Genomic DNA, 245,663 nt, shown 5'->3' with positions numbered 1-245,663 from the left:
ATTTGTCCTGGGATATAAACATTGAGTTGTTATTTTACATGAAATGCACAAGGTCCTCCGCCAATTAATTCACATATAAATCGGTCAACCGAATCGTTTCTAGTCATCGCTCTTCCTTCCAGGCTTTTTCTTTCTTTGTCGTAATATTGCGATTGGCAACTATCAGAAATTAGGTGCATTACTGCCACTGACCTCATTCGTCTTTCAGTCAAATCAAAAGCAGGTGACAGCGTGCTTTGTTTAGCAATATAGAGAGAAATAGTAATGGTATATTTTTGTAGGCACTAACTCCGCCATGGTTCGATGGACAAAGCTGATGAGCAGCCTCCCCCCCAAAAGAAGCACCAATTTGCCCTAACTGTAATTTTTATTCAGACATTTGGAACAACACAAATGAATAATCATAACATTTAAAACTATATAAATATAAAAATATACAGTTGAAGACATAAGTTTACGTACACTTATATTGGAGTCATTAAAACTCAACCACTCAACACATTTCTTGTTAACAAACTATAGTTTTGGCAAGTCAGTTAGGACATCTACTTTGTGCATGACACAATAAATTTATCCAACAACTGTTTACAGACAGATCATTTCACTTATAATTCACTGTATCACAATTCCAGTGGATCAGAAGTTTACATACACTAAGTTGACTGTGCCTTTAAACAGCTTGGAAAATTCCAGAAAATGATGTCATGGGTTTAGAAGCTTCTGATTTACTTAATTTGAGTCAAATGGAGGCATACCTGTGGATGTATTTCAAGGTCTACCTTCAAACTCAGTGCCTCTTTGCTTGACATCATTGGAAAATCCAAAGAAAAAAATTGTAGACCTCCACAAGTCTGGTTCATCCTTGGGAGCAATTTCCAAACACCTGAAGGTACCACGTTCATCTGTACAAACAATAGCACGCAAGTATAAACACCATGGGACCACGCCACAGTCATACTGCTCAGGAAGGAGATGCATTCTGTCTCCTAGAGATGAACGTACTTTGGCACGAAAAGTGTAAATCAATCCCAGAACAACCGCAAAGAACCTTGTGAAGATGCTGGAAGAAACAGGTACAAATAATCTATATCCACAGTAAAACGAGTCCTATATCGACATAACCTGAAAGGCTGCTCAGCAAGGAAGAAGCCACTGCTCCAAAACCGCCACAAAAAAAGCCAGAATACAGTTTGCAACTACACATGGGGACAAAGATAGTATTTTTAGGAGAAATGTCCTCTGTTCTGATGAAACAAAGATACGGGGGTGGCAGCATCATGTTGTGGGGGTGCTTTGCTGCAGGAGGGACTGGTTCACTTCACAAAATTGATGGCATCATGAGGGACGAAAACGATGTGGATATTTTGAAGCAACATCTCAAGACATCAGTCAGAAAGTTAAAGCTTGGACGCAAATGGGTCTTCCAAATGGACAGTGACCCCAAGCATACTTCCAACGTTGTGGCAAAATGGCTTAAGGACAACAAAGTCTGTTTTCATGTTATCCAGAGCATTGGCGACTGTAACCGTGCTGCTGGCAACAATTTAATTACACTTCCCCAACGTTTACTGACACCGGTCATATTCAACGGGTGTTGAGCGTTAGTTAATTCACGAGTTATTCTGCGCTCTGGCACACTCAGATGAGAGTGCTCTGAAATCGGAGTAGATAGCCAGAGCGAATTTACGAATGCACCCGTAATTCCATTGCGGAAGCGTTACAAAATTAACAAATTCATGAGACCAGCTCCATTGATAACTATTAGCGCCGTTGCTAACTAGCAACGCTGGTTCCATGAATTGCAAAGAGTTATGGGACATTAGAATCCTCTGGTCTTAACTTGTATATTTTGAACCTAGGTTTAGGACTACAAGCTGGTGAGCTCTATGGTCTTGGTAAATGGAGTGTGCCAATATATTTTGCATGATACTACCTTGATTAGACTACTGACATTACACAAAAGGCAGTAAGACACATTTCCGCATATGACCAAATTCAATGTTTTTGCTTACCGTTTCATACAAATCTGTGCTTTAATAAAAGAAAAAAACATGTAGACTATGAGGATTATATGTTTATAAATGTAGCTAACGTAAGCTAACCTCATTCCGTATAAATGTCCGCAACCGCGACATTCAAACGAGGCTGCAAAGAAAACTAATGGGACTGTTAGCGACTGTGTTGACATCAAACTCTGGGGTGTGAACTACATTTCTATTCAAGCATTGATTGACATTGTAATGGCTCTATAGTATTGGAGAAAAGTTTACAAAAAAGGACCCCTCCGACGCCGTACGTTAGATCGTGACGTGTCATGGTGTAACATACAGCACGCATAAAGCAACTAATTCTGTCTTATAGCCTCTCTCCACCAGGTGTAGCACTTCTCTCACCGTTTAAAAACAAGAAAGGGACAAGGACAGGGTAAGGGGGATACCTAGTCATTTTTTGCATCATCACTGCAAGCTGTCATGGCTCTCAAAAGTCGCTGTTTACTTATTAAGATCACTTAAACGAGCACCACCCTAAAAACGAGATTCAAATTCAACACAAACCTTCAAATAGGTATGTAATGACACATTCTATAAACTCTTTATGGTGTTGTATTTACATTCTAGAGGCGATAAGGTGACAAGTTGGACAGATCGAGTGAAAAAAGCTATTTCCCCAAACGACATCTCTCTTTCTCACAATCACGCAATAGGTTTAGCTTCCCCACCCGCCATTTTTAAAAAGACCCGACGGAGCTCATTGCCTTCTTGAATCATGCAGAGATGGGCATCATGAAGGTATCATCATTGATTTTGTTGGAAAGGGGAGAAATTGTGCTTTACAATGGTATTGATATTACAGTTGATCTGAAAGTATTACGTTTTTTGGGCGCTAAAATAAGGTCAATTGTACGGACCAGGACGATATACAGAAGTGAGTTAGTTTACGTTACATCATAACAACAGATAGATGACAATGGTGGTCAGGTTAACTTATATGTTTTCCTAATTACTATTACTAATTGGTGGCACAGTCCACTAAGACAGTTGACTAACAGTTCAATAGTTGTGAGTTCATTTTACAAAGCGTGAGGGAAATTCCTGTCTGACCAAAAGTGGACGCGGACCCCCCCAGACCAGACCCTTACAGTGAGCTGCCCTGTAGGAGACACATCATCTGGGAACAATTGAGAGACGGCAACTGATTTCAGTAAGTCAATTTAAATGATTTTTTAAATAAAATAAATGATCAAACCAATAAAATGGAGGTGAGTAAACGCATAAAAGGTACCCATAGTCTTATAGAGAGAAGGCTATTCACTAGTCATATGGTGAGAAGGCGAGGGCGAATAACGGTACCATGGGAAAGCATTTATTGAAGAAATGTAAATGTGTTCTGCAGCCACTGGTAATAGCACAAGGTGTTTTTGAGCATGGGGCGTTATTATATACAGTGTCAAGAAAAAGTATGAACCCTTTGGAATTACCTGGATTTCTGCATCAATTGGTCATAAAGTTTGATCTGATCTTCATCTAACACACTAAAAATCATAATAATATACAATATACTAGCTACACGTAGATGTACATAAGTGGTGTAAAAGGTATTAAGTATGTATAATGCGTTACAAGAGTTTAACTTACTAGGTAGAGACTTAGGAAAGAGCACACCATCTACAGAGGACTGATAGACAGTGCCTGCCCAGTTATTGTGAATATTGATCCCAGAAAGAGACTCTTGTCTACCTTAAAAAAGGAAGTTCCCTCCAAAGTTTCCCTTCCCTTATGAATTGGCCATAGCATTTTATAAATTCAGAGCATTACATGTTAATCTTAAAATAATACATTTTAATAAGTGTGAAGCAGAAATTGAATATCCAACAGAAATTGGTAATAAATATATCGAGTAACATTGTTAGGGTAGACTAAAATGAAAACAATGCCTTCCAATATGGAGAATGTTAACATGTTTGTTTTGTTTTTAAACCTTGCAATCGGGAAAAAGGAGAACATTGTTTGAGAGTGATCCAATTGTATTAGCAGTAGTGATTGAGAAGGTCTTCCTATTGGGAAGAAGATTTCGAGACTAGTGAAAGCAACAAAGTGCATGGTAATATTAGTGGCTGTCACACCCTGATCTGTTTCACCTGTCTTTGTGACTGTCTTCAACCACCTCCCGGTGTCTCCTGTTTTCCCCTTTAGTCCCTGGTGTATTTATCCCTGTTTCCTGTCTCTCTGTGCCAGTTCGTCTTGTTTTGCCAAGTCAAGCAGAATTTCTCCTAGCTCCTATTTTCCCAGTCTCTGTTTTTACCTAGCCCTCCTGGTTTTGACCCTTGCCTGTCCTGACGCCGAATCCGCCTGCCTGACCACTCTGCCTGTTCTGACCTCGATCCTGCCTGTCCCCTTGTACTGTTTGGACTCTGACCTGTTTACTGAACCCCTGCCTGTCCTGACCTCGATCCTGCCTATCGCCTGGTACTGTTTGGACTCTGACCTGGTTTATGAACTCTCGCCTGTCCTGACCTCCAGCCTGCCTATCGCCTGGTACTGTTTGGACTCTGACCTGGTTTATGAACTCTTGCCTGTCCTGACCTCGATCCTGCCTATCCCCTGGTACTGTTTGGACTCTGACCTGTTTACTGAACCCCTGCCTGTCCTGACCTCAAGCCTGCCTATCGCCTGGTACTGTTTGGACTCTGACCTGGTTTATGAACTCTCGCCTGTCCTGACCTCGATCCTGCCTATCCCCTGGTACTGTTTGGACTCTGACCTGTTTACTGAACCCCTGCCTGTCCTGACCTCAAGCCTGCCTATCGCCTGGTACTGTTTGGACTCTGACCTATTTACTGAACCCCTGCCTGTCCTGACCTCCAGCCTGCCTATCGCCTGGTACTGTTTGGACTCTGACCTGGTTTATGAACTCTCGCCTTCCTGACCTCGATCCTGCCTATCCCCTGGTACTGTTTGGACTCTGACCTGTTTACTGAACCCCTGCCTGTCCTGACCTCAAGCCTGCCTATCCCCTGGTACTGTTTGGACTCTGACCTGTTTACTGAACCCCTGCCTGTCCTGACCTCCAGCCTGCCTATCGCCTGGTACTGTTTGGACTCTGACCTGGTTTATGAACTCTCGCCTGTCCTGACCTCCAGCCTGCCTATCGCCTGGTACTGTTTGGACTCTGACCTGTTTACTGAACCCCTGCCTGTCCTGACCTCAAGCCTGCCTATCGCCTGGTACTGTTTGGACTCTGACCTGTTTACTGAACCCCTGCCTGTCCTGACCTCGATCCTGCCTATCCCCTGGTACTGTTTGAACTCTGACCTGTTTACTGAACCCCTGCCTGTCCTGACCTCAAGCCTGCCTATCGCCTGGTACTGTTTGGACTCTGACCTAGTTTATAAACTCTCACCTGTACCCGACCTGCCTTTTGTTTACCCCTTTTGGTATAATAAATATCAGAGCTCAACCATCTGCCTCCTGCGTGCGCGTCTGCATTTGGGTCTCGCCTTGTGCCCTTATAGTGGCTTTTAGATATAACTCTAATAATGCAATATCTTAGCAATATGAAGAAGTAGATATTTCAATGCAAGGTCACATGATGAACAGAGGGATTGAGCATTGGGACTGATATTAACTTAGAGCCCGCCATCTGGTGTTTGAGTTAGAGATAAGTTTACTGCGGAACAATAGATAGCCGCCAGTACTCAGTGAACTCAGGCTGTAAGGGAGACAGTGGGGAAATTTGAGACAGAGGTATGAATAATAAGGGTTAGAAACGTTTTTGACATTTTCAAATTATTATTACTCAATTCTATAGTTTGGGTAGCACCAGTGATTTAAGTAAGAAGGTAATGTCACCTAAAACAATCTGTTTCCATTACGTGGAACTGTGTCCAGAATTAAAGTAGATCCAAGTAAATGTTTTAAGTACCGAATACTGAGTTGATAAGCCAGCACCAACCTTTTGAAGGTTCTAGCAGATTTGTTAAAGAACAGGTTGTATATTTTGACTAGTTGATGGGACAATCTATACAGGGGCATATGTCAATGCAACAGGTCAAAATGATAAGATTACAAGAGAGGGGCTTAGGGATTGATTACTTTAGAGGGTGCCAGTTCCACTTGACGGAACACTGTTTAATCTGTTTCTGAAGTATAATTCTGTATACGTATGGTTTTATCAAGACTTCCTTCCCAAGATGCAGTAAACTTAATGAAGATTAAGCATTTTTAGGACTGATTAAGATGTGAAAAATAAGTACATATTTATTTTCCTTCTTCCAGGACTGATGGAACGTTTTTTTTTTTACATGTTTATCAATGATTCTCTATCTCTCCCCTTGAAATGCTTTCTGAGGCAGGTGCCTTGAGAGAACAGTTATTATAAAGGTACCGGGATCCGGTTGTTAAGGGAGCTCCCAAATTAAGTAAGGCCTAGCCATTTTTTTTGTTTTTACATGTTATGAATATTTGTTAGTGGTGTCAATACTGATTTATTGTGTGGGGTCTTTTTATTTTGGATTTAGTATTTTTTTTCATGGGTTAGAAAGGATGCAACTTAAAGGGCACACAAATAAACATGTTTGAAGTGTTTGTTGCACACATGTACATTCTCTTGATGAGAAATGTACTGAAAAACCCAATGTAAACCTGATACACAAAATATTTGAAATTTCTAAATATCTTTAAATAATGTCTGAGGTACAGGGAAAGAAACACTCACTTAATAGGGTTGACTGACCTCTGACCTCTGTTCTGACATTCTGATGAGGCCTGATCACCCACACTAGAAAGACTAGAGATATTAGGTGAGGTTTAAGTGGGCTATGTAAACACTAATAATTAGGAAGGCGTATATAATTTAGCAATAGTCCTATGTGTGATTCGGACTACGAGAAGGACAGAGAGAGCGCTGCCCCTGAATGAGGGACACCTGTCTCTAGTCTATTTTACTATTCCTTGAATTACCTTATGGGATACAATTAAGTTAAGATGGAGTTATCAAGGGATGTAATTGTAATTGTATTTGTTATTTAACAGGCGGTGTTGTTGGTTTTTTTGGACGCATGAATCACGATGTTGGTAATGTTTCCAAAGGAGGAGTTACCGCTCCCCTGGGGCCCTTTGGTAAATATGCAAATAGATTTTCTTCACATGCCTGCCAGTAAAATATATGTTGGTAATGGTTGACAGTTACTCCAAATGTATTACATTTTACCACACCTCGAGTGATATTTTAAGAAGTGTATCAAGTGATATATGAAGAAGTCTATTGCTGTTGTTTGTTCTGTTTTTGTCTTATTTCAATACAAATCTCACCAGATTGGGTGTGCTGGATGGTTGGGATTTCTCCCTAAGGATTAGCCCACTAACTCCCTGACCCTGTAACTCTGCGGTAAGATTGCTAACATGATAGTGGAGTATAAGCCAACTTGGGGGGGGGATGGTTTTCACTCTGTGTTGTTATTCTCTTTGACATTTGTCTTAGACATTTGTTTTAAGAATATTGGTGGTAGTAGTAATTTTAATTTTAAAGGCCTTGGTCAGGGAGGTCACCAAGAACCTGATGGTCGCTCTGACAGAGCTCCAGAGTTCCTCTGTGGAGATTGGAGAACCTTCCAGAAGGACAACCATCTCTGCAGCACTCCACCAATCAGGCCTTTTTGGTAGAGTGGCCAGATGGATGCCACTCCTCAGTAAAAGGCACCTAAAGGACTCTCAGACCATGAGAAACAAGATTCTCTGGTCAGATGAAACCAATGCCAGGTGTCACGTCTGGAGGAAACCTGGCACCATCCCTACGGTGAAGTATGGTGGTGGCAGCATCATGCTGTGGGGATGTTTTTCAGCGGCTGGGACTGGGAGACTAGTCAGGATCAAGGCAAACTACATTTACCACCCACAACTTCTCACCTGAATGCATTTTAAAAAATGGAATTGGTTGGGAAATGCCTGAAATTAGGGTTGAGAGTTTGTAGTAGCTGATTTAAAGAATACTGAACCATGGATTCGAGTTTCTCCTGGCCCATAGACTACTTTCAGGGTGAGGAACCATTTAACATTCAGTTGTAAAATAGTGAACGGCTCCTTTAAAAGTGGAAGGGGCACTCAGTGAGAGGTGTGTTTATTAAAAGACTCAGTGAGAGATGTTCATGCTACTTCTGACAGTGACAGCTCGAGCTGTCGATCACCTGCGCTGTAAGGTAGGTAGCAAGTCGATGAAGGATGGCAAATTGTTTAGATAGCTTCAAATGTATCAGCTGTAGCTACACCCATAGCCTCATAACTATTAGTGTGTGAACTTCTCGCTAGCAACAGTGTTTAGCTGGTTCAGCTACACAAACCCACACAATCTAGTTATTGGACTTTGCACCAAGCTAATTTAACTACCTAGCTAAAATATTACTGAGAGGTTGTACATGGAAATCATGCTAGGCCAGCTGCTTTAGCTAGCTAGCAGGTTAGTTAGCACTCTCAACCACCTCAGTGCATCCTTTGCCATGTCAGGGAATATACGGGCATGCCAGGGCTTGTCTGTGTAGCTGCTTCTACTGTATCTGCTGCTTCTACTGTGGGTGTGTTCGTAAATTCAATCCGGAGTGTGTGGTGGAAAACTTCAAGATTATGTTATAATACTTTTATTGCATCAAATGGTTGTTTTATGCAACGGAATAGAGTATTCTGTTAACTATAGTGTGTGTTTTCTACTGAGGATGGGCCTCTGGGTGATAACACTGACAGGAGATTTGCATGTAATTTGGGTGATAAAACCTAAAGAGCATTCCAGAGCATGAGTTAATGTTTATTTTCTATACGGGGCCAGACACTGGTCTCTACACAATGAAAACTGTTGACACAGCAGATACTGTCTGCTATGTATTATAGGTATCTTTCATACAAATCTTAACCTTGTTCCCCATTCTATATATCTGTTGTACGTCATATAGGTTGAAAGGGGTGCATCTTGGCTATAAAATAACTTTGTACTTTTGTCTCGGGGCTCTCAACGAATCATCTGAGCGTGAATCGTCGACCAGCCATGACGTAGAGCACTCAATCGATTCACTTTATATTTGTGCGTTGTATTGACCTGCTCCCTTATTAATAGGTGATTAAAGATTTAGTTTAAGTATTACTCTTACTTGTGTGATAAGTTTGTCTCTCCTAAAAGAAATTAACCACCACAAGTGCCAGAGTGCGTACTTGGCGTTTGTAAATTCAGAGCGTTGTCAGATTGTCCATTCATAATTCACTCTGGATATCTATTCCGATTTCAGAGCACTCTCGTTTGATTGTGCCAGAGCGCAGAATAACTGATGAATTTAATTTTGCCCTTAACGCGCGTGGCCCTTCAACCTCGGCGCCTCTTTGCAGTTTCTACTGTGTCTGCTGCTGCTACGTCTCTGATACTAGAAGTACCCATTCCCTCACTTAGCTGCATCAAAACATCACTGCTATGGGCACTGTCCATTGCCTAATGAACAATGAAGTGAAAAGCACCTGCTGACTGAAGTGCATGAGGATTATCCATCATCTTTCATTTTAGTGTGTTGATTCATAATGTCGTATCTATTTTTTTTGCAGTGATTTGAGATACAGAGAAAGGATGGCACCAAAGAGAAGTGCTGCCTCTTCCACCAAAGTCACCGAAGCGGGTGGAAATAAGGTGAAGCAAGAGCCTGACACATCAAAGGATGCCTTTTCCTCTGCCATAGAGGCTCTGAATGTTGCAGGGCCACACCTTAAGTGCAAAAGTAAGGCTGATGAGCAATGCTTGCTGTCAGAACAGCATTCAGGAGAGGGGAGTTGGACATCATGTCATATCAAGGCACAAAGTAGACAATTTCTTGGGCTGCCTGTACCACCTATCAGACAAATGTATTGGGTACTATTTCAACTCAAATGTCCTCCTGTGGAGACATTATTTTACATTTTAGTAATTTAGAAGATGTTTCCATCCACATACAGTGAATTCGGAAAGTATTGACTTTTTCCACATTTGTTACGTTACAACCTTATTCTAAAAGGAATTCAATATTTTTTTCGCCTAATCAATCTACATACAAGACACAATAATGATGATGTAACGGCTTTCTTCCGTCGAAGGAGAGGAGGACCAAAATGCAGCGTGGTTAGAGTTCATGTTTTTTAATAAGAAAACTAAACATGAACACAAATACAAAATAACAAATGTGGCAAAACCGAAACAGTCCTATCTGGTGTAGAGAACACAAAGACAGGAAACAACCACCCACAAAACCCAACACAAAACAGGCTACCTAAATATGGTTCCCAATCAGAGACAATGACTAACACCTGCCTCTGATTGAGAACCATATCAGGCCAAACATAGAAATAGACAAACAACATAGAATGCCCACCCAGCTCACATCCTGACCAACACTAAAACAAGGAAAACACACAAGAACTATGGTCAGAACGTCACAGTACCACCCCCAAGGTGCGGACTCCGACCGCACAACCTAAACCTATAGGGGAGGGTCTGGGTGGGCATCTGTCCGCGGTGGCGGCTCTGGCGCTGGACGTGGACCCCACTCTATCATTGTCTTAGTCCACCTCCTTAGCGTCCTTTGAGGAGCGAGCCTCGCCGCCGACCTAGGCCTAGGAACCCTAACAAAGGGCCCCACTGGACTGAGGGGCCCCACTGGACTGAGGGGCAGCTCAGGACTGAGGGGTAGCTCAGGACTGAGGGGTAGCTCAGGACTGAAGGGTAGCTCAGGACTGGGCGATAGCTCAGGCTGGTTGACGGCTCTGGCAGCTTCTGGCTGACTGACGGCTCTGGCAGCTCCTGACTGACTGACGGCTCTGGCGGATCCTGGCTGAATGGCGTCTCTGGCGGATCCTGGCTGACTGGCGGCTCTGGCGGATCCTGGCTGACTGGCGGCTCTGGCGGATCCTGGCAGACTGGCGGCTCTGGCGGATCCTGGCGGCTCTGGCTGCTCCTTGCAGACTGGCGGGAGACTCTGGCGGCTCTGGAAAGGCGGGAGACTCTGGCGGGAGACTCTGGCGGCTCTGGACAGGAGGGAGACTCTGGCGGCTCTGGACAGGCGGGAGACTCTGGCGGCTCTGGACAGGCGGGAGACTCTGGCGGCTCTGGACAGGCGGGAGACTGGCGGCTCTGGACAGGCGGGAGAGTCTGGCGGCTCTGGACAGGCGGGAGACTCTGGCGGCTCTGGACAGGCGGGAGACTCTGGCGGCTCTGGACAGGCGGGAGACTCTAGCGGCTCTGGACAGGCGGGAGACTCTAGCGGCTCTGGACAGGCGGGAGACTCTAGCGGCCCTGGACAGGCGGGAGACTCTAGCGGCCCTGGACAGGCGGGAGACTCTAGCGGCCCTGGACAGGCGGGAGACTCTAGCGGCTCTGGACAGGCGGGAGACTCTAGCGGCTCTGGACAGGCGGGATACTCTAGCAGCTCTGGACAGGCGGGAGACTCTAGCAGCTCTGGACAGGCGAGGCGCACTGTAGGCCTGGTGCGTGGTGCCGGCACTGATGGTACTGGGCCGAGGACACGCACCTCAGGGCGAGTGCGGGGAGGAGAAACAGGGAGTACTGGGCTCTGGACACGCACAGGAAGCCTGGTGCGGGGGGCTGCCACCGGAGGGCTGGTGCGTGTAGGTGGCACTGGATAAACCGGACCGTGCAGGCGCACTGGAGCTCTTGAGCACTGTGCCTGCCCAACCTTACCTGGTTGAAGGCCCTGCCAGTGGCTGACTGGCGGCTCTGGCGGATCCTGGCAGACTGGCGGCTCTGGCGGATCCTGGCGGCTCTGGCTGCTCCTTGCAGACTGGCGGGAGACTCTGGCGGCTCTGGAAAGGCGGGAGACTCTGGCGGGAGACTCTGGCGGCTCTGGACAGGAGGGAGACTCTGGCGGCTCTGGACAGGCGGGAGACTCTGGCGGCTCTGGACAGGCGGGAGACTCTGGCGGCTCTGGACAGGCGGGAGACTCTGGCGGCTCTGGACAGGCGGGAGACTCTGGCGGCTCTGGACAGGCGGGAGACTCTGGCGGCTCTGGACAGGCGGGAGACTCTGGCGGCTCTGGACAGGCGGGAGACTCTAGCGGCTCTGGACAGGCGGGAGACTCTAGCGGCTCTGGACAGGCGGGAGACTCTAGCGGCCCTGGACAGGCGGGAGACTCTAGCGGCCCTGGACAGGCGGGAGACTCTAGCGGCCCTGGACAGGCGGGAGACTCTAGCGGCTCTGGACAGGCGGGAGACTCTAGCGGCTCTGGACATGCGGGAGACTCTAGCGGCTCTGGACAGGCGGGATACTCTAGCAGCTCTGGACAGGCGGGAGACTCTAGCAGCTCTGGACAGGCGAGGCGCACTGTAGGCCTGGTGCGTGGTGCCGGCACTGATGGTACTGGGCCGAGGACACGCACCTCAGGGCGAGTGCGGGGAGGAGAAACAGGGAGTACTGGGCTCTGGACACGCACAGGAAGCCTGGTGCGGGGGGCTGCCACCGGAGGGCTGGTGCGTGTAGGTGGCACTGGATAAACCGGACCGTGCAGGCGCACTGGAGCTCTTGAGCACTGTGCCTGCCCAACCTTACCTGGTTGAAGGCCCTGCCAGTGCGGCGAGGTGGAATAGCCCGCACTGGGCTATGCAGGCGAACCGGGGACACCATGCATAAGGCTGGTGCCATGCCCACTCTAGCCCGGCCGATAGGAGGAGCTGATATGTTCCGCACCGGGCTATGCAACCGCACTGGGAACACCGTGCGCTCCACAGCATAACACGGTGCCTGCCCGGTCTCTCTCGCCCTCCGGTAAGCACAGGAAGTTGGCGCAGGTCCCCTACCTGGCTTCGCCACATTTCCTGTGTGCCCAGGGTCCTTTACCGTCCAACTCGTCCTCCCATGTCCATTCCTCCTTGTGCTGCTACTGCTGCCGCTGCCTGTCACCACGCCGCTTGGTCCTGTTGTGGGTGGTTCTGTAACGGGTTTCTTCCGTCGAAGGAGAGGACCAAAATGCAGCGTGGTTAGAGTTCATGTTTTTTAATAAGAAAATAATATCACATTTACATACAGTACCAGTCAAAAGTTTGGACATGTCTACTCATTCAAGGGATTTTCTTTATTTTTACTATTTTCTACATTGTAAAATAATAGTGAAGGCATCAAAACTATGAAATTACACATTTGGAATCATGTAGTAACCGAAAAAGTGTTAAACAAATCAGAATATATTTTTGTTTTAGATATTTCAAAGTAGCCACCCTTTGCCTTGATGACAGCTTTGCACACTCTTGGCATTCTCTCAACCAGCTTCATGAGGTAGTCACCTGGAATGCATTTCAATTAACAGGTGTGTCTTGTTAAAAGTTAATATGTGGAATTTCTTTCCTTTTCAATGCGTTTGAGCCAATCAGTTGTGTTGTAACAATATAGGGGTGGTATGCAGAAGTTAGCCCGATTTGGTTAAAGACCAAGTCCATAATATGGCAAGAACAGCTCAAATAAGCAAAGAGAAACAACAGTCCATTATTACTTTAAGACATGAAGGTCAGTCAATATGGAACATTTCAAGAACTTTGAAAGTTCAAGTGCAGTCGCAAAATACATCAAGCGCTATGATGAAACTGGCTCTAAATGTGGACCGCCACAGGAATGGAAGACCCAGTTACCTCTGCTGCGGAGGATCATTTCATCTGGAGTTTCCAGCCTCAGAATTTGCGGCCCAAATAAATGCTTCACAGAGTTCAAGTAAAAAGGCTGGGCCTAATAGAGTGCATGAGGTCATAAGTTTTGTTTTGATTCCTATGCTGACGATGTAACAATATTTGCTGGTCTGTGGCGTGTTTATGAAATTGCTTATTCCAGTTACTAATAAGCATGCACCCATTAAGAAAATGACTGTAGAAACTGTTAAATCCCCTTGGATTGATGAGGACTTGACAAATGTGTATGGTTGAGATGTTGAGGCAAAAAAAAGGAAAATAAGTGTGGCTGCACAACCGATTGGCAAACTTACTGCAAATTGAGAAATCATGTGACTAAACTGAATAAAAATAATAAACTATTCTATGAAACAAAGATAAATTACATAAAGAATGATAATTAAAAAGCTTTGGACCACCTTAAATGAAATTTTGGGCTCCATTATTCATTGAATCAGATGGCTCATTCATATCAAAAACCCACTGATATAGCCAACTACTTTAATTATTTTTTCATCAAACTTAGCCATTACATTCCAGCAACAAACACCAACACTACACATCCAAGTATAATTGACCAAATTATGAAAAACCAGCATTGTAATTTTGAATTCCGTAAATTGAGTATGGAAGAGGTGAAAAAAGTATTGTTGTCTATCAACAATGCCAAGCCACCGGGGTCCGACAACTTGGATGGAAAGATTTGGAGGATAATAGCAGATGATATTGCCACTTCTACTTGCCATATCTTCAATCTAAGCCTAATAGAAAGTGTGTACCCTCAGGCTGAGAGGGAAGCTAAAGTCATTCTGCTATTTAAGAATATCAAGCCCCCTTTACTGGCTCAAATAACCGACCAATCAGCCTGTTACTAACCCTTAGTAAACTTTTGGAAAAATTGTGTTTGACCAGATACAATTACATTTTACGGTAAATAAATTGACAACATACTTTCAGCACGCTCATGGGGAAGGACATTCAACAAACACAGCACTTACACAAATGACTGATGGTTGGCTGAGAGAAATTTATGATTAAACGATTGTGTGGACTGTTTTGTTAGACTTCAGTGCGGCTTCTGACATTATCAATCATAGTCTGCTGTTGGAAAAATGTATGTGTTATGGCTTTACACCTCCTGCTATATTGTGGATAAAGAGTTACCTGTCTAACAGAACACAGAGGGTGTTCTTTAATGGAAACCTCTCTAGCATAATCCAAGTAGAATCAGGAATTCCCCAGGGCATCTGTCTGGGCCCTTTACCTTTTTCAATCTTTACTAACGACATGCCACTGGCTTTGAGTAAAGCCATGACTCAACACTATACACGTCAGCTACTACAGCTACCACCCAGAATGGGTGGCATCAACATGTTTCAAAAACTAAAAGCACTGTATTTTGGACAAATCATTCACTAAACCCTAAACCTCATCTAAATCTTGTAGTGAATAATGCGGAAATAGAGCAAGTTGAGGTGACTATACCGCTTGGAGTAACCCTGGATTGTAAACTGTCATGATCAAAACATGTTGATACAACAGTAGTTAAGATGGGGAGAAGTCTGTCCATAATAATGCGCTGCTCTGCCTTCTTAACAACACTATCAACAAGGCAGGTCCTGCAGGCCTTAGTTTTGTCGCACCTGGACAACTGTTCAGTCGTGTGGTAGCTGCCACAAAGAGGGACTCAGGAAAATTACGATTGGCTTAGACTAGGGCAGCACGGTTGGCCCTTAACTTCACTAGGGTAGGGGGCAGCATTCAGAATTTTGGATGAAAAGCGTGCCCAAAGTAAACTGCCTGCTACTCAGGCCCAGAAGCAAGGATATGCATATAATTGGGAGATCTGGATGGAAGACACTCTAATGTTTCCAAAACTGTTAAATTAATGTCTGTGAGTATAACAGAACTGATATGGCAGGTGAAAACCTGAGGAAAATCCATCCACGAAGTACTATAATTTTGAAAGTCTGTTTTTCCATTGAAAGCCTATCCACCATACAAAGACTTAGGACCCAGTTCATGATCTCTATGGCTTCCTCTACATGTGGCCAGTCTTTAGACATTGTTTCAGGCTTTTACGCTGAAAAATTAGGGAGATACAGCACTTTCAGTGAGAGGACAGTGGAAATTTCCAGACATGAGTCCAGCACACGATCGGGAGAGCGCCTTTCCTGTTTCTCCTTTTCTATTGATGAAGCTTTTGTCCGGTTGAAATATGATTGATTATTTATGACAAAAACAACTTGAGGAGTGATTTTAAACATCGTTTGACATGTTTCTATGAACTTTTATGGTACTTTATTGATTTTTCGTCTGTCTGTTGTGACCGTGCTTTGTTCCAATGGATTGCTGAACAAAACGCACCATCAAAACAGAGGTTTTTGGACATAAAGAGGGACATTATTGAACAAAACAAACATTTATTGTGTAGCATGGAATCTTCGGAGTGCAACCATATGAAGATCATCAAAGGTAAGTGATACATTTTATCGCTATTTCTGATTTTTGTTACTCTTCTTGGCTGCTAACTGTTTGTAATGATTTGTCTGCTGGGTGCTGTTCTCAGATAATCGTATGGTTTGCTTTCGCCGTAAAGCCTTTTAAAAATCTGACACAGTGGTTGGATTAACAAGAATTTTATCTTTAAGCTGGTGTATAACATTTGTATATTTTATGTATGTTTATTATGATAATTTCTGTTTTGTTGAGTTTCACACTCTGCAATTTCACCGGATGTTGTTTGAGACAGTGGATTATTGAACAAAACGCGCTAACAAAATGGAGGATTTTGGATATAAACATGGACTTTATCGAACAAAACAAACATTTATTGAGTAAATGGGAGTCTTGTGTGTGCAAACATTTGAAGATCATCAAAGGTAAGTGATTAATTTTATCACTATTTCTGACTTGTGTAACTCCTCTACTTGGCTTGTTACTGTTTGTAATGATTTGTCTGCTGGGTGCTGTTCTCAGATAATCACATAATCGCATGGCCAACATCACTGGTTGTTGGCCAGGTGGGAGCGTCCCACACCCCCTAGTGAGGTTAAATGTACATGGAGTGCTAACATTAATAATATGCATGTCAATCTCATGTCTCAAAGTGGAGGAGAGATTGACTTCATCACTACTTGTTTTTGTAATAAGTGTTGACAAGCTGAATGCACCGAGCGGTCTGTTTAAACTGCTGGCACATAGCTCGGACAGCCATGCATACTCCACAAGACAGGCCACCAGAGGTCTCTTCACAAGTCCAGAACAGACTATGGGAAGTGCACAGTACTACATAGAGCCATGACTACATGGAACTCTATTCCACATCAGGTATCTGAAGCAAGAAGTAGAATCTGATTTTTTTTTAAATACACCTTATGGAACAGCGGGTACTGTGAAGAGACACACACACGCAGGTAGAAACACATGCATACACACACACGCTAGCACACGCACTTTACACATACGTACATTATAATATTGTTGTATGGTGGTATTATACATGTTGTATTGTAGATATGTAGTGGTGTAATAATGTTATATGATGTACTGTTTTATCTTTTGCTTTATGTGTGATGTAAGTCTCATTTGGACCCCAGGAATAATTTATGCTGTCTTGGCAACAGCTAATGGGGATCCCAAATAAATACAAATAAAACACTTTGCTCCATTGTAATGCTGTAAGTGAGGTCACTTACATCTCCTGGACTGTATATGCTGCATACAGTTATAGAGGTTTCAAAAGACCAATGTACTGCTGTGTGTGTTACTCATTCATATGTAGCAGATTCTGAGAAACTGTCACTAGCTATAGGCATTTGACTTAATGATTTGTTTGATCAGCCTTGCAGTCACATCAGTAGGACAGACTGTGCAGTGCAGTAGATGAATGGGTAGTCAGGTAGCCTAGCAATTAAGAGCGCCGGGCTGTAACCGTAAGGCTGCTGGTTTGTATCCCGGAGCCGTCCAGGTGAAAAATCTTACGACGTGCATCACTTAATCCTAATCGCTCCTGTAAGTTGCTCTTGATATAGGGGTGTCTAATAAAATCTAATGTGCCAACATGACCTAAATCATGTTCCTCCCCAACAGGTGTATGAAGATAATGACTGTATGCTGAATCAGACCAACATTGAAAATAACAGCAATAAGTTTTATGTCATTCAAGTGTTGAATACAGGTGCCTGTTACTACTGCTGGACCAAATGGGGGAGAGTGGTAAGCTTCATTTCAGACAAAGACAAGATGGTAGTTTGCTACACATTCCTGTGTCAACTTTAGTGAATCTACATTTTTGTTGATTACTTTAATTAATATACTAAACTATTCATCGGTTGAGCATCTAGGATTGAAGCACAAAATCCTTTCTCCTCACCTACAGGGGGAAATAGGCCAGTCAAAACTATCAGTCCCCTATGTCAGCCCAGACAAAGCCATCAAAGAATTTGAGAAGAAGTTCACAGACAAGACGAAGAACAGCTGGAAGGAGCGGGACAACTTTGTGTCTCGCCCGGGGAAGTACACCCTGATAAAGGTGGATGGAGGCCAGGATGCAGAGGTCAAGGTAACAGTGGTGTGCTAGGGACTAAGTGCTGCTAAGGACTCTGATAGAGAGTCAGACTGCTTCTTTGACTCTCACTCATTATTGCTTCGCTGTGTCAATTATAGCATGCTCTCGTCTGGCTTTTGCAGGTGGACAATGTTGATGGGAAGATTGTCAAGGGGCCCCAAAACATTCTGCCTTGCACCCTGAATAACCCCACACAGAAGCTCATCCATCTCATTTTTAGCAACGACATGTTCAAGAAGGCCATGGAGTGCATGGACCTGGGTGGGTGTCAATCTTAGTCCAACACACCACCATTAACGCTACAGCACTGAAACAATCTTCTGTTCCTCAGTCATTATGCCTGGGTGGGGTCTGTCTATGTACAAATGTTCTATTAAGTAACATACCTGTTTGACTGGACTGCTTGTTGTATTGCATTCTACCCTCAGTGGAATTATATACAGTACTTGGCTGTTCAACTGAAGTCTCTGTGATCAAAGAGGTATCCTAAATCATTAACTAGAGTCATTTAAGTAGAGGGTAAAGCCTGGCGATCTGGAGATAAATGTCTAATCCATCTAAAACCCAGTCTGCCTGATCAATAATGTATATGGCGCCTGACTGTAAAATTGATTGATTTGGACCGAAGCTTATTCAGCTGTATTGTGAGTTCCCCAACAACCACATTGACCAATGTAGAGGAAAGCAGTCAACATAGAGCTATAAAAAAACGTGTCTAACATATGAACTCAGACAGAGCGGTAATATGTGTACAATCATCATCTCTTCCCTGGTTCTTCCCACCAGACATAAAGAACATACCCTTGGGGAAGCTGAGCAAGCTGCAGATCACCAAGGGCTTTAAAGTGCTGGAGGAGATTGAGCGAGCTATGAACACCAGCCAGACCAGCAGGGCCAAACTGGAGGAGCTCTCCTCCAAGTTCTTCACCATCATCCCACACATCTTTGGACGCAAAAGGCCCCCGGTCATCGACAGCTCTGAGATCATAGAGAAGAAGAAGGAGATGCTTCTGGTGAGATCTACTTAATCAACTTGTACTTTGTGGAATGACATTGATATTGGTCAGTACTATTTAGGGCCAAAAGTTTTTTTATAGCCTACAAAGACACAGAGTTTTGGTAATAGGTTAAACTCCTGGCCATAATAATGAGTCGTTTTTTTCCAGGCCTGGTCCCATCTCTCCCTCCTTCTGCTGTTCCCTGCAGGTGCTGGCTGATATAGAGATAGCCCAAGACCTGAAGTCTGAGACGGAGAAGACCCAGGAGCTGATGAAGGTAGAGAAAATACCTCATTCACTGGACCAGAACTATCTGTCTCTCAACTGCAAACTCTGTCTACTAGAAAGAGAAACACAGGAATTCAAGGTACTGTGGCCTCTAATGGAAGTTTAATTTTATACAAACACGGCTGTATTGTTGTAGATGTAAAAATCATAGTCATACAAATCTTTAGTGATACTGATTGTAAGACGGAAACGGAGAAGATGGCTGACGTTTTACGTGCTCCTAACCGTTTTTTTGTGTGCATTATTTATTTACTTATGTTGTACATAATGTTGGTGCTACTGTCTCTTATGACCGAGAATAACTTCTGGACATCAGAACAGTCCGACGAGCCCGACGTGAACGACATACTGTTTTCCCAGGAACAGGCCCAAATCCCACCATTTGCTTGAAGAGACAACAGCGAAAAAGAGGACAGAGGTCGGGCTGCCTTCTGAGAATTTGTAGGCGATCGAATAAACCCCCTGCCTTCTGTTCTACTAGCTAACGTGCAATCATTGGAAAATAAAATCGATGACCTACGAGGAAGATTAATCTACCAATGGGACATTAAAAAGTGCAATATCTTATGTTTGGGTGGCGGACTATTCAAATATGTAAACAACACGATATATAAGGAAGTCTCGAGGTTTTGCTCGCTTGAGGTGGAAACTCATGATAAGCTGTAGACCACACTATCTATGCAGAGAGTTTTCATCTGTATTTTTTGTAGCTGTCTACATACCACCACAGACCGATGCTGGCACTGAGACCGCACTCAATGAGCTGTATTCCGCCATAAGCAAACAGGAAAACGCTCATGCAGAGGCGGCACTCCTAGTGGCAGGGGACATTAATGCAGGGAAACTTAACTCTGTTTTTTCAAATTTCTATCAGTATGTTAAATGTGCAACCAGAGAGAAAAAAAACTCTAGACCACCTTTACTCCACACACAGAGACGAGTACAAAGCTCTCCCTCGCCCTCCATTTGGCAAATCTGACCATAATTCTATCTTCCTGCTTACAAGCAAAAATTACAGCAGGAAGCACCAGTGACTCGGTCAATAAAAAAGTGGTCAGATGAAGCAGATGCTAAGCTACAGGACTGTTTTGCTAGCACAGACTGGAATATGTTCCGGGATTCTTCCTATGGCATTGAGGGGTACACCACATCAGTCATTGGCTTCATCAATAAGTGCATCGATGACATCGTCCCAACATATTCCAGTACATTCCCCAACCAGAGGCCATGGATTACGGGCAACATCCACACTGCCGCTTTCAAGGAGCGTGACTCTAACCCGGAAGCTTATAAGAAATCCCACTATGTCTTCCAACGTACCATCAAACAGGCAAAGCGTCAATTCAAGACTAAGAGGTTCTACAACTGCACCATCGAGAGCATCCTGACTGGTTGCATCACTACCTGGTATGGCAACTGCTCAGTCTCTGACCGCAAGGCACAACAGAGGGTAGTGCGTATGGCCCAGTAAATCACTGGGGCCAAGCTTCCTGCCATCTAGGACCTCTATACCAGGCGGTGTCAGAGGAAGGCCCTAAAAATACTTATTTTCCACCATAATTTGCAAATAAATTCATTAAAAATCCTACAATGTGATTTTCTGGATTTTTTTCCTTCTCATTTTGTCTGTCATAGTTGAAGTGTACCTATGATGAAAATTACAGGCCTCTCTCATATTTTAAAGTGGAAGAACTTGCACAATTGGTGGCTGACTAAATACTTTTTTACCCCACTGTAAATGCATTATAGGGGACTATTTACTGAGACAAAATGATATACAATATTCTTCTCTGTATTCGAAAGTAAATGTTGAGCTTCCATTGTATTTTCGTTCTTGTCTAATTTAAAGGTAATTGAGAAATACCTGAAGGCCACTGCACATAGCCACAGCCAGCCAAAGATTATAGATGTCTGGGAGGTAGAGAGTGAGACTGAGGTGAGTAACACATGACACTACTTCAGCAAAATAATGTTAGCATGTAATACAGAATGAATTTGTATTGATTCATTACTTATTTGTTGTGAGCTTGATTGATGTAATGAAGTTGAGAATCTATTTTTTGGGGCGCTTAAATGTACACACAGGTTCCTCTATTATAGTGCGTTAGGTCAAGGATTCTGCTCTCCTATCTGCATATCTGTGTGTGGGCATTGTTTTCGGCAGGCGGAGTGGTTCAGGGAGAATGACAACCTGGAGAACCGGCGTCTGCTGTGGCACGGCACCAACTTGGCAATGGTTGCGGTCATCTTGAACGGTGGCCTATATAGTCACTTCATGCCCCAGTCAGGGGGCTGCGCAGGCAGGGGCATCTACTTTGCCTCGGAGATCAGCAACTCTGCTAATTACGGTGAGGTTCTACCCCTGCGTTACAGGGCATTTGGAAAGTATTCAGACCCCTTGACTTTCTTCACATTTTGTTATGTTACAGCCTTATTCTAAGCAAAAACTGTTTATTTATTTATTTTTGCAACGTATAAAAAAAAAACCTGAAATAATACATTAACATAAGTATTCAGACCCTTTACTCAATACTTGTTGAAGCACCTTTTGCAGCTATTATAGCCTCGCATCTTCTTGGGTATGACCCTACAAGCTTGGCACAACTTTATTTGGAGAGTTTCTCCCATTCTTCTCTGCAGATCCTGTCAAGCTCCGTCTGGTTGGGTGGGAAGCGTCGCTGCACAGCTATTTTCAGGTCTCTCCAGAGAGACACTCAAGGACATTCTAAGACCTGTCCCGAAGCCAATCCTGTGTTTTCTTGGCTGTGTGTTTCCATTGCTCATGCTTGAGATGATTCTATAACTTCATTGGAGTCCACCTGTGGTAAATTCAATTGATTGGACATGATTTGGAAAGGCACACACCTGTCTATATAAGGTCCCACAGTTGACAGTGCATGTCAGACCAAAACCAAGCCATGAGGTCGAAGGAATTGTCTGTAGAGCTCCAAGACAGGATTGTGTCAAGGCACAGATCTGTGGAATTGTACCCAAAACATTTCTGCAGCACTGAAGATCCCCAAGAACACAGTGGCCTCCCTCATTCTTAAATGAAAGAAGTTTGGAGAGCTGGCTAAGATCTGACCGCCCGGCCAAACTGAGCAATCGGGGAACAAGGGCCTTGGTCAGGGAGGTGACCAAGAACCCGATGGTCACTCTACCAGAGCTTCAGAGTTCCTCTGTGATGATGGGAGAACCTTCCAGAAGGACAACCATCTCTGCAGCACTCCACCAATCAGGCCTTTATGGTAGAGTGGCCAGACAGAAGCCACTCCTCAGTGAAAGGCACATGACAGCCCACTTGGAGTTTGTCAAAAGGCAAGATATGATAAACAAGAATCTCTGGTCTGATGAAACCAAGATTGAACACTTTGGCCTGAATGCAAAGCATCATGTCTGGAGTAAACCTGGCACCATCCCTACAATGAAGCATGGTTGTGGCAGCATCATGCTGTGGGGATGTTTTTCAGTGGCAGGGACTGGGAGACTAGTCAGGATTGAGGGAAAGATTAAAGGAGCAAAGCACAGAGATATCCTTGATGAAAACCTGCTCAGGACCTCAGACTGGGGCAAAGCTTGACCTTCCAACAGGACAACGACCCTAAGCACACAGCCAAGAATAAGCAGGAATGGCTTAATGACAAGTCTCTGAATGTCCCTGAGTGGCCCAGCCAGAGCCGATAGAACATCTCTGGAGAGACCTGAAAATAGCTGTGCAGCAACGCTCCCATACAACCTGACTGAGCTTGAGAGGATCTGCAGAGAAAAATGGTAGAAACTCCCCAAATACAAGTCTGCCAAGCTTGAAGCGTCATACAAACGAAGACTCAAGGCTGTAATCGCTGCCAAAGGTTTTTTAACAAAGTACTGAGTAAAGGGTCTGAATACTTATACGAATGTGATATTTTCTGTTTTTGCTTTGATATTATGGGTATTATGTGTAGATAAACGACGGGAATTTTTTATTTTTATATTTTTTAATGAGTCTAATGTGGGAAAAGTTAAGTGGTCTGAATACTTTCTGAATTCGCTATATATCTGAGAGATATTAGAAAGATCAGGAAATCATTTTTGGGGTGTGGCAGACCAGGGGGTTTGGTCAAGACATTTACACAGATCAGACATGGACAGAGAATGATTAGCTCGGTTTCAAGGGTGTTTATTAAATAATAAATCAAAAGAAAAGGATAGGTCTCCCCCATGAGACCCTCTCCGGGATACCGTATTCTGGGCTCCGTCTTGCTGTATCCTGTCGGGCACACCAACTCAACTCCCTTGTCTTAGCTCGGGCACCATCTCCAACTACGCAGAAGTCACCTTACTTCCCCCAGTCCTCCCTGTGTCCTGCCCTTCTGGCAGCTTTATGGTGCTTGTACAGCTGGTGAGCAATCAGCCCTTGATTACTCAACAACTCCCCAATCAGCCCCAATTAGTCCTGGGCGGAGAGCCCATCGAGACCTGGCTCGCCCAGCAGATGGAGCCATCGCCTCGTGATGTATACTCCTGTCACCAGGCCTCAATGAGTCTCACACTAGTGGCTGACCTGCTGTACGCCACAGGGGACACATATTTAACCCATTTTTTGGGAGGGGGACACATTTAGCTACTTCTATATATACTTTCATTAACTCTTACCTGGTAACTTCAGACGAGTCTTTACTCATTCCAGGGATTTTCTTTATTTTTACTATTTTCGACATTGTAGAATAATACTGAAGACATCAAAACTATGAAATAACACACATGGAATCATGTAGTAACCAAAAAAGTGTTAAACAAATCAAAATATATATATTTTATTTGAGATTCTTCAAAGTAGTCACCCTTTGCCTTGATGACAGCATTGCACACTCTTGGCATTATCACAACCAGCTTCATGAGGAATGCTTTTCCAACCGTATTGATTGAGTTCCCACATTTCCTGAGCACTTGTTGGCTGTTTTTCCTTCACTCATCCCAACCCACCTCAATGTGGTTGAGGTTGGGTGATTGTGGAGGCCAGGTCATCTGATGCAGCACTCCTTCTTGGTCAAATAGCCCTTACACAGCCTGGAGGTGTGTTTTGGGTCATTGTCCTGTTGAAAAACAAATGGGATTGCGTATCACTGCAGAATGCTTGTTAGGTTTGCCTTGAATTCTAAATAAATCACTGACAGTGTCATCAGCAAAGCACCCTCACACCATCACACCTCCTCCACCATGCTTCACGGTGGGAACCACACATGCAGAGATCATCTACTCTGCGTCTCACAAAGACACAGTGGTTGGTGCCAAAAATCTCAAAATTTGGACTCATCAAAGCAAAGGACAGATATCCTCCAGTCTAATGTCCGTTTCTCATGTTTCTTGGCCCAAGCTTGTCTCTTCTTATTATTGGTGTAGTAGTAGTGGTTTCTTTGCAGCAATTCGACAACCAAGGCCAGATTCACACAGTCTCCTCTGAACAGTTGATGTTGAGATGTGTCTGTTACTTCAACTATGGGAAGCATTTATTTGGGCCGAATCTGAGGAAGCAGTTAACTCTGAAGAACTTATCCTCTGCAGCAGAGGTAACCCTGGGTCATCCTTTCCTGTGGTGGTCGTCATGAGAGCCAGTTTCTTCATAGCGCTTGATGGATTTTCAAAGTTCTTGAAACCTTATGTAATGATTGACCTTCATGTCTTAAAGTAGTGATGGACTGATGTTTCACTTTACTTATTTGAGCTGTTCTTAACATAATATGGACTTGGTCTTTTACCAAATAGGGCTATCTTCTGTATACCACACCGACCTTGTTACAACACAACTGACTGGCTCAAACTCATTAACCTCTCTGCGCACCGAACCCGTTAGCGGGATTAAATTCGACAACATACGGTGATCGCTACATAAATAGTCATATTAAACATTCATGAAAATACAAGTGTCACATTGGTCGAAAGCCTAGAATCTTGCTAATCCAACTGCGTTGTCAGATTTTAAAAAGGATTTACTGCGAAAGAATACGATGCGATTATCTGAGAACAAAGCCCCATTAAAAAAATATATTTCAACACAGGCGTAACAACATCACAAACTGCAATCAAATAAATAGTTTACCTTTGCAAATCTTCGTCTGTTTGCAATCCCAATGCCCATGTTACACAATGAATGGTCTTTTGTTTGATAAAATCCATTTTTATAGCCTAACACGAAACATTTTGTGAAACGCTTGTGTCGTGAATTCCGTCTCATTCCATTTTCGTCGACACATTCGATGTCAATACCCACACAAAATGTGACTTTATCCAGTCATGTTTGATTTCATTGCAATCAACTGGTTTGTTTGTAACACAACCAAACGTGATGGGTAATTTCGCGGGATGTATTGACTGAAAGAAACCGATTTGAAGACCGATTTGTGCACCAATGATATGACCGCTGTTTCATTGATTGACTGTATTTTAACCCAATGACCACTGATCGTCTTGAAATCTAGCTGGGTAGATAGCCAATGACCTAAACGGCAATATGTAATGTTTGTGTTGGAAGACCATCCCATGTAGTAAACTCCGGCGTAAAGAGGGTCATTCGCCATTGAAGATTCATACCGGAAGGAGCCACGCATGTTACGCACAGCATTATTTTGGTAAAGCGCATCTTCAGCTGTTTATATATCAATCAGTATGGCGACTAAGTCAGGGAACGCTAAATCTAAGTCTAGATATACAGATGTACACACAATTTTAGAAGAAATGGATCTGGAAAGTGAGACAGAGATTGTTGGAGGACGATTCATTTAGCGATTCCCAAATGGAGGAATATTTTTTTAACGGAGAGGACATTGTTTTGGACTGGTAAGTTCTTCTCATGCTAATGCCGTTGTTTGAAATTAATATCAAATATTATTTGTGATTTTTAATTTTTTTAGTAGCAATATATATAAATGTAATGAAATGTGTAAAGTACACGTTGGCTATACATTGTGCGTGGGGGTATGTTTGTATGTACTGACCCAAATCCTATGTTTGTGTATTTACATATTGTGGATTAGAGGGTGCATGGCCGAGATACGTGTCTGCCACTCCATCCCACCCCACCCCCACACGAAATAGCCTATTTGAGGCTGTTGAGGGGAGGGCAGGCCCACAACAATGGCCAAAGTGAAATGGAGACAGTAGATCTAGCTGGTCTGTTGTAATATAATAAAGACAGTAGATCTAGCTGGTCTGCCATAATATAATAGAGACAGTAGATCTAGCTGAAATGTCATAATATAAAATAGACAGTAGATCTAGCTGGTCTGTCATAATATAAATGAGACAGTAGATCTAGCAGGTCTATAATAATATATTCAACCTTATGTTCCCTGTACTCTATATATATATATCTGTTTATTATACCTGTTGATACATATGTGAAACTATTCTAACTGAACATTTTCTTTCACAGTGACACTGACTCCGAATGGGAGCCCCCAGTGCCAAGGTGTCCATCCCCCACTGAAGCTGGTTCATCCAGCCGGACACCTGTTGTCTCAGCGCTACTGGGGCATGGACCGCAAAAAATGTCCCCATTCCAACTGCAATAAAGGACTACAACAAGAGCATGGGAGGTGTGGGCCTGTCAGATGCGCTGATAGGTTATTACAATGTTCTCCATAAGATTATGAAATGGTACAAGACTATCATTTCATCAACATTGCTGTGGTGAATGCATTCATCCTACACAAGGAAATGGCTAAGAGCTGTGGAAAGCCCCCCATCTTACAGCTAGCCTTCAGAGAGCTGCTCATCAATGAGCTTGCTGGCTACAGCACCACTACACCACGTTCTGGCCCCTCTACCTCTGTCCCTTCTGCTCCTGCCACAAGTGGTGTTCATCTGCCCAAATGTATTTCTGCAGGCATGGATGTGCCTCAGGGCCAAAAGGGCACAGCATGGAGGCGTCGCTGTGTTCTTTGCAAAATGAAGTCCCCCATCACCTGCACCACATGCTTGGTGACCCTCTGCTTTACAGCAGAAAGAGACTGCTATGGCACCTGGCAGCAGCAGCACAATATTGTGTAGAGGACTGAGGGTCTTCCAAATATGTTGTTCATTTTAAAGATGATGATACAACAATAAAAATAAAAAAATGTGTTTTTTTTTCAATTTATTATCTAAACCAGATATATTGTGTTATATTCTCCTACATTCAATTCACATTTACACAAACGTCAGAGTGTTTTCTTTAAAATGAAACCAAGAATATGCATATCCTTGGTACTGGGCCTGAGCTACAGGCAGTTAGATTTGGGTACAGTGCCTTGCGAAAGTATTCGGCCCCCTTGAACTTTGCGACCTTTTGCCACATTTCAGGCTTCAAACATAAAGATATAAAACTGTATTTTTTTGTGAAGAATCAACAACAAGTGGGACACAATCATGAAGTGGAACGACATTTATTGGATATTTCAAACTTTTTTAACAAATCAAAAACTGAAAAATTGGGCGTGCAAAATTATTCAGCCCCTTTACTTTCAGTGCAGCAAACTCTCTCCAGAGGTTCAGTGAGGATCTCTGAATGAGCCAATGTTGACCTAAATGACTAATGATGATAAATACAATCCACCTGTGTGTAATCAAGTCTCCGCATAAATGCACCTGCACTGTGATAGTCTCAGAGGTCCGTTAAAAGCGCAGAGAGCATCATGAAGAACAAGGAACACACCAGGCAGGTCCGAGATACTGTTGTGAAGAAGTTTAAAGCCGGATTTGGATACAAAAAGATTTCCCAAGCTTTAAACATCCCAAGGAGCACTGTGCAAGCGATAATATTGAAATGGAAGGAGTATCAGACCACTGCAAATCTACCAAGACCTGGCCGTCCCTCTAAACTTTCAGCTCACGTTATGTTTGGCGTAAAAGCAACACAGCTCATCACCCTGAACACGCCATCCCCACTGTCAAACATGGTGGTGGCAGCATCATGGTTTGGGCCTGCTTTTCTTCAGCAGGGACAGGGAAGATGGTTAAAATTGATGGGAAGATGGATGGAGCCAAATACAGGACCATTCTGGAAGAAAACCTGATGGAGTCTGCAAAAGACCTGAGACTGGGACGGAGATTTGTCTTCCAACAAGACAATGATCCAAAACATAAAGCAAAATCTACAATGGAATGGTTCAAAAATAAACATATCCAGGTGTTAGAATGGCCAAGTCAAAGTCCAGACCTGAATCCAATCGAGAATCTGTGGAAAGAACTGAAAACTGCTGTTCACAAATGCTCTCCATCCAACCTCACTGAGCTCGAGCTGTTTTGCAAGGAGGAATGGGAAAAAAATTCAGTCTCTCGATGTGCAAAACTGATAGAGACATACCCCAAGCGACTTACAGCTGTAATCTCAGCAAAAGGTGGCGCTACAAAGTATTAACTTAAGAGGGCTGAATAATTTTGCACGCCCAATTTTTCAGTTTTTGATTTGTTAAAAAAGTTTGAAATATCCAATAAATGTCGTTCCACTTCATGATTGTGTCCCACTTGTTGTTGATTCTTCACAAAAAAATACAGTTTTATATCTTTATGTTTGAAGCCTGAAATGTGGCAAAAGGTCGCAAAGTTCAAGGGGGCCGAATACTTTTGCAAGGCACTGTATGTCTTCAGGCGAAAATTGAAAAAAGTAGAGGGGTAGCTGTAAGAGGTTAAATTTATTTTTTAAACTTTTAACAAAGGCACACCTGTTAATTGAAATTAATTCCATGTGACTACCTCATGGCGCTGGTTAGGATAATGCCAATAGTGTGCAATGCTGTCATCAAGGCAAAGGTGGCTATTTTGAAGAATCTCAAATATAAAATATATTTTGATTTGTTTAACACTTTTTTGGTTACTACATGATTCCATATTTGTTGTTTCATAGTTTTGATGACTTCACTATTATTATTATTATTATTATGTAGATAGTAATAGTAAAAAAAACAAAAAAAACTGTAATGAGTTTTGACTGGTACTGTATGTGTTCATGAGAGGGGTCATATTAGTGTGTTGCCCAAACTGTTCAGATGCAACAGACTTAATTAGCAAATTGGCGGTAGAGACTTCAGACGAGTTCCTGGATGCTTATGGTGGTTGAGAGCCTTATCTTTCCATGGAGGGTTCATAATAGCTTTTGTCGGCCAAACCGTGGAGACGCTACAGACATTTTCGTGAGAAGACTGATTTTCGGGATGTCTACTGGTCTGACAAACACTGCAGTAGCTCTGCCACCTTTCACAACAGGTGGGGATGACCAACAACGGATGTCGGGGATTGAGACTAATTTGATTTCCGCAGGGGCACGGACATCTACTCTAGGCGGTTAAAAGGACCTCCCTTAAAGCCATGTCTCTGTGTCCTGTCTCTGTGTAGTGCATACATCTGAAGGTGATGTTTCTGAATGAGGTAGTGCTAGGGAAGGAGCACACCATCACGAAGGATGACAGCTCCCTGATGAAGGCCCCTGATGGCTACGACATTTACATTTACATTTAAGTCATTTAGCAGACGCTCTTATCCAGAGCGACTTACAAATTGGTGCATTCACCTTATGACATCCAGTGGAACAGCCACTTTACAATAGTGCATCTAAATCTTTTAAGGGGGGGGGGTGAGAAGGATTACTTTATCCTATCCTAGGTATTCCTTAAAGAGGTGGGGTTTCAGGTGTCTCCGGAAGGTGGTGATTGACTCCGCTGTCCTGGCGTCGTGAGGGAGTTTGTTCCACCATTGGGGGGCCAGAGCAGCGAACAGTTTTGACTGGGCTGAGCGGGAACTGTACTTCCTCAGTGGTAGGGAGGCGAGCAGGCCAGAGGTGGATGAACGCAGTGCCCTTGTTTGGGTGTAGGGCCTGATCAGAGCCTGGAGGTACTGAGGTGCCGTTCCCCTCACAGCTCCGTAGGCAAGCACCATGGTCTTGTAGCGGATGCGAGCTTCAACTGGAAGCCAGTGGAAAGAGCAGAGGAGCGGGGTGACGTGAGAGAACTTGGGAAGGTTGAACACCAGACGGGCTGCGGCGTTCTGGATGAGTTGTAGGGGTTTAATGGCACAGGCAGGTAGCCCAGCCAACAGCGAGTTGCAGTAATCCAGACGGGAGATGACAAGTGCCTGGATTAGGACCTGCGCCGCTTCCTGTGTGAGGCAGGGTCGTACTCTGCGGATGTTGTAGAGCATGAACCTACAGGAACGGGCCACCGCCTTGATGTTAGTTGAGAACGACAGGGTGTTGTCCAGGATCACGCCAAGGTTCTTAGCGCTCTGGGAGGAGGACACAATGGAGTTGTCAACCGTGATGGCGAGATCATGGAACGGGTAGTCCTTCCCCGGGAGGAAGAGCAGCTCCGTCTTGCCGAGGTTCAGCTTGAGGTGGTGATCCGTCATCCACACTGATATGTCTGCCAGACATGCAGGGATGCGATTCGCCACCTGGTCATCAGAAGGTGGAAAGGAGAAGATTAATTGTGTGTCGTCTGCATAGCAATGATAGGAGAGACCATGTGAGGTTATGACAGAGCCAAGTGACTTGGTGTATAGCGAGAATAGGAGAGGGCCTAGAACAGAGCCCTGGGGGACACCAGTGGTGAGAGCACGTGGTGAGGAGACAGATTCTCGCCACGCCACCTGGTAGGAGCGACCTGTCAGGTAGGACGCAATCCAAGCGTGGGCCGCGCCGGAGATGCCCAACTCGGAGAGGGTGGAGAGGAGGATCTGATGGTTCACAGTATCGAAGGCAGCCGATAGGTCTAGAAGGATGAGAGCAGAGGAGAGAGAGTTAGCTTTAGCAGTGCGGAGCGCCTCCGTGATACAGAGAAGAGCAGTCTCAGTTGAATGACTAGTCTTGAAGCCTGACTGATTTGGATCAAGAAGGTCATTCTGAGCGAGATAGCGGGAGAGCTGGCCAAGGACGGCACGTTCAAGAGTTTTGGAGAGAAAAGAAAGAAGGGATACTGGTCTGTAGTTGTTGACATCGGAGGGATCGAGTGTAGGTTTTTTCAGAAGGGGTGCAACTCTCGCTCTCTTGAAGACGGAAGGGACGTAGCCAGCGGTCAGGGATGAGTTGATGAGCGAGGTGAGGTAAGGGAGAAGGTCTCCGGAAATGGTCTGGAGAAGAGAGGAGGGGATAGGGTCAAGCGGGCAGGTTGTTGGGCGGCCGGCCGTCACAAGACGCGAGATTTCATCTGGAGAGAGAGGGGGAGAAAGAGGTCAGAGCACAGGGTAGGGCAGTGTGAGCAGAACCAGCGTTGTCGTTTGACTTAGCAAACGAGGATCGGATGTCGTCGACCTTCTTTTCAAAATGGTTGACGAAGTCATCTGCAGAGAGGGAGGGGGGGGGGGAGGGGGAGGAGGATTCAGGAGGGAGGAGAAGGTGGCAAAGAGCTTCCTAGGGTTAGAGGCAGATGCTTGGAATTTAGAGTGGTAGAAAGTGGCTTTAGCAGCAGAGACAGAAGAGGAAAATGTAGAGAGGAGAGAGTGAAAGGATGCCAGGTCCGCAGGGAGGCGAGTTTTCCTCCATTTCCGCTCGGCTGCCCGGAGATACTACAGTGGGAAGAGAGAAAGCGTGGTGGCTCGAGGACAGGTGGAACCAGGTACAGCACTACCACTCACAGCTCACTTCTGGTCTAATAGCAACTCACTCCCTTACCCTGATGACAAAATCCATTCACTGTTATTGTCTCAGCCATGGCCAGTCTGTCTCTATATACACCGTTTAAAAGTTTGGGGTCACTTAGAAATGTCCTTGTTTTTTAAAGAAAAGCACATTTTTTTGTCCATTTAAAATAACATCAAATTGATCAGAAATACAGTGTAGACATTGTTCATGTTCTAAATGACTTGTCCTCTTGCTCAGTTGTGCACTGGGGCCTTTCACTCTTTCTATTCTGGTTAGAGACAGTTTGTGCTGTTCTGTGAAGGGAGTATTACACAGCGTTGTACGAGATCTTCAGTTTCTTGGCAATTTCTCGCATGGAATAGCCTTCATTTCTCAGAACAAGAATAGACTGACGAGTTTCAGAAGAAGGTACTTGGTTTCTGGCCATTTTGAGCCTGTCATCAAATCCACAAATGTTGATGCTCCAGATACTCAACTAGTCTAAAGAAGGCCAGTTTTATTGCTTCTTTAATCAGATCAACAGTTTTCAGCTGTGCTAACATAATTGCAAAAGGATTTTCTAATGATCAATTAGCCTTTTAAAATGATAAACTTGGATTAGCTAACACCACGTGCCATTGGAAAACAGGAGTGATGATTGCTGATAATGGGCCTCTGTACGCCTATGTAGATATTTCATTAAAAATCAGATGTTTCAAGCTACAATAGTAATTTACAACATGAAGAATGTCTACACTGTATTTCTGATCAATTTGATGTCATTTAAATGGCCCAAAAAAATGATTTTCTTTCAAAAACAAGGACATTTCTAAGTGAGCCCAAACTTTTGAACGGTAGTGTATACTCTAATGAAGTGGTCACTGTATTTCTAAACATCTGGTAGATGGTCAGACGATATCCAGAAGAAGGCATCAGTATGGTTGTGTAGTCAACACTGTTGTATTGTTTCAGACCCGTCCAAGGACATCTTCCTGACACTGGATGGTAAGCAGGTGGCTGTGCCTCAGGGTAAACCCACCAAGCAGCCCCAGTACAAGGACAGCTACTTCTGCAACAGCGAGTACATGGTCTACAAGGGAAACCAGTGTCGCATCCGCTACCTGCTGGAGCTCAAGTTTTAACTGGAGAGAAGGAGAGAGGGAGGAGGCACCTATGCATTCTAGGAGATGGTATTATTCAAGTAATTAAGGTTTTTGTTATTAATAGACACCTCTGTCACTGTGTGCAATATCCAACCAAAGTTCCCTATAATATCATATATATACTCTGTTCCTTATCCTTTATAGTATCCTAACAGGCTTTGAGTGAACAGTCTTCCATGGTCTATTGCAGTGGTTCCCAAACTTTTTATTGTCCAGTACCCCTTCAAACATTTAACCTCCAGCTGCGTACCCCCTCTAGCAGCAGGGTCAGCACACTCTCAAATGTTGTTTTTTGCCATCATTGTAAGCCTGCCACACACACACTATACGATACATTTATTAAACATAAGAATGAGTGTGTTTTTGTCACAGCCCGGCTCGTGGGAAGTGACAAAGAGCTCTTATAGGACCAGGGCACAAATAATAATATAATTACAATAATCAATCATTTAGCTTTTTCTTTAGCCATCTTACTGTACATATAAAACGTTATTTGTTCATCAAATTGTGAATAACTCACCACAGGTTAATGAGAAGGGTGTGCTTGAAAGGATGCACATACATGTATATCTGCAATGTTGGGTTGTATTGGAGAGAGTCTCAGTCTTAAATCATTTTCCACACACAGTCTGTGCCTGTATTTAGTTTTCATGCTAGTGAGGGCCGAGAATCCACTCTCACATATGTATGTGGTTGCAAAGGGCATCACTGTCTTAACAGCGCGATTTTCCAAGACAGGATACTCTGAGCGCAGCCCTGCCAGAAATCTATCTGGCAGTGGCTTCTGATTAAATGTTCAGATATCGGTAAGTGGACTGAAGGCAGGGCATGAAAGGGATAACGAATCCAGTTGTTTGTGTCGTCCGTTTCTGGAAAGTACCTGCGTAAATGCGCACCCAGCTCGCTCAGATGCTTCACTAAATCACATTTGACATCCTTAGCTTGAGTTAATTGGCACACAAAAAATCATACAATGATGGAAATACCTGTGAGTTGTCCTTGTTAATGCAGACAGAGAAGACCTCCAGCTTCTTAATCATAGCCTCAATTTAGTCCCGCACATTGAATATAGTTGCGGAGAGTCCCTGTAATCCTAGATTCAAATTATTCAGGCGAGGAAAAACATCACCCAGGTAGGCCAGTCGTGTGAGAAACTCGTCATCATGCAATCGTTCAGACAAGTGACAATTATTGTCAGTAAAGAAAACTTTAAGCTCGTCTCTCATTTTTTTTAAACGTGTCAATACTTTGCCCCTTGATAACCAGTGCACTTCTGTATGTTGTAAAAGCGTTAGATGGTCGCTGACCATATCATTGCATAAACAGAAAAAATATGCGAGAGTTCAGGGGCCTTGCTTTAACAAAGCTAAACATTTTCATTGTAGTGTCCAAAACATCTTTCAAGCTGTCAGGCATTTCCTTGGGAGCAAGAGCCTCTCGGTGGATGCTGCAGTGTACCCAAGTGGCTTCAGGAGCAGCTGCTTGCACACGCATTACCACTCCACTATGTCTCCCTGTCATGGCATTACCACTCCACTATGTCTTCATGTCATGGCTTTACCACTCCACTATGTCTCCCTGTCATGGCATTACCACTCCACTATATCTCCCTGTAATGGCATTACCACTCCACTATGTCTCCCTGTCATGGCATTACCACTCCACTATGTCTCCCTGTCATGGCTTTACCACTCCACTATGTCTCCCTGTCATGGCATTACCACTCCACTATGTCTCCATGTCATGGCTTTACCACTCCACTATGTCTCCCTGTCATGGCATTACCACTCCACTATATCTCCCTGTAATGGCATTACCACTCCACTATGTCTCCCTGTCATGGCATTACCACTCCACTATGTCTCCATGTCATGGCTTTACCACTCCACTATGTCTCCCTGTCATGGCATTACCACTCCACTATATCTCCCTGTAATGGCATTACCACTCCACTATGTCTCCCTGTCATGGCATTACCACTCCACTATGTCTCCCTGTCATGGCTTTACCACTCCACTATGTCTCCCTGTCATGGCTTTACCACTCCACTATGTCTCCCTGTCATGGCATTACCACTCCACTATGTCTCCCTGTCATGGCATTACCACTCCACTATGTCTCCCTGTCATGGCATTACCACTCCACTATGTCTCCCTGTCATGGCTTTACCACTCCACTATGTCTCCCTGTCATGGCTTTACCACTCCACTATGTCTCCCTGTCATGGCATTACCACTCCACTATGTCTCCCTGTCATTGCATTACCACTCCACTATGTCTCCCTGTCATGGCATTACCACTCCACTATGTCTCCCTGTCATGGCTTTACCACTCCACTATGTCTCCCTGTCATGGCATTACCACTCCACTATGTCTCCCTGTCATGGCATTACCACTCCACTATGTCTCCCTGTCATGGCTTTACCACTCCACTATGTCTCCCTGTCATGGCATTACCACTCCACTATGTCTCCCTGTCATGGCTTTACCACTCCACTATGTCTCCCTGTCATGGCAATACCACTCCACTATGTCTCCCTGTCATGGCATTACCACTCCACTATGTCTCCCTGTCATGGCATTACCACTCCACTATGTCTCCCTGTCATGGCATTACCACTCCACTATGTCTCCCTGTCATGGCATTACCACTCCAGTATGTCTCCCTGTCATGGCTTTACCACTCCACTATGTCTCCCTGTCATGGCTTTACCACTCCACTATGTCTCCCTGTCATGGCATTACCACTCCACTATGTCTCCCTGTCATGGCATTACCACTCCACTATGTCTCCCTGTCATGGCTTTACCACTCCACTATGTCTCCCTGTCATGGCTTTACCACTCCACTATGTCTCCCTGTCATGGCATTACCACTCCACTATGTCTCCCTGTCATGGCTTTACCACTCCACTATGTCTCCCTGTCATGGCATTACCACTCCACTATGTCTCCCTGTCATGGCTTTACCACTCCACTATATCTCCCTGTCATGGCATTACCACTCCACTATGTCTCCCTGTCATGGCATTACCACTCCACTATGTCTCCCTGTCATGGCATTACCACTCCACTATGTCTCCCTGTCATGGCTTTACCACTCCACTATGTCTCCCTGTCATGGCATTACCACTCCACTATGTCTCCCTGTCATGGCTTTACCACTCCACTATGTCTCCCTGTCATGGCATTACCACTCCACTATGTCTCCCTGTCATGGCATTACCACTCCACTATGTCTCCCTGTCATGGCATTACCACTCCACTATGTCTCCCTGTCATGGCATTACCACTCTACTATATCTCCCTGTCATGGCATTACCACTCCACTATGTCTCCCTGTCATGGCATTACCACTCCACTATGTCTCCCTGTCATTGCATTACCACTCCACTATGTCTCCCTGTCATGGCATTACCACTCCACTATGTCTCCCTGTCATGGCTTTACCACTCCACTATGTCTCCCTGTCATGGCATTACCACTCCACTATGTCTCCCTGTCATGGCATTACCACTCCACTATGTCTCCCTGTCATGGCTTTACCACTCCACTATGTCTCCCTGTCATGGCATTACCACTCCACTATGTCTCCCTGTCATGGCTTTACCACTCCACTATGTCTCCCTGTCATGGCAATACCACTCCACTATGTCTCCCTGTCATGGCATTACCACTCCACTATGTCTCCCTGTCATGGCATTACCACTCCACTATGTCTCCCTGTCATGGCATTACCACTCCACTATGTCTCCCTGTCATGGCATTACCACTCCACTATGTCTCCCTGTCATGGCTTTACCACTCCACTATGTCTCCCTGTCATGGCTTTACCACTCCACTATGTCTCCCTGTCATGGCATTACCACTCCACTATGTCTCCCTGTCATGGCATTACCACTCCACTATGTCTCCCTGTCATGGCTTTACCACTCCACTATGTCTCCCTGTCATGGCTTTACCACTCCACTATGTCTCCCTGTCATGGCATTACCACTCCACTATGTCTCCCTGTCATGGCTTTACCACTCCACTATGTCTCCCTGTCATGGCATTACCACTCCACTATGTCTCCCTGTCATGGCTTTACCACTCCACTATATCTCCCTGTCATGGCATTACCACTCCACTATGTCTCCCTGTCATGGCATTACCACTCCACTATGTCTCCCTGTCATGGCATTACCACTCCACTATGTCTCCCTGTCATGGCTTTACCACTCCACTATGTCTCCCTGTCATGGCATTACCACTCCACTATGTCTCCCTGTCATGGCTTTACCACTCCACTATGTCTCCCTGTCATGGCATTACCACTCCACTATGTCTCCCTGTCATGGCATTACCACTCCACTATGTCTCCCTGTCATGGCATTACCACTCCACTATGTCTCCCTGTCATGGCATTACCACTCTACTATATCTCCCTGTCATGGCATTACCACTCCACTATGTCTCCCTGTCATGGCATTACCACTCCACTATGTCTCCCTGTCATGGCATTACCACTCCACTATGTCTCCCTGTCATGGCTTTACCACTCCACTATGTCTCCCTGTCATGGCTTTACCCCACTCTTCCACCAAGGCACCTGCAAGTTCCTTGAGGAGGAGATGCACTGCAGTAATTAATGCAGCTGGTGGCCACACCAGATACTGACTGTTAATTTTGATTTTGACCCTCCCTTTGTTCAGGATCACATGATTCAATTTCTGTTAGTCACATGTCTGTGGAACTTGTTCAGTTTATGTCTCAGTTGTTGAATCAGGTTATGTTCATACAAATATTTACACATGTTAAGTTTGCTGAAAATAAACACAGTTGACAGTGAGAGGACGTTTCTTTTTTTGCTGAGTTTACTTATTATTTTCACTCACCTACTTTTGGTGAAAACATATCTCTTCATTTACCATATGAATGTGAGTGCATGCAACATAATTCAATACGGAAGATATATGCTGTATCGGCATGGGGTAAATTGCCTGATTGAGGGAATAACTGTAGAGATGATCTCCATGTTCTGTATATGTCCACAGAAGTTTGATTTGACTATACATTAGTGTGTGTCTATGAACGAGAAGATGCAGCTTTGCCAATCTATAATCCCAGTGCACTGTTATTGTTTATGTGTTGCCTATCAATTGTTGAAAGTGCCTGTGGTGATCAATGTGCTTGTCTCAGTTTATTCAGTGGCCTGGGCCCAGATTCACAAAACGTCTCGGATTAGGAGTGCTGATCTAGGACCATTTTTGCTTTTTAAATCGTAAAGAATAAGTGATTCTATATCAGCTCTCCTACTCCGAGACACTACGAATACGGGTCCTATTCATTACACACAGCAGCCTGTTGAGAGAATGTCCTTCTGCATCGCCACCAGGAGGTGTCACTAGTGAGCACAGCCTCAGATCCTGTTGAATGTAGTCACCTCTCAGCCTTTTTGTATGCGATCTATTTACTTGAACCCATGATACAGGCTCAATAAACAAAATGACCTTCAAGCTAGCTGTCAGACCTCTGTCTGTTGCATATCTCTCTCTCTGCAGGTTTTCATCTAGATTTTTCTTAGTTATATTATGTGCCCTGCTCCCAGTGTTTTGTGCAAAATAAATAAGGTTATACCTTCAGCGCTTTTGATGTCACTGTTGGTTTAGTGGTTGTTGCCCAACATGTTTGCAATACACTGTAAATGCTCATTTGGATCTGGTGATCCCATTCTTCACACAACACTCACAGCATTTCATTAAACAGCAACACCAACACACAAAGTTGCCATTACAGTTTCTTCCTAACACTCAATTTTGAACATTGTCATCCAGAGATTAATATAATTGTCATCACCACAGCTGGTTCAATTACTAAATTAATAGATGATAGTTCAGGAAAATATTATACCAAATTGTTTTAACTAACCTTCACTCTGCGTAATGTGACATTTGGTAAAAAATAATAATAATTAAACTCTAAATAATACAATAAATAATACATTTTTGGAAAAGGCCATGTCAACATGTACTGTACATTCCAGTTGCAGTTGTTACCACACAGCTGGTGCCAGTCTTGTGATTTGGTGAGCTCTAGGACCCTGGGAAGACCTGACTTCTGAGGGGACAGTGGAGTGTGTGTCTGTCTGAAAAAAAATCACACAGCTCACAATGTGTGACAGTCACTGCCATACACAGTGATAGAGTGAAAGGAGGAGGGTTGAGAGAGATAAAGGGCATCCTCTCACATCTATCAGGGACTTAGACACTATCCTGAGGGAAGTGAAGTGATCAACAGCTTCTACACACCATCTCTTACACTAGTGTCACTCTGTTACCACAGCCTGGTTTGGACCAGGGATATTCCCTCTGGAGTACACCTATAATAGACACTGAACTTCAAAACCTCTGGACAACCCACTCTGGCTACCTCTACCTGGAACCCTCACCAGTGTGGAACTTGTCCTGCTCATCCAGTGGAAATACCCACTGTAACTGGTCTACTAGGACTTTTTCAGGTCTACTCATCTGAGGTTTCCTCACTAAAACAACCCTTGGGATATCCAGAAAGTACGACTCAAAAAAGTATTATTTCTTTCTTTGAATTGGACTGGACATATCATCTAATATTATGGGTAGGTTATGAGACTTATTTGATCATTTTACACATTTTCATTCATTTTCCCATCTCCATAACATACAGTACATCCGCCACAGGATGCATAGCTAACAGGTGTACATTCTGTTAGATGCACTGTGCACTTTTACATACATTGTAATCACTTGAACGTTTCATCACATTGTCATTGACGAGCTGAGAGTTGAGGGAACAAACTATTTTAAGTTATTGTTTTTTGGGGGAATGGGTTTTCTGCTTCAGATCCATGCATACTGCAGTTATGTGTTTCAAAGTGAAGGTAATGTAAATGTCCAATGTATGTCTAATGCGTAAGAAATTACTTCTCATCTTTTCAGTAAAATATAATTATCCTGAAGGGAAATATAACAAATGTTTCTTATATTCCATCTATTATCACTCATAATACACAGCCTTACCAAAAGTGTGCCTATACATCCATATTTAGCTACATTTCTAGTCAAATATCCATGTACAAAATTTACTAAATGTATTCACATTGAAGCAGATTTAACTGACTTCATCTCAGTGTGTTTCCCAGTTGACAGTAGCTGTGCAGTGACATATCGAGCTGACATGGCAGGGAGGAGATGGAACCAGAGGGATAGTGAGGGGGACATCGGAGGGACAAGCATGGGTGACTCACGTCTCTCAAAAAAAAGTGCTTGTCTGTAAGAGCCATTGAACACAGGTCACTGGCCCTTCAGTGTAAAACATACTGGCGCCGAAGGGTAGGGCTGCCGTCTTATCAGCTCTCAACCAATCATGCTATTTTGTTTGTGTTTTTGCATTGTTCATAACTTGTTTTGTACATAATGTTGCTGCTACTGTCTCTTATGACCAGAAAAGAGCTCCTGGACATCAGAACGGGGATTATTCACCTCAAATTGGACAAGGAGTTCTTCTTCAATGAGTCGGGATATACTGCAGACACCCGACCAGGACCAGATCCCCGTGATTCACTGCAGAAGGAAACGTAGAGTTTGAGGCAAAAGATCGGGGTGCCCTCGAGGATCAGGCAATGAGTGGCTAATCTGCCCTTGCCTTCCATTCTGCTAGCTAACATTCAATCACTGGAAAATAAATGGGACGAACTGAAAGCACGTATATCTTACCAACGGGACATTAAAAACTGTAATATGTTTCACAGAGTCTTGGCTGAAAGACGACATTAAGAACATACAGCTGGAACAGAACAGACACTCTATCGGCAAGACAGAACAGCAGCCTCTGGGTAAGGCATGGGGCGGAGGCCTATGCATTTATGTAAACAACAGCGGGTGCATGATATCTAAAGAAGTCTCAAAGTTTTGCTCGCCTGAGGTAGAGTATCTCATGATAAGCTGTAGACCACACTATCTACCTAAAGAGTTTTCATCTGTATTTTTGTAGCTGTTTACATACCACCACAGAGTGAGGTTGGCACTAAAATGTCACAAAATGAGCTGTAACCCGCCATAAGCAAACAGGAAAACCCTCATCCAGATGCGGTGTTCCTAGTGGCTGGTGACTTTAATGCAGGGAAACATAAATCAGTTTTACCGAATTTCTATCAGCATGTAAAATGTGCAACCAGAGGGAAAAGAATTCTAAACTTCCTTTACAAGCAAACATTACTGAACTACAGGTCTGTTTTGCTAGCACAGACTGGAATGTGTACCGGGATTCTTCCAATGGCATTGAGGAGAACACCACATCAGTCACTGGCTTTATCAATTAATGCATTGAGGACGTCGTCCCCACATTGACTCTACGTACATACCCGAACCAGAAGCCATCGATTACAGGCAACATTTGCACTGAGCTAAAGGTTAGAGCTGCCGCTTTCAAGGAGCGGGACTCTAACCTGTAAGCTTATAAGAAATCCTGCTATGCCCTCCGACAAACCATCAAACAGGCAAAGCGTCAATACAGGACCAAGATCGAATCGTACTACACCAGCTCCGACGCTCGTCGGATGTGGCAGGGCTTGCAAACTATTACAGTCTACAAAGGGAAGCACAGCCGAGGGCTGTCCAGTGACACGAGCCTACCAGACGAGCTAAATAACTTCTATGCTCGCTTTGAGGCAAGTAACACTGAAACATGCATGAGAGCATCAGCTGTTCTGGATGAATGTGTGATCATGCTCTCCACAGCCGATGTGAGTAAGACCTTTTAACAGGTCAACATCCACAAGGCCGCAGGGCCAGACGAATTACCAGGACGTGTACTGCGAGCATGCACTGACAAACTAGCAAGTGTCTTCACTGAGTCTGTAATACCAACATGTTTCAAGCAGACCACCATAGTCCCTGTGCCCAAGAACACTAAGATAACCTGCCTAAATGACTATCAACCCGTAGCACTCACATCTGTAGCCGTGCTTTGAAAGGCTGGTCATGGCTCACATTAACACCATTATCCCTAGACCCACTCCAATTTGCATACTGCACCAACAAATCTACAGATGATGCAATCTCTATTACACTCCACACTGCCCTTTCCCACCTGGACAAAATGAACACGTATGTGAGAATGCTATTCATTGACTACAGCTCTGCATTCAACACCAAAGTGCCCTCAATGCTCATCAATAAGCTAAGGACCCTAGGACTAAACTCCTCCCTCTGCAACTGAATCCTGGACTTCCTGACGGGCTACCCCCAGGTGGTGAGGGTAGGTAACAACACATCCACCACGCTGATCCTCAACACGAGGGCCCCTCAGGGGTGTGTGCTCAGTCCCCTCCTGTACTCCCTGTTCACTCATGACTGCATGGCCAGGCACAACTCCAACACCATCATTAAGTTCGCTGATGACACAACAGTAGTAGGCCTGATCACCGACAACGATGAGATAGCCTATAGGGAGGAGGTCAGAAACCTGACTGTGTGGTTGAAGGACAACAACCTCTCCCTCAACATGATCAAGACAAAGGAGATGATTGTGGACTACAGGAAAAGGAGGACCGAGCAAGCCCCCATTTTTATCAACGGGGCTGTAGTGGAGAAGGTTGAGAGCTTCAAGTTCCTTGGCGTCCACATCACCAACAAACTAACATGGTCCAAGCACACCAACACAGTCATGAGGAGTGCACGGCATAACGTATTCCCCCTCAGGAGTCTGAAAAGATTTGGCATGGGTCCTCAGATCCTCAAAAGGTTTTACAGTTGCACCATCGAGAGCATCCTGACGGGTTGCATCACTGACTGGTATGGCATCTGCGCCGACCGCAAGGCACTACAGAGGGTAGTGTGTACGGCCCAGTACCTCACTGCCCCCCCCCCCCCCCCCATACGCTGCAGCTACGCTCTGTTATTATCTATGCATAGACACTTTAATAACTCTACCTGCATGTACATAATTACCTCAATTCCCTCGACACCGTTGCTCCCGCACATTAACACATTGACTCTGTACCCCCTGTATATAGCCCCTGTATATAGCCCCTGTATATAGCCCCTGTATATAGCCCCTGTATATAGACCCTGTATATAGACCCTGTATATAGCCCCTGTATATAGACCCTGTATATAGCCCCTGTATATAGACCCTGTATATGGCCCCTGCATATGGCCCCTGCATATAGACCCTGTATATAGCCCCTGTATATAGACCCTGTATATAGACCCTGTATATATCCCCTGTATATAGACCCTGTATATAGACCCTGTATATAGCCCCTGTATATAGACCCTGTATATAGCCCCTGTATATAGACCCTGTATATAGCCCCTGTATATAGACCCTGTATATAGCCCCTGTATATAGACCCTGTATATAGCCCTGTATATAGACCCTGTATATAGCCCTGTATATAGACCCTGTATATAGACCCTGTATATAGACCCTGTATATAGCCCCTGTATATAGACCCTGTATATAGACCCTGTATATAGCCCCTGTATATAGACCCTGTATATAGACCCTGTATATAGACCCTGTATATAGCCCCTGTATATAGACCCTGTATATAGACCCTGTATATAGACCCTGTATATAGACCCTGTATATAGACCCTGTATATAGACCCTGTATATAGACCCTGTATATATCCCCTGTATATAGACCCTGTATATAGCCCCTGTATATAGACCCTGTATATAGCCCCTGTATATAGACCCTGTATATAGCCCCTGTATATAGACCCTGTATATAGACCCTGTATATAGACCCTGTATATAGACCCTGTATATAGACCCTGTATATAGACCCTGTATATAGACCCTGTATATAGACCCTGTATATATCCCCTGTATATAGACCCTGTATATAGACCCTGTATATAGACCCTGTATATAGCCCTGTATATAGACCCTGTATATAGCCCTGTATATAGACCCTGTATATAGACCCTGTATATAGACCCTGTATATAGCCCCTGTATATAGACCCTGTATATAGACCCTGTATATATCCCCTGTATATAGACCCTGTATATAGCCCCTGTACATAGACCCTGTACATAGACCCTGTACATAGCCCCTGTATATAGACCCTGTATATAGCCCCTGTATATAGCCCCCCTGTATATAGACCCTGTATATAGACCCTGTATATAGACCCTGTATATAGACCCTGTATATAGCCCCTGTATATAGACCCTGTATATAGCCCCTGTATATAGACCCTGTATATAGACCCTGTATATAGACCCTGTATATAGACCCTGTATATAGACCCTGTATATAGCCCCTGTATATAGACCCTGTATATAGACCCTGTATATAGACCCTGTATATAGCCCCTGTATATAGACCCTGTATATAGCCCCTGTATATAGACCCTGTATATAGACCCTGTATATAGACCCTGTATATAGACCCTGTATATAGACCCTGTATATAGCCCCTGTATATAGACCCTGTATATAGACCCTGTATATAGCCCCTGTATATAGACCCTGTATATAGACCCTGTATATAGACCCTGTATATAGACCCTGTATATAGACCCTGTATATAGACCCTGTATATAGACCCTGTATATAGACCCTGTATATAGACCCTGTATATAGCCCCTGTATATAGCCCCTGTATATAGCTGCGCTATTGTTATTTACTGCTGCTCTTTAATTATTTGTTTTTCTAATCTCTGACTTTTTTTTTTTTTTCTTTAAACTGCATGGTTGGTTAAGGACTTGTAAGTAAGCATTTCACTATAAGGTCTGTTGTATTCGGCGCATGTGACAAATACAATTTGTTTTGATTTGATTTATTTTCTTAAATAGGATTTTTTTTTTTTGCATTGTAATTTTAGACAATGTCCATAATATATCTGCAGTAATAGTGGAATTATAATGTTTCACAGTATTTCTTACCCACCAGTGTTGTGATTGACTATGATATTTACATATTGATTTCTCCTGCCAGGATGGCATTTGTTGTCAAAATGGGAAAGCTGCTCTGTCATTTCCTGGTTGCCAAAATGTTACTGTTCCCTCAATTTGAGTTTATGTGAGAACACAAGCACTTTATAGTGTAGGGAGTCATTGTACCATCTAAATCGCTGTGAAATATATTTTCAACAACAAAAATATAATGTATTTTCATCTGTTTGAAGTTGGTGGTTCAAAACCGAAAGTAAAAGACTCGTGTCTCCGCCATGTTACTGGGAAATGGGACGAGGGAGAAATTCTGAGAAGTGTTTCACTCTTTCTCCTGTCTAAAGTAAACACAACCTTCTGAGAGAAAAAAACAACGACTTTAGTAAGTCAAAAGGCAAGGATAGATTTCCTATGTGAGTGGAAGGTTGATGTTGGTCAGTGTTTGGATCGAAAGGAGAGCAGACTTACATAACCCTGCATTTATGGGTAACAACATCACAATCACTCAATTGGCCTGGTGCCCCACACCGTATCTAATGTGCCCATTACTATGATCTATTTTGTGTTCCCCAAATCCATGCTATACAAACACACCATGTAGCAAGGAGTAAGGATTATATGTTTCAGACAAACTGTTGTAAGTGCATTATCTGAATCAACTTGTACATCTGTTTTTCTTATCAAAACAGTAAAAATGCATGTATTCTCAGTTCTTAATGGTTTTACGTCCATGTGATCTGGTAGTTTGGCTTGTCCAATAACCTCCAAGCAGTGAACTAGAGGGGCTTCAGGCCAGGGCAGGGATCCCCTTATGACTATAATGCTCTAGAAATGTAATCATATCCAACATTTTACAAATTCATTTGCTTTGTTTTCTTTTTGGCTAAACGTTGTTATTATATTCTATTATATCAGACTGATGTGTTTGGACAAGTTTTTCTAGTCAAAGTGAAATTATATAATTGAGAAAGAATATCAATAAATGTAGACTTGAGAGATGACTCAGGTAAATTTATTGGTGAGTGTTGTGACATGCTGTTGGACATGAACAAAGGTAGTGAGCAACTGAAACCCTCAGGCTTACCAAAAGTCTTTGTTTTCCCTCTCTTATCTTCAGTACACACACATACTGTAGTGTAGTGTAGGATTGGCCTGGATGGGAGATAGTTGCTTTGACATAAACGCAGCTATTCTTACTTTTATCCTAAATGTTAGTCTCAGCCCTGTTAAAGTACACAAAAATACACACTTTTATTGATCATAGTGATTCAGGAGTTGCATTAAAACAGGGTTATATACCCCACCAACATTAGACAACTATACAAAAAGCCCTAAAATTGCAGAAATAAGTCAATCAAATCAATGATGAGAGAATAGTCAGATTAACTGATAATGGACAAAGAGGTTGTGAACCAAGAGGTTGTGGATTCAAATCCCAAGTGAGGACATGTTGAATAATATTTACTGTATAAATGAACATGCGCAATGTAATCATGTATGTCACAGTGTGTCAAACACGTAGGTTGAAAACACTATGTTAAAAGCATTGTTTGTGTGTGTCCCTAACCTTGCCAACAAACAAAGAGCTGTGAATGGATCAGTGCTTCACCAATCAGAGTGTTGATTGGCTCAGCCACAGTAACAAGGTGTGATGTGTAATGATGAAAATTATTTTGGGGGGAAAATGTTTCTTTGGGACCGTCAGGCGACGTCCTGATGCCTGATACACAGGAATGTTCTTGCAACATTCCCATGAAACGTGTCTAGAATATTAACATATCATATTCTGAGAATATGGCAACCATGTTCTGTATATGTTTGGTGACATTTCAAGATCATATCATTTTTGTAATTGTGTTTTTGTCTGTCTAACAGGACATATCCTAAAAAGAGGAGAAAGTAAATATTGCAATGGGGCCTGCTGCTGTAATGATGACTAGTCTTCTGTGAACTATGGAGAAGTCTGGTCCGATGCTGGCTTCTACTCCCAATCGCACAGGGGCCAACCTCACAACCAGCCTATGGGGACCCAACCCCACAGTTCCTGCAGAGGTGGGGGTGGTCACCGGCTCCCAGTCTCAGATCAAGGATCTGATTGGGCTGTTTGCAATGGTGACCCTTAACCTCATCGCCCTATTGGCTAACACTGGAGTCATGGTGGCCATAGCCCGCGCCCCTCACCTGAAGAGGTTTGCCTTTGTGTGCCACCTGTGTGCAGTGGACCTGCTGTGTGCCATCCTCCTCATGCCTCTGGGCATCATCTCTAACTCGCCCTTCTTCGGCACTGTGGTGTTCACCGTGCTGGAGTGCCAGGTCTACATCTTCCTCAACGTGTTCCTCATCTGTGCCTCCATCCTCACCATCACCGCCATCAGTGTGGAGCGTTACTACTACATTGTCCATCCTATGCGCTACGAGGTGAAGATGAGCATCAACCTGGCCATTGGCGTCATGCTCTTCATCTGGGTAAAGTCCATCCTGCTGGCCCTGGTCACCCTGTTTGGCTGGCCTGCCTACGGGGCCCACAGCTCCATCGCTGCCAACCACTGCTCCCTCCACTGGAGCCACAGTGCTCTTCAGCGTGATGTGTTTCCTGCTACCCGCCGTGGTCATCTTCGCAGTCTACTGTAACGTGTACAAGGTTGCACGCTCGGCCGCCCTGCAGCACACACCCACACCTACCACATGGGCCTCGTCCAACCCGGCCAAACGTCCCAACCGTTCTGACTCCATCAACAGCCAGACAACCATCATCACAACCACCCGCAGCCTGCCCCACAGACTATCCCCTGAGATGGCCTTCAGTGGAGGTAAGGCTGCCCTCACCCTGGTGATCATTGTGGGTCAGTTCCTGCTCTGCTGGCTGCCTTACTTCTCCTTCCACTTGCACCTGTCGTTCAGCTCATCCCTGCAGAGCCCCGGAGATGTGGAGGAGGCTGTTACCTGGCTGGCCTACTCCTCCTTCGCTGTCAACCCTTTCTTCTATGGCCTGCTCAACAGGCAAATCAGGGAGGAGCTGGTCAAGTTCCGGCGCTGCTGCTCCTCCAGGCCGGTGGAGCTGGGTACCTCCAGCCACGAGGGCTCCCTGCAGGAGAACTTCCTCCAGTTCATTCAGAGGTCCAGCAACACGGCCGAAACTCGCTCCAGCGGCGCCAACTCCAGCCCCAGGAACACTCTGGACCAGGGGGTCAGGATCCCTGGACAGATACCAGAGGAGCATGGCTAAACACAATGGACAACACACTTCAATATGGACTATTAAGATTGACAGCCCTCTATTCTCGTAGCACCCAGAGTTTGTGACCTGACCAAGACAAACTCTGGGGCCTAGTTAACGTCAAAATGGCCCTGTGGTTTTTCTGATCCGGTTAAATGCTCAGAAAAATACTATACTTCATGTATGCCTCTGAGTAAGGGCTTATTATTTATTGGTATAATGGGATATATTCAGGTAATGTCTCCAACACAAGATCATAGTGTTGTTGTTTTAATGTGAAATATAAAATTATTGTTACAGAATTTCATTGACATTACCCTTTACTGTTGTTTCATTACAAAACTTTATGTAAAAATGTATGATTATTTGATGATTAGTTTGTATGAATTATATGTTGTGAAATAACATTTATTTGAGTTTACTGATGTTTCCAATGAACAGTGAGGAATGCTGTAGGAATACTGATATTTTCACCTTTTACAGCGGCCATGTAAAGGTTCTTATTAACGTTCTATCGATAACACATTATTTAAATAAAGTGACAAGCATCGGTACAATAGTAACAAAATCAATTCATCTTTTCTAATAATTCTATCCATCCTACAGTGAAAAACAATGTGTCATGTGTAAGTATATACAGTTGAAGTCGGAAGTTTACATACACTTAGGTTGGAGTCATTAAAAACTCCTTTTCAACCACTCCACAAATGTCTTGTTTAACAAACTAAAGCTTTGGCAAGTCGGTTAGGACATCTACTTTGTGCAGGACACAAGTCATTTTCCCAACAATTCCAACAACAACAATTCCAACAAATTTTTCCAACAATTGTTTACAGACAGATTTCACTTAATTTAAAATGCACTGTCTCACAATTCCAGTGGGTCAGAAGTTTACAAACACAATGTTGACTGTGCCTTTAAACAGCTTGGAAAATTCCAAAAAATGATGTTATGGCTTTAGAAGCTTCTGTTAGGCTAATTGACATAATGTGAGTCAATTGGTGGTGTACCTGTGTATGTATTTCAAGGCCTACCTTCAAACCCAGTGCCTCTTTGCTTGACATCATGGGAAAATCCAAAGAAATCAAGACCTCAGGAAAAAAAATTGTAGACCTCCATAAGTCTGGTTCATCCTCGGAGCCATTTCCAAATGCCTGAAGGTACCACGTTCATCTGCACAAACAATAATAGTACGCAAGTATAAACACCATGGGACCACGCAGCTGTCATACCGCTCAGGAAGGAGACGCCTTATGTCTCCTACAGATAAATGTACTTTGGTGCGAAAAGTACAAATCAATCCCAGAACAAAAGCAAAGGACCTTGTGAAGATGCTGGAGGAAACAGGTACAAAAGTATCTATATCCACGGAAAAACTAGTCCTATATCGGCATAACCTGAAAGGCCGCTCAGCAAGGAAGAAGCCACTGCTCAAAAACCACCATAAAAAAGCCAGACTACGGTTTGCAACTGCACATGGTGACAAAGAGCGTACTTTTTGGAAAAATGTCCTCTGATCTGATGAAACAAATAGAACTGTTAGGCCATAATGACCATCGTCATGTTTGGAGGAAAAAGGGGGAGGCTTGCAAGCCAAAGAACCTGATCCCAACCGTCAAGCACGGGGGTGGCAGCATCATGTTGTTGAGGTGCTTTGCTGCAGGAGGGACTGGTGCCCTTTACAAAATAGATGGCATCATGAGATGGCATCAATGACCCCAAGCATACTTCCAAAGTTGTGGCAAAATGGCTTAAGGACAACAAAGTGAAGTTATTGGAGTGGCCATCACAAAACCCTGAACTCAATCCTATAGAAAAGTTGTGGGCAGAACTGAAAAAGCGTGTGCGAACAAGGAGGCCTACAAACCTGACTCAGTTACTCCAGCTCTGTCAGGAGGAATGGGCCAAAATTCTCCCAACTTATTGTGGGAAGCTTGTGGAAGGCTACCAGAAACGGTTGACCCAAGTTAAACAATTTAAAGGCAATGCTACCAAATACTAATTGAGTGTATGTAAACTTCTGACCCACTGGAAATGTGATGAAAGAAATAAAAACTGAAATAAATCATTCTCTCTACTATTGTTCTGACATTTCACATTCTTATAATAAAGTGGTGATCTTAACTGACATAAGACAGACTTTTTATGCACAATTGTTACTAGGATTAAATGTCAGGAATTGTGAAAAACTGAATTTCAATGTATTTGTCTAAGGTGTATGTAAACTTCCGACTTCAACTGTGTATATCACTGCAAGGGATTAGAGGCAAAACTAGTATACAACGTCAAAACAGCAACATGGAGATCAAAATGGAAGCATACACCATTAATCAAAAAGGGATACTGATATAGCCTTAATTGTTGTGGCTCGATATGATAACAGTCAGTGAAAGTGCAGGGCGCCAAATTCAAACAAAAATCTCATAATTAAAATTCCTCAAACATACAAGTATTTTACACCATTTTAAAGATAAACTTGTTGTTAATCCCACCACAGTGTCCGATTTCAAAAAGGCTTTACGGTGAAACCAAATCAAATCAAATCAAATCAAATCAAATGTTATTTGTCACATACACATGGTTAGCAGTAACCACACCAAACGATTATGTTACGTCAATACCTAGTCACAGAAAAACACAGTCATTTTTCCAGCCAAAGAGAGGAGTCACAAAAAGCAGAAATAGAGATCAAATTAATCACTAACCTTTGATGATCTTCATCAGATGACACTCATAGGACTTCATGTTACACAATACATGTATGTTTTGTTCGATAAAGTTCATATTTATATCCAAATATCTCAGTTTACATTGGCGCGTTTACGTTCAGTAATGTTTTGCTTCCAAAACATGCGGTGATTTTGCAGAGCCACATCAATTTACAGAAATACTCATTATAAATGTTGATGAAAATACAAGTGTTATGCATGGAACTTTAGATAAACTTCTCCGCTGTTTCAGATTTTTAAAAAACTTTACCGAAAAAGCATAATCTGAGTACGGCGCTCTGACACAAAACAAGCCATAATGTTTCAACCGGAGAATTCCTTTGTCTTTAGAAAGGAAAAGGAACACAGCTACCTCTCATGGGAGCCCGTGTGATCAGCTCATGCCAGACACATGATTGAAAGAGCTCTCATTCCCTCCTCCTTCACGGTAGATGCCTGAAACAAGGTTCTACAAATTGTTGAAATCTAGTGGAAGCCTTAGGAAGTGCAATATGACCCCATAGACACTGTATATTCAATAGGCAATGAGTTGAAAAACTACAAACCTCAGATTTCCCACTTCCTGGTTGGATTTATTCTCAGGTTTTTGCCTGCCATATGAGTTCTGTTATACTCACAGACATCATTCAAACCGTTTTGGAAACTTCAAAGTGGTTTCTATCCAAATCTACTAATAATATGCATATCTTAGCTTCTGGGCCTGAGTAGCAGGCAGTTTACTCTGGGCACCTTATTAATCCAAGCTACTCAATACTGTCTCCCAGCCATATCTTGTCACCATGGAAATGCAGTGAGGCAGGGACACATAGCAAGAAGGTCCTCTGCTGCAGTGCTGATGCTTGGCTTCAGATCCAGATTGGGAGAGCAGAGGGAGAGAGAGAGGAGCATGCTCTTCATAACAGGGAGGAATTCAGAACCGAGTTAGGTGTGAGTAAATGGAACTTAATTCCCTTTTATGCACTTTTCTCTTTACACATACAGTATTCTGACCTTGAACTTAAGCATGAGGAAAAGGTTGTGCCAGCCAGCTATTTGTTTTGGTTGGAGATCACAGAAATGGAAGTGTGGCAGAGGTGTGTTTACGGATATGCATATTCTGACTTTGACTTCATTCCCTAATAATTCAACCACTTTTAAGGACGAGGAAACCATCAATAAGGTCGAACAGCCTGTCGGTTCCAAGTGGAAAAACATCTGCTTAATTTTTTTTGCGATTGTAAATATAAATGAAAATAGTTTTAGATCTATTTTACATCATGATCATTGGAGACAAATGTGAAACCAGTCATATTTCATCAAACTGAAAGCATATCAACATAACAGTCATGTATGCCCTTTTGCCATAGTGAAGTATGAAATCCTGTGCCTTTATGCAGAATTTAAATTGTATGTCCTTATAACTTGCAGAGATGAGATTTGGAGACTCAAACTATAGGCTTCTGTTAAAAAAAGTACAATTTTAATTGTGTTAAATTTTAGCCACTTTCATAAGCCACCGTCAGTAATGCCCACATACATTTATAACTGTCAATTTAGTTTTTAATTTCCTTCAATTTTGCATAATTCCATTACATTATTAATAATACATTATTATTCCCAAGGATCACTATCAATAGGGGATCATATTAGGCTAACATATTACAAGTTGTGCAATAATTTGAGACATTTTTGAATCATCATGGAACGCGGTGACTGTTGTTGTCAAGAGGACTGGGCGTTGTCATCACAGTTCAATGATTAGTGAGTATTAGGGTAGATTTGACAATTGTTCAACCCCTGCTTTACATTTTTCTCACCTTCCAATATTTAATGGATTAAACAATTAAATATAGCAACTTAAAACTGTATTTTTGATTCATCAATTTATTTTGTGTGTAAAGTCTCTCTTACCTGTTTTTTAACCCTAAATAATCTACAAGATCAGAGTATTTTTAAATATACCAATTGGTGTTGAAAAAGAGACGAATATGCATTTATTTAGATGGCTTTATTTAATTGATCCCTAATATTACGAACCCGTTCTCTCGATTTAATCTAATGAGTCTGTCGAGAAAATTTGAATTAAAGGTACACGTATTTAAAGGGAATGTTTAAAATAAATGTACTGAAAACCCTGTTGAATGAAAACTCCACGAGATATTCTGTTGCCCAGCAAGTAGGAGGGTTTTCAGCAGTTGAATTAAACGTATTCAGTGCGCGCAATGGAACCACACCTGCAAAGCCTGTTCCTAAGTATGAATCAGCTCCACAGCCTAAAGCTACAGACAGACAGACAAACAGAGCCTTATTACCATCCAAATAGAGTGGAAAAACAGGCCAGGATAAGACTCAGAAGGCGATTTAACCTATACCTGAAGATGTGGACCACTATAGTGACAGTTCCAGTGAGAGAGAAATAGTGAATGTCCAATGGAAAATCATTACTGAGTGATATTGACGGTCTGGGAGTGATGACACTGTGTCATTTTATGACGGCTCCCTATCTGGATTGGGGCTATCACAAACAAGGGAAGACTCAGGGCAGTTTGTTCCCAAATAATGAAAAACAGCATGTTGTCTGGCATCGCCATGGAACATGAGAATGTGCTTATTATCATGTAACATGGGTTGTATGAATGACCAGTCGATGTATTAGGAAGAACACCCACACAAGTATTTTCACTAGGCTAACATCTGTACATTTGAAGTTGGAAATTCACATACACTTTGGTTGGAGTCATTAAAACTAATTTTCAACTACTCCACAAATTTATTCTTAACAAACTATAGCTTTGGCAAGTAATTTAGGACATCTACTTTGTGCATGACACAAGTAATTTTTCCAACAATTGTTTGCAGACAGATTATTTCACTTATAATTCACTGTATCACAATTCCAGTGGGTCTGAAGTTTACAAAGACGTTGACTGTGCCTTTAAACATCTCGAAAAATTCCAGAAAACAATGTCATGGCTTTAGAAGCTTCTGATAGGCTAATTGACAATATGAGTCAATTGGAGGTGTACCTGTGGATGTATTTCAAGGCCTACCTTCAAACTCCGTGGCTCTTTGCTTGACATCATTGGAAAATCAAAAGAAATCAGCCAGATCTCCACAAGTTTGGTTCATCCTTGGGAGCAATTTCCAAGCGCCTGAAGGTACCATGTTCTCTGTACAAACAATAATAGTATGCAAGTATAAACACCATGGGACCACGCAGCTGTCATACCGCTCAGGAAGGAGACGCCTTATGTCTCCTACAGATAAATGTACTTTGGTGCAAAGTACAAATCAATCCCAGAACAAAAGCAAAGGACCTTGTGAAGATGCTGGAGGAAACAGGTACAAAAGTATCTATATCCACAGAAAAACGAGTCCTATATCGAGATAACCTAAAAGATCGCTCAGCAAGGAAGAAGCCACAGCTCCAAAACCGCCATAAAAAAAAGCCAGACTACGGTTTGTAACTGCACATGGGGACAAAGATCATCATTTTTGGAGAAATGTCCTCTGGTCTGATGAAACAAAAATAGAACTGTTAGGCCATAATGACCATCGTTACGTTCGGAGGAAAAAGGGGGAGGCTTGCATGCTGAAGAACACCATCCAAACGTTAAGCACGGGGGTGGCAGCATCATGTTGTGGGGTGCAGGAGGGACTGAGGCAGGAAAAGTATGTGGATATATTGAAGCAACATCTCAGGAAGTTAAAGCTTGGTTGCAAATGGGTCTTCCAAATGGACAATGACCCCAAGCATACTTCCAAAGTTGTGGCAAAATGGTTTAAGGCTTAAGGACAACAAAGTCAAGGTATTGAAGTGGAAATCACTAAGCCCTGACCTCAATCCTATAGACAATTTGTGGGCAGAACTGAAAAAGCGTGTGCGAGCAAGGAGGCCTACAAACCTGACTCAGTTACACCAGCTCTGTCAGGAGGAATGGGCCAAAATTCACCCAACTTATTGCGGGAAGCTTGTAGAAGGCTACCCGAAACGTTTGACCCAAGTTCAACAATTGAAAGGCAATGCTACCAAATACTAATTGAGTGTATGTAAACTTCTGACCCACTGGAAATGTGATGAAAGAAATAAAAACTGAAATAAATCATTCTCTCTACTATTGTTCTGACATTTCACATTCTTATAATAAAGTGGTGATCTTAACTGACATAAGACAGACTTTTTATGCACAATTGTTACTAGGATTAAATGTCAGGAATTGTGAAAAACTGAATTTCAATGTATTTGTCTAAGGTGTATGTAAACTTCCGACTTCAACTGTGTATATCACTGCAAGGGATTAGAGGCAAAACTAGTATACAACGTCAAAACAGCAACATGGAGATCAAAATGGAAGCATACACCATTAATCAAAAAGGGATACTGATATAGCCTTAATTGTTGTGGCTCGATATGATAACAGTCAGTGAAAGTTTGTAAACTTCTGACCCACTGGGAATGTAATGAAAGAAGTAAAAGCTGAAATAAATCATTCTCTCTACTATTATTCTGACATTTCACAATCTTAAAATAAAGTGGTGATCCTAACTGACCTAAGACAGGGAATTTTTACTAGGATTAAATGTCAGGAATTGTGAACATCTGAGTTATCTGAGTATTCGGCTAGCACGGAAACCAAACCGGCTGCGCGCATGCGCCATCGTGCATACATTTATGGACACCAAACGCGATCACGACACGCAGGTTAAAATATCAAAACAAACTCTGAACCAATTACATTAATTTGGGGACAAATGAATGTCCCCAAATTAAAGTTCACTATAAAATACTACAGTACTTACTATATGTAGTAAACTGTAGTACACTGTATAATACTATACTACACACTGTAGTGTCCCTCGATCAAGGGTAGTGCATACTATAGAATATTGTCGTATAGTGTAGAATACTATAGTAAATATCCAAAACACAACACTTTTTTTACTATAATAAATACGACAGTATTTAATTTGCATATATCTTGCCCATTCCCCTCCCCCATATCCAAATTTGTGAGAAACCTACATGCCATGTAAAGACCATATTGTTTTCCATACAAGTTATAGAAAAGAGCAGAAGTGCTGAACTATCTGTTTAGAAAACAGTACTACCTACGTACAAGTTATGGAAAATGTGCTCTTTCATTATTTCTCCAAGGAGAAAGCCTCCACTTCTAGGTCAAAGATAATACAACAAAAACACAATAGTAAATACTACAGTAATGTCTGCAAAAACATTACAGTCTGCAAAAACACTACATTAATTACTATAGTATATATTACAGTTTTCTTTTACTACAGTATTTATACTATAGTTAACTGTAAATACAACAGTATACTACTGTAAAGTCTGCGGAAAAAACACTACAGTGAATGCTATAGTATTTATACCATAGTATACTATAGTATTTTTTAATGTGGGTCTCTATAAGGTCCAAGGGTCTTAATCCATAACCCCATGGAGGGGTCACAGGGAGGAGGGGGTTTGACCTCAGAATGGTTCTGTTAGAGTTGATCGCTAGCCAATCAGGCCTGAGTCGGGAGGCGGCATGTAGAAAACAACTGTCAACAGGTCATTAGACGTAGAATCACAGACTGATGCATGGACAGATGGACGTGCACACACACCCTCACGCATGCACGCACCCGCACACAAACACACACAAACACACACACCTCTTTCTTTTGATGCACACTTCTATGTGTCGATATAATTATGGCCAAACAGTGGGTGGAAGGAGGGGAATAGTGTCCATGAACGAATCAGAGCGTGGAAATGATTTGCTCTGTCTGGTTTGCTACATCTATTGGGTGCAATCACTGAGGGGATCAGGGACAAGGGGGAAATCACACAGACACGCAAGGACACACACACACACACACACACACACACACACACACACACACACACACACACACACACACACACACACACACACACACACACACACACACACACACACACACACACACACACACACACAGACGATCTGCTAATGGGTCCGAAGGTCGGAGAAAACAGATTTCCCGTTAAAGCTCCCTGGGAATCCAGAGCTGGCAGGGGGAAATGTGCTCAGAGAGAATTCAGACAGTTGTCTATTTAGCCCTGTAGCCACCTGGTGGTACTTACCCACAGCCCCTCTCTTTGACGATCTACAGTACATAGATAATATGATGTATTGTCTGGCAAAGGTGTGGGCCACAAAGGGCTGCCTGCTTGGTTAATATTAATTCAATGTTTCTATCATGCTAAACACATGATTTGATTATATAGTATGACAGATAAACCAAGCCACGACGGATTTGAGTTAGGCTACATCCTTTTTCTCTGCCGCAGAGAGAAATAGCAGGCACTGAAAGAAAAGCCTCTGCCTGTGCTACTCACCCAGCAAGCTGCCTGGTGCACTCCATCACCATGGTTTCACCAGACATCAATCATCACATCCAGTCTCAATACCCTCCTCCAGAATGGCTGCTGTAAAACCGATCCACCCATCAATACCAGGGGGAGAAACTCCATTCAGTACACTAAATCATCAAGTCAAAGCTTGTTTGATGATTATTGTTGTCTGTATATTTAGCTGCTCTTTGAGCAGTCTTTACAGTAACTAGCAATTGGTAGTCATACAGTTAAACAAATATTGATGTGCATAAATTATAATTCACCCTGTCAGCTTGCATTTTTGGCAATCATGTTTCATAGGCCTCTAAATAGAAAAAACGGAGTACAAAGTCTTGGCCAACAGAGAGCGCTATGGAGCCATACAACAGCTCTATCACAAGGCTATGAACAGGTAGCTTGCTGGTGCTCCATGTCTAGCTGCAGACCAGACTGATGGACAAACTGCGTCAGCTCTGTCTCCTGTGCTGTTCAACCAGGTGATGCAGATTACATCCCCGGCATGACATCTGCCACTGACAACACAATAACAGCAAATCCATATGAAACCTGCTGGGTGTGGATCTATTGGGTGTGGATCTATTGAACCAATTAATTGACTGATTTGTTTATGCCCTTAAGACATCATTGTCTCACTATGTATTTTGTATTTTGTAATGATTTACAGGTCAAAGCAGCATTGTGATCAGCGCAGTGCTGTCAATGGACTCACTCATATCAACACGTATGCCTCAGATATTTTTGGTATATCATTCGCAAATTTTACAATGTGGTGAACAGCTCCTTGTTTAGTAGGAAAGTTATCACACAGGTCAAATTAGCTGTAGAATGTCATAAGTTATGGGCCTGTGAAAGCCAATTTGGGCATTCCACACTGAGGGAGTATGCACTGATGCAGTCACCCATCCACTATGTCCCACCGAGGTGCCAGTGACTGGGCTGCTGAGGCGAGAAGAGTGGGATTGGTCTATGGTGGTCGACCCCCTTTCATCCGCTCTCCCAGCCCAGTGAGGGTGCATGCCACTGAGGCACACACACCATGACCACGGGGCGTACACCAGCTGAGACCAGGCTAGACCTGGAGGACATAGAGGAGCAGGGGATCCCTCCAGGCAGACACACTGTAGAGGGACTACTGGAGGAAGTAGTGGAGGTAGAGGCAGAGGAACCAGCTCAGGAGGAGGACTCCACCCACAGTGACATTAGGTTTCTGGTCAAGAACAGGGACCCAAGGGGAGTCAACAAGTATCTAAAGGTAACTGACACACACAGCAGCACAGCCCGGTAAACAGTGAGGTACAGTGCCTTGCAAAAGTATTCATCCCCTTTGGCATTTTTTCCTATTTTGTTGCATTAAAACCTGTAATTGAAATGGATTTTTATCTAGATTTCATGTAATGGACATACACAAAATAGTCCAAATTGGTGAAGTGAAATGAAAAAAAAAATACTTGGTTCAAAAGAGTAACAAAGTAAATAAATGGAAAAGTGGGACGTGCATATGTATTCACCCCCTTTGCTATGAAGCCCCTAAATAAGATCTGGTGCAACCAATTACCTTCAGAAGTCACATAATTAGTTAAATACAGTCCACCTGTGTGCAATCTAAGTGTCACATGATCTCAGTATATATACAGCTGTTCTGAAAGGCCCCAGAGTCTGCAACACCGCTAAGCAAGGGGCACCACCAAGCTAGCGGCACCATGAAGACCAAGGAGCTCTCTAAACAGGTCAGGGACAAAGTTGTGGAGAAGTACAGATCAGGGTTGGGTTATAAAAAATATCTACAACTTTGATCATCCCCGGAGCACCATTTACGCCATTATAAAATATGTTAAAGAATATGGCACCACAACAAACCTGCCAAGAGAGGGCCGCCCACCAAAACTCATGGACCAGACAAGAAGGGCATCAATCAGAGAGGCAACAAAGAGACAAATGATAACCCTGAACGAGCTGAAAAGCTCCACAGCAGATATTAGAGTATCTGTCCATACGACCACTTTAAGCCACACACTCCACAGAGCTGGGCTTTATGAAAGAGTGGCCAGAAAAAAAGTCATTGCTTAAAGAAGAAAATAAGCAAACACGTTTGGTATTTGCCAAAAGGCATGTGGGAGACTCCCCAAACATATGGAAGAATTTTTGCTTTTTGTCCATCAAGGAAAACGCTATGTCTGGCGCAAACCCAACATCTCCCATCACCCCGAGAATACCATTCACACTGTGAAGCATGGTGGTGGCAGCATCAATCATGCTGTGGGGATGTTTTTCACCGTTGGGGACTGGGAAAACTGGTCGGAATAGAAGGATTGATGGATGGCGCTGAATACAGGAAAATTATTGAGGGAAACCTGTTTCAGTCTCCCAGAGATTTGAGACTGGGACGGAGGTTCACCTTCCAGCAGTACAATGACCCTAAGCATACTGCTAAAGCAACACTAGAGTGGTTTAAGGGGAAACATTTAAATATCTTGGAATGGCCAAAGCTCAGCCCTCAATCCAATTGAGAATCTGTGGTATGACTTAAAGATTGCTGTACACCAGCGGAACCCATCCAAATTGAAGGAGCTGGAGCAGTTTTGCCTTGAAGAATGGGCAAAGATCCCAGTAGCTAGATGTGCCAAGCTTATAGAGACATACCCCAAGATACTTGCAGCTGTAATTGCTGCAAAAGGTGGCTCTACAAAGTATTGACTTTGGGAGGGTTATGCACGCTCAAATTTTCTGTTTTTTTGTCTGATTTCTTGTTTGTTTCACAATTAAAAATATTTTTCATCCTCAAAGTGTTAGACATGTTGTGTAAATCAAATTATACAAACCCCTCAAAAATCTATTTTCATTACAGGTTGTAAGGCAACAAAATAGGAAAAATTCCAAGGGGGTGAATACTTTCGCAAGCCAATGTAAAGTGGAGGTTTAGACAGATTGTACTCTGTGGGAGATAAAAGCACTACATGTGTTTGCACATACTCCACACACAGTACCACACATCCTCTGTCTGTTGACTCCAGATAACGGAAGGGGAGGTTTAAACACAGGGACGAAGTAAGAGAGACACTATGGAAACAATCACATAATGATGTTCTGACATACTCTGGAAATGTTATAGTTGAGATAGGAACTCATTTGGAAAGATTTTGGTCGCATACATAGTGCTGTGTACACCATGAGCCGTTAATGGTCGACTTGTTATGTAATGTCTATATAATGTATACATTGTTCAGTGGTATGGATTAACTGCCTAGCATTTTATTGAGATGAGCACTCGTTTATCTTAATTCCCATATCTTTAATGATACACTGGACATACATCTGGAGGCAATAGGAAGGGAGATCTGCCATCCAACGAAGTGGAATCTGATGTTGGAAAGCAGTGTGTTGAGCGATGCTGACCTTGTGTGGCCACAGTTAGAACAGTGCCTTGTATGTCATCTCAAAGATCAGTACTCCTTTCCCACTTCAAGGCTCTATTCAATCTGTATTGCTGAAGTGTTACAGATTGGGCGATAGCAATGTAAAGGTCATTGCCGATTGAGCTGACATATGCAGCGTTTACTGTGAATGCCGTCTCTGCTAAAATGGGAACGTTGACTTTAAATTTGAATCACACAGTAATGCTGAACTTCAGTGATACAGATTGAATAGAGCCTTAAGTCTCATTGTAATGTGGTTACTTCAGTAAGTGCTACAATGGTTCTATGGTTCCCCTGCATCCAAGTTCTGAATGTTATTGGTGAGAAAATACAGTTTTTATGGAGAACCTCCTTTTTCTGACCATACCTATACATAGACCTTCACTAAAGCCCCATGCTAAAGAGAGCTTCCACCAGGCCGTGCCCAGACTGACTGTAGACTCTGTGTCTCCTGAGGTGACCTTTGAGGACGTGATAGCAGAGCCCCCCTCGGTGCGGAGCTTCGATAAGGTGTGGCTGTGGAGCCACGCCCTATTTGAGGTGTCCCGTCTCTGGTTCTACCGGCTGATCTCCCTCCTCCTGGCCGTGCCCGTCTCTCTGGTAGCAGGGATCCTCTTCGCTGTCTTCAGCTGCCTACATATCTGGTGGGTCCTCTCACCTTTGAAGTCCTTTGACGTGATCTACTCAATGTTTTCAGTTAGTGCTTGATGGAGTTGAACGATGTGCTTGGGGTTTCAATGCATGGTGTATAGTATAAGGGCTCTATTCAATCCGTATTGTGGATGTTCAGCTTTACAGCGAGATTTAAATTTAAAGGGCAATGTTGCCACTTTAGCAGAGACTGCATTCACGGTAAACACTGCATACAGTATGTCGGCTCAATCGGAAATTACCTTTACATTTCTATCGTGGAATCTGTAACGATTCAGCTTTACAGATTGAATATAGCCCTAAATGATCTTAAAGTGACATTGACCTAGCCTGTTTATGCTCACTCTTTGTCTGTTTGTCTGTTTCCAGGCTGATCATGCCCTTTATTCAGCTCTTCCTGATCAACATGCACTGGGTTCAGACTGTGTGGGGCAGTGTATTGGACATCGCCATCGCTCCCTTCTTTAAGAGTATGGGGAAGTGCTGCAGTAGCATCAATGTCCGACTGGCCAGGGACTGATGTTGGGCTCTGCCACCTTCTATGGGAGTGTGGAGGGAGTGTGGATGGAGTGGGCTGGGTTGGGTTGATGCACACTACATATGAACTGTTTGTTTGCAATCATGTCTCAATCTCTAAGAAAAATAATGTTGCTGCCTTCTACTCTGCAAAGAACAAATTTAAAAAAGTAGAACTTGTAATTGTTTAGTAAATATATGAAATGAAGTTACGTGAATTAGACAGTATCTAAAAAAATATGTAATTTATGTGTTTTCTATTTTGCTTAGTACATTCAGAACTGTTATTGGTAATGTACTATCGTACTCAATTGAATCTCTAAACCACAACTTGAAAGAAAGTTGTTAGCAATTTAGATTAAACATAATGCAGCACAGACACGTGCACGCGCACACACACGTACATGCACACACCCAATCACACACACAAATTCCACATGCTGGTGTAAAGGAAAAATTCCTCCTGACAGAACAGATTATGTGGCCAGTGATGCATGTTTTTCCCCAGTAAAATAGGGGTATGGAATTACATTTCCTCCACTGACTGGCCAATTATTTTTCTGTCTCAGGAAAATAATGGTTCAGGCTCTAAAAATGAATGCTATTTCTTTGTTCCAGAGTGGTTGTCAAGAGATTGTGTAAATTCTGCTGATCTGATGCATCCTCTTAACCGAGGTGCCGTAATGACTGGTTGTGTGATCTAGTTGTGCCTGTTAGAATTTAGAATCCAGGTAGATTCAAAGCTCAGTTTGGGATTAAAATCTATCTGCCCATGTTTAGTAGAACAGAAGTAAGAGCATAGTTGCAGGTTCTAAAATTGGCTCAAACTGAGATACTAATTTGTTTCTGGACCTACCTACAGTATAGGCTTAGGCAATTATACCTGCAAATTGCTCTAGCAAATTGCTCTAGCAGTTCAAATTATGCAAATGCACACTACCGTACGCACTCATTGGGATTTCTAGCCTTTCGCAAACACTGCAATTCTCTGGAGCATGGATCTGTTCGGAGATATAGTAGGCGAAAGGGCCAAACTTGTGAAGCAACTCCTTTTGTGATACATTTGGTTCATTTTCAAGGGAAATTGCAGTGACACGTACATATACCCCGGGGATACATTCTTCAACTTCAACTGGGATTGCAATAAAAAACTTTAGTTATCTGATGGACCGTACTGTTCTGTAAAGAAGTCAACAGCAATGTCAAAACATCTAGGAATCTTAGATGACCAATTGTACTGCTTTGCTTAGTGTTTTCTCCTTTGCCATCTGTCTGTCTGGCTATTTATCTACCTACCTACCTGAATGTCTGTCTGTCTGTCTGTCTGTCTGTCTGTCTGTCTGTCTGTCTGTCTGTCTGTCTGTCTGTCTGTCTGTCTGTCTGTCTGTCTGTCTGTCTGTCTGTCTGTCTGTCTGTCTGTCTGTCTGCCTGTCTGTCTGCCTGTCTGTCTGTCTGTCTGCCTGCCTGTCTGTCTGTCTGTCTGTCTGTCTGTCTGTCTGTCTGTCTGTCTGTCTGTCTGTCCGTCCGTCCGTCCGTCTGTCTCTCGCTTGTCTGCCTGCCTGTAGGTCTGTGTTGTGTGCCAGCTGTCTATCTGTCTGTCGGTCTGTCTGTCTGTCTGTCTGTCTGTCTGTCTGTCTGTCTGTCTGTCTGTCTGTCTGTCTGTCTGTCTGTCTGTCTGTCTGTCTGTCCGTCCGTCTGTCTGTCTCTCGCTTGTCTGCCTGCCTGTAGGTCTGTGTTGTGTGCCAGCTGTCTATCTGTCTGTCGGGCAGGACCTGCTGCAGTCAATTTACAGTACTGACACACAGGAGACACAGACGGGTGCACTGTGACACTCAGGGATCTATTTCTATCCCTTCTACTCCTATGTGCCCCGACCCCCAGACCCCGGCCCCCAGCCCCACTCCTCCTCTCACACCATGCTGAGAATATACTCCTCTAATTGGATTGGCTCCTGCTCACACGCACTCTGATCCCATTCCACCACTCTCGCTCCTTCTCTCCCTTTCTCCCTCTCTCTGTCTCTCTGTCCAAAGGGAAATGGGGCAGGGAACATTATCAAGCCACTGCTCTGCTGTAAAGTCACACTTCATCCATGCAGTCTTTTTTGCATACTACTGGACAGTGTCTGTGATGTAGATAAATAGCAACAGGTTTACAATAGTGATAATCTGCTATTACTGTTACTTGCTTAGCTTCCTCTTCTTTCCCCCTCCTCTTCCTCCCTATTTTCCATATCATCATAATGTATCTATGGTCTTGTTTATGCAACAAGCAAATATAGAATGTAATGACTGATTGGGACAACTGAAACAAGGAATCCTACAGTAAATCAGATAATCCATTTATTTTGAGAGAGTATTGACTTTTATAGGGAATGTATAATGATGTCATAATTTCAAATAATGTGCATGTGCATAATGTGCATGTGAGAGTGACCACTATTTTTGGGGTCCACTGTGGGTCATAAGGCCCGGGGGGTGTGGTATACGGCCAATAAACCATGGCTAAGGGCTGTTCTTATGCACAATGCAATGCGGAGTGCAGGGATACAGCTCTTAGCCGTGGTATATTGTCCATATACCACAAACCCCAGAGATACCTTATTGCTATTATAAACTGATTACCAATGTAAATGTCATACCGGTGGTATACTTTCAGCCAATCAGCATTCAGGGCTTGAACCAACCAGTTTATAAATAGGCTTATTGTTAATTTTATGGGGTCAAATCTGCTTACTCATGGTAATCTTGAACTAGTTAATCAAAACATTTGTATTTATTTGAACATATTATTTTCTTCACCTTGAAATTGGGAAATAGTTACAATTGTGATGTAGGCTAGGTTTTATAGTAGATCAGTGAGAAAAAACGTAGTCATGCATTTAAATTCCATATAAGGCAGCAAAATGTGAGACTTGTGCCAGGGGTTGTACTGTACATTTCCAATAGTCACAGTGTGCATGTCAACATCACAGGGTTGTTTCACTTCAGAACCTTATCACGGGTCAGATAAGGACGGTGGTTGCTATGACATTAGTTTCTTGTTTTTCGAACAACATTACTGTATCTTTATTGTTATTTATCATCTTTGAAAGTTATTCAATGTATCTTCCTACATTTGTTGATTAAGGCAGGTAAAACTGAGGTTTTAACTTTGAAGAAGTGACTATACAAAACATTTGTAGTGAGGAGAGTAACCAGCATGTTTTCTGGGACACTAGTTGTCATATTTGGTCTCTTAGCCTACTGGTCATTCTGTATTATATTACGTAACTATCCATGTAAGTCTGGTAAAGTGCTGCAGTACAAATGCAGGTGAATAAGAGAAGCAATGGGAGGAAGAAAGCAAGAAGACAACAGCTGAGGTTGGAGCTCTGGCTTGTTTTTTTGTACTGTTCCAACCATCGTCAGCTTCCTCTTGAGGAGCTCCTGTCCCAGCTTGTGCGAAGTCAAAAAGTTAGCGCATGTGATGTTGTGGCCACTGGGTCCCTGTGTCATGTTCAGGACAACCCGCGTCCCTTGATTCTTGTCAGGGACTCTGCAATCTGGCTTCCCCATATACACTTGCAAGTTCCACGCATATGATGAAGCAGCATCACAGGCAGTCCAGATCTATATTCCAAATTTTGTGGATTTAGACGGTATGTACTGTCTGAAGGGGCAGCGGCCCCTAAATGGCAAGCTGCTCATCAACAGTAATGTTGGGCCCTGGGTTGTAAAACAGGCGAAGCGGATAATCCTGGAAATAATGTGGAAGTTTTCCAGAGACATTGTTGCATGGAAAAGTTATCTGCCAGTTTCTGCATCCCACAGGGATTCTGTGGATTCCCCTTTGGATCTGAAAACACCATCAAGGATAAGGACCCCAAAGTATGCATGTAAATTAGTTTGGTCCATCTCCTTCCATCTCTCTCCAAAAACACACCTTCCCTCCAGATTAGTGCAGTCCAGAATGATTTTCTGGATGGTGTCTGGGATAAAAGAAGACTTTATGTCCTGCACATGAGTAACATGAGTAACATGAGTAACAGCCATCCTCTTCGGCCCTGGTTGCATCCTTATCATATTAGAAGCCATGCAGGGTGGCTAATTCTTTGGGCAAGAAGACCATTACATTTCACAATGTTTCGACATCCATATTTCTCCTGCAGGCTGCTGATTAGCTGGTTGCTGATGGGCTGGTCCTGGGGCTGGCTGAGGGTCAATCTCATCCTCTTCTTCCACCTCACTGTCAGTCTCCGAATTGACAGACATGATCCTCATATTTGGAAAATTCTTCATTTTCCAAAGTGGAAGACATTCCTTCCACACTAGCTTCTCTCTCTGCAAAAAAAATTCTAAGGCTCTCTGAGCAGAGATTCTTTTGCCATGCTAATTATTTCTTGGTAAGGAGCCACACATGCAAAGCTGTTTATTGGTTGTGTCCCTCCCTCAATTTGTTCCTGGCTGGGCTGGTGAATACTGAATTTAAAAAAAATGTATTGAAATAATGTATCAAAATAATGTATTGTAATAACATTGTGCAGGTTCCTGCAAGACATTGCGTAGTTTCACACACTACAAAGGGTAAAGAGTGTGAGAAAAGCGGGAGACAGGCAGGTTCTTGGTGCTATGTTGAAACAGCAGGCCCAGGGAGGAGGAAGAACAGAGTGAAGGCATACAGCAAACCTTTTTGTTACATTTGAACTTGTTTACACCTACACACACTTTTTTTATTACCCTCGGATTCAGTGGACTCGAACACCACCTATGTAATATAAATGTGTAGGGGTGCACACTGTGCACTCAATGAAAATATGTTATTTTACATGTTCTTCACAGAAAATGAGCCAAGGCCAATGAGTCTCAGGTTGAAAGAAGTATTAATTGTATCATTTTCTTCTAATATACATTGAAAATGGGTCCCACAGACCCGAACACCACACAAGGGTCAACACATAGTTATTGTAACACCTCATCGGGCAGACATCAGATTAACATCCAATTGGTTACTATTTGATTTTGTAACCATTGACAATCATTGATTGATCATCAAAATTCTTGGTCCGGTTAAGTTTATGGGCCCACTTTTCACAACAACAACAAAATATGCCATATTGTCAAACATCTTGAGGCCATAATACACACCAGTGAAAAGTCTGGACACACCTTCTCATTCAAGGGTTTTTCTTTATGTTTACTATTTGCTCTATTGTATAATAATAGTGAAGACATCAAAACTATGAAATCACACATACAGAATCATGTAGTAACCAAAAAAGCGCTAAACAAATGAAAATATATTTTAGATTGTATATTCTTCAAAGTAGCCACCCTTTGCCTTGATGACAGCTTGGCAAACTCTTGGCATTATCTCAACCAGCTTCACCTGGAATGCTTTTCATTCACTCACTCATTCATTCATTCATTCCAACTCATCCCAAACCATCTCAATTGGGTTGAGGTCAGGTGATTGTGGAGGCCAGGTCATCTGATGCAGCACTCCATCACTCTCGTTTTTGGTCAAATAGCCCTTACATCGCCTGGAGGCGTGTTGGGTCATTGTCCTGTTGAAAATATGTGATAGTAATAGTGATAGTACCACTAAGCTCAAATCGCTGCAGAATGCTGTGGTAGCAATGCTGGTTAAGTGTCCCTTGAACTGTAAATAAATCACCAACAGTGTCACGAGCAAAGCACCACCACACCATCACACCTCCTCCTCCATGCTTCAAGGTAGGAACCACACATGCAGAGATCATCCGTTCACCTACTCAGCGTCTCACAAAGACAAGGCGGTTGGAACCAAAAATCTCAAATGTGGACAGATTTCCACAGGTCTAATGTTCATTGCTCGTGTTTCTTGGCCCAAGCAAGTCTCTTCTTATTATTGCTGTCCTTTAGTAGTGGTTTCTTTGCATCAATTCAACCATGAAGGCCTGATTCACGCAGTCTCCTGAACAGTTGATGTTGAGATGTGTCTGTTACTTGAACTCTGTGAAGCATTTATTTGGGCTGCAATTTCTGAGGCTGGTGACTCTAATTGACTTATCCTCTGCAACAGAGGTAACTCTGGGTCTTCCTTTCCGGTGACGGTCCTCACGAGAGCCAGTTTCCTCATAGCGCTTGATGGTTTTTGCGACTGCACTTGAAGAAACTTTCAAAGTTATTGACATTTTCCGTATTGACTGACCTTCATGTCTTAAAGTAATGATAGACTGTCATTTCTCTTTGCTAATTTGAGCTGTTCTTGACATAATATGGACTTGGCCTTTTACCAAATACGGCTATCTTCTGTATACCACACATACCTTGTCACAACACAACTGATTGTCTCAAATGCATTAAGAAGGAAAGATTTCATAAATGTACTTTTAACAAGGCACACCTGTTAATTGAAATGCATTCCAGATGACTACCACATGAAGCTGTTTGAGAGAATGCCAAGCGTGTGCAAAGCTGTCATCAAGGCAAAGGGTGGCTACTTTGAAGAATCTCAAATATGAAATATATTTTGATTTGTTTACTACATGATTCCATATGTGTTATTTCATAGTTTTGATGTCTTCACCACTATTCTACAATGTAGAACATTTTACAAATAAACCCTGTAATGAGTAGGTGTGTCCAAACCTTTGACTGGTACTGTATATAATATGCACGAAACAAAAATATAAACGCAACATGTAAATTCATGGTCCCATGTTTCATGAGCTGAAATAAAAGATCCCAGAAATGTTCCATATGCACAAAAAAGCTTATTTATCTGACATTTTGTGAACAAATTTGATTACATCCCTGTTAGGTATAATTTTTCCTTTGCCAAGATAATCCATCCACCTGACAGGTGTGGCCGATTAACAAGCTGATTAAACAGCATGATCATCACACAGGTGCACCTTACGCTGGGGACAATAAAAGGCCACTCTGACATGTGCAGTTTTGTCACACAACACAATGCCACAGATATTTCACGTTTTGCAATCCACAGGCCACAATCAACAGCCTGATCAACACTATGCGAAGGAGATGTGTCATGCTGCATGTGGCAAATGGTGGTTACAGCTGATACTAACGGGTTTTCTGATCAATTTTATTCAAAGATCTGTGACCAACAGATCCCTGATTAGGGCATAATTAGGGCATAATTTATTTATTTCAATTGACAGATTTCTTTATATGAACTGTAACCATGCAAATCTTTGACATTATTGTAGGTTGCGTTTGTATTTTCATTCAGTTTACATAATATAATGACATTAACTGTACTGTAGCATCTTTCATATGCACCCATTAACACCCATAATTGTCCTAGGAAAGCAGAGATAATTTGTGCAGGATTATAGTACAGTATAGATACAAAATGCTGGGTTCACTCAAGTAACATGTTGCGTTCTCAACAGTAATCTCACATTGCACACAGTGACATTACAGATCCCAATGACTGATCAGTGTTGCAGAATCTGATGGAAATGAACACAAACATGACCTGACATGACTTGCAGATGATATCTCAAGCAGAACTTCTCAACATCTCTGTTTATAAGGCCCTACATTTTGACTGAGAAGACACCTGAACTTTCTGAATACTTTTTGAGGAAGGCAGAGGTCATCTTCTCTCTGCTGACTTTGGTAAGGATATTTATGATTTTGGTGTTTTACTCATAACAAAGCTATGCATGCCACAAATAGATCAAATAGATTTCTACCCGTCGCTTTCAAAACATTGTAGAAGTGAAATAATAATGCATATATTTTGAATGGACTTATTTTATTGTGCATAAATCTGTGATATACTGTATATTCTGAGTAACACACTGTGTTGGTATAACTCTGTACATGAAAAGAACTGCAGTGAGACTACCAGAGCACCACCATTGTCCAGGTCATCATGGGAGTCATGACTGTGTCTGTTCTTTTCTGTGTCCTCCTCACCTTCCTGGGGACCGAGGTGACTGGTGAGTGACAGCCATGCTTGAGCTCAATCCCATCTCCACTCCAGATACAGTGTACATAGAAACGTTTTTCCATAATTTCCTCTCAGGATTTTTTTCGTTTGGTTCAATCTGTTATTGTGGTAATTTTGCATGGAACATACAGCTTGCAGGGATCTGAAATATTTGTCTTCTCAGGGAGGTCTCCCCCAAGGTATCCCAATTTACCCAAACCAGTGGAGAGATTTGCAAGAAGATCTGAACCAATTACAGATCTGTACCAGTGTCCATCTGGGTTTTCTCGACCCAACCATTTCTGGAGCACTTGCTACCGTTTCGACAGGAGTTTGAAGTCAACGTCGGAGGCAAATGTAAGTTTCATGACTGATGTTTACTGACATGCATCCCATTTAGAGTGATGATACGTGAGGTGGAAGATAGTTTGTTGTATTGTTCATCCTCAATATATGAATATGAATGAGATGGAACGCCTATATCAATTCAGCTTTATGGATGATACAAATAAAGACAATGAATGAATATGAGAAGTCAATGTCGTGCTCTTGCTTCCTCGTACAGAATGCATGCCGTCAAAGAGGTGGATCCCTTGCTTCTATCACTAACAGTAAGGTGTACGAGTATGCTCTTTCCCTGGTAGACGATGGATATATCTGGGTTGAGGGGAGCCATGAGGTAAAATACCCTATTCCTAGTCCCCAAAGCACTCTAATTTAATATTTATTTTGGTTAATACTGACTACCAATTAAATACTGATGTTAACTTTTCCCTTTTCTCCCTGGCAGTCTGGATTTCCCCAGAAGAACTGGTTGAAAGGCTCTGTGCGTGACCAGAATGGAAAGCATGAGGGCTGCTTGGCATTGGTGAAATTTGGTGGTCAGTATCGCAAACTTATTCTTGTTTTGGTAACAGTAAACAATAGGGGTCTGGTAAAATTACTTTTATAGGGACCACAGATTAACTGTGTTCATATAGTTGTGCCACAACTGTCTAGACAAATGTGCTCTGGAACCCCACTTCGTGGAACCCCAAGTAGAATGATCTACGGGCTGGATTCAATCCGTATTGCAAACGTGCAGAGGAACATCTGCGTTAAAACTCCATTTAAATTTAAACTCAATGTTCCCTTGTTCGCAGAGAATGCATTCATGGTAAATGCTGCATATGTCATCTCAATCAGAAATTACCTTTACATTTTAACTCGGATGTTCTGCGATACGTTCCACAATACTTCCACGATACGTTGAGCAGGAGTACAATGTCGATTCACTCCATAGTGGGTTTTTATAGTGGTAGAGGAGCTCCTCTGGTTAAATACAGAATGAGAAAGTTCTGTCATTTTCGTCAGTCCCATTCAGTGAAGGGTCAACAGCCGTACGTACCTGTTGTCCATGGTCATTGTTCTTCTGTTCTGCCTTGCCCTGAAACTCACAAGGACATTCTCCTTTACAGAAAAAACAGGTTTTGATGATATCAGCTGTTCCGGATTGGTCAACACTTTAGTCCTCTCTCTGCGAGATAGAAGCGTCTTAATTCTTCGTGTAAGAAGGCCAAACAGAGAGTGGATTTTGCCAATACTCTCTGTTTTATTTTTCAACTATCGCTCCAAATTGTTCTGAATTGACTTTAAGTCTAATACTCAGAGACAATATCATGAAAAGTGATGTAATGGCTACAGATTCATACATAATGACACATTGATTCAATTGTATTTCACGTGGCCTTTTTTCTACTGAAATTAATACTGGTTTTGCAATGGAATTGTCACTGTAGTATTCTGGAAGCTATCTTGAAGATACTGTACCAAACATGTGGGTACATACAAAAAGGTTTGATTCCCTTACAATCCCATTTCAAGATGAATTATATAATTATGAAAACATACAGTTATTCTCAATACTTACTCTAACGGTGGAAATAGTCTATATCCATTATTTCTGGAACATCTATTGAATTTGTGAACTTGTTGTGCCATGTACATCCCTCCTTGCTTCCTTGCATATCTTTTTGAATAAAAACATTCAGCATCACCCTGTCTCAGCATGATCAACTTATATCACTGTGAAATAAACAACATCAATCAGTAGGGTCATCTCAACCAGCAGCACTTACATAAATAGTATGTGCACTATCTAGTCATATTTTATTGATCATATTTGTTAACATTATTATAAAGTGTTATGATTGTTTTTAATATCTGTGTTCTTGCGTGTACATTGATTGATTGATTAATCTTATGCTACACACAGATAAATAGCATACATTTTTCTAAACAAATCCAATCAGTTAGTTTGATTTATTGCACCTGTTACTGAAATGGTTGTTCCAGTTTAAATGGTTTAGGTAGTCTCCTTATCAACTTTCCTAACCCCGACAGTCATTTCAAATGCAGGTTGCAGGTGAATAAAAATTCAAACTATTGGATGTCCTAACCTTGGCCGGATTCCAATAGGAATTACACTTCACTTTGCAAGCCAGTATAATGTGACTTGCAGGCCTGATGTGGACTGTAAACCAGGACTTTCCTAAAACCACTGCTTTAGGGTCAAATTAGGCCATCAACGTAGGTTCTGATGATATATGTGTTGTAATGTTGTAGAGTTACATTTTAATGATAGCATTCACCTAGGTACTCATTTGTTGCGTGTTTGAATCTCATCATGGACAACTTTAGCGTTTTAGCGAATTAGTAATTTTGCAACTACTTACTACTTTTTAACTACTTTTCAACTGCTTAGAAAGTTAGCTAACCCTCCCCTCCCCTTAACTTGAACCCTTTAACCTAACTCCTAACTCTACCCTTAATCTAAACCCTAACCTTAACCTCTAGCCCAGCTAATGTCAGCCATCTAGTTAACGTTAGCATTAGCCACCTAGCCATCCAGCTAAAGTTAGCCACAACAAATTGGAATTCGTAACATATCATACGTATTGTAAATTTGTTACATATTGTACAAATTGTAATTCGTAACATATAACATGAATTGTAATTCGTAACAGATCATACAAATTGTAATTCTCATATGATACAAAATGTATGATGTACACCCACAAATTAATACATACATACCAAACATAACATATAATACTTTTGAGCGTCCCTGTTGGATGTACTGCCAAATTCTCTAAAACGACGTTGGAGGCGGATTCTGGTGGAGAAATTAACATTCAGTTCTCTGTCAACAGCTCTGATGGACATTCCCGCAGTCAGCATTGCAATTGCACACTCTCTTAAAACTTGAGATATCTGTGGTATTGTGTTGTGTGACAGAGCTGCACATTTTAGAGTGGCCTTTATTCGTCCCCAGCACAAGGTGCAACTGTGTAATGATCATGCTGTTTAATCAGCTTCTTGATATGCCACACCTGTCAGGTGGATGGATTATCTTGGTTTAGGAAAAATGCTCACTAACAGGGATATGAACACATTTGTGCATACAATTTGAGATAAATACATTTTTTGTGTGTATGAAACATTTCTGGGATTTTTTATATCACTTTGCGTTTATATTTTTGTTCAGTGTCAAATCTGCTTACTCGTGGTAGCTAGTCAATGAAATACTTTTACATTTGTCATTTTTAACTAGTTAGTAAAAATATATTTCTACATATTCATATTATATTCTTCACCTTGAAATTGCGAAGTATGATCAGTGGAGGCTAGGTTTTGTAGTAGATCAGTGGAAAAAGGTTAAATTCCATAAAAGGCAACAAAATGTAAGAATTGTGCCAGGGGTTTTACTGTACATTTCCAATAGTCACAGTGTGCATGTCAACATGACAGGGTTGCTTAACTTCAGAACCTTATCTGCACCTGATCACAGGTCAGTTAAGGACATTGGTTGCTACGACTTTAGTTGCTTGTGTTTCGAACAGCATTACTATACAGTATCTGTATAATTTTATTATCATCTTTCGAACATTATTCAATGTATCATCCTACATTTGTTCATTAAGGCAGGTAAAACTAAGGTTTTAACTTTGAAGAAGTTTTCGGGGACACTAGTGGTCATATTTGGTCTCTTAGGCTACTGTTCATTCTGTGTAATATTACATAGCTATCCATGCAAGTCTGGAAAGGTGCTACAGTACAAATGCAGGTGAACATGCGAAGCAATGGGAGGAACAATGTAAGAACAGAAAACTGATGGGTGCTTACTATTTGAAATCTGTGAACCTAGCTAATTATTGAATGATTATTGATTCCATTGAGTTTATGGGCTCAGTTTTCACAACGAGAACAAGAACAAAATATGTTATATTGTCAAACATCTTGGGCCTTAATACCCACTATATAATACCCATTAAACACAATCATTTTCATAAGAAGCAGAGATTATTTGTGCAGGCAGTATAGATACAACATGCTTTGTTCAGTCAAGTAACACATTGCATTCTAAACATTAAAGTCACATTGTACACAACGACATTACAGATCCCAATGACTGATCAGTGTTGCAGAATCTGATGGAAATGAACACAAACATGACCTGACATGACTTGCAGATGATATCTCAAGCAGAACTTCTCAACATCTCTGTTTATAAGGCCCTACATTTGGACTGAGAAGACACCTGAACTTTCTGAATACTTTTTGAGGAAGGCAGAGGTCATCTTCTCTCTGCTGACTTTGGTAAGGATATTTATGATTTTGGTGTTTTACTCATAACAAAGCTATGAATGCAGGATAAACTTGATTTGTACTTGTCACTCATTAAAATGATGTAGAAGTTAAATAATAATGCATATCTTTTGTATGGACTGATTTATACATAGTTATTTAGTTTCTAAGTACACACTGTTGGTATAACTCTGTACATGAAAATAACTGCAGTGAGACCACCAGAGCACCACCATTGTCCAGGTCATCATGGGAGTCATGACTGTGTCTGTTCTTTTCTGTGTCCTCCTCACCATCCTGGGGACCGAGATGACTGGTGAGTGACAGCCATGCTTGAACTCAATCACATTTTCTTTCCAAACACATAGAGCATTTACTCTCAAGATTTTGTTGTTTGATTTCATTTGTTATTGTGGTAATTATTCATGCAACATACAGCTTGCAGGGATGTGAAATATCTGTCTTCTTCTCAGGGAGGTCTCCACCAGGGTATCTGGGATTAGCTGCACCAGTGGAGAGATTTGCCAGAAGGCCCCCACCATGGCCCAATCAGAACCCATGTCCTCCAGGGTTTTCTCGACCCAACCGTTACTGGTGAACTTGCTACCTTTTCGACAACAGTTATTCCTTATTCCTGGAGTACTCTAATTTAATATTTATTTTTATTAGTCAAGGACCTTATGTAACAGTATAACTTTAGACCGTCCCCTCGCCCATACCCGGGCGCGAACCAGGGACCCTCTGCACACATCAACAACAGTCACCTACGAAGCATCGTTACCCATCGCTCCACAAAAGCCGCGGCCCTTGCAGAGCAAGGGGAACTACTACTTCAAGGTCTCAGAGCAAGTGACGTCACCGATTGAAACGCTATTTAGCGACCACCAAGTAGATGCTGACATTGACTTTTCCCTTTTCTCCCTGACAGTCTGGATTTCCCCAGAAGAACTGGATGAGAGGTTCTCAGCGTAACATGAATGGAGAGAGTGAGGACTGATTGGCACTGCTGAAAATCAATAGTCAGTAACACAAACTCACAACCGTCTGGACAAATATACTGTACAACCTTTCTGGAACCCCAAGTATCAGGATCTGTGTGGTCTGTAGATGTTGGGTGAGCAGGAGTACAATTGAATGTTAATACACTCCATCGTGGGGTTTATAGATGTGGAGGAGCTCTGGTTAAATACAGAAATAGATAATTCTGTCATTTTCATTGGCCGCTTTCAGTGAAGGGTAAACAGATGTACCTTTGTTCTGTCTTGCCCTTCAACTCACAAGGACATTCTCCTCTACAGGTGAAGCAGGCTTTGATGACATAAGCTGTTCCAGTATCGTCACCTCTGCCAAAACTCTCTGCAAGATTCATACTTCAATGGACTGACTTTTCCTAGGAGTCCAAACAGAGAGTGCAAAAGGGATTTTGCCAATACTCTCTGATTTTCTTTTTCTAGTATTGTACAAAATTGTTCTGAGTTTGATTTAAGTTGAGTACATATAATGAAAGGTGACGCAATGGCTACAGATACATACATAATGATACATTGATTCAATTGTATTTTTGAAAGCAGAGTAAATACTTGATTAAACAAGGGATACAACGAATATTTGAAAGCATGTGCTTCCACACAGGTGTGGTTCCTGAGTTAATTAAGCAATTAACATCCCATCATGGTTAGGGTCATGTATAAAATGCTGGGCAGGCCATTATTTTGGCTACCATGGTTATGCCCCATAGAATCCACAGGGCACGAATGGTCACTGAATGGTTTGATGAACATGAAAACGATATAAACCATATGTCATGGCCGTCTCAGTCAACAGATCTCAACGCAACTGAACACTTATTGGAGATTTGGGAGCGGTGCCTGAGACAGCTTTTTCCACTACCATCAACAAAACACAAACTGATGTAAATTCTCGTGAAAAAATGATGTCGCATCCCTCCAATAGAGTTACAGACACTTGTAGAATCTATGCCAAGGTGCATTGAAGCTCATGGTGGCTCGTGGTGGTCCAACGCCCTGTTAAGATACTTTATGTAGGTAATTCCTTTCAATACATAATCATACTTTGATTCAATTATATTTTGGGTGGTCTTTTTTTTATTGAAAATGATTGTCAGGTTTTGCAATGGAATTGTACAGATGTGGGATCTGAATTTGATCATTATTTTCTTGCTGAGGAAATGCAACTTGTGTTCCACTTTAAAATGTCAGACTTGATTAGCCCTAAAAAAATATGTATCAACCCCTACAAAAAATGGCCATTAAATTATAATCCACATAATAATTAACATTTCCTGTTGCTCCAGGATAATTTTCCTGCTGTAACAAACTGGCTCAAATTAAGGTCTTACATCAGAATTCTGGAAGTTAAGATTCAGTAACAACCATTTACAGTTGAAGTCGAAAGTTTACATACACTTACGTTGGAGTCATTAAAACTAGTTTTTCAACCCCTCCACAAATTTCTTGTTTAACAAACTATGGTTTTGGCTAGTCGATTTGGACATCTACTTTGTGCATGACACAAGTCATTTTTCCAACAATTGTTTACAGACGGATTATTTCACTTATAATTCACTGCATCACACTTCCAGTGGGTCAAAGGTTTACATACACTAAGTTGACTGTGCCTTTAAACAGCTTGGAAAATTCCAGAAAATTATGTCATGGCTTTAGAAGCTGCTGATAGGCTAATTGACATCATTTGAGTCGATTGGAGGTGTTCAAGGCCTACCTTCAAACTCCGTCTTTGCTTGACGGGAAGATCAAAAGAAATCAGCCAAGACCTTAGAAAACAATTGTAGACCTCCTCAAGTCTGGTTCATCCATAGGAGCAATTTCCAAACACCTGAAGGTACCATGTTCATCTGTACAAACAATAGTACGCAAGTATAAACACTATGGGACCACGCAGACGTCATACCGCTCAGGAAGGAGACACGTTCTGTCTCCTAGAGATTTACGTACTGTGGTGCGAAAAGTGCAAATCAATCCCAGAACAACAGCAAAGGACCTTGTGAAGAAGCTGGAGGAAACCGGTACAAAAGTAACTATATCCACAGTAAAAAAGAGTCCTATATCGACATAACCTGAAAGGCCGACCAGCAAGGAAGAAGCCACTGCTCCAAAACTGCCATGGGGACAAAAATCATACTTTTGGAATAAATGTCCTCTGGTCTGATGAAACAAAAATAGAACTGTTCGGCAATAATGACCATCGTTATGTTTGGAGGAAAAAGGGGGACGCTTGTAAAGCCGAAGAACAGCATCATGTTGTGGGCCTGCTTTGCTACAGGAGGGACTGGTGCACTTCACAAAATAGATGGCCTCATGAGGGATGAAAATGATGTGGATATATTGAAGCAACATCTAAAGACATCATTCAGGAAGTTAAAGCTTGGTCGCAAATGGGTCTTCAAAATGGACAATGACTCCAAGCATACTTCCAAAGTTGTGGTAAAGTGGTTTAAGAACAACAAAGTCAAGGTATTGGAGTGGCCATCACAAAACCCTGACCTCAATCCTAGAGAATATAGAACATTTGTGGGCAGAACTGAAAAAGTGTGTGCAAGCAAGGAGGCCTACAAACCTCCTACCAAAACTCATTTACACCAGCTCTGTCAGGAGGAATGGGCCAAAATTCACCCAACTGATTGTTGGAAGCTTGTGGAAGGCTACCGAAACGTTTGACGCAAGTTAAACAATTTAAAGGCAATGCTACCTAATACTAATTGAGTGAATGTAAACGTCTTTGGTTAAGGTGTATGTAAACTTCCGACTTTAACTGTTGAGATATATTTTTATATTGTGGCGCACAAGCCACCTGGGAGAAACTCGTGAAGGCCTGGTGACAGACAGAATCTACATCACACGGTGATGGCTACCTCTGCTGGATGTGCCAGGTCTCGACGGGTCCTCCTAATTGGGGCTAATTGAGGTTGGTGAGTAATCAAGGGGCTGATTGCTCACCAGCCAGCGGGCAGCACACAGGAGGGTTGGAGGTAGACCTTGGAGGACCTCATGGGAGCCGTGGAGATGGACCAGAATACTACTGTTCACGGAGACGCATGCCATGTCTGAGAGCCGTGGGAGGGGATGGAATGAAAACCCCACCACCATGCTCCCCTATCTGACAGTCACCTGGGCTAAAGGACTGCAGCCGGGGAGAGTCGACCTGCTGCTGACGACCCCAGGTTGATGGAGACCACAGGAGGTGTTTTGAGTGTGGCACCCGGGATCGACGGTCACGACACCAATTGAGAAATACCTGAAGGCCACTGCACATAGCCACAGCCAGCCAAAGATTATAGATGTCTGGGAGGTAGAGAGTGAGACTGAGGTGAGTAACACATGACACTACTTCAGCAAAATAATGTTAGCATGTAATACAGAATGAATTTGTATTGATTCATTACTTATTTGTTGTGAGCTTGATTGATGTAATGAAGTTGAGAATCTATTTTTTGGGGCGCTTAAATGTACACACAGGTTCCTCTATTATAGTGCGTTAGGTCAAGGATTCTGCTCTCCTATCTGCATATCTGTGTGTGGGCATTGTTTTCGGCAGGCGGAGTGGTTCAGGGAGAATGACAACCTGGAGAACCGGCGTCTGCTGTGGCACGGCACCAACTTGGCAATGGTTGCGGTCATCTTGAACGGTGGCCTATATAGTCACTTCATGCCCCAGTCAGGGGGCTGCGCAGGCAGGGGCATCTACTTTCCAATCAGGGGCTGATTGGGGAGTTGGTGAGTAATCAAGGGCTGATTGCTCACCAGCTGTACAAGCACCATAAAGCTGCCAGAAGGGCAGGACACAGGGAGGACTGGGGGAAGTAAGGTGACTTCTGTGTAGTTGGAGATGGTGCCCGAGCTAAGACAAGGGAGTTGAGTTGGTGTGCCTGACAGGATACAGCAAGACGGAGCCCAGAATACGGTATCCCGGAGAGGGTCTCATGGGGGAGACCTATCCTTTTCTTTTGATTTATTATTTAATAAACACCCTTGAAACCGAGCTAATCATTCTCTGTCCATGTCTGATCTGTGTAAATGTCTTGACCAAACCCCCTGGTCTGCCACACCCCAAAAATGATTTCCTGATCTTTCTAATATCTCTCAGATATATAGCGAATTCAGAAAGTATTCAGACCACTTAACTTTTCCCACATTAGACTCATTAAAAAAAATAAAAAATAAAAATTCCCGTCGTTTATCTACACATAATACCCATAATATCAAAGCAAAAACAGAAAATATCACATTCGTATAAGTATTCAGACCCTTTACTCAGTACTTTGTTAAAAAACCTTTGACAGCGATTACAGCCTTGAGTCTTCGTTTGTATGACGCTTCAAGCTTGGCAGACTTGTATTTGGGGAGTTTCTACCATTTTTCTCTGCAGATCCTCTCAAGCTCAGTCAGGTTGTATGGGAGCGTTGCTGCACAGCTATTTTCAGGTCTCTCCAGAGATGTTCTATCGGCTCTGGCTGGGCCACTCAGGGACATTCAGAGACTTGTCATTAAGCCATTCCTGCTTATTCTTGGCTGTGTGCTTAGGGTCGTTGTCCTGTTGGAAGGTCAAGCTTTGCCCCAGTCTGAGGTCCTGAGCAGGTTTTCATCAAGGATATCTCTGTGCTTTGCTCCTTTAATCTTTCCCTCAATCCTGACTAGTCTCCCAGTCCCTGCCACTGAAAAACATCCCCACAGCATGATGCTGCCACAACCATGCTTCATTGTAGGGATGGTGCCAGGTTTACTCCAGACATGATGCTTTGCATTCAGGCCAAAGTGTTCAATCTTGGTTTCATCAGACCAGAGATTCTTGTTTATCATATCTTGCCTTTTGACAAACTCCAAGTGGGCTGTCATGTGCCTTTCACTGAGGAGTGGCTTCTGTCTGGCCACTCTACCATAAAGGCCTGATTGGTGGAGTGCTGCAGAGATGGTTGTCCTTCTGGAAGGTTCTCCCATCATCACAGAGGAACTCTGAAGCTCTGGTAGAGTGACCATCGGGTTCTTGGTCACCTCCCTGACCAAGGCCCTTGTTCCCCGATTGCTCAGTTTGGCCGGGCGGTCAGATCTTAGCCAGCTCTCCAAACTTCTTTCATTTAAGAATGAGGGAGGCCACTGTGTTCTTGGGGATCTTCAGTGCTGCAGAAATGTTTTGGGTACAATTCCACAGATCTGTGCCTTGACACAATCCTGTCTTGGAGCTCTACAGACAATTCCTTCGACCTCATGGCTTGGTTTTTGGTCTGACATGCACTGTCAACTGTGGGACCTTATATAGACAGGTGTGTGCCTTTCCAAATCATGTCCAATCAATTGAATTTACCACAGGTGGACTCCAATCAAGTTATAGAATCATCTCAAGCATGAGCAATGGAAACACACAGCCAAGAAAACACAGGATTGGCTTCGGGACAGGTCTTAGAATGTCCTTGAGTGTCTCTCTGGAGAGACCTGAAAATAGCTGTGCAGCGACGCTTCCCACCCAACCAGACGGAGCTTGACAGGATCTGCAGAGAAGAATGGGAGAAACTCTCCAAATAAAGTTGTGCCAAGCTTGTAGGGTCATACCCAAGAAGATGCGAGGCTATAATAGCTGCAAAAGGTGCTTCAACAAGTATTGAGTAAAGGGTCTGAATACTTATGTTAATGTATTATTTCAGGGTTTTTTTTTATACGTTGTAAAAATAAATAAATAAACAGTTTTTGCTTAGAATAAGGCTGTAACATAACAAAATGTGAAGAAAGTCAAGGGGTCTGAATACTTTCCAAATGCCCTGTAACGCAGGGGTAGAACCTCACCGTAATTAGCAGAGTTGCTGATCTCCGAGGCAAAGTAGATACACACAGGTGGATTGTATTTATCATCATTAGTCATTTAGGTCAACATTGGCTCATTCAGAGATCCTCACTGAACCTCTGGAGAGAGTTTGCTGCACTGAAAGTAAAGGGGCTGAATAATTTTGCACGCCCAATTTTTCAGTTTTTGATTTGTTAAAAAAGTTTGAAATATCCAATAAATGTCGTTCCACTTCATGATTGTGTCCCACTTGTTGTTGATTCTTCACAAAAAAATACAGTTTTATATCTTTATGTTTGAAGCCTGAAATGTGGCAAAAGGTCGCAAAGTTCAAGGGGGCCGAATACTTTCGCAAGGCACTGTATGTCTTCAGGCGAAAATTGAAAAAAGTAGAGGGGTAGCTGTAAGAGGTTAAATTTATTTTTTAAACTTTTAACAAAGGCACACCTGTTAATTGAAATTAATTCCATGTGACTACCTCATGACGCTGGTTAGGATAATGCCAATAGTGTGCAATGCTGTCATCAAGGCAAAGGTGGCTATTTTGAAGAATCTCAAATATAAAATATATTTTGATTTGTTTAACACGTTTTTGGTTACTACATGATTCCATATTTGTTGTTTCATAGTTTTGATGACTTCACTATTATTATTATTATTATTATTATGTAGATAGTAATAGTAAAAAAAAACTAAAAAAACTGTAATGAGTTTTGACTGGTACTGTATGTGTTCATGAGAGGGGTCATATTAGTGTGTTGCCCAAACTGTTCAGATGCAACAGACTTAATTAGCAAATTGGCGGTAGAGACTTCAGACGAGTTCCTGGATGCTTATGGTGGTTGAGAGCCTTATCTTTCCATGGAGGGTTCATAATAGCTTTTGTCGGCCAAACCGTGGAGACGCTACAGACATTTTCGTGAGAAGACTGATTTTCGGGATGTCTACTGGTCTGACAAACACTGCAGTAGCTCTGCCACCTTTCACAACAGGTGGGGATGACCAACAACGGATGTCGGGGATTGAGACTAATTTGATTTCCGCAGGGGCACGGACATCTACTCTAGGCGGTTAAAAGGACCTCCCTTAAAGCCATGTCTCTGTGTCCTGTCTCTGTGTAGTGCATACATCTGAAGGTGATGTTTCTGAATGAGGTAGTGCTAGGGAAGGAGCACACCATCACGAAGGATGACAGCTCCCTGATGAAGGCCCCTGATGGCTACGACATTTACATTTACATTTAAGTCATTTAGCAGACGCTCTTATCCAGAGCGACTTACAAATTGGTGCATTCACCTTATGACATCCAGTGGAACAGCCACTTTACAATAGTGCATCTAAATCTTTTAAGGGGGTGAGAAGGATTACTTTATCCTATCCTAGGTATTCCTTTAAAGAGGTGGGGTTTCAGGTGTCTCCGGAAGGTGGTGATTGACTCCGCTGTCCTGGCGTCGTGAGGGAGTTTGTTCCACCATTGGGGGCCAGAGCAGCGAACAGTTTTGACTGGGCTGAGCGGGAACTGTACTTCCTCAGTGGTAGGGAGGCGAGCAGGCCAGAGGTGGATGAACGCAGTGCCCTTGTTTGGGTGTAGGGCCTGATCAGAGCCTGGAGGTAGTGAGGTGCCGTTCCCTCACAGCTCCGTAGGCAAGCACCATGGTCTTGTAGCGGATGCGAGCTTCAACTGGAAGCCAGTGGAGAGAGCGGAGGAGCGGGGTGACGTGAGAGAACTTGGGAAGGTTGAACACCAGACGGGCTGCGGCGTTCTGGATGAGTTGTAGGGGTTTAATGGCACAGGCAGGGAGCCCAGCCAACAGCGAGTTGCAGTAATCCAGACGGGAGATGACAAGTGCCTGGATTAGGACCTGCGCCGCTTCCTGTGTGAGGCAGGGTCGTACTCTGCGGATGTTGTAGAGCATGAACCTACAGGAACGGGCCACCGCCTTGATGTTAGTTGAGAACGACATGGTGTTGTCCAGGATCACGCCAAGGTTCTTAGCGCTCTGGGAGGAGGACACAATGGAGTTGTCAACCGTGATGGCGAGATCATGGAACGGGCAGTCCTTCCCCGGGAGGAAGAGCAGCTCCGTCTTGCCGAGGTTCAGCTTGAGGTGGTGATCCGTCATCCACACTGATATGTCTGCCAGACATGCAGAGATGCGATTGCCACCTGGTCATCAGAAGGGGGAAAGGAGAAGATTAATTGTGTGTCGTCTGCATAGCAATGATAGGAGAGACCATGTGAGGTTATGACAGAGCCAAGTGACTTGGTGTATAGCGAGAATAGGAGAGGGCCTAGAACAGAGCCCTGGGGGACACCAGTGGTGAGAGCACGTGGTGAGGAGACAGATTCTCACCACGCCACCTGGTAGGAGCGACCTGTCAGGTAGGACGCAACCCAGCGTGGGCCGCGCCGGAGATGCCCAACTCGGAGAGGGTGGAGAGGAGGATCTGATGGTTCACAGTATCGAAGGCAGCCGATAGGTCTAGAAGGATGAGAGCAGAGGAGAGAGAGTTAGCTTTAGCAGTGCGGAGCGCTCCGTGATACAGAGAAGAGCAGTCTCAGTTGAATGACTAGTCTTGAAGCCTGACTGATTTGGATCAAGAAGGTCATTCTGAGCGAGATAGCGGGAGAGCTGGCCAAGGACGGCACGTTCAAGAGTTTTGGAGAGAAAAGAAAGAAGGGATACTGGTCTGTAGTTGTTGACATCGGAGGGATCGAGTGTAGGTTTTTTCAGAAGGGGTGCAACTCTCGCTCTCTTGAAGACGGAAGGGACGTAGCCAGCGGTCAGGGATGAGTTGATGAGCGAGGTGAGGTAAGGGAGAAGGGCTCCGGAAATGGTCTGGAGAAGAGAGGAGGGGATAGGGTCAAGCGGGCAGGTTGTTGGGCGGCCGGCCGTCACAAGACGCGAGATTTCATCTGGAGAGAGAGGGGAGAAAGAGGTCAGAGCACAGGGTAGGGCAGTGTGAGCAGAACCAGCGGTGTCGTTTGACTTAGCAAACGAGGATCGGATGTCGTCGACCTTCTTTTCAAAATGGTTGACGAAGTCATCTGCAGAGAGGGAGGTGGGGGGGGGAGGGGGAGAAGGATTCAGGAGGGAGGAGAAGGTGGCAAAGAGCTTCCTAGGGTTAGAGGCAGATGCTTGGAATTTAGAGTGGTAGAAAGTGGCTTTAGCAGCAGAGACAGAAGAGGAAAATGTAGAGAGGAGGGAGTGAAAGGATGCCAGGTCCGCAGGGAGGCGAGTTTTCCTCCATTTCCGCTCGGCTGCCCGGAGCCGAGCGGGGGATACTACAGTGGGAAGAGAGAAAGCGTGGTGGCTCGAGGACAGGTGGAACCAGGTACAGCACTACCACTCACAGCTCACTTCTGGTCTAATAGCAACTCACTCCCTTACCCTGGTGACAAAATCCATTCACTGTTATTGTCTCAGCCATGGCCAGTCTGTCTCTATATACACCGTTTAAAAGTTTGGGGTCACTTAGAAATGTCCTTGTTTTTTAAAGAAAAGCACATTTTTTTGTCCATTTAAAATAACATCAAATTGATCAGAAATACAGTGTAGACATTGTTCATGTTCTAAATGACTTGTCCTCTTGCTCAGTTGTGCACTGGGGCCTTTCACTCTTTCTATTCTGGTTAGAGACAGTTTGTGCTGTTCTGTGAAGGGAGTATTACACAGCGTTGTACGAGATCTTCAGTTTCTTGGCAATTTCTCGCATGGAATAGCCTTCATTTCTCAGAACAAGAATAGACTGACGAGTTTCAGAAGAAGGTACTTGGTTTCTGGCCATTTTGAGCCTGTCATCAAATCCACAAATGTTGATGCTCCAGATACTCAACTAGTCTAAAGAAGGCCAGTTTTATTGCTTCTTTAATCAGATCAACAGTTTTCAGCTGTGCTAACATAATTGAAAAAGGATTTTCTAATGATCAATTAGCCTTTTAAAATGATAAACTTGGATTAGCTAACACCACGTGCCATTGGAAAACAGGAGTGATGATTGCTGATAATGGGCCTCTGTACGCCTATGTAGATATTTCCTTAAAAATCAGATGTTTCAAGCTACAATAGTAATTTACAACATGAAGAATGTCTACACTGTATTTCTGATCAATTTGATGTCATTTAAATGGCCCAAAAAAATGATTTTCTTTCAAAAACAAGGACATTTCTAAGTGAGCCCAAACTTTTGAACGGTAGTGTATACTCTAATGAAGTGGTCACTGTATTTCTAAACATCTGGTAGATGGTCAGACGATATCCAGAAGAAGGCATCAGTATGGTTGTGTAGTCAACACTGTTGTATTGTTTCAGACCCGTCCAAGGACATCTTCCTGACACTGGATGGTAAGCAGGTGGCTGTGCCTCAGGGTAAACCCACCAAGCAGCCCCAGTACAAGGACAGCTACTTCTGCAACAGCGAGTACATGGTCTACAAGGGAAACCAGTGTCGCATCCGCTACCTGCTGGAGCTCAAGTTTTAACTGGAGAGAAGGAGAGGGGAGGAGGCACCTATGCATTCTAGGAGATGGTATTATTCAAGTAATTAAGGTTTTTGTTATTAATAGACACCTCTGTCACTGTGTGCAATATCCAACCAAAGTTCCCTATAATATCATATATATACTCTGTTCCTTATCCTTTATAGTATCCTAACAGGCTTTGAGTGAACAGTCTTCCATGGTCTATTGCAGTGGTTCCCAAACTTTTTATTGTCCAGTACCCCTTCAAACATTTAACCTCCAGCTGCGTACCCCCTCTAGCAGCAGGGTCAGCGCACTCTCAAATGTTGTTTTTTGCCATCATTGTAAGCCTGCTACACACACGCTATACGATACATTTATTAAACATAAAATTGAGTGTGTTTTTGTCACAGCCCGGCTCGTGGGAAGTGACAATAAGCTCTTATAGAACCAGGGCACAAATAACAATATAATTACAATAATCAATAATTTAGCTTTTTCTTTAGCCATCTTACTGTACATATAAAACGTTATTTGTTCATCAAATTGTGAATAACTCACCACAGGTTAATGAGAAGGGTGTGCTTGAAAGGATGCACATACATGTATATCTGCAATGTTGGGTTGTATTGGAGAGAGTCTCAGTCTTAAATCATTTTCCACACACAGTCTGTGCCTGTATTTAGTTTTCATGCTAGTGAGGGCCGAGAATCCACTCTCACATATGTATGTGGTTGCAAAGGGCATCACTGTCTTAACAGCGCGATTTTCCAAGACAGGATACTCTGAGCGCAGCCCTGCCAGAAATCTATCTGGCAGTGGCTTCTGATTAAATGTTCAGATATCGGTAAGTGGACTGAAGGCAGGGCATGAAAGGGATAACGAATCCAGTTGTTTGTGTCGTCCGTTTCTGGAAAGTACCTGCGTAAATGCGCACCCAGCTCGCTCAGATGCTTCACTAAATCACATTTGACATCCTTAGCTTGAGTTAATTGGCACACAAAAAATCATACAATGATGGAAAGACCTGTGTGTTGTCCTTGTTAATGCAGACAGAGAAGACCTCCAGCTTCTTAATCATAGCCTCAATTTTGTCCCACACATTGAATATAGTTGCGGAGAGTCCCTGTAATCCTAGATTCAAATTATTCAGGCGAGGAAAAACATCACCCAGATAGGCCAGTCGTGTGAGAAACTCGTCATCATGCAATCGTTCAGACAAGTGACAATTATTGTCAGTAAAGAAAACTTTAAGCTCGTCTCTCATTTTTTTTAAACGTGTCAATACTTTGCCCCTTGATAACCAGTGCACTTCTGTATGTTGTAAAAGCATTAGATGGTCGCTGACCATATCATTGCATAAACAGAAAAAATATGCGAGAGTTCAGGGGCCTTGCTTTAACAAAGCTAAACATTTTCATTGTAGTGTCCAAAACATCTTTCAAGCTGTCAGGCATTTCCTTGGGAGCAAGAGCCTCTCGGTGGATGCTGCAGTGTATCCAAGTGGCTTCAGGAGCAGCTGCTTGCACACGCATTACCACTCCACTATGTCTCCCTGTCATGGCATTACCACTCCACTATGTCTCCATGTCATGGCTTTACCACTCCACTATGTCTCCCTGTCATGGCATTACCACTCCACTATATCTCCCTGTAATGGCATTACCACTCCACTATGTCTCCCTGTCATGGCATTACCACTCCACTATGTCTCCCTGTCATGGCTTTACCACTCCACTATGTCTCCCTGTCATGGCATTACCACTCCACTATGTCTCCATGTCATGGCTTTACCACTCCACTATGTCTCCCTGTCATGGCATTACCACTCCACTATATCTCCCTGTAATGGCATTACCACTCCACTATGTCTCCCTGTCATGGCATTACCACTCCACTATGTCTCCATGTCATGGCTTTACCACTCCACTATGTCTCCCTGTCATGGCATTACCACTCCACTATATCTCCCTGTAATGGCATTACCACTCCACTATGTCTCCCTGTCATGGCATTACCACTCCACTATGTCTCCCTGTCATGGCTTTACCACTCCACTATGTCTCCCTGTCATGGCTTTACCACTCCACTATGTCTCCCTGTCATGGCATTACCACTCCACTATGTCTCCCTGTCATGGCATTACTCCACTATGTCTCCCTGTCATCCCTGTCATGGCATTACCACTCCACTATGTCTCCCTGTCATGGCTTTACCACTCCACTATGTCTCCCTGTCATGGCTTTACCACTCCACTATGTCTCCCTGTCATGGCATTACCACTCCACTATGTCTCCCTGTCATGGCATTACCACTCCACTATGTCTCCCTGTCATGGCATTACCACTCCACTATGTCTCCCTGTCATGGCTTTACCACTCCACTATGTCTCCCTGTCATGGCTTTACCACTCCACTATGTCTATACCCCACTCTTCCACCAAGGCACCTGCAAGTTCCTTGAGGAGGAGATGCACTGCAGTAATTAATGCAGCTGGTGGCCACACCAGATACTGACTGTTAATTTTGACCCTCCCTTTGTTCAGGATCACATGATTCAATTTCTGTTAGTCACATGTCTGTGGAACTTGTTCAGTTTATGTCTCAGTTGTTGAATCAGGTTATGTTCATACAAATATTTACACATGTTAAGTTTGCTGAAAATAAACACAGTTGACAGTGAGAGGACGTTTCTTTTTTTGCTGAGTTTACTTATTATTTTCACTTACCTACTTTTGGTGAAAACATATCTCTTCAGTTACCATATGAATGTGAGTGCATGCAACATAATTCAATACGGAAGATATATGCTGTATCGGCATGGGGTAAATTGCCTGATTGAGGGAATAACTGTAGAGATGATCTCCATGTTCTGTATATGTCCACAGAAGTTTGATTTGACTATACATTAGTGTGTGTCTATGAACGAGAAGATGCAGCTTTGCCAATCTATAATCCCAGTGCACTGTTATTGTTTATGTGTTGCCTATCAATTGTTGAAAGTGCCTGTGGTGATCAATGTGCTTGTCTCAGTTTATTCAGTGGCCTGGGCCCAGATTCACAAAACGTCTCGGATTAGGAGTGCTGATCTAGGACCATTTTTGCTTTTTAAATCGTAAAGAATAAGTGATTCTATATCAGCTCTCCTACTCCGAGACACTACGAATACGGGTCCTATTCATTACACACAGCAGCCTGTTGAGAGAATGTCCTTCTGCATCGCAACCAGGAGGTGTCACTAGTGAGCACAGCCTCAGATCCTGTTGAATGTAGTCACCTCTCAGCCTTTTGTATGCGATCTATTTACTTGAACCCATGATACAGGCTCAATAAACAAAATGACCTTCAAGCTAGCTGTCAGACCTCTGTCTGTTGCATATCTCTCTCTCTGCAGGTTTTCATCTAGATTTTTCTTAGTTATATTATGTGCCCTGCTCCCAGTGTTTTGTGCAAAATAAATAAGGTTATACCTTCAGCGCTTTTGATGTCACTGTTGGTTTAGTGGTTGTTGCCCAACATGTTTGCAATACACTGTAAATGCTCATTTGGATCTGGTGATCCCATTCTTCACACAACACTCACAGCATTTCATTAAACAGCAACACCAACACACAAAGTTGCCATTACAGTTTCTTCCTAACACTCAATTTTGAACATTGTCATCCAGAGATTAATATAATTGTCATCACCACAGCTGGTTCAATTACTAAATTAATAGATGATAGTTCAGGAAAATATTATACCAAATTGTTTTAACTAACCTTCACTCTGCGTAATGTGACATTTGGTAAAAAATAATAATAATTAAACTCTAAATAATACAATAAATAATACATTTTTGGAAAAGGCCATGTCAACATGTACTGTACATTCCAGTTGCAGTTGTTACCACACAGCTGGTGCCAGTCTTGTGATTTGGTGAGCTCTAGGACCCTGGGAAGACCTGACTTCTGAGGGGACAGTGGAGTGTGTGTCTGTCTGAAAAAAAATCACACAGCTCACAATGTGTGACAGTCACTGCCATACACAGTGATAGAGTGAAAGGAGGAGGGTTGAGAGAGATAAAGGGCATCCTCTCACATCTATCAGGGACTTAGACACTATCCTGAGGGAAGTGAAGTGATCAACAGCTTCTACACACCATCTCTTACACTAGTGTCCCTCTGTTACCACAGCCTGGTTTGGACCAGGGATATTCCCTCTGGAGTACACCTATAATAGACACTGAACTTCAAAACCTCTGGACAACCCACTCTGGCTACCTCTACCTGGAACCCTCACCAGTGTGGAACTTGTCCTGCTCATCCAGTGGAAATACCCACTGTAACTGGTCTACTAGGACTTTTTCAGGTCTACTCATCTGAGGTTTCCTCACTAAAACAACCCTTGGGATATCCAGAAAGTACGACTCAAAAAAGTATTATTTCTTTCTTTGAATTGGACTGGACATATCATCTAATATTATGGGTAGGTTATGAGACTTATTTGATCATTTTACACATTTTCATTCATTTTCCCATCTCCATAACATACAGTACATCCGCCACAGGATGCATAGCTAACAGGTGTACATTCTGTTAGATGCACTGTGCACTTTTACATACATTGTAATCACTTGAACGTTTCATCACATTGTCATTGACGAGCTGAGAGTTGAGGGAACAAACTATTTTAAGTTATTGTTTTTTGGGGGAATGGGTTTTCTGCTTCAGATCCATGCATACTGCAGTTATGTGTTTCAAAGTGAAGGTAATGTAAATGTCCAATGTATGTCTAATGCGTAAGAAATTACTTCTCATCTTTTCAGTAAAATATAATTATCCTGAAGGGAAATATAACAAATGTTTCTTATATTCCATCTATTATCACTCATAATACACAGCCTTACCAAAAGTGTGCCTATACATCCATATTTAGCTACATTTCTAGTCAAATATCCATGTACAAAATTTACTAAATGTATTCACATTGAAGCAGATTTAACTGACTTCATCTCAGTGTGTTTCCCAGTTGACAGTAGCTGTGCAGTGACATATCGAGCTGACATGGCAGGGAGGAGATGGAACCAGAGGGATAGTGAGGGGGACATCGGAGGGACAAGCATGGGTGACTCACGTCTCTCAAAAAAAAGTGCTTGTCTGTAAGAGCCATTGAACACAGGTCACTGGCCCTTCAGTGTAAAACATACTGGCGCCGAAGGGTAGGGCTGCCGTCTTATCAGCTCTCAACCAATCATGCTATTTTGTTTGTGTTTTTGCATTGTTCATAACTTGTTTTGTACATAATGTTGCTGCTACTGTCTCTTATGACCAGAAAAGAGCTCCTGGACATCAGAACGGGATTATTCACCTCAAATTGGACAAGGAGTTCTTCTTCAATGAGTCGGGATATACTGCAGACACCCGACCAGGACCAGATCCCCGTGATTCACTGCAGAAGGAAACGGAGAGTTTGAGGCAAAAGATCGGGTGCCCTCGAGGATCAGGCAATGAGTGGCTAATCTGCCCTTGCCTTCCATTCTGCTAGCTAACATTCAATCACTGGAAAATAAATGGGACGAACTGAAAGCACGTATATCTTACCAACGGGACATTAAAAACTGTAATATGTTTCACAGAGTCTTGGCTGAAAGACGACATTAAGAACATACAGCTGGAACAGAACAGACACTCTATCGGCAAGACAGAACAGCAGCCTCTGGGTAAGGCATGGGGCGGAGGCCTATGCATTTATGTAAACAACAGCGGGTGCATGATATCTAAAGAAGTCTCAAAGTTTTGCTCGCCTGAGGTAGAGTATCTCATGATAAGCTGTAGACCACACTATCTACCTAAAGAGTTTTCATCTGTATTTTTGTAGCTGTTTACATACCACCACAGAGTGAGGTTGGCACTAAAATGTCACAAAATGAGCTGTAACCCGCCATAAGCAAACAGGAAAACCCTCATCCAGATGCGGTGTTCCTAGTGGCTGGTGACTTTAATGCAGGGAAACATAAATCAGTTTTACCGAATTTCTATCAGCATGTAAAATGTGCAACCAGAGGGAAAAGAATTCTAAACTTCCTTTACAAGCAAACATTACTGAACTACAGGTCTGTTTTGCTAGCACAGACTGGAATGTGTACCGGGATTCTTCCAATGGCATTGAGGAGAACACCACATCAGTCACTGGCTTTATCAATTAATGCATTGAGGACGTCGTCCCCACATTGACTCTACGTACATACCCGAACCAGAAGCCATCGATTACAGGCAACATTTGCACTGAGCTAAAGGTTAGAGCTGCCGCTTTCAAGGAGCGGGACTCTAACCTGTAAGCTTATAAGAAATCCTGCTATGCCCTCCGACAAACCATCAAACAGGCAAAGCGTCAATACAGGACCAAGATCGAATCGTACTACACCAGCTCCGACGCTCGTCGGATGTGGCAGGGCTTGCAAACTATTACAGTCTACAAAGGGAAGCACAGCCGAGGGCTGTCCAGTGACACGAGCCTACCAGACGAGCTAAATAACTTCTATGCTCGCTTTGAGGCAAGTAACACTGAAACATGCATGAGAGCATCAGCTGTTCTGGATGAATGTGTGATCATGCTCTCCACAGCCGATGTGAGTAAGACCTTTTAACAGGTCAACATCCACAAGGCCGCAGGGCCAGACGAATTACCAGGACGTGTACTGCAGCATGCACTGACAAACTAGCAAGTGTCTTCACTGAGTCTGTAATACCAACATGTTTCAAGCAGACCACCATAGTCCCTGTGCCCAAGAACACTAAGATAACCTGCCTAAATGACTATCAACCCGTAGCACTCACATCTGTAGCCGTGCTTTGAAAGGCTGGTCATGGCTCACATTAACACCATTATCCCTAGACCCACTCCAATTTGCATACTGCACCAACAAATCTACAGATGATGCAATCTCTATTACACTCCACACTGCCCTTTCCCACCTGGACAAAATGAACACGTATGTGAGAATGCTATTCATTGACTACAGCTCTGCATTCAACACCAAAGTGCCCTCAATGCTCATCAATAAGCTAAGGACCCTAGGACTAAACTCCTCCCTCTGCAACTGAATCCTGGACTTCCTGACGGGCTACCCCCAGGTGGTGAGGGTAGGTAACAACACATCCACCACGCTGATCCTCAACACGAGGGCCCACTCAGGGGTGTGTGCTCAGTCCCCTCCTGTACTCCCTGTTCACTCATGACTGCATGGCCAGGCACAACTCCAACACCATCATTAAGTTCGCTGATGACACAACAGTAGTAGGCCTGATCACCGACAACGATGAGATAGCCTATAGGGAGGAGGTCAGAAACCTGACTGTGTGGTTGAAGGACAACAACCTCTCCTCAACATGATCAAGACAAAGGAGATGATTGTGGACTACAGGAAAAGGAGGACCGAGCAAGCCCCCATTTTTATCAACGGGGCTGTAGTGGAGAAGGTTGAGAGCTTCAAGTTCCTTGGCGTCCACATCACCAACAAACTAACATGGTCCAAGCACACCAACACAGTCATGAGGAGTGCACGGCATAACGTATTCCCCCTCAGGAGTCTGAAAAGATTTGGCATGGGTCCTCAGATCCTCAAAAGGTTTTACAGTTGCACCATCGAGAGCATCCTGACGGGTTGCATCACTGACTGGTATGGCATCTGCGCCGACCGCAAAGGCACTACAGAGGGTAGTGTGTACGGCCCAGTACCTCACTGCCCCCATACGCTGCAGCTACTCTCTGTTATTATCTATGCATAGACACTTTAATAACTCTACCTGCATGTACATAATTACCTCAATTCCTCGACACCGTTGCTCCCGCACATTAACACATTGACTCTGTACCCCCTGTATATAGCCCCTGTATATAGCCCCTGTACCCCTGTATATAGCCCCTGTATATAGACCCTGTATATAGACCCTGTATATAGCCCCTGTATATAGACCCTGTATATAGCCCCTGTATATAGACCCTGTATATAGCCCCTGCATATGGCCCCTGCATATAGACCCTGTATATAGCCCCTGTATATAGACCCTGTATATAGACCCTGTATATATCCCTGTATATAGACCCTGTATATAGACCCTGTATATAGCCCCTGTATAGACCCTGTATATAGCCCCTGTATATAGACCCTGTATATAGCCCCTGTATATAGACCCTGTATATAGCCCCTGTATATAGACCCTGTATATAGCCCTGTATATAGACCCTGTATATAGCTGTATATAGACCCTGTATATAGCCCCTGTATATAGACCCTGTATATAGCCCTGTATATAGCCCTGTATATAGACCCTGTATATAGACCCTGTATATAGACCCTGTATATAGACCCTGTATATAGACCCTGTATATAGACCCCCCTGTATATAGCCCTGTATATAGACCCTGTATATAGCCCCTGTATATAGACCCTGTATATAGCCCTGTATATAGACCCTGTATATAGCCCTGTATATAGACCCTGTATATAGCCCCTGTATATAGACCCTGTATATAGCCCCTGTATATAGACCCTGTATATAGCCCCTGTATATAGACCCTGTATATAGCCCCTGTATATAGACCCTGTATATAGACCCTGTATATAGACCCTGTATATAGCCCCTGTATATAGACCCTGTATATAGCCCTGTATATAGCCCTGTATATAGACCCTGTATATAGCCCTGTATATAGACCCTGTATATAGACCCTGTATATAGCCCCTGTATATAGACCCTGTATATAGACCCTGTATATAGCCCTGTATATAGCCCTGTATATAGACCCTGTATATAGACCCTGTATATAGCCCCTGTATATAGCCCTGTATATAGCCCTGTATATAGCCCTGTATATAGCCCCTGTATATAGACCCTGTATATAGCCCCTGTATATAGACCCTGTATATAGACCCTGTATATAGACCCTAGACCCTGTATATAGCCCCTGTATATAGACCCTGTATATAGACCCTGTAGACCCTGTATATAGACCCTGTATATAGACCCCTGTATATAGCCCCTGACCCTGTATATAGACCCTGTATATAGACCCTGTATATAGACCCTGATATAGACCCTGTATATAGCCCCTGTATATAGACCCTGTATATAGCCCTGTATATAGACCCTGTATATAGCCCCTGTATATAGACCCTGTATATAGCCCTGTATATAGCCCCTGTATATAGACCCTGTATATAGCCCCTGTATATAGACCCTGTATATAGACCCTGTATATAGCCCCTGTATATAGACCCTGTATATAGACCCTGTATATAGACCCTGTATATAGACCCTGTATATAGACCCTGTATATAGACCCTGTATATAGACCCTGTATATAGACCCTGTATATAGACCCTGTATATAGACCCTGTATATAGACCCTGTATATAGCCCCTGTATATAGACCCTGTATATAGACCCTGTATATAGCCCCTGTATATAGCCCCTGTATATAGACCCTGTATATAGACCCTGTATATAGACCCTGTATATAGACCCTGTATATAGACCCTGTATATAGATATAGACCCTGTATATAGACCCTGTATATAGCCCCTGTATATAGACCCTGTATATAGCCCCTGTATATAGACCCTGTATATAGACCCTGTATATAGACCCTGTATATAGCCCCTGTATATAGACCCTGTATATAGACCCTGTATATAGACCCTGTATATAGACCCTGTATATAGCCCCTGTATATAGACCCTGTATATAGACCCTGTATATAGACCCTGTATATAGACCCTGTATATAGACCCTGTATATAGACCCTGTATATAGACCCTGTATATAGACCCTGTATATAGCCCCTGTATATAGCCCTGTATATAGACCCTGTATATAGCCCCCTGTATATAGACCCTGTATATAGACCCTGTATATAGACCCTGTATATAGACCCTGTATATAGACCCTGTATATAGACCCTGTATATAGACCCTGTATATAGACCCTGTATATAGACCCTATAGACCCTGTATATAGACCCTGTATATAGACCCTGTATATAGCCCCTGTATATAGACCCTGTATATAGCCCCTGTATATAGACCCTGTATATAGCCCCTGTATATAGACCCTGTATATAGACCCTGTATATAGACCCTGTATATAGACCTGTATATAGACCCTGTATATAGCCCTGTATATAGACCCTGTATATAGACCCTGTATATAGACCCTGTATATAGACCCTGTATATAGCCCCTGTATATAGACCCTGTATATAGACCCTGTATATAGACCCTGTATATATCCCCTGTATATAGACCCTGTATATAGCCCCTGTATATAGACCCTGTATATAGCTGCGCTATTGTTATTTACTGCTGCTCTTTAATTATTTGTTTTTCTAATCTCTGACTTTTTTTTTTTTTTTTCTTTAAACTGCATGGTTGGTTAAGGACTTGTAAGTAAGCATTTCACTATAAGGTCTGTTGTATTCGGCGCATGTGACAAATACAATTTGTTTTGATTTGATTTATTTTCTTAAATAGGATTTTTTTTTTGCATTGTAATTTTAGACAATGTCCATAATATATCTGCAGTAATAGTGGAATTATAATGTTTCACAGTATTTCTTACCCACCAGTGTTGTGATTGACTATGATATTTACATATTGATTTCTCCTGCCAGGATGGCATTTGTTGTCAAAATGGGAAAGCTGCTCTGTCATTTCCTGGTTGCCAAAATGTTACTGTTCCCTCAATTTGAGTTTATGTGAGAACACAAGCACTTTATAGTGTAGGAGTCATTGTACCATCTAAATCGCTGTGAAATATATTTTCAACAACAAAAATATAATGTATTTTCATCTGTTTGAAGTTGGTGGTTCAAAACCGAAAGTAAAAGACTCGTGTCTCCGCCATGTTACTGGGAAATGGGACGAGGGAGAAATTCTGAGAAGTGTTTCACTCTTTCTCCTGTCTAAAGTAAACACAACCTTCTGAGAGAAAAAAACAACGACTTTAGTAAGTCAAAAGGCAAGGATAGATTTCCTATGTGAGTGGAAGGTTGATGTTGGTCAGTGTTTGGATCGAAAGGAGAGCAGACTTACATAACCCTGCATTTATGGGTAACAACATCACAATCACTCAATTGGCCTGGTGCCCCACACCGTATCTAATGTGCCCATTACTATGATCTATTTTGTGTTCCCCAAATCCATGCTATACAAACACACCATGTAGCAAGGAGTAAGGATTATATGTTTCAGACAAACTGTTGTAAGTGCATTATCTGAATCAACTTGTACATCTGTTTTTCTTATCAAAACAGTAAAAATGCATGTATTCTCAGTTCTTAATGGTTTTACGTCCATGTGATCTGGTAGTTTGGCTTGTCCAATAACCTCCAAGCAGTGAACTAGAGGGGCTTCAGGCCAGGGCAGGGATCCCCTTATGACTATAATGCTCTAGAAATGTAATCATATCCAACATTTTACAAATTCATTTGCTTTGTTTTCTTTTTGGCTAAACGTTGTTATTATATTCTATTATATCAGACTGATGTGTTTGGACAAGTTTTTCTAGTCAAAGTGAAATTATATAATTGAGAAAGAATATCAATAAATGTAGACTTGAGAGATGACTCAGGTAAATTTATTGGTGAGTGTTGTGACATGCTGTTGGACATGAACAAAGGTAGTGAGCAACTGAAACCCTCAGGCTTACCAAAAGTCTTTGTTTTCCCTCTCTTATCTTCAGTACACACACATACTGTAGTGTAGTGTAGGATTGGCCTGGATGGGAGATAGTTGCTTTGACATAAACGCAGCTATTCTTACTTTTATCCTAAATGTTAGTCTCAGCCCTGTTAAAGTACACAAAAATACACACTTTTATTGATCATAGTGATTCAGGAGTTGCATTAAAACAGGGTTATATACCCCACCAACATTAGACAACTATACAAAAGCCCTAAAATTGCAGAAATAAGTCAATCAAATCAATGATGAGAGAATAGTCAGATTAACTGATAATGGACAAAGAGGTTGTGAACCAAGAGGTTGTGGATTCAAATCCCAAGTGAGGACATGTTGAATAATATTTACTGTATAAATGAACATGCGCAATGTAATCATGTATGTCACAGTGTGTCAAACACGTAGGTTGAAAACACTATGTTAAAAGCATTGTTTGTGTGTGTCCCTAACCTTGCCAACAAACAAAGAGCTGTGAATGGATCAGTGCTTCACCAATCAGAGTGTTGATTGGCTCAGCCACAGTAACAAGGTGTGATGTGTAATGATGAAAATTATTTTGGGGGGAAAATGTTTCTTTGGGACCGTCAGGCGACGTCCTGATGCCTGATACACAGGAATGTTCTTGCAACATTCCCATGAAACGTGTCTAGAATATTAACATATCATATTCTGAGAATATGGCAACCATGTTCTGTATATGTTTGGTGACATTTCAAGATCATATCATTTTTGTAATTGTGTTTTTGTCTGTCTAACAGGACATATCCTAAAAAGAGGAGAAAGTAAATATTGCAATGGGGCCTGCTGCTGTAATGATGACTAGTCTTCTGTGAACTATGGAGAAGTCTGGTCCGATGCTGGCTTCTACTCCTAATCGCACAGGGGCCAACCTCACAACCAGCCTATGGGGACCCAACCCCACAGTTCCTGCAGAGGTGGGGGTGGTCACCGGCTCCCAGTCTCAGATCAAGGATCTGATTGGGCTGTTTGCAATGGTGACCCTTAACCTCATCGCCCTATTGGCTAACACTGGAGTCATGGTGGCCATAGCCCGCGCCCCTCACCTGAAGAGGTTTGCCTTTGTGTGCCACCTGTGTGCAGTGGACCTGCTGTGTGCCATCCTCCTCATGCCTCTGGGCATCATCTCTAACTCGCCCTTCTTCGGCACTGTGGTGTTCACCGTGCTGGAGTGCCAGGTCTACATCTTCCTCAACGTGTTCCTCATCTGTGCCTCCATCCTCACCATCACCGCCATCAGTGTGGAGCGTTACTACTACATTGTCCATCCCATGCGCTACGAGGTGAAGATGAGCATCAACCTGGCCATTGGCGTCATGCTCTTCATCTGGGTAAAGTCCATCCTGCTGGCCCTGGTCACCCTGTTTGGCTGGCCTGCCTACGGGGCCCACAGCTCCATCGCTGCCAACCACTGCTCCCTCCACTGGAGCCACAGTCGGCTGAGGAAGGTGTTCGCTGTGCTCTTCAGCGTGATGTGTTTCCTGCTACCCGCCGTGGTCATCTTCGCAGTCTACTGTAACGTGTACAAGGTTGCACGCTCGGCCGCCCTGCAGCACACACCCACACCTACCACATGGGCCTCGTCCAACCCGGCCAAACGTCCCAACCGTTCTGACTCCATCAACAGCCAGACAACCATCATCACAACCACCCGCAGCCTGCCCCACAGACTATCCCCTGAGATGGCCTTCAGTGGAGGTAAGGCTGCCCTCACCCTGGTGATCATTGTGGGTCAGTTCCTGCTCTGCTGGCTGCCTTACTTCTCCTTCCACTTGCACCTGTCGTTCAGCTCATCCCTGCAGAGCCCCGGAGATGTGGAGGAGGCTGTTACCTGGCTGGCCTACTCCTCCTTCGCTGTCAACCCTTTCTTCTATGGCCTGCTCAACAGGCAAATCAGGGAGGAGCTGGTCAAGTTCCGGCGCTGCTGCTCCTCCAGGCCGGTGGAGCTGGGTACCTCCAGCCACGAGGGCTCCCTGCAGGAGAACTTCCTCCAGTTCATTCAGAGGTCCAGCAACACGGCCGAAACTCGCTCCAGCGGCGCCAACTCCAGCCCCAGGAACACTCTGGACCAGGGGGTCAGGATCCCTGGACAGATACCAGAGGAGCATGGCTAAACACAATGGACAACACACTTCAATATGGACTATTAAGATTGACAGCCCTCTATTCTCGTAGCACCCAGAGTTTGTGACCTGACCAAGACAAACTCTGGGGCCTAGTTAACGCAAAATGGCCCTGTGGTTTTTCTGATCCGGTTAAATGCTCAGAAAAATACTATACTTCATGTATGCCTCTGAGTAAGGGCTTATTATTTATTGGTATAATGGGATATATTCAGGTAATGTCTCCAACACAAGATCATAGTGTTGTTGTTTTAATGTGAAATATAAAATTATTGTTACAGAATTTCATTGACATTACCCTTTACTGTTGTTTCATTACAAAACTTTATGTAAAAATGTATGATTATTTGATGATTAGTTTGTATGAATTATATGTTGTGAAATAACATTTATTTGAGTTTACTGATGTTTCCAATGAACAGTGAGGAATGCTGTAGGAATACTGATATTTTCACCTTTTACAGCGGCCATGTAAAGGTTCTTATTAACGTTCTATCGATAACACATTATTTAAATAAAGTGACAAGCATCGGTACAATAGTAACAAAATCAATTCATCTTTTCTAATAATTCTATCCATCCTACAGTGAAAAACAATGTGTCATGTGTAAGTATATACAGTTGAAGTCGGAAGTTTACATACACTTAGGTTGGAGTCATTAAAAACTCCTTTTCAACCACTCCACAAATGTCTTGTTTAACAAACTAAAGCTTTGGCAAGTCGGTTAGGACATCTACTTTGTGCAGGACACAAGTCATTTTCCCAACAATTCCAACAACAACAATTCCAACAAATTTTTCCAACAATTGTTTACAGACAGATTTCACTTAATTTAAAATGCACTGTCTCACAATTCCAGTGGGTCAGAAGTTTACAAACACAATGTTGACTGTGCCTTTAAACAGCTTGGAAAATTCCAAAAAATGATGTTATGGCTTTAGAAGCTTCTGTTAGGCTAATTGACATAATGTGAGTCAATTGGTGGTGTACCTGTGTATGTATTTCAAGGCCTACCTTCAAACCCAGTGCCTCTTTGCTTGACATCATGGGAAAATCCAAAGAAATCAAGACCTCAGGAAAAAAAATTGTAGACCTCCATAAGTCTGGTTCATCCTCGGGAGCCATTTCCAAATGCCTGAAGGTACCACGTTCATCTGCACAAACAATAATAGTACGCAAGTATAAACACCATGGGACCACGCAGCTGTCATACCGCTCAGGAAGGAGACGCCTTATGTCTCCTACAGATAAATGTACTTTGGTGCGAAAAGTACAAATCAATCCCAGAACAAAAGCAAAGGACCTTGTGAAGATGCTGGAGGAAACAGGTACAAAAGTATCTATATCCACGGAAAAACTAGTCCTATATCGGCATAACCTGAAAGGCCGCTCAGCAAGGAAGAAGCCACTGCTCAAAAACCACCATAAAAAAGCCAGACTACGGTTTGCAACTGCACATGGTGACAAAGAGCGTACTTTTTGGAAAAATGTCCTCTGATCTGATGAAACAAATAGAACTGTTAGGCCATAATGACCATCGTCATGTTTGGAGGAAAAAGGGGGAGGCTTGCAAGCCAAAGAACCTGATCTTAACCGTCAAGCACGGGGGTGGCAGCATCATGTTGTTGAGGTGCTTTGCTGCAGGAGGGACTGGTGCCCTTTACAAAATAGATGGCATCATGAGATGGCATCAATGACCCCAAGCATACTTCCAAAGTTGTGGCAAAATGGCTTAAGGACAACAAAGTGAAGTTATTGGAGTGGCCATCACAAAACCCTGAACTCAATCCTATAGAAAAGTTGTGGGCAGAACTGAAAAAGCGTGTGCGAACAAGGAGGCCTACAAACCTGACTCAGTTACTCCAGCTCTGTCAGGAGGAATGGGCCAAAATTCTCCCAACTTATTGTGGGAAGCTTGTGGAAGGCTACCAGAAACGGTTGACCCAAGTTAAACAATTTAAAGGCAATGCTACCAAATACTAATTGAGTGTATGTAAACTTCTGACCCACTGGAAATGTGATGAAAGAAATAAAAACTGAAATAAATCATTCTCTCTACTATTGTTCTGACATTTCACATTCTTATAATAAAGTGGTGATCTTAACTGACATAAGACAGACTTTTTATGCACAATTGTTACTAGGATTAAATGTCAGGAATTGTGAAAAACTGAATTTCAATGTATTTGTCTAAGGTGTATGTAAACTTCCGACTTCAACTGTGTATATCACTGCAAGGGATTAGAGGCAAAACTAGTATACAACGTCAAAACAGCAACATGGAGATCAAAATGGAAGCATACACCATTAATCAAAAGGGATACTGATATAGCCTTAATTGTTGTGGCTCGATATGATAACAGTCAGTGAAAGTGCAGGGCGCCAAATTCAAACAAAAATCTCATAATTAAAATTCCTCAAACATACAAGTATTTTACACCATTTTAAAGATAAATTTGTTGTTAATCCCACCACAGTGTCCGATTTCAAAAAAGGCTTTACGGTGAAACCAAATCAAATCAAATCAAATCAAATCAAATGTTATTTGTCACATACACATGGTTAGCAGTAACCACACCAAACGATTATGTTACGTCAATACCTAGTCACAGAAAAACACAGTCATTTTTCCAGCCAAAGAGAGGAGTCACAAAAAGCAGAAATAGAGATCAAATTAATCACTAACCTTTGATGATCTTCATCAGATGACACTCATAGGACTTCATGTTACACAATACATGTATGTTTTGTTCGATAAAGTTCATATTTATATCCAAATATCTCAGTTTACATTGGCGCGTTTACGTTCAGTAATGTTTTGCTTCCAAAACATGCGGTGATTTTGCAGAGCCACATCAATTTACAGAAATACTCATTATAAATGTTGATGAAAATACAAGTGTTATGCATGGAACTTTAGATAAACTTCTCCGCTGTTTCAGATTTTTAAAAAACTTTACCGAAAAAGCATAATCTGAGTACGGCGCTCTGACACAAAACAAGCCATAATGTTTCAACCGGAGAATTCCTTTGTCTTTAGAAAGGAAAAGGAACACAGCTACCTCTCATGGGAGCCCGTGTGATCAGCTCATGCCAGACACATGATTGAAAGAGCTCTCATTCCCTCCTCCTTCACGGTAGATGCCTGAAACAAGGTTCTACAAATTGTTGAAATCTAGTGGAAGCCTTAGGAAGTGCAATATGACCCCATAGACACTGTATATTCAATAGGCAATGAGTTGAAAAACTACAAACCTCAGATTTCCCACTTCCTGGTTGGATTTATTCTCAGGTTTTTGCCTGCCATATGAGTTCTGTTATACTCACAGACATCATTCAAACCGTTTTGGAAACTTCAAAGTGGTTTCTATCCAAATCTACTAATAATATGCATATCTTAGCTTCTGGGCGTGAGTAGCAGGCAGTTTACTCTGGGCACCTTATTAATCCAAGCTACTCAATACTGTCTCCCAGCCATATCTTGTCACCATGGAAATGCAGTGAGGCAGGGACACATAGCAAGAAGGTCCTCTGCTGCAGTGCTGATGCTTGGCTTCAGATCCAGATTGGGAGAGCAGAGGGAGAGAGAGAGGAGCATGCTCTTCATAACAGGGAGGAATTCAGAACCGAGTTAGGTGTGAGTAAATGGAACTTAATTCCCTTTTATGCACTTTTCTCTTTACACATACAGTATTCTGACCTTGAACTTAAGCATGAGGAAAAGGTTGTGCCAGCCAGCTATTTGTTTTGGTTGGAGATCACAGAAATGGAAGTGTGGCAGAGGTGTGTTTACGGATATGCATATTCTGACTTTGACTTCATTCCCTAATAATTCAACCACTTTTAAGGACGAGGAAACCATCAATAAGGTCGAACAGCCTGTCGGTTCCAAGTGGAAAAACATCTGCTTAATTTTTTTTGCGATTGTAAATATAAATGAAAATAGTTTTAGATCTATTTTACATCATGATCATTGGAGACAAATGTGAAACCAGTCATATTTCATTAAACTGAAAGCATATCAACATAACAGTCATGTATGCCCTTTTGCCATAGTGAAGTATGAAATCCTGTGCCTTTATGCAGAATTTAAATTGTATGTCCTTATAACTTGCAGAGATGAGATTTGGAGACTCAAACTATAGGCTTCTGTTAAAAAAAGTACAATTTTAATTGTGTTAAATTTTAGCCACTTTCATAAGCCACCGTCAGTAATGCCCACATACATTTATAACTGTCAATTTAGTTTTTAATTTCCTTCAATTTTGCATAATTCCATTACATTATTAGTGTACCTTTCTTTCCTCGGTCACGTTCTCGTGGTTGGTCTCCCAAGGATCACTATCAATAGGGGATCATATTAGGCTAACATATTACAAGTTGTGCAATAATTTGAGACATTTTTGAATCATCATGGAACGCGGTGACTGTTGTTGTCAAGAGGACTGGGCGTTGTCATCACAGTTGAATGATTAGTGAGTATTAGGGTAGATTTGACAATTGTTCAACCCCTGCTTTACATTTTTCTCACCTTCCAATATTTAATGGATTAAACAATTAAATATAGCAACTTAAAACTGTATTTTTGATTCATCAATTTATTTTGTGTGTAAAGTCTCTCTTACCTGTTTTTGAACCCTAAATAATCTACAAGATCAGAGTATTTTTAAATATACCAATTGGTGTTGAAAAAGAGACGAATATGCATTTATTTAGATGGCTTTATTTAATTGATCCCTAATATTATGAACCCGTTCTCTCGATTTAATCTAATGAGTCTGTCGAGAAAATTTGAATTAAAGGTACACGTATTTAAAGGGAATGTTTAAAATAAATGTACTGAAAACCCTGTTGAATGAAAACTCCACGAGATATTCTGTTGCCCAGCAAGTAGGAGGGTTTTCAGCAGTTGAATTAAACGTATTCAGTGCGCGCAATGGAACCACACCTGCAAAGCCTGTTCCTAAGTATGAATCAGCTCCACAGCCTAAAGCTACAGACAGACAGACAAACAGAGCCTTATTACCATCCAAATAGAGTGGAAAAACAGGCCAGGATAAGACTCAGAAGGCGATTTAACCTATACCTGAAGATGTGGACCACTATAGTGACAGTTCCAGTGAGAGAGAAATAGTGAATGTCCAATGGAAAATCATTACTGAGTGATATTGACGGTCTGGGAGTGATGACACTGTGTCATTTTATGACGGCTCCCTATCTGGATTGGGGCTATCACAAACAAGGGAAGACTCAGGGCAGTTTGTTCCCAAATAATGAAAAACAGCATGTTGTCTGGCATCGCCATGGAACATGAGAATGTGCTTATTATCATGTAACATGGGTTGTATGAATGACCAGTCGATGTATTAGGAAGAACACCCACACAAGTATTTTCACTAGGCTAACATCTGTACATTTGAAGTTGGAAATTCACATACACTTTGGTTGGAGTCATTAAAACTAATTTTCAACTACTCCACAAATGTATTCTTAACAAACTATAGCTTTGGCAAGTAATTTAGGACATCTACTTTGTGCATGACACAAGTAATTTTTCCAACAATTGTTTGCAGACAGATTATTTCACTTATAATTCACTGTATCACAATTCCAGTGGGTCTGAAGTTTACAAAGACGAAGTTGACTGTGCCTTTAAACATCTCGAAAAATTCCAGAAAACAATGTCATGGCTTTAGAAGCTTCTGATAGGCTAATTGACAATATGAGTCAATTGGAGGTGTACCTGTGGATGTATTTCAAGGCCTACCTTCAAACTCCGTGGCTCTTTGCTTGACATCATTGGAAAATCAAAAGAAATCAGCCAGATCTCCACAAGTTTGGTTCATCCTTGGGAGCAATTTCCAAGCGCCTGAAGGTACCATGTTCTCTGTACAAACAATAATAGTATGCAAGTATAAACACCATGGGACCACGCAGCTGTCATACCGCTCAGGAAGGAGACGCCTTATGTCTCCTACAGATAAATGTACTTTGGTGCAAAGTACAAATCAATCCCAGAACAAAAGCAAAGGACCTTGTGAAGATTCTGGAGGAAACAGGTACAAAAGTATCTATATCCACAGAAAAACGAGTCCTATATCGAGATAACCTAAAAGATCGCTCAGCAAGGAAGAAGCCACAGCTCCAAAACCGCCATAAAAAAAGCCAGACTACGGTTTGTAACTGCACATGGGGACAAAGATCATCATTTTTGGAGAAATGTCCTCTGGTCTGATGAAACAAAAATAGAACTGTTAGGCCATAATGACCATCGTTACGTTCGGAGGAAAAAGGGGGAGGCTTGCATGCTGAAGAACACCATCCAAACGTTAAGCACGGGGGTGGCAGCATCATGTTGTGGGGTGCAGGAGGGACTGAGGCAGGAAAAGTATGTGGATATATTGAAGCAACATCTCAGGAAGTTAAAGCTTGGTTGCAAATGGGTCTTCCAAATGGACAATGACCCCAAGCATACTTCCAAAGTTGTGGCAAAATGGTTTAAGGCTTAAGGACAACAAAGTCAAGGTATTGAAGTGGAAATCACTAAGCCCTGACCTCAATCCTATAGACAATTTGTGGGCAGAACTGAAAAAGCGTGTGCGAGCAAGGAGGCCTACAAACCTGACTCAGTTACACCAGCTCTGTCAGGAGGAATGGGCCAAAATTCACCCAACTTATTGCGGGAAGCTTGTAGAAGGCTACCCGAAACGTTTGACCCAAGTTCAACAATTGAAAGGCAATGCTACCAAATACTAATTGAGTGTTTGTAAACTTCTGACCCACTGGGAATGTAATGAAAGAAGTAAAAGCTGAAATAAATCATTCTCTCTACTATTATTCTGACATTTCACAATCTTAAAATAAAGTGGTGATCCTAACTGACCTAAGACAGGGAATTTTTACTAGGATTAAATGTCAGGAATTGTGAACATCTGAGTTATCTGAGTATTCGGCTAGCACGGAAACCAAACCGGCTGCGCGCATGCGCCATCGTGCATACATTTATGGACACCAAACGCGATCACGACACGCAGGTTAAAATATCAAAACAAACTCTGAACCAATTACATTAATTTGGGGACAAATGAATGTCCCCAAATTAAAGTTCACTATAAAATACTACAGTACTTACTATATGTAGTAAACTGTAGTACACTGTATAATACTATACTACACACTGTAGTGTCCTCGATCAAGGGTAGTGCATACTATAGAATATTGTCGTATAGTGTAGAATACTATAGTAAATATCCAAAACACAACACTTTTTTACTATAATAAATACGACAGTATTTAATTTGCATATATCTTGCCCATTCCCCTCCCCCATATCCAAATTTGTGAGAAACCTACATGCCATGTAAAGACCATATTGTTTTCCATACAAGTTATAGAAAAGAGCGGAAGTGCTAAACTATCTGTTTAGAAAACAGTACTACCTACGTACAAGTTATGGAAAATGTGCTCTTTCATTATTTCTCCAAGGAGAAAGCCTCCACTTCTAGGTCAAAGATAATACAACAAAAACACAATAGTAAATACTACAGTAATGTCTGCAAAAACATTACAGTCTGCAAAAACACTACATTAATTACTATAGTATATATTACAGTTTTCTTTTACTACAGTATTTATACTATAGTTAACTGTAAATACAACAGTATACTACTGTAAAGTCTGCGGAAAAAACACTACAGTGAATGCTATAGTATTTATACCATAGTATACTATAGTATTTTTTAATGTGGGTCTCTATAAGGTCCAAGGGTCTTAATCCATAACCCCATGGAGGGGTCACAGGGAGGAGGGGGTTTGACCTCAGAATGGTTCTGTTAGAGTTGATCGCTAGCCAATCAGGCCTGAGTCGGGAGGCGGCATGTAGAAAACAACTGTCAACAGGTCATTAGACGTAGAATCACAGACTGATGCATGGACAGATGGACGTGCACACACACCCTCACGCATGCACGCACCCGCACACAAACACACACAAACACACACACCTCTTTCTTTTGATGCACACTTCTATGTGTCGATATAATTATGGCCAAACAGTGGGTGGAAGGAGGGGAATAGTGTCCATGAACGAATCAGAGCGTGGAAATGATTTGCTCTGTCTGGTTTGCTACATCTATTGGGTGCAATCACTGAGGGGATCAGGGACAAGGGGGAAATCACACAGACACGCAAGGACACACACACACACGCACGCGCACACACACACACACACACACACACACACACACACACACACACACACACACACACACACACACACACACACACACACACACACACACACACACACACACACACACACACACACACACACACACACACACACACACACACACACACAGACGATCTGCTAATGGGTCCGAAGGTCGGAGAAAACAGATTTCCCGTTAAAGCTCCCTGGGAATCCAGAGCTGGCAGGGGGAAATGTGCTCAGAGAGAATTCAGACAGTTGTCTATTTAGCCCTGTAGCCACCTGGTGGTACTTACCCACAGCCCCTCTCTTTGACGATCTACAGTACATAGATAATATGATGTATTGTCTGGCAAAGGTGTGGGCCACAAAGGGCTGCCTGCTTGGTTAATATTAATTCAATGTTTCTATCATGCTAAACACATGATTTGATTATATAGTATGACAGATAAACCAAGCCACGACGGATTTGAGTTAGGCTACATCCTTTTTCTCTGCCGCAGAGAGAAATAGCAGGCACTGAAAGAAAAGCCTCTGCCTGTGCTACTCACCCAGCAAGCTGCCTGGTGCACTCCATCACCATGGTTTCACCAGACATCAATCATCACATCCAGTCTCAATACCCTCCTCCAGAATGGCTGCTGTAAACCGATCCACCCATCAATACCAGGGGAGAAACTCCATTCAGTACACTAAATCATCAAGTCAAAGCTTGTTTGATGATTATTGTTGTCTGTATATTTAGCTGCTCTTTGAGCAGTCTTTACAGTAACTAGCAATTGGTAGTCATACAGTTAAACAAATATTGATGTGCATAAATTATAATTCACCCTGTCAGCTTGCATTTTTGGCAATCATGTTTCATAGGCCTCTAAATAGAAAAAACGGAGTACAAAGTCTTGGCCAACAGAGAGCTATGGAGCCATACAACAGCTCTATCACAAGGCTATGAACAGGTAGCTTGCTGGTGCTCCATGTCTAGCTGCAGACCAGACTGATGGACAAACTGCGTCAGCTCTGTCTCCTGTGCTGTTCAACCAGGTGATGCAGATTACATCCCCGGCATGACATCTGCCACTGACAACACAATAACAGCAAATCCATATGAAACCTGCTGGGTGTGGATCTATTGGGTGTGGATCTATTGAACCAATTAATTGACTGATTTGTTTATGCCCTTAAGACATCATTGTCTCACTATGTATTTTGTATTTTGTAATGATTTACAGGTCAAAGCAGCATTGTGATCAGCGCAGTGCTGTCAATGGACTCACTCATATCAACACGTATGCCTCAGATATTTTTGGTATATCATTCGCAAATTTTACAATGTGGTGAACAGCTCCTTGTTTAGTAGGAAAGTTATCACACAGGTCAAATTAGCTGTAGAATGTCATAAGTTATGGGCCTGTGAAAGCCAATTTGGGCATTCCACACTGAGGGAGTATGCACTGATGCAGTCACCCATCCACTATGTCCCACCGAGGTGCCAGTGACTGGGCTGCTGAGGCGAGAAGAGTGGGATTGGTCTATGGTGGTCGACCCCCTTTCATCCGCTCTCCCAGCCCAGTGAGGGTGCATGCCACTGAGGCACACACACCATGACCACGGGGCGTACACCAGCTGAGACCAGGCTAGACCTGGAGGACATAGAGGAGCAGGGGATCCCTCCAGGCAGACACACTGTAGAGGGACTACTGGAGGAAGTAGTGGAGGTAGAGGCAGAGGAACCAGCTCAGGAGGAGGACTCCACCCACAGTGACATTAGGTTTCTGGTCAAGAACAGGGACCCAAGGGGAGTCAACAAGTATCTAAAGGTAACTGACACACACAGCAGCACAGCCCGGTAAACAGTGAGGTACAGTGCCTTGCAAAAGTATTCATCCCCTTTGGCATTTTTTCCTATTTTGTTGCATTAAAACCTGTAATTGAAATGGATTTTTATCTAGATTTCATGTAATGGACATACACAAAATAGTCCAAATTGGTGAAGTGAAATGAAAAAAAAAATACTTGGTTCAAAAGAGTAACAAAGTAAATAAATGGAAAAGTGGGACGTGCATATGTATTCACCCCCTTTGCTATGAAGCCCCTAAATAAGATCTGGTGCAACCAATTACCTTCAGAAGTCACATAATTAGTTAAATACAGTCCACCTGTGTGCAATCTAAGTGTCACATGATCTCAGTATATATACAGCTGTTCTGAAAGGCCCCAGAGTCTGCAACACCGCTAAGCAAGGGGCACCACCAAGCTAGCGGCACCATGAAGACCAAGGAGCTCTCTAAACAGGTCAGGGACAAAGTTGTGGAGAAGTACAGATCAGGGTTGGGTTATAAAAAAATATCTACAACTTTGATCATCCCCCGGAGCACCATTTACGCCATTATAAAATATGTTAAAGAATATGGCACCACAACAAACCTGCCAAGAGAGGGCCGCCCACCAAAACTCATGGACCAGACAAGAAGGGCATCAATCAGAGAGGCAACAAAGAGACAAATGATAACCCTGAACGAGCTGAAAAGCTCCACAGCAGATATTAGAGTATCTGTCCATACGACCACTTTAAGCCACACACTCCACAGAGCTGGGCTTTATGAAAGAGTGGCCAGAAAAAAAGTCATTGCTTAAAGAAGAAAATAAGCAAACACGTTTGGTATTTGCCAAAAGGCATGTGGGAGACTCCCCAAACATATGGAAGAATTTTTGCTTTTTGTCCATCAAGGAAAACGCTATGTCTGGCGCAAACCCAACATCTCCCATCACCCCGAGAATACCATTCACACTGTGAAGCATGGTGGTGGCAGCATCAATCATGCTGTGGGGATGTTTTTCACCGTTGGGGACTGGGAAAACTGGTCGGAATAGAAGGATTGATGGATGGCGCTGAATACAGGAAAATTATTGAGGGAAACCTGTTTCAGTCTCCCAGAGATTTGAGACTGGGACGGAGGTTCACCTTCCAGCAGTACAATGACCCTAAGCATACTGCTAAAGCAACACTAGAGTGGTTTAAGGGGAAACATTTAAATATCTTGGAATGGCCAAAGCTCAGCCCTCAATCCAATTGAGAATCTGTGGTATGACTTAAAGATTGCTGTACACCAGCGGAACCCATCCAAATTGAAGGAGCTGGAGCAGTTTTGCCTTGAAGAATGGGCAAAGATCCCAGTAGCTAGATGTGCCAAGCTTATAGAGACATACCCCAAGATACTTGCAGCTGTAATTGCTGCAAAAGGTGGCTCTACAAAGTATTGACTTTGGGAGGGTTATGCACGCTCAAGTTTTCTGTTTTTTTGTCTGATTTCTTGTTTGTTTCACAATTAAAAATATTTTTCATCCTCAAAGTGTTAGACATGTTGTGTAAATCAAATTATACAAACCCCTCAAAAATCTATTTTCATTACAGGTTGTAAGGCAACAAAATAGGAAAAATTCCAAGGGGGTGAATACTTTCGCAAGCCAATGTAAAGTGGAGGTTTAGACAGATTGTACTCTGTGGGAGATAAAAGCACTACATGTGTTTGCACATACTCCACACACAGTACCACACATCCTCTGTCTGTTGACTCCAGATAACGGAAGGGGAGGTTTAAACACAGGGACGAAGTAAGAGAGACACTATGGAAACAATCACATAATGATGTTCTGACATACTCTGGAAATGTTATAGTTGAGATAGGAACTCATTTGGAAAGATTTTGGTCGCATACATAGTGCTGTGTACACCATGAGCCGTTAATGGTCGACTTGTTATGTAATGTCTATATAATGTATACATTGTTCAGTGGTATGGATTAACTGCCTAGCATTTTATTGAGATGAGCACTCGTTTATCTTAATTCCCATATCTTTAATGATACACTGGACATACATCTGGAGGCAATAGGAAGGGAGATCTGCCATCCAACGAAGTGGAATCTGATGTTGGAAAGCAGTGTGTTGAGCGATGCTGACCTTGTGTGGCCACAGTTAGAACAGTGCCTTGTATGTCATCTCAAAGATCAGTACTCCTTTCCCACTTCAAGGCTCTATTCAATCTGTATTGCTGAAGTGTTACAGATTGGGCGATAGCAATGTAAAGGTCATTGCCGATTGAGCTGACATATGCAGCGTTTACTGTGAATGCCGTCTCTGCTAAAATGGGAACGTTGACTTTAAATTTGAATCACACAGTAATGCTGAACTTCAGTGATACAGATTGAATAGAGCCTTAAGTCTCATTGTAATGTGGTTACTTCAGTAAGTGCTACAATGGTTCTATGGTTCCCCTGCATCCAAGTTCTGAATGTTATTGGTGAGAAAATACAGTTTTTATGGAGAACCTCCTTTTTCTGACCATACCTATACATAGACCTTCACTAAAGCCCCATGCTAAAGAGAGCTTCCACCAGGCCGTGCCCAGACTGACTGTAGACTCTGTGTCTCCTGAGGTGACCTTTGAGGACGTGATAGCAGAGCCCCCCTCGGTGCGGAGCTTCGATAAGGTGTGGCTGTGGAGCCACGCCCTATTTGAGGTGTCCCGTCTCTGGTTCTACCGGCTGATCTCCCTCCTCCTGGCCGTGCCCGTCTCTCTGGTAGCAGGGATCCTCTTCGCTGTCTTCAGCTGCCTACATATCTGGTGGGTCCTCTCACCTTTGAAGTCCTTTGACGTGATCTACTCAATGTTTTCAGTTAGTGCTTGATGGAGTTGAACGATGTGCTTGGGGTTTCAATGCATGGTGTATAGTATAAGGGCTCTATTCAATCCGTATTGTGGATGTTCAGCTTTACAGCGAGATTTAAATTTAAAGGGCAATGTTGCCACTTTAGCAGAGACTGCATTCACGGTAAACACTGCATACAGTATGTCGGCTCAATCGGAAATTACCTTTACATTTCTATCGTGGAATCTGTAACGATTCAGCTTTACAGATTGAATATAGCCCTAAATGATCTTAAAGTGACATTGACCTAGCCTGTTTATGCTCACTCTTTGTCTGTTTGTCTGTTTCCAGGCTGATCATGCCCTTTATTCAGCTCTTCCTGATCAACATGCACTGGGTTCAGACTGTGTGGGGCAGTGTATTGGACATCGCCATCGCTCCCTTCTTTAAGAGTATGGGGAAGTGCTGCAGTAGCATCAATGTCCGACTGGCCAGGGACTGATGTTGGGCTCTGCCACCTTCTATGGGAGTGTGGAGGGAGTGTGGATGGAGTGGGCTGGGTTGGGTTGATGCACACTACATATGAACTGTTTGTTTGCAATCATGTCTCAATCTCTAAGAAAAATAATGTTGCTGCCTTCTACTCTGCAAAGAACAAATTTAAAAAAGTAGAACTTGTAATTGTTTAGTAAATATATGAAATGAAGTTACGTGAATTAGACAGTATCTAAAAAAATATGTAATTTATGTGTTTTCTATTTTGCTTAGTACATTCAGAACTGTTATTGGTAATGTACTATCGTACTCAATTGAATCTCTAAACCACAACTTGAAAGAAAGTTGTTAGCAATTTAGATTAAACATAATGCAGCACAGACACGTGCACGCGCACACACACGTACATGCACACACCCAATCACACACACAAATTCCACATGCTGGTGTAAAGGAAAAATTCCTCCTGACAGAACAGATTATGTGGCCAGTGATGCATGTTTTTCCCCAGTAAAATAGGGGTATGGAATTACATTTCCTCCACTGACTGGCCAATTATTTTTCTGTCTCAGGGAAATAATGGTTCAGGCTCTAAAAATGAATGCTATTTCTTTGTTCCAGAGTGGTTGTCAAGAGATTGTGTAAATTCTGCTGATCTGATGCATCCTCTTAACCGAGGTGCCGTAATGACTGGTTGTGTGATCTAGTTGTCCCTGTTAGAATTTAGAATCCAGGTAGATTCAAAGCTCAGTTTGGGATTAAAATCTATCTGCCCATGTTTAGTAGAACAGAAGTAAGAGCATAGTTGCAGGTTCTAAAATTGGCTCAAACTGAGATACTAATTTGTTTCTGGACCTACCTACAGTATAGGCTTAGGCAATTATACCTGCAAATTGCTCTAGCAAATTGCTCTAGCAGTTCAAATTATGCAAATGCACACTACCGTACGCACTCATTGGGATTTCTAGCCTTTCGCAAACACTGCAATTCTCTGGAGCATGGATCTGTTCGGAGATATAGTAGGCGAAAGGGCCAAACTTGTGAAGCAACTCCTTTTGTGATACATTTGGTTCATTTTCAAGGGAAATTGCAGTGACACGTACATATACCCCGGGGATACATTCTTCAACTTCAACTGGGATTGCAATAAAAAACTTTAGTTATCTGATGGACCGTACTGTTCTGTAAAGAAGTCAACAGCAATGTCAAAACATCTAGGAATCTTAGATGACCAATTGTACTGCTTTGCTTAGTGTTTTCTCCTTTGCCATCTGTCTGTCTGGCTATTTATCTACCTACCTACCTGAATGTCTGTCTGTCTGTCTGTCTGTCTGTCTGTCTGTCTGTCTGTCTGTCTGTCTGTCTGTCTGTCTGTCTGTCTGTCTGTCTGTCTGTCTGTCTGTCTGTCTGTCTGTCTGTCTGTCTGTCTGTCTGTCTGTCTGTCTGTCTGTCTGTCTGTCTGTCTGTCTGTCTGTCTGTCCGTCTGTCTGTCCGTCCGTCCGTCCGTCCGTCCGTCCGTCCGTCCGTCCGTCCGTCCGTCCGTCCGTCCGTCCGTCCGTCCGTCCGTCCGTCCGTCCGTCTGTCTCTCGCTTGTCTGCCTGCCTGTAGGTCTGTGTTGTGTGCCAGCTGTCTATCTGTCTGTCGGTCTGTCTGTCTGTCTGTCTGTCTGTCTGTCTGTCTGTCTGTCTGTCTGTCTGTCTGTCTGTCTGTCTGTCTGTCTGTCCGTCCGTCTGTCTGTCTCTCGCTTGTCTGCCTGCCTGTAGGTCTGTGTTGTGTGCCAGCTGTCTATCTGTCTGTCGGGCAGGACCTGCTGCAGTCAATTTACAGTACTGACACACAGGAGACACAGACGGGTGCACTGTGACACTCAGGGATCTATTTCTATCCCTTCTACTCCTATGTGCCCCGACCCCCAGACCCCGGCCCCCAGCCCCACTCCTCCTCTCACACCATGCTGAGAATATACTCCTCTAATTGGATTGGCTCCTGCTCACACGCACTCTGATCCCATTCCACCACTCTCGCTCCTTCTCTCCCTTTCTCCCTCTCTCTGTCTCTCTGTCCAAAGGGAAATGGGGCAGGGAACATTATCAAGCCACTGCTCTGCTGTAAAGTCACACTTCATCCATGCAGTCTTTTTTGCATACTACTGGACAGTGTCTGTGATGTAGATAAATAGCAACAGGTTTACAATAGTGATAATCTGCTATTACTGTTACTTGCTTAGCTTCCTCTTCTTTCCCCCTCCTCTTCCTCCCTATTTTCCATATCATCATAATGTATCTATGGTCTTGTTTATGCAACAAGCAAATATAGAATGTAATGACTGATTGGGACAACTGAAACAAGGAATCCTACAGTAAATCAGATAATCCATTTATTTTGAGAGAGTATTGACTTTTATAGGGGAATGTATAATGATGTCATAATTTCAAATAATGTGCATGTGCATAATGTGCATGTGAGAGTGACCACTATTTTTTGGGGTCCACTGTGGGTCATAAGGCCCGGGGGGGTGTGGTATACGGCCAATAAACCATGGCTAAGGGCTGTTCTTATGCACAATGCAATGCGGAGTGCAGGGATACAGCTCTTAGCCGTGGTATATTGTCCATATACCACAAACCCCAGAGATACCTTATTGCTATTATAAACTGATTACCAATGTAAATGTCATACCGGTGGTATACTTTCAGCCAATCAGCATTCAGGGCTTGAACCAACCAGTTTATAAATAGGCTTATTGTTAATTTTATGGGGTCAAATCTGCTTACTCATGGTAATCTTGAACTAGTTAATCAAAACATTTGTATTTATTTGAACATATTATTTTCTTCACCTTGAAATTGGGAAATAGTTACAATTGTGATGTAGGCTAGGTTTTATAGTAGATCAGTGAGAAAAAACGTAGTCATGCATTTAAATTCCATATAAGGCAGCAAAATGTGAGACTTGTGCCAGGGGTTGTACTGTACATTTCCAATAGTCACAGTGTGCATGTCAACATCACAGGGTTGTTTCACTTCAGAACCTTATCACGGGTCAGATAAGGACGGTGGTTGCTATGACATTAGTTTCTTGTTTTTCGAACAACATTACTGTATCTTTATTGTTATTTATCATCTTTGAAAGTTATTCAATGTATCTTCCTACATTTGTTGATTAAGGCAGGTAAAACTGAGGTTTTAACTTTGAAGAAGTGACTATACAAAACATTTGTAGTGAGGAGAGTAACCAGCATGTTTTCTGGGACACTAGTTGTCATATTTGGTCTCTTAGCCTACTGGTCATTCTGTATTATATTACGTAACTATCCATGTAAGTCTGGTAAAGTGCTGCAGTACAAATGCAGGTGAATAAGAGAAGCAATGGGAGGAAGAAAGCAAGAAGACAACAGCTGAGGTTGGAGCTCTGGCTTGTTTTTTTGTACTGTTCCAACCATCGTCAGCTTCCTCTTGAGGAGCTCCTGTCCCAGCTTGTGCGAAGTCAAAAAGTTAGCGCATGTGATGTTGTGGCCACTGGGTCCCTGTGTCATGTTCAGGACAACCCGCGTCCCTTGATTCTTGTCAGGGACTCTGCAATCTGGCTTCCCCATATACACTTGCAAGTTCCACGCATATGATGAAGCAGCATCACAGGCAGTCCAGATCTATATTCCAAATTTTGTGGATTTAGACGGTATGTACTGTCTGAAGGGGCAGCGGCCCTAAATGGCAAGCTGCTCATCAACAGTAATGTTGGGCCCTGGGTTGTAAAACAGGCGAAGCGGATAATCCTGGAAATAATGTGGAAGTTTTCCAGAGACATTGTTGCATGGAAAAGTTATCTGCCAGTTTCTGCATCCCACAGGGATTCTGTGGATTCCCCTTTGGATCTGAAAACACCATCAAGGATAAGGACCCCAAAGTATGCATGTAAATTAGTTTGGTCCATCTCCTTCCATCTCTCTCCAAAAACACACCTTCCCTCCAGATTAGTGCAGTCCAGAATGATTTTCTGGATGGTGTCTGGGATAAAAGAAGACTTTATGTCCTGCACATGAGTAACATGAGTAACATGAGTAACAGCCATCCTCTTCGGCCCTGGTTGCATCCTTATCATATTAGCAGCCATGCAGGGTGGCTAATTCTTTGGGCAAGAAGACCATTACATTTCACAATGTTTCGACATCCATATTTCTCCTGCAGGCTGCTGATTAGCTGGTTGCTGATGGGCTGGTCCTGGGGCTGGCTGAGGGTCAATCTCATCCTCTTCTTCCACCTCACTGTCAGTCTCCGAATTGACAGACATGATCCTCATATTTGGAAAATTCTTCATTTTCCAAAGTGGAAGACATTCCTTCCACACTAGCTTCTCTCTCTGCAAAAAAAATTCTAAGGCTCTCTGAGCAGAGATTCTTTTTGCCATGCTAATTTATTTCTTGGTAAGGAGCCACACATGCAAAGCTGTTTATTGGTTGTGTCCCTCCCTCAATTTGTTCCTGGCTGGGCTGGTGAATACTGAATTTAAAAAAAATGTATTGAAATAATGTATCAAAATAATGTATTGTAATAACATTGTGCAGGTTCCTGCAAGACATTGCGTAGTTTCACACACTACAAAGGGTAAAGAGTGTGAGAAAAGCGGGAGACAGGCAGGTTCTTGGTGCTATGTTGAAACAGCAGGCCCAGGGAGGAGGAAGAACAGAGTGAAGGCATACAGCAAACCTTTTTGTTACATTTGAACTTGTTTACACCTACACACACTTTTTTTATTACCCTCGGATTCAGTGGACTCGAACACCACCTATGTAATATAAATGTGTAGGGGGGTGCACACTGTGCACTCAATGAAAATATGTTATTTTACATGTTCTTCACAGAAAATGAGCCAAGGCCAATGAGTCTCAGGTTGAAAGAAGTATTAATTGTATCATTTTCTTCTAATATACATTGAAAATGGGTCCCACAGACCCGAACACCACACAAGGGTCAACACATAGTTATTGTAACACCTCATCGGGCAGACATCAGATTAACATCCAATTGGTTACTATTTGATTTTGTAACCATTGACAATCATTGATTGATCATCAAAATTCTTGGTCCGGTTAAGTTTATGGGCCCACTTTTCACAACAACAACAAAATATGCCATATTGTCAAACATCTTGAGGCCATAATACACACCAGTGAAAAGTCTGGACACACCTTCTCATTCAAGGGTTTTTCTTTATGTTTACTATTTGCTCTATTGTATAATAATAGTGAAGACATCAAAACTATGAAATCACACATACAGAATCATGTAGTAACCAAAAAAGCGCTAAACAAATGAAAATATATTTTAGATTGTATATTCTTCAAAGTAGCCACCCTTTGCCTTGATGACAGCTTGGCAAACTCTTGGCATTATCTCAACCAGCTTCACCTGGAATGCTTTTCATTCACTCACTCATTCATTCATTCATTCCAACTCATCCCAAACCATCTCAATTGGGTTGAGGTCAGGTGATTGTGGAGGCCAGGTCATCTGATGCAGCACTCCATCACTCTCGTTTTTGGTCAAATAGCCCTTACATCGCCTGGAGGCGTGTTGGGTCATTGTCCTGTTGAAAATATGTGATAGTAATAGTGATAGTACCACTAAGCTCAAATCGCTGCAGAATGCTGTGGTAGCAATGCTGGTTAAGTGTCCCTTGAACTGTAAATAAATCACCAACAGTGTCACGAGCAAAGCACCACCACACCATCACACCTCCTCCTCCATGCTTCAAGGTAGGAACCACACATGCAGAGATCATCCGTTCACCTACTCAGCGTCTCACAAAGACAAGGCGGTTGGAACCAAAAATCTCAAATGTGGACAGATTTCCACAGGTCTAATGTTCATTGCTCGTGTTTCTTGGCCCAAGCAAGTCTCTTCTTATTATTGCTGTCCTTTAGTAGTGGTTTCTTTGCATCAATTCAACCATGAAGGCCTGATTCACGCAGTCTCCTGAACAGTTGATGTTGAGATGTGTCTGTTACTTGAACTCTGTGAAGCATTTATTTGGGCTGCAATTTCTGAGGCTGGTGACTCTAATTGACTTATCCTCTGCAACAGAGGTAACTCTGGGTCTTCCTTTCCGGTGACGGTCCTCACGAGAGCCAGTTTCCTCATAGCGCTTGATGGTTTTTGCGACTGCACTTGAAGAAACTTTCAAAGTTATTGACATTTTCCGTATTGACTGACCTTCATGTCTTAAAGTAATGATAGACTGTCATTTCTCTTTGCTAATTTGAGCTGTTCTTGACATAATATGGACTTGGCCTTTTACCAAGTACGGCTATCTTCTGTATACCACACATACCTTGTCACAACACAACTGATTGTCTCAAATGCATTAAGAAGGAAAGATTTCATAAATGTACTTTTAACAAGGCACACCTGTTAATTGAAATGCATTCCAGATGACTACCACATGAAGCTGTTTGAGAGAATGCCAAGCGTGTGCAAAGCTGTCATCAAGGCAAAGGGTGGCTACTTTGAAGAATCTCAAATATGAAATATATTTTGATTTGTTTACTACATGATTCCATATGTGTTATTTCATAGTTTTGATGTCTTCACCACTATTCTACAATGTAGAACATTTTACAAATAAACCCTGTAATGAGTAGGTGTGTCCAAACCTTTGACTGGTACTGTATATAATATGCACGAAACAAAAATATAAACGCAACATGTAAATTCATGGTCCCATGTTTCATGAGCTGAAATAAAAGATCCCAGAAATGTTCCATATGCACAAAAAGCTTATTTATCTGACATTTTGTGAACAAATTTGATTACATCCCTGTTAGGTATAATTTTTCCTTTGCCAAGATAATCCATCCACCTGACAGGTGTGGCCGATTAACAAGCTGATTAAACAGCATGATCATCACACAGGTGCACCTTACGCTGGGGACAATAAAAGGCCACTCTGACATGTGCAGTTTTGTCACACAACACAATGCCACAGATATTTCACGTTTTGCAATCCACAGGCCACAATCAACAGCCTGATCAACACTATGCGAAGGAGATGTGTCATGCTGCATGTGGCAAATGGTGGTTACAGCTGATACTAACGGGTTTTCTGATCAATTTTATTCAAAGATCTGTGACCAACAGATCCCTGATTAGGGCATAATTAGGGCATAATTTATTTATTTCAATTGACAGATTTCTTTATATGAACTGTAACCATGCAAATCTTTGACATTATTGTAGGTTGCGTTTGTATTTTCATTCAGTTTACATAATATAATGACATTAACTGTACTGTAGCATCTTTCATATGCACCCATTAACACCCATAATTGTCCTAGGAAAGCAGAGATAATTTGTGCAGGATTATAGTACAGTATAGATACAAAATGCTGGGTTCACTCAAGTAACATGTTGCGTTCTCAACAGTAATCTCACATTGCACACAGTGACATTACAGATCCCAATGACTGATCAGTGTTGCAGAATCTGATGGAAATGAACACAAACATGACCTGACATGACTTGCAGATGATATCTCAAGCAGAACTTCTCAACATCTCTGTTTATAAGGCCCTACATTTTGACTGAGAAGACACCTGAACTTTCTGAATACTTTTTGAGGAAGGCAGAGGTCATCTTCTCTGCTGACTTTGGTAAGGATATTTATGATTTTGGTGTTTTACTCATAACAAAGCTATGCATGCCACAAATAGATCAAATAGATTTCTACCCGTCGCTCTCAAAACATTGTAGAAGTGAAATAATAATGCATATATTTTGAATGGACTTATTTTATTGTGCATAAATCTGTGATATACTGTATATTCTGAGTAACACACTGTGTTGGTATAACTCTGTACATGAAAAGAACTGCAGTGAGACTACCAGAGCACCACCATTGTCCAGGTCATCATGGGAGTCATGACTGTGTCTGTTCTTTTCTGTGTCCTCCTCACCTTCCTGGGGACCGAGGTGACTGGTGAGTGACAGCCATGCTTGAGCTCAATCCCATCTCCACTCCAGATACAGTGTACATAGAAACGTTTTTCCATAATTTCCTCTCAGGATTTTTTCGTTTGGTTCAATCTGTTATTGTGGTAATTTTGCATGGAACATACAGCTTGCAGGGATCTGAAATATTTGTCTTCTCAGGGAGGTCTCCCCCAAGGTATCCCAATTTACCCAAACCAGTGGAGAGATTTGCAAGAAGATCTGAACCAATTACAGATCTGTACCAGTGTCCATCTGGGTTTTCTCGACCCAACCATTTCTGGAGCACTTGCTACCGTTTCGACAGGAGTTTGAAGTCAACGTCGGAGGCAAATGTAAGTTTCATGACTGATGTTTACTGACATGCATCCCATTTAGAGTGATGATACGTGAGGTGGAAGATAGTTTGTTGTATTGTTCATCCTCAATATATGAATATGAATGAGATGGAACGCCTATATCAATTCAGCTTTATGGATGATACAAATAAAGACAATGAATGAATATGAGAAGTCAATGTCGTGCTCTTGCTTCCTCGTACAGAATGCATGCCGTCAAAGAGGTGGATCCCTTGCTTCTATCACTAACAGTAAGGTGTACGAGTATGCTCTTTCCTGGTAGACGATGGATATATCTGGGTTGAGGGGAGCCATGAGGTAAAATACCCTATTCCTAGTCCCCAAAGCACTCTAATTTAATATTTATTTTGGTTAATACTGACTACCAATTAAATACTGATGTTAACTTTTCCCTTTTCTCCCTGGCAGTCTGGATTTCCCCAGAAGAACTGGTTGAAAGGCTCTGTGCGTGACCAGAATGGAAAGCATGAGGGCTGCTTGGCATTGGTGAAATTTGGTGGTCAGTATCGCAAACTTATTCTTGTTTTGGTAACAGTAAACAATAGGGGTCTGGTAAAATTACTTTTATAGGGACCACAGATTAACTGTGTTCATATAGTTGTGCCACAACTGTCTAGACAAATGTGCTCTGGAACCCCACTTCGTGGAACCCCAAGTAGAATGATCTACGGGCTGGATTCAATCCGTATTGCAAACGTGCAGAGGAACATCTGCGTTAAAACTCCATTTAAATTTAAACTCAATGTTCCCTTGTTCGCAGAGAATGCATTCATGGTAAATGCTGCATATGTCATCTCAATCAGAAATTACCTTTACATTTTAACTCGGATGTTCTGCGATACGTTCCACAATACTTCCACGATACGTTGAGCAGGAGTACAATGTCGATTCACTCCATAGTGGGTTTTTATAGTGGTAGAGGAGCTCCTCTGGTTAAATACAGAATGAGAAAGTTCTGTCATTTTCGTCAGTCCCATTCAGTGAAGGGTCAACAGCCGTACGTACCTGTTGTCCATGGTCATTGTTCTTCTGTTCTGCCTTGCCCTGAAACTCACAAGGACATTCTCCTTTACAGAAAAAACAGGTTTTGATGATATCAGCTGTTCCGGATTGGTCAACACCGCGTCCTCTCTCTGCGAGATAGAAGCGTCTTAATTCTTCGTGTAAGAAGGCCAAACAGAGAGTGGATTTTGCCAATACTCTCTGTTTTATTTTTCAACTATCGCTCCAAATTGTTCTGAATTGACTTTAAGTCTAATACTCAGAGACAATATCATGAAAAGTGATGTAATGGCTACAGATTCATACATAATGACACATTGATTCAATTGTATTTCACGTGGCCTTTTTTCTACTGAAATTAATACTGGTTTTGCAATGGAATTGTCACTGTAGTATTCTGGAAGCTATCTTGAAGATACTGTACCAAACATGTGGGTACATACAAAAAGGTTTGATTCCCTTACAATCCCATTTCAAGATGAATTATATAATTATGAAAACATACAGTTATTCTCAATACTTACTCTAACGGTGGAAATAGTCTATATCCATTATTTCTGGAACATCTATTGAATTTGTGAACTTGTTGTGCCATGTACATCCCTCCTTGCTTCCTTGCATATCTTTTTGAATAAAAACATTCAGCATCACCCTGTCTCAGCATGATCAACTTATATCACTGTGAAATAAACAACATCAATCAGTAGGGTCATCTCAACCAGCAGCACTTACATAAATAGTATGTGCACTATCTAGTCATATTTTATTGATCATATTTGTTAACATTATTATAAAGTGTTATGATTGTTTTTAATATCTGTGTTCTTGCGTGTACATTGATTGATTGATTAATCTTATGCTACACACAGATAAATAGCATACATTTTTCTAAACAAATCCAATCAGTTAGTTTGATTTATTGCACCTGTTACTGAAATGGTTGTTCCAGTTTAAATGGTTTAGGTAGTCTCCTTATCAACTTTCCTAACCCCGACAGTCATTTCAAATGCAGGTTGCAGGTGAATAAAAATTCAAACTATTGGATGTCCTAACCTTGGCCGGATTCCAATAGGAATTACACTTCACTTTGCAAGCCAGTATAATGTGACTTGCAGGCCTGATGTGGACTGTAAACCAGGACTTTCCTAAAACCACTGCTTTAGGGTCAAATTAGGCCATCAACGTAGGTTCTGATGATATATGTGTTGTAATGTTGTAGAGTTACATTTTAATGATAGCATTCACCTAGGTACTCATTTGTTGCGTGTTTGAATCTCATCATGGACAACTTTAGCGTTTTAGCGAATTAGTAATTTTGCAACTACTTACTACTTTTTAACTACTTTTCAACTGCTTAGAAAGTTAGCTAACCCTCCCCTCCCCTTAACTTGAACCCTTTAACCTAACTCCTAACTCTACCCTTAATCTAAACCCTAACCTTAACCTCTAGCCCAGCTAATGTCAGCCATCTAGTTAACGTTAGCATTAGCCACCTAGCCATCCAGCTAAAGTTAGCCACAACAAATTGGAATTCGTAACATATCATACGTATTGTAAATTTGTTACATATTGTACAAATTGTAATTCGTAACATATAACATGAATTGTAATTCGTAACAGATCATACAAATTGTAATTCTCATATGATACAAAATGTATGATGTACACCCACAAATTAATACATACATACCAAACATAACATATAATACTTTTTGAGCGTCCCTGTTGGATGTACTGCCAAATTCTCTAAAACGACGTTGGAGGCGGATTCTGGTGGAGAAATTAACATTCAGTTCTCTGTCAACAGCTCTGATGGACATTCCCGCAGTCAGCATTGCAATTGCACACTCTCTTAAAACTTGAGATATCTGTGGTATTGTGTTGTGTGACAGAGCTGCACATTTTAGAGTGGCCTTTATTCGTCCCCAGCACAAGGTGCAACTGTGTAATGATCATGCTGTTTAATCAGCTTCTTGATATGCCACACCTGTCAGGTGGATGGATTATCTTGGTTTAGGAAAAATGCTCACTAACAGGGATATGAACACATTTGTGCATACAATTTGAGATAAATACATTTTTTGTGTGTATGAAACATTTCTGGGATTTTTTATATCACTTTGCGTTTATATTTTTGTTCAGTGTCAAATCTGCTTACTCGTGGTAGCTAGTCAATGAAATACTTTTACATTTGTCATTTTTAACTAGTTAGTAAAAATATATTTCTACATATTCATATTATATTCTTCACCTTGAAATTGCGAAGTATGATCAGTGGAGGCTAGGTTTTGTAGTAGATCAGTGGAAAAAGGTTAAATTCCATAAAAGGCAACAAAATGTAAGAATTGTGCCAGGGGTTTTACTGTACATTTCAATAGTCACAGTGTGCATGTCAACATGACAGGGTTGCTTAACTTCAGAACCTTATCTGCACCTGATCACAGGTCAGTTAAGGACATTGGTTGCTACGACTTTAGTTGCTTGTGTTTCGAACAGCATTACTATACAGTATCTGTATAATTTTATTATCATCTTTCGAACATTATTCAATATATCATCCTACATTTGTTCATTAAGGCAGGTAAAACTAAGGTTTTAACTTTGAAGAAGTTTTCGGGACACTAGTGGTCATATTTGGTCTCTTAGGCTACTGTTCATTCTGTGTAATATTACATAGCTATCCATGCAAGTCTGGAAAGGTGCTACAGTACAAATGCAGGTGAACATGCGAAGCAATGGGAGGAACAATGTAAGAACAGAAAACTGATGGGTGCTTACTATTTGAAATCTGTGAACCTAGCTAATTATTGAATGATTATTGATTCCATTGAGTTTATGGGCTCAGTTTTCACAACGAGAACAAGAACAAAATATGTTATATTGTCAAACATCTTGGGCCTTAATACCCACTATATAATACCCATTAAACACAATCATTTTCATAAGAAGCAGAGATTATTTGTGCAGGCAGTATAGATACAACATGCTTTGTTCAGTCAAGTAACACATTGCATTCTAAACATTAAAGTCACATTGTACACAACGACATTACAGATCCCAATGACTGATCAGTGTTGCAGAATCTGATGGAAATGAACACAAACATGACCTGACATGACTTGCAGATGATATCTCAAGCAGAACTTCTCAACATCTCTGTTTATAAGGCCCTACATTTGGACTGAGAAGACACCTGAACTTTCTGAATACTTTTTGAGGAAGGCAGAGGTCATCTTCTCTCTGCTGACTTTGGTAAGGATATTTATGATTTTGGTGTTTTACTCATAACAAAGCTATGAATGCAGGATAAACTTGATTTGTACTTGTCACTCATTAAAATGATGTAGAAGTTAAATAATAATGCATATCTTTTGTATGGACTGATTTATACATAGTTATTTAGTTTCTAAGTACACACTGTTGGTATAACTCTGTACATGAAAATAACTGCAGTGAGACCACCAGAGCACCACCATTGTCCAGGTCATCATGGGAGTCATGACTGTGTCTGTTCTTTTCTGTGTCCTCCTCACCATCCTGGGGACCGAGATGACTGGTGAGTGACAGCCATGCTTGAACTCAATCACATTTTCTTTCCAAACACATAGAGCATTTACTCTCAAGATTTTGTTGTTTGATTTCATTTGTTATTGTGGTAATTATTCATGCAACATACAGCTTGCAGGGATGTGAAATATCTGTCTTCTTCTCAGGGAGGTCTCCACCAGGGTATCTGGGATTAGCTGCACCAGTGGAGAGATTTGCCAGAAGGCCCCCACCATGGCCCAATCAGAACCCATGTCCTCCAGGGTTTTCTCGACCCAACCGTTACTGGTGAACTTGCTACCTTTTCGACAACAGTTATTCCTTATTCCTGGAGTACTCTAATTTAATATTTATTTTTATTAGTCAAGGACCTTATGTAACAGTATAACTTTAGACCGTCCCCTCGCCCATACCCGGGCGCGAACCAGGGACCCTCTGCACACATCAACAACAGTCACCTACGAAGCATCGTTACCCATCGCTCCACAAAAGCCGCGGCCCTTGCAGAGCAAGGGGAACTACTACTTCAAGGTCTCAGAGCAAGTGACGTCACCGATTGAAACGCTATTTAGCGACCACCAAGTAGATGCTGACATTGACTTTTCCCTTTTCTCCCTGACAGTCTGGATTTCCCCAGAAGAACTGGATGAGAGGTTCTCAGCGTAACATGAATGGAGAGAGTGAGGACTGATTGGCACTGCTGAAAATCAATAGTCAGTAACACAAACTCACAACCGTCTGGACAAATATACTGTACAACCTTTCTGGAACCCCAAGTATCAGGATCTGTGTGGTCTGTAGATGTTGGGTGAGCAGGAGTACAATTGAATGTTAATACACTCCATCGTGGGGTTTATAGATGTGGAGGAGCTCTGGTTAAATACAGAAATAGATAATTCTGTCATTTTCATTGGCCGCTTTCAGTGAAGGGTAAACAGATGTACCTTTGTTCTGTCTTGCCCTTCAACTCACAAGGACATTCTCCTCTACAGGTGAAGCAGGCTTTGATGACATAAGCTGTTCCAGTATCGTCACCTCTGCCAAAACTCTCTGCAAGATTCATACTTCAATGGACTGACTTTTCCTAGGAGTCCAAACAGAGAGTGCAAAAGGGATTTTGCCAATACTCTCTGATTTTCTTTTTCTAGTATTGTACAAAATTGTTCTGAGTTTGATTTAAGTTGAGTACATATAATGAAAGGTGACGCAATGGCTACAGATACATACATAATGATACATTGATTCAATTGTATTTTTGAAAGCAGAGTAAATACTTGATTAAACAAGGGATACAACGAATATTTGAAAGCATGTGCTTCCACACAGGTGTGGTTCCTGAGTTAATTAAGCAATTAACATCCCATCATGGTTAGGGTCATGTATAAAATGCTGGGCAGGCCATTATTTTGGCTACCATGGTTATGCCCCCATAGAATCCACAGGGCACGAATGGTCACTGAATGGTTTGATGAACATGAAAACGATATAAACCATATGTCATGGCCGTCTCAGTCAACAGATCTCAACGCAACTGAACACTTATTGGAGATTTGGGAGCGGTGCCTGAGACAGCTTTTTCCACTACCATCAACAAAACACAAACTGATGTAAATTCTCGTGAAAAAATGATGTCGCATCCCTCCAATAGAGTTACAGACACTTGTAGAATCTATGCCAAGGTGCATTGAAGCTCATGGTGGCTCGTGGTGGTCCAACGCCCTGTTAAGATACTTTATGTAGGTAATTCCTTTCAATACATAATCATACTTTGATTCAATTATATTTTGGGTGGTCTTTTTTTTTTTGAAAATGATTGTCAGGTTTTGCAATGGAATTGTACAGATGTGGGATCTGAATTTGATCATTATTTTCTTGCTGAGGAAATGCAACTTGTGTTCCACTTTAAAATGTCAGACTTGATTAGCCCTAAAAAAATATGTATCAACCCCTACAAAAAATGGCCATTAAATTATAATCCACATAATAATTAACATTTCCTGTTGCTCCAGGATAATTTTCCTGCTGTAACAAACTGGCTCAAATTAAGGTCTTACATCAGAATTCTGGAAGTTAAGATTCAGTAACAACCATTTACAGTTGAAGTCGAAAGTTTACATACACTTACGTTGGAGTCATTAAAACTAGTTTTTCAACCCCTCCACAAATTTCTTGTTTAACAAACTATGGTTTTGGCTAGTCGATTTGGACATCTACTTTGTGCATGACACAAGTCATTTTTCCAACAATTGTTTACAGACGGATTATTTCACTTATAATTCACTGCATCACACTTCCAGTGGGTCAAAGGTTTACATACACTAAGTTGACTGTGCCTTTAAACAGCTTGGAAAATTCCAGAAAATTATGTCATGGCTTTAGAAGCTGCTGATAGGCTAATTGACATCATTTGAGTCGATTGGAGGTGTTCAAGGCCTACCTTCAAACTCCGTCTTTGCTTGACGGGAAGATCAAAAGAAATCAGCCAAGACCTTAGAAAACAATTGTAGACCTCCTCAAGTCTGGTTCATCCATAGGAGCAATTTCCAAACACCTGAAGGTACCATGTTCATCTGTACAAACAATAGTACGCAAGTATAAACACTATGGGACCACGCAGACGTCATACCGCTCAGGAAGGAGACACGTTCTGTCTCCTAGAGATTTACGTACTGTGGTGCGAAAAGTGCAAATCAATCCCAGAACAACAGCAAAGGACCTTGTGAAGAAGCTGGAGGAAACCGGTACAAAAGTAACTATATCCACAGTAAAAAAGAGTCCTATATCGACATAACCTGAAAGGCCGACCAGCAAGGAAGAAGCCACTGCTCCAAAACTGCCATGGGGACAAAAATCATACTTTTGGAATAAATGTCCTCTGGTCTGATGAAACAAAAATAGAACTGTTCGGCAATAATGACCATCGTTATGTTTGGAGGAAAAAGGGGGACGCTTGTAAAGCCGAAGAACAGCATCATGTTGTGGGCCTGCTTTGCTACAGGAGGGACTGGTGCACTTCACAAAATAGATGGCCTCATGAGGGATGAAAATGATGTGGATATATTGAAGCAACATCTAAAGACATCATTCAGGAAGTTAAAGCTTGGTCGCAAATGGGTCTTCAAAATGGACAATGACTCCAAGCATACTTCCAAAGTTGTGGTAAAGTGGTTTAAGAACAACAAAGTCAAGGTATTGGAGTGGCCATCACAAAACCCTGACCTCAATCCTAGAGAATATAGAACATTTGTGGGCAGAACTGAAAAAGTGTGTGCAAGCAAGGAGGCCTACAAACCTCCTACCAAAACTCATTTACACCAGCTCTGTCAGGAGGAATGGGCCAAAATTCACCCAACTGATTGTTGGAAGCTTGTGGAAGGCTACCCGAAACGTTTGACCCAAGTTAAACAATTTAAAGGCAATGCTACCTAATACTAATTGAGTGAATGTAAACGTCTTTGGTTAAGGTGTATGTAAACTTCCGACTTTAACTGTTGAGATATATTTTTATATTGTGGCGCACAAGCCACCTGGGAGAAACTCGTGAAGGCCTGGTGACAGACAGAATCTACATCACACGGTGATGGCTACCTCTGCTGGATGTGCCAGGTCTCGACGGGTCCTCCTAATTGGGGCTAATTGAGGTTGGTGAGTAATCAAGGGGCTGATTGCTCACCAGCCAGCGGGCAGCACACAGGAGGGTTGGAGGTAGACCTTGGAGGACCTCATGGGAGCCGTGGAGATGGACCAGAATACTACTGTTCACGGAGACGCATGCCATGTCTGAGAGCCGTGGGAGGGGATGGAATGAAAACCCCACCACCATGCTCCCCTATCTGACAGTCACCTGGGCTAAAGGACTGCAGCCGGGGAGAGTCGACCTGCTGCTGACGACCCCAGGTTGATGGAGACCACAGGAGGTGTTTTGAGTGTGGCACCCGGGATCGACGGTCACGACACCCCGCTCTGTTGGATTCTGGGAGTGTATTAATGCTCGTACAAGACCGCCTGCTGGCCCATCCGACCGACCGTGGTGAGGTCAGATGGGCCAGCAGGCGCACTTGTAAGAGCAGTCGCGCTTGTACGAGTAGACCTGCTCGTCATCGTGACCCCACAAGAAAGCTGTCAGATGGTGGTGGGTGCCGTACCTGAGATGCTCTCCTCGTGGGACGAGATTGTCCGCTGTTTGCGGCACTGTGGCGGCAGGAGCTGGGAAAAAGAGTACGAGCCGGCGACAAATGAGAGCGGGGAAGGACCGTCACCTGCGCGGAATGGAAGCAAGCAATTGCCAACCCCGTGTCTACGCACCCGGAGTCGGGGTTGGAGGGGACGCAGGAACCAACTTCAACTGGTGAAAAACCGGAGGAGGAGCCCATGCTCTACCTCCTCGATTTCGAGGGACCTGCTGAGACACCTGCCCTGAGCCCCCTGAGAGGACAGTTTGGGACCGCCCAGTGGGAGGATCTGATCTTGAAAGTCCCCGCAGCCTGAGTGATAGGGGTGGATGGTTAGCTTCTTCCGGGGGTGAGTGACTGGAGATACCCCATTTCCAAATAAAACATAACCTGTTGTATCAAGTGTTGAACAAACAGGGGTACTTCGAGAGGTGCTGTTGCTTCCTTCCGGTACATCAGAATCGTTCTTCAGCTGGCCCACACCCTTTTGCTGGGGGTGCACCTGGGAATACCAAGTTCATGTCCTGTCTAATGAAAGATTTGTGTGCTCGCCTACAGATAAAGCAGTCCGGACCTCTGTCCTTCATCCACAGACGGATGGGCTCATCGAACGGTTCAATAAGACGCTCAAACAAATGATGAGGAAGGTCATCGAGCGGGACGGGAAGAAATGGGACCAGCTACTACCCGACCTAATGTTCTCGATTCGAGAAGTGCCCCAGGCCTCCACTGGGTTTTCGCCTTCTGAACTCCTCTACGGGAGGAGACCACGCAGCCTACTGGATCACGCCAAGGAGGTGTGGGAAGCCCAGCAGACCCCCTTACACAGTGTGATGGAACATGTATAGATGATGCAGGAGAGGATGACAGCCATATGGCCAGTGGTAAGGGAACATGTGGAGAAGGTCCAGAACGCCCAAACCAAGGTCTACAATCGGGTACCCAGCCCGTGAGTTCCATGTGGGTGACAATGTGCTAGTTTAAATCCCCACCGCAGAAAGTAAGTCCCTGGCAACATGGCACGGGCCTTACGAGGTGACAGAGAAGCTGGAACCCTGTAAATTACAACGAACAGCAGCCGGGGAAACAGAAACCCCAACAGATTTACCAAATGGAGAGATGGCATGTGAGGACAGTCTTGGCTGTGTTGTGGTCAAAACACGGGATGTCAACGGGACCAGTGGTGGTCCCGAGAAATGAACACTACTTCCACACCTGGCACGGTGAAAGATACTAAAGAAGCCATACCGGATCCCGAGGCCTGAAGGAAGGCCGGGAAGCAGGAGGTGGAGGCTATGCTGAGGATGGGAGTCATTGAGGAGTCCCACAAAGAACACTGCAGCCCCAGACGGTAGTCTGCGTTTCTGCAATGACTTCCGGGAGGTGATCATCAGTTTGTTCGTTGCCTATCCCATGCTGAGGGTGGACACGGTCATTGACCATTTGGGAAAGGCCCGAGACATCAGCATCCTGGACCTGACCAAGGGATAATGGCAGGTACCCTTGGCAGCCTCCTCCCAGGGGAAGATGGCATTCTCGACACCGGACGGCTTATACCAATACCGGGTCCTCCTGTTTGGTCTCCATGGAGCCCCACCCACGTTCCAGCGCCTGATGGACTGATTCCTCCGACCCCACTAACAATATGCATCAGCCTATTTGGAGGACATCATCATACAAAGCCTGGGTTGGGAAGAGCACCTGACGCGCCTCTAGGCGGTACTGGATGGGCTCAGGCAAGCTGGGTTGACAGCGAATCCCAAGAAATTTAAGCTGGGGTTTCGAGAAGGTAGAGTACCTGGGGTATTTGATCGGACGGGGGAACATCAAACACCAGGAGCGAAAGGTCCAGGCAGTTCGTAACTGGCTGGCCCGTCACACCAAGACATAGGCCAAGTCCTTCCTGGGGCAGGCGGGATAGTATAGCCAGTTTATCCCCAACTTTGTGGCTATAGCCTTCTCTCTTACCGATGTGACTAGGGCCCACTTCCCGAAAACAGTGAGGTGGTCGGATGAGTCCGAAGCGGCGTTCAGGCACCTGAAGGAACCCTTGTGCTCCCATCTGATTCTTGTGACGCCCAGACGGATGCCTGTGACACAGGACTAGGGGCCGCCCTGACCATGGTAAACAATGGGGAGGAACACCCCATCATATACATAAGACGGAAGTTAATAGTTTGAGAAAAAACCTACTCGATTGTCGATTAAGAGTGTCTCCCATGCTCCCATGGTCTGGATGGCCAGGGGAAAGGACATGAACGACCGAGTCACCAGCTGGTTCTTGTCCCTTCAACACTTCTCTTGTTCTGTTGTCCACAGGTCAGTGGCGAAGCATGGGAACTAGGATGCCCTATTGAGAAGGGAGACGTATATCGACGTACATTGATTGAGGTTGGGGAGTAATCAAGGGGCTGATTGCTCACCAGCCGTACAGGGCCCATAAAGCTGCCAGGAGGCCACTACTAAAGGACACCAATAATAAGAAGAGACTTGCTTGGGCCAAGAAACACGAGCAATGGACATTAGACTGGTGGAAATCCAACCCTTGGTCTGATGAGTCCAAATTTGACATTTTTGGTTCCAACCGCCGTGTCTTTGTGAGACACAGTAGGTGAACAGATGATATTCGCATGTGTGGTTCCCACCGTGAAGAATCGAGGAGGAGGAAGTGTGATGGTGTGGGGTGCTTTGCTGGTGGCACTGTCAGTGATTTATTTAGAATTCAATGCACACTTAACCAGCATGGCTACCACAGCATTCTGCAGCAATACGCCATCCCATTAGGTTTGCACTTAGTGGGACTATCATTTGTTTTTCAACAGGACAATGTCCCAACACACCTCCAGGCTGTTTAAAGGCTATTTGACAAATAATGAGAGTGATGGAGTGCTGCATCAGATGACCTGTTCTCCACAATCACCCAACCTCAACCCAATTGAGATGGTTTGGGATTAGTTGGATGGTAGTGTGAAGGAAAAGCAACCAACGAGTGCTCAGCATATGTGGGAACTCCTTCAAGACGGTTGGAAAGGCATTCCAGTTGAAACTGGTTAACAGAATACCAAGAGAGTGCAAAGCTGTCATCAAGGCAAAGAGTGGCTACTTTGAAGAATGTCAAATATAAAATAAATTTAGATTTGTTTAACACTTTTTTGCTTACTACATGATTCCATATGTGTTATTTCATAGTGTTGATGTCATCACTATTTTTCTACAATGTAGAAAATAGTAAAACAAAGAAAAACCCTGTAATAAGTAGGCGTGTCCAAATGTTTCCTCCTATGTAAAAGAAGAGAATCTTAGACCTAACCACACAGAGATATGCCTGTGGCATGTACAGACACAGTATATGTAGGCTCAGCCCTAATTTATGTGCTCGTTGACACCTGGAGTTGCATGGCAAATGGTCCAGGAGCACAAGGAAGACAAAGGACAATGCCAAAGGACTAATCAGCCCTTCCCACTCTGAGGGGACACAATATATATTTGTTACAACATCTAGAGGACTGACTATGATAGAATAATGATTTAGTATCCATGTTTGGTAGCTGACGATAAGTCTGGTGCTGTCTATATGGATGCATTTTCTCTGTGGTTCACAGGGTGAACTCTAAATTACTCTCAATAAGGTTTTATTGTCCTTTCAGGAATTCTGTCTCATTTACACTGGTCTCATCCTCCACACAAGTTCTTAGATGCTTCAACTCCTTGTGGAGATTGGGCTTTGGTGGTCAGTTTACACTGTACACTTGGTATCATTTTGTTGGTTGGTTTTGGCTTGAAAGGTTACACCTTCAGATGTTGCAAATGGAATTACATGCCTTCATTTCCTAGGCTTCGAGGCCTCTGGCCTAGTAAGCATATTTTTGTCCATGCTTTGCCTTGTAAGTTAACCTTGGAATCTATTTGTCTAGAATAATGCTTTGTTAATTTCTGTATTGACTTCTAACCTAAGTTTTCTTTTGTATGTGAATCAATTCATTTTACAAAGGTATTAAATAATACTTACTTTGATATTCGCTTCTCATGACCATTCCTTGATGTTAGCCAGCTAAACACATAATACTTGCACATGGTTCAACTGTAGTGTCTTGCATATTGCTAATTATCTTCATAGAGTCAGATAAAAATGTTAATATTAGACGTCGTATGTGAGGTATAATATCATATATACTGTAGATAAAATGTCAAATATTACTACCCACTACATAGAGACGTACTGTAAGGACCTGATGCTGGACAGGAGAAGCAGGTACGGGGAGTCAGACATTTATTAGGGTATAGACATAGAACACGACAGGAACACCGTCAGCACACGGGTTAACAAGGGCATATGACTAACAATCCCGAAGCTGGGAACAGAGCTTGGGAACAGACAGATATAGGGAAGGTAATGACACAAGTAATTGAGTCCACGTGAGTCCAATGATCGCTGATGCGGGTGACGGGGGGGAAGGTGGGTGTGTGTACTGATGGTGGCTTGAGTGCGTAATGCTGGGCATCCTGGCACCCTCGAGTGCCGTGACACGTACAGAAAGAGGGTAATTCATACATTTTCAATCTGAACATTTTGTATAAAGATAAGCATTATGTTTTTATATTATAAGAGTAATTGTTGGAGGCCTGAAACAGTCTTTCTCAACTCAAGTTCAACTGTCGCCGGGGCGCACTGCCTTCATATCATAGGCCTGCAGTAGCTAAAGCTTAATAATAGCCACACTATTCCAAACCTTCACAAATGTTTCTAAACTTTATTAGGGTTATATCAAAAACGAAGTCGTACCATTGTTTACAGGGAAAATAGGAGCAGAAGAGCAAATGTAAACTAGGGACAAAATGCACTGCCCTGCCCTGCGCCCCCTAAAAAACACACAATCCTGCCCAAAGCTCCACAAAAAGCTTGACAACCCCCCCCCCCTATTGTAGACCACACCTCCCCCCAGTAAATTGAGATCTGTCCCTTATGCATTTCGTCCATTGCTTATTACAAGTAATTCCATGACAAATCTCCATTACAAAAAATGCACATGTGAAATGCATTTTCCTAATTGTTAACGTATGTACAGTTGAAGTCGAAAGTTTACATACAGTACACCTTAACCAAGTACATTTAAACTCAGTTTTTCACAATTCCTGACATTTAATCCTAGTAAAAATTACCTGTCTTAAGTAAGTTAGGATCACCACATCATTTTAAGATGGTGAAATGTCAGAACAATAGTAGAGAGAATGATTTATTTCAGTTTTTATTTCTTTCATCACATTTCCAGTGGGTCAGAAATGTACATACACTCAATTAGTATTTGGTAGCATTGCCTTTAAATTGTTGAACTTGGGTCAAATGTTTCAGGTAGCCTTCGACAAGCTTCCCGCAATAAGTTGGGTGAATTTTGGCCCATTCCTCCTGACAGAGCTGGTGTAACTGAGTCAGGTTTGTAGTCCTCCTTGCTCGCACACGCTTTTTCAGTTCTACCCACAAATGTTCTATAGGATTGATGTCAGGGTTTTGTGATGGCCACTCGTCCTTAAGCCATTTTACCACAACTTTGGAAGTATGCTTGGGGTCATTGTCCGTTTGGTAGACCGATTTGCGACCAAGCTTTAACTTCCTGACAGATGTCTTGAGATTTTGCTTCAGTTATATCCACATAATTTTCATCCCTCATGAGGCTATCTATTTTGTGAAGTGCACCAGTCCCTCCTACAGCAAAGCAGGGCCACAACATGATGCTGCCACCCCCTGTGATAAGGTGCGTCTCGGTGAGAGGTGTAGGAGTCAGGCGCAGGAGAGCAGGGATTTCTGAGAAGCGTGTTTAATATATATATATATATATATATATATATATATCACACACACACACACACACACACACATATATATATATATATATATATATATATATATATATATATACACACACATATAGTCCACCAATACAAAATTGGCACAGATGAAAATTCAAAACTACGCTCTCGAAGGAACAACCACAGTTCCGACACTACATACACGTACGTAATAGCGAAAACAATAAACAGCATAGATAATCGAACGCAAATACCCACAAGCTTAATCCTGCACGAATTAAGGAAGGCAACAGGTGCCCTATATACACACAGAAATAAAAGCAATTGAAACCAGGTGTGAAAAGGAACACAGACAAAACAACCAGAAAAGGAAAAAAGGATCGGTAGCGGCTAGTAAACCGGCGACGCCGAGCACCGCCTGAACAGGGAGAGGAGTTACCTTTGGTAGAAGTCGTGACAGTACCCCCCCCCCGACGCAACGATGCCGGACTCGAGGACGACCCGGAGGACGAGGTGCAGGGCGATCCGGATGGAGTCGGTGAAACTCCCTTAGCATAGGTGGATCCAGTACGTCCTCCACCGGCACCCAGCATCTCTCCTCCGGACCGTACCCCTCCCAGTCCACGAGGTACCACCCCCCACCTGACGCCTCGAGTCCTGTATGGACCGAACTGCATATGCCGGCGCCCCCCCGATGTCCAGGGGGGACGGAGGGACCTCCCGCACCTCAGCCACCACCGGCCAGAGGAGAGACACATGAAACGAGGGGTTAATACGGTAATAAGGGGGAGCTGTAACCTATAACACACCTCGTTAATTCTCCTCAGGACTTTGAATGGCCCCACAAACCGCGGACCCAGTTTCCGGCAGGGCAGGTGGAGGGGCAGGTTTCGGGTCGAGAGCCAGACTCGGTCCCCCGGTGTGTACACCGGGGCCTCACTGCGGTGGCGGTCGGCACTGGCCTTCTGCCGCCCTTCGGCCCGTTTAAGGTACCCGTAGGCGTAGGTTTCCCTTGAGCATCTCACCCAATCGTCCACCACAGGAGCCTCGGTCTGGCTCTGATGCCATGGTACCAGGACCAGCTGATAGCCCAACACACATTGGAAGGGCGACAGGTTCGTAGAGGAGTGGCGTTGTGGCGGAGTGAGTTCTGGGCCATCTCTGCCCAGGGGATGTACTTCGCCCACTCCCCTGGCCAGTCCTGGCAATACGACCGCAGAAACCTACCCACATCCTGGTTCACTCTTTCCACCTGCCCATTACTCTCGGGGTGAAACCCAGAGTTTAGGCTGACCGAGACCCCCAAACGTTCCATGAACACCTTCCACACCCTGGACGTGAACTGGGGACCGCGATCAGAAACAATATCCTCAGGCACCCCGTAGTGCCGGAAGACATGAGTAAACAGGGCCTCCGCCGTCTGTAGGGCTGTAGGGAGACCGGGCAAAGGGAGGAGACGACAGGACTTAGAAAACCGATTCACAACGACCAGGATCGTGGTGTTGCCCTGTGATGGTGGCAGATCGGTCAAGAAGTCAACCGACAGGTGTGGCCAAGGCCGCTGTGGAACGGGAAGGGGTTGTAACTTCCCTCTGGGCAGGTGCCTAGGAGCCTTGCACTGAGCGCACACTGAGCAGGAGGACACATAAACCCTCATGTTCTTGGCTAAAGTGGACCACCAGTACTTCCCACTAAGACATCGCATGGTCCTACCGATCCCCGGGTGACCAGAGGAGGGGGATGTGTGAGCCCACCAAATTAGCCTGTCTCTAACCTCCAGCGGAACATACACCCGTCCCGCTGGACACTGTGGTGGAGTGGGCTCAACACGTGATGCTCGCTCAATGTCTGCGTCCACCTCCCACCTCACAGGTGCCACTAGACAAGAAGCCGGGAGGATGGGCGCAGGATCAATGGCCCGCTCCTCTGTATCATATAGTCGGGACAGTGCGTCTGCCTTAGTGTTCTGGGAGCCTGGTCTATAGGAGATGGTAAACCTAAATCGGGTGAAAAACATGGCCCACCTTGCCTGACGAGGGTTCAGTCTCCTCGCTGCCTGAATGTACTCTAGATTACGGTGGTTAGTCCAGATGAGAAAAGGGTGTTGGGCCCCCTCAAGCCAATGTCTCCACACCTTCAGGGCTCTGACAACAGCCAGCAGCTCCCGTCATAGTTTCGCTCCGCCGGGCTGAGCTTCCGAGAAAAGGAAGCACAGGGGCGGTGCTTCGGTGGCGTATCCGGATGCGTCCACCTCCACTATGAATGCCAAAGAGGGGTCCGGATGCGCCAGCACGGGAGCCGAGGTAAAAAGAGCCTTCAGGTGACCAAAAGCCCTGTCCGCCTCAGCCGACCATCCCAGACGCGTCGGCCCCCCCTTCAGCAGTGACGTAATGGGAGCAGCCACCTGCCCAAAACCCCGGATAAACCTCCGGTAGTAGTTGGCAAACCCTAAGAACCGCTGCACCTCCTTTACCGTGGTTGGAGTCGGCCAATTACGCATGGCTGCAATGCAGTCATCCTCCATCATCAACCCCGATGTGGAAATGCAATACCCAAGGAAGGAGACGGCCTGTTGGAAGAACAAGCATTTCTCAGCCTTGACGTACAGGTCATGCTCCAACAGTCGCCCAAGTACCTTGCGCACCAGAGACACATGCGCGGCGCGTGTAACGGAATAGACCAGAATATCATCGATGTAAAGCACCACACCCTGACCGTGCAGGTCCCTGAGAATCTCGTCCACAATAGATTGGAAGACTGCTGAAGCATTCTTCAACCCGTACGGCATGACGAGGTACTCATAATGGCCGGATGTGGTACTAAACGCTGTCTTCCACTCATCTCCCTTCCGGATACGCACCAAGTTACATGCACTCCTGAGATCCAGTTTTGTGAAAAACCGTGCTCTGTGAAATGACTCAATCTCCGTGGCAATGAGAGGTAGCGGGTAACTATACCCCACCATGATGGAATTTAGACCTCTATAGTCAATGCACGGACGCAGACCTCCCTCCTTCTTCTTCACAAAAAAGAAACTTGAGGAGGCAGGTGAGATGGAGGCCCGAATGAACCCCTGCCCCAGAGATTCAGATATGTATGTCTCCATAGCCACCGTCTCCTCCTGTGACAGGGGATACACGTTACTCTTGGGAAGTGCAGCACCTACCAGGAGATTTATCGCGCAATCCCCTCGTCGATGAGGTGGTAATTGGGTCGCCTTCTTTTTACAGAAGGCGATAGCCAAATCGGCATATTCTGAGGGAATGAGCACGGTGGAGACTTGGTCTGGACTCTCCACCGTTGTAGCACCGATGGAAACTCCTACACACCTGCCTGAGCACTCCTCCGACCACCCCTGTAGAGCCCTCTGTTGCCACGAAATCCTGGGGTTGTGACGGGCCAACCAGGGGATCCCCAACACCACCGGAAACACAGGAGAATCAATGAGGAAGAGACTAATTCTCTCCTCATGACCCTCCTGCGTGACCATACCCAGTGGAGCCGTGGCCTCCCTGACTAGCCCTGACCCTAATGGTCGGCTAATTAAGGCATTCACTGTGAAGGGTTTGTCAAGCTGATCAAGGTCAATAAAATTCCCCGCCGCGACTGAATCTACCAGCGCCTTATGCCGGGAAAGAGGAGAAAATTCAGGAAAAACAATCCATACATACATGTGACCAACAGGGGGCTCTGGGTGAGCCTGGTGCCGACTCACCTGAGGTGTCCGGGCAGTGCTCGGCCTGGCGTCTCGACTCCCTGGAGGACCCCCCCAGCACCGGTCAGCAGTGTGCCCTCTGCGACCACAGCTGGCACAGGAAAGGCCCCCTCCTCCGGTCGCCCTCGCTGCAGCACCTCCTAGCTCCATGGGTGTTGGAGTGGTGGTGCTGGGAGATGGAACTGACAGAGCCCGATCTGGACGTCCGCGGGTCGCCAGCAAGTTGTCCAACCGAATGGACATGTCGATCAACTGGTCCAAGGACAGGGTGGTGTCTCTACAGGCCAGGTCCCTACGGACGTCCTCACGCAAACTACACCTATAGTGATCGATCAAGGCCCTGTCATCCATCCCGCGCCAGCGGCCAAGGTCCGGAACTCTAGAGCAAAGTCCTGAGCACTCCTCTTCTCCTGCCTCAGATGGAACAGCCGTTCTGGGTAGTGGTCCCTCGCCGAGTCAGGATCGTTCCATACCGCGTTGGCCCACTCCAGGGCTTTAACTGAGAGGCAGGAGACGAGGGCGTTCACACTCTCACCCCCCGAAGGAGCCGGACGAATGGTCGGACGAATGGTCGCCAGGTATAGGTCCATCTGGAGTAAGAAGCCCTGGCACCTGACCGCTGTCCCATCGTACTCCCTCGGAATGGGGCGAGTCGAATCCCACTGTGCTCAGGCAATGAAGGAGAGGATAGTGGTACTGGTTGGGGTGTGGCTGATAAAGGTGTGGGAAGGCCACCTCTCTCCCATCTCTCCATCGTCGCCATCACCTGATCCATGGCGGTCCCCAGCCGGTGTAACACTGCCTGTTGTGTTGAACTCGCTCCTCCACGGACCCTGGGAGTGCGTCTGCTCTTGCTGACTCCATAATTCACTGGTGCGTCTCGGTGAGAGGTGTAGGAGTCAGGCGCAGGAGAGCAGGGGTTTCTGAGAAGCGTGTTTAATATAGATATATGTATACATATATATATATACACACATAGTCCACCAATACAAAAGTGGCACAGATGAAAATCCAAAACTACGCTCTCGAAGGAACAGAAACTCGTGTCAATACACGGAGGAACAACCACAGTTCCGACACTACATACACGTACGTAATAGCGAAACCAATAAACAGCATAGATAATCGAATGCAAATACCCAGAAGCTTAATCCTGCACGAATTAAGGAAGGCAACAGGTGCCCTATATACACACAGAAATAAAAGCAATTGAAACCAGGTGTGAAAAGGAACACAGACAAAACAACCAGAAAAGGAAAAAGGGATCGGTAGCGGCTAGTAAACCGGCGACGCCAGCGCAGCCCAAACAGGGGGAGGAGTTACCTTCGGTAGAAGTCGTGACACCCCCGTGCTTCACTGTTGGGATGTTGTTCTTCGGCTTGCAAGCCTCCCCTTTTTCCTCTAAACATAACGGCCAAACAGTTCTATTTTTGTTTCATCAGACCGGAGGACATTTCCATAGTCTGTTTTTTTTGTGGCAGTTTTGGAGGAGTGGCTTCTTCCTTGCTGAGCGGCCTTTCAGGTTATGTCGACATAGAACACATTTTTACTGTGGATACTTTTGAACCTGTTTCCTCCAGCTTCTTCACAAGTTCCTTTGCTGTTGTTCTGGGATTGATTTGCACTTTTTGCGACCAAGTACATTAATCTGTAGGAGACTCCTTCCTGAGCGGTATGATGGCTGCGTGGTCCCATGGTGTTCATACTTGTGTACTATTGTTTGTACAGATGAACGGGGTATCTTCAGGCGTTTGGAAATTGCTCCCAAGGATGAACGAGACTGTGGAGGTCTACAATTCTTTTTCTGAGGTCTTGGCTGATTTATTTTGATTTTCCCATGATGGCACTGAGTTTGAAGGTAGGCCTTGAAATACATCTACAGGTACACCTCTAATTGACTCAAATGATGTCAATTAGCCTATCATAGCCATAGCTTCTAAAGCTATGACATACTTTTCTGGAATTTTCCAAACTGTTTAAAGGCACAGTCAACATGGTGTATGTAAACTTATGACCCACTGGAATTGTGATGCAGTGAATTATAAGTGAAATAATCTGTCTGTAAACAATTGTTGGAAAATTACTTGTGTCATGCACGAAGTAGATGTCCTAACCGACTTTCGAAAACGATTGTTTGTTAACAAGACCTTTTTGGAGTGGTTGAAGAACTAGTTTTAATGACTCCAATCTAAGTGTATGTAAACTTCCAACTTCAACTGTATGCATCAACACCTGCTGACCTGCAGTATCACTTGTGCTTTCATCAGTGCATGGATGAGTAGAGGTGGACGAGTCAATGACCGGTAAGGATACAGAGAGAGGATCACGTTTGCCTTTTATGAATGAAGGGAAGAGATGAAGACACCGAGCTGGGATTACAACATGAACCCTGTGCTAGTGACCAGAGGGTTACACAGCCAAACAACATGCAATGACTTTTGGCCTCTGTTCCTTTCCATCACTTGCCTGAAAGAAACGGAGAATCAAAACAAAATCAAATCATTCAACAAAAAAATAGTTGAATGATGACTGATCTGGAAAATTCCATGTATGATGCTTCTCATCCTTTACTTAATCCCTTTATCAGTTGTCACTCATTTAGAAAAAAATGTAGACATTTACTTATACAGATGTAGGATATTAATTCAAGGAAAATAATCCTGCTGCAACAGGAAGTGAATTATTGTGTGGATAATAGTCAATATACATTTTTGTAGGGGTTGATAAATGTTTTGTTAGGGTAAATCAATTCTGAAATGTTAAAGTGGAAATGACAAACTTTAGAAGCCTTTTTAAATCTAGAGTACACTGCAAGTTTGAATGTTTTTCCGTGCAGGAACCTTCCTGCAACAACGGGGTGATCAAATGAAGTTCCTACATTTGTACTTTGCTAACTACGCATACAGTATATTCAGTGGATTACTGTTTATGACAAAGACCTACATTCTTCCTTTCTGGAAGTTTTGGGTCACTGTGGATCGTACAGTAGTGAACTGTTGGTGTTAGTCGGAGCAGGAGTAGGAGAGTCTTCACTGCGGTGGAAATTCATGCCACCATGTGAACCCTGCCCAGCTGACCCCACAGCCCAGTGTGAAATTTGACACGGCTCTGGGGTCCCCTTTATGACATACTTTTGCTCTGTGTGAGCTATAGTGTGTGTGTGGTGTGTCGTGTGGCGTTAGGTCCCCATTTTCAGCAGGACGTCTGCAGCTGCTGTCCACTGGCATTTCAGCCGTGTCATCACAGTAGTGAGGGGGGGGGTCAGTGAGACTGAGGGGGCTGCCTGCAGTCTACTTTTGTGGGTTCACTCTCGCTGTCCTTGGCCCCAGCCCTCCACGCCTCACTACTCTCCCTGAGTAGTCTAGTCCCACGGCCCCACCATGGCCGACCAGTACCAGTACAACACCAACGAGGAGAAGATTGTGAAGGACAGCCACACCAAGGAGATCGATCTGATCAACAGAGACCCCAAATTGATAAATGAGGATGTGATCAAGGTAGGTGAACCATGATGACGCCATCCACTCACACACACACTGAATTTACAGGTTTAACTCCTTTTTGCCTAAAGTAAGGAAAGACAAGTTTGAAACCTTAGTTTAAAATGCAAGTCTAAAGTCTAAACTTAGAGTCAACACAGTACACTGTAGTATGTTGCTGTGTTCCTGCCAGGAAGGTCCCAAAATAGCCCCAAGGCCTTGTGCCTCAGCACGGCATCCAGGGTTTATTTCTGGAATGGGACTGAAGGGGTGTGACAGAAGGGGAAATGATGAGGCTGTTTCTTTTTGGAGCTTCATCACTGCTTTTCTTGTGTTTTTCACGTTTACATACATTAGCAGCTATCACGGTGCTATATTTCCCCAGAGCTCAGGAGAGCATGGAAGGAGATAAAACAGGGCGTATGGCAAAACTTTCATTTACTTGAGTGAGCCATGTTATGAGCATGTTTCTTACATGTGAGGGCCAAGAGCACTACTTCTCTGGATTATATTGTGAAAAGTTTTGTACATGTTAAGTAGATGATTTATGATTTATATCGAATGGAACACGTTCTATAATCCAGTATTATCTACACAATCGTAGTAGTTTAAGTTACAGTATGAGCTTGCAGTTTTAAAAAACTGTACAGAATGACATTTTCCTGTTGTCAAATCATTCATTTAAAACGTAGCTTGTTTTTTCTGTTTTGTCAATTTCAACTGCTCATCTAAATCGTACTAAGACATGTTATATTAAAATACTAAGTATGGAAAGCATGTCTACAATTTTAAAGGGGTGTTAAAATGAATAGACTGGGATTCAGAAGTAGAACTTCTTATAATATTTAAAATGATGAAAATTGGTTTAGCTTTGTTAGGAATCTGTTGCTTGTAACATCCCCCTGTCACGATCACTGACAAGTTCATTACCATTCAGGGTTGAGTTGCAGATGTCTATGCAACAGTGAGCCAGGATTTTGTAAGGACCAGGTATTGGATACTGAATACAACAAGCAATTACAAACTGGGCCATCGCAAGCCTCATGCATTTTACATGACAGAACTGTTAGTTTCCGGAAACTTGATCCAGATCGTGATCTGAGATAAGTACGGACTATAAGTATTCATCAAGTGTGCAAAACTGAGGGACATAGTTTTAAGTAAACTGTTTCTTTCATTACTATGTACCCCAGGCATTAGGCAGGCAAATCTGTCGTTCTGCCCCTGAACAGGCAGTTAACCCACTGTTCCTAGGCCGTTATTGAAAATAAGAATTTGTTCTTAACTGACTTGCCTGGTTAAATAAAGTTTAAATTAAAAAAAATATTTAAAAAATGATAACAGTCATGGTGCTGAGTCACAATAACACATGTATGTTTACATATCACATCGATCACATTGATTAGTTGACTGTGGAGGGATTTAAGTGCATTGTCACCAAGCACATTGCTCTTGACTTTAAAAGGGAATTTACACTTGAGCCGACATCCACAGCATTTACCGTAACCGCTTCGTGAACATTGCGAAAGTTACCTTTTAAAAGGCATATTGTCAGCAGTGCAACGGGCTTGAATGACAACGTGCCGTTGATTGAATCCTGGCTCTGGTGTTGGGTCCTCAGACAACCCTCAACTCTTTCCTCAGTGAGGTTCCACTAACGTTGTCCATGGTATTCCCTCCCTGCAGGTGGAGTTTGAGGATGTGATCGCAGAGCCTGATGGCACACACAGTCTGGATGGGGTGTGGAAGCTCAGCTACACCACCTTCACCGTGTCCAAGTACTGGTGCTATCGCATCCTCTCAGCCATCTTCGGCATCCCTATGGCTCTGCTCTGGGGCTTCCTCTTCGCCTGCATCTCATTCTGTCACATCTGGGCTGTGGTACCCTGTATCAAGAGCTGCCTGATCGAGTCCCAGTGCATCAGTCGCATCTACTCCCTCTGCATCCAGACCTTCTGTGACCCCTTCTTTGAAGCCCTGGGCAAGATCTTCAGCAGTGTGAAAGTGGCCCTGCGCAAAGAGGTCTAGACACTCACATCACCGCAGTGTTTACACATGTTTGGATGAAACGCTACACCCTTTTTATCCGCCAGACCAGATGACCAGTCCTGGTGTCCTCATATTTCCCAAGACACCCCCCCCGCTACCCTTACCCAGCCCAAAGCCCAGGGCCTCGCCCGTCTCAGCCCTTTGAGTCCTGACATGCACAGAGAGACCAGTGCCACAAGAGGCTCTGTGACAGCTGCAGCATGGTTGGGTGACAGCTTTGGCTCTGTTGGAAGGCAGAGAGCTGTCTGTTCATTGAGGGAATATAGGGCTGGCAGCCATGGCATGGGCAGGACTTGTGTCCCAGAGTGAATGTATTTTGCGATGCTGAGGAAAGTGGCTCCTCGGTCACATGACATAAACACCCCTGTGACACTAACGGCCTTGCAGCACCCGTAGGACAATATACAATCTCTACTATATTGGCCAATTCTGAATTGATATACAGTCAGATGTGTGTGTGTGTGTGTGTGTGTGTGTGTATGTTTTGTTCCTAATGGTAAACTAGTTGATGTTGTGCAATGGAAAAGATAATTGTAGTGCTTGAACAAGATTATATCATGTTTTACAAAATGAATAAGATGCAGTTTCTTTACTGAATCATTTTGATTAAACACATCCTAAATTGTCAATTTTGCTTCACATTTCTTTCACATAAGCTTCCAATAACTTGACTGTGTGGGTGTACAAACTGTAAGAATATTAGGAAAAAAGGAGACCCAGGTATTAAAATTACAAGTGGAATGTTCTAGTCGCAGGTCCTACAATTCAGCCAAGTGCGTGCCCCTGTTCAGGTCTCCATTGCCCTGTCATTCCTTCGTTTTGTCACCAGGTGGAACCAAGAACAGTTCTGCTCATTGAAAGGTAGGGATAGAAAAGCCAATTGCGAACCACCGTTCTGGATCCTGACATGCCAGGTTGTGATTGACAATACTGAAAACCATACCAAGAAAAGTAGAATTGCTTTGTCTCCTTCTTTCTAAGAAATATATGTGCATGAATCAGCCTCTAATAAATTTGAATGGTTAAATTAGAGTAACAGAGGCTCAACTCCATTTGATGCAAAAAAATACATTCAGACTCACTTGATGGAACACATACAATTTATTTCAAATAAATAAGAGATACTTTTACAAAATACAACACTCTAAATACAAATAAGACAATTATGTTTTCTACAAAATGTTCAGTAGCCTTAATGTTCAGTAGCCATAAGTTGAAAACCAAAACATTTACAGTAAAAGGAGAAGCCAACTTCTGCCTTTTGATACTGACATTTTTTTTATGTTTTCAAGGAACGGTGTGTCAGGTAGATTCAATATTAAGGCAGGTCACCCTCTTTATGCAATAGTTTCTAAAAATACATTGAATACAATGAGGTTTCTCCCCCAATTCGGAGTGTTCTGAGTGTGTGCAATCCATTTCTCAATCATATTTAGCAACATAGAAGACGCCAGCCTAACACTCAAAAAGTACAGACAGAGTAATTATGTAGAAAAACAAATGCGTGCCAAAATACACCACAATTATCATAGAAGTACATTTGGACGTGTGTGTTCATCCTAGGGGGAAATGGTGGCTAGTTTGTTGAGTTGCTTTCTGTAAGAATAAGTAAGTTAACCTTAAAGGGGCAATCTGCAGTTGCTACATCCATTTTTGAACTTATAAATTAATGATATGTACACATTGATTCTTAAAGAATATAATTATAAATGACTCAAGCTTAAATCAACTGTATTACACAATCAGAACCCAAAATATAAGCTTGTTTTACTCCAATGTTTGGAAACAAAGTCAATGTAAACAAACACTTTATAGCCTCAAATTATACTTTTGATATCATGGATGGTCAGTCCGTGTTTCCATAGCTGTCTATGAATTTGAGAGTGGTTACATTTCAGCTTTTTACCGAAACAGGGGCAGGCAGAACTCTTTGTCATTGTTTCAACTGCTGATTGCTGCTTTAACAACTTGACAGATATCGCCATTGTCATAAAGCCAGGACATTTCACAAACTGGATAGTTGAAACGTACTGTGTGTGTGTGAACTAATACATGGTGCGATGCAGCAAGACATAAGCAACAGGAGAGTAGCTTAACCTTCAGGTTGACAAAGTTAAAATGTCCTTCTGGATTGGTCAGTATTCACAACCCAAACCACTATTACAGAACTTTTTGACACAGAGTCTTAGGCATGTTAATCGCCTTTAAGTCCATGGTGAGGAGAACACAGCTCTCTCCTCTCCTTTCCTTGGTTTGGAGTGGCAGACAGTCAGTCCTTCATTTTCCATTCACCACCTACTGTCCTCCTCCGCAGACCAAATACGTAAATCCATCAGTCTGAAAACACAATCAATGGATGACTCACTCTGATCTGCGACAGGACATTTGGCTGTGAGAGGAGACATTCAACAAAATGTCACCAAATAAATCTGCTTCATCTGTACAACAATCAATTGTTCATTCTATTCTTGACCAACTGTGTCTGATACACAAAAAAAATCCAGTGCAATAGTATCAGATGAGTCTCCCCTGGAGCGGGACAAGAGAAGGGGAAGGACAAGTCTGGGTTTGGGGCGGCGGTGAAGGTTTGGGAAGGGGGATTCACAGTTCTGACCTGCGGGGGGGGGGCCTGCGGGGGAGACCTGCGGGGCGTCTCATGTGGTGGAGGTCTGTGTGATGCTCCTCTGGCTGCTGGTGCTCTTGATGACGTAGGTGGAGGAGTTACTCTTGCGGCTGGAGTCATGGTCACGCTCGCAGTGGCATTGGGAGGACTTGAGATAGCGGGCCGAGCAGCACAGGAAGTTCTGCCTCAGGTCTGAGAACAAGTGGCCTGCGAAGCACATGTAGATCCATGGGTTACAGCAGCTGTTCAGACTGGCCAGCAGCATGGAGATGATGAAGGGCATGGCTGGGGAAACAAGACAAACACACACATTACATTTTTACTGATACATCAATCACACATGATTGCAAATTGACAACTGGTGCTAGAAGTGTGTTCTAGTGTTTTGTAGTTAGGATTACAAAGCTAATTTACCAAAGTTACCCAAATCTTCAGTCATTTTGTTAATTAACTGGTAATCTATGGCAATCTATGGTAACTTTGGTAATTAGTGGGACTTGCAAAGCAAACGTCCCATTTTAAATCTTCGTCATACTTCTTCTAAGCAAGAAACGTCATTCAAACTTTAAAACGTGCAGATCGATGTGCTTGTATACAAGTTTTGATATCTTTTATTCTTTAAATATGATTAAGCTTTTAGTATTTTTTTGTCCATTTTCATCCACTTTAACGGGATTTCCTCAACATTATAAAAGGCCCCATTGTGACGTCATCACCTCCAACATTCCATCTGTAAATGCAGCAATGGAAGTTTTGACACAAATCAGCTACCCCTTTGCCAACAATGTAGACAAAAAGTTAGAGCTCATGAAATCTTTGTCTACTTCTCAACTACTGACCACAACCACTGACCACAACTACTGAACCACACAGCTACTTACCAAAACGACTGACCACAACTATTGACCACAAAAATACTCAACCACAACTACTGACCACACAACTACTGACCACAACCATATAACTGCTGACCACAGCGCGGCAGGTAGCCTAGCAGTTAAGAGTGTTGGGCCGGTAACAAAAGGTTGCTGGTCCAAATCCACAAGCCGACAAGGTGGAAAAAATCTGTCGTTCTGCCCTTAAGCAAGACAGTTACCGCCCAACAACAACTGCACCGATGATGTGAATGTCGATTAAGGCAGACCACCGCACCTCTCTGATGCAAAGGGGTTGGTTTAAATGCGGGAGACACATTTCAGTTGACAGCATTCAGTTGTGCAACTGACTAGGTATTCCCTTCCCCTTCACAACTACTAACCCAACAACTACTGACCATCTCTCTCCTGTTCCACAGAGCCTAAACACAGTCAGAGCTTGGCTACCAACAGCTGACACACACTCTCTGGGGGGATTTAATCTAATCAGAAAATGCACTAGAGGTAATCAGAAATCCTGTTCAATGAGGGAAAGCTCGGTTTGTTGTTTTGGAAAGTGAAAAGTGTCTTAGTACTCAGCTAGCAATGGGGAATCGGCCCAAAAGCGTCCCTCTTTTCCGGGGGGCTGGAACTGATTGAATCGGCCCGAAATCGGGTGTTGGACTCGGCCGGAATCAAAATGAATGACTGCCCAGAATCAGCCCGAATCATTCCCTACTGGAATTCAGCTGACTTTGCCAGCATCTTACCAGAATCCCCCCAGAAGCGGCCCAATGCCATTTTAAATAAATGTATACAAAATTACCTGTTTTAGTCATTTTAAATATTACTATTATGCATTTTAGACTTACAGATTATACCCATCCATGGGCTCCTGAGTGGCGCAGTGGTCTAAGGCACTGCATCTCAGTGCTTGAGGCGTCACCACAGACACCCTGGATCGAATCCATGTGCAGAATTAACCCAGCGTCGTCCGGGTTTGACCGGTGTAGGCCGTCATTGTAAATTAGAATTTGTCCTTAACTGACTTGCCTAGTTAAATAATCCACCATTTTTAAGAATAATTTTCTTTCTTTCTTTTTTACCCCCTTTTCGTCATATCCAATTGTCTTGTCTCTGCAACTCCCATACGAACTCGGGAGAGGTGAAGGTCGAGAGCCGTGCGTCACCCGAAACACAACCCCGCTAAGCCGCACTGCTTCTTGACATAATGCATGCTTAACCCGGGAAGCCAGCCGCACCAATGTGTCGGAGGAAACACCATACACCTGGTGACCGTGTCAGCGTGCATGCACCTGGCCCGCCACATGAGTGAACATCCCGGCCGGCCAAACCCTCCCCTAACCAGGACGACGCTGGGCCAATTGAGAGTCACCTTATGGGTCTCCCGGTCGCGGCCGGCACGGGTATCGAACCAGCATCTGTAACAATGCAGTTTGCACAGCGATGCAGTGTCTTAGACCTCTACGCCACTCGGGAGGCCCCATCCACAAAGTTTTTGCTTACCAATTGCCTGGCACAAAGTATCAAAATACTAAAATCCTACTTAAACAGGACTCTTAAAGAATTTAATTTAAATGTAAATGACATTATTTGATCAGAGAAACAATGAGAAATATGGAAAAAAATAACAATGAAACCTTAATTATATAAAGCAGCTCGTGTAATCATCTGTCAGAGAGTAGCCACAATCGGCCCAAGCCCCAAGTAATACATTTGGGCCAGATAACTCACAACAGAATCGGCCCGAGCTCAATCCCCGCATCCAGTAATACTGCCGAAGGCGGCACAGATTCGGGGCACACGACATCGGCTGAGTCTGACTCTCAGCCGAGTGCCCTGAGTCTCAGCAGGAATCGGCCCATTGAACTTCCGGCGCCGACAGAGATGGCCGCATCGCTTCGCGTTCTCAGGAAACTATGCAGTATTTGTTTTTTTAATGTATTATTTCTTACATAGTTACCCCAGCCGGGAGGAACTATTGGATATAAGAGCAATGTCAACATATAAACATTACGACCAGGAATACGACTTTTCCGAAGCGGATCCTCTATTTGGTCTACCACACAGGACAATGGATCGGATCCCAGACCCAAAACAACGGGGAAGGGGCAGAAGAAGCGGTCTTCTGGTCAGGCTCCGTAGACGGGCACATCGCGCACCGCTTCCGAGTTTACAACTCACCAACGTCCAAGCTCTTGACAACAAGCTAGACGAAATCCGAGCAAGGGCTGCCTTCCAGAGAGACATCAGAGACGGTAACGTTCTTTGTTTCACGAAAACGTGGCTCACTCGAGACACGCTATGGGAGTCGGTACAGTGACCTGGTTTCTTCACACATCGCGCAGACAGAAACAAACATCTCTCTGGTAAGCAGGAGGGCAGTTAGGGTATGCCTTATGATTAATGAGACATGGTGTGATCATACCAACATACAGGAACTCAAGTCTTTTTGCTCACCTGACCTATAATTCCTAACAATCAAATGTCGACCGCATTAACTACCAAAATAATTATCTTATAATCACAGACGTATATATCCCCCCCAAGCAGACACATCAATGACCCTGAATGAACATCATTGGACTCTATGTAAACTAGAAACCACATATCATGAGGCTGCATTCATTGTAGCTGGGGATTTTAAGAAGGCTAATCTGAAATCAAGACTCCCTCAATTTTATCAGCATATCGAATGCGCTACCCGGGCAGAAAAAATCCTGGACCATTGTTAATCTAACTTCCGCAACGCATACAAAGCCCTGCCCCGCCCTCCTTTCAGAAAATCTGACCACGACTCCATTTTATTGCTCCCAGCCTATAGACAGAAACTAAAACAGGAAATGCCCGTGCTCAGGTCTGTTCAACGCTGGTCCGACCAATCTGATTCCACGCTTCAAGATTGCTTCGATCACGTGGACTGGAGTATGTTCCGCATAGCGTCGGATAACAACATTGATGAATACGCTGATTCGGTGAGCGAGTTTATTACTAAGTGCATTGGTGATGTTATACCCACAGCAACTGTTAAAACCTTCCCCAACCAGAAACCGTGGATTGATGGCAGCATTCGTGTAAAACTGAAAGCGCGAACCACTGCTTTGAATCAGGGCAAGGCGACCAGAAACATGACCGAATACAAACAGTGTAGCTATTCCCTCCGCAAGGCAATCAAACAAGCTAAGCGTCAGTATAGAGACAAGGTAGAGTCGCAATTCAACGGCTCAGACACGAGAGGTATGTGGCATGGTCTACAGTCAATCACTGACTACAAAAAGAAATCCAGCCCTGTCGCGGACTACAATGTCCTGCTCCCAGACAAACTAAACAACTTCTTTGCTCGCTTTGAGGACAATACAGTGCCAATGACACGGCCCGCTACCAAAACCTGCGGACTCTCCTTCACCGCAGCCAACGTGAGTAAAGCATTTAAACATGTTAACCCTCGCAAGGCTGCAGGCCCAGACGGCATCCCTAGCCGCGTCCACAGAGAATGCACAGACAAGCTGGCTGGTGTGTTTACGGACATATTCATCCTTATCCCAGGCTGCTGTTCGCAAATGCTTCAAGAGGGCCACCATTGTTCCAGTTCCCAAGAAAGCTAAGGTAACTGAGCTAAATGACTATTGCCTTGTAACACTCACCTCCGTCATCATGAAGTGCTTTGAGAGACTAGTCAAGGATCATATCACCTCTACCCTACCTGACACCCTAGACCCACTCCAATTTGCTTACTGCCCCAATACGTCCACAGACGACACAATCGCAATCACACTGCCCTAACCCATCTGGCAATCACACTGCAAACTGCCCTAACCCATCTGGACAAGAGGAATACCTATGTAAGAATGCTGTTCATTGACTACAGCTCAGCATTTAACACCATAGTAACCTCCAAACTCGTCATTAAGCTGGGTCTCAACCCCGCCCTGTGCAACTGGGTCCTGGACTTCCTGACGGGCCGTCCCCAGGTGGTGAGGGTAGGAAACAACATCTCCATCACTCCTCAACACTGGGGCCCCACAAGGGTGCGTTCTCAGCCCTCTCCTGTACTCCCTGTTCCTCCATGACTGCGTGGCCATGCACGCCTCCAACTCAATCATCAAGTTTGCAGACAACACTACAGTGGTAGGCTTGATTGCCAACAATGACGAGACGGCCTACAGGGAGGAGGTGAGGGCCCTCGGAGTGTGGTGTCAGGAAAATAACCTCACACTCAACGTCAACAAAACAAAGTAGATGATTGTGGACTTCAGGAAACAGCAGAAGGAGCACCCCCCTATCCACATAGAAGGGACAGTAGTGGCTCAGGTGGAAAATGTTTAGTTCATCGGCGTACACATCACGGACAAACTGAAATGGTCCACCCACACAGACAGCATGGTGAAGCAGCGCCTCTTCAACCTCAGGAGGCTGAAGAAATTTGGCTAGTCACTAAAAACACTCACAAACTTTTACAGATGCACAATCGAGAGCATCCTGTCGGGCTGTATCACCGCCTGGTACAGCAGCTGCTCTGCCCACAACCGTAAGACTCTCCAGAGGGTAGTGAGGTCTGCACAACGCATCACCGGGGGCAAACTACCTGCTCTCCAGGACACCAGGACACCTCCAAAACAGCTTCTATCTCAAGGCCATCAGACTGTTAAACAGCCATCACTAACATTGAGTGGCTGCTACCAACATACTGACTCAATCTCTAGGCACTTTAATAATTAAAAATAGGATGTCATAAATGTATCACTAGTCACTTTAAACTATGCCACTTTATATAATGTTTACATACCCTACACTACTCATCTAATATGTATATACTATACTCTATACCATCTACTGCATCTTGCCTATGTCGTTCGGCCATCGCTCATCCATATATATTTTTATGTACATATTCTTATTCATTCCTTTACACTTGTGTGTGTATAATGTAGTTGTTATGAAATTGTTAGATTACTTGTTAGATATTACTGCATAGTCGGAATTAGAAGCAGAAGCATTTCACTACACTCGCATTAACATCTGCTAACCATGTGTATGTGACAAATAAAATTTGATTTGATTTTGAGATCCACTGTGCTAGCTGGGTAGCTAGCTACCTGTTGAGTTTGGATTCCGCAATGCGGTTGGCATCAGTTACTGGGACTGCTACTATCTGTCCAGTGATTCTGCCCACCAACGCCGTGTCTGAGAAGTTGTTTGGCGTAGCAGTTAGCCTAGCTGCTAGTTAGCTGTCTATCGCCTATCAAGCTAGCTGCGTTTTCTTGAGGGCTAAAAACGCAGCCTGCGATTGTTGGAAAAGCTTCCAGGTGAAGGTGGTTGAGCGAATGCCAAGTGTGTGCAAAGCTGTCATCAATGCAAAGGTTGGCTAGTTTGAAGAATCTCAAATATAAAATATATTTTGATTTGTTGAAAACTTGTTTGGTTATATGTGTTATTTCATAGTTGTGATGTCTTCTCTATTATTCTACAATGTAGAAAATTGTTTTTAAAAATAAAGATATAATAAATAAAACCCTGATTTGAGTAGGTGTATCCAAACTTTTGACTGGTATAATTTTTTAAATAAAATTTCTAACATTTCTAAAAACCTGTTTTCCCTTTGTCATTATGGGGTATTATGTGTAGATTGATGGGGGGGAAATGGTTTAATCAATTGTAGATAAAGGTTAAATAAAAGTGGAAAAAGGGAAAGGGTCTGAATACATACCCAATGCACTGTTTGTTGCTACCATGACAAAAACCAAAACCGGCGGGAGTACCGTTGAGGACAGTGGTGTTTATCACAGGAGAAGGATATTTTAACAGAACAAAAATAGTTCTACAAGCAGTTGTTACAACAAAAATTGCTTGCAAGTGTTTTGTCCAAATACTGGTGGAGTCAACTAATAAAAGAATGGAAGACCTGACTAGAGAGGTCCAGGACATGAAGAACAGTTTGCAGTTCTCCCAGTGTCAGCTCAGTGAGAATGAACAGGAGAACAGCAAGATGACAGCAATCTGTAAGTCATTGAGAGAGGACATCAGTTATGTACAGTTGAAGTTGGAAGTTTACATACACCATAGCCTGTCACGCCCTGGTCTACGTATTTTGTGTTTATCTTCATGTATTGGGTCAGGCCAGGGTGTGGCATGGGTTTTTGTATGTGGTGTGTATATATTGGGGGATTGTAGCTAGTGGGGTGATCTAGCAAAGTCTATGGCTGTCTGGAGTGGTTCTCAATCAGAGGCAGGTGTTTATCGTTGTCTCTGATTAGGAACCATATTTAGGCAGCCATATTCTTTGAGTTTGTCGTGGGTGATTGTCCTTAGTGTCCTTGTTCCTGTCTATGTGTTAGTGTACACAAGTATAGGCTGTTTCGTTTTTCGTTACGTTTCTGGTTTTTGTAGTGTTTGTATTTAGATTCGTGTTACGTTTGTTTATTAAATTATGGATCGCAATCTACACGCTGCATTTTGGTCCGACTCTCCTTCACACCTAGAAAACCGTTACAGAATCACCCACCACAAACGGACCAAGCAGCGTGTCAACAGGCAGGAGCCACAGGAGAAGCAACAGAGGCAGCAGCAGCAGCTGCAGTGGGAGAGGCTGCACTACCTGGAGAAATGGACATGGGAGGACGAACTGGACGGTAAAGGACCCTGGGCTCAGCCTGGAGAATATCGCCGCCCAAGGAAGAACTGGAGGCGGAGAAAGCTGAGAGGCGCAGGTATGAGGAGGCAGCACGGCGTAGCGGATGGAAGCCCGAGAGTCAGCCCCAAAAATGTATTGAGGGGGGGCTCACAGGGAGTAGGGCTACGCTAGGTAGGAGACCTAGGCTAACTTCCTGTGGTTACCGGGGGGCTAGAGACCGGGCAGGCACCGTGTTATGCAGTGGTGCGCACGGTGTCCCCAGTGCGGGTGCATAGCCCGGTGAGGTATATTCCAGCTCCGCGTATCGGCCGGGCTAGATTAAGCGTCGAGCCAAATGCCATGAAGCCGGCTCTACGCATCTGGTCGCCAGTGCGTCTCCTTGGGCCGGCTTACATGGCACCAGCCTTGCGCTCGGTGTCTCCGGTTCGCCTGCATAGCCCAGTGCGGACTATTCCACCTCGCCGCACTGGCAGGGCGACCGAGAGTATTCAACCAGGTAAGGTTGGGCAGGCTCGGTGCTCAAGAGCTCCAGTGCGCCTGCACGGTCCGGTCTATCCAGTACCACCTCCACACCCCAGCCCTCCGGTAGCAGCTCCCCGCACCAGGCTTCCTGTGCGTGTCCTCGGTTCAGTACCACCAGTGCCAGCACCACGCATCAGGCCTACAGTGCGCCTCGCCTCTCCTGCGCTGTCGGAGTCTCCCGCCTCTCCAGCACTGTCGGAGCCTTTCTTCTCTCCTGCGCTGCCGGAGTCTCCCGCCTGTTCAGCGCAGCTAGAGCCTTCTTCCTCTACAGCGCTGCTGGAGTCTCCTGTCTGTTCAGCGCAGCCAGAGCTGCCAGCCTGCATGGAGCAGCCAGAGCTGTCAGTCTGCATGGAGCAGCCAGAGCTGTCAGTCTGCATGGAGCAGCCAGAGCTGTCAGTCTGCATGGAGCAGCCAGAGCTGTCAGTCTGCATGAAGCAGCCAGAGCTGTCAGCCTGCATGGAGCAGCCAGAGCTGTCAGTCTGCATATAGCAGCCAGAACTGTCAGTATGCATGGAGCAGCCAGAGCTGTCAGTCTGCATGGAGCAGCCAGAGCTGTCAGTCTGCATGGAGCAGCCAGAACTGTCAGTCTGCATGGAGCAGCCAGAACTGTCAGTCTGCATGGAGCAGCCAGAGCTGTCAGTCTGCATGGAGCAGCCAGAGATTCAGTCTGCATGGAGCAGCCAGAGCTGTCAGTCTGCATGAAGCAGCCAGAGCTGTCAGCCTGCATGGAGCAGTCAGAGATGTCAGTCTGCATGGAGCAGCCAGAGCTGTCAGTCTGCATGGAGCAGCCAGAGATTCAGTCTGCATGGAGCAGCCAGAGCTGTCAGTCTGCATGAAGCAGCCAGAGCTGTCAGCCTGCATGGAGCAGTCAGAGCTGTCAGTCTGCATGGAGCAGCCAGAGCTGCCAGTCTGCAAGGAGCTGCCAGTCTGCAAGGAGCTGCCAGTCTGCAAGGAGCTGTCTGTCTGCAAGGAGCTGCCAGTCTGCACGGAGCCGCCAGAGCTGCTAGTCTGTAAGAAGCCGCCAGAGCTGTCAGCCTACATGGAGCAGCCAGAGCCGCCAGTCAGCGTGGAGCAGCCAGAGCCGCCAGTCAGCATGGAGCAGCCAGATCTTTCAGTCTGCCAGGATCCGCCAGTCAGCCAGACTCTTCCAGATCCGCCAGTCAGCCAGACTCTTCCAGATCCGCCAGTCAGCCAGACTCTTCCAGATCCGCCAGTCAACCAGACTCTTCCAGATCTGCCAGTCAACCAGACTCTTCCAGATCCGCCAGTCAGCCGGGATCTGCCAGAACTGCCAGTCTGCCAGGATCTGCCAGTCGGCCAGGATCTGCCAGTCGGCCAGGATCTTCCAGTCAGCCAGGATCCGCCAGTCAGCCAGGATCTGCCAGTCAGCCAGGATCTGCTGAAACCACCAGCCAGCCAGGATCTGGTAGATCTATCTACCTGCCTGAGCTTCCTCTCACTCCTGAGCTTCCTCTCACTCCCGAGCTTCCTCTCACTCCCGAGCTTCCTCTCACTCCCAACTTCCTCTCACTCCAGAACTTCCTCTCACTCCCGAGCTTTCTCTCACTCCCGAGCTTTCTCTCACTCCCAAGCCTTTCAGTCCCGAGCTGCCTTTCAGTCCCGATCTGCTCTTCAGTCCAGTGGGGTTCTGGGTGAGGACTACTAGGCCATGGTCGGCGGCAAGGGTGGACTATCCAGGGACGCGAGGAGAGGGGACTAAGACATTGACTGAGTGGGGTCCACGTCCCGCGCCAGAGCCGCCACCATGGACAGACGCCCACCCGCACCCTCCCTATTGTTTTGAGGTGCGTTCGGGAGTCCGCACCTTAGGGGGGGGGTTCTGTCACGCCCTGGTCCAAGTATTTTGTGTTTATCTTCATGTATTGGGTCAGGCCAGGGTGTGGCATGGGTTTTTGTATGTGGTGTGTATAGATTGGGATTGTAGCTAGTGGGGTGATCTAGCAAAGTCTATGGCTGTCTGGAGTGGTTCTCAATCAGAGGCAGGTGTTTATCGTTGTCTCTGATTGGGAACCATATTTAGGCAGCCATATTCTTTGAGTTTGTCGTGGGTGATTGTCCTTGGTGTCCTTGTTCCTGTCTATGTGTTAGTGTACACAAGTATAGGCTGTTTCGGTTTTCGTTACGTTTAGTGTTTGTATTTAGATTCGTGTTACGTTTGTTTATTAAATTATGGATCGCAATCTACACGCTGCATTTTGGTCCGACTCTCCTTCACACCTAGAAAACCGTTACATAGCCAAATACATTTAAACTCAGTTTTTCACAAATCCTGACATTTAATCGCAGTAAAAATTCCCTGTCTTAGGCCAGTTAGGATCACCACTTTATTTTAAGATTGTGAAATGTCAAAATAATAGTAGAAATAATTTTTTATTTCAGTTTTTATTTCTTTCATCACATTCCCAGTGGGTCAGAAGTTTATATACACTCAATTAGTATTTTGAATTTGTTAGCATTGCCTTTCAATTGTTGAACTTGGGTCAAACGTTTCGGGCAGCGATCCACAAGCTTCCCACAATAAATTGGGTGAATTTTGGCCCATTCCTCCTGACAGAGCTGGTGTAACTGAGTCAGGTTTGTAGGCCTCCTTGCTTGCACACACTTTTTCAGGTCTGCCCACAAATGTTCTACAGGATTGAGGTCAGGGCTTTGTGATGGCCACTCCAATACCTTGACTTAGTTGTCCTTGAGACAATTTTCCACAACTTTGGAAGTATGCTTGTGGTCATTGTCCAGACCCATTTGAGAACAAGTTTTAACTTCCTGACTGATGTCTTGAGATGTTGCTTCAATACATTCACATAATTTTCATCCCTCATGATGCCATCTATTTTGTGAAGTGTACCAGTCCCTCCTGCAGCACAGCACCCCCACAACATGATGCTGTCACCCCTGTGCCTCACGGTTGAGATGGTGTTCTTCGGCTTGCAAGCCTCCCCCTATTTCCTCCAAACATAACGATGGTCATTATGGTCAAACAGTTCTATTTTTTGTTTCATCAGACCAGAGAACATTTCTCCCAAAAGTATGATCTTTGTCCCCATGTGCAGTTGCATACCGTAGTCTGTTTTTTTATGGCGGTTTTGGAGGAGTGGCTTCTTCCATGCTGAGCGGCCTTTCAGGATATGTCGATATAGGACTTGTTTTACTGTGGATATAGATACTTTTGTACCTGTTTCCTCCAGCATCTTCACAAGGTCATTTGTTGTTGTTCTAGGATTGAGTTGCACTTTTCTCACCAAAGTATATTCATCTCTAGGAGACAGAACATGTCTCCTTCCTGAGCGGTACGACGGCTGCGTGGTCACATGGTGTTTATACTTGCATATTATTGTTTGTACAGATGAACGCGGTACATTCAGGCGTTTGGAAATTGCTCCCAAGGATGAACCAGACTCGGAGGGCATGTTGTCCGGTCCTCTGGCAGTCTCTATGGGGGTACCACAGGGTTCAATTCTCAGGCCGACTCTTTTCTCTGTATATATCAATGATGTTGCTCTTGCTGCGGGCGATTCCCTGATCCACCTTGGACACTGTGCTCTCTAACCTCCAATCGAGCTTCAATGCCATACAACACTCCTTCCGTGGCATCCAACTGCTCTTAAACGCTAGTAAAACCAAATGCATGCTTTTCAACCGTTCGCTGCCTGCAGCCGCACTCCCGACTAGCATCACCACCCTGGATGGTTCCGACCTAGAATATGTGGACATCTATAAGTACCTAGGTGTCTGGCTAGACTGTAAACTCTCCTTCCAGACTCATATCAAACATCTCCAATCCAAAATCAAATCTAGAGTCGGCTTTCTATTTCGCAACAAAGCCTCCTTCACTCACGCTGCCAAACTTACCCTAGTAAAACTGACTATCCTACCGATCCTCGACTTCGGCGATGTCATCTACAAAATAGCTTCCAATACTCTACTCAGCAAACTAGATGCAGTTTATCACAGTGCCATCCGTTTTGTTACTAAAGCACCTTATACCACCCACCACTGCGACCTGTATGCTCTAGTCGGCTGGCCCTCGCTACATATTCGTCGCCAGACCCACTGGCTCCAGGTCATCTACAAGTTCATGGTAGGTAAAGCTCCGCCTTATCTCAGTTCACTGGTCACGATGACAACACCCACCCGTAGCACGCGCTCCAGCAGGTGTATCTCACTGATCATCCCTAAAGCCAACACCTCATTTGGCCGCCTTTCCTTACAGTTCTCTGCTGCCTGTGGCTGGAACGAATTGCAAAAATCGCTGAAGTTGGAGACTTTTATTTCCCTCACCATCTTTAAACATCAAATAATTATATCTATTTTAGATTCCATAGAATAATTTAGGGTTAATTATAGGTGCATATATTTTTTTATGACAATCAGCTGGTGACTTCAACTGTACTCAATCTCTCCCTATCCCAGTCTGCTGTCCCCACTTGCTTCATGATGTCCACCATTTTACCTTTATCCAGGAAAGCAAATGTAAATGAACTAAATTACTATTGCCCTGTAGCACTCACTTTTGTCATCATGAAGTGCTTTGAGACGCTAATTAAGGATCATACCACCCCCACCCTACCTGACAGCCAAGACCCACTTCAATTTGCATACCATCCCAATAGATCCACAGACGATGCAATCGCCATCGCACTGCACACTGCCCTATCCCATCTGAACAAAAGAATACTTATGTAAGAATGCTGTTCATTGAGTACAGCTCAGCGTTCAGTACGATAGTACCCTCCAAGAATATCATTAAGCTCGGGGCCCTGGGTCTGAACCCCGCCCTGTGAAGCTGGGTCCTGGACTTCCTGACAGGCCACCCCAGATGCTGAAGGTAAGAAACAACACCTCAACAACGCTGATCCTCAACACAGGGTCCCCACAAGTGTGCGTGCGCAGCCCCCTCCTGTACTGCCTGTTCACCCATAACTGTATGGCCACACACACCTTTCAAAATCAAATCAAATCAAGTTTTATTAGTCACATGCGCCGAATACAACAGGTGAACAGTGAAATGCTTACTTACGAGCCCCAAACCAACAATGCAGTTTAAAAAGATATGGATAACAATAAGAAATAAAAGTAACAAGTCATTTAGGAGCAGCAGTAAAATAACAATAGCGAGACTATATACAGGGAGGTGCCGGTACAGAGTCAATGTGCAGTGGCACCGGTTAGTTGAGGTAATATGTACATGTAGGGAGAGTTATTAAAGTGACTATGCATAGATGACAACAACAGAGAGTAGCAGCAATGTAAAAGGGGGAGGGTCAATGCAAATAGTCTGGGAAGCCATTTGATTTGATGTTCAGGAGACTTATGGCTTGGGGGTCGAAGCTGTTTAGAAGCCTCTTGGACCTAGACTTGGCGCTCAGGTACTGCTCAGGTACCGCTGTGGCAGCAGAGCGAACAGTCTATGACTAGGGTGGCTGGAGTATTTGACCATTTTTAGAGCCTTCCTCTGACACCGCCTGGTATAGAGGTCCTGGATGGCAGGAAGCTTGGGCCCAGTGATGTACTGGGCCGTTCGCACTACCCTCTGTAGTGCCATGCGGTCCGAGGTAGAGCAGCTTATTGATGAGCTTTGAGGGAACTATGGTGTTGAACGCTGAGCTGTCGTCAATGAACATTCTCACATAGGTTTTCCTTTTGTCTACGTGGGAAAGGGCATTGTGGAGTGCAATAGAGATCATCTGTGGATCTGTTTGGGCGGTATGCATATTGGAGTGGGTCTCGGGTTTCTGGGATAATGATGTTGATGTGAGCCATGACCAGCCTTTCAAAGCACTACATACGTTAGTGCCTTGGGTCGGTAGTAATTTAGACAGGTTACCTTAGTGTTCTTGGGCACAGGGACTATGGTGGTCTGCTTAAAACATGTTGGTATTTCAGACTCGGACAGGGAGAGGTAATGAAAATGTCAGTGAAGACTCTTGCCAGTTGGTCAGTGCATGCTCGCAGTACACGTCCTGGTAATCTGTCTGGTCCAGCGGCCTTGTGAATGTTGACCTGTTTAAAGGTCTTTCCCACATTGGCTGTGGAGAGCGTGATCACATAGTCTTCCCGGAACCGCTGGTGCTCATGCATATTTCACTGTTATTTGCCTCGAAGCGAGCATATAAGTAGTTTAGCTCATCTGGTAGTCTCGTTTCACTGGGCAGCTCTCGGCTGTGCTTCCCTTTGTAGTCTGTAGTCTGACGCGTCAGAGCCGGTGTAGTGCGATTCGATCTTAGTCCTGTATTGACGCTTTGCCTGTTTGATGGTTCGTCAAAAGGCGATCGCAGAATTTATTATAAGCTTATGGGTTAGAGTCCCACTCCTTGAAAGCAGCAGCTCTAGCCTTTAGCTCAGTGCGGATGTTGCCTGTAATCCATGGCTTCTGGTCGGGGTATGTATGTACGGTCACTGTGGGGACAACGTCATCAATTGTCACGAATCCCGCTTCCTGAGTCTGTGTTTGCCTGTGTTTCTGTCCTGGAGTGTGTTTCCGGTGTCCTGGAACGCACCCTGTCTGGTTGCCGGGCAAATTAGCTTGTTGGGAGATCGATGTTCACCCGCACCTGTATCCCATCAGTAATCTGCACACCTGTCCTGATCATCACCTCTCCCCTTCAAAAGCTCTGACCTGACATCCATTCCCTGCCGGATCGTTAGCCATGAACAGTATGTTGTGCCATAGTATCAGCCTCAAGTTGGATAGAATTAGTTTTGTTGTTTTTTACGTATTGCTTGCCTTAAACTTACCTCCGTTTGTTCTGTCTTCAGTTACTCACCCGGATCATTTACCCCATTCCCGCCTGGTCGTCGGAGGATTCCGCTACCCCATTGGATCCACCTATTTACTCCCATCAACTCACCACCGCTGCCCGCTACGCCACCTGGATATATCTACCCATTCACATTCACTTGTAAATAAATACTCACCTTCTTCCTACTCTCCTTGTCCTGGTCTGCTTCTGGGTTCGATTTTGAAAGAACGTGACATCAATGCACTTACTGATGAAGCCAATGACTGATGTGGTGTACTCCTCAATGCCATCGGAAGAATCGCGGAACATATTCCAGTCTGTGCTAGCAAAACAGTCCTGTAGCTTAGCATCTGCTTCATCTGACCAGGTTTTATTGATCGAGTCACTGGTGCTTCCTGCTTTCATTTTTGCTTGTAAGCAGGAATCAGGAGGACAGAATTATGGTCAGATTTGCCAAATGGAGGGCGAGGGAGAGCTTTGTGTGCGTCTCTGTGTGTGGAGTAAAGGCTGTCCAGAGTTTTTTCCCCCTCTGGTTGCACATTTAACATGCTAATATACATTTGGTAAAACGGATTTAAGTTTTCTTACATTAAACTCAATCATAAACTCAATCATCAAGTTTGGCCTGAATACCAATAATTACGAGACAGCATACAGGGGGGAGTTGAGGGCCCTGGTGGAGGGGTGGGAAATAACCTCTTCTTTAACGTCAACTGGAGCTGATCGTGTACTTCAGGAGACAGCAGAGGGAGCAAGCCCCAATCCACATCAACGGGACCGCAGTGAAGAAGGTGAAAAACGTCAAGATCCTCGGCGTACACATCACTGACAATCTGAAATGGTCTGTTCAGCGCCTGTTCAACCTTTAGGAGACTGAAGAAATTTGGTTTGGCATCTAAGAGCCTCACAAACTTTTACAGATGCACCATTGAGAGCATCCTGTCAGGCTGTATCACAGCCTGGAACAGCAACTGCTTCGCCCGCAAAAGCAGGGTTCTCCAGAGGGTGTCCAACGCATCACTGGGGGCACACAGCCCGCCCTCCAGGACATCTACAACACCCGATGTCCCAGGAAGGCCAAAAAGATCATCAAGGACAACAACCACCTGAGCCACGACCTGTTCACCCGCTCTATTCCAGAAGTTGAGATCAGTACAGGTGCATCAAAGCTGGGACCGAGAGACTGAAAAACAGCTTCTATCTCAAGACCATCAGACTGTTAAATAGTGATCACTAGCCGGCCTCCACCCAGTCCCTGAACTTAGTCACTGTCACTAGCCAACAACCACCCGGGTTACTCAACACTGGACCTTAGAGGCTGCTGCCCTATGTACATAGACATGGAATCACTGGTCACTTTAATAATGGATCACTGGTCGCTTTAAAAATATTTACATACTGTTTTACTCATTTCATATATATACATACACTATATTGTACTGTATTGTTGTCACGATCATCTGAAGAAGTGGACCAAAGCGCAGCATGGTGAGCGTACATTTCTTTATTTATAATGTCGCCAACAAAAACAAGAAACAACAAAATGACCGTGACGCTTACGAGGGCTACAGTGCCACTAACAAAGACAACTTCCCACAAAATACAAAGGAAAAAGGCTGCCTCAGTATGATTCCCAATCACAGACAACGATAGACAGCTGTCCCTGATTGAGAACCATACCCGGCCAAAACATAGAAACAAAAAACACAGAAATCAGAACATAGAATGCCCACCCAAATCACACCCTGACCAAACCAAATAGAGACATAAGGCTCTAAGGTCAAGGCGTGACAAGGCGTGACAATTGTAGTCAATACCACTCCGACATTGCTTGTCTTAATTCCATTATTTTACATTTAGATTTGGGTGTATTGTTTTGAATTGTCAGATACTACTGCACTGTTGGAGCTAGAAACACAGGCATTTTGCTACACCTGCAAAAGCATCTGGTAAATATGTGTATGCGACAAATAACATTTGGTTTGAAATCAGATTATTGAGGGACAATCAAGGCGGAACAACATGGTTGTGGACGGAACTACAGAATCTCCACATGAGACCTGGACGGAGTCTGAATACAATGTTGAGGGAAATGATCTCGGAGAAACTGAGGATGGACCACATGAAGATTGAGGTCAAGTTCCTGAGGTTCAAGGACAAGGTAGCTGTTCTGGAAAGAGCCAAGAGCTTGAGAGGAACGTACTATATATTGTTTTATTTTGCTTGTTTTCCATATTATGTCTATCTCTGATAGTCTATCCAGGAAAGGGCTGAAAATAGCCCATATGAATCTATGTAGTGTAACGGCCGTTGGTGGAAGAAGGTGAGGACCAAAGCGCAGCATGGTACATGTTCATCATGTTTATTAGAAACTGAACACTAAAAATGCAAACAACAAAGAGACAACCGAAACAGCTCCGTCAGGTGCAACACACACTAAACAGAAAATAACTACCCACAAACAACAGGTGGGAACAGGCTACCTAAGTATGGTTCTCAATCAAAGACAACGATTGACAGCTGCCTCTGATTGGGAACCATACCAGGCCAAACCAATAGAAATACAACACACAGAACAAAACATAGAATGCCCACCCCCTGACCAAACCAAAATAGAGACATAAAAAAGGAAAAAAAGATAAAAAAAAGGTTCATGAAATCAATAACTTGCTATCATTAGATAATATTAATATATTAGCCATTTCTGAGATTCACTGACAACTACTTTGATGACTATTGAAGGTTATTGAAGTTATTGAGGGTTATTGAAGTGTTATTGAAGTGTTGTGGTTGTGTGTTCATTTTGCACATCTAAAGCCTTTTCTTTTGGGGTATTGCTATAGGCCACCAAGTGCTAATGGTTAGTACCTAACTAATATGTGTGAAATGCTTGATAGTGTATGTGATGTTAACAGAGAGTTCTACTTTCTTGGGGATCTGATTGTCAACTGGTTTTCATTAAGCTGTCGACTCAAGAGGAAGCTTCTCACTGTAACCAGTGCCTGTAATCTGGTTCAGGTTATTAATCAACCTACCAGGGTGTTTACAAACACTACAGGAACAAGAACATCCACATGTATTGATCACATTTTTACTATTACTGTAGAACTTTGTTCTGAAGCTGTATCTGAACCCATTGGATGCAGTGATCACAATATTGTGGCTATATCCAGGAAAGCCAAAGTTTCCGAAAACTGGGCCTAAAATAGTTAAGCGTCGTATTCATGCATAAAATAAACTAATAGCGAAAGAAAAGCATTGCAAGTTTGAATTCTGTAAAGTTATTGTTATCGATGAATAACAACAAACCTCCTGGCAATAACAAGATGGATGGTATATTTAATCTGAGCCAAGAGGAAAGTCCTTGTCGTCAGGCCTGGAGGGAAGCCAAAGTAATTCCACTACCCAAGAGTGGTAAAGTGTCCTTTACTGGTTGTAACAGCAGACCTATCAGCTTGCTACCAGCTCTTAGCAAACTGTTGGGAAAAAGCCCAAATACAATTCTATTTCTCTGTCAACAAATTAACAACAGACTTTCAGCATGCTTATACAGAAGGGCACTCAACATGTACTGCACTGACACAAATGTCTGGAGAAATTGATAATAAGAAGATTGTGGGAGCTATACCGCTGGATTTCAGTGCAGCCGTTGACATTATTGACCATAACCTGCTGTTAAGGAAACATATGTGTTATGGCTTTTCAACCTCTGCCATATTGTGGATCCAGGGTTACAGTGCTTTTCAACCTCTGCCATAATGTGGATCCAGGGTTACAGTGCTTTTCAACCTCTGCCATATTGTGGATCCAGGATTACAGTGCTTTTCAACCTCTGCCATATTGTGGATCCAGGGTTACAGTGCTTTTCAACCTCTGCCATATTGTGGATCCAGGATTACAGTGCTTTTCAACCTCTGCCATATTGTGGATCCAGGGTTACAGTGCTTTTCAAACTCTGCCATATTGTGGATCCAGGATTACAGTGCTTTTCAACCTCTGCCATAATGTGGATCCAGGGTTACAGTGCTTTTCAACCTCTGCCATATTGTGGATCCAGGATTACAGTGCTTTTCAACCTCTGCCATATTGTGGATCCAGGATTACAGTGCTTTTCAACCTCTGCCATATTGTGGATCCAGGGTTACAGTGCTTTTCAACCTCTGCCATATTGTGGATCCAGGATTACAGTGCTTTTCAACCTCTGCCATATTGTGGATCCAGGGTTACAGTGCTTTTCAACCTCTGCCATATTGTGGATCCAGGATTACAGTGCTTTTCAACCTCTGCCATATTGTGGATCCAGGGTTACAGTGCTTTTCAACCTCTGCCATATTGTGGATCCAGGATTACAGTGCTTTTCAACCTCTGCCATATTGTGGATCCAGGGTTACAGTGCTTTTCAACCTCTGCCATATTGTGGATCCAGGGTTACAGTGCTTTTCAACCTCTGCCATATTGTGGATCCAGGATTACAGTGCTTTTCAACCTCTGCCATATTGTGGATCCAGGGTTACAGTGCTTTTCAACCTCTGCCATATTGTGGATCCAGGGTTACAGTGCTTTTCAACCTCTGCCATATTGTGGATCCAGGGTTACAGTGCATTTGGAAAGTATTTAGAACCGTTTCATTTTTTCACATTTTGTTACAACACAGCCTTGTACTAAAATGGTTAAAAGTGTGTTTTTCCCTCATCAATCGACATACAATACCCCATAATGACAAAGCACATTTATTACTTTGTTGAAGCACCAATTACAGCATTGAGTCTTCTTGGGTATGACGCTATAGGCTTGGCACACCTATTTGGGGAGTTTCTCCCATTCATCTCTGCAGATCCTCTCAAGCTCTGTCAAATTGGATGGGGAGCGTCACTGCACAGCTATTTTAAGGTCCCTCCAGAGATGTTCGATCGTGGCCAGCGCTAGGAAGAGTCTTTGTTGTTCCAAACTTTTTCCATTTAAGAATGATGTAGGCCAATGTGTTCTTGGGGAACTTCAATTCTGGAGAAATGTTTTGGTTCCCCTGTGGGACCTTTTATAGACAGTTGTGTGCATTTCCAAATCCTGTCCAGTCAACTGAATTTACCACGGGTGGACTCCAATCAAGTTGTAGAAATATCTCAAGGATGATGAACTGAAACAGGATGCACCTGAGCTCGAGTCTCATAGCCAAGTTTCACATCCTGAGCTTAGAGAGCCTTTTTATGTCTCTATTTGGTTTGGTCAGGGTGTGATTTGGATGGGAATTCTATGTGTTGTATTTCTTTGTTTTCCCACCTATGTTCTAAAAACCTGACTTCGCTTTTTCATTATGGGGTATTGTGTGTAGATTGATGAGGATTTTTATTTATTTAATCAATTTTAGAATAAGGCTGTAACATAACAAAATGTGGGAAAAGTCCACGGGTCTGAATATTTTCTGAAAGCACTGTATATATAGGATATTGTTTTACAGCTTTGTCATTCTATTATTTATTTTACTAAATCATCTTATTTGATTATGTTATATCTTTTACATGTGATGATGCCAAACAGAGGGCCAGAGATAATTACAGACACCTGTGATAATCTGAAGTACCCAAAAGGGCCACATAAAATCCTTGAAAGTTACCAAAATTCTGGTAGTTTATTGGTAAACTTACTAAGTTTCCAGTACCCACCGTTTGCAACCCTTTTTGTGGTAGACATTCATTTGTTTGAAGATATAAAGGTAATTTTTTAAGATGACATCTGATGGAATGGTTTGATTTCATTTGATCTCATTCACATGTTGTAATAATCTACATTTAACATTTAAAGTCGTATAAACATGGTTGTGGTGAAATGCCAGCCTGTCTCAATATGTTCTTAACCTATGGATCTTCTGAGGACCAACATGAGGAAACCACTTTCATCCTAATTAATTACCCCCGTTCTATCTCCATCCCTGATTGGATTGTTCTTGACACAAACACAAATACACACACACATAAACACATACACACCAACACAATAGAAACACCCAGATAGCATTCACACCCGAAATGGTAATAAAGCTACCGGGGGAGACAGACAGCAGTGATGCGTAGGTTGACATTTATGCCACAGGTGTAGGATCTTAATTTGAGCCAGTTGGCTACAACAGGAAAATAATCCTGCAGCAACAGGAAATGTGGATTATTATGTGGATTGTAATTAGTGGACATTTTTGTGGGGTTGATACATTTTTCATAAGGGAAAATCAAATCTGAAATGTCAAAATGGAAATTACACACTTCACAAGCCGTTTTAAGCCTCAAAACACACTGTAAGTTCAATTACTGCATTGCAGTAGAGTTCTCCTGAAACAGGGTGATCAAATGAAGATCCTCCATCTGTATGTACACCGGCGAATTGACATATGGTAAATTAGTTTGAGATTAATGGAATGGGCCCATGTCCTGTATTCAATTAACCTATTCTGATTGCTAATCTCTCTCCCTTCGTCTCTCTCCACCCCGTGTTCCGCTTGCATCATCTTTAATGGCTGGCCCTCCAGCTCTGATATGAAGGTTGCTCAAATTGAAATCACTGGGAACAATCGGCGGAATGTTACAGCAGCCGCCAAGTAATTTGGAGCTAATTGATTCATCAGTCATTAAGGCTGTGAGTTATAGGTGCACAAGTGTCCGGCTGTGAACAATGTAAATCATTCTATTGTCTGGCTTTTACAGTGTCAGAGCAGGGAGGACACATGCTTAGTCTGGACCGGGGATAGGCCTAGGGCCTACACAGTTTCCTAACTCTAATTAATGTGTGTGTGTGGGGGGGCTTGCAGTGATGCAAAAGTAAAGCGGAATTGATCTACTAGATAACTCAAATGAAAATGTAATATAGAAAAGAGTAAACTCCACCATATGACAAGTTATTATGGATGTCCTGCAGCTATAAAGTAGTTACACTGTAATACCATTGCTTTATAACATTCAGCCACAAAGTTACACAACTTCAATCTCAAAGGAACACAAGGCAGTATGATAGATGAATGAATAACTCAATAAATGTCCTCTGTAAAATGTATAACCTTGCTCTTGTGAGGGAGGGAGGAATTTGAATGAATGCAGCTTGGCATTAGATCATGTATCTTTTCACTGAGGCATGAAAGGTGGTTAGTGAGATCTTAACAAACCACAAGTTGTACTAAGCAGCAGTCAAACGGACATACACAGACTAACACTGACACAACATTTCTTTGATCTAACTCTGTTAGGCAGTGCCATGCAGAGCTTCCTTGTTTGGATATTATTTACCAGCAAATAATGGTTCCATTAAACGGAAGTCAAAATGTAAATTAATGTCCTGTGTAATGTTCAATATATATGCTAAATGTCTTCACACAGCATAGCCAGATCACATATCATGACTATTAAACATTCTTATGGCTTTGTAAAAGGAAGGAGCGCGGGTGAGAATGGGGCCAATATGTGATTTGAAGGAAGGAATTATGATCAAAATAACAATTAGCTCATGGTGTCGTTCACAGGAGATGATAAATCACACAAACTCACAAATTTGAATGCAGAAAATGCTTCCCCTCATTGGTAAATCTGCTCAACTATCAGGTTCTGTACTGACTAATGACCACAGCCTGATTGGCACGATCATCCGAGTTTAATTTCAACACTATTTCAGAGGATTTACTATGCCAAAGCAGCTGAGTAGTAGAATTCCTAAAGAAGACTTTACAAGAGAGGGGCCTTGCTTTTCTCACATTTTATTTTGGCTCTCAGCCAACCACTGACCTGGCTATCAGATGCTCCATACTATTATTTCAATGGAAGCTGGTACAATAGCTCTCTATGATCACGTGTGTTGTTTGAGTCGGCACAGCTGAAAAGGGCTTCCCTGTTTTAATAAAAGATGCATCTATCATTATGTATAATGCTGTACTTTAAAATGACTGTAACAACAATGAGGCTTGGTGTCTGTTTAATAAACATCCTGTAAAATGCAGAGAAGAACATACAGTGGCCATAAACAAAAGGATTCCATGGGGACTGGGCAGACTGCCAATTAATATAGTCCATGCCAGTCAGCGTCACACAGAGCAGAGGGTGAGTCAGCGTAGGGAAAATGGAGGCTGTGCACTCAGGAATGGACAAGGGTATGGACACAGTTTTAAGATGGGCCGCCTTTCCCACCTGGACAAAAGCAACACCTATGTAGTAAAAAAAAAAAGCTGTTTAATTGGGGCAAATCCACTGATTGTGTGTTGTTCTCAGAAGGGTTCAAAAGTCTCCAGTGGATGCTGCACCCCTAAGAGGTTGTCTTTGGGAGATCACAGGCTGTGTATGTCTGTTCAAGGATGATAATAAAAGCACTGTAAATAAACACAATTTTCTAGCAGGGAACAACAGCCTGCCTGCTTGAACCTGGCACACCCCAATAGGCTTACAGGGACAAAGCCTACATTATAAACTGGGTGGTTCGAGCCCTGAATGCTGATTGGCTAAAGGGCCATGGTATATCAGACCGTATACCACAGGTATGACAAAATATGTATTTTTACTGCTCTAATTTAGTTGGTAACCAGTTTATAATAGCAGTAAGGCACCTTGGGGGTTCATGGTATATGGCCAATATACCACGGCTAAGTGCTGTATCCAGGCACTCCGCGTTGCATCGTACGTAAGAACAGCCCTTAGCCGTGGTATATTAGCCATATACCACACCTCCTCGTGCCTTATTGCTTAATAAGTATTGTTACTCATCTTGGATCATCCTGCAAACTTCATGGGAACTTTGGCTGAGAATATTATTTTCCATACTTTTCCATACACGTGTAATGCAAAATTGTTTGGGGAATATAATGACTGTTTACCAACTTGTTCAATATCCTGGTGTTTGTCTTGGGATGTTGGGAAATATAACTCATATGTGATAGAGCTGCTGTGGGGATCAGGAGGGGACAGCACAGAACAGTTGCGTTTAACTAGGTACGAACAAATTCTTATATTCAATGACGGCCTACTCCGGCCAAACCCTCCCCTAACCTGGACGACGCTGGGCCAATTGTGCGCTGCCCTATGGGACTCCCAATCACAGCCGGTTGTGATACAGCCTGGGATCAAACCTGGGTCTGTAGTGCTACCTCTAGCACTGAGGTGCTGTGCCTTAGACCACTGCGCCACTCAGGATACATAGTGCTGTGGTGTAACTCTGGTGTCTTTCAAATGTATGGATAGTCTCACTTTGATTTACCACTCTCATTTAATCTGTTTACAGCTTCAGTAATATATGAATCTTCTTCAAAGGATAGAACATAAACAAAATGCCAACCCCAACCAGAAGGCCATCTACTGTATTTGGTTTAGCATAGATTGCTCAATCCCCCTCCAGTCCAAGCCAGTATATAGCCTAATGTAAATAGGCCTGGCTAAGTATGTAAAGTGTGATTGACTGGGTATCGAACCCTGGCCATACTATATAGGGTGTGGTCATAAGGCAGGTCATTAAGAAATGAATTGCACCGGTGGGCTGTCTGCTCCATTGAAGCACGTGGTACTCTCGTGGGCTTGACTGAGGAGATGACATGCGTGGCCCCAATATTACCTGTCACTCTTGCACTCCGACGTGCCTCCCAGGTAACAACAGAAGAGCTCAGCATGCAGCCCACACGCATAATCTGATTAATGATTCACTGCAGGAAGGCTCAGATGGTTGGGCCTCAAAAACACATCCATGCAGAGGTGTGCACAAACCATGGAGGTTACAGTCCGGAAAGACTGTTTTCAGTGACTTAAGTTATTTTTTAGTTGCATGGACATTTGCGGCGGTAGTCTATGCCTACTTTGCTTCGCTTCAGTGGAGGGGTATTGCAATTAAACGACCCTCTCGGGTTGTTGCTGTTCGTTATGGCGAGTGCGTCAAATGGAGGTGGTGTTTTTAGTATTCATAAAAAGTCTGTAACAATTCTGGACAACCATTGTAATATTCAGGCCACTTCTAAAATTAAGGATATTTTTTACGGCGTATGCCCTATATAGACCTATATGAAACGAATATAACGAGAAAATATTTTTCATACATATTTGTTCGGATCGCTCCACCCGTATCTCCACAAGTCACCATAACATTCTATAGGTGGGCAGAGCTTCATTTGCATCATAGTATTTTTGTTGGCTGGAGGCACACCATAGCCTATGAAGGGCTGCGGATTTATTTAAGTTTATTTTGTCATTTCATCCACTGCATGTGGGTAGGATATTACTTTATATGATGCGTCTAATTTTCCGGTACAATGGCATACATCCTTTGATGTTCCTCATGTCAGACCTGTGCGAATTTCAATTGACTGTCAATGATAAAGGCTGTTGAAATATATTTGTATTATCATGGCTATTTGGTGAAAATGCACCTAACATTACGCACACCGCATTATAAGTCCCGAGACAGAATACCTTCCGAGCGTTTTAAAGTAAACATGGACATTTAATTTCAAGATGGATATATGAATGGCAACAGTCTAGAATTGCGAAGCCACCTGGTTAAAGTATTTCATATTACGCACGGAATCTCAAACTGAAGAAATAATTTGCATGGTTATTTTCGAGATGGAGTTTGAACTTACCTTCTCGAGGCGCCGTTGGATCCCAAGCCGTCCACATCTGCACGGTGAAGAAAGGAGTCCAGCAAACGATATACGCCAGAACTATGACAAATGTCATTTTAACTGTAGTTATCTTCGCTTTGGAGATGAGTTTTACACTGCTCACCCGAGCGAGCGCAAGGCCTTTCGAAGTCTTCGGGGTGAGGCTTATGCACTGCTCCCTCTTGGTTTTCATTCTAAAGTTTTGCCAGATCTTAAAGCTTATTAGTCCATAGCATAGGCTCAGGATGGCCACTGGTATGATGTAGATGGTAAGGCTAATCCAAGTTATATACGCTTTGGCACCCCAGGGCTCCACGAAGTCACCCCAACAATCATACACTCCAGAGCCAACGTCCTTCAGGGAAAAAATGTACATTTGTGGGCTGCTGAACACTAGGCTGAGGACCCAGGAGATAATCACGTAGAAACGGTCTTTTCGCTTGTGCAGAGACCGAAGCGGCTGACAAATCGCCAAGCACCTGTCTATAGACATCAAAACAAGCATATAGGTAGATGCGAACATCCCGACGATCTGGAAGTATTTCACCAACCTGCACAGGATATCGGGTCCATAGAAACGGAAAGTAATGTCCCAGATAAGTTGTGGCAAGACCTGAAATATAGCCACAACGAGATCCGCGATGCTGAGGTGTTTCATGAAGTAGTACATTCGGGACTGTGTGTGCTTGGTGGTGTGAATGGCCACCAGGACGCACAGATTCCCCACCAGCGCCAGGAGCAGGACCAAGGCGAGCACAGTCACCTCCACTTTAGCCACCTCCTCATTCCGTTTCAGGGGGTTTGTTTGATTTCCCCCGATGGTCCCGTTGCCAAGGGTTGAGTTCCCCAATGATTCGTTAAATGGCCAAAAGTTCTGCTCATTTAGTGTACTACTTTCCATTGTGTTGACCGTATTCTCTCTCAGTCCAACCGCGACGAAAAATCATGCAATAGCAGCAACGTTCAGCCACCCTACAATTGGACAGTTGTTTTAAACGTCTTCTTTGGCTCTTCATCTAACAGGTGTCAAGACAAGACAAAGCATCCGTGTGTGGAGCTGGGTTGTTACCATTTACACACGATGGGAAAAACGGAATCCCAATTTTGCGCTGAAGCTTTATTTCTTATTCATGAAGTAGGACCAAATAGGACCAGACACTGGTGAGCAGGAAATATAGAAAACACATTAACGTCTTGTTTCAATTAAAAACAATTAAATTATATAATACTACATTAAATGGGACATCTGCGATTACATTTATTTAATTTTAAATAAATTATATATAGACCTAACCATTGATTTTAGAAGAATATACATTCGACAGTAAATGCCTCATACCCCATCAGAACCCAAAAGATAAGCTTATTTTACTCAATTGTTTGTAAACCATGTAATTGTAAACAAACATTGTATAGTCTCAAAACGGTTAAAACCAGATTTTTTCCTGATCATTTTTATTGTTTGAACGGCAGATTGCCCATTTGAATGAAAAACATAAACAGAACCACAACATATAATTTAAGAAACTATTGAAACTAACTAAAAATTCAGCAGCACGTAGTCTATGGATAGTCTCCAGCCATCTAAATAATATTTTAACATTGCCTACAAGTAATAGCATGATGGGTTTTCCGAATGTAAATCTAGGCCTACTTACATGTGCATCTGCTTTACCGTCTTGTAAATTGAATACTGGAACTAAACGCAGTGAGACCTGAAAGTGAAGCATCCAGCCTCCCACACTAGTAGGGATCGGTTTGGCCCGCATCATGATATTTATACCACTTGTATATCCCTGGCCAAGATTATGCATGAGAAATTGATTTCCACATTATTTCCACTAGGTGTCCATGTACGCTCTCTAATAGATGAAGGCCTAATGTCTAACCATTCACTACATCAAAAATGTTTTTTTTTTTATATAGATAGTGATCTGTTTTTTAAAAAATGAAGTGGTCATCATTATGTAGGCTACCCTAGTCAACGATATGCAAATAAAGGCATAATGAAATATTCACAAGTAAATGGGTAATTACACTATATGGGTATCTAAATATATGGACACTAGTTGACAGCATTAGTTGATTCGGCTACAACAAGGCTAGGCTAGTGCAGAATTTAATTATATTCCATCAATGCCTCTGAAACACTAAAATGTTACCTTTCCTCGCCAGCCTGCTGCTCAATGTTGCCAATGTGAATCATTAACCGAATTTAGGCAAGTTATGTTGTTACAAATGTCGACTAGATCCATATTTAACCTTACAATTGCATATTTGCCTCGCTGACTGCTACTGTGCAGTGACATGTTTTATAAAGCCTTTCCGCAGAGAAACCTATTTTGTATGCCTGTGATGAACTGCACCAGAGTACGTGTACGCGATAAATGGCGGCGTGCTGCTTGGCCGCACACAGTGGCTCGCTTGTGGGTGTGCTGGCAGCATATAGCAGCTTTTTGATTGTGCGTCAATTCAAGATAGGAAGTTTGTATGAAGGTTTGGTTCTTACATTGGTAAATCTCTATTTCATGAATTTATTCACAGGTAAATAGTAATGTAATGAAACAGGGTCGTTACACTAATATTCTCTAAACCGCTCTGGTGACAAACACACTTGGCTTCCCTGTTTCCAATCGTCCACATGGCTCGGAGAACCTTTTCAATGAAGTAAATATATTTCGAAAACGTAATAAAAACTGTTATTAGCTAACTAGCTACAGTGCAGGCTACCTCAAATGAGCTGCCAACGTAGCTATCTAGCCAACTTTACATACTGTATAGCTAGCTAGTTAAGTTAATTAAATATCACCAGCTACCTAACTTCATATTAGATAGAAATATCGATGTATTTATCATTGTAAAAAACGAACTCCAAATGCATTTATGTAGGTAGCTAGCTAAGAGCCATGGAGGAGGGTGAAAGGATAGCAGTCCCAACTGTCCGTGAGAGAGTAGGCTATTCTGGATAAGGCAAATACTTTTGTGTAATTCCAGTCCCTAGAAGTGAGTACAGAGATAATAGTAACATAATATTCAGTGCTGTCTATTTTGAGTATAATGAAGTCTGTTTCTTGTGATGTTTTCTGTCCTCAGATACAGAGAGCTGCTAAGGCCTGTCTGCAGATGAAGAGGTCCCAATGAAGAGCAGTGGTTCTCAGTCCTGGTCCTGGGGACTCGAAGGGGTGCACATTTTTGTTTTATCCTTTGCACTATTCTGCCCTACCAAGCAAAAAGGCAGTAACTGTTCATAGTGTGGAACTGAGAAACTGTGTTTATTTACCTTGGTTTCACAGTAATTTTATGCAGTCACTGCTAACATGACCCACATTTTCACCAAAACACAATACAATAGAGGCAGGATACTTGTCCACATGATTAAGCATGTATTTAATGTAGTAAAAACGACATTAACACATTTTTGACCGAATTAGCAGTTCCTGCCTTTTTGCTTGGTAGGGCAGTATTGTACACAGCTGATTCAAATGACCAACTCTTCATCAAGCTTCAAGTGGTATTTATGTATTCATTTGTGATGCTATCCATGTTATGATCCTGCTGTTGTCACATGCTACACGTGCACATGTTTGTGAATATGCATCTATGTTATCATGATTTGTTATTAGAGATATTATAAACTGTGTGGATCGAGCCCTGAATGAGGGCACAGCATGAGGGCCCTGAAAGAGGGCACAGCATGATCAGAGGTGAGACTTGGTCGGGTCAACAGGAAGTATTATTAAAGATATGCTTTATACTGAAGTACAGATAGAGATGTAGTAGTCCCAGAGTTAATGGTCCAAGGTCAGTTTTGTATTTCACATGCTGATTATGATGACTGACAGTGTTCGCATGATTAAGCCTTGTGTTTTTTAAATTCTATCTTTCTATGCATCTGTCTCGTCTGCAGGTATGTTTTGATGAGAGAGGAAGCCAACGTCCAGTCCCGTCATCGCCACCTCACCCGCTCTTAAGATAACCTTCGGGCCAACTGGGGGCCCAAGGCTGGTTAGGAGACACCGCTAGATACACTATTATGTAATTGTGATGAACTGAGAATATTAGAGTAGCACTGTAATTCATTCATCTTATGCTGTCTTCCCTGCTCCTCTTACCTATTTCTGTTTCTCTCCCTTACTCTCTCACCTTTCTTCCTCACTGTGTTTTATAATGCACACCAGATGTGCATTGAAGTACAGATTGAACTTGTGTTTATAATATTACAATTATAATATAATGCATGTATTGTATTATGTATTTATAACACTTGGATACTGAACCTTTTCAATAAAGTGTTTCACATTCTCTACTGGTTGAAATTGTCTCTCACTTGTTGAAATACTATACGTATCCTGGGTCCTCAGATCCGTGTTAGATATTGAGATGAATAGGTTTTAGAGTATTTACGTGATTCATAGGAAGTGTAGTGTACTGTTTTCTAAATTCTGTTTCTGAATATATGAATAAAAAAATCATAGCTAGCTTCTGAATGTTTTTGGTCACAGGAATGGCTGAAGAATTGCAACATTTGCCTCGAACTAACGCTGCAGACAGCAAAACTGGGTGATTTGAAAAGTCATAGTCAATCAATCAGTAATATAATTATTTTAGAAAAAATATTAATCTATAATTTACAATCTAGAAGCTATGAGAATATAAAGGTTCAGTACTTTTGTGACGCATCACAGCACAGTTGAAAAATATATAGAAATCCAAAATGGGTGGTTTTAAGAGCTAGATGGGAGTGGTTGAATGGAGCTGAAGGGTGGGACTAATACCAAGATAACCAATGTAAAACATACAGGGTCTGTAAAATGTATATAGGTTCAGAAATGTTGTGAAATAGCACAGTTACAAATCTAAATCAAACTGGATGGACATCAGAGATAGAGGAAGGACTAAAAACAAGCATAACTATTGTAAAAATAGATTGTGTCTGTAAAATGTGTATAATATGTATAAACTGAAGGTAGAAGCCTAAGTGTTATTGTTTATTAGTTTACTCCAATTGGGGGAAGGGTGGTAGGGTATGCGGGGAATAATAAAGGTATATTCTAAAAGAAGTATGTACATGTATACAGTGCCTTGCGAAAGTATTCGGCCCCCTTGAACTTTGAGACCTTTAGCCACATTTCAGGTTTCAAACATAAAGATATAAAACTGTATTTTTTTGTGAAGAATCAACAACAAGTGGGACACAATCATGAAGTGGAACAACATTTATTGGATATTTCAAACTTTTTTAACAAATCAAAAACTGAAAAATTGGGCGTGCAAAATTATTCAGCCCCTTTACTTTCAGTGCAGCAAACTCTCTCCAGAAGTTCAGTGAGGATCTCTGAATGATCCAATGTTGACCTAAATGACTAATGATGATAAATACAATCCACCTGTGTGTAATCAAGTCTCCGTATAAATGCACCTGCACTGTGATAGTCTCAGAAGTCCGTTAAAAGCGCAGAGAGCATCATGAAGAACAAGGAACACACCAGGCAGGTCCGAGATACTGTTGTGAAGAAGTTTAAAGCCGGATTTGGATACAAAAAGATTTCCCAAGCTTTAAACATCCCAAGGAGCACTGTGCAAGCGATAATATTGAAATGGAAGGAGTATCAGACCACTGCAAATCTACCAAGACCTGGCCGTCCCTCTAAACTTTCAGCTCATACAAGGAGAAGACTGATCAGAGATGCAGCCAAGAGGCCCATTTTCACTCTGGATGAACTGCAGAGATCTACAGCTGAGGTGGGACACTCTGTCCATAGGACAACAATCAGTCGTATATTGCACAAATCTGGCCTTTATGGAAGAGTGGCAAGAAGAAAGCCATTTCTTAAAGATATCCATAAAAAGTGTTGTTTAAAGTTTGCCACAAGCCACCTGGGAGACACACCAAACATGTGGAAGAAGGTGCCTCTCACTTGATGAAACCAAAATTGAAATTTTTGGCAACAATGCAAAACGTTATGTTTGGCGTAAAAGCAACACAGCTCATCACCCTGAACATACCATCCCCACTGTCAAACATGGTGGTGGCAGCATCATGGTTTGGGCCTGCTTTTCTTCAGCAGGGACAGGGAAGATGGTTAAAATTGATGGGAAGATGGATGGAGCCAAATACAGGACCATTCTGGAAGAAAACCTGATGGAGTCTGCAAAAGACCTGAGACTGGGACGGAGATTTGTCTTCCAACAAGACAATGATCCGAAACATAAAGCAAAATCTACAATGGAATGGTTCAAAAATAAACATATCCAGGTGTTAGAATGGCCAAGTCAAAGTCCAGACCTGAATCCAATCGAGAATCTGTGGAAAGAACTGAAAACTGCTGTTCACAAATGCTCTCCATCCAACCTCACTGAGCTCGAGCTGTTTTGCAAGGAGGAATGGGAGAAAATTTCAGTCTCTCGATGTGCAAAACTGATAGAGACATACCCCAAGCGACTTACAGCTGTAATCGCAGCAAAAGGTGGCACTACAAAGTATTAACTTAAGGGGGCTGAATAATTTTGCACGCCCAATTTTTCCGTTTTTGATTTGTTAAAAAAGTTTGAAATATTCAATAAATGTCGTTCCACTTCACGATTGTGTCCCACTTGTTGTTGATTCTTCACAAAAAAATAGTTTTATATCTTTATGTTTGAAGCCTGAAATGTGGCAAAAGGTCGCAAAGTTCAAGGAGGCCGAATACTTTCGCATTGCACTGTATATGTATGAATGTTTATGTATGCATATATATATATAAATGGGTATGTACGCGCATGTATGTATGTACATATTTATTTAATATATGGGGGATTGGAAATGATACAATTACATTGTTAAAGCTGATCCAACCCTTAAAAAAATGACTTAATAAAATAATATTTATATCAAACGTTTAAGGGTCCATACACATATTGGCTACATAGCTAGCTAAACATCCATAGGCATACAGGTATTTTTATCCTCCACTACACAATAAGCAAAAATATAGTTAGCTAGCTACATTACTTCAGCTGCATTGCATGGCAAATATCAGCAAGGGATGCTTACAAAATTGTACATGAATTTTGCAGTAAATGCTTTAGCCAGCTAGATTCTGTACATCCACTGTTTCACACGACGGCATTAAACAACACAAATTACAATTTCATACTCATGTCACAACACTCATAAAGCTAGCTTGCTAAATAGCAATTTTCGTAAATGTACATGATGACAAAAACTATGCATAATCGCTTGCCTCTACATTAACTAACATATTCCTCTCAACTGTACATTTTTTTTTGCATGATTCGTTCTGACTTTATAATTTCTTACATTTGCCTCCATCCTAGTATTTTTGTCAACCATCTTTGCTAAAGAATGTCTCCAGCGTTGGGTAGAATAGTGTCAAATTCGGCATGGGAACCACTCGATATGATTGGTCATAGCCCAGCGGTCGCCGCTGGTGATTTGTATAAAGTTGGAAAACGCTAAACTTTTTCACCGCCTCCCAAGCCACGTTTGCACCGCCCAACGCTCTCCCGCCCACTCCAGTTCTCATCGCTTTCCTTCTATTGAAAATGAATGGGAAGCAGTGTTTCACTGCGCGGCACCTCGTGCTAGTGTACATGAAGGGTCAGCCACTCAACGGAATGGGCCCGTCTGCATCCGAGTCCCCCGGACTGGAGGACTGACGTCTGAATTCTGAAAGACAACAAGTTTTGCATTTCATGTCACTCACGTCAGTTTGAAACATGTCAAAGGTTCAAGGGCTTGTTTTCCTAAATAGACTATTAATGGTGTAGATTGTAGAACAGAACAAAATTAGGAGATCCCCTTTGTAGTTCGCACATTTAAGTTTACTCTTAAAACAATTATTTTTTTGTAAAGTAATCATGTTTTCCACCCCCTCAAACTTACATTTTTTCATTAACTCCATATAGCTCACATTTTTTAAGATTCTTAACCTACCGGTTTAGAGCGTTGGACCAGTAATCAAAAGGTTGCTCGTTCGAATCACAGAGCCACCTCGGTGACAAATCTGTCAATGTGTCCTTGAGCAAGGCACTTAACCCTAATTGCTCCTGTAAGTAGCTCTGGATAAGAGCATCTACTAAATGACTAAAATGTAAATGTACAAATGTTTATTATAGTAATAATAGTATAGTGGTAATGAATTATGGTGGACCTTACATAAACCCTCTACTTGGATCTCCCGACCTCACACCCCACTGTAGAATCCTCATTGAGTCTCCAGGCGTCAGAAGGTCGACTTCAAGAACACTTGACTGTGACATACAGTGCCTTCAGAAAGTATTCACACCCCTTCCCTTTTTCCACATTTTGTTGTGTTACAACCTGCATTTAAAATGTATTTTAGATTTTGTGTCACTGATTTACACACAATACCCTATAATGCCAAAGTGGAATTCATAAAAAATGAAAAGCTGAAATGTCTTGAGTTGATAAGTATTCCACCCTTTTGTTATGGCCTAATTAAGTTCAGGAGTAAAAATATGCTTAATAATAGTGTTTAAATTACTACCACACCTCTGTACCCCACACATACAATTAATTATCTGTAAGGTCCCTCAGTCGAGCAATACATTTCAAGCACAGATTCAACCACAAAGACCAGGGAGGTTTTCCAATGGTTCACAAAGATGGGCAGCTATTGGTAGATGGGTAAAAAAACAAAACATGGTTTGCAAAGTAAATCCAACACAACACGTCACTGAGTACCACTCTTCATATTTTCAAGAACATTGATGGGTGCACTTGTTATGGGTATGCTTGTCATCGGCAAGGACTGGAGAGATTTTAGGATAAAAATAAACAGAATAGAGCTAAGCACAGGCAAAATCCTAGAGGAAAATGTGTTTCAGTCTGCTTTTAAACAGACAGTGGGAGATAAATGCACCTTTCAGCAGGAGAATTACCTAAAACACAAGGCCAAATTTACACTGGAGATGCTTACCAAGAAGACATTGAATGTCCCTGATTGCCTAGTTACAGTTTTGAATTAAATCTGCTTGAAAATCTATGACAAAATCTACGACAAGACTAGCAATGATTAACAACCAATTTAATATTTTTTTTAAAGAATAATGTGCAAATATTGTACAATCCAGGTGTGCAAAGCTTTTAGAGACTTACCCTGAAAGACTCACAGCTATAATCGCATCGCTGCCAAAGGTGATTCTAACATGTATTAACTAATCGAGATTATTGTTTTTTTCCATGAATAAAAAAATAGCATTTTTGACATTACGGAGTATTTTATGTAAATCGTTGACATTACGGAGTATTTTATGTAAATCGTTGACATTACGGAGTATTTTATGTAAATCGTTGACAAAAAAATACAATTGAATCCATTTTAATTCCAATTTGCAACACATCAAAATGTGGACTACTTTCTGAAGGCACTGTAAATCACTCCCAACATCTACATCCCCCCCCTAACCCATCCAAAGCTGAACCTCACTCCAGTCACTTCTCCATTCTCCCACAGATTCCAGGGGCAGTGGAATTCCCACTGGCCCTGATGATGAGGATAGTGATATATGTATCTATAGGCTATATGTACAGTGCATTCGGAAAGTATTCAGACCACTTTACTTTTTCCATATTTCGTTATGTTACAGCCTTATTCTGAAATGGATTAAATTCATTTTTTCCTCATGATTCTCTACACAACACCTCATAATGACAAAAGCAAAAACAGATTTTTAGAATGTTTTGCGAATTTATTAAACATAAAAAACAGAAATACCTTATTTACATAAGTATTCAGACCCTTTGCTATGAGGCTCGAAATTGAGCTCAGGTGCATTCTGTTTCCATTGATCATCCTTGAAATGTTTTTACAACTTGATTGGAGTCCACCTGGCGTAAAATCAATTGATTGGACATGATTTGGAAATGCACATACCTGTCTATATAAGGTCCCACAGGTGACAGTGCATGTCTGAGCAAAAACCAAGCCATGAGGTCAAAGGAATTGTCCGTAGAGCTCGGAGGCAGAATTGTGTCGAGGCACAGATCTGAGGAAGGGTACCAAAACATTTCAGCAGCATTGAAGGTTCCCAAGAACACAGTGGCCTCCATCATTCTTAAATGTAAGAAGTTTGTAACCACCAAGACTCTTCTTAGAGCTGGCCGCCTGGCCAAACTGAGCAATAGGGGTTGAAGGGCCTTGGTCAGGGTGGTGACCAAGAACCCGATAGTCACTCTGACAGCGCTCCAGAGTTCCTCTGTGGAGATGGGAGAACTTTCCAATAGGACAACCATCTCTGCAGCACTCCACCAATCACACATTTATGGTAGAGTGGCCAGACGAAAGCTACTCATCAGTAAAAGGCACATGACAGCCCGCTTGGAGTTTGCCAAGAGCCACCTAAAGGACTCTCAGACCATGAGAAACAAGATTCTCTGGTCTGATGAAACCAAGATTGAACTCTTTGACCTGAATGCCAAGTGTCACGTCTGAAGGAAACCTGGCGCCATCCATACGGTGAAACATGGTCGTGGCAGCATCATGCTGTGGGGATGTTTTTCAGTGGCAGGAACTGGGAGACTAGTCAGGATCGAGGGAAAAATGAATGGAGAAAAGTACAGAGACATCCTTGATGAAAACCTGCTCCAGGGAGCTCAGGACATCAGACTGGGGAGAAGGTTCACCTTCCAACAGGACAACAACCCTAACTACACAGCCAAGACAACGCAAGAGTGGCTCGTGACACATCTCTGAATGTCCTTGAGTGTCCCAGCCAGAGCCCCGGGATTGAACCAGATAGAACATCTCTGGAGAGACCTGAAAATAGCTGTGCAGCGACACTCCCCATCCAACCTGACAGAGCTTGAGTGGATCTGCAGAGAAGAATGGGAGAAACTCTCCAAATACAGGTGTGCCAAGCTTGTAGCGTCATACCCAAGAAGACTCAAGGCTGTTATCGCTGCCAAAGGGGCTTCAACAAAGTACTGAGTAAATGGTCTGAATGCTTATGTAAATGTGATATTTCAGTTTTTTTTTTATATACATTTGCAAAAATGTCTAAAAAACTGTTTGTTCTTTGTCATTATGGGGTATTGTGTGTAGATTGATGTGGGATAAAAACTATTTAATACATTTTAGAATAAGGCTGTAACGTAACAAAATGTGGAAAAAGTGAAGGGGTCTGAATACTTTCCAAATGCACTGTACATAGCTATCTCAATTACCTCGGAGCTCTGCACATTGGCTTGGTACTGGCACTCCCTTTATATAGTTATGTTATATTTGACTCGTTATTGTTATTGTTATTGTTATTCATTATTCACTGTGTATTTATTCCTCATCTCAGTATTTCAATTATGATTTAATTTTTTATCTTAATTCTGCATTGTTGAAAACAAACCATAAGTAATGATTTCACTGTTAGTCTTCCCCCGGTGTTTTACGAAGTATATGACAAATCACAGACAAAAGGATCACCGGTTGCATAAGCACACCCGAGGCTCAGACTATTCTCTTCTCCTCCTCCACTCTGTTCTAGTGGAGGCAGCTGGGGTAATATGAGGCACATGGCCATTAGACACAGGTTACACTCTCTAACAGGGAGTGTACTGTGATTCTACCCTTTTAAACCACATTTCCCCAATTATTTATGCAGGTACATGCATTTGGCCTTGGGCACAAACCAACCAGCCCATTTAGCTCAAAGTAAGGGCTGGTATCAGTTGATTCTCTGATGAAGGCTGTGGGTGTCAGAGGTCTGCCAGCCCACTGATTTAGGAGTGGGTTAGCAAGCGAAGTGAAGTAACAGTCACATCAGTCCGGGACATATCCCACCCAGGCCTCAAAGAGCTATAAATTACAAGTGGCTAGGGCGGGTTGTTGGGACATGTAACATCCAGACACCTGGATAGCAGAACTAAGGCTTAGTGGCTACTGACCTGCCTGACCTCCCATCCTGCAGAGGTTTAGCTGGTCCTTTCGGAGAGTATCCCACTCTGACCAGGCTCCTTTCCCAGAGCTTCCTCATGACTCAGTCTGTTTGTAAAGTCAGGACCCCAGCCCTCTCTCTCCTAAACAATAGCAGGATTGGGCCTCCCACAGTGTCTGTGCTGTGCCTCTGGCAGAGGTGTTTATTTGGGCTATCCCAGTCTGAGGGTCACGGCTTGGGCAAGGGTGGTCAACCCTGGTAAGTCCTCAGAGGAAAATGAAACAAAGTATGTCCAACAATATCCGTCTCTCATTCAAGAGGATATGTCCTGTTCGGAACACAATACAACAAAGAGTGCTGCTGTACTGTAGTTGGATCCAGTGTTAACTGAACAACTGGTAATTCACCTTTTGTCTGTCTTCTTGATGAAAACAAACCATTATCATAATAGGTGGATGAGTCATGCATGCTTCTCCATTTTTTAGGAAGAGTAAAGATTGGAAGCAGTTAAAACACAGTGATTAAAGATGTGTTATTATCATCCACTTTTCATTATAAGTCGAGACAATGTCAGACCGGAATAAAAAAAAAATCTGAATTCACAAATCTAACGATTGTTTTTTTCTGCCCCCCATTAGTGTGACCAGAGAATACACAGAGGCATGCCTGTTCTCGTTTCAATAATATTCAACAAGAAACAGTACATGTAGGCCAGTCCCTTTCTTCTTGCAGCAGTGCTTCAGCTTCTTTATAGGTGTTTTACTAACTTTGTTATATTATATTTAAAGGGGCAATCCACAGTTGAAAAAAACATAGACTGTACCCACCACTGTTTCAGTAAAAAGCTCAGGGATGGGGCTTGAGAAATGTAACCACTCTCAAATTCATACAGAGCTATGGATGCAAGACTGACCATCCCATGATATCAACATTATAGCTGAAACCATGTTTTTACGCTATACATTGTTTGTTTACATTTACTTTGTTAAAAAAAAGCGTATATTTTGATTTCTGATGTGGTATGACAGTTGAACACAGCCCATGAGACATTTACAAGTTATATTCTCCAAGAATGAATGGATACATATCAAACACTTAAATGTCCAAAAGTGGCTGCAGCAACTGCAGACTGCCCCTTTAAAAAATATGTATACTTTTATTCTTAAGAAGAAAATATATATATTTGAGATTGAAAATGCAGTGTAAAATATCTAGAACCGAGCCTAAACAGACCCCTGCAATAAAGGTCTCAGCTCCTGTCCTAAATCTTACCATTAACCCAACACCACTCATGTGTAGGACTAGGACCTATAAGATGAGATGAAAGCACACATGATTCAACATCCTGCTTCATTGTCCAGACAATATGGATCTGCACGAGAGGGACATTTTATTGTCTAGTTACACCTAGAAAGTCAACCAGCCGACAAGCCGTCCCGTGGAAACCAGGTTACAACTGGTGACTGATCCTGTTTCTGCACTGCTGATGTCCCCTTGATTAACTGCACATGTCTCAGCAACTGGTCGTCTACCAGTCTAGGATCAACATTAGCCAGGGAACATGCTATCAAAACCTGGCAGGTCAATGTTGTTTGTCTTTATCGACAACCACACGCAGATCTATTTGTCTGCTGCCACAATAATTCCTCAACTGAATTCTTTCCCATTGCCACTATGAGATTATACATTTAAATGAATGAATTAAATGAATTGTTTCCGTTAGAGCGACGTATACTTTCAAACTTTTACTTCAGAGAGATTGTAGTTTTTTTCCTGGAATGGACTGGCGTTCAAAATTTAGAATCCATCCAGTGCAATAAAAAATTGAAAATCAATGAAGTGTGGGTTGACCTTGAAGCCAAAGCTGATGCAAGGACATGCTGGGAGCTCTGAGGGAGATGCCAGAGCAATGAAGGGCTGTAATGCTGGCTAATGGACAGAGAGTGGGCCTGAGAGGGCTGGGGAGACCGGAAACTCCTGGCTGAGCCAAGGGCACTGTGGTCCTGATGGAGAGTGGAAGACTGGACACCCTTCTAAAGTCACAGAATACAGAGTCTGACTCACCACCAGTGGGTTGTCAATGTCACACTCACAGCAAACTGACAGGCAGCAGAGAGAAATGCACTGGGAACAACTGATGGAGATTTCACGTTCACTCATGTTTAATGATAGGAAATCAAGGTTTCTTAAATATAAATAAATGGTTATGAAAATGAACCAGTCAAAAACATAATCATCATAGCAATAATTGCTATGTGTTGTTCATTGATGTGGAAAAACAAAAATGAATTATGATTACTGAATTTTGTTTACATTTTTCGGACTAATTTAGAGATTCCCGATTGGCTGACTGATCTCCTTGCTCTCACCTCAACTGAACTGAGATGGGGACCAATGTGATGCTGCAGTGTCCATGTAACCAAGGTAAGATTGCTCTCCATCACCTCTCAGGTAATGTAGAGAGGCTGACAAGAAACAGGTTATTGGATTCAGACCTAATGAAGAAGTGTGTGTGTGTGTGTGTGTGTGTGTGTGTGTGTGTGTGTGTGTGTGTGTGTGTGTGTGTGTGTGTGTGTGTGTGTGTGTGTGTGTGTGTGTGTGTGTGTGTGCATGGGAGGATAATCATCCTTCCCAGAAGTATTGTGATTTCCCTGACCATTACAGCTGGTACCTGATCTTGGTCGACGGTTGGCTGTTGGCTATCCACTATTGACTGTGGTGTGAGGTTAGGAGTGTGTCTGGACTGGGGGGGTTATTTGGGGTTCTCATATTTCACACCAGAGGAACGGCTTACAAGGCCCTGATCTTTGCTGGGCCAGGGTTGCGCTTCTGGCTCTCATTTCAGATGTAGTTTATGTCAGACCACCTCTGCTATCAGTCACAATGTCATAGTGACATTGTGTAACATAGGCGGCAGGGTAGCCTAGTGGTTAGAGTGTTGGACTAGTAACTGAAAGGCTGCAAGTTCAAATCCCCAAGCTGACAAGGTACAAATCTGTAGTTCTGCCCCTGACAGGCAGTTAACCCACTGTTCCTAGGCTGTTATTGAAAATAAGAATTTGTTCTTAACTGACTTGTCTGATTAATTAAATAGTGAGGTAACATACCACAAGGAAGCTCATGGTCAGGAAAACAACTCCAGTCATGTTTCTTTTTGAGTGGATGGGAGTGATGTTGGTCACAATGTCAGTTAGTGTTAGTCACCCAGCAGTCGTATCCCAGCAGGCAACATTTGGTATGAGGCATCGTCATGGGGTAAAGACGTTTCTCACTTCACTGACTTTGGAGGCAAAATCAAATAACAGAGAGAACATAAGAAACACAGTACACTCTATTCTCTCTTTTCAACCAAACTAAAAGCCATTGGATTGTTGACAGATTCTGATTGGTCAGCCATACTGTAGATGGATTGAATAGACTAAGGCAGTGTTTCCAACCCTGGTCCTCGAGTACCCCCAACAGTACACATTTCTATTGTAACCCTGGACAAGCACACTTGATTCAACTTGTCAACTAATCATCAATCCTTTAATGAGTTGAATGAAGTGTGTTTGACAAGGGCTACAATGAAAATGTGTACTGTTGGGGGTACTCGAGGACAAGGGTTGGGAAACTCTGGACTAAGAGATAAGAGACATATAGCCTCAGGATTGTTGATAAATGTCAGATAAGGGGAAATATGAAGATGTATAGGCCCAAATAAAACATTTTTTTTCTCTCCAGATAGTAATGTTATGAGTGAGACTGAACAATAAAGCTCCATCCAAAAAAGCTATTTCGAATAAGCCATGGGCTCTTGTGGATTAATGACGTCTGCCTAGCATAGGTGAGAACAAAAGACAAGTGAGGGATTGTGGGGAGACTGTGGAAGCTTGCGTAACACTCATACAGTTGCAGAAAGTCATAGCGTGCAGGCTCTTTCTAGCTTTAAAGGGCAATTCCGCCACTTTTTACGCTCCAGCACCAAACCAGTGTCCACATATGTGAAAACAGCGTGCTAAAAAATATAAAAAGAAAGGTCCTAAAAAATGCTTCTCTATGACATCACGGGGTAGGATTAAAACTTAAAGAAAACCTGTAATGAGTTTCTAGCCAGAGGGAAGTTATTTTCTTGCTCCCCACGTCACCGTGAATCTCATAGTGTTTGAAAATCCTTGTTTTTTAAAAGTTTTAACTTTCGACGATGTCATCGGGTAGAACTTTCTAACTTTATATTTTTTTCAACAAAACTTACAAATGCATCGTTTTCACATGTTGACACTAGTATTGTGCTGGAGATAATGAAAATGAAGTTGAAAAGTGGTGGAATTGCCCTTTAAGAAAGTACCTTAGCTCCCAACCTCATGTGTCAGAAGTCATAAGAGTTTAATTATGTTATTGTTGGGCAGAGGGTGGGAATTACACAAGTGAACTTTTGCCCCACTCATCCCCATCTCAGCACCAAAGAGCATGAAATCAGAGTCTAGTAAATCTCATTTGCTTGAAACAAAACATAATCCTCTCAGCTCATGAAATGTAGCTTTCCCATGTTTTATATATATTTCCACACTGTGATGTTGGAATAATAAAGTGAATTTGTAAAAGTGATGTTAATGCCATTTTAGGGTAAGAGCTGTTTGAAAGACCACCTGACATTTCAGACTGTTTTTGTGGGATGGAGTTTTGGCCTGCCAGGTGACATGACCAAATAAAAAAGAGAGTTCCCAACCTCTGTGCCAATAACAGATAGTTTTAAGTTTCCCCCTTTCAACTCAGACCACAGTCCTAGCTAAATTATTGCTTGAGGACTTGCTCTTTGCTAAGAAGCTATTTTTGTTTCTTTTTGACCATTTTAATTGAAAACAATCAGAGTAAGGTATTTCAATGTTACCCAGAATTGTTTTGATATTAAGAAACACAGCTGCATTGGACCTTTAGCGAACTGGGTGAGGGTTAAAACTCACCCTGCTCTTTTGTTCACTATTGACTGGTTGTTGGTCAGCCTACAAACATTTGTCGGGATAGTTTGACTTTCTCACTTCATTCACAGTTTATAGGTGAGAGAAAATAATAATACACATTGCAAAAAAAAAAAAATGAATTGCCTGCTGCTGAATGACCACATAGTGAGAGAGAATCAGTGGTTTATTACATGCCTGAAGCTGACTGTACCTTAAAGACAATGTTCTAGATGGGCAGTCATCTGACTAGAGCACAACAGGGAAGGCAACTCCAGTCAGTCCATTTTCACCTCAGCTCCTCCTTCAAGCTTTACAAAGAGTCATGGGGTAATTGATTCTGGATAAGGAGAGGATACTTCAGGTGAAGAAGATAGCTGACGGTGTGGCACGTAGTCCCAGCCAAGGTGATGCTTTAAATTTGTCTGTATTTAATCCTTCACAGTTTCTTCTCTTCATCTTCAGTTTCACCCCACATTCCTGGCTGGTTTACGAATCCCGTCTCACTTCCCTCTCCTCCTATTATTACTCCGTTTTGTTTGTTTATTCATTCCTTCTCTACACCGGGTCTCATCAGAGGCCATGTTTGTTATCGCACAGTACTTGTCTTGGTTGCTTAGCCCGTCGGTCACCATAGAAATAACCTCGATTGAGCGCCTCTCCAATTACTGGACACGATATCAGTTCAAGGAAGAGGGTCCCATCAAATAAAAATGCAATAAAGTGCATGCACTGATGTTAGAGATTAACAAATTAACTTTCTGTAATATCCTGCTTGGATGGAATACGGGTCAGGGACTCAAATAAAGTAATTGGAGGAATTAGCAGGAGAAAATGCTGATACTCTAGAGTCCCTCCTTTAATTTATCACTGAATTCCATCAAATACTATGAAAGTCCGCTATTGAGCTAACATCTGACGGAAATTAAAGTAAGAAAATATTGGCCATGAAATGAATATCTTATTGCTACTCATGTTGTACTGTACTGAACTGTGTGTGCTGTGTCACAATAATAATATTCCTGAAAGGTCCTAATATATATATTCTCTGCTGCATTGTGATCACCATTGCTAAGATCAGATAAATAATTTCCACTTATATCTCCTAGATATCTAAGAGGTAACAAGTAAATTACCCCTGAGTCAATACATGTTAGCAATACATGTTAGGATCACCTTTGGCAGCGATTACAGCTGAGTCTTTCTGAGCAAGTCTCTAAGAGATTTGCACATCTGGATTGTAAAATATTTGCACATTATTCTTTAAAAAAAAAATCAAGCTCTGTCAAGTTGGTTGTTGATCATTGCTAAACAGACATTTTCAAGTCTTGCCTTAGATTTTTAAGACGATTTAAGTCAAAACTGTAACTAGGCCACTCAGGAACTTTCAATGTTGTCTTGGTAAGCAACTCCAGTGTATATTTGGCTTTGTGTTTTAGGTTATTGTCCTGCTGTAAGGTGCATTTGTCTCTCAATGTCTGTTGGAAAGCAAACTGAATCAGGTTTTATCAAGGCACAAGGTGAGCCCCAAATGCAGACACAAGAGGCAGATGGTTGGAGTCTTACAATGTTTATTAATCCAAAGGGGTAGGCAAGAGAATGGTTGTGGACAGGCAAAAATGTCAAAACCAGATCAGAGTCCAGGAGGTACAGACAGGCTCGTGGTCAAGGCAGGCAGAATGGTCAGGCAGGTGGGTACAAAGTCCAGAAACAGGCAAGGGTCAAAACCGGGAGGACTAGAAAAAGGAGAATGCAAAAAGCAGGCGAACGGGAAAAATGCTAGTTGACTTGGAAACATACAAGACAAACTGGCGCAGGGAGACAGGAAACACAGGGATAAATACACTGGGGAAAATAAGCGACACCTGTAGGAGGTGGAGACAATCACAAGAGCAGGTGAAACAGATCAGGGGGTGACAGGTTTTCCTGGTTTTAATCCTAAAAACCTCACTAGGCGTTGCCAATGACAAGCATAACCATAACATGATGCAGCCAACACCATGCTTGAAAATATGAACACAAAAAAGTGTCATTAATAACTTTACCATGCTCAAAAGAATATTACATGTCTGCTTTTTTACCCAACTACCATTTTTGCGAGGCATTGGAAAGCCTCCCTGGTCTATGTGGTGGAATCTGTGTTGAATCTGTGTTCACTGCTCGACTGAGGAACCTTACAGATAATGTATTGTATGTGTGGAGTACAGAGATGAGGTAGTTATATTAAAGTCCGTGCAACTTATTATGTGACTCCTTAACTTATGTAGGCTTGCCATAACAAAGGGGTTGAATACTTATTGACTCAAGACATTTCAGCTTTTCATGTTTAATTAATTTGTAAACATTTCTAAAAGCATAAGTCCACTTTGACATTATGGGCTATGTGTGACACAAAATTTTAATGTAAATTATTTTAAATTCAGGCTATAACACAACAAAATGTGGAAAAAGTAAAGTGGTGTGAATACTTTCCGAAGGCACTGTAATCTAAGAGTTAGATATCTAAGAGCCCAGAGGAGATCTAAAAGTATATTTCAGTGTAATTGTGATTTTATAAAACAACTCTTTGTTCCTGTATCTGATTTGCGACTTACCAGATCATTTTAATTCACTGTAGAATCTATAGAATGGACCTCAAATAAGATTATACTAGATTGGATAAGGTGTAGAGGGGTTCATGGTTTTTTAAAGAAGTAAAAAAAAGATTATACGAGATTAGATTATTTAGGATGAATTCCAGGCAAACCAAACGTAGTGGTTTGACAGTTTGATGGAAAGAAAGGATACTGTAAGGGTTTTCCTGTGGTGAAGGAGAAGCGGACCAAAATGCAGCGTGGTGGTTATTCATGTTCTTTAATTTATAAAGAAACTACACATGCGATAACTAACAAAAACAACAAATGTGAGAAAACCTAAAACAGTCCCATCTGGTGCAAACACAAAGACAGGAACAATCAACCACAAACACACAGTGAAACCCAAGCTACCTAAGTATGATTCTCAATCAGAGACAACTAATGACACCTGCCTCTGATTGAGAACCATACTAGGCCGAAACATAGAAATACCCCAAAACATAGAAAAACAAACATAGACTGCCCACCCAACTCACGCCCTGAGCATACTAAATAATGACAAAACAAAGGAAATAAAGGTCAGAACGTGACAGATACATTTCTGTTCTGCAGGAAATGTGTTTTTCAAAACCTCCTGCTTTCTAACCCATGACATTTCTATTATATGGGAGAATTCAACATATTTCAAGACACACTACACATTTAATTATTTACAACAGTTGAGTCAAAATATAATTGAACTTGGCTTGAAAATGATAGCTTTCTCAAAAACACTCAAATGCTTAGAGCAGTAATACCGCTCTTGAATCCACTACACTGCTAATCTGATAGAAATCTGGTTGTTGTAAAATAAAAATAAAAATGTGAATGTTATCTGTGATTAATGGAAACGTCTTGCTGCATAAAGGAATACAAGAAAGTGAGACATCTTTGGCATATTGGATTTCAGGTGTTAAATGTTTGCATTTAGAAAGACTTCCTGCCAGTTCCGTTCATTTAGATGTTTTGTGCCAACGTGGTGCTGCTTGTCCTATTGAAATTTGCACATACCTGTACTTCATCCCATGTGGTTCAGATCATGGATATTATCCCTGCTATTCTCTCACACAGTGTGTTCTCTGTCCCATTCTGCCTGTGAGAATGGGATGATATAGCACTATGATGACAAATGACATCACCTGGCCCCCTCAGTACAAATGAGAGAGGAGGATGGAATCTTTACCTATATACTCCCGTAGGAGATAAGAAAAGCATTACGGTACATCATCAGAACCAGTCGTGATGGATGAAGAAGCTTCATTTCTGGAGCCATTACGATGCTGTGTCTCTATACTGTTCCCTCCTCTCCTCAGTGGTGGTGGGGTCCTGTGGATGTCACAGTCTGACATCATCCACACTCAGTAACCAGAGAGCCATGTCGACAGTCAGCGTACCCCTGCATAGTCGGCTAGTCTAGCACGGAGCTGGCTGCAGGTATGGAATACGCAGCCCCAGGGGCAGAGAGGGAGGTGATATGTATCCTATCAGAAAGAGACAGGGAGAGAGGGAGAGCAAGGGAGATAGAGAGACAAAAAGAGTTGTGTGACAAAGAGAGTCCCTGAGGGAGAGAGAAAATGTGTATGTGTGTATGAGCTGGAGAAAGAGAAAGATAGAGTTTTGTGTGAGTCCCAGTTTTGTGAGAGACCCACATATACCCACATTAACATGCTGCACATTTCCATAGAGGGGACCACTCCACAGGGTTGACACTCTTGCATAATCACCTCTATCCAGCCATGACTCACAGCAGGACCCAATCATGCAGTCCAGTCTGCACTCTGAGTAAATATCAATCCCACCAGACAGGGCAGGGGGGGGGGAAATAATGTTGTATTTCTGTTTAAGGTGACTTTGGCACAGCTGCGCCAGGTCTGTCTATCTCCGTGGTGACGCAGCAGAGGGTGATTGACAGGGTGGTCCTAGCTCCTAGGTAATGGAGCGCATTTGATAGGTGCTAATGAGGCCCTTTTTAAGGATATGTCCTTTTTTTTAAACTTTCGCCTAAAATGACATACCCAAATCTAACTGCCTGTAGCTCAGGCCCTGAAGCAAGGATATGCATATTATTGGTACCATTTGAAAGGAAACACTTTGAACTGTGTGGAAATGTGAAGGGAATGTAGGAGAATATAACAGAAAAGATCTGGTTAAAGATAATACAAAGAAATAAACAACCGTTCTTTTGTATTTTTTTTGTACCATCATCTTTGAAATGCAAGAGAAAGGCCATAATGTATTATGCCAGTCCAGGTGCAATTTATATTTTGTCCACTAGATGTCAGCAGTGTATTGTTTTAGACTGATCCAATGAACCATTGCATTTCTGTTAAAAATGTTGTGTCAAGACTGCCCAAATGTGCCTAATATGTTTATTAATAACTTTTCATGTTCAAAATTGTGGTATTCTTTCACTGTAATAGCTACTATAAATTGGACAGCGCAGTTAGATTAACAAGAATTTAAGCCAATATCAGATATGTCTATGTCCTGGGAAATGTTCTTGTTACTTACAACCTCATACTAATTGCATTAGCCTACGTTAGCTCAACCGTCCAGTGAAAGGGACACCGATCCTGAAGAAGTTTTTAAAAAACGTGGCCACAGAAATTACGTCAAATCGCGTTATATGTACAGTAGTTTGCACTGATCATGTCAACACATACCTTCACAATCTTAGCTAGCAGTCATCATCATGAATCAAATCTAATGGCAAATCCTTTAGTATCATTGCATATGAAGAGAAATAATGAAGAGAAAATATAGATAAAATGTATCGGTGTTCATCGGCCATTGGACAATTTGGAGATCGCAAATTCAACAATGAGTGGCTTGTAAGGAATCAGTGACAGTGGCTAACTGCAAGCATTGCAACTGGCAAGTCGGGAATAATACGTTTTGAACGGACATTCAACTCAGAATTGTAAATCTGGCATCTTCCTCTTTGATGACAACATTTGCCCACGAAGGACCACCGCCACACTTTTCTGTTCAAGCACATCACAGCAATGTGAGTCCAAACATTTCTTATGCTGCTTCATAATTGTTGTAGGTTGCCAGAGAGATATGTATACTGTAGCTAAGAAAGTAATACTAAGCTCCCTAGTGGCACAGCGGTCTACGGCACTGCATCTCAGTGCAAGAGCTGTCACTACAGTTCCTGGTTTGAATCCAGGCTGTATCACAGCCGACCGTGGTTGCAAGTCCCATAAGGCGGCGCACAATTGCCCCAGCGTCGTCTGTAATAGCTATTATAATAGCTAATGGGGTATGTCGTCATTGTAAATAAGAATTTGTTCTTAACTGACTTGCCTAGTTAAATAGAGATTAAATACATTTTAAAAATTGTGTAGCCCATGTGCCTCACCCTAATCATTTCATCTATTTTCATTTAAATTTTTAAATCGTTTGTGACCGGTGTGTGCTTGTTTGCAAACTTTTTGAGTGTAGCTTTGACAGTGCTACTGATAGTAGTACACTGTAAGAACGGCCCATGTTCTGAATTCTGTAGCTGTGCATTTCAAAAGTGCTGAACAAATAGTTATATTGACTACGTCCGTCATCGATCGCTCATTAAGGTCTTAATCGAAATTACGGATTGCCTCTTATCCACTCGTCGTCCCCTTATGCCATAGTTCGTACATCTCAATTGTTAGTAGAAATCACATTTGTTTAAGCAAGTCATCCATATTAGCTATGTTTTTTTAAAGGCAGTAAATGAGGCTGAATAAACTGTTTCACTGCCAGACAAGGCTCACTGAAAGCCAGGTGTAGCAGTGGCAAGGTGTTGGGACTGTTGTTGGGACTCTGCTGTTGAGACAGCTTTATGTAGACCCTAACAGTTGGTGGGCACCGTTTGTCACCGTTATAGTGCAAATCATGTATTGTTTTGTGTTGTGTTGTGTAGTGGCTTTGCTGGCATTCAACCCACATTTTCTTTGTTGGGCCCCACCAAGATTTACATGCTAAAAGCATGTTCCAAGCATTCCTCAGAGTTCTGATTTGAATATTGTTGGAATATTGGAACCTCCCACAAGAGGACAGCTCCCAGTGTGCAACCTGCTTGGTGGAATGGATGATTTGTTCTAAAATATTCAGTGGAAAATGTGACGCAATGCCGAAGAGAGGGCCGAAGTTAAACTATGTAAGCAAAGGGGAAGGAGATCACATAGTGAAGGTTTGGGGTCGGTGAATTACATGCTTTGAATGGCAGGTCTGTGTTGATGCATCGGCATGTTGGTAGATGCATATGGTTCAGAGGATTTATGGATGTGACCACACCATATTATGTTGTAGGTAGGAAGATATAGTAGTCATTTGCAGTTGGAAATTATACCTCTGTCACATGCATGACTGTCAGTAAATGCAGACTTGGGAATTCAATCTCCCCTGGCCCATCTCTTTCCCTCGTCTGGCATAAAATAATTATGGCAACCAATCCAGTAAATAACATGTTAAGGAGCCTAAGTGGTTGTGAACAATTACATAGTCACAACACACAGCATTATAAGAGCATGTCTTTGGTGAGCTGAGCAGCCTTCCAGTTAAACAGCTTCGACATTGTGAACATAATTTGCTGTCGCTACGGACCCATTTCATTTCCCAAACATTGGAATCATTAAAGACTCGATGTTCTGAACTGATTAACAATAGTTCTGATGGCTTCTTTTCTACCCTCATCTTATTATGCTCCTTTTACAATCCCCATGACAACTGGGGGTGATTCAGAGAGGTCCTCAGCTTAGCGCTCAGCCATTCCAACAAGCAGAACAGACAAGCACGCCACTTGACAGATTTTTTATTGCATCCATCTCACACTCACAAACCTTATTAAACCTCGACCTAATCACTATGTACATCTCAGTCTGGCTATAGGAATATAGCAGTACACAAATGAATACTTTCACTCTGGACAGATGTGCACATAGGATCTGTGTTTCTCAGAATGAAGTTGTGGTTGCGTGATCTCCAAACCCTAGAGAGAAATGTGAACCTCAATGTTCCGTGCACTTGAATCATCTAGTAAATCTCCCCACACTGTTTAATAGCAGAGGAGAGGGATCAGCGCCGACTGCCCCTCAATACACAAAAGATAAACATAATAACATGTAAATGTAATTCTATATGGTCTGGAAGTCCTGTTGATACATTCCTGCACTTTGAACCTCTGGGAGGGTCTGTGTGTTCCTCTCTGCATGTAATGTAGACGCAGGGAGTCAGAAAGCAGGTGCAGTTAGTTAGTGAGTTTAATAACAATGAACATGGAACAATACAAAACAAGAGTTGCGTCTGACATGGAAACAAACAATACTACCTGATGACTGATAACAAAATAATGCTGTAGAAAGGGTAGGTAATCAAAGGAGTAATGAAGTCCAGGTATGACTGATAATGAGACACAGGTGTGAGAAATAAAGGTTGCCAGGTATGCGTAAAGATGGGTTGCCAGGACCAAACAGAAGTGAATGTGACAGTGGTGGCAATCCGCCTGCTCTTGGAGTCTCAAATGGGAATCGTTTCATATCTGTGTGCCTGAACCACTCGTCCACCACAGGAGTTTCGGTCTGGCTCGGAGTCCATGGAGCCAGGGCTCACTGATAACCCAGAACACACTGGAATGGAGTCAACCCGGCGGAGGAGTGTTGCAATGAATTCTGGAAATATTCAGCCCAATGAAGGAATTGGGTCCACTCCCCCTGCCGGACCTGGCAGTGGCCCCTCAGGAACCTCCCCAGCTCCTGGTTCATCCTCTCCACCTGCCCATTAGACTGACACAGAACCCAAACCGGCTGTGCGCGTGCCCCATCGTGCATACATATATTTTGTCCCCCCACACCAAACGCGATCACGACACGCAGGTTAAAATATCAAAACAAACTCTGAACCAATTATATTAAATTGGGGACATGTCGAAAAGCATTAAACATTTATGGCAATTTAGCTAGCTAGCTTGCACTTGCTAGCTAATTTGTCCTATTTAGCTAGCTTGCACTTGCTAGCTAATTTGTCCTATTTAGCTAGCTTGCTGTTGCTAGCTAATTTGTCCTGGGATATAAACATTGAGTTGATATTTTACCTGAAAGGCACAAGGTCCTCTACTCCGCCAATTAATCCACACATAAATCGGTCAACCGGTCAGAAGAGGGGAGATCAATGACAAAGTCAATGGACAGATGAGACCAGGGACGCTGAGGCACGGGAAGGGGAAGGCGTTTTACCTGCTGGAGCATTCCAGGGGGATTTGGATTGGGCACATAAGGAACAGGAGTTGACATAACGAGTGTTGTCCTGCGCCAAGGTAGGCCACCAATACTTTCCAGAGATGGACTGAATGGTGCGGGTGATACCTGGATGTCCAGCGACAACAGCTGTGTGTGCCTTGGTCAATAGCCAATCCCTTATCCCCGTGGGAAAGTACAATTGAAGTCAAAGGTTTAAATACACTTAGGTTGGATGTTAACAAACTATAGTTTTGGCAAGTCAGTTAGGACATCTACTGTGTGCATAGCACAAGTAATTTTTCCAACAATTGTTTACAGACAGATTATTTCACTTATAATTCACTGTATCCCAATTCCAGTGGGTCGGAAGTTTACATACACTAAGTTGACTGTGCCTTTAAATAGCTTGGAAAATTCCAGAAAATTATGTCATGGCTTTAGAAGCTTCTGATAGACTAATTGACATCATTTGAGTCAATTGGAGGTGTACATGTGGATGTATTTCAAGGCCTACCTTCAAACTTAGTGCCTCTTTGCTTGACATCATGGGAAAATCAAAAGAAATCAGCCAATACCTCAGACAATTGTAGACCTCCACAAGTCTGGTTCATTCTTGGGAGCAATTTCCAAACGCCTGAAGGTATCACATTCATCTGTACAAACAATAGTACTCAAGTAGGAACACCATGGGACCACGCAGCCGTCATACCGCTCAGGAAGGAGACGCGTTCTGACATGTTCTGTCTCTTAGAGATGAACGTACTTTGGTGCGAAAAGTGCAAATCAATCTCAGAACAACAGCAAAGGACTTTGTGAAGTTGCTGGAGGAATCAGGTACAAAAGTATCTATATCCACAGTAAAACGAGTCCAATATCGACATAACCTGAATGGCCGCTCAGTAATGAAGAAGCCACTGCTCCAAAACCGGCATAAAAAAGCCAGACTACGGTTTGCAACTGCACATGGCGACAAAGATCGTACTTTTTGGAGAAATGTCCTCTGGTCTGCTGAAACAAAAATAGAACTGTTTGGCCATAATGACCATCGTTATGTTTGGAGGATAAAGGGGGAGGCTTGCAAGCCGAAGAACACCATCCTAACCGTGAAGAACACCATCCTAACCGAGAAGCACAGGACAGGCAGCATCATGGGGTGTTTTGCTGCAGGAGGGACTGGTGCACTTCACAAAATAGATGGCATCATGAGGCAAGAAAATTATGTGGATATATTGAAGCAACATCTCAAGACATCAGTCAGGAAGTTAAAGCTTGGTCGCAAATGGATCTTCCAAATGGACAGTGACTCCAAGCCTACTTCCAAAGTTGTGCAAAATGGCTTAAGGACAACAAAGTCAAGGTATTGGAGTGGCCATCACAAAGCCCTGACATCAATCCTATATAAAATTTGTGGGCAGAACTGAAAAACCGTGTGCAAGCAAGGAGGCCTACAAACCTGACCCAGCTACACCAGCTGTCAGGAGGAATGGGCCAATATTCACCCAAGTTATTGTGGGAAGCTTGTGGAAGGCTACCCGAAATGTTTCACCCAAGTTAAACAATTTAAAGGTAATGCTACCAAATACGAATTGAGTGTATGTAAACTTCTGACCCACTGGGAATGTGATGAAAGAAATAAAAACTGAAATAAATCATTCTCTCTACTATGATTCTGACATTTCAGGTTCTTAAAATAAAGTGGTGATCCTAACTGACCTAAGACGTAATTTGTACTCTGATTAAATGTCAGGAATTCTGAAAAACTAATTTAAATATATTTTGCTAAGGTGTATTTAAACTTCCGACTCAGGAGGACAAGTGATACAGTAGGTGCAGGTTCCCTCTCCCGGGCCTGGCAAATGTCCACATCTAAGTCCCAGAACTCGGGGGCTACGACTCGAGAGGGTGGAATTACATTTACATTTAAGTCATTTAGCAGACGCTCTTATCCAGAGCGACTTACAAATTGGTGCATTCACCTTATGACATCCAGTGGAACAGTAGTGCATCTAAATCTTTTAAGGGGGGGGGGGGGGGGGTGAGAGGGATTACTTTATCCTATCCTAGGTATTCCTTAAAGAGGTGGGGTTTCAGGTGTCTCCGGAAGGTGGTGATTGACTCCGCTGTCCTGGGTGCACTCAAGACAAGAACCTCTCCCGAATCATTAAGACGGGACAGGGCATTGGCTTTAATGTTTTTGAACCTGGGCGATATGTCAGCTTGAAATTAAATCTGGTGAAGAAAAGGGCTCACCTGGCTTGGTGCGGGTTCAGTCACCTCGCTGTCCGTATGTATTCCAGGTTCCGATGGTCAGTGAGGATGAGAAATGGTCCTCGGTGCACTCCAGCCAGTGCCTCCACTCCTCTAATGCCAACTTCTCCGTAAGATGCTCCCGATCGTCAACATCATAGTTCCTAACTGCAGGAGACAGCTTTTTTGAGTAATATGCACATGGATACAATTTCTGTGGATTACCTTTACGTTGGGACAGAACAGTTCTTACACCTACTTCTAATGCGTCCACCTCCACCATGAAGGGCAGCATAGGATCTGGATGTGTAAGCAATGGGGCAGAGGTGTAACAACCCTTCAGCAGTTGGAAGGCTTGAGGAGAGAAGTGAGAAGAGAGACGATCGAGCTAAAGTTCTTAATCAATCGGGGGTAGAAGTTGGAAAATGTCAAAAAAACATTGTAACCCCATTATAGTGGTTGGGACTGGCCATGACCCGACAACATCAACCTTCATCTCATCCATCATGACTCCTTGCAGGCCGATCTGGTTACCCAAAAAGGAGACCTCCTCCTAATTGAATTGGCACTTCTGCGCCTTGACGTACAGGTGGTTGGCCAGGAGGTGCTCCAGGTCGTTGATATACATGACCACCTGGGATTCAAGCATGTCCCGGAACACCTCGTTGACGAATGCCTGGAACACTGATGGAGCATTGGCTAATCCAAAAGGCCCCACCAAGTATTCGGATTGACCAGATATTGTGCTGAAGGCCATCTTCCATTCATCCCCTTCCCGGATGCGGATCAAATTGTAGGCGCTCTGCTGATCCAACTTGGTGAAAAACCGAGCCCGCAGAGTTGTTCAATCGCGGCCAGCACCAACGGGAGAGGGAAGTATATAGGAGATGTTGTACCCACTGTGACAATTTAAACCTACCCTAACCAGAAACCATGGATAGATGGCAGCATTAGCACAAAACTGAAAGCCCGACCCACCACATTTAACCATGGCAAGGTGACTGAATACGAACAGTGTAGTTATTTCCTCCGTAAGGCAATCAAACGAGCAAAACATCAGCATAGAGAAAACCAACCACGTCGCAAACACCGACGTCTTGCTTCCGGACAAGCTAAACACCTTCTTCGCCTCTTTTGAGGTTAACCCAGTGCCACCGACGCGGCTCGCTACCAAGGACTGTGGGAACTTCTTCTCCGTGGCCGATGTTGAGTAAGACATTTAAGCGTGTTAACCCTGGCAAGGCTGCCAGCCCAGACTGCATTCCTAGCCGCACGGACCAGCTGGCTGGAGTGTTTTCGGACATATTCACTTCATGATGTCGACCATTGTTCCTGTAGCCAAAAAATCAAAGGTAACTGAACTAAATGACCTTCGTAGCACTCACTTCTGTCATCATGAAGTGCTTTGGGAGACTAGTCAAGGAACATATCACCTCTACCTTACCTGACACCCTAGACCCACTTCAATTTGCTTACTGCCCCAAGACGATGCAATAGCCATCGCACTGCACACTTCCCAATCCCATCTGGACAAGAGGAATACCTATGTAAGAATGCTGTTCAGTGACTATAGCTCAGCATTTAACACCATAGCACCCTCAAAGCTCATCATTAAGCTTGGGGCCTTGGGTCTGAACCCCGCCCTGCGCAACTGGACCCTGGACTTCCTGACGGGCCTCTCCCAGGTGGTGAAGGTAGGAAACAGCACCTCCACTTTGCTGATCCTCAAGTGGAGAAGGTGGAAAGCTTCAAGTTCCTTGGAGTACACATCACAGACAAACTGAAATGGTCCACCCACACAGGCAGTGTAGTGAAGAAGGCGCAAAAGTGCCTATTCAACCTAAGGAGGCTGAAGAAATTCAGCTTGGCACCTAAAATCCTTACAAACTTTTACAGATGCACAACTGAGAGCATCCTGTCGGTCTGTATCACCGCCTTGTACGGCAACTGCACCACCCTCAAATGCAGGGCTCTCCAGAGGGTGGTGCGGTCTTCCCAACACATCACCGGGGGCAAACTGCCCTCTGAGACACCTACAGCACCCAATGTCACAGGAAGGCCAAAAATATCATCAAGGACAACAACCACCCGAGCCACTGCCTGTTCACCCCTCTATCATCCAGAAGTCGAGGTCAGTACAGATACATCAAAGCTGGGACCGAGAAACTGAAAAACAGCTTATATCTCAAGGCCATCAGACTGTTAAATAGCCATCAGTAGATCCTTAGAGGCTGCTGCCATATATACATAGACTTGAAATCACTGGCCACTTTAATAATAATCTGGTTGCAACCTTCTTGGATGCGCAAAACCCCAGCCGTGAGCATTATTCAGTACTATACAAATTGGTTGAATTATTTATTTACTAGCTAACTAAATAATAACACAGAATACACATACCCACTTACAAGTCGAGTGCAGGACTGTGGCAGGACTATCAGTGCTGACTCTCTATTCAGCCGGCAGGATTCTCCTTGCACATATTTACACAAACCGTTTCACATAGTAAACACAAGTAGGGAGAGGTGGCTTCCGTATGATTATCACATCACACTGTGGCAGTAACACAATAGTAGTCCAATGATGCTGCCAGTGAACGTATTTTAGCATAGTCTCACTTTCTTGGGTCATAAAAATCATAAAATCATCCAGCTTTTTCCATTACTAGTCTATAAATAGCACTCGGTTTAAATTCCTATATTCAGACTATTAAAGAAAAGCACTATTACTTTATAGTTTAAGTCTACAGATGACCCCAATTGTGCCTCTGTTTAATTAGCTCCTCGTAATGAAAATACTGCAATGAACAACTTCCATTTCGCCAACAAGAAGGCTAAAGATAAACTTTTGCATTCAACAGAGTATTTCAGCTCGTCCAAACAATTGTGTTTTCGTAATGCCTGGAATTTTCTAAATCCACCTTTCCATCCTCAAGGAAGCAGAGGTACGTGCTGCCAGGGCTTCATGATGCCACCGTGGATAATCAATGAGCCAGGGTGGAAATCAATCATCCACTGAGCAAGCTCCAGACATGCCAACATAAAACACTGTGCACTGGAGCACATATTTGCAGATTTGTCCTGCTGGTGGTAACAGGCTGCTACATTCTACATGCCCCCCAGCCCCCCAAATTAGCATGGCAAACACAGATGTGCCATCAGGGTGACAATATCTACAATAGAACGCACACTCAAGTGCTAAAGAAAAAATATGAATGAAATAGCTAAATACATTTCACATAATGTAAATCCTGTTGTGTTTCAATCCATGATATTTTCAGGCTTTACTCTGTTTTTCTTCTCTTTGAAAGGTACATTGCACTTTTATTGGTGTAATGTACAAGTAACCAAAATAAAGGAAACATCAACATAAAGCGTTGGTTCCCCTAGAGCCGCCAGAACAGCTTCATTGTACATGGATTCTACAAGTGTCTGGAACTCTATTGGAGGGATGTGACACCATACTGTATTCTATTGTACTGTATCTTAGTCTATGAAATTCCATCGTTTAGTGGGTTATTTTTTATGGAAAGCGCTGGCACTGCTCCAGAATCTCCCATAAGTGTTCAATCGGGTTGAGATCTGGTGACACACACACACACACACACACACACACACACACACACACACACACACACACACACACACACACACACACACACACACACACACACACACACACACACACACACACACACACACACACACACACATTAACCTGTTTGGGATGGGGAGCAGCATTTTCAGGGGAACCCCTAGCCGTAAACCACTAGCGGAACCCCTAGTCGTAAGAAGTTAAACCCCCTATGCTCCTTTGAGACCCCTCTATCAAAGTCACTGAGATTTCTTCTAGCCATGGTAGACAAAATAATGGGCAACTGGGCATTTTATACATGAGCCTAAGGATGCTGGGATGTTAATGCTTAATTAACCCAGGAACCACACCTGTGTGGAAACACCTGCTTTCAATATACTTTGTATCCCTCACTTACTCAAGTGTTTCCTTTATTTTGGCAGTTAGTTGAATATGTAGTATTTCATTTTACTAAATGAAATAACATTATGTTGGCATCAAATTACCTGATATAAAATAAAGTCACTGACATAATCTGATGACATAATTGCTATCCACTGAAGGTCCAGTTTACTTACACAGCAAATGATCCAGTGTTAAATCAACACTGCGAGCGTTTAAATGTAACACTGGGCCAGTGTCTATATGGGTCCATGGGTTGAAATTCACATGGCATTTAATTAGTTCCCCCTCCACTGGCTCCCCTCCTCTGGTCCGCCTACCTGCCTCACTCCCAGAGATATATGATTAGTGCAACAAAAAACAACATGTTGGAGAGGAGAGTCCCCACTGTCTTCTATGGTTCTGTATGTACGAGTCTCTATAATGACCGCCACAAAACATAAACACTACCTGTATGTCATCTTTGACGGGCTCAGATGAGTCTATTGGTTGTCTTGGCCTTGAACATTTAATGATATGAATTCAACATTCTATATTGATGAAGGATTTCTGCTACATTCTAAAGATATAAAATATGAGAGTGAATACATTGATAGAGGAACTAGTTCATGAAACAAATACATGAAACGTGGGAAGAACATGGGAAAAGTCCTGGGAAAATTTCCTATGATGCTGAAAGCTTAATTTAAAAGAAAAAGGTTTGCTGCTACTAGATGTACAGTGCATTCCAAAAGTATTCAGACCCCTTGACTTTTTCCACATTTTGTAACGTTTCCGCCTTATTCTAACATAGATACAAAAATAAAAATAAATATCATTAATCTACACACAATACCCCATAATAAAAAAGTAACAACAGGTTTTTAGAAATGTTTGCAAATTTATTTAAAATAAACAACATAAATACATTATTTACATAAATTATTCAGACCCTTTGCTATGACACACTAAATGGAGCTCAGGTGCATCAAATCAAATTTCAAATCAAATGTATTTATATAGCCCTTCTTACATCAGCTGATATCTCAAAGTGCTGTACAGAAACCCAGCCTAAAACCCCAAACAGCAAGCAATGCAGGTGTAGAAGCACAGTGGCTAGGAAAAACTCCCTAGAAAGGCCAAAACCTAGGAAGAAACCTAGAGAGGAACCGGGCTATGAAGGGTGGCCAGTCCTCTTCTGGATGTGCCGGGTGGAGATTATAACAGAACATGGCCAAGATGTTCAAATGTTGATAAATGACCAGCATGGTCAAATAATAATAATCACAGTTGTTGTCGAGGGTGCAGTAAGTCAGCACCTCAGGAGTAAATGTCAGTTGGCTTTTCAAAGCCGATCATTAAGAGTATCTCTACCGCTCCTGCTGTCTCTAGAGAGTTCAAAACCGCAGGTCTGGGACAGGTAGTACGTCTGGTGAACAGGTCAGGGTTCCATAGCCGCAGGCAGAACAGTTGAAACTGGAGCAGCAGCACGGCCAGGTGGACTGGGGACAGCAAGGAGTCATCATGCCAGGTAGTCCTGAGGCATGGTCCTAGGGCTCAGGTCCTCCAAGAGAGAGAGAGAAAGAGAGAATTAGAGAGAGCATACTTAAGTTCACACAGGACACCGGATAAGACAGGAGAAGTACTCCAGATATAACAGACTGACCCTAGCCCCCGACACATAAACTACTGCAGCATAAATACTGGAGGCTGAGACAGGAGGGGTCAGGAGACACTGTGGCCCCATCCAATGATACCCCGGACAGGGCCAAACAGGCAGGATATAACCCCAGCCACTTTGGCAAAGCACAGCCCCCACACCACTAGAGGGATATCTTCAACCACCAACTTACCATCCTGAGACAAGGCCGAGTATAGGCCACAAAGATCTCCACCACGGCACAACCCAAGGGAGGGGCGTCAACCCAGACAGGAAGATCACGTCAGTGACTCAACCCATTCAAGTGACGCACCCCATCTAGGGACGGCATGGAAGAGCACCAGTAAGTCAGTGACTGAGCCCCTGTAATAGGGTTAGAGGCAGAGAATCCCAGTGGAGAGAGGGGAACCGGCCAGGCAGAGACAGCAAGGGTGGTTCGTTGCTCCAGAGCCTTTGCATTCACCTTCACACTCCTGGGCCAGACTACACTCAATCATATGATCCACTGAAGAGATGAGTCTTCAGTAAAGACTTAAAGGTTGGTTGAGACCGAGTCTGCCCCTCTCACATGGGTAGGCAGACCATTCCATAAAAATAGAGTTCTATAGGAGAAAGCCCTGTCTCCAGCTGTTTGCTTAGAAATTCTATGGACAATTAGGAGGCCTGCGTCTTGTGACCATAGCATACGTGTAGGTATGTACGGCAGGACGAAATCGTAAAGATAGGTAGGAGCAAGCCCATGTAATGCTTTGTAGGTTAGCAGTAAAACCTTGACATGAGCCCTTGCCTTAACAGGAAGCCAATGTAGGGAGGCTAGCACTGGAGTAATATGATCAAATTGTTTGGTTCTAGTCAGGATTCTAGCAGCCGACAGATAAGATCTAAACCAGGCCAGAACTTGTCCATGTCGACCAGACTCCGACTCTCTGCTTAATGAGGGAAACCGATTCAAAGTTTCTGTCGGCTGAATGAGCGACACCGGTTGAGCATTCCTACAGCATTTCCCTCCAGAAGCCATGAGAAAGTTGTCCGGCTGCGGGGACCGTGCGAGGGGATTTATACTAATGTTACTATCTGTACTTACTGGTGGCACAGACGCTGTTTCATCCTTTCCTACACTGAAATTACCCTTGCCTAACACTATCCTCGCCATATCAGCGATCGTTCTCCTGTATATTATGAGTACAGCGACTGCAATTAGAAGGCATCATGTTAATGTTACTACTTAGCTTCGGCTGTTGGAAGTCCTGAAGAACCATGTCCAGATAAAGCGTCCGGAGTGAATAGGTTGAATGAAAAAAGTGAGGGAAAAACAAAAAATATAAACGGTAATTAAAAAGTAAAAAATGTAAAGTTGTCAGGTAGCAAAGTAAGGTTGGCAACAAAATGCACAGCCACACGTAAATAAGTCTCCAAGAGATGTCAAAATACACATAAAACCTAGCGGTCAGACAGGTGAAGCTGGTTGAGAGCATCCTGTTTCCATTGATCATCCTTGAGATGTTTCTACAACTTGATTGGAGTCCACCAGTGGCAAATTCAATTGATTTGACATGAGTTGGAAAGGCACACACCTATCTATAGAAGGTTCCAAAGTTGACAGTGCATGTCAGCACAAAAACCAAGCCATGAGGTCAAAGGAATTATCTGTAGAGCTCCTTAGACAGGATTGTCTCAAGGCAGAGATCTGGGGAAGGGTACCAAAACATTTTTACAGCATTGAAGGTCGCAAAGAACACAGTGGTCTTCATCATTCTTAAATGGAAGAAGTTTAGAATCACCAAGTCTCTTCATAGAGCTGGCCGTCCGGCCAATCTGAGCAATTGGGGGAGAATGACCTTGGTCAGGGAGGTGACCAAGAGCCCAACGGTCACTCTGACAGAGCTCCAGAGTTCCTCTGTGGAGATGGGAGAACCTTCCAGAAGGACAACCATCTCTGTAGCACTCCACCAATCAGGCCTTCATGGTAGAGTGGCCAGACGGAAGCCACTCCTCTGTAAAAGGCACATGACAGAGTGCTTAGGACCTCAGACTGGGACGAAGGTTCACCTTCCAACAGGACAACAAACCTAAGCACACAGCCTAGACAACGCAGTCCTATCACCCAATCGAACATCTCTGGTTGGACTTGAAGATAGCTGTGCAGCAATGCTCCTCATCCAACCTGACAGAGTGTGAGAGGATCTGAAGAATGGGAGAAACTCCCCAAATACAGGTGTGCCAAGCTTGTAGTGTCATACCTAAGAAGACTCGAGGCTGTAATTGCTACCAAAGGTGCTTCAACAAAGTACTGAGTAAAGGGTCTAAATACATATGCAAATGTGATATTCTAAAAACCTGTTTTGTTTGGTCATTATGGGGTATTGTGTATAGATTGATGAAGTAGAAAAAAATGATTTAATGCATTTTAGAATACGGCTGTAACGTAACAAAATGTGGAAAAAAGTCAAGGGGTCTGAATACTTTCCGAATGCACTGTATGTTCTTGCATTTCTAGGAAAGTAGGCTCAATCAATACCTCTTAAGTGGCCAGTTCTAATGGTTAGTGGAACCTCACAAATGAATGCATTTGAAGAGCAGATCACCCAACCAATTGCATGAGTCAGCAGATAGCATGGTCTGAATGTATAGCTAGGCTATATAAGGTGTGCAGGCAATACCTAAAAAGGCACCCCCTCTCCTAATCAAAATGCAGTATAGAAGGTCACAGTTTACTTTTGCTAGGCACAAAGCTTACATTAGATATGATTTACTTAAAACAGCAATGACTGGTGAGTGTCACCCACTTGATAATTTACATGTCCATTTAAGGTTTTATATTCGTCATCTGGCTTTCTTTGTTGCCATTGTCTAACAAAAACAGAACATTAATGAACTTGAAGTGTGATGATTGCAGGAATGAAAATAGACAGACGGGTCTAGGATGGAAAGGACGGTGGGTGCGCTTCCCTGCTTCCTCCAAATGAAACGATAATTATATACAAAAGGAGGAAAAAGTAGAGTACGTTCAGATGTGTGAGCTAGGGAGAGCAGAGTGGGGAGGCTCGGAATCATCACCCCATGATGGCTGTCTCTGTTATCAAAACGCTTCTCAGACACTCGCTCTCTCTCCACTTCCTAATTGAATTTCCTCTCCAACTGGAGAAGAAAAGATGAGCTGCACTGTATTTCATTATGCACTTAGGTAATATCTGTATTATCTAAGCAATACACATGCAGAGACCTCACCTGGCGTAACTGGTCCCACCAGAGACGAAACCTCGCTCATCGTCACTCAACATCTAGGTTTACCTCTATTATACTCACATCCAACCATACCCTTCTCTGTACATTATGCCCTGAATCTATTCTACCACACCCTGAAATCTGCTCCTTTAATTCTCTGCTCCCAACGCACTAGACTACCAGTTCTTATAGCCTTTACCTGTACCCTTATCCTACTCATCCTCTGTTCCTCTGGTGATGTAGAGGTTAACCCAGGCCCTATAGACCCCACTACCACTCCTATTCCCCAGGCGCTCTCATTTGTTGACTTCTGTAACTGTAAAAGCTTTGGTTTCATACATGTTAACATCAGAAGCCTCCTCCCTAAGTGTGTTTAATTCACTGCTTTAGCACACTCCGCCAACCCTGATGTCCTAGCCGTGTCTGAATCCTGGCTTAGCAAGGCCACCAAAAATTCTGAAATTTCCATCCCCAACTACAACATTTTCCGCCAAGATAGAACTGCCAAAGGGGGCTGGGTCGCAACCTGATACAGAGATAGTCGGCAGAGTTCTGTCATACTATCCAGGTCTGTGCCCAAAGAGTTTGAGCTTCTACTTTTAAAAATCCACCTTTCCAGAAATATGTTTTTCACTGTTGCCGCTTGTTATAGACTCCCCTCAACCCCCAGTTGTGCCCTGGACTGCATATGAGAATTGATTGCCCCACATTTATCTTCAGAGTTCATGCTGTTAGGTTACCTAAACTGGGATATGCTTAACACCCCGACCATCCTACAATCTAAGCTAGATGCCCTCAGGTACAACCCAAAATCCGTAAACACGGGCATCCTCATAGATATAATCCTGACCAACCTGCCCTCTAAATACACCTCTGCTGTCTTCAACCTGGATCTCAGCCATCCCTGCCTCATTACCAGTTCCATAATAGGTCCGCGGGCAAAAGACCACCCCTCATCACTGTCAAAAACACTTCAGAGAGCAGGCATTTCAAATTGACCTGGCCCAAGTATCCTGGACGGATATTGACCTCATCCCGTCAGTAGAGGATGCATTGTTATTCTTTTAAAATGATTTCCTCAACATCTTAAATAAGCACCCCATTCAAAGAATGTAGAACTAAGAACTAAGTTCACTCCACTTGACTGCCCTTGACCAGCACAAAAACATCCTGTGGCGTACTGAATTAGCATCGAATAGCCCCCCGCAATATGCAACTTTTCAGGGAAGTTAGGAAAGCAAAGGCTAGCTTTTTCGAACAGAAATTTGCATCCTGTAGCACAAATTCCTAAAAGTTTGGGACACTGTAAAGTCCATGGAGAACAAGAACACCTCCTCCCAGCCGCCCACTGCACTGAGGCTAGGAAACACTGTCACCACAGGTAAAGCCATGATAATCGAGAATTTTAATTTCAAGCATTTTTCTACAGCTGGCCATGCTTTCCACCAGGCTACCCCTACCCTGGCCAGCAGCTCTGCACCACCCGCAGCAAATTGCCCAAGCAGAAATTACCCAACACTCCCTCCCTCATTTCTCCTTCACCCAAATCCAGAAAAATCTGGACCCCTACAAATCAACTGGGCTAGACAATCTGGACCCTCTCTTTCTAAAATTATCCGCCAAAATTGTTGCAACCCCTATTACCAGCCTGTTCAACCTCTCTTTCGTAATGTCTGAGATCCCTACAGATTGGAAAGCTGCCGAGGTCATCCCCCTCTTCAAAGGGGGAGACACTCTAGACCCAAACGTTTATAGACCTACAGTATATCCATCCTGCCCTGCCTTTCTAAAGTCTTCGAAAGCCAAGTTATCAAACAGATCACAGACCATTTCAAATCCAGCCGTACCTTCTCCGCTATGCAATCTGGTTTCTGAGCTGGTCATGGGTCCACCACCAAGGTCATAAACTATATCATAACCGCCATCAATAAAAGACAGTACTGTGCAGCCGGCTTCATTGACCTGGCTAAGGCCTTCAATCACCACATTTTTATTGGCAGACTCAACAGCCTTGGTTTCTCAAATGACTGCCTCGCCTGGTTCACCAACTACTTCTCAGATAGAGTTCAGTGTGTCAAATCGGAGGGCCTGTTGTCCGGACCTCTGGCAGTCTCTATGGGGGTGCCACAGGGTTCAATCCTCGGGCCGATTCTTTTCTCTGGATATATATCAATGATGTCGATCTTGCTGCTGGTGATTCTCTGATCCACCTCTACGCAGATGACCAGACGAGCTTCAATGCCATACAACACTCCTTCCATGGCCTCTAACTGCTCTTAAATGCTGGTAAAACTAAATTCATGCTTTTCAATCAATCGCTGCTCGCACCTGCCCGCCTGACTAGCATCACTACTCAGGATGGTTCTGACTTAGAATATGTGGACAACTACAAATACCTAAGTGTCTGGTTAGACTGTAAACTCTCCTTCCAGACTTACATTAAGCATCTCCAATCCAAAATTAAATCTGGAAATGGCTTCCTGTTTCGCAACAAAGCCTCCTTCAATCATGCTCCCAACTGTCCTACCTTGTTGAATAAAGTTGAAATAAAAAAATACATATAAAAAAATACGATGCTGTAAAACAGACATCAAAATGTAATCACATCACCTTTTCCCCCTAAGTAAGTCTCGAATACTCTCACTTGCACTGCCGACTTGTACAGACATTTAGAGGCTATAACCTAATTATATGGCCATTCTAATGCTTTATCAAATCAAATGTTATTAGTCACATGCGTTAAATACAGCAGGTGTAGACCTTACAGTGAAATGATGAATACAGCAGGTGTAGACCTTACAGTGAAATGCTTACTTTCAAGCCCCTAACCGACAGTGCAGTTTCAAAAAATACGGATAAGAATAAGAGATAAAAGTAACAAGTAATTCAAGAGGAGCAGTAAAAAAATAACAATATATACAGGGGGGTGCCAGTACAGAGTCAATGTGCGGGGGCACCAGTTAGTTGAGGTAGTATGTACATGTAGGTAGAGTTAATTAAAGTGACTATGCATAGATGACAACAGAGAGTGGCAGTGGTGTGGAGAGGGGAGCGGGGGCAATGTGAATAGTCTGGGTAGCCATTTGACTAGATGTTCAAGAGTCTTATGGCTTGGGGGTAGAAGCTGTTTAGAAGCCTTTTGGTACTACACTTGGCACTCCGGGTCCAGCTTGCAGTGTGGTAGTAGAGAGAAAAGTCTATGACTAGGGTGGCAGGAGTCTTTGACAATTGTTAGGGCCTTCCTCTAACACCGCCTGGTATAGAGGTACTGGATGGCAGGAAGCTTGGCCCCAGTGATGTACTGGGCCGTTCGCACTACCCTCTGTAGTGCCTTGCAGTCGGAGGCCGAGCAGTTGCCATACCAGGCAGTGATGCAACCAGTCAGGATGCTCTCGATGGTGCAGCTATAGAACCTTTTGAGGATCCAAGGACCCATTCCAAATCTTTTCAGTCTCCTGAGGGGGATTGGTTTTATTGTGCCCGCTTCAAGACTGTCATGGTGTGCTTGGACCATGTTAGGTTGTTGGTGATGTGGACACAAAAGAACTTGAAACTCTCAACCTGCTCCACTGCAGCCCCGTCGATGAGAATGGGGGCATGCTCAGTCCTCTTTTTCCACAATCATCTCCTTTGTCTTGATCACATTGAGGGAGAGGTTGTTGTCCTGGCACCACACGGCAAGGTCTCTGACCTCCTCCCTATAAGCTGTCTCATTGTTTTTGGTGTTCAGGCCTACCACTGTTGTGTCACCTGCAAATTAATGATGGTGTTGGAGTCGTGCCTGGCTGTGCAGTCATGAGTGAACAAGGAGTACAGGAGGATGCTGAGCACGCACCCGTGTGGCCCCTGTGTTGAGGATCAGCGTGGAGGATGTGTTGTTACCTACCCTTACCACCTGGGGGTGGCCTGTCAGGAAGTCCAGGGTCCAGTTACAGAGGGAGGTGTTTATTACCAGGGTCCTTAGCTTATTGATGAGCTTTGAGGGTACTATGGTGTTGAACGCTGAGCTCTAGTCAATGAATAGCATTCTCACATAGGCGTTCCAATTGTCCAGGTGTGAAAGGGCAGTGTGGAGTGCAATAGAGATTGCATCATCTGTGGATCTGTTGGGGCGGTATGCAAATTGGAGTGGGTCTAGGGTTTCTGGGGTGATGGTGTTGATGTGAGCCATCATTGATGCCTTTCAAAGCACTTCACAGCTACAGACGTGAGTGTTACGGGTCGGTAGTCATTTAGGCAGGTTTCCTTAGTGTTCTTGGGCACAGGCACTATGGTGGTCTGCTTAAAACATGTTGGTATTACAGAATCAGATACGGAGAGGTTGAAAATGTCAGTGAAGACACTTGCTAGTTTGTCAGCGCATGCTCGCAGTACACGTCCTGGTAATTCGTCTGTCCCTGCGGCCTTGTGAATATTAACCTGTCTAAATGTCTGACTAACATTGGCTGTGGAGAGTGTAATCACACAGTCTTCCGGTACAGCTGGTGCTCTCATGTATGTTTCAGTGTTAATTTCCTCGAAGCGAGCATAGAAGTAGTTTAGCTCGTCCGGTAAACTCGTGTCACTGGGCAGCTCTCGGCTGTGCTTCCTTTTGTAGTCTGTAATGGTTTGCAGGCCCTGTCACATCTAACGAGCGTCAGAGCTGGTGTAGTACAACTCAATCTTAGTTCTGTATTGACTCTTTGCCTGTTTGATGGTTTGACGGAGGGCATAGCGGGATTTCTTAGAAGCTTCCGAGTTAGAGTGCCGCTGCTTGAAAGCAGCAGCTCTAGCCTTTCGCTCAATGCGGATGCTGCCTGTAATCCATGGTTTCTGTTTGGGGTATGTACGTATGGTCACTGTAGGGACGACATCATTGATGCACTTATTGATGAAGTCAATGACAGATGTGGTGCAATCCTCAATGCCATTGGATGAATTACGGAACATATTCCAGTCTGTGCTAGCAAAACAGTCCTGTAGCTTAGCATCTGCTTCATCTGACCACTTTTTTATTGATATAGTCACTGGTGCCTCCTGCTTTAATTTGAGCTTGTAAGCAGGAATGAAACAGGATATAATTATGGTCATATTTGCCAAATGGAGGGTGAGGGATAGCTTTGTATGCATCTCTGTGTGTGGAGTTGTGGTCCAGAGTTATTTTCCCTCTGGTTGCACATTTAACATGTTGATAGAATTTTGTTTCCCTGCATTAATGTCCCCGGCTACTAGGAGCACCGCCTCTGGGTGAGCGTTTTCTTGTTTGCTTATGGCGGATTTCAGCTCATTCGATGCTATCTTGGTGCCAGTCTCTGACTGTGGTGGTATGTAAACAAATCAAATCATATCAAAGTTTATTTGTCACATGCGCTGAATACAACAGGTGTAGTAGACCTTACAGTGAAATGCTTACTTACAGGCTCTAACCAATATTGCAAATAAGGCATTAGGTGAACAATAGGTAAGCAAAGAAATAAAACAACAGTAAAAAGACAGGCTATATACAGTAGCGAGGCTATAAAAGTAGCGAGGCTACATACAGACACCGGTTAGTCAGACTGATTGAGGTAGTATGTACATGTAGATATGGTTAAAGTGACTACGGTACCGCTTGCCATGTGGTAGTAGAGAGAACGGTCTATGACTGGGGTGGCTGGGGTCTTTGACAATATTTAGGGCCTTCCTCTGACACCGCCTGGTGTGGAGGTCCTGGATGGCAGGCAGCTTAGCCCCAGTGATGTACTGGGCCGTTCGCACTACCCTCTGTAGTGCCTTGAGGTCAGAGGCCGAGCAATTGCCGTACCAGGCAGTGATGCTCTCGATTTTGCAGCTGTAGAACCTTTTGAGGATCTGAGGACCCATGCCAAATCTTTTCAGTCTCCTGAGGGGGAATAGGCTTTGTCGTGACCTCTTCACGACTGTCTTGGTGTGTTTGGACCATTCTAGTTTGTTGTTGATGTGGACACAAAGGAACTTGAAGCTCTCAACCTGCTCCTCTACAGCTCCGTTGGGGGTGTGCTCGGTCCTCCAGCTACAAAGAATATAGATGAAAACTTTCTCGGTAGGTAATGTGGTCTGCAGCTTATCATGAGAAACTCTACCTCAGGCGAGCAATGGCTCAAGACTTCCTTAGATGTCGTGCACCATCTGTTGTTTACAAAAATACATAGACCGCCGCCCCTTGTCTTACCAAACACCGCTGTTCTATCCTGCCGGTACATCGTATAACCAGCCAGCTGTATGTTGATATTGTCGTCGTTCAGCCACGACTCCGTGAAGCATAAGATGTTACAGTTTTTGTACATGTGTAAAGTAGAATCCATTGGATTTCATATTTCATATTCAACATGTACTAATGTCACCAGATATAGGGCTCCCCTCAAAATTAAATATGATGAAAGTGGATGAAGCGATGATCGTGTTTGTAAAAGAAGGGTTGAAGAGGCGTTGAAGGACTTATGTTATCTGCCAATTAACCTCCTGTCTATTTCATTAGCAGGTGTCTCGCTTTGGTTCCCCAGACCCCTCCCCCCACCTTAGTTAATAAATGGGAATACCTAGTCAGTTGTACAACTGAATGCATTCAACTGAAATGTTTCTTCCGCATTTAACCCAATCCCTCTGAATTAGAGAGGTGCGGGGGTGCTGCCTTAGTTGACATTCACGTCATTGGCGCCTAGGGAACAGTGGGTTAACTGCCTTGCTCAAGGGCAGAATTACAGATTTCTACCTTGTTGGCTTTAGGATTAGATCCAACATCCTTTCGGTTAATGGCCCAACGCTCCTACCTGCCAGGCTACCTGCTGCCCGCTAACTAGCCATGGGAGGAGAAGGAGGGCTGACAGGGGGCTGAGTTTAAGTTCTGGAGCAGAGAGGTTCAGTCTTTTTACTGCTCATGTTATCCATCTGATTTTAGGGACAATGTCTGGCTTCATAATGTCTTCCTGAATCACCTCTCTACCAGCTGTCACATAGCCTTTTATAAAGCTTGTGTCAGCAAAGAAAGTCTTTGAGGGACCCCTATCTATGGGAATCTGCTTATTAATCTATGTTGATGTGTTATTACGCAGTTGTTGTGCTAACAATAAGATAGATCTGGGATTGAGAATACAGGGGTTAAATATTTAATCACCAACTCTAATCATCAACTAGGCCTACTTTAAAGTTTAATCACCAACTGCAATCATCAACTACTTTAATAATCCAGTTTCTTGCTCCCTCGCTGTGCCAAGCAGCCAAAATGAAGTTTCTCTAATGAGGGGAAAGAAGTCTTTCTTCTCTATCATTATCACTTCACCCAGTGAACATGGCAACAGTGGAATCGAGCAGAGCTTTGATCTGCTCAGGGGAAATGAGGGAACACTTCCTGCTTTGTGGCTATTGGGAATCAAAGTCCATTACAGGCTGTCCAGTGGCTGATTAGAGAGGCACTCCAAACATCCCTGGCACTAGACTGCATTCAAAGGGAACAGAAACCATTCACAATGAAATTAACTTTTTGGATGACATCAATGGTGTATGTGAGTCAATTCTAAAGCATTTCTTCCAGTTACAAAACCCCTCTGATGAGCGAGACCACATCCCCACAGCATGATCCTGCCACCACCATGCTTCACCGTAGGGATGGTGCCAGGTTTTCTCCAGACGTGACACTTGGCATTCAGACCAAAGAGATCTTGGTTTCATCAGACCAGAGAATCTTGTTTCTCATGGTATAATAGTCCTTTAGGAGCCTTTTGGCAAACTTCAAGCGGGCTGTCATAGGCCTTTTACTGAGGAGTGCCTCCGTCTGGCCACTCTACCATAAAGGCCTGATTAGTAGAGTGCTGCAGAGACGGTTGTCTTTCTGGAAGGTTTCTTGAAGGTTCTCCCATCTCCACAGAGGAACTCTGTCAGAGTGACCATCGGGTTATCGGTCAACTCCCTGACCAAGTTCCTTGTCCCGTCGATTGCTCAGATTGGCCGGGCGGCTAGCTCTAGGAAGAGTCTTGGTGGTTCCAAACTTCTTCCATTTAAGAATGATGTAGACCGCTGTGTTCGTGGGAACCTTCAATGCTGTCGACATTTTTTGGTACCCTTCCACAGATCTATGCCTCAACACAATCCTGTCTCTGTGCTCCACAGACAATTCCTTCAACCTCATGGGTTGGTTTTTTCTCTAACATGCACTGCAAATTGTGGGACCTTATATAGACAGGTGTGTGTGCCTTTCAAAATCATGTCCAATCAATTGAATTTGCCACAGGTGGACTCCAATCAAGTTGTAAAAACATCTCAAGGATGATCAATGGAAACAGGATCCACCGGAGCTCCTGTTTTATTTTATAATAAGGCTGTAACATAACAAAATGTGGAAAAAGTCAATAGGGTCTGAATACTTTCCAAATGCACTGTAGATTAGGAACAGAATAGGCCCCAGCACTGACCCCTGTGGGACACCGCATGTGACTTTAGACTCTCCAATTGTGATTTATTGCTTCCTATTGGTGAGGTAGGAGGAGAACCAGTTCAGAGCAGTTCAAGAGACAGCACTGTTCTTTCTGAGACACCCCAGGAGGATGTTGTGGTGTCAAGAGCAGCACTGTGATCTAAGAGGAGGAGGAGGCTAGGGAATCCAGAATCTGCATCCATCAGTAACTGGTCATTGTTAACTTTCAACAGAGCTGTTTCAGTGCAGTGCAAGGGTCAGAAGCCAGACAGGAAAACTTTGTACAGCTGATTGGAAGACACATGGGATTGGAGCTGGTTTGCAACCACTTTCTGCAGCACTTTTGATAGGAAGGGGAGGATAGAGATGGTGTCAAGAGTAGTAGGCTGAGGCCCAGTTCTCTGTGACATTTTATAGACTAATTTGCATACACCCACACACACATTTATGAAGAAGTTTCACTTTCACACACACGGAGCACAAAGAAGAATGAACATTGAGAGAGCATTAACATTGACTAAGGAAAAAAATACAAATAAGTAAAATAAATGAATTGGGACTAGAATTTATTAAAATAATGATTGAAGGTTAAATATGTTAAATGTTAAAGTTTGAAAGCATAGGGACATGTATAAGGGAAGATGCGATTAAAGGGTGATTAGAGTAATATAGTAAAGGGGTAACAATGTGTGATTTAAAGTAATTTAGTGAAATAGTTAACAATGTTATAATGTTGTTTGCTTTAAGGTATGATTCATATAGACCAGGTATTTCAAACTGGGGTACGCGCAATGCTGTCGAGGGTACGCCCCAAAAAATGTGATTCACATGTAAAAATATATATATATACATGCTTTTTAAAATTCTTCACATCTTCAAACAGTCCATTTATATTTTGCAACAGGGCTACACATTTGGGTGAGGTATTTTTCTCGCCTGAGAAGCCTCGTTTCACTGCCAAAAATAAAATGAAACCATCTAGTGTTCAGCGAAATAACAACACAATGTCAAATACAGGTAGCCTAGTCAAATAATTAGCATCCAATCTCATTAACCGTTACTCTCTCGTGGGAATTCCACTAACGGTCCGTATGTAGCCAAACGTAGCTGCTGCTCATGATGGTATCTCAGATGAAATCTCGCGTCTTGTGACGGCCGGCCGCCCAACAACCTGCCCGCTTGACCCTATTCCCTCCTCTCTTCTCCAGACCATTTCCGGAGACCTTCTCCCTTACCTCACCTCGCTCATCAACTCATCCCTGACCGCTGGCTACGTCCCTTCTGTCTTCAAGAGAGCGAGAGTTGCACCCCTTCTGAAAAAACCTACACTCGATCCCTCCGATGTCAACAACTACAGACCAGTATCCCTTCTTTCTTTTCTCTCCAAAACTCTTGAACGTGCCGTCCTTGGCCAGCTCTCCCGCTATCTCTCTCAGAATGACCTTCTTGATCCAAATCAGTCAGGTTTCAAGACTAGTCATTCAACTGAGACTGCTCTTCTCTGTATCACGGAGGCCCTCCGCACTGCTAAAGCTAACTCTCTCTCCTCTGCTCTCATCCTTCTAGACCTATCGGCTGCCTTCGATACTGTGAACCATCAGATCCTCCTCTCCACCCTCTCCGAGTTGGGCATCTCCGGCGCGGCCCACGCTTGGTTGCGTCCTACCTGACAGGTCGCTCCTACCAGGTGGCGTGGCGAGAATCTGTCTCCTCACCACGCGCTCTCACCACTGGCGTCCCCAGGGCTCTGTTCTAGGCCCTCTCCTATTCTCGCTATACACCAAGTCACTTGGCTCTGTCATAACCTCACATGGTCTCTCCTATCATTGCTATGCAGACGACACACAATTAATCTTCTCCTTTCCCCCTTCTGATGACCAGGTGGCGAATCGCATCTCTGCATGTCTGGCAGACATATCAGTGTGGATGACGGATCACCACCTCAAGCTGAACCTCGGCAAGACGGAGCTGCTCTTCCTCCCGGGGAAGGACTGCCCGTTCCATGATCTCGCCATCACGGTTGACAACTCCATTGTGTCCTCCTCCCAGAGCGCTAAGAACCTTGGCGTGATCCTGGACAACACCCTGTCGTTCTCAACTAACATCAAGGCGGTGGCCCGTTCTTGTAGGTTCATGCTCTACAACATCCGCAGAGTACGACCCTGCCTCACACAGGAAGCAGCGCAGGTCCTAATCCAGGCACTTGTCATCTCCCGTCTGGATTACTGCAACTCGCTGTTGGCTGGGCTCCCTGCCTGTGCCATTAAACCCCTACAACTCATCCAGAACGCCGCAGCCCGTCTGGTGTTCAACCTTCCCAAGTTCTCTCACGTCACCCCGCTCCTCCGCTCTCTCCACTGGCTTCCAGTTGAAGCTCGCGTCCGAGACCATGGTGCTTGCCTACGGAGCTGTGAGGGGAACGGCACCTCAGTACCTCCAGGCTCTGATCAGGCCCTACACCCAAACAAGGGCACTGCGTTCATCCACCTCTGGCCTGCTCGCCTCCCTACCACTGAGGAAGTACAGTTCCCGCGCAGCCCAGTCAAAACTGTTCGCTGCTCTGGCCCCCCAATGGTGGAACAAACTCCCTCACGACGCCAGGACAGCGGAGTCAATCACCACCTTCCGGAGACACCTGAAACCCCACCTCTTTCAGGAATACCTAGGATAGGATAAAGTAATCCTTCTCACCCCCCTTAAAAGATTTAGATGCACTATTGTAAAGTGGCTGTTCCACTGGATGTCTTAAGGTGAACGCACCAATTTGTAAGTCGCTCTGGATAAGAGCGTCTGCTAAATGACTTAAATGTAAATGTAAATGTAATGGTATCTGTACTGATGGAGCAAAAGTCATGACTGGGAGACATAGTGGAGTGGTAACGCGCGTGCAAGCAGTTGCTCCCGACGTCACTTGGGTACACTGCAACATCCACCGAGAGGTTCTTGCTGCCAAGGGAATGCCTGACAGCTTGAAAGACGTTGTGGACACTCCAGTGAAAATTGTCAACTTTATTAAATCAAAGCCCCTGAACTCTTGTGTATTTTCTGCACTATGCAATGATATTGGCAGCGACCATGTAACGCTTTTACAACATATGTGCGCGCTGGTTATCTAGGGGCAACGTATTGACACGTTTTTTAAAAATTGAAAGATGAGCTTAATGTTTTCTTTACTGACCATAATTTTCACTTGTCTGACCGCTTGCATGATGACGAGTTTCTCACACGACTGGTGTTGTTTTTTCTCACCTGAATGATCTGAATCTAGGATTACAGGGACTCTCCACAGCTATATTAAATGTGCGGGCCAAAATTGAGGCTATGATTAAGAAGTTGGAGTTCTTCTCTGTCTGCATTAACAAGGACAAAAGACAGGTCTTTCCATCATTGTATGATTTTTTTGTGTGCAAATGAACTCAAGCTTACGGACAATGTCAAATGTGATATAGCGAAGCACCTGAGTGAGTTGGATGTGTAATTACCTTCCTGAAACAGATGACACAAACAACTGGAATCGTTATCCCTTTCATGCCCTGCCTCCAGTCCACTTACTGATATCTGAACAAGAGAAACTCATTGAAATTGCAACCAGCGGTTCTGCGAAAATAGATTTCTGGATTGGGCAGCGCTCAGAGTATTCTGCCTTGGCAAATCACACTGTTAATACACCGATGCCCTTTGCAACCACGTACCCATGTGAGAGTGGATTCTCGGCCCTCACTAGCATGAAATCTAAATACAGGCACAGACTGTGTGTGGAAAATGATTTAAGACTGAGACTCTCTCCAATACAACCCAACATTGCAGCGTTATGTGCATCATTTCAAGCACACCCTTCTCATTAACTTGTGGTGAGTTATTCACACCCTTCTCATTAACTTGTGGTGAGTTATTCACACCCTTCTCATTAACTTGTGGTGAGTTATTCACACCCTTCTCATTAACTTGTGGTGAGTTATTCACACCCTTCTCATTAACTTGTGGTGAGTTATTCACACCCTTCTCATTAACTTGTGGTGAGTTATTCACACCCTTCTCATTAACCTGTGGTGAGTTATTCACACCCTTCTCATTAACCTGTGGTGAGTTATTCACAATTTTCGAAGAACAAATAAGGTTTTATATGTAAGATGGTTAAATAAAAAGCAAAATTATTGATTATTATTATATTGTTATTTGTGCCCTGGTTCTATAAGAGCTTATTGTCACTTCCAACGAGCCAGGTTGTGACAAAAACTCACACTCATTCTTATGTTTAATAAATGTATCGTATAGCGTGTGTGTGGCTTACAATGGTGGCAAAAAAACAACATTTGAGTGTGCGTTGACCCGGGTGCTAGAGGGGGTACGCAGCTGGAGATTTAATGTTTGAAGGGGTATGGGACTATAAAAAGTTTGGGAACCACTGATATAGACTACGCTTGTTAAGCTTAGGGGACCAAGACGTTAGGGTCTGTAGGAGGTTAATAATGGAAGGTGATAATGTTCCATGTTGTATTGATGAGATGTTTAAGTTGGTGGATGTTTAAGATGTAATGGGAGTGATGCATTTGGTTGGAGTAAGATTGTAATTGAGTGGGGTAAGGAAGATTAATCTTTAAGAATGAATGTTTAAAAGTTAAGGTTAATAATAAGGCACATTAATAAAGGATGTTAGCTTGATCTGGAAATCCCCAGGTTAGAACGGTTAGGGGTGAAGGATGGACATCCTGCTTAGGTGAGAAAAAGTTGGAGGTTAAGGCAGCTGAAAATGTACCTTTTTGAATGAGGGCCGCATTAGGCGTTAACCACTAGATGCATCATTAGGGTAGGCGTTAACCACAATGAGCTAGCAGAAAGGAAAATGGAGGGTATAAAAGGGCTATGATTTTTAAGAGAAAAAAAATCTCTCTTTGAGCCTGCTAGATAAACCTGTCGACTGCTGGAAGAAGATTTTTTATGTAGAATATACTTTAAGCTCAAAAGGTACAGCAAAAATCTTCTTTGAGCATTATACTTAGATTTAGATTTGTATTATACTAATGTAAAATTCTTGGGGGAATCCTTAAGGTTACCTCATTGATAGAAGTGTGAAGTTGTTACAGTTTGAAAAACTGATCATCCTGAGGGGGGAGCACACAAAACAGTTTGTAGAGTTGTAGAAGGTAATAAACCGTATTTTTTGTTATTCAATATTGTGCTTCTCATAAAATTGTAACAGACAAAAAACATTTTATTGGCACACTCCAACATGGGTTTAATTAAGGGTGCTGAAATTTGTCTATCAAATAAATGTACTGTCAATTTTTGCTAATCATTGATTTGTGATTGATTGGTTTGGGATTTTTTATGCCTGTTTCTGGAATTTTGAATAATTGCTTTATTGTTCGGAAACCCTATGTCATCATACATGTCGTTTTACTCTAGGTTTCTTAAATAGGCTCTCCAGCAAATTTTCTTAGTAATTCATAAATCGGGAACCCTAGTAGCTGGTGTAAAGGAACCTAATCTAAGACCCAACTATAGTTACTGAGTGCATTGGTATGAGTTGTATGGAGGGGTGTCTTTGGGCTAAAGCCAAACCAGAGGAGCGCGTCCCTCTCATTGGTGTGCCGAGGTTGAAACTCTGGTCCGGACCATCCTGAGAAGGCGCTGGGTTTATAAGGTTCAGGGTGAGGGAGCGTAGGCACTTGACTTCTGGGATAGCACACGTTACTGTAAGGCCCTTACTGTTGAGCTTGAGGGACAGTCCATACCTGTAGACTAACTCAGTGGTATATCAAATCAAATCGTATTGGTCACATACACATGGTTAGCAGGTGTTAATGCAAGTGTAGTGAAATGCTTGTGCTTCTAGTTCCGACAGTAATGCAGTAATATCTAACAAGTAATCTAACAATTCCCCAACAGCTACCTAATACACACAAGTCTAAAGAATATGTACATATACTGTAAGCATATGGATGAGCGATGGCTGAGCGGCATAGGCAAAGTGCAATAGATGGCATAAGATACGGTATATACATGTGCTATGAGTAATGTAAGATATGTAAACATGATTAAAGTGGCATTACTTAAAGTGGAATTGTTTAAAGTGACTAGTGATTGATTATTAAAGTGTCCAGTGATTGGGTCTCAATGTAGGCAGCAGCCTGTCTGAGTTAGTTATTGCTGTTTAGGGGTCTGATGGCCTTGAGATAGAAGCTGTTTTTCAGTCTCTTGGTCACAACTTTGATGCACCTGTACTGACCTCACCTTCTGGATGATAGCGGGGTGAACAGGCAGTGGCTCAGGTGGCTGTTGTCCTTGATGATCTTTTTTGCCTTCCTGTGACATCGGGTGCTGTACGTGTCATGTAGGGCAGGTAGTTTGCCCCCGGTGATGCGTTGTGCAGACCACACCACCCTCTGGAAAGTCTTGCGGTTGAGGCTGGTGCAGTTGCAGTACCAGGCTGTGATACAGCCCGACAGGATGCTCTCAATTGTGCATCTGTAAAAGTTTGTCAGGGTTTTCGGTGACAAGCCAAATTTCTTCAGCCTCCTGAGGTTGAAGAGGCACTGTTTGCGCCTTCTTCACCACACTATCTGTGTGGGTGGACCATTTCAGATTGTCTGTGATGTGTACGCCCAGGAACTTAAAACTTTCCACCTTCTCCACTGCTGTCCCTTCGATGTGGATAGAGGGGTGATCTCTCTGCTGTTTCCTGAAGTCCACGATCAACTCCTTTGTTTTGTTGACGTACAGTGTGAGGTTGTTGTCCTGACACCACACTCCGAGTGCCCTCACCTCCTCCCTGTAGGCTGTCTCGTCGCTGTTGGTGATCAGGCCCACTACTGTTGTGTCTTCTGCAAACTTGATGATTGAGTTGGAGGCGTGCATGGCCACGCAGTCGTGGGTGAACAGGGAGTACAGGAGAGGGCTGAGCACACACCCTTGTGGGGCCCCAGTGTTGAGCGTCAGCGAAGTGGAGATGTTGCTTCCTAACTTCACCACCTGGGGGCGGCCTGTCAGAAAGTCCAGGACCCAGTTGTACAGGGCGGGGTTGAGCCTTCAGCTTGATTATGAGTTTGGAGGGTACTATGGTGTTGAATGTTGAGCTGTAGTCAATGAACAGCATTCTTACATTGGCATTATTTTTGTCCAGATGGGATAGGACAGAGTGCAGTGTGATGGCAATTGCATCATCTGTGAACCTGTTGGAGCCGTATGCAAACTGAGGTGGGTCTAGGGTGGCCGGTAAGGTGGCGGTGATATGATCGATGTCTAGCCTCTCAAAGCACTTCTTGATGACAGCCAGCCAGCTGGTCTGCGCATGCTCTCAGGATGCGGCTAGGGATGCCGCCTGGGCCAGCAGCCTTGCGAGGGTTAACCTGTTCAACCTATGGGGGCGCTATGTCATTATTGGATAAAAAGACGTGCCTGTTTTAAGCGCAATATTTTGTCACGAAAAGATGCTCGACTATGCATGGAATTGACAGCCTTGGAAAGACAAAACTCTGACGTCTCCAAAACTGCAAAGATATTATCTGTGAGTGCCCCAGAACTAATGCAACAGGCGAAACCAAGATGAAGTTTCATACAGGAAATGCCCCAGATTCTGAAGGCGCTGTGTTCCAATGTCTCCTTATATGGCTGTGAATGCGCCAGGAATGAGCCTGCGCTTTCTGTCTATTCCCCGAGGTGTCTGCAAGCATTGTGACGTGTTTGTAGGCATATCATTGGAAGATTGACCATAAGAGACTACATTTACCTGGTTGTCCCGCCCGGTGTCCTGTGTGCGTAATCTGTAGGTCCATGCGCGTTCCATTTCTTCAGAAGCGAAAGTAAACTGCCACGATGGATTTTATCGTCGATAGATATGTGAAAAACACCTTGAGGATTGATTCTAAACATCGGTTTGCCATGTTTCTGTCGATATTATGGAGTTAATTTGGAAAAAAGTTCGCGTTTTAATGACTTAATATATATATTTTATTTTTTTCCTCCCCAAATGTGATGAACAAAACGGAGCGATTAGTCGACACAAATAATATTTTTTGTAAAAACGGAACATTTGCTATCTAACAGAGTCACCTCATTGAAAACATCTGAAGTTCTTATTTGAATTATTTTCTGTTTTTTGTGGAAAATGTTGCATGCGCAATGCTAGGCTATCAATACTCTTACACAAATGCTTGTTTAGCTATGGTTCAAAAGCATATTTTGAAAATCTGAGATGACAGTGTTGTTAACAAAAGGCTAAGCTTGAGAGCAAATAGATTAATTTCATTTCATTTGCGATTTTCATGAATAGTTAACGTTGTGTTATGCTAATGAGCTTGCGGATAGATTTACACAATCCTGGATACAGGTTTTTTTCCGTAGCTAAACGTGACGCAGAAAACGGAGCGATTTGTCCTAAACAAATAATTTTTCAGGAAAAACTGAACATTTGCTATCTGAGTCTCCTCATTGAAAACATCCGAAGTTCTTCAAAGGTAAATGATTTTATTTGAATGCTTTTTCTGTTTTTTTGTGGAAAATGTTGCCTGCTGAATGCTAACGCTAAATACTACGCTAAATGCTACGTTAGCTATCAATACTGTTACACAAATGCTTGTTTTGCAATGTTTGAGAAGCATATTTTGAAAATCTGAGATGACAGTGTTGTTAACAAAAGGCTAAGCTTGAGAGCAAATAGATGAATTTCATTTCATTTGCGATTTTCATGAATAGTTAACGTTGCGTTATGGTAATGAGCTTGAGGATGTAGTCACGATACCGGATCCGGGATCGCTCGACGCAAGAAGTTAACACGTTTAAATGTTTTATTCACATCAACCACAGAGAAGGCGAGGGGGGAGTATTAACTGTATTAACCTCAAAGCGGGCAAAGAAGGTGTTTAGTTTGTCTGGAAGCGTGACGTCGGTGTCCGTGAGGTGGCTGTTTTTGTTTTTGTTGTCTTCCACGGTTTCTGGTTAGGGTAGGTTTTAATAGTCACAGTGGGTACATCATCTCCAATGCACTTCTTTATAAATGCATTCACAGAGTCAGCGTATAGGTCAATGTTGTTCTCTGAGGCTGACCGGAACATATTCTATCAGATCTGTAGGGATTAATGAGGACTGATAACTGACCTGGTATTGGGTAGGCAGGGGTGAGTTTAATTGTTAATCCTGCAGAGGTGGTATTTTAGCTTTGACAATGGGCCTGTAGTTAGATCGGATGTGCTGGTCAAGGTTGGGCTTCTTCAGTAAGGGGGTGACTAAGACGTTGTGAGTAAGACCTTTAAACAGGTCAACATTCAAAAGGTCGCAGGACCAGATGTATTACCAGGACGTGCACTGCGAGCATTCGCTGACCAACTGGCATGTATCTTCACTGACATTTTCAACCTCTCACAATCCGAGTCTGTAATACCAACATATTTTAAGCAGACCACGATAGTGCCTGTGGCCAGGAACACTAAGATAACCTGCCTAAATGACTACTGACCCGTAGCACTCACATCTGTAGCCATGAAGTGCTTTGAAAGGCTGGTCATGGCTCACATCAACACCATCATCCCAGAAACCCTAGACCCACTCCAATTTGCATACTTCCCCAACAGATCCACAGATGATGAAATCTCTATTGCACTCCACACTGCCCTTTCCCATCTGGACAAAAGGAACACCTATGTGAGAATGCTATTCATTGACTAGAGCTCAGCGTTCAATACCATAGTGCCCTCAAAGCTCATCAATAAGCTAAGGACCCTGGTAATAAACACCTCTCTCTGCAACTGGATCCTGGACTTCCTGACGGGCCGCCCCCAGGTGGTAAGGGTAGGTAACAACACATCCGCCACACTGATCCTCAACATCCTTAGGGATGTGTGCTCAGTCCCAACCTGTACTCCCTGTTCACTCATGATTGCACAGCCAGGCACGACTCCAACACCATCATTAAATTAGCAAATTACACAACAGTGGTAGGCCTGATCACCAACAACGATGAGACAGCCTATAGGAAGGAGGTCAGAGATCAGGCCGTGATCAAGACAAAGGAGATGATTGTGGACTACAGGAAAAAGAGGACCGAGCACGCCCCCATTGTCATCGACGGGGCTGTAGTGGAGCAGGTTGAGAGCTTCAAGTTCCTTGATGTCCGCATCACCAATAAACGAACATGGTCCAAGCACACCAAGACAGTCGTGAAGAGTGCACAACAAAACCTATTCCCCCTCAGGAGACTGAATATATTTGGCATGGGTCCTCAGATCCTCAAAAGGTTCTACAGCTGCACCATCCTGACTGGTTGCATCACTGCCTGGTATGGAAACTGCTCGGCCTCCGACCGCAAGGCACTACAGAGGATAGTGCGAACGGCCCAGTACATCACTGGGGCCAAGCCTCCTGCCATCCAGGACCTCTATACCAGGCGGTGTCAGAGGAAGGCCCTAAAAATGGTCAAAGACTCCAGCCACCCTAGTCATAGACTGTACTCTCTGCTACCACATGGCAAGAGCCAAGTCTAGGTCCAAGAGGCTTCTGAACAGCTTCTACCCCCAAGCCATAAGACTCCTGAACATCTAATCAAATGGCTACCCAGACCCCCCCCACCACCACTCTCTTTACACAGCTGCTACTTTATGTTGTTGTCATTTCTGCATAGTCACTTTAATAACTCTACCTACATGTACATACTACCTCAAATAAACGGTGCCCCCGCACATTACCACCCTGTATATAGTCTCACTATTGTTGTTTTACTGCTGCTTCTTAATTACTTGCTACTTTTATCTCTTATTCTTGTCTGTATTTCTTGAAATTGCATTGTTGGTTGGGGGCTCGTAAGTAAGCATTTCACTGTAAGGTTGTTGTATTCGGCGCATGTGACTAATAACATTTGATTTGACTGCAGCTGTTTTGAAGAGTGATTGTACCTCCCCGGTCAGCAGGGACTTGTTGATGAGAGTGGTGACAAACTGAAGCAGGCTAGAACAGGTTTTGAGTAGAGATGTAGGGATAGGGTCAAAGGAGCAAGTGGTGGCCTTCCTTTTTAAAATCTGAGAAGCGATTGCACTGCTCAGATGAGGTTGCAGGAGGTCATGAGTTTGTAGGGTTGAGAAGGCGGTTGATAGTCGAGAACAGGGTTCTGGGGTTATCTTTGTGTTGTCAATTGTGGTGGAGTAGAAGGCAGATTGTGCTGCTTTTAGGGCAGCAGAGTAGCTTGATTGGTGATCTTTGTACAAGTAACTGGACAGTGAGGCCTTCCACCCTCTAACGCCTCTCAAGTTTACAGCCATGAGTCTTCATTCTGCACAGTTCATCAGTAAAAACCAGGGTGAAGAATGTTGAAAAGTTACTTTTCGTGTTTTTTTCGGGAGCAAGGATGTACAGCCTGCACTTATACAGATTGACTATGTCATCGAGGGCCAACTCACTGCAGTCAGACTCAAAGGTAGGATGGATGTGTTCCAGAAAGAGGGATGGGTTGAGTTTCCTTAGGTTGCGGAATTGAATGGTCCTCTTTGGGAGTTGGAGAGGTCAAAGACAGTGTCACAGCCTTGTGGACAGAGATGCCTAGCTCGATGACATCCAAGTCAGAGGGAGGGACAGTGATAATGAGGTCCAATGTGTGTCCACGTTTGTGGATGGGAACATTTACATGTTGCACAAGTTTTAGTCAGTCCAGCAAGTTAAGTAAGTCAGCAGCCATAGAGTACGTGGGTGAGTCAACATGGATGTTAAAGTCTCCCAAAATTACAATGTTGGAGAGGATGGGGCATACAGAGGTTAATAGTTCTGAAAACTCAGGAATAAAATAAGTGCTTGTCTATGGGGGTGGTAAACAAGGTTAACAGTGCAAGGATTTGGTTGTTTACATTTCAAAGCAAGGCACTTAAAATACAGAAAATCAGCATCAGTCAGTGGGTTTAAAATAAAGCAGTCACTGTATAAAACAGCAAGGCCTCCGCCGCGGCCGTGGCTACGTGCCTTGTCAATGTACTTATATCTAGGCGGAGCTGCCTCATTTAGGTGGTAAAAGTCCCCCTCTTTGTGCCATGTTTCAGTAAGGCAGATCATGTCAAAGTCATTGTTAGATTTTAAAAAAGAGGAGATTTGTTTGTTAAGGTTTGAAGATTGTATAGAGCAGAACATGTGTAGGCGTTGGTGGATGTAGTAGTTTCATAGCAATAGTCTCATTGCATTTTGGTTGGTCACTGCGCTCTGTACGGACTGTAATGGCTTGGAGTGGGTGACGTCAATTGCCTAAGGGTCAGCCTGCAGAAATGGCCAGTGGCCTTTATCATGCACTCCGCTGGGCATGTTTTGTTTTGCTCTCATTGCGAGTGCACACAATAGACATTAGTTTGTTCATTAGTCGACCACCTCATTGCGAGTGCACACAATAGACGTTAGTTTGTTCATTAGTCTACCACCTCATTGTCTGCATGTTTTACATTTCGGAGGAGTCCTTCTGTGTACTGAATGAAGGTTGCTGCCATTACTGCATCTTTTGGTCCTGTAGATGGATATTTTAGCACATATTTAACTTCCTGCTTTGCTCCTATAGGTACACTCGCAATGGCTGCTAATCCACCCATTATGCCATCATTAGGGGCTCCTGAGTGGTGCAGCGGTCTAAGGCACTGCATTTCAGTGCTAGAAGCGTCACTACAGACACCCTGGTTCGATTCCAGGCTGAATCACAAACAGCCGTGATTGCGAGTCCCATAGGGTGGCGCGCAATTGGCCCAGCATCGTCCGGGTTTGGCCGGTGTAGGCCGTCATTGTAAATAAGAATTTGTTCTTAACTGACTTGCCTAGTTAAATAAAGGTTTAATGTAAATGTTTTAAAAAATTGACATGAATAAGGATGCCTGTTCTATTCATTCTATTTCTATGGCAGCACATAGGTAAAAAAACAACGAAACAAAAATAATATTTGCTGTTCGAACAATTATTACGGTGACCACTGTCATTTGGCTGGCCAATTACAATCATCCAAAATTCCATGACTGTCGCAACACTAACTAGGAGTGCATCTCTATTGATGCAACACTGACTTGCCACCCATAATGACTCTGACTATTCCTTTGAAATTCCTCAGACTAAACATGACAACCAAACAGCACAACCACACTTATAATTAAAACTAAGTACAGGGACACGCATAGTCCAATTCAACAGCAACAAAACAAATGCACAGAGCCCTAGGCATAGACACTATGACACCAGCTCTGTGCTCCCAACAAATAGTTTACTGCAGGGCTTCATTTGCATATTGCTACAAGCACTATTATGCTGCTGCAGTCATCCAGCACTGCATAAATTCACCTGGCCTTCCAATCTTTATTTGGCGATGCACAAGGCTGCAATATTTATATATATTCAAAGGCTCCGTGTTCATGCCTGTATGCGCAATGTTAAAGTGGAATCCTGCAGTGTTGATTAACCTTGCATATTTACCCTGTGCCTGACTAGATGAATGACCTGGGCTCTGATAGCACATCGCACAGGCTGCTAACATGCTAACATGAATACTGCATAGCAATGCTGTAGCAATCAAACACGAGAACTTTTCATCACTCTGTAGTCTGTACCACAGCGCACCGCACACATATTCACCAGTCAGGCAGAGTGCTGTCTGAAGTTAAGACAGGCTGTCAAACTTGGCCCCTCAACTCAGAATTAAGTTATTACTGAGTTTCAGTTTGGTATTTCACTGCCTGTTTCATGTGTCACTCTGCTTATTGCTGCATTTGCAATATTCCTTAAAAACAAAAACGCAACTGAAAAAGGAGGAACGTATGCCAAAGCATTCACTGGGTGTTTTGGCAGTTAATACCTGGCGGCATTGCTTTAGAACAAAGAGGCCGAGGTAATTTGGCGGTTGGTGCTATGTCTTATTGGGAGACACTGAGCAGAGCTGGGCCGAGTTGAACCACAATGAACAATACTTTTTCCATCTTAATTTCCCCATAATGGACAGTTTCAGGCTAAGCTGTGGGTGGTGTGCTGTGTGAGAAGAAGAGCAGCCCAGCGCTAAGACAGACTGGGGCACTATGGCAGGGATTCAATATAACCTGTCATACCAATGTTAATATAATGTCTATGTTTACAAAGTACTGGTTGTGCACAAAAACTTGCCACTTCTTATTCTGAGAAGTGGAAGCATCTACCTATGCGGGGAGTAGTGCTGTAGACTCTTACTTATAGTTTACATTTATTTTGCTTTGTGCGAATTGGGGAAAATCACACACAAAACATTGGCCACACAGGCACTCATGAATGACTAACCCTTTTCATTAAAACACATCCTTTCTTGTCTCGTTCTTTCAGAAAAATGATACATGTTTTTTTATGGAGTGGAAAAGTGTCGTCTCAGGGGATCTCTGCTCTGTCTGGCCCCGACAATAACACTCCCGGCTTCACTGCTTCCCAAAACCAGGAGGGGATCAGGAGCCACTCATCTCTGGCCTGTGGTTTCAGGAACAGAAGACATCCCTGCTCTTCTTCCAGCCAGGAATGACTGGCTTTCCAGCGGGGAGGGAAACAGGGAGAAAGTGACGGATCAGTGTGCAGGGATCAGCACGTCACTTTGGTATTAGGCCAGTGTCTGTGCCACAGTGAGGTGCTCCTGCCCAGTCCGTGCTCTGTGTCCAGTCAGTCAGTGACTGGGGCACCACCATCCCAAGGTCCTGCCTGGCTCAAGCTAAGCTCTGTTTTCAATTATGTTCAGGTCTCCAAAGTGCTTCTGCTTACTCATCTCTACACACAACATTGGCCAGCCTCCCCCTTTACCGTTCTCTCTCTTTGCTTTTTTTTCTTTCAGACCTTGAATACATATTGAATTAAACTAAATAAATTTGAGAGCTGTTCACGCTGCTCGTTCCATGGGTAAGCGAATGCTCCTATCACTGTCTCACCCAAGCATCTTTGACCTGTGTTTTGGCTTACTGCCCACATACCTCCTGTATCCACAGCACTAACTTGCTAGTTGGTAATATTCCGCTCGTTTAGTAAAGTGCAGCCAGGATCCATACAGAGCGCAAGTTCTCCGCTTTCTCTCTGTTTATCATACAGGTGCATGTGTGATCAAGTGTGTGTTGCTTGTGTGTTTGCCATTTCACTGGCGGAGCTTGTTTTCGGGGGGGGGGGTTGTGTTAGCGAACTCATTTTAGCTCACATCAAGCTCGTAGCATGGCTAATACTATACAGAAAAACTCTGCAAAGCTCAATGCAGAAGATGATTACGTATCAAGCACTACACTCCATAAACCACTATAAACGACTAAATAAATAAAATAAAAAGTTACTTATCTGTCTTCTCTCGATCATGAATTTTCCATTGTTGCCCTTTCAGAAACATGGTTGACTGAAGAGACAACCATGCTTCATGACATGTCTCCTTATAATGCTGTTTACCACTGTAGAACATCAAGAGTGGGAGGAGAGTGTCCATTCATGTTTATAAACATCCAATATTTATTATAACAAAAGGGGTAGGCAAAAGGCAGGTCACAGTTCAAACAGTACCAGGCAATAGGCAGGCTCGAGGTCAGTGGCAGGCAGAGTGGCCAGGCAGGCAGGCTCAGAGTCAGGACAGGCAGGGGTTCAGTAACCAGGTCAGAGTCCAAACGGTACCCGACGATAAGCAGGTTCGAGGTCAGGGGCAGACAGAGTGGTCAGGCAGGCGGGCTCAGAGTCAGGACAGGCAAGGGTCAAAACCAGGAGGGCGAGAAAAGAGAGACTGGGAAAAGCAGGAGCTGAGACACAAAAATGCTGGTTGACTTGACAAACAAGACAAACTGGCACAGAGAGACAGGAAACACAGATATATGGCATCCTACCTGGGCGCATACCTGGTTGACCGGGGTGTCGGCGGTGGAAGTCGGCGATGAGGGCTGGATCCAGGATGTCTCTAGCGAGAACCCAGCACCTCTCCTCCAGGTCGTAACCCTCCCAGTCAACCAGGTACTGGAAACCCCTGCCCCGTGGTCAAACACCCAGGAGGCCTTTTACCGGCTGGCCATCGATGACATGGGGAGGAGGGGTAGGCCTGGAGACGGTGTTGCCATCAGAAGGAAAGAGCCCAGTAACAAAGTCCAGAGAGATATGGGACCAGGGACGATGAGGGACAGTTAGTGGCAGAAGGAGGCCAGAAGGAGCTTTCTGTGGATTCTTGTTTTGAGCACACACAGTGCACGCGGCGACGAAGGTGGAGACGTCATGAACCATTGTGGGCTACCAGAAACGTTGTCAGAGAAAGGCAAGGTTTCCACGGGAACCTGGATTACAGGTCAGCCTGGAGGAATGAGCCCATTCCAGGACCCGGGACCGGACTGAGTTTGGGACAATTAACCGGTTAACCGGGCCCCCTTCAGGTTCCTGCTGGGAACGTTGTGCCTTGCAAACCAAGGTTTCAATACCCCAACCCACTGAAGCCGCAAAGCAGGATGTAGGGAGAATGGTTTTGGAGACAGAGGGTGTGGCAGAGGAACTGTATAGGCAGGAAAGAGCATCAGGCTTCACTTCCTTTCTGCCGGATTGAGCCGATGGGACAGGAAGGAACAGGGATTGAGCCGATGGGACAGGAAAGAACAGGGATTGAGCCGATGGGACAGGAAGGCACAGGGATGGAGCTTTTGGTCCTGGGCAGATCGCTGGAACTGGATGGCCTCCACTACAGAAGCATCAACCTCCAGCACAAATTGACGGGACGGATCTGGATGGACGAGGATGGGTGCTGTGGTGAACCAATGCTTCAGGTCTACAAAGGTCAACAGCTGGACGTACCCTGGATGCCCAACAGCTGGACTGCACCCTGGACGAGGTTGAAGCCAATCTAACACTGCTTTCACATTTTCAGGATCTATTTGGACATTTCCGTCTGCGATGACATATCACAGAATAGAGATTGTAGGGTGGTGGAACACACACTTCTCAGCTTTCACAAACAACTAGTTCTCTAGGAGGCGTTGAAGGACTTTATGACATGGAGAACGTGTTCTTGGGCAGACTGGGAAAAAACAGGATGTTGTCAAGGTAGCCGAACACAAACCGATTTAGCATGTCCCGCACATTGTTTACCAGGGCCTGGAAGACAGCAGGGGCATTGGTGAGTCCAAACGGCATGACCTCTTACTCATAATGTCCCCTGGCTGTGTTAAATGCTGTCTTCCACTCATCTACTTCACATATAAAAAATGTTGGCCTCCTGGAGAGGTTTGAAAGCCGAGGAGAGGAGTGGTAGGGGGTAACAATTCTATATTGTTATATCATTAAGACCCTGGTAGTCAATGTAAGGACGCATGGTACTCAGTGGGAATGGCAGACATCTGAGGCTTTGCTTACGCCCTGAGGAGGACGTCTCGGGGACGGCTGTGCCGCTTTAAGGCAATGGGAATGACAAAACGGGCTCCAACCCAGGATGGAGCTCGTGGTCCAGTCAATAACAGGGTTGTGTTTTTGGAGCCAAGAACATTCCAGAGAAACAGGAACATGGGGTGAATCGATGAGGAGGAACCGTATGGTCTCACTGTGGTTTCCTGAAACCCGTATCTGAACGGGCACTGTGCTATGGGTGACTCTTCCAATTGAGCGGCTGTCCAGTGCATCCATGGGGACAGAGAGAGGTTGAGTGGGAATACCTCATTCTGAAACCATGGTAGCATCCAGAAAACTTTCATCAGCCCCAGAGTCAATGAGCCCAGATAGATTAGACTGGTCTCCCCACAGCACAATCACAAAAACAGGTGTACGGGTGATGGGAATTAGGGGACTCCCAGTCTAGCTCACCAGAGTACTTGTACTCACCAGAGAAGGTTTTCTTAACAGGGCAGGTGGCAATATAATGTCCCATACCTCCACAGTATAGACATCAGTTATAACTCAGTCTATGTGAGCGTTCCCCAACTGATAATCTAGCTCTTCCCAGTTGCATGGGCTCTGGAGTATCCAACCCATCCGTCGCCGATGATTCTCGAGAAACCTTGGGTGTTTTCGGCTCTCCTCCGAAATAAACACTTTGGGATTTCCGGATTCCTTAGGGCATGCGCCAGCATCAACAGATGATTGACTGTTCCCGAGGCCCAACCTCCTTTCACACTGGCGTTACCTCCAATCGTAATCGAAAGGGCAATAAGGGAATCGAGGTCTAGTGGTATTTCCCGAGCTGCGAGCTCATCCTTTATCTCCTCGACAGTCCATGGAGGAAGGTGTCAAACAGAGCCTCCGGTTCCAGGAACTCTCGGTGGCCAATCTACCACATAGTCTGCCACACTAGGGAAGTTCTGACGTACCTGCAGTAGTTTTCGAGCCGGGCACTGGAGAATCAAAAACCTTCCTCACCTCCCATAAATTCCTCCAGGCTATGGCACACGACGAATTGCTGCTCCCACACAGACGTCGCCCAGGAGAACGCCCTTCCGGACGTTAGTGTCACGACTCCGACCGAAGGACACTCCCCTTCCCGTTCGGGTGGCGCTCGGCGGTCGTCGTTGCCAGCCTACTAGCTGCTACTGATTATTTCCTCCCCCTCCTTATGTGTTGATTGAGTGCACCTGTTTTGAATTAGGTAGTAGGCTTTATTAGTCAGCCGGCCCGCAGAGTTCCTTGTGCGGGATTAATTATTGTGACCATCTGTTTTAGTGTACTTGTGTGCACGTCTATGGGTTTTGTGTTTTTCCCATTTTGTGGGTTTTCCCTGGACCGTTTAAGTCCCCCTGTTCATTACGCCCTGTGTGTTCGTGAGGGTTGGCTTATGTTCGCCTTTTGTCGGTGCATTAAAATAGCACTCACCTGAACTCTCTGCTTCCTGCGCTTGACTCCTCACCCACTACACTCAGATCGTTACAGTTAGCGTGATTAAATACGCTATCTTCGATTGGCCCGATGGGAATGAAGAGGGCTGGAGTTAGAAAATCAGGGAGCACTTGGAAAGGAATGCCCGGCAGGTACCTGGATCACCTGCCTAACGCTCCGGAGGTGGTCAGTGAGTTCTCGGGGAGCCGGGGTAGGTTGAACCAACCCACCACTAGTATATAGGTTAGTGGGTGGCTGGGAGGTCTCAGATGTGGCGTGCTGCCTATGATCTACTTCATGGATTTTCTCCATTATCGCCTTAAACCCTTGGTCGTGGCATTCCATCAGGGAACGAAGCCCTTCCAAAAGGTCCTGAAATAGCTCCACATGCCTCCCAATGGTGGCTCCCTGCAGGGAGACAATGTGATGGAGCTGGTCCAAGTCTGTTGGGTCTGTCATGGCCAGTTCGTACTACAAGGGCACAAGGCGAGACCCAAATGCAGACATATGAGGTAGATGGTTGAACTACGATATTTATTATAACAAAAGGGGTAGGGAAAAGGCAGGTCAGGGACAGGCGAGAGTTCATAAACAAGGTCAGAGTCCAAACAGTACCATGTGATAGGCAGGAGCTGAGAGGAGCTGAGACACAAAAATGCTGGTTGACTTGACAAACAAGAGGAACTGGCACAGAGAGACAGGAAACACAGGGATAAATACACCGGGGGTAATAAGCGACACCTGGAGGGGGTGGAGACAAGCACAAGGACAGGTAAACAGATCAGTGTGTGACAAAGAGAGGACCTCATACATACATATTCACCCCGCTCCTCCGCTCTCTCCACTGGCTTCCAGTTGAAGCTCACATCCGCTACAAGACCATGGTGCTTGCCTACGGAGCTGTGAGGGGAACGGCACCTCAGTACCTCCAGGCTCTGATCAGGCCCTACACCCAAACAAGGGCACTGCGTTCATCCACCTCTGGCCTGCTCGCCTCCCTACCACTGAGGAAGTACAGTTCCCGCGCAGCCCAGTCAAAACTGTTCGCTGCTCTGGCCCCCCAATGGTGGAACAAACTCCCTCACGACGCCAGGACAGCGGAGTCAATCACCACCTTCCGGAGACACCTGAAACCCCACCTCTTTCAGGAATACCTAGGATAGGATAAAGTAATCCTTCTCACCCCCCCCCTTAAAAGATTTAGATGCACTATTGTAAAGTGGCTGTTCCACTGGATGTCTTAAGGTGAACGCACCAATTTGTAAGTCGCTCTGGATAAGAGCGTCTGCTAAATGACTTAAATGTAAATGTAAATATGATAACATTGATGTTTAATCTCTTTTCATAGAAATTCCCTCCTGTAAATGTTTTGGTGGTAAAAAAGTGATAATTGGATGCATCTACAGTATCTGCCATCCAAATCTGTCATTGGTAGTTTCATTGATATCCTTGCATCAACCTTGGATTTGATTAATAATGAAAATGTAAAGAATATATTGAGTTATTACAACATAAACTGATTTAAAAGTGAGAACCACTCTATGACATCTGACTTTTTGAATATTTTATACTCCAGCTGTCACGCCTTGGTCTTAGTATTTTGTGTTTTCTTTAGTTATTTGGTCAGGCCAGGGTGTGACATGGGTTTATTGTGTTGTCGTATTGGGGTTTTAGTAGGCATTGGGATTGTGGCTGAGTAGGGGTGTCTAGCATAGGCTTGGCTGCCTGAGGCGGTTCTCAATCAGAGTCAGGTGATTCTCGTTGTCTCTGATTGGGAACCATATTTAGGTAGCCTGGGTTTCACTGTGTGTTTGTGGGTGATTGTTCCTGTCTTTGTGTTTGCACCAGATAGGGCTGTTTCGGTTTTCGTTATTTCATTTCGTTATTTTTGTAGTTTCTGTATGTATAGTTTTTCATTCATTAAAATATCATGAATCATCATCACGCTGCATTTTGGTCCGATCCTTGTTCTACCTCTTCGTCAGAGGAGGAGATAGAAGAGAGCCGTTACACCAGCTATCTGTATCCCTTCATCTATAAGCCCACAAGACTGATCAGTTCATCTGCCACCCTTATTGATAATATTTTATACTCCATCTGTATCCCTTCATCTATAAGCCCACAAGACTGATCAGTTCATCTGCCACCCTTATTGATAATATTTTATACTCCATCTGTATCCCTTCATCTATAAGCCCACAAGACTGATCAGTTCATCTGCCACCCTTATTGATAATATTTTATACTCCATCTGTATCCCTTCATCTATAATCCCACAAGACTGATCAGTTCATCTGCCACCCTTATTGATAATATTTTATACTCCATCTGTATCCCTTCATCTATAAGCCCACAAGACTGATCAGTTCATCTGCCACCCTTATTGATAATATTTTATACTCCATCTGTATCCCTTCATCTATAAGCCCACAAGACTGATCAGTTCATCTGTCACCCTTATTGATAATATTTTATACTATAAGCCCCATCTGTATCCCTTCATCTATAAGCCCACAAGACTGATCAGTTCATCTGCCACCCTTATTGATAATATTTTATACTCCATCTGTATCCCTTCATCTATAAGCCCACAAGACTGATCAGTTCATCTGCCACCCTTATTGATAATATTTTATACTCCATCTGTATCCCTTCATCTATAAGCCCACAAGACTGATCAGTTCATCTGCCACCCTTATTGATAATATTTTATACTCCATCTGTATCCCTTCATCTATAAGCCCACAAGACTGATCAGTTCATCTGCCACCCTTATTGATAATATTTTAACACATTTTTTGAATATTGTGGCTAATACAGGTATACTTTATACACTTTCCAAAATTCCACATCCCTTTGGCAGCTGGAAATTAATGGATGGGAATGATTAGTAGCATTAAATGTAGAATATTTAACACAAGTAATTGTGAGCGCTTTTAAGATGTTGATTGATGATATTTAATTAGATTTTTTTTTAATCAAGCCATTGTGGAGCCTGCTTACCAGACTTTTCTCATCTTTCAATTCTGTATTTCACCACTGCTTTCCCTTAGTAAACCACATAAGACAGGAGCAGAAGGTTATGTAAACCTTGGTTTACAACCGGTCTCATAAACTCCTCAGTTTAAAAATAAAGTTGTATAAAAATGTCTCACAAATCCCTCTCCATTGAATTCTTTCTGCAAATGACAAAAAGTATAAGAACAAATTTACTCACCTACTTCGGATATCCCCAAAAATATATTTCACTAACAAAATCTAAGAATCCTTAAATAATATAAAGTAATCTTGGAAAATCATCAATCAACTGTTGCATAAGAAAAGGGCATCTACAACTATCCCATCTCAATGTATTGTTAGAAATAAGACCTATAGTGATCCTGATGTTATGTGAATTTAAAACTTTTTTTGTGAATGTGGGTTCCTCTATGTCAAATAAAATAGAGAAAGGGAAATCCCTTGGATTACATTAAGGGACATTTCCCTTCTCTGCTTCAGTTTGATCTTCCTGATGTAATGGAGGTGATGGAGGTAATTGGTAACTTAAAAGATATCAGCAGAAGGTCATGATGAGATTGGTGCCTCTTTGGTGAAATCAGTGTCTTCCTCGATTACTGAGCCTCTAATTGCCAAAGTTATCCCGCTCTATAAATCTGGGGATCCAATATATTTGACAAATTATTGCCCAACATCTTTCCTACCATGTTTTTCAAAAATCCTAGAAGAATTGGTGCAATGTTGAAACATTTAAATTCTCTGTATTCTATGTGAGCACCAAAATGGTTTTCGTAAAACTACTCCACAGATATGGCTCTTTTACAACTTGCGGATAAAATCTTTACAGCCCTGAACAACAATGAATACGCTCTTGGCATGTTTTTAGATTTAACCAAAGCGTTTGACACGGTTGATCATGAAATATTTCTTTCTAAATTGCATTATTACAGTTTTCATGATTATACATATAATTGGCTTTATAGTTCTGTTTATGATAGAGAACTATAGCTTAATTTACCAATATCTCATTTACTGTAATATTGTCTGGGCCAGTACCTCCTACCTACACAAATTACTCAACATACAAAATAAATTTGCAAGACTAGCCACCTCCTGGCTTCATCTGCACCTTTGTTTAAGAAACTCAATATCTTGTCTATTTACTACATTAACCTGTTCAACCTATGGGGGCGCTATGTTATTATTGGATAAAAAGACGTGCCCGTTTTAAGCGCAATATTTTGTCACGAAAAGATGCTCGACTATGCATGGAATTGACAGCCTTGGAAAGACAAAACTCTGACGTCTCCAAAACTGCAAAGATATTATCTGTGAGTGCCCCAGAACTAATGCTACAGGCGAAACCAAGATGAAGTTTCATACAGGAAATGCCCCAGATTCTGAAGGCGCTGTGTTCCAATGTCTCCTTATATGGCTGTGAATGCGCCAGGAATGAGCCTGCGCTTTCTGTCTATTCCCCGAGGTGTCTGCAGCATTGTGACGTGTTTGTAGGCATATCATTGGAAGATTGACCATAAGAGACTACATTTACCTGGTGTCCCGCCCGGTGTCCTGTGTGCGTAATCTGTGGGTCCATGCGCGTTCCATTTCTTCAGAAGAGAAAGTAAACTGCCACGATGGATTTTATCGTCGATAGATATGTGAAAAACACCTTGAGGATTGATTCTAAACATCGGTTTGCCATGTTTCTGTCGATATTATGGAGTTAATTTGGAAAAAAGTTTGCGTTTTAATGACTTAATATATATTTTTCCTACCCAAATGTGATGAACAAAACGGAGCGATTAGTCGACACAAATAATATTTTTTGTAAAAACGGAACATTTGCTATCTAACAGTCTCCTCATTGAAAACATCTGAAGTTCTTCAAAGGTAAATGATTTTATTTGAATTATTTTCTGGTTTTTGTGGAAAATGTTGCATGGTGAAAGAGAGGCATAATACGATGCTAGGCTATCAATACTGTTACACAAATGCTTGTGTCATCTGAGATGACAGTGTTGTTAACAAAAGGCTAAGCTTGAGAGCAAATAGATTAATTTCATTTCATTTGCGATTTTCATGAATAGTTAACGTTGTGTTATGCTAATGAGCTTGCGGATAGATTTACACAATCCTGGATACAGGTTTTTTTCCGTAGCTAAACGTGACGCAGAAAACGGAGCGATTTGTCCTAAACAAATAATCTTTCAGGAAAAACTGAACATTTGCTATCTGAGAGTCTCCTCATTGAAAACATCTGAAGTTCTTCAAAGGTAAATGATTTTATTTGAATGCTTTTCTGGTTTTTGTGAAAATGTTGCCTGCTGAATGCTAACGCTAAATGCTACGTTAGCCATCAATACTGTTACACAAATGCTTGTTTTGCAATGGTTGAGAAGCATATTTTGAAAATCTGAGATGACAGTGTTGTTAACAAAAGGCTAAGCTTGAGAGCAAATAGATTCATTTCATTTCATTTGCGATTTTCATGAATAGTTAACGTTGCGTTATGGTAATGAGCTTGAGGCTGTATTCACGATCCCGGATCCGGGATGGCTCGACACAAGAAGTTAATGTGCCAATTATGTGCCAATTATGCACTTTCATCTACAAATACTCATACCTACCTGACAGTTTACCTAAAACCTTCAATGGATTCTTCCAGGTTAACACTGAAATCCATCTATATAAAACAAGATATTGCGATAACCTTCACCCTTCCCACTGCCGCACCTCACATAGAGAATTTACTATCAGAAACAGAGGTACCATACTCTAGAATTTTTAGCTTCACATTGCCAAAATATCATCATCCCTCAATAACTTCAAGCGAAGACTGGGGGTCAGCCTGATGAACCAAACTACTCAGTAATCTTCTCCATGTAGCCTAACTCTCACAAACTCACATTTAAATATATATTTTTCATGATTACTGATCAATTAATTTATACATTTATAATTAGTAGGTTTTGTTATCTGTTTTTACAAACCTATCATAATTTACATAATGTTGTGCAAATTCTTACACAGGGACACTCAAAGTCAATCTTAAATGAATCATTGTTTATTGTCACTGTGCTGGAGGGTTTCAACAAACTTAATGCACCATAGTGAAAGTCTGTCAGAAGCTCTAACGGGGCAGTCCCATTAGTTTCCTTATATACTGACAAGTTATATTTGTATTTAGCTTATTCATCATTTACAATTAATGTTTGCTCCATTCATGTGACGACCAATACTGGGTCATGCACGCTCGACCGCATCTTTACTAGATGCTGTTCTTCCACTAACCTCATTGCAACCCCCCTCCAAGTCTCCGACCACTACCTTGTATCCTTTTCCCTCTCGCTCTCATCCAACACTTCCCACACTGCCCCTACTCGGATGGTATCGCGCCGTCCCAACCTTCGCTCTCTCTCCCCCGCTACTCTCTCCTCTTCCATCCTATCATGTCTTCCCTCTGCTCAAACCTTCTCCAACCTATCTCCTGATTCTGCCTCCTCAACCCTCCTCTCCTCCCTTTCTGCATCCTTTGACTCTCTATGTCCCCTATCCTCCAGGCCGGCTCGGTCCTCCCCTCCCGCTCCGTGGCTCGACGACTCATTGCGAGCTCACAGAACAGGGCTCCGGGCAGCCGAGCGGAAATGGAGGAAAACTCGCCTCCCTGCGGACCTGGCATCCTTTCACTCCCTCCTCTCTACATTTTCCTCTTCTGTCTCTGCTGCTAAAGCCACTTTCTACCACTCTAAATCCCAAGCATCTGCCTCTAACCCTAGGAAGCTCTTTGCCACCTTCTCCTCCCTCCTGAATCCTCCTCCCCCTCCCCCTCCCCTCTCTGCAGATGACTTCGTCAACCATTTTGAAAAGAAGATCGACGACATCCGATCCTCGTTTGCTAAGTCAAACGACACCGCTGGTTCTGCTCACACTGCCCTACCCTGTGCTCTGACCTCTTTCTCCCCTCTCTCTCCAGATGAAATCTCGCGTCTTGTGACGGCCGGCCGCCCAACAACCTGCCCGCTTGACCCTATCCCCTCCTCTCTTCTCCAGACCATTTCCGGAGACCTTCTCCCTTACCTCACCTCGCTCATCAACTCATCCCTGACCGCTGGCTACGTCCCTTCCGTCTTCAAGAGAGCGAGAGTTGCACCCCTTCTGAAAAACCTACACTCGATCCCTCCGATGTCAACAACTACAGACCAGTATCCCTTCTTTCTTTTCTCTCCAAAACTCTTGAACGTGCCGTCCTTGGCCAGCTCTCCCGCTATCTCTCTCAGAATGACCTTCTTGATCCAAATCAGTCAGGTTTCAAGACTAGTCATTCAACTGAGACTGCTCTTCTCTGTATCACGGAGGCGCTCCGCACTGCTAAAGCTAACTCTCTCTCCTCTGCTCTCATCCTTCTAGACCTATCGGCTGCCTTCGATACTGTGAACCATCAGATCCTCCTCTCCACCCTCTCCGAGTTGGGCATCTCCGGCGCGGCCCACGCTTGGATTGCGTCCTACCTGACAGGTCGCTCCTACCAGGTGGCGTGGCGAGAATCTGTCTCCTCACCACGTGCTCTCACCACTGGTGTCCCCCAGGGCTCTGTTCTAGGCCCTCTCCTATTCTCGCTATACACCAAGTCACTTGGCTCTGTCATAACCTCACATGGTCTCTCCTATCATTGCTATGCAGACGACACATAATTAATCTTCTCCTTTCCCCCTTCTGACGACCAGGTGGCGAATCGCATCTCTGCATGTCTGGCAGACATATCAGTGTGGATGACGGATCACCACCTCAAGCTGAACCTCGGCTAGACGGAGCTGCTCTTCCTCCCGGGGAAGGACTGCCCGTTCCATGATCTCGCCATCACGGTTGACAACTCCATTGTGTCCTCCTCCCAGAGCGCTAAGAACCTTGGCGTGATCCTGGACAACACCCTGTCGTTCTCAAATAACATCAAGGCGGTGGCCCGTTCCTGTAGGTTCATGCTCTACAACATCCGAAGAGTACGACCCTGCCTCACACAGGAAGCGGCGCAGGTCCTAATCCAGGCAATTGTCATCTCCCGTCTGGATTACTGCAACTCGCTGTTGGCTGGGCTCCCTGCCTGTGCCATTAAACCCCTACAGCTCATCCAGAACGCCGCAGCCCGTCTGGTGTTCAACCTTCCCAAGTTCTCTCACGTCACCCCGCTCCTCCGCTCTCTCCACTGGCTTCCAGTTGAAGCTCGCATCCGCTACAAGACCATGGTGCTTGCCTACGGAGCTGTGAGGGGAACGGCACCTCAGTACCTCCAGGCTCTGATCAGGCCCTACACCCAAACAAGGGCACTGCGTTCATCCACCTCTGGCCTGCTCGCCTCCCTACCACTGAGGAAGTACAGTTCCCGCTCAGCCCAGTCAAAACTGTTCGCTGCTCTGGCCCCCCAATGGTGGAACAAACTCCCTCACGACGCCAGGACAGCGGAGTCAATCACCACCTTCCGGAGACACCTGAAACCCCAC

General features: G+C 43.4%; 5 protein-coding genes, 3 long non-coding RNA genes and 2 pseudogenes across 11 annotated transcripts; 9 read left to right on the top strand and 1 right to left on the bottom strand.

The window, feature by feature from the left end:
• The first annotated feature begins 9,591 nt into the window (after nucleotides 1-9,591).
• Nucleotides 9,592-35,263, top strand: LOC115142318 (protein mono-ADP-ribosyltransferase PARP3-like; annotated as a pseudogene).
• Nucleotides 35,264-39,416: 4,153 nt separating this feature from the next.
• Nucleotides 39,417-49,498, top strand: LOC115115864 (probable G-protein coupled receptor; annotated as a pseudogene).
• A 9,042-nt stretch (nucleotides 49,499-58,540) lies between these two features.
• Nucleotides 58,541-62,104, top strand: LOC135559921 (caveolin-2-like). Its single transcript, XM_065000800.1, has 3 exons — nucleotides 58,541-58,756; nucleotides 61,374-61,561; nucleotides 61,938-62,104. Exons 1-3 carry the CDS (start codon nucleotides 58,541-58,543, stop codon nucleotides 62,086-62,088), a joined length of 555 nt encoding a protein of 184 aa, XP_064856872.1. The 3' UTR covers nucleotides 62,089-62,104.
• A 7,484-nt stretch (nucleotides 62,105-69,588) lies between these two features.
• On the top strand, nucleotides 69,589-72,045 carry LOC135560235 (uncharacterized). Its single transcript, XR_010458819.1, has 6 exons — nucleotides 69,589-69,694; nucleotides 69,910-70,020; nucleotides 70,195-70,367; nucleotides 70,576-70,689; nucleotides 70,801-70,891; nucleotides 71,468-72,045. It is a non-coding gene; the product is annotated as an uncharacterized LOC135560235 (long non-coding RNA).
• Nucleotides 72,046-74,630: 2,585 nt separating this feature from the next.
• On the top strand, nucleotides 74,631-123,123 carry LOC135560234 (uncharacterized). 2 transcript variants are annotated; one of them, XR_010458818.1, is made up of 6 exons: nucleotides 74,631-74,648; nucleotides 120,991-121,101; nucleotides 121,275-121,447; nucleotides 121,656-121,768; nucleotides 121,880-121,970; nucleotides 122,547-123,123. It is a non-coding gene; the product is annotated as an uncharacterized LOC135560234 (long non-coding RNA). The 2 variants fall into 2 exon arrangements; XR_010458817.1 differs by lacking the exon at nucleotides 74,631-74,648 and adding an exon at nucleotides 120,754-120,775.
• Nucleotides 89,928-101,816, top strand: LOC135560233 (probable G-protein coupled receptor). Its single transcript, XM_065001803.1, has 2 exons — nucleotides 89,928-90,377; nucleotides 98,391-101,816. Exon 2 carries the CDS (start codon nucleotides 98,469-98,471, stop codon nucleotides 99,762-99,764), a length of 1,296 nt encoding a protein of 431 aa, XP_064857875.1. The 5' UTR covers nucleotides 89,928-90,377; nucleotides 98,391-98,468; the 3' UTR covers nucleotides 99,765-101,816.
• On the top strand, nucleotides 109,585-113,150 carry LOC115115861 (caveolin-2-like). Its single transcript, XM_029644344.1, has 3 exons — nucleotides 109,585-109,800; nucleotides 112,420-112,607; nucleotides 112,984-113,150. Exons 1-3 carry the CDS (start codon nucleotides 109,585-109,587, stop codon nucleotides 113,132-113,134), a joined length of 555 nt encoding a protein of 184 aa, XP_029500204.1. The 3' UTR covers nucleotides 113,135-113,150.
• Nucleotides 123,124-125,574: 2,451 nt separating the features above from the next.
• Nucleotides 125,575-127,764, top strand: LOC115116678 (uncharacterized). 3 transcript variants are annotated; one of them, XR_010458608.1, is made up of 4 exons: nucleotides 125,575-125,725; nucleotides 125,927-126,029; nucleotides 126,187-126,827; nucleotides 127,012-127,764. It is a non-coding gene; the product is annotated as an uncharacterized LOC115116678 (long non-coding RNA). The 3 variants fall into 3 exon arrangements; XR_010458609.1 differs by having other exon boundaries at nucleotides 125,578-125,725; nucleotides 126,187-126,550; nucleotides 126,642-127,764; XR_003861576.2 differs by having other exon boundaries at nucleotides 125,604-125,725; nucleotides 126,187-127,764.
• A 15,134-nt stretch (nucleotides 127,765-142,898) lies between these two features.
• Nucleotides 142,899-145,868, top strand: cav3 (caveolin 3). The gene is made up of 2 exons (XM_029683237.2): nucleotides 142,899-143,208; nucleotides 144,877-145,868. The coding sequence occupies exons 1-2, from the start codon at nucleotides 143,092-143,094 to the stop codon at nucleotides 145,216-145,218; spliced, it is 459 nt and encodes a 152-aa protein (XP_029539097.1). The 5' UTR covers nucleotides 142,899-143,091; the 3' UTR covers nucleotides 145,219-145,868.
• Nucleotides 145,869-147,863: 1,995 nt separating this feature from the next.
• Nucleotides 147,864-174,386, bottom strand: LOC115143704 (isotocin receptor-like). The gene is made up of 2 exons (XM_029684175.2): nucleotides 173,240-174,386; nucleotides 147,864-148,147 (listed from the first exon to the last, which is right to left on the bottom strand). The coding sequence occupies exons 1-2, from the start codon at nucleotides 174,159-174,161 to the stop codon at nucleotides 147,894-147,896; spliced, it is 1,176 nt and encodes a 391-aa protein (XP_029540035.1). The 5' UTR covers nucleotides 174,162-174,386; the 3' UTR covers nucleotides 147,864-147,893.
• Nucleotides 174,387-245,663: the final 71,277 nt, after the last annotated feature.

This window comes from Oncorhynchus nerka, linkage group LG15 (assembly GCF_034236695.1).
Source record: "Oncorhynchus nerka isolate Pitt River linkage group LG15, Oner_Uvic_2.0, whole genome shotgun sequence".
NCBI classification, from domain to species: domain Eukaryota; kingdom Metazoa; phylum Chordata; class Actinopteri; order Salmoniformes; family Salmonidae; genus Oncorhynchus; species Oncorhynchus nerka.
This window is presented reverse-complemented; position numbering and strand designations above follow the sequence as displayed.

Coding starts and splice junctions, on each gene's coding strand:
- LOC135559921 (XM_065000800.1), top strand. CDS start 58,541: ATGACCACGGGGCGTACACCAGCTGAGACCAGGCTAGACCTGGAGGAC. Junction 58,757..61,373: donor GAGTCAACAAGTATCTAAAG/GTAACTGACACA, acceptor GTGTCTCCTGAG/GTGACCTTTGAGGACGTGAT. Junction 61,562..61,937: donor TTCAGCTGCCTACATATCTG/GTGGGTCCTCTC, acceptor GTCTGTTTCCAG/GCTGATCATGCCCTTTATTC.
- LOC135560233 (XM_065001803.1), top strand. CDS start 98,469: ATGGAGAAGTCTGGTCCGATGCTGGCTTCTACTCCTAATCGCACAGGG.
- LOC115115861 (XM_029644344.1), top strand. CDS start 109,585: ATGACCACGGGGCGTACACCAGCTGAGACCAGGCTAGACCTGGAGGAC. Junction 109,801..112,419: donor GAGTCAACAAGTATCTAAAG/GTAACTGACACA, acceptor GTGTCTCCTGAG/GTGACCTTTGAGGACGTGAT. Junction 112,608..112,983: donor TTCAGCTGCCTACATATCTG/GTGGGTCCTCTC, acceptor GTCTGTTTCCAG/GCTGATCATGCCCTTTATTC.
- cav3 (XM_029683237.2), top strand. CDS start 143,092: ATGGCCGACCAGTACCAGTACAACACCAACGAGGAGAAGATTGTGAAG. Junction 143,209..144,876: donor TAAATGAGGATGTGATCAAG/GTAGGTGAACCA, acceptor CCCTCCCTGCAG/GTGGAGTTTGAGGATGTGAT.
- LOC115143704 (XM_029684175.2), bottom strand. CDS start 174,161: ATGGAAAGTAGTACACTAAATGAGCAGAACTTTTGGCCATTTAACGAA. Junction 148,148..173,239: donor TCCAACGGCGCCTCGAGAAG/GTAAGTTCAAAC, acceptor TTGTTTCCCCAG/CCATGCCCTTCATCATCTCC.